Below are 282,861 nucleotides of genomic sequence, written 5' to 3'. Positions count from 1 at the left end.
TAAAAAAAATGCAATAATGCCACTTGCAGCAACATGGATGGACCTAGAGATTATCATATTAAGTGAAGTATATCAAGAAAGAGAAAGAAGGGAATTCTCTGCTGGACCAGTGGTTAGGACTCAGCACTTTCACCACTGAAGCCTGGTTCCTTGGTCTGGGAACGAAGATCCCAAAAGCCGCAAGGCATGCCAAAAAAAAAAAAAGAGAGAGAAAGAGAAAGACAAATACCATATGATATCACTTATATGTGGAATCTAAAATATGACACAAATGAGCTTATCTATGAAACAGAAACAGACTCACAGACTTAGAAAACAGACTTATGGTTGCCAAACGGGGGGAGAGGTAGGGGAAAGAAGGACTAGGAGTTTGGGATTAGCGAAAGCAACCTATTATACATAGGATGGATAAACAACAAAGTCCTACTGTATGGCACAGAGAGCTATAGTCAATATAATGTAGTAAACCATAATAGAAAAGAATATGCCATATATATATATATATATATATATATATATATATATAAGCCTGATCACAATGATTGCTCTTGAACACGTTTCTTAAGGAAACAAAAGAACAAACAACTGTTGTCAGGCAAGAGAAGTAATAATAACAAAGATAATGAATCAGCTGTAAAGACTCTCAGTTCTGTTTCAAAGGTAAAGATTAGCCTGAAGCACTTTCTTGAGCTGTTTTGCAGAATTCAAACCTACCTCCAGCACTCAACCACCAGATCAACTGGAACCTAAGGGATGATGATGTTGACCTCTGCTGACAGTCATAGCTTCAACTATAGCTTGGACTCTGACAACCTTTGCCCCAGTTCTACGCTGAATTTTCCACTGCTCAAGCTCCCCCCACCCCAACCCTGCCATGGATATATACACACCATGCAATCTCCCAATAGAATATTTATGTACCCTCAGCTTAAAACTTCCCCAATTTTGCTGTTCAGGGAGACACTGCTTTGGGAAAAATCCCCACTATTCTCCTTACTTGCTTCAAGTAATAATAAATCCTTCCTTCTCCTGCTCTTTGCCTTGGTTATATCTTTTGGCTTGACACCCACCAGGAAGCAAACCCAGTTTTTAAGTAACATAATCGCTCTTACGCTGACCAACTGTCTTTTTGAAATTTTTCACTTCCCTCACTCTACTTGAGCCCCTGCTTGTTCCTCCTCTTCCTCTTTCATTCTCCCTTTAAAACACCTTGCACAAATCGGAATGGAACCCAGCTTTTTCCCCCACTGTCAGTACTTACTGAACAAAACCTATTTTCACTGCTTTAGAGTCTCAGTTCAGTTCAGTTGCTCAGTCATGTCCGACTCTTTGCAATCCCATGGACTGCAGCATGCCAAGCTTCCCTGTCCATCACCAACTCCCGGAGCTTGCTCAAAACTCATGTCCATCAAGTCGGTGATGCCATCCAACCATCTCATCCTCTGTCTAGCTTTGTTGTCTAGCTTTAAAGTCTAGCTTTGTTGATATTTTACACTCTCTACCTTCACCCTCCCTCAGAGGGAAGGGACCATGTTTGTTTTGTTCACTGCTGAATCCTAAGTGCCTCCAGGAATGACTGGCACAACAAAAATTTGCTGAATGAACAAATAAATGTTTGTTAAAATGCATACAGTAGGAGACTTCCCTGGTGGTCCTGTGGTTAAGAATCTGCCTGCCAATGCAGGGCACACAGGTTCAATTTGTTCTGAGAAGATTCCACATGCCATGGGGCAAATAATCCCGTGCACCTCAACTACTGAGCCTGTGCATTCTAGAGCCCACAAGCCACAACAAGAGGAGCCACCACAATGAGAAGTCCACGCACGGCAACTAGCGAGTAGTCCCCGCTCGACACAACTAGAGAAAGCGCATAGCAACAAAGACCCAGCACGGCCATAAATAGAAAAAATAAAAATGTTTTTTAAAAATGCATGTAGTAAAAAGACCCTGTTGGGCTGCTACCCCACAGGCCTACAAGGCCTGTGTATGCCCAGCTTCAAGACCGAAGAAAGAGCCCAGAGCTCAAGACAGAGACATTAGTGGTTTACTGGATGGGGGATCTTACATGTCTGAAGCAAGGTCCCGGAGCGACACCTCACCGTGCGTTGCGGATGGCGGGCAGGACATGGCTGCAGTCTTCGCTCTGGGGAAGGGGAGACTGCTAGTTATAGGGGGAATTGACGTCAGGTTGGCTCATTGGTTACCAGAAACTAGCAGAGGAGCACGCCCCTCACTGCCCCACTGATAAGAACATTCGTCAGTAGCTGGGGCCTGGGGCAAGTATGTGGGACAGTCAGTCATGTGAGTAGGGTATAGGTGAAGCAGGCACTGGTCCAGCAGGGGATGTACAGAGAGCAAGAGAACAGCCATCTTGAGTGGTCCTTGACCATACAGACCCCAAGATTGGGAGATAAAAGGCCTAAATTTTAGTCTCGTCATTTGTCTTGGTTAACTTGTTATGTGAGTCAAGTTGCTTCATCAACTTGGTTCAACTACTATCTGTGTAACCTGGGGCAGCATATGAAACATCTCTGTCTCTGTATCCAAGCAATTCCTTCTGCACAGGATTATTGGGAAGACTGAAATAGTGTATGAGAAACACAGCACTATGAGAGTAGGTGCTCAGGAAATAAGTTACAAGTTTGCCTTTTTAGTGGGTCTCCCTTATCTGGTCTCTTACCCAAAGCCTGTAGGTTGTGCTCTTAAAGGAGTGCAGACTCTGGAGCCAGACTGCCTTGAATGTGAAGTCTTGCTTTACTCCTTACTAGAGAAGCACTCACATTCTTATCTGTAAACTGAGGGTGATTGTAATTCCTACCTCATAGGGTTGCCCTGAGGCCTAACAAAGTAAATATACTCAAAACAGCACCTCATATATACATGTTACATAATATGATTGGGCCGTCTTCATTCAGAAGAAGCATCAAGCTTCAAGAGCCCCAGTGCCTCTGTGACTTCACACCTGTGGCTGGAGCAGTCAAAGGCTCCCTTCGCTGTCCTTACAGGGGCCTGGAGGTCAGAAGTCAGTTATTAACCCAGTCTCGGATTGGGCCGATTAGCACCTAATTCCGTCTTCACTGGGCCAATCTGTACCTCATTCAGTCTTCACTACCTGTTCTGTAGTCTGAAGTCACTCTTCCGCGCCCCGCGCCTGCTCCCCTCTTCCCTCGGCTTATCTGTGGAAGCAGCGGTTTTCCCAGGCCAAAGACGGCTCCAGAGCAATTTTTTTAATTGCTGTGGTCCCACCCTGCTCCACAGACCCCCTTTTCGACTCAGAGTCCCCTGGAGTGTGGGTGAGCCCTTTGTAACTGTCTGAAAGACTGAGGGTGGGGTCTGGCGCAATTACTGTGCAAATTTAGCTTTTCTTCGGGGTGGGGGGATGATATGGGGTCCAACGGACCTAAGACTGAGTCCTCTCTAGGCCTTGGAGATGTGAGGACGGGATCGAGAGGGGTTTCCTCCGGGTCTAAGACACCCACCCCGTTCCGTTTTCTGCTTTTCTGCCTCCCGCGGGCACCACAAACTGCAATCCGGAAGAAAGGAGGACCCACAAGCGCTTGTCTACCCTCGAGGACTCTGCGCCTGCCTAAACTGCCCTGGGAGGCCGCACCCCTCCTCTTCTCTCTGTGACCTGTTGCTGTCGCACGCCGCTTTGTCCACATCCCCTAACAGTCACTTCCTATGGGTCGGGCCACAGTCCTCGCCTCAATCGCGCTGGCCGGCTCCACAAGTGACTCCCCCACCCCACTGACCGAACATGGCGGGCAGGACGCGCATGCGCACACCCCACCTCCACAGAGCACAGCGCGACCCCCTTGGAGGGCCTGGAAAGGGCGGAAGGAGCATGCGCAGATGCCGCGAACCGCTCCGGAAGGGAAGATGGGCTGAGTGGGTGGGTATTTGCAAAGCCTGTTCATCTCCGGGCCCCTGCTGCCCTCCTTCTCCCTGAGTCTTATCTTCCTACACTCGGTCAGGACTGTAGGACAGCCGCGTATCGGAATCTTAGTGTGAATCCTTCCGTTTAGCTAGCAACCCCTCTAAAAAAAGAAGACTGAGTTAATAAAAAGCATATTTAATCTGTTGACTTGCTTAGAATGGGTGCAGCCTGTATATCACCGTCCAGTCCTTGGTTCCAGAGCAGGCGACTCTTCTTCCTCACCTGGGAGTGGCAGAAATAAAAGGGGAACTTGCCCCCTGCTGAGCCCCTTCGCTGGACTTTTTGGGTTCCCTCCTTCCGAGCCCCTTTGCCAGTCTCTTCGAGGGCCTGAGCCATCTTTGGGCTCCCTGTGATGGGCTCCCTGTGATCAAGGTCTCCTCACTGTGTCCCACATCCCCGCCAATGGGACAGTTTCACATGGTGCAAATGGCCTAGGGTGGAGGGCACAAGCACTACGCATGAGAGTTACTACTGACCGAACACCTTTTATACTAGATATGTTGTACTAGGATAGAGTGAGTATTCGACCCACTTCACTGAGGAGGAAACTGAGGCCAGAAGAGGAAGACGACTCGACCCAGATCACACAGCCACCCCTTCAGTGGGTGCATGATCAAGACTTATCACAGACAGTGCCTCTAAATCCTCACACTTGGAATAGGAACCTCCGCTCTGCAGGCCTCCCACTTCTGGGTGTTGCCCAGCCACACTGGCAGGAGTTTCACTGGCACTTCCGCCTTGCCTGGGCTGACTAATCTCCCTCGCACCCATTTGTTCTGTTCAGTCTTTCCTAACTCAACCCTGGCGGGCACGGAGGGGATTTGAGGGCTGGGACTTCCCTCATAGCTCAGTAGGTAAAGAATCTGCCTGCAATGCAGGAGACGTGGGATCAATTCCTTGGTTGGGAAGATACCCTGGAGAAGGAAATGGCAACCCACTCCCAGTATTCTTGCCTGGAAAATCCCATGGACAGAGGAGCCTGGCGGGCTACAGTCCATGGGGTCGCAGGAGTCAGACAAGACTTGGTGACTAAACCACTAGAATTGTTGGAGAATTATTGGAGAATTCTCCACCAGAATCATTGGAGAAACTAGTCTAGGTCCAGGGCTGGAGAGCTGGGAGGCCCTGAGAGGGCCAGCCCTGGGTTGGCCTCTGGCCAGGCACAGGGCGGGGGTGCTTTGCACCTTCTGGAGGAGGGGTGATGAGAAGCCCCAAGGGAGAAGAATGCTTCCACCCGCATTACCTCCCTCCTCCCAGGCTCCTGCCCCCTGAGGGCAGCAGCTGTCACTTCCAGCTTCTTTGGCGCCAGCTGGCTCCTTGTTCTCAGTCTTCATGCCTGCCTGCTCACTTTCCTGCTTTCCTACCAGCTTGCCTGCTGGGTCGATGTGTCAATCATGTGAAGACAAGGTGGATACAAGTGGAACTGAGGCAGTGTACTAATCACAAGACATTGATTCCACCAAATGATGCAGGTTTATTCGGATGTCACACATATGTATTCATTCACTCAACAAACTGTGTTCTTTGCCAGGCCCTGAATGGCAAATGAAGGATACAGAGATCAGAATACAGCCCTGAACTCTCAGGGATCAGGGTAGGTATTGGTGCAGAGGTGGGCATAGAGAGCCATGGGAGCCTGAGGAGGAATATCTCACCATCCAGGGGGTTATCTGTGTGGTAGGGTTGCCATATTTAGAAAATAAAAAATAGAGAGCCCCACCCTGATATGAATTTCAGTTAAATAACAAATAATTTTCATTAGTGATGTTGGGGGAGTGTGTAATTTCCTCAGTTCTGTCTCACCACAGCAAAAATTTGAATCGATGGATGGATCACTGTTACAGCTCAGTTTTATTTGGCAAGCAAAGGAAAATACATCCTCCAGGCATGAGGGTGGACCGACCCAAAAGACATGAAGAGAAGAGAAGCCAGAAGTTCAATTTTGGCTCCTCTTTTTATGTTTTTTCCCCTCCCCCTGAGCCTGTCCTATGTAAATTGGGCTAGCCAGGAGGGCTGTTTGTTTCACCTGAGGTTCTCACTCCAATCCTCCAACCTTCCTTTGTTCTATTTTCACGGGCTTTTTCCTTTTTTTTGTCTTTTAGCCACAGCCATTATGGACTCCTTTTTCCTATTCTAACTACCTAACAGGAATGAATGAGTTAACAACTATATAAGGAAAAGAAATATATACTTAAAACTGTACCTGGCCTTTAGGAAGAGCTATAGGCTGGAAGAAGCACAAGCTAGAATCAAGATTGCCGGGAGAAATATCAATAACCTCAGATATGCAGATGACACCACCCTTATGGCAGAAAGTGAAGAGGAACTAAAGAGCCTCTTGATGAAAGTGAAAGAGGAGAGTGAAAAAGTTGGCTTAAAGCTTAACATTCAGAAAACTAAGATCATGGCATCTGGTCCCATCACTTCATGGGAAATAGATGGGGAAACAGTGGAAACAGTGGCTGGCTTTATTTTTCTGGGCTCCAAAATCACTGCAGATGGTGTTTGCAGCCATGAAATTAAAAGATGCTTACTCCTTGGAAGGAAAGTTATGACCAACCTAGATAGCATATTAAAAAGCAGAGACATTACTTTGCTAACAAAGATCCATTTAGTCAAGGCTATGGTTTTTCCAGTGGTCATGTATGGATGTGAGAGTTGGACTGTGAAGAAAGCTGAGCGCTGAAGAATTGATGCTTTTGAACTGTGGTGTTGGAGAAGACTCTTGAGAGTCCCTTGGACTGCAAGGAGATCCAACCAGTCCATCCTAAAGGAGATCAATCCTGGGTGTTCATTGGAAGGACTGATGCTGAAGCTGAAACTCCAGTACTTTGGCCACCTCATGCAAAGAGTTGACTCACTGGAAAAGACCCTGATGCTGGGAGGGAATGGGGGCAGGAGGAGAAGGGGACGACAGAGGATGAGATGGCTGGATGGCATCACCGACTCGATGGACATGAGTTTGAGTGGACTCCGGGAGTTGGAGATGAACAGGGAGGCCTGGTGTGCTGCGATTCATGGGGTCACAAAGAGTCGGACATGACTGAGTGACTGAACTGAACTGAACTGATGTAAATATTAGCTACTGTTACTCTTCAGAGTAGTGTCTCTTAGCCTTTTTTTATGCTAAGGACACTTCTGGCAATCTGGTTAAGTCTAAAGACACCCTTCCCAGAATAATGCATGCATAAGATAAATAAAGATTACAAAAGAAATACAAATACTAAAATAAGAAAGATGTCTGTAACATAGTTATATAAGTACTTCTTTATTAATATATTAAATACCAAACTCTATCAATAGGTTTAGTGACTAACATAATTTCAAAATAGTGATCTAATTTGAGAGACCTGAAACAACTATGATATGCTATGAAAATCTGATTTCTATTGGTTACAAAGCCACAGGTACTGCTAATACTACTGTAGTTTGTTACCCACATTTTGTATAATGACATGCTATATATCTGTTAGTGATAGTGAAAATAAAGATGCAACTCCCCCGCCCCCCAAATCCATGTGCTCCTTAAATTCTCTCTAGAGACTCTGAAAGGGCCCTGGAACCTGGGTTAAGAACTACTGCGTTTAAATGGAGCCATTAGCTGAACACTTCCTCTCTTGTCACCTCCAACCTTGTCTCTTCCCCTACTCTCTTTCTTCGGGTCTCAGAGAAGAGAAGAGAATTCCTATCTGGAGCTTGCCCTTCCCACTGGGCTCTTGGTCTCAACCTCTCCCACTTCCTTGGGGAATTGTGCCATTGAGCATCTCCTCTCTTTGTTGTTTGAACCTCTGTCTCAAGATAATTAAAAAATAGGGAACAGAGTGAACTCAACTTTTGCACACGATAGATACTCAAAAGTTAGGGTGCTTGAGGGCCAGAGGTGAGCCGAGAGGCATGTCAGGGACACCAGAACCAGCAACATCCAGCATTACCCAGAGTTAAGGTTAGGGTTAGCTCTACCAGGAGGTGAGAGAAGAGCAAAGGTTTTTCTTTACTCCTGGGAGATAAAAGCCACAGGATAACCCATTTAACCTTTATGGGTGCCTGCGGATATCCTGGCAAAGGCACTAGCTCTGACTCTGAGATGACATTGACAAATATAAAGAACCCCAGCAGATGAGTGTGGAGAGCAACTGAACATGTGCCTATAATTTGAGTGAGTTGGGGCACAATTGAAATGAATGGTTTAAATTCTGAAGGGGTGTGTGGGTTGTGAGAATGTCTGCAGTGAACATCTGAGAGCATGCTGAGGACGCATGCTAACCAAGTGTTTATCATTTGTATAAACTGAACTGATGTCTAAATGAGCCTGTGTGATGCCAGCCTAAGGTCATGATGACTTTACCTTTGCCCAAATCAATGGCCATTGTTCAGCCATTGTGTAATCAGAACTTTCTGACTGCACTTGACATGGTTGACCAACTCTCCCTCCTAGAAACTACCCCCTTAGCTTTCATGACACCTCTTTTTCCTGATTCCCCCTGCTTCTCTGTTTCTTCTTGGCCTTCTCCCTGAGTTCCTTTACTGGGGAGCCCATCTATCTCCTGATTTCAATAGTGCCCCTGTGCTGAGGACTTTCCACTCTCTAGGCTCATTTTTTCCACTGAATTTCAGAATGAGACAGCCAATCATTTTCTGTCCCCCTACACCAGATGTTCCTTAGGCACCTCCAACACATATCCTAAACTAAACTTAATCATTGCCTCCAACATCTGTTCTATCTCAGTTGGTAGCAATACCATCTTCCCAGACACCCAAACTGGACCCTGGGAATGATGCCCTCTTCACTCCATCTAACCAGGTGCCAAATCATGATCTAATGCCTACATCCTCCTTAAATCTGGCACATCCTCTATATCTTCCTCCTATCACAACCCAAAATCTCTTGTCTGTACTATTGTAACTAGTGAGATCTCCCTGTTGTTTCTCTTAAAAGAAGCCTCCAAGAAGCCAGAAGGAACCTCTTCCTAAAGCTAAAATTTTAATGTTACCCCTTCCTTGCTTTAAACCCTTTGACTGGTTCTCTCTCACTTCTAGGCCTCTCCATAAGTTGCTGCATTATGATTGTCTGACTTCAGCCTGTACAACACTACTTTTCAGCAATAACATGTGACTTTATAACTCCCCACAGTAGTGCTACCAAGTAAGATAAAAGATGCTCAGTAATGAAATTTGAATTTCAGATAAACAACAAATAAATTTTAGTATAAATATCTCCCAGACAGTATTGGGGACATACTTATACTAATATTGTGGTTTCCCTGGTGCCTCAGATGGTAAAGAATCTTCCTGCAGTGCAGGAGACCCAGGTTCAACCCCTGGGTTGTGAACCTCCCCTAGAGAAGGGAACAGCTACCCACTCCAGTATTCTTGCCTGGAGAATCACATAGACAGGGGAGCCTGATGGGTTACAGTCCATGGAGTCACTGAGTCAGAAACGACTTAGCAAGTAACACTTCCACTGCTTTTTACACTAATATTATTTGTTACTGTCAGGGGAGTGTGTCATTTCCTCGGTTCTGTCTTGCTGCAGCAAAAATTTGAAGTGATGGACAGATCAGTGTTACAGCTCAGTCTTTTTTGGCAAGCAAAGGAAAATATATCCTTGAGGCATGAAGGCGGGCCGACCCAAAAGACACAAAGAGAAGAGAAGCCAGCTCAATTTTGGTTCCTCTTTTTATATGTTTTTTCTCCTCCCCCTGAGCCTGCCCTATGTAAATTGGGCTAGCCAGGAGGGCTGTTTGTTTCACCTGAGGTTCTCACTCTGGTCCTTGGAACTTTCTTTGTTCTATTTTCACGGGCTTTTTCCTTTCTTCGTCTTTTAGCTACAGCCATTATGGACTCCTTTTTCCTATTCTAACTACCTAACATCCCCCCCTCAAGAGATGGGAGGCCCAATTCTTTGGGAATGGGGCATCAAGGTCTCTCTGGCTACTTCCTGCTGCACTGGGACAGCGAGGGGCATTGAGCCTCCCCCTCTTGCTAGTCTCAAGCCTCAGAGTCCTTATAGTGGTGTCCATCTAAGGGTGAGTGATATTTTCCATGGTCGGCTGTAGTTTTATATATCCTTGTTGAACTGGCACTGCATGCTGTAGCTTGTTGACCTGGGCAGAGAAAAAACAGGTTAGACAATCGATAATACATGGAGCAATCATAAGCAGCATCAGTATGGTGATAACAAGGATTAGTAGGGGCATTAGCCAACTCCAAATTCCCTCCCGTCAGGAGAAGGATTCCCCCAAAGAGATTTTGTAGCCACCCTGAGAACCCTTCAGCTCATTCTTTGACACCCTATAGGATCTGAATGTTTTTCTTGAGGACTCTGAAACTTTCTGTAACTTCAGTTCAGTTCAGTCGCTCAGTCGTGTCTGACTCTTTGTGACCCCATGAATCGCAGCACACCAGGCCTCCCTGTTCATCTCCAACTCCCGGAGTCCACTCAAACTCATGTCCATCGAGTCGGTGATGCCATCCAGCCATCTCATCCTCTGTCGTCCCCTTCTCCTCCTGCCCCCATTCCCTCCCAGCATCAGGGTCTTTTCCAGTGAGTCAACTCTTTGCATGAGGTGGCCAAAGTACTGGAGTTTCAGCTTCAGCATCAGTCCTTCCAATGAACACCCAGGATTGATCTCCTTTAGGATGGACTGGTTGGATCTCCTTGCAGTCCAAGGGACTCTCAAGAGTCTTCTCCAACACCACAGTTCAAAAGCATCAATTCTTCAGCGCTCAGCTTTCTTCACAGTCCAACTCTCACATCCATACATGACCACTGGAAAAACCATAGCCTTGACTAAATGGATCTTTGTTAGCAAAGTAATGTCTCTGCTTTTTAATATGCTATCTAGGTTGGTCATAACTTTCCTTCCAAGGAGTAAGCATCTTTTAATTTCATGGCTGCAAACACCATCTGCAGTGATTTTGGAGCCCAGAAAAATAAAGCCAGCCACTGTTTCCACTGTTTCCCCATCTATTTCCCATGAAGTGATGGGACCAGATGCCATGATCTTAGTTTTCTGAATGTTAAGCTTTAAGCCAACTTTTTCACTCTCCTCTTTCACTTTCATCAAGAGGCTCTTTAGTTCCTCTTCACTTTCTGCCATAAGGGTGGTGTCATCTGCATATCTGAGGTTATTGATATTTCTCCCGGCAATCTTGATTCCAGCTCGTGCTTCTTCCAGCCCAGCATTTCTCATGATGTACTCTGCAGATAAGTTAAATAAGCAGGGTGACAATATACAGCCTTGACGTACTCCTTTTCCTATTTGGAACCAGTCTGTTGTTCCATGTCCAGTTCTACCTGTTGCTTCCTGACCTGCATATAGGTTTCTCAAGAGGCAGGTCAGGTGGTCTGGTATTCCCATCTCTTTCAGGATTTTCCACAGTTTATTGTGATCCACACAGTCAAAGGCTTTGGCATAGTCAATAAAGAAGAAATAGATGTTTTTCTGGAACTCTTTTGCTTTTTCGATGATCCAGCGGATATTGGCAATTTGATTTCTGGTTCCTCTGCCTTTTCTAAAACCAGCTTGAACATCTGGAAGTTCACAGTTCACATATTGCTGAAGCCTGGCTTGGAGAATTTGGAGCATTACTTTACTAGCGTGTGAGATGAGTGCAATTGTGCGGTAGTTTGAACGTTCTCTGGCATTGCCTTTCTTTGGGATTGGAATGAAAACTGACCTTTCCCAGTCCTGTGGCCACTGCTGAGTTTTCCAAATGTGCTGGCATATTGAGTGCAGCACTTTCACAGCATCATCTTTCAGGATTTGAAATAGCTCAACTGGAATTCCATCACCTCCACTAGCTTTGTTCATAGTGATGCTTTCTAAGGCCCACTTGACTTCACATTCCAGGATTCTGGCTCTAGGTGAGTGATCACACCATCGTGTTTATCTGGGTCGTGAAGATCTTTTTTTGTACAGTTCTTCTGTGTATTCTTGCCACATCTTCTTAATATCTTCTGCTTCTGTTAGGGCCATACCATTTCTGTCCTTTATTGTGCCCATCTTTGCATGAAATGTTCCCTTGATATCTCTAATTTTCTTGAAGAGATCTCTAGTCTTTCCCATTCTGTTGTTTTCCTCTATTTCTTTGCATTGATCGCTGAGGAAGGCTTTCTTATCTCTCCTTGCTATTCTTTGGAACTCTGCATTCAAATGCATTCTATAACTTAGCTGGTGGTATTTACCCAGAAACAACAAGTCTCATTCAAGATGGTTTGAATCCCTCTTTGTTCAGGGATCAGGAGATCTATCTCCTATCTGTTTTGGAGTACAACCCCTGCCCAGATGTGTTGGCTTTTTAGAGCTATCCTGGGAAATCTTATCCTCAGAAACTTAATTTTGGGGGTGTTCATTAGAATGGCACTCATTTGTAGTCCTGAATAGGTATCTGAGATCTCCCAGGGGCTCACAGATGTATTGAGTGTCCTCTTCTGTTTTCTTCCATGGCTTGACTCATGAGTAGTGAATCCAGAAATTGTGTCCTGGTACCTTGACTGCTGTCGGGGTAGAAAGTATTACAGGGTAGGGGCCCTTCCATGTGGGCTGGAGTTGAGCCTTTGGGGACCCATCTTTCCAGACTTTAATTAGGACTTGAGTCTCTGGAGCATATAGTGGTGGCTCTTTAGAATCTTTTGGGTCCTGGTTGACACCCCACAAGCATATATCCTTGTTGGAATTGCCCAATGGCCATGGTATAAGACCAGAGAGTCTGAGCCTCTTGATCTAGGAAGAGGTCATTGACATAAACAAAAGGTCTCCTGTATAGCATCTCATAAGAACTAAGACCAACCTGTTCCTTAGGGACAACACGGGTGCAGAGGAGAGCTATTAGTAAAGCCTCCTTCCACCCAAGGAAGGTCTCCTGGTTTATCTTTTTTATCGCTGATTTTAAGAATTAGTTGGCTCTTTCTACTTTTCCTAAGGACTGAGGCCTCCAGGCACAGTGGAGATAATAAGTAATGCCCAGTGCTTTAGAGACCCCTTGGGTGACCTTAGAAGTAAATGATGTCCCATTCTCACTTTGTAATGACCTGAGCAGACCAAATCTCAGAATGGTTTCATGGAGTTTTGTTTTTTTTTTACCACCTCCTCAGGCTTCTCAGTCTGGGTAGGAAAGCCTTTAATCCATCCTGTGACTGTATCTATCATGAATAATAGGTATTTATACCCTTGAGAAACTGGCATCTGGGTGAAGTTCATCTGCCAGTCCTCTCCTGGGTAGGTCCCATGCCATTGGACAGGCTGGGCCAGCTGGGGTCTTCGAGCTCTTTGGGGGTTGTTCAGTTGGCAAGTGGGACAAGAGGAGACCACTTACCTTATAGTCATTTGGAGGCCTGTTCCTCTGAAGGAACTTTCTAGTAATCCTTGGAGGGCCTTCTCCCCTACATGAGTGGTGGCATGTAAGGAGTTAACCAACTTCCATTGGAGGTTCCCAGGCAGAAAAAGGAGTCCTTCCTTGTGGAACCACCCCACATGATCTTTTTGAAAGCCCTTACTCTTAGCTTTAAGAGTCTCACCTTCAGTATATGAAGGAGTTTCTGGCAAATTAGTCTGTGGAACTAAGGTGGCAATCGCTATCAGGTCATTGTTCTGTAATCCTGCTCTCTTAGCTGCCTGATCAGCTGCTTGGTTCCCTCGTGCCACTTCTGTGCTCCCTTGTTGGTGTGCTTTATAACAGGACACTGAAACCTCAGCGGGTAGATGGACTGCCTCCAAGAGCCTAAGGATTTGATCACCATATTTGACTGGGGACTCTCGGGCGGTCAAGTGGCCTCTTTCTTTCCAAATAGCAGCATGTGCATGTAGCACCAGAAAGGCATGCTTGGAGTCAGTGTAAATGGCTACTCTTTTCATTTTTCCCAGCTCAAGCTCAAGTCAGGGCTATGAGCTCAGCTAATTGGGCTGAAGTACCTGGTGGCAAATGTTTAGCCTCTATGGTCTCAAAATTAGAGACTACTGCATATCTGGCTCTTCTTTTTCCATCAAAGACAAAGCTGCTTCCATCAGTGTACCAGATTTCCTCAGGACTGGTCAGAAGATCTGACAATCCCTCTCGGGGTTTTGTCCAGTGGTCCAAGGTTTCTAGGCAAGAGTGAAAGGGGAGAGAGCCCTCAGGGGTAGGCAGGAGGGTAGCTGGGTTAAGAACCTCACAAGAGGATATAGTCAGGCCTGGATTTTCCATGAACACTACTTGATATCTGAGGATCCTTTGATCAGACATCCATAAATGGCCTCTCCCATTCAGGAGTTGTTTCACTTGGTGGCTGATAAAAATAGTTTGCCCCCAAGAGAGAGTTTTAAAGCATCTTCTATCAGGACTGCAATAGCTGCAAGATTTTGAAGGCAGGGAAAGATCTCTTCCCAATAAGGGAATAGGACACTCAGGGACCACCAAAAACTGTTGGGAAAATATTTGTCCACCCCAACAGCCAAGTGCTCAGTGAATCTTTTTGTAATTGCTTTTCCTATAGCACCCAAAATGGTACAGGTTTGGGAGGAGAAGGCTCAGGAGAAGGAAGTCAGGACAGAGTAGGTAGCCCCTGTATCGACCAAGAAATTCTCGGACCTACCTGCCACATCCAGTTGCACCCTTGGGTCCAGCCCCATGATGGTTATCTGTGACAGGCAGGCTGGCTGGAGCGGGCGGCTTCAGTCCTGTTGAACCATCATGAGGGAAGGCTTGGCACTTGACCTTGTGGCTCTTGGGTCCTGAGGGCAGAGTGCTGCCCAATGTCCCAACTGATGGCATTTGTAGCAAGCTGTTTTAGGAGACCTGTCATGGTTTGGACATTCTTTGGCCCAAATGTCCCGCCTGTCTACAGATTGGGCATTTGCCTTGTGCCTTGTCCTTCAAGGACTTGGGGTTTGCCACAGGGCTTCCCTGGAGGGCGGCCAGCATCTGGGCATGCCTTGTCTCTTTCCTTTTCTCCCTTTCCTGGGCCTTAGCCTCCCTCTCCTGTTCTCTGTTATGACAGGTATTGGTGGCTGTCTGGACCATCTCATCTAAAGAGGCAGCAGGGTCCTGCTGCTGCAGCTGTTGTAACTTTATCCTGATGTCTGATGCACACTGGGACAGGAATTAGTCCTTTAGAATCAGCTGTCCCTCGTAAGAGTCTAAGTCCATATTGGTAAACTTTTGGAGGGCCTCTTTTAGACTTTCCAGAAAGGCAATGGGGTTCTTGTTGGACTCCTGAGTTATTGCTGAGACCAAGCACAGTCCCACAACTAATAGGCTTCCTTCTATTTCCATGGGTGGACTTCCTTAGGGGTTAGTCTTTCTGAAGCTTATCCTACTCAGTACCATTGCAACCTGAGAACCAGGCGTCCCTGGGTCAGGGTGCAGATGCCCAGGCAGGCTGAGGCATGACTGCCTCCTGGAGATGGAATCCCCAGGCAGGTCAAGGCATGTTGGCCTCCCGAGAATTGGGTTCCTGGGCAGGTCAAGGCATGTCGATCTCCTGGGACCCCTGGACTGGCGGATCCCTGAGCAGGTTGACATGTTACAACCTTCCGAGGACCAGATCCCTAGGCAGGTCAAGGCAGGTCGACCTCCTGGGACCCACGGACTGGAGTTGGGCATCCCCAAGGTCTCCAGCATGACCAGTGCTGGGTAGGATTAAGGGGCTGGGTAGGATTAAGGGGTTGTAATCTTAACTCATTGCCGGTTTGTCCACTGAGGATGGGAATAGATATCATGATGTAAAGCAATCCAAGCCTGTGCCCTGAGACTGGGAACCTGGCAAAACAGCCATAAGCCTTATCCTCTTATTGCTCTGAGGGAATGTAAGTCACTGATTTCCTCCCCTAGTCCTCCATAAGAGCAATTTAGGGTGTTTCCAATGGTAAACATTTCATTGTCATAGACCCACTTTAGGCAATAACAGAAGTAATGACAAAGGAGTGGGCTATTTGGTCCTGTTTAGGGCATTAGAGTATTTTAATAATAAGTGGGGTGGAGTGATGTTACTTACAAGGGGGCAGGGTTCTGGTTGTAGGAGTTACTAAGTGGCTTAAGAACAAATTGATAAGAGGCAATAGGCCAGATGTTCTATAAAAGTGGAGTGAAGATTTGATCCGGGGGTATGTTTGTAACTTTAGGAGAACGTGGTAAGAGTTTGGGCCCAAACAGCCTGCAGGGCTAACTCCCAAGGTGGCAAACATTATCCCTGGAAGCCCAATTGCTCTTGAAGGGATGCCACCAATAGATGGACTTCTAGCAGGCATTGTGTGCCTGTCACCCGCCCTAGCAGGTTCACTGAGAAATATTGCACATGTTGTAGGAAACATGGAAGATGAAGGCATGAATATCTAGAGAGATTGGATATTATACAGTATTTCTTTCTCAAGGGCCAGCTATTTTCTGGTTGACTCTCCAGAAGACTGTAGAGGCAACATTGTGGGTCCAGGAAAAGAGCATGAAACAGGAGGGAAGGGGGCAGGGCACAACTTTTGAAAGAATGACATAGCCCAAGGGCATAACATAAACCAATTAAAATCAAAATGGGTCCAAGATGACAAATCAAATTCAACTAAACCTTGATCCTCAATCTGCAAGCTAAATGACACACCCAGAGGTGACAGGACAGTTCCAAGGCACTGTCAAAAGACCGAGGAGTGGGTGGGGGAATGACCCACTCATTAGCATATGAAATCACCCAGCTCAAGAAAACTAACCACACCACATTCCATGGCCACCGCACTTGCCCTCTGTGATGGCCCACACTCTTGTAGAGTGCTTCTCTCTGAACCCATACAAATCTACCTCTTACCTATCGCTGTGTCTCTCACTGAATTTTTTTTTCAATGAGACATCAAGAACCAGAGCTTCATTAGATCCTGAAACCAGGCACAGTGGGTTTTGGCCAGGCTCAAGTCCCAGTTGGATGCGACTGAGTGACTAAGCATAGCACAGAGTCCCTGCCACGTGGGTTTGAGTCCCAATCTTAGGTAAACGGTTTCAAGCACAACTTTCAGAAATGGAAAGATGATGACCTGCCTAATACTTTGTAAGCAGTGGCATAGATGGAGAGAGGAGCTGGAGGATAGGAGGAAAAAGCAGTGGGAAAAATGTGCCGAGGAATCCCCTTCATAATCTGCCAGAAAATCTGCTAAATACCTGACCTGTGCCCACAATTTTCATTGGCCTGATCCTTGGCACAAAGGAGATTAAGGACAGAAGAACGCTCACTCACTTGGGCAACAGCTACTAGGGCATAGGAGATGGTGCAAACTTTGGGACACACTGGGGAGTAGAGTAGCCCTTGCCAGAGTCCCTCAGTTGCACCCACAGCCGCTCGCCTGTTTGTGGGGGTGAGGGGGGGCGGGTGTCGAGGAAACAAGAAACGAGAGACTGTAAGGGAATTAAGATTTTGTTAGCCATATGTCCTTCCAGCCATAGGAGCAAGGATCTCCTACCTTAATCGGAGGTCTTCTGGAATCTGAGACTGAGCTGTGTGAGCTTTCTGCTGAGTTTGTTTTTGTTGTCCCAGTTTCCAGCACGCTGGACTCCTTGTCACTTCCACTGCGCTGGGTTTTCTTGAGTTCAGCTTCCACCATGGGAACTTCCGCTGAGTTGAGCTTCTGCTGTGCTTGGGTTCCGCCTCATGGGGGCCGAGCCGAGGTTGTTTCAGCCAGGTTAAATCTGAGAAATGGCATCATATTCCTAACAACCCTACAAAGGAGGTACTTTGATTATATCCATTTTATGGAAGAGGATAAAGAGGCATATTCAAGTAGCTTTCTCAAGGTCATCTCTAGCAAATGATGAAGCTGAGATTCAAACCCAGACCTCTGGTATCAGAGTCTGTGCTGAAATTTCAAGAAGTTGAATTGGTAGGATGCCAAGGGATAAATGGGTTGAGGACACTGGTGGGAATGGGTAAAGAGAGAGGAGAAATGAGAGAGGGTCTACACTGTCCAGGAGAAAAGTAGGAAGAAGCTGCTGGGCTGGAGAAAATAGAAAGGCCCACAGATCAACAGGGTTCAAGGATATAAAAGAAGTGGTGGAGAGAAGATCTGAGGTAACTGGGAGAACATGGTCAGAGTCAGAGGCAGTGGTTTGTAGACGTGGGGGAATCATTCCAGGACATGACAAGGTTAACAGTGTGGTTTAGACAGAGGTGGTTAAAGTAGAAAGGAGGTCCTTGGAGCTGAGCATAATTCTTCATGAAATAATCATGCAGCTGGGCCTGCAAATTCTCCCAAGACTGGCTGATTTATTCCTTAATTCGTATTGAGTGTGTAGCACATGTCAGGCAGTGTTCTTAGCATGAGGTAGCCAAGAGGTAAAGGACAAGACCCTGCTGCCATGGGCTTTACCTTCCAGCACATGGAGAACACACAAACACTCACACAAACCAGGCCAGGTTAGACAAGACTCAAAATCCTTAAGGCACAATTCCACAATGCCAAAAGTTCTGGGAAGTATCAGGCTCTTTTTTCATACTTTGGAGCCCAAACTCATTAGGTGACAAACAGGACCTGAAATAGTATAAGGCTATTTGTTGTCTTGATTCACTCAGTGTAAATTTTCATATTTTTGCCTCTAGAACTATTAATGTTTAATTATAAGCGACACCCCAGACTTTTCTCGGTAGTTATGTATAGAGTATATGCAGTATATAGAAGTATGTAATATAGGGTATGTGTCTTCAGAATTGAAAAAATTTCTAATTCCAAAGCATATCCGGCCCCAAGTTTGGAAAGAGACGGTGGACCTGTAAGTACTATGCAGAGAATTCAAATATGCAACGTGTTGATTCAAAAACTGGCCCCTGAACAGGAAGGGCAAGGAGAGACTGAAGAAAGAGGCAGACTATTCCAGATTGGTAGGTGGCAGATTTAATGAGCAAGGGAACTTCTAAGGTTTGTTCTGGGTGACCAAAAGACTAGTAGATCTCCACACCTATCTGCCAGAATCTTAAAAGTTTATATAGAGGTGTTCACAGGATTCAGTTAGGTGGTATTCAGTCCAGATGGTCCCAACAACAGCTTACTCTCTCAAGGCCATGTTCTTGAAACAGCTCTAACTGTGGCAACAGTGCGCATATTCCAGGGACAGAAGTGGGGTACGGAGTGTCCCAATGCCTGGGTCCAGCTGTGTGGTCAACCTGAGGTTATGTACTCTTGATGACATCCTCCAACACAATGGAATAGCAACTAAGTGACTCAGCCTGAGAGGTGAGGGAGAGGAGGTGACATTGAAGCTTAGCTCTGAATGACCAAACAATAGCAACAACAGCAGCAACAAATACAGTCATGCAAAGATCAGGAGAGCATTTCAAGCATAGAGAATAGCTAATTCAAAGATGAACACAGCTGGGGTGGGAGGATAAATTGGGAGATTGGTATTAATATATACAAACTACTATACATAAAATAGCTTTCCCGGTGGCTCAATGGTGAAGAATCCACCAGCCAAGCAGGAGATGCGGGTTCGATCCCTGGGTCATAGATCCTGGGAGAAGGAAATGGCAACCCACTCCAATACTTACTCTTGCCTGAGAAATCCCACCGACAGAGGAGCCTGGTGGACTCCAGTCCCTGGGGTTGCAAAAGAGTTGGACAGACCGAGTGACTAAACAACAACATGTATAAAATAGATAACCAATAAGAAACTACAGTATAGCACAGGAAACTCAATACTCTGTAATGGCCTATATGGGAAAAGAATCTAAAAAAGAGTGGATATATGTTTGTATATAACTAATTCACTTTGCTGTACACCCACAGCTAACACAATATTGAAAATAGACTATACTTCAATAAAAATTAAAAACAAAAGAAAGAACACAAAGAGAGCACTGTGGTTGGACCATATTTGGCTCTGTTAAGAGTGCTATCACTGAGGGATGGGGGCTCTTCATGTTGTCTGAAAGATTGTGAATCTGGTACTAAATCCTTTCATGGATATTGTGTAGTGACCATGAGTGTGGTAGTAAGTCAACATTTAGGAGGCCCAGAAGGAAGTCTTCCTGGGTGGGAACCCAGATAGGGAGATACTTAAAATAAAGGAAATACACAGCTCAATGAGGCTGAAAATGTAGACTAAGGTTATGGTCTGAAGACCTTGGCTTGGGGAGAAGTGTATAAAGAAGTCAGATAAGGTAGGCTCAGAATTATAATTAGGATACTGGTGAAAAGATGTTTTAGGGTATTCTGGGTCTTAAATGACAGTCTCTGGTTGAGGTCCAATGTGAAATGTGTGATCTGGGCTTTGGGGTTTAAAATAGGTGTTAGACATAGAAGACAGTACCAAAGGCTCAAAGATGTTTTTTGCTTCTCTGCTTATGCCTCTTTGGGTTTGTTTCTCAGCAGCTGTCTCAGAATGTCGTTTTCTAGCTTCTCTTGTTATGGCTTTCCACATCTGTATCTCTGAGAACCTGTCGGTCATCTCTGTTCTTCTCAGTCTCTTCCTCAACATATTTCTCTGTATGTGGCTCTCACAATCACCATCTTTGGATATCCATGCCTGGGTTCTAGGATCTGGTTCTTTGTCCCTTCTTTTGTCTGTGTCTGTACTGAAATTATTTCTTTTTCCAACTGAACTTTCCAACTTCCCTCTCGGAAGGCATGAACCTTTTATTATTCCTCTGATTATTTTATTCTTCCTCTATTATCCTTAGTGCCCCGCACAGACTGGCATATAGGTCTCTCTGATATGTTTATACTTGAACGGAGGCTTTTTCCGAGGAGTAAGGAACATATTTTCAATCTCCTGTCCCCCTCCCCCCAGCAGAGCTGCAGGCCTGACCAAAGGCCCGGGGGTGTGGTAGTGTTGCGACGCGGCTATTCGTTGTTTTTCCCTGGGTGTAAAGACTCTCTGCCTGGACCTTGCCCCGGCCGGCCTTGCCCCCGCGGCGGGTGACGTGAGAGGCCGGCGCCCACTTGTTTGGCTGAGCGGCGGGCCGCCCGCTTCGCCGGCCCCGCCCCGCGGCTCCTCCCCGGCCAATCAGCGAGTGCTCGGCAGTCCAGCCTGCAGAGAGGCCTGGGCAAGATGGCAGCTGCATGTCGGAGCGTGAAGGTAATCGGGTTTTCGCCCTTTTGCACCCACTGGGACGGCGCAGCCGTACAACCAGCGGGGAGAGAGCGGTGCTGGGAGAAAGCGTCACTCTTATCTAGGCCTGTTATTGCGACGGCGGGGCTCGGGAGGTGAAGGTCAACTCTCCGGGGCACGTGCATGTGGGGTGACTGGATGGATGGCTGGGGATGAGACGCCGAGAGGGTCCCATCGTTAAGATGGGGGTCAAGTCGCGGCGGTGACCGGGAGCCTCCCTCGCAGAAGCCTGGTGAATGGGTGGGGGTGGTCCGCACAGTGTAGTTGTTGACCGAGCTCCTCTTCACAGGGTCTGGTTGCCTTAATAACCGGCGGAGCCTCAGGCCTAGGCTTGGCCACAGCGGAGCGACTGGTGAGGCAGGGGGCCACTGCTGTACTTTTGGACCTGCCCAACTCAGATGGGGAGGCCCAGGCCAAGAAGTTAGGGAAGAGCTGCGCCTTTGCCCCAGCCGACGTAAGTGGGGTTACCTCACCTCTCCCATGGGGTTCCTTTTCATGAGGGTGCCTGTCTATGTGGGCAGTGGACCCATCTCCTTTTCCCTTTTGGTCTGAGCCGTTTTCATACGCCTCCGGATAAAGAATTGCTAAAGCTGTGATTCACAACAGGGAGGAGGGCAGGGAGGGAGGTTGCGGATTAGCCATATCAGAATCTCCTCAAGGAGATATGTAGAGTTATTGTGCCCTGTAATTTTAATTTTTACAAAGTCAAAAAACTTATCGTAAAACAAACTACAGAAAGTAAAGCTTGATGAAATCATATTAGCAAGTAGGGGTACCAAAAACCTAGTTTATCTTCATATTAATAATTCTCACAACTTGTCTGATCCACAGCAGTTGAGAATCTCCAGGGGTATGTAAGTTTTTCAAAAGAGGGTATAGATTTCAAAAATGTTTTGAAACACTGCTCTATAATACCTAACATTTTCACCTTTGTCTCACTCTAGAGTTTTCTTTCTCTTGGCCTCTCCCTTGCTTACACAATTCTGTTGTCACTCAAAGACTGGATTTGCCCAGCGCCCCCCACCCCCCGCAAGATTTAGTGGTATGTGTATGATGGTAGATGAATACCTTCTCCACTTTTCCCTTTGAAGGTGACCTCAGAGAAGGATGTGCAAGCAGCTCTGACTCTAGCAAGAGAAAAGTTTGGCCGTGTGGATGTGGCAGTCAACTGTGCAGGCATTGTAATGGCCAGCAAGACATATAACTTAAAGAAGAGCCAGGCCCATACCTTGGAGGACTTTCAGCGAGTTATCAATGTAAGGCCTTAGAGGTTCTCCAGGGGTAGTAGTAAGAAGTATCTGACTGTGAGTGTCCCCACACCCACAAAAGGCTACCTCTGCTTCAAGTCCTATACCACCTCTCTACTGGTCCTCCAGGTGAATCTCATAGGCACCTTCAATGTGATCCGCCTGGTGGCTGGTGAGATGGGCCAGAATGAACCAGACCAGGGAGGCCAACGTGGGGTCATCATCAACACGGCCAGCATAGCTGCCTTTGAGGGCCAGGTGTGTGAGTAGGGGCAAGGCTTGTACCTTGGTGACTTGTTGGGGGCCCTGCCTCTTATGACCTCCACTCCCTCTCCAGGTTGGACAAGCTGCATACTCTGCTTCCAAGGGGGGCATAGTGGGGATGACACTGCCCGTTGCTCGGGATCTGGCTCCCATGGGTATCCGGGTGATGACCATTGCTCCAGGTAGACATATCCCCTCCCTGCCACACCTGGGATTGGGTGGGATCTGTGGGCAATTGAGCAGGGAAGGTATCTACCATCTAAATAGGAGCAGCCTTCTATCTCTGGATATAGGGAAGCACCACAAGTAGAGTTACGGTGAGGAGGGACCAGGTAAATATGAAAGTGAGGGTGGGTCTCTGATTCTGGCTGTCTTATCTAGGCCTATTTGGCACCCCGCTGTTGACCACCCTCCCAGATAAAGTGCGCAACTTCCTGGCCAGCCAGGTGCCCTTCCCCAGCCGACTTGGTGACCCTGCTGAGTATGCTCATCTGGTACAGGCCATCATCGAGAACTCATTCCTCAATGGAGAAGTCATCCGGCTGGATGGGGCCATCCGCATGCAGCCTTGAAGCGGGAAGGCAGAGAGAACAAAGGTTCCTCTGTCCCTCCCCCTCCTGGAGTGCTCTACTCCAGCTTGGAAGGAAGCCCAGTAGCCATTTTGTAACCTCTGCCTATCAGTCACCCTGTGTGCCTAATAAAGTCTCTGTTTCTCACAGAGGAGTGAGCAGCACTGTGTGCTGGGGGAGCTGGCATGGGGAATAAATGTGAATGGGTGAAGACTGACAGGGTTGGATGCTCAGAACCCATGGGTGGGGTGGGAATGGCAGTACCGTACACCTTTTGTGTCCTATTACAACATGTAACCTTGATTTTAATGAACAACTTTATTACCCAGGGTCAGAGGTGGGGTACTGGCTTAGCTCTCTCCCACTGGGAAATGGATTGGGGGGGGGGGGTCTGCAGCATTTTTCTGTTAGCTTCTGTGAGCTTGATGCTGGAGGTGGGAGAGGACCATCCTGAGCTCAGCGGCTGTTGGTGTTAAATTGCAGATGATATTGGGCTGTAGGTTGATTGGTATAGATTATTGAATTCAGATAATTCTGCCTGTGAAAAGAAATCCAGAGGCTTCAGCTAATGGGCTTTCCCCCTCTCCCTGGCCCTTGCCATCCCTCCCTACCCTCCCCTAGCATTCATCCTTGCTGCACCCCCCCCCCCCCCCAGAACTCACTGGGCTTTTTGCTCCTTAGCCAGCTGCTGGTTGAAGGAGCCCAGTCCCCTCCGAAATTCAGCACACAGCTCCCTCTCCTGTTCTTCTAGCTCCATTGCTGCCTGGGCCAAGTTCACGGTCTGGCTTTCCCATCTGGCATCCAGTGTTTGTTCAGCTTGGCGCTGTGCTTCCTTTTCGTGGCGTTGTGTCTCCTGTACTTTCCTGATGGTGGCTCTCTGCTCTGGAGTCATGCCCTTCCAGCAATAGGGCAAGACCCTGTGGGGAGCCACGGGGTTTTGGGCAACCTGGGGGTTCTCAGTCAGTAGGTCACTTGTGATCTGGTTCTGGACTTCCACGAGGTTCGCCTCCTGTTGGCGCTGATGCTCACGGCGCTGCCGCTCAGCCAGCTCAGCTGCCTGGTGGGGTCCCCGAATGTGAGCGTTTGGATGCTCAACCTCAGGGAGCTCTCAGTCACAGGGGGAGGGGGAGACATGGCCCTACTCTCCCCCATTTCAGGGAGAGAAGGAAGAGATACTGCATGGCCTTTGAGTGACTTAAGGTAGGGGAAGGGGTGGAATGGGCAGGGAACTCCTCTGCCTTCTGGAAGCCCTTAGACTGAGAGACTGGGGAAGGGAGGGCAGTGTTCTGTTCTCAGGTCATCCTGAGCCTGGAGGTGGGGAAGGGGACCTCCTGCCCTAAGAGGGCCCTAGGGTGAAGGGGGAAATCCCCAGGTAGATGAGAGGGCTGGTTTGATCAGTAGATTGGGGAGAGCCTGGTGCCCTGGATGGCTCTTATGCTGTACATACCTGGGCTTTGTTGGCATTGGCCGTGGCAGCCATCATGGCTATGCGGCAGGACTCCTCCAGCTTGGCCAGTTGGGCGGCCCGCATGTCCATAGCTAGGCGTAGCTGCTCATCGAGCATGTCTACACAAAGAAGTATGGCCAGGGCACTGTCATTCAGCCATTTGTTCAGCAAGCTTTGTAAATGTATGTTTATGTATGTGCAAGCTATGTGTATGTATGTTTGGGAGTGGGGTAATGTCCTCATTGCAGGGATGTGTGGAAGCAGCTACTCTTTGGGGCTAGGGATAATAAAAGTGACAACCACAAGAATTTCTCAGGTGCCTCACTGAAATATGCTTCCAATGGACCTGGGTCTCAATGCCAGCTCTGTTGCTTCGGAGCTGTGTGACCTGGGGAAATTATTTCATCTCTGAGCTTCAGACTAAGGGCTAGGCTGCAGGCATAGCATGAGCAAAAGTATTGAAAGTGCTTCAGTCCAGCTACAGTGGTCTCCATGCTGTTACTAGAACATGCCAGACAATTCTGCCTTAGGGATTTGTAATAAATGTTGCTCTTGTCTCATGTCCTTTTGCTTCCTTCAGATCTTTGCTCACTTTGCTCCTCAGTGAGGCCTTCTATCTTTCCTACCTAAAATTGCCACCTGCCTGACCCCAAAATTTATCTTCCTCCTCTGATTTATTTTTCTCCCCAGCATTTATCACTATCCAATATACCTTACATTTTACTTAATTATTTTTGTCTATTGCCTGTCTCTCTCCTCACTACAAGGTAACCTTTGTAAAAGCAGGGACGTTTGTCTGTTTTATCCACTGCCATACACTAGCACCTATATCAGAGCCTGGTACATACTGGGTGCTTGGTAAATATCAAATAAGGAAGTGAAGAAACAGCATGATCTGTATCTTAAATTACAAGTAGTCTGCTCTTGCTGGAGCATAAAATGCAAGTGACTAGGGAACTCTACAGGGGTCAGACTAAGGACTGGAAACTTGACCCTGAAGGTGATGGCGAATATGGAAGGATTTTAAGTAAGGGAGTGACATGGTTAGATTTGCATTTTAGAAGGCTCCTTTTGGTGCCAGTATAGAGGACAGTGAGGGAGGCTGGTGGGAGACAGTGGAGGTAGGGAAGCCCTCTTGGAGGCTATGGCAGTAGGCTGGCTGAGAGGGCTGAAACCAGGCCAGTGATGGAAAGGATGCAGGGGAAATATATGGAGGTTTCATTAGCAGAATTTGATGGATTGGATTAGGGAGTAAGGGAGAGCAAAAGACTTGGATGCTTCCCAGGGTCCTGGCTGGGATGACTCCGTGCATGATGTGGCCACCTCTGGAACTAGAGGATACAGAATGCAGAGCAGGTTAGGGAGCACTGATGAATTCTCTTTAGGAAGCTGAATTGGAGGTGGTCAGCAGCCACCTGGATACCTGACTGTGCAGGTAAAGAGTCCTCTGCATAGAGATGGTGATGTGGTAGCCGAAACCAGAATGAGGGTTGAGGGCACCTGAGGCAAGTATGCAGGGTAAGGAGAGCAGCATGCCAAGGACAAAGTCTCTAGAAGGAAGAGGAATCCACAAAGTGTGGACAGAAGAGGAATGATCAGAGAGCTATAGCAGAATATGCTGTCACAGAAGCCAAGGAAGAAAGAGGTTTAAGAAGGAAGATATGATAAGAGTCAAGTGTAGCAAGAAAGTCCAAGTAAAGGAGAAAAGACTGAACAGAGCCTCTTGTACCTGATAACACAAAGGACATTGATGCTTTTTGTAAGAGTAGTGTCAGTGCAGGTGTGTGGGGAGAAATGAGATCTCAGGAGTTGAAGTGTGACTGGAAAGGTAGGAAGGAATGACAGCAAGTAGAGACAGATTTTTCAAAAAGTGTGGCTGTAAAGGAAAAGAGCTAGCTCATAGTATCTAGGGGAATCAGAATGGAGAGAGGCTTTTGTTTTATTCTTAAGGAGGGTTATACAGGGACTTCCCTGTTGGTCCAGTGGTTAAGAATCCTGCCAATTCAGGGGACACGGGTTCAATCCCTGGTCTGGGAAGATTCCACATGCCTCGGGGCAACTGGGCCCATGTGCCACAACTACTGAAGCCATGCACCCTAGAGCCCATGCTCCATAACAAGAAAAAGTCCTTGCACAGCAACAAAGACCCAGCACAGCCAAAAAGAAATAAAAATTTTAAAAAGTTTTTAAAAAGAAGGGTTAGACATAAGCATGTTTACAGCCTTCACAGAATATGGCCAGTGGAAAGTGTTGAGAACCTCAGGGCCAGGGCGTACCTGAGGGAGCATAGCCTGCATGGGAGGCAGGCGGAATGGGGTCCAGAGCATAGGCTGAAGGCTTGGCTCTGGAGAGGCACAGGGACAGACCGCAGAGACTGGACGGCAGGGGAACAGAGGATAGGGGTGCCTGGTTTCATTTCGGTCTTCATAGCAACTCAAAGAGGAAAGGTCACCCCATGTTTCCAGATGAGGTCCAGAGGTGAAGTAAAATGCCTAAGGTTACACAGCCAGCACTTAGTAAGTTAGAATCCAGATCTCTCAAGGAATCAGCTCATGCTCCTTTCATGACGCTACACAGACTCTCCCCCAGCATTCTGCTGTTCTGTTGCCTAACTCTACCTTCTTGTACACCTGCCTGCTGTCACTAGGCAGCTGGCCCCTGGTGCCACTGCAGCTACTTTGACAAAAATCACCAAATACTCCTAGTTTCTCAATCTGATAGGTTTCTTTTCCTATCTGAACTTCTCTGAGGGCATCTGACATTATTGACGACTCCCTCTCTGAAACCTCCCTTGGCCCCTGAGTCCCCATTTTCTCATGGTGACAGAGCAAGTATGGTGTAGCAATCACAAGTGCGGGCTCTGGAGCCAACCTGCCACCTGAGTTCACTTCCCCCCTCCTTTAATATCTCTTGTTCTCAGTTCTTTCAGTTTCCTCCACAGAAAATAGGGATATTACTAGTACTTGCCTCATAGGGTTGTTGAAGATGAAATGAGTTAATACGTGGTAGAAAGCTTGGCACAGTGTCTGGTACACAGTAAGTACTCAATAAAGGTTAGCTCTTCCTCTTGCTACCCACTCTGCCTAGAATGGCCTTTTCTCATTCTCACTCTCTGCCTTGCCAAAATTGTACCCGGCTTTCTAAAATTTGGTTCCTGACAGCTGGCCTGTGCCAACCCCCTACCGTCCCTCCCTTCCCCTGTGAGAACTGACCCTCCCATCTTGATGTTCGCTCCGTGTTCTATGGATTTCCCTCATAGCTCAGTTGATAAAGAATCCGCCTGCAATGCAGGAGACCCCGGTTCAATTCCTGGGTTGGGAAGATCCTCTGGAGAAGGGATAGGCTACCCACTCCAGTATTCTTGGGCTTCCCTTGTGGCTCAGCTGGTAAAGAATCTGCCTGCAATGTGGGAGACCTGGGTTCGATCCCTGGGTTGGGAAGATTCCCTGGAGAAGGGAAAGGCTACCCACTCTAGTGTTCTGGTTTAGAGAACTCCATGGACTGTATTGTCCATGGGGTTGCAAAAAGTCAGACATGACTGAGTGATGTCCTGTATATATTTCTGTCACAGTACCTGTCATAGTACCTAATGCAGTGTTAAAGCATAGATATTTGCTGGTAAATAACTTGTGCATGTATTTTTTCCTTTTACTCTAAACTGATTTTCTGGAAGTCCTGGTTCTGTGGGTTCCTGGAGGGCAGGATGCCTGTCTTGTTTATTTTGGTCTTCAGTTGTTCATTCAATGATGATTTTATTGAACTCCTGAAACTGGCAGGCAATGTACTAGGTAACTGGGATATAGAGGTGGAAATGAGAGACGTGGTTCATCTTCAGTGAGTTGACATTTTGGGGGAGAAAGACATTCCACAAATACCTCTATGGTAAGTGGTATAACAAAACAGGGTGCTACAACAGGGGTGGTTTTAAAGATGAGTGGTGTGAGTAGGTAAGAGATGGTCCTTGCCCTTACTCTAATGGAAGAGGGGAACATGGCCACAGATGTCAGAGTAATAGTAGCTACTGGTTATTGTAGCTACTATTGTACTGATGCTTGTGCTTTACTTACGGTGTCTCATTTCATTCTCACATGAGCTGTGTGGTATGGATAATTTTCTCATTTTAAAGATAAGCAAACTGAAGCACAGAAAGGAGGATTCATTTGCCCAAACTAGCTAGTAAGTGGCAGGACCATTAGGTTTGTCTTTACTCTGCTGTCTCCAGGTAATGGAGTGCCAGGCTGATCAGGGATCGATGGCTACACTGTCAGTTGATGAAGGAGGTTGGGACGTGCTCAGTCTAACCTTTCAGCATCAGCCCTTACATGAAACTGGACCTGCCCACACAGTTCTGGTCTTCAGCTTAGGATGGCTCCCCACTAGGCCTCAGGTCACAGCCGGGAGGGCCTCGCTGCTTACCTGCACAGTTCTCATCAACTCTGGCTTGCTGTTGCTCTTGTAGCTGCCTCTCCAGGCTGTATTGGAACTGCTCCTGCTGCATTCTCAGACATGCAGCCCTCTCCAGATCTTCCCCAGAGAAGTACTGCAGGCTGACTGGGCCATAGTAGGGAGCATTGTCACCAACATAAGCTGGAAACTCCCTCCAGTGTCGGTCTGAATCCCAGAAGTCAAATTCACGCCTCTTCTTGAGTTGCTGCCTCTGTTCTCTAAAGTTTTGGACTTTCTTGGCCAGCCGACGTGTCCGTTCTGCCTGTTCCTTCTCTAGCATCTGAACCACCATATCATATTGCACCTGGTTGGTACCTGGGGGTGGTGGGTAGGGGCATGGAGAAGGCCCCACAGGAGAGACAGTCTAGTAAGCACAGCCACTGCTCCCAAAGGCCTGTCTGGTTTGTCTTACCACACCCCCCAGACCTCAGGCTGCACTCCAGAGCAGAACTGCCCTGCCTTAGCCCACTCAGGTCCTTGCTTTTCCCCCTTGGCTGGCCTCTGGCCTTGGACTTTTTACCATAAGCTGCCTCCTTGCTCCGTTCTGTTGCCTCCTGAAGCTTTCGTTCTTCCACCTGGTTGTTCAGGGCTTCAACATCCACCTGATCGCAAAGAAATGGGCTAAATCAAGGTAGAAGCCCAGCAGTGGGCCTCGAATGCTCTAACACAGACTGCTCAGAACTTACCTGCCTCAAAATCCTCCTATAGGATCCCCAGTATCTACTGGATAATGTCCCACCATCTCACCATGGTTTGTAAGTCCCTCAGTGGTCTAGCCTCTGCCTCCAGCCTCTTCTCACCCTCTTCCCTTCTCCCACCCTCAGGAGCTCTGCTTACAGTTCTCTACATATCTTACGCTGTTTCATACTGATAGCCTTTGCTCCAGCAGCTCCCTCCACTTGGAACACTCTTTGCTCCCCTTTTTACCCAAACTCCTATTCATCCCTTAAGACCAGCTGAGACTTTCCTGATCCCTCCAGCAGGTGCTACTCCCATAGAACCTAGGACCCACTATCCACATTACCTTGAACTTTGCCTCTATTGATTGTCTCCTAGGCTGTGAGCTTCCTAAGGGCAGAGGCTGGGCCTTAGTCAGCTTTGTGTCCCTATTGCCTAACCCAGTGCTTGGCACAGAACAGGCCTTGAAACGTTTGCCAACTAGATCTCAAGTCACACTACTCATCCACCCACCCAGCAATCTATTTTTTTCTTAAACTATTGATATTTTCTCTTTATTTTGATTATAATTCATTTAAAACATTTCAAAATAGTGCAAAAGGGAATACAGTTTAGTCAAGAGTAAGTGCCCCTCCCATCAGTTACCAGTTTCTTATGTAACCTTCCAGAGAGTTTTGGCATATGCATGCGATACCAAATATTCTTTATAGACTTCTTTTGGCTCCATTTACTTGTCTCTTGAAAACCAGACCACTTGGCCCAGAGTTGACTGGAGGAGTCACCTGTCACTGGCTCCTCTTCCCCTGCACCTCTCGGCCTCTTTCTCAGGCCCTCACCACACGTGGGGGTGGGTGCCTTTTTCCCTTCCTCCTTCCTTTATAACCCTGCAGTCTGCTTGAATCAGGGAGGGGCTGTGATGGGTACAGCTATGTTCCTCTCCTGGTATAAGAGTGAGGTGACCCCTGGTCCAGAGAAAGTCCCCACTGCCCACTCACCCCCATGACTCTGGTCCGCACATTGAAGAATCGACTCTGTCGCTCCTTTTCTCGATTTCTTCTAGCTTCGATGGCTGCCACCTCCTTGGGATCTGGTGGCAGATCTACCTTATACATCTGGAGCAAGGGCGAGTTGGATGGCCAGTCAGTGCTAACCGTCATACTTGACTATACCCCCACCCCCATTCCTTTCTCCCCACATTATCTTACCAACTATTGATTCCTATGGATTTTACTTCCTCACATATTTCATATCTGTGTTCTCTATCTCTGCTGTCTCAACCCTAATTCAGACCTCACAAGCTGGTGCCAGATAATGTTCCCAGGAACCTCATTGGGCTCCCTTGTTCCAGTGTTAGGCTCTCTACTGCTTCTCTGCCTTGGCTACCAAAGTGATTTTTCTGAAAGCAAATCTGGCCATGGCACACCTCAGCCTAAAACCTTTGAAAGCATCTATAAAGCAAGTGGGCTTCCCAGGTGACTCAATGGTAAAGAATCCACCTGCCAGTGCAGGAAATGCAGGAGGGAAGATCCCCTGGAGGAGGAAATGGCAGCCCACTCCAGTATTCTTGCCTGGAGAATCCAATGGATGGTGGAGCCTGGTGGGCTACAATGAGTTGAACATGACTGAGTATGCACGCATGGCATAAAGCAAATAGTTCCCCAATGTTTTTGTTTTATGAGTCTTCATGATCTGATTCCTGCTCACCTTTCCAAGTCTCACACTGATTTACAACATCCCTTTTGCATTACGCTCTATTTAGTTTTTTCTGTTTCAGTAAATGCCATCACCATTCCCCCTTTATTTGTATTACTTATGCTCTAGTCAAATTAAAGGCTTAAATTTGCCTGTATTCCTTTGTATTTTGGGAAGCCCAGCCAAAGCCATGGCCAAAATCTCTTGCTAACATAAATCTGATCATGTCTTGCACCTGCTTAAAATCCTCCACTGGCTTCCCACCACACTTAGATCCAAACCCCTTACTGTGGGCTTTCAAGATCCAGTTCCTGCACACCTCTCCAGTTCATCTCATGCCTCCCTCTTCCTTGTTTACTGTTCTCCAGGTACGCTGGCTTCCTATCAAGTCCTCCAACACTACAACCGTTCCCACCTCAGGGCTTTTGTACACTGCATTCCTTTGGAACACCATTCATCAACTCCTACAGCTAGTTCCAACCTTGCTCATTCACTGTCTAACCATTTTGTAACTAAAATATTTGATGCACACAGGGGAATTATATATAAGCCATATGTAACTTAGGAAGCATGATAAAAGAGACCCATGAACCAACTCCCTAGTTAAGAAATAGAACATGATCAATACTATTTAAGTGTCTTATGTCTGTTCTCCCTCATCCTTACCCTAAGAATAACCACTATCCAAAATGTCACCATTCCCTTAGTAATATGCACTAATATACCCTATGTGTGTGTATGATTCCCTGAACAATATTTTAAAACATTTTGTCTTGAAACTTGATGGAGTATTACATAGTATGCATTCTTCTGCATCTTGCTTTTTTCACCCATGTTCACTTATCAATTAACAAATATTTGTGAAGTGCCTACTGACAGACAATCCCTTAAGCATTTGGGAGACATCAAGGAGCAAAAGTGACAAAAATCTGAGTCCTTGTGAAAGTTACTTTCTAGTGGGGACAGACAAGACTAGAAAGAGTACATTAAATAGTTTGTAAGAAGATGATCAGTGCTTTGGGAAAAATATAGAGTAGGATAAGGGGAATTGGAAGTGCTAAGGAAATGGGGAGAGTGTTGCAACTTTAAATATGGAAGTCAGGGGAGGCATAACGGAAAGAAATACTTGAAGAAGGTTAGGGAGTTTCCTATGCAGATAACTAGGAAAGCACTGCAGGCAGAGGGAACAAGTGCAGAGGCCTTAAGGTGGACACAAGAGGCACACACACATTCAAGGGGACAGCAGGGAGGCAAGTGTGTAAATGAGGGAGGAGTGGGAAATAACATTAGATTGGGTGGGGAGATGCAGAGCATGTAGGACTTCACAGACCATTGTAAAGGCTGCAGCTTCTACTCAGAGAAATGGGCAGCCATTGAAGGATTTTGAGCAGTGGGAGTAATGTGTCCTGTCTTTGATTTGTAAAGGATTGCTCTGGCTGCTGTGTTAAGAATAGACTGGAGAGGATGGGAAGGGAGGCTAGAGGCAGGGAGACCAGACAGGAGGCTATTGCAATTGTTCAGGCAAGAGATGATGATCACGCCAGGTTAGTAGCAGCAGATGTAGGGAGAAGTGGTCAGATTCTGGATATATTTTGATGACAGAGCCAACAGGACTTCCTGATGGGATTGGGTGTGCTGTGAGGAAGCAGTGTTAAGAATGACTTCAAGGATTTGGGCTGGGGCAGTCAGATGCGTTGCTATCAACTAAATAGTCTGTGTGGGGAGAATAGAATAGGATGAGAATCTGGAGATTGGTTTTGGAAGTGTTGAGTTTGAGAGGTCGACACCCATTGATAGATACAGATAGTATGGAAAATTTTGTTATTTTTCAAAAAGATATGCTATTGGGAATTCCCTTGCTGTCCAGTGGTTAGGACTGTGCACCTCCACTGCAGGGGGCATAGGTTTGATCCCTGGTGGGGAACTAAGACCTCACAAGACCCCAAAAAAGTTTTTTTTTGCTGTTCCTCCTTACAGGATTCTATATTCTTATCATATTGCCCTCACAATTAGCCACATAATCTGCTTTGCCCTCTGGAAAGTGAGAATTGACAGTGCCATTCCTAAGCAGAACTAAGAGCCATTAGTGATAACCATGTTCTCTCTTTACTGCTGTGGGGCCAGCAACGTCCCAGGTGAGGGCTGTCCCTTCAGCCTTGGTCCTGGAGTGAAGATAGAGCAGAGATGTAGCCAACCCACAATGGACAAGAAGCAGGAGTGAGAAACCTGTCTTTATGAGCTGCTGAGACTTAGAAACATTTTTTAAGAGTTTATTTGGGCAAAAAACAAATTGGGCACTGCCAAACCAGAAGTGGTTAAGAGCTTAAGGAAAGATGTTTAAGAGATGGAACACAAGGAAATTATTTGATTGGCTATAGATGAAGTGCTTGTTTTATTTGAGAAGGCCTAGTTGACTGTGTTTCAATTGGTTGTCCTTAGGTTTTTTTTTAATAGTTTTTAAAGGCTTCTTCCCATTTACAGTTAGTATAAAGTATTGGTTTTATTCCCCCTGATGTACAATACATAGCTGAGCCTATCTTACACCCAATAGTTTGTACCTCCCACTCTCTTACCCCTATAGTACCCCTTCCCCATCACTGTTAACCACTAGTTTGTAAGTCTGCTCCTTTTATATTATATTCACTAGTTTGTTGTATGTATTAGCTTCCACATACAGCCACTGAGATTTTGAGGTTGTAACCTCAGCATAATTCAGCCCATTCTTACTGATACAAGGAATTTAAAGCTATGAGGCAGTAAGAGATCTCTAAGGTACTCTAGGTGGATAAGAATGCCTCAGGGGACATAGGGAGAGGAGGAGCCAGCACTGGAGGCTGAGTGGCCAGTGAGGTGATGTGAAGTGTGAAAGTCGCTCAGTTGCTCAGTTGCTTCAGGCTCTGCCAGGTGGAATGGACGTAAAAACTGGAGCTCCCTGTCTGACAAGCTGAGTGAAGAAAGTGCTTTTGGGAGGAGAGAGTGAGCAACTGATGATGGGTTAAATAAGATGAGGACTGAGAACTGATTTGAAGGGGAGGGTTGCTTCTGACCTTGATGAGAACATTTTTGTGGGGCCTGACTGAAGTGGGTTCAAAAGAGACTAGGACTCTGCAGCACAAACAATCCAGTTTAGTTAACTGCCAAAAAAAAGAGGAACTTGTAGATTAAGAGAGACATATATACAGCTGGAAAAGTGTCCCTAGCATATGCCTAGAAGTGGAAGTGCTGGATCATAGGGCATCAGCCTATTTAAACTTTACAAGATAATGTTGTTTTCCAAGAAGACTGCACCAATTTATACTTTCACTATAGTGTATATAAACTCTAGCTACCCCACATCCTCAGCAACACTTAATGTTACAGACTAATTTTTGCCAACTTGTGGGTATAAAGTTATAATTATCTATTTTAATTGTCATTTTCCTTATTGCTGATGAGGTTGCAACATCTTTTCATGTGTGTTTTAGGCATTTTTTCTTTCTCTTCTGTGAAGTGCCCATTCATATCTTTTGTTCATTAAAAAATGTCCTTTTCTTATTAATTTTAGGAGTTTCTTATGTATTCTGCACACCAATCATTTCTTAGTTTACCTGTGGCAAACATCTTCAGTTTGTGCCTTGTGTTTTCACTTTGTTATTATTTTATAATAATTTATGTTAATGACTGATACATACAAAGGAAAATGGTTAACACATATAAGTTATGAAGTACAACAAAATGAACACCTGCAAACCCTCCACAGAACCCAGATTGATACTTTAGAAGCTTTTTGTGTGCACTTATCATCTTTTCACACTTTATGTTATAATTTGGAGGAATTTGAATGCAGTCAAATTTACCAATCTTTTCCTTTAAGTTCAGAAGTTTTTATCATTTAAGAAATCCCCTGAGGTGATAAAGATATTCTCCTATATATCCTAAAATTTCTAAAGTTTTGCTTTTCTTATTTAAGTTTTTAATCTATTTGGGAATTGCATTTTGTATATGGTGTGAGAAGTATGGATCCAATTTGATTTTCTCCCCAAAAAGCTACATTTCATCTTCTTAAATGGAAATTATTGTTGTTGTTTAGTTGCTAGGTCCTGTCCGGCTGTTTTGCCACCCCAAGGTGTAGCCCGCCAGGCTCTTCCATTCATGGGATTTCTAGTTCCTGTCCATTATGAGATTGCTGTCCTTTGGTCATTTTATCCCCTCAGCCTGATCACACCAGTATCTCCCAACTGAACTTCATTTACTCGATTGCATCAACCAGGCTTTCTCACTTTTCTGGACTTGTCCTAAGACTCTTCCCAGTCTCCAGACATCGTTTAAAAAATAGTTACAGGAATGGCTGTAGCAGCCACCAGACCTTTTCCATGTCTAAGTCTCAGCACTGACGCCAGCTTGCTTATATTCCATCTGTCACCACAATATAAGATCAAACTGAAGGGGAAGATGACACAGACAGCTTCTTGAACTGCTAACGTCATGGCTTAGTAAAGAGCAGGTAATAAGGTAATGGGGTATGATGGGATGGAGCAGAGGGATAGAAAAGATGGAAAACAGGGGAAAGGGACAGAAAGGTCAGGGGCAGAGGGGGAAAAGAGGAAGGAGGGCAACAGGGCGGTTGATAGGGGTGGAGGACAGAGCAGAGAAAGGGAAGGGAACCAAGGGACTGGGTAGAGGGGAGATGGAGAGGAGGGAATGGGATGGGAGTGAGGCATGAAAAGACAGAGATGAAGAGGGGGAAGGGAAGAAGTATAAGAGGTGGAGAGCACAGGCTTAGGGACCCTGACTCCCAGGGGTTCACACAAAATACCTTTCTCATCAAGGAGTCCCAGTTGTGAAGCTCCCAGGTTAGGTCCAAGACTATAGCGGCAGTCTCTGAACTCTGCTTGGAGAAAAAGGAGGGAGGCGGGGGGCGGGGGTGGGGTGGTGTAGGGGTAGTACCTCTGGCCACAGTTTTCCCCAGCCCGCATCCCCGTCGTTCCAGAGTTCCCTCGTCTCCATTCACACCCCATCCCCCTTAACACCCTATCCCATGTATAACTCCACCCCATTCCAATTCCAACCTACTCTACCCTCAGCAAGATTTGAGCTCCTCTAACACGGAATCCTCCTGCTGGCCCCTCCTTCCTCCCCTCCCTGGGATCTTTCCAATTCCCGACCCTTTTCTTGTCTGAATCTTCCCGCCGGCCAGGTAAAAGCCGCAGCCGAGCTCCCACCTTCCTCTTGCCCTGGAGGGCATAACCCTCCTGTGACTTCTGACTTGTCTCAGCAAGGGTTGGCCTCGTCAGCCAGCTTTCCGGGATCCCCAAAGCTGCGACACCTCACTGCTCTGCTTACCTCCTCAACTGCCAGGTCGCCAGTAGCGGCAGTTTGCATTGCCAAGCAACAAGAAAAGGGGGCGGGGCCCGAACGCCAGTCGTATCCTCGCGCCTTGGCAACCGATCAACAAAACCGCCACGTCAGTCCGAATGCCCCGCCCCTTGGTTCCCGCCCGCGCCGGAAGTCGAAAATCCCGTTAGGCCTGGACTTAATCTCGCGAGGTTTACTGTCCGCCCGGCCTGCACTGCGGTGTTTCCCGCGCGGGCTATCCCAGTTGGCGGGCGAACGGCGCGGCCTTTCTTAGCGCCGGCGGCGCTGCCGCAGTCATGGGGTTCCTGAAGCTGATTGAGATCGAGAACTTTAAATCGTACAAGGGTCGGCAGATTATCGGACCATTTCAGAGGTTCACCGCCATCATTGGACCCAATGGCTCTGGTGAGATAAGCCCGGCTGCGGCCCTGCGCAAGTCCCAGCCTGGACCCCCTATCCGGCAGCAGAGTAGTACAACCCAGCCTTTGCAACCTGAAATGTCGCGAACCCTAGCAGGTTCCTTGCCCTTCTAAGGGGTTCGATCCGGACCCGCTTTTCCCGCTCGGGTGCTCTGATTCGAACCTCTTCCCCAGGTGTCAGTTGCCCGCTCTTTGCGTGACCCCCGTCCCGGCCTGAGTGGTACGGGCCGAGCTGTACGTTACCCCGCCCACTGCCCCCTGCCTCCAGAAGTGGCGCGTCCGGAGCAGGCTTCCAGTCGTGGGCCACGCATTTCCTTGCCGGCGCACCTGCATCCGGCCCCACACATTGTTTGTACCACCGGGAAGATGCGGGGCCGCTCCTGGGCCGCTCCTGGCCTCTGGGCCAAATGGTATACTTCTGCTTCATCCCAGCGCCTCCTCCCGCCTCGCGCTGGGACACTCCAATTCCTTTTTTTAATTTTTCCCTTCTGTCTTTTAAAAACTCTTCTCTGGAGGCGGCACTTTTGAATTTCGAACTCCGTGCTCCAGTCTCGGTAGTGCTTGGGGTCTGAATCCCCCGCCCCATCCTCAACTGAGAAGTGGGGAAGCCTCAAATTCGCCCCTTTCCTACCACTGAAACCGTCGGAAGTCAGAACTCTTTAGCTTGTCAAATTTATTGAATGTTTACTGCTTTATAAGGATTTATTCAATTAAGGTGCTTTGGAAACCGCGGAGAATAGACTAAGCCATGCTTTCAGAGAACTTATATTTCTAGGGGGAAGACGATAATAAAGGAGAAAATAAAGTTATTTTTCGGCTGTGATAAGTGCTGTGCAGGAAATTAGATTGATGTAATAAAGTGATGATGTGATAAGTGACTCGGATGGCTCTTTAGGAAGAGTGGTCATTTAGTTAACAATACTCTATTGTGCATTTCAAAATTGCTAAGAGTAGATCTTAAAAAAGTCACAAAAAATATTAACTGTGAGGTGATGGATGTTAACTTACTGGGGCAGCCATTTTGCAATATATACAAATACGGAATCATATTGTACACCTGAAACTAATACAGTGTTGTATGTCAGTTCAGTTCAGTTCAGTCGCTCAGTCGTTGTTGACTCTGCAACCCCATGGACCGCAGCATGCCAGGCTTACCTGTCCATCACCGACTCCCTGAACTTGCTCAAACTCACGTCCATCTAGTCGGTGATGCCATCCAACCATCTTATCCTCTGTCGTCCTCTTTTCCTGCCTTCAATCTTTCCCAGCATCAGGGTCTTTTCCAGTGAGTCCGTTCTTCGCATCAGATGGCCAAAGTATTGGAGTTTCAGCATCAGCATCAGTTCTTCCAATGAATATTCAGGACTGATCTCCTTTAGGATTGACTGGTTTGATCTCCTTGCAGTCCAAGGGACTCTCAGGAGTCTTCTCCAACACCACAGTTCAAAAGCGTCAATTCTTCAGTGCTCAGCTTTCTTTATGGTCCAATTCTCACATCCGTACACTACTAATGGAAAACATAGCTTTGACTACACGTAGGCAAATAATGTCTCTACTTTTTAATATGCTGTCTAGGTTGCTCATAGCTTTACTTCCAGGGAGCAAGCGTGTTTTAATTTCATGCTGCAGTCACCATCTGCAGTGATTTTGGAGCCCAAGAAAATAAAGTCTGTCACTGTTTCCATTGTTTCCCCATCTATTTACCGTGAAGTGATGGGACCGGATGCCATGATCTTCGTTTTCTGAATGTTGAGTTTTAAGCCAACTTTTTCACTTTTCTCTTTCACTTTCAAGAGGCTCTTTAGTTCTTTGTTTTCTTCCATGAAGGTGGTGTCATCTGTGTATCTAAGGTTATTGATATGTCTCCTAGCAGTCTTGATTCTAGCTTGTGCTTCATCTAGCCCGGTGTTTTGCATGATGTACTCTGCATATAAGTTAAATAAGCATGGTGACACTACACAGTCTTGACATACTCCTTTCCCAATTTGGAACCAGTCTGTTGTTCCATTTCCGGTTCTGTTGCTTCTTGACCTGCTTACAGATTTCTCAGGAGGCAGTTAAGGTGGTCTGGTATTCCTGTCTCTTGAAGAATTTTCCAGTTTGTTGTGATTCACACAGTCAAAGGCTTTGGCATAGTCAGTGAGGCAGAAGTAGGTATTTTTCTGGCAGTCTCTTGCTTTTTCTATGATCCAACAGATGTTGGCAATTTGATCTCTGGTTCTTTTTGCCTTTTCTAAATCCAGCTTGAACATCTGGAAGTTCTCATTTCATGTACTGTTGAAGCCTAGCTTGGAGAATTTTGAGCATTACTTTGGTAGCATGTGAAATGAGTGCAATTGTTGTAGTTTGAACATTCTTTGGCATTGCCTTTCTTTGGGATTGGAATGAAAGCTGACCTTTTCCAGTCCTGTGGCCCCTGCTGAGTTTTCCAAATTTGCTGGCATATTGAGTGCAGCACTTTAACAGCATCATCTTTTAGGATTTGAAATAGCTCAACTGTTATATCTTGTTAAAACTGGGGGGAAAAGGAAAAAGGAAGAAAGGGTAGTCAGGTAAAATCTCTATTTCATATCTAAATTCCCTGTCTCTAAATCATACACCAAGGATTCCTCCTGTCTGCCCGAATTAGCTATCTATTTGGAATCCTGCTGTGTTCCTTCACCTCAGAGGTGTTTCTAGCTAAATCACTTCCTAGCCTGAGGGACTGCCCTTGCTGAAGTAGCTCTAACTGATGACCTTCCCTGGAGACTTGCCTAGATTTCGCTCTCAATTAAGCAGGGTTTCTCTATAGCAGCACTATTGACATTTCCAGTGAGATAATTCTTTGCTCTGGAGTCCATCCTGTGCATTGTAGGGTATCTAGTGGCTTCCTTAGCTTTTACCCACTAGGTGACAGTAGCACACCCCCCCGCCCCGTGACTCAGGTGTGACAATCAAAAATGTCTCTAGACATTACCAGGTGTCCCCTGGGGGGAGAGGCAAAACCACTCCACGTCCCCCCATCTTCTTAGATGGCTAATGCTTGGGGTTCCGTTGCAGTTTCTTAGGGTTTTAGTGTGGTGGCCCCTGTGGAAAGAGCCAGGATGCACCTCTTGGCATTCAGTCCCCTCAACATGGGTAAATTTGTATGCGCAAGTATTCAAAAAAAAACCCTTGGTCTGACTGGCCCTCCCTTACCTGTTCTTTAGTGTGCAACTCATAAGACTTGCCTTGATTCCCTTCAGTGAATTTCTGCTCTAGACACCTGGTACATGTTAACTTTTATTCTCTCTTGAATTCATGGTATATATTTTGGTATTTTCATCATTGGCCTGTGGAGTTCCCCAAGAACATTCCTTGAAACATTTTATCATTGTTCAGATCATAATGCATGTTATAGAAATGTTTACAATATTGAGTGGTTGCAGGTAGGGAGGCCTTTGATTGTGATGTTCTTGTCATCCTTGGAGAGCATGGGAGAAGCCCAAAGGTTGGAAATGGGTTGCCTAAAAGACTGACTCCTCATCTACATGTTGTGCTAGTCCTGCTGTGATGAGGGAAACCAAGCTAAGAGTCCAGACCTGGTTTGGATAGGATAGGATTGCCATTTATTGAGCCCCCACTATGTGACAAGTATCAGTACTTTACTTTTTGGGACATTTTACATTTAAATTCTCACAGTGACCCTAGGAGGGAGGTACCGTCATCTTTGTTTTATAGATGAGAATACTGAGGCACAACAGGTTGTGATCACCTGCACACTTAATTCTCAGAGCCAGGATCACAACCTGTGCCTGATACACCTGTGCTGCTGCCACTCCCACAGAGAACTATGTGCTTACCCATTGAGTCATGTTTTTAAGATTTTCCAGGTGAGGGAAAGGAAAGTCAGCTAAATGTTAGTTGCTCAGTCCTGTCTGACTCTTTGTGACCCCATGGACTGTAGTCCGCCAGGCTCCTCTGTCCATAGACTTTTCAGGCAAGAATACTGGAGTGGATTGCCATTCCCTTTTCCAGGGGATCTTCCCAACCCAGGGATCAAACCCGGGTCTCCTGCATTGCAGGTAGATTCTTTACCGACTCTGCCACCAGGGAAGCTCAGTAATCCCTTATATTCTGGAATGGTCCTCCCCAGAAGACACTGACTTTTTAAAAAGAGTTGTCTTGTAGAACATTCCACATTCTGTGTTTGCCTTAAGGTTTCCTCATGCTGTCATGTACCATGTTTCCCTAGATGCTGTATATCTTATAAACTGGGGGGCGTAGGTCTAAAGGTCTGTTTAGATTGAGGTTGAATATTTTTGGAAACACACTTCATAGTGATGCTGTGTACTTCCTGTATCACTATAAAGACATGCCTTTTTAAAAATGTTAAAATACACATAACGTAAAATTTCATCTTCACCGTTTCTGAGTGTACAATTCACTAGTGTTAAATATATTCACGTTTTTGTGCAACCAGTCTTCTGAACTTTTTCATCTTGCAAAGGATTATACTTGTCAAACAACAGCTCTGCATTTTCCTCCTTCCCTCATCCCCTGTGTTTTTTGTTTGTTTGTTTGTTTTTAAACTTGGTTGAGATCAAACTATGTTGAGTTTTTTATCATGCTTGTTTCTCCTGTTTGTGGGCATCTTCCCATGTCATCAAAGGTTGTAAAGGACTTCCCTGGCAGTCCAGTGGTTAGGACCCTGCACTTCCAATGCAGGGAATGTGGGTTCAATTCCTGGTTGGGGAACTAAGATCCTACATGCCTTGCAGTAAGGCAAAAAAAAAATTGTAGAATGATCTATTTTGTGAATATATTATTTCCTTAAATGGGGCTCTAGTTTTTGGCTATTGTAAGTAGTAGCTTCAAAGGAGCTATTTTTCTAAGCCTTTGAGCCAGGGCTTTGGTCAGGCCCAGTCTTTACAGGGGCAAAACAGTATTTTGTCCTCCTGACATTTTAGAGGACATTTCTGTTCTCAGTGTTTCTTTTATTCCTTTTCCCCTCCCCTTATTTCCCCTCCTCTACTTTGTCGTGTCCTCCTTTAGGTAAGTCAAATCTCATGGATGCCATCAGCTTTGTGTTGGGTGAGAAAACCAGCAACCTGCGGGTAAAGACCCTAAGGGACCTGATCCATGGAGCTCCTGTGGGCAAACCAGCAGCCAACCGAGCCTTTGTCAGCATGGTCTATTCTGAAGAGGGTGCTGAGGACCGCACATTTGCCCGTGTCATTGTAGGTGGGTGAGGGTGGCCAGAAGGTTCTCCTTGGGTCCACAGGGGTGGCTAGACTAGTTTGTTGGGGTAGGAGGGAGGCCTGACCCTTGGCTAACTCATGCATTGTCTTGTAGGAGGTTCCTCTGAGTACAAGATCAACAACAAAGTGGTCCAGCTACATGAGTACAGTGAGGAATTAGAGAAGTTGGGCATTCTTATCAAAGCTCGTAACTTCCTCGTCTTCCAGGTGGGCTTTTCTTTCTTTTTGTTTGACTGTTGGATGATTGTTGCTGTTTGGGCTTTTCTCTTGTTGGGCAAGCGGGACCTGCTATGTGTGTGTGCCTGTCTGGTGTGCAGGCTTCTCATTGTGGTGGCTTCTTTTCATGTGGGCACTTTTAACAGTTGTTGGCTATCTACTTTTTTTCCTATCCCCACTGGACTTGCTCCATCTCTGGCTTCATCACCTCTCTCTGAACTAATGTAGCAGCTTCCTCACTGGGCTTCCTGACTCCAGTCTGACCCCCTCCTGTTCATCCCCTAAGATTCATCTTATGAGAGCACAAATATTCCTTCCTCTTAAAACATTTCAGTGATTTCTCATTGCCGTCTGATGGCAGTTCTCAAATTGCAGTCTCCAGATTGGCATCAACTGGGGACATGTTAGAATTGCACATTTTCAGGCCCTACCCCAGACCGATAGGGGCAGAGACTGGGGTGAGGCCCAGCAGTTTGTGTTTTTCCAAGAGCTCCAGGTTATTATGATGCACACTAAAATTTGAGAACTGTTGCATTAGCATGAAATCCAACTCCTGTCATTCATGAAACAGCCCTGCTTTGGCTCTTGCTCACCTCACTACCCTCATCTGCCAATATTCTTCTAGCCCTGCACTCCAGCCTAATTAAACTTTTTACAGTTCCCCAAATTTGCCTGCTTTCTTTGGCCTGCAGACGTTGCAATGCTAGTTTCCTCTATGCGGAATAACCTCGTCTCTCTCACTTTTTTGTTTAGTTTTTTCCCCATCTTCCAGACACAGTTGTCACCTTTGGGAAACCTTCCCACATAGATACTCCTACCAGTCATCTACCCTCAAGCTTCATTTAGTTCTTTTTATGTGCTCCTGCTGTCACTGCGCATAATACATGGTGTTGTCTCTGCTTCTATTTCTTCTGTTCCCCATGTACCTTAAAAGACAGGGGATGTCCTCAAAGCTCAGTGGTGAAATGTGGCACCCAGTGTGGGGAAGGGATCAGTGAACATTTTCTGAATGATGGAGTGGGTAGGGGAACTGAACTGAGTAGGGTCTAAGTGGGGAGAGTGTTTTGACCTTTACTAGGGTGCTGTGGAATCCATTGCCATGAAGAACCCCAAAGAGAGGACAGCTCTTTTTGAAGAGATCAGTCGCTCTGGGGAGCTGGCCCAGGAATATGACAAGCGAAAAAAGGAAATGGTAAAAGCTGAAGAGGACACACAGTTTAATTACCATCGCAAAAAAAACATTGCAGCTGAACGCAAGGAGGCCAAACAAGAAAAAGAAGAGGTAGGTGGCCAGGTTGCCTCTGGGATCTGAGAGGCCAGGATGAAGCCAGTGCCTCACTGATGCACCCCTGCCTCCACACCCCTATTTGCACAGGCTGACCGCTACCAGCGCCTGAAGGATGAGGTGGTGCGAGCTCAGGTACAGTTGCAGCTTTTCAAACTTTATCATAATGAAGTGGAAATTGAGAAGCTCAACAAAGAACTGGCCTCTAAGAACAAGGAGATAGAGAAGGACAAGAAGCGGATGGACAAGGTAGAGGATGAGCTGAAGGAGAAGAAGAAGGAGCTGGGCAAAATGATGCGGGAACAACAGCAGATTGAGAAGGAGATCAAGTAAGTGGTAGGACTGAGCCTGCGACTTGTGGAAAGCATCTTCCCTTGACTTGGCTTTGGCTAGAATCAGGCATATTTCTTGACTTGCATGTTAGACAAATAGAGTATTTAAGTACTTAGATTCCATGTAGATAGGTACTCAGAAGAGGAGAACTTGAAAAGGGTGGTGGCTTTGCCAAGAAGTGATGGGAAGCCACTCGTGACTGATAGTCCCTTCCTAGAAGAGGAAAATTGGAGCTTGAAGGTCAAAGAACAGAAATTTGGAAAGGTTAGACCAGATGGGGAACAGTTACGTGAACATAGGGTACTCTTGGGAGTTGTTACTAAGAGGTCTGGCCTGGCTAGGGTTGAGGCAGGGGTGGTAGCTTTACCTTCTAGAGTGGCTGGAATGCCAGGCTGAAGCCATCACAGGATCTGTGGGGCATCGGCTCTGTTCATTTAGGCACTTCCTTGAGGCTTGGAAGGGAAGTGCCTAATCCCCCTTTGGATTGAAAAGCCTTGGAACCCTCCCTTCTCCCACTGAGCTAATTGGTTCCCCCTCCCCTCTGGTGAAAGGGAGAAGGACTCAGAGCTGAACCAGAAGCGGCCTCAGTACATCAAGGCCAAGGAAAATACTTCCCACAAAATCAAGAAGCTGGAAGCAGCCAAAAAGTCACTACAGAATGCTCAGAAGCATTATAAGAAGCGTAAAGGTGACATGGATGAGCTGGAAAAGGAGATGCTGTCAGTGGAGAAAGCTCGGCAGGAGTTTGAGGAACGGATGGAAGAGGAAAGTCAGAGTCAGGGCAGAGATTTGACCTTGGAGGAGAATCAGGTAAGCTCTGAGGGGTGGAGGGATGGGCAAATAGATTGCTAGGCTGATAGGACTGATTTGGTCATCCCTGTCCCTGACACAGGTGAAGAAATATCACCGGTTGAAAGAAGAAGCCAGCAAGAGAGCAGCTACCCTGGCCCAGGAGCTGGAGAAGTTCAATCGAGACCAGAAGGCCGACCAGGACCGGCTGGATCTGGAAGAACGGAAGAAAGTAGAGACAGAGGTGGGCATGCCTTACAAGATTAGGGGTGATGGTCCAGAGAAATGGAAGTAACGATAGTCTTGACAGTAATGACCTTAGTTAACATCTAGCATGGGGCTTCCCTGGTGGCTCAGTGGTAAAGAATCTGCCTGCCAATGCAGGAGATACAGGTTTGGTCCCTGGGTCAGGAGCATTCCCCTGGAGAAGGAAATGGCAACCCATTCTAGTATTCTTGCCTGGGAAATTCCATGGACAGAGGAGCCTGGCGGGCTACAGTCCATGGGATCTCAAAAGAGTTGGACACAGCGACTAAACAACAAAAGGCAAGCTCTTACTGTGTGCTAGGCACTGTTTTTTACATATATGCCGTCATCTTTTTTTTTTTTTTTTGCCGTCATCATTTAAAAGATTTATTTATTTGTCTGTTTTGTTTTTGGCTGTCCTGGTTCTTAGCTGCTGCTTGCAGGCTTTCTCTAGTTGCAGTGCTCAGGCTTCTCATTGCAATGGCTTCTCTTTTTGCGGCACATGGGCTCTAGGGCCCATGGGCTTCAATAGTTGTGGCTCTTGGGCTCCAGAATGCTGGCTCAGTAGTTGTGGAACATGGGCTTAGTTGCTCTGCAGCATGTGGGATCTTCTGGACCAGGGATTGAACCTCTCTCCCCTGCATTGGCAGGTGAATTCTTAACCACGGGACTACCAGGGAGGTCCCTGCCTAAGGTTATTAACTGGCAGAACTCGGATATGAACCTGGGCAGTGTAGCCCACACTTTTTTGTTTTTTTTTGGCTGCACCTTGTGGCATGTGGAATCTTAGTTCTCTGACCAGGGGTTGAATCTGCGCCCCCTGCAGTAGAAGGATAGAGTCCTAGCCACTGGACCACGAGGTAAGTCCTGGAAGCCCACACTTTCAAGTATACTTCACTTACTGTCTTCCTAATAATAATAATAGGAAAATAATAGGAATGATGGAAAGTTATATTCCAAGAGCCTACAGTGTTCCAAACATTGTGCTAAGCAGTTTTAAATGTTTAAAAGAAGGTATTAGGCATTAATAGCTATTTTATTAGTATTTAATAGCTAAGGGCTTCCCAGGTAGTGCTAGTAGTAAAGAATCCACCTGCCAATTCAGAATATAAGGGTTCAATCCCTGGGTCAGAAAGATCCTCTGGAGTAGGAAATGGCAACGCACTCCAGTATTCTTGCCTGGAAAATTCCATGGACAGAGGAGCCTGGCACGCTAGAGTCCATGGGGCCGCAAAGAGTAGGACATGACTGAGCAATCGAGTGCACACACACATAGAATTAGTGGCTAATACATGTTAAGCACTTAATGTGTATTCTATGAAGTGGAGGTTACCTGCATTTTATAGATGAGAAAGCAGAAGTGCAGAAGGCCCAGAAAGCTTTACTTTGTCTTGGTTTGAGCCTCCCTGATTGGTGAGGAAGATGTTCCAGGCTGGGTAGAACACCTGTGAGAGGGTCTCATAGGGCCCATGCTGGCCCCATCAGTTAGCAGAGGCACACTGAACACTGTATATCTGATTTTTAATAGGCCTCTTATACTAGTGACAGATTGTCTGTGATTGTTAGGCTCTTAAGATGAGTAGGCATATGGGGGATGAGCCAGGGCTCCATGGTCTTGGCCTTAACTTGCTCAGCCTATGGTGATGTAGTGTCTTTGTTTCACTCCCAGGCCAAGATCAAGCAAAAGCTGCGGGAGATTGAAGAGAATCAGAAACGGATTGAGAAACTAGAGGAATACATCACAACCAGCAAGTATGTGGCTTTGTAACATTCCCTCTTACCTCCAGGCCTGTTCTTGTGAAGCTTACCTGTCCTGCTCCTCCCCAGGAAGGACCCTCATAGTCCCTCTTGGCCAGGAATATTTTCTGGCCAGCCAGGATAACCCTGGTATTTCCTTACTTTGTAGGCAGTCTCTAGAGGAACAGAAGAAACTAGAGGGGGAGCTGACAGAAGAGGTGGAGATGGCCAAGAGACGTATTGATGAGATTAATAAGGAGCTGAACCAGGTAATGGAGCAGCTGGGGGATGCCCGCATCGACCGCCAGGAGAGCAGCCGCCAACAGCGAAAGGCAGAAATTATGGAAAGCATCAAGCGCCTATACCCTGGTTCTGTGGTAAGAGTGGAAAGGGAACTCATTTCCTAACCACTTTCTTTCATACTCACTGTCAGATAATTTTCCCAGCAGCCCCATGAGGACAGGATTGCTAATCCCATTTTTATAGCTGGGGAGAACTGAGGGTCAGAGAGGTTAAATGACTTGCTCAAAACAGCATAGCTTACATGTATAAGAACTGCAATTCAAACCCAACTTGTTCTGACTCTTAACCTTGTGTTCTTTTCGTCACACCAGTTGTATCTTTCTGAAAGTTTTGTCTTGCTTGTGTCCACTCCTTTATGGGAGGTGGAGAAAGTGAAGAGGCCTTTGGGAAAGGGAAGGGGCTGCAGGGCAGGAATTAGTTCCCAGGATGTATCAATAGCTCTGTGCAGGCTTCAGTGTGAGCTCCTTAGACATACAACAGTTGGCTTATTTACTAGGTTTTATCAGATCTCTTGGCCTCTTGAACGAAATCCTGAGTTCCCAGATTCCCTGAATATTATCCCTCTATTGCTGTAATTCCATCCCTGGGTTCAACTTAATTGGGTTCTACAAATATTTCTTGATCATTTCCGTAGATCAAGGGTCCCCAGCCTCCAGTATCTAATGCCTGATGATCTGAGGTGGAGCTGATGTAATAATAATAGAGATAAAGTGCATAATAAATGTAATGTGGGATGATTCAAGCGCATTGCATTTATTGTGCTCTTTATTTGTGGAACCCAATTAAGTTGCATAATGCCTGTGGTGGCAGTGGTCTGTGACATGGTAAAAGTGAGGTTTAGAAAGATGATTCTGGATTCAGACATGACTGCCTGAAGTTGTTGTTGCTTTGGGGCCAGAATAGGCCTTTTTTCCATAGTTTGGGGGCTGTACTCCTGATAGAGATTCTGACCTGCCATCCCTCTTCTAAACTGGGAATTAGGGTTCCTGAGCCAGCTCTCAAAAACTTCATGCTTCACTCTTCTGACTTTCCTTAGTACGGCCGCCTCATTGACCTCTGCCAGCCCACACAAAAGAAGTATCAGATTGCAGTAACCAAGGTTTTGGGCAAGAACATGGATGCCATTATTGTGGACTCAGAGAAGACAGGCCGGGACTGCATTCAGTATATAAAGGAGCAGCGTGGGGAGCCTGAGACTTTCTTGCCTCTTGATTACCTGGAGGTGAGGCTGGTGGTGATGGGGCCAAGGCATTGTGAGAGGGCTGCTCCTCCTAGCCCTCCATGTTCAGCCACTTAACTAAGCTTTTTCTCACAGGTAAAACCTACAGATGAGAAACTCCGGGAGCTGAAGGGGGCAAAGCTGGTGATTGATGTGATTCGCTATGAGCCACCTCACATCAAAAAGGCCCTGCAGTATGCTTGTGGCAATGCCCTTGTCTGTGACAATGTGGAGGATGCCCGCCGCATAGCCTTTGGAGGCCACCAGCGCCACAAGGTATGGATTCCTTTGCCACATTGTGACTGGATAGGCTTAGTATTGACGATTCCTTTGTTCAGCTTCTCCCCCCTCCTCTCTTTTCCCTGCTGTATTTAGACAGTGGCACTGGATGGGACCCTGTTCCAGAAGTCAGGGGTGATCTCTGGCGGGGCCAGTGACCTGAAGGCCAAGGCCCGACGCTGGGATGAGAAAGCAGTAGACAAGTTGAAAGAGAAGAAGGAGCGGTTGACAGAAGAGCTGAAGGTAAACCACAGGGAGGGCTGTCCCTAGGAATGGGGGTCCTAAGCCCAGGCCAGCCGGCCACCTTCTTACCACTTAGCCTTTCCCTCTTGTCCACTTCAGGAGCAGATGAAGGCAAAGCGAAAAGAGGCAGAATTACGTCAGGTGCAGTCTCAGGCCCATGGACTGCAGATGCGGCTCAAGTACTCACAGAGTGACCTAGAACAGACCAAGACACGGCATCTGGCCCTTAATCTGCAGGTGGGGCCTGACCTTCAGCCCTGTTCACCAATGGCCATCCTCATATTCCTGGTCTAGGCTTTTCTAGGGGTGGGGAAGTTGTCCCTCTTCCGTCTCTCCTCCCAGTCTAGAGTTAGACAGTCAGGGGTTTAGGACTTGGCTGTATGATATTAGGCAAGTTACTAAACCTCTCAATGTTCAAATCTTTTGCTCATTTTTATATTGGTTTGTAAGAGTTGTTTGAAAAATATATTCCAGAAACGTCTTTTTCAAATGCATGTATTACAGATACTCAAAAAACAGAATGAAACAAATACCAAACAAAAACAAACCTCAGTGTCCATTTTTTCATCTTAATCTGTAAATAATCTGTAGAATTATAGGGTCCTTGCACAGATTGAATGAGTTAATACATGTGAAATATTTAGACTGATTTCTTGTACCAAGTGAATGTTCAGTAAATGTTAGGTGCTATTAACCTAATTCATTCAACAAATATTTGAGTTTCTTCTGAGTTTTGAAAGTGAGCTACAGATATTTCAGTCCCTGTGAGTGGAGGTACTTTTCTACCTATATTAATGTGTTTGATTATAGGTGCTTCTCCAGACCACTCTGGAGGTGTTATGTAATATGTAGTATATATGTCATTTTTCTAAAATCAAAAAGTCTAAATTCCAGGACACACCTGGCCCCAAGGGTTATAGATGAGGGAAGTGTAGACCTGTAAATAACGATGTTTATTGTGTGCCCAGTCTTTTGGATTGAAGCTAGCAGACTGGAGGCCAGGGAAGGAAGCCATATGATGGTTCAAGTGAGAGATGATGCAGCCTTGAGTGGAGCAGTGCTAACTTAGGTTCTGTGTGTGGAGAGTTAGCCCTTTTTGTCCATGGGACTGGTACACACAGGGTGGCTCTTTTTTTTCTCTAAGGATCCTGGTCTCTTTTGTCCTCTCAACTCCGTTTCTTACAGGAAAAGTCCAAGCTGGAGAGTGAGCTTGCCAACTTTGGGCCTCGAATCAATGATATCAAGAGGATCATCCAGAGCCGAGAGAGGGAAATGAAAGACTTAAAGGAGAAGATGAACCAGGTTGGTAGAGGATGGACCTGCCCAGCACAGGCAGGACTAGGATTGGAAGCAGTACTCTGACCCAAAGGGCCTTTTCTCTCCCTTGCTTCTCTCCTTAGGTAGAGGATGAGGTATTTGAAGAGTTTTGTCGGGAGATTGGTGTGCGCAATATCCGGGAGTTTGAGGAAGAGAAGGTGAAGCGGCAGAATGAAATCGCCAAGAAGCGGTAGGTGGAAGTCTGGGTAGAAGGGGGAGATTGAGGTATCCTTGAGCCCCTAGCCTGACATCTGGGGAGTCAAATGCCATCATAAGGTATAAGGTAAGGAGCAGCTTTTAGAATGATGGACATTTATTGTAGTCACCTTTAAAGAACAGGGACATCAGGGAAGCATGTGTCACAGTATAGGGATTAAGAGTGCCAGCTTTAAACATGGTTTACCTGGATTAAAATCCTAGCTCCAAGGTTCCTTTACCTCTCTAAGCCCCAGTTTCCTTATGTGTCAGATGGGATAATAATGATACCTATCTCATAGATTGTCAGGTGGCTCAGAGGTTGGGCTTAATCCTTATATTTAGCGTGATACTTAGCACCTACTAAGAGCAGCAGATAATAGGCCACAGCAGTGAAAGCCTAACCGCTAGAACCACCCAGGGAACTCCCAATAGATACTTTTATTATTGTCATTATCCTAATAGGTGATGAGTGAGAGGAGGGCCAGAGTTCTAGGTTGGAAGAATAGTAAGAACAAAGCAAGTTTCTCTTCTTTCCCAGTTTAATTATTCATTTGTTCAACCAACCTTGTGCCAAGTTGTCCTGTGCTAGGTATTGGAAACAGTGGGAAGATGAGGGTAAGATAGATGAACATGACAGTCTCTCTGAAGGAGGTCACCCCTTGAATCCTGGGCTTAGTCAGCCCATCACCCATATTGTAACAGTTCATTGGTCTCCTGCCCCCAAGCCAGGCTCAAGGGATATAGAATTGAATCAGAGACTGTCCCTGTCCTGATGGAGTTTTGGGGTAGTGGAGGAGACAAACAAGTAGATTAGCAATTTCAGAATGATGCTGTACTTTAGGTAGATAGAAAGTACAGAGGAAAATGTTCAAGGAACTGTAGATCAACAAGAAGAAAAAAAACAAACCTAGAGACCCAGTAGAAGAATGGACAGGATGTAGTCATATATAGCATTTCATGGAAAAAGAAGCTTGAATGGCTAATAATCGTGAGTTGATGTTCAGTCTCATTCCTAATCAAATAAATGCAAATTAAAACAACCTAGCAGCATTTGGTGAAAATAAGTCTACATGAGCCCTTTGACTTAGCAAAACCACTCCTTGGGTCTGTATCCCAGAGAGAGTTTTGGCCACCGGGTCTCAAAGAGACAGATTCAGAGTTGTTCATCTTGGCATACTTTGTGATAGTGTGACGTTCATAGCAATGTGGACAGCTGTCACTGCAGGGAAATACAAGTTAAATGTGATGACTGTACAGACTATGGAATACTCTGTTCAGACAGGAACTAGATTTACAGGCAGTAACAAGGATAAATTTATGACACTGTACTTTTGTGTAAATTTAAAAGCGACATATTACAAGTATGCATTTTAAGGTTATATACAATATGTATATGTCTACCTATCTGTATATGATATACATCACTTCGGTGTATTTGCTTTGTATTTGTAAATACATTTGTATTTGTAAATACATGTATTTTGTATTTGTAAATACATTCGGTGTATGTGTTTGTAGGGAACATAATAGGAGTAGAAATCTGATTGAACCCAAGGAGACAAGAAAAAGGTCTTGTACAGACAGTGATCATAAAAGTTATATGAACTCTGGGGTATGATTGACTCATCTGCACCCAAAAGGGAGGAACCCAACAAAATATAATAGAAACAAAGAACCTGTTTGCAATCCTCAGGAAAGGTTTTACAGAACAAGGAGTGATGAACTGGAGACCTGTAGAGTGATTTAGCCAGCCAGGCAATACACAGAAGGGAGTTCCAAGCAGTGAGAACAGCATGCTCAGAGGTGTGAGAGAGCATGCCTTGTTCTGTAAACTAAGTATTAAATGTCTGGAGCAGAAAAATGGGGTCAGGAGGAAGGTGGGGGTGTTGGGAAGGTCAGCAGGGGCCAGATCACAGAAGGCTTTATGAGTCATTCTTAAGAGATTTAACTTAAAATTGCATAGCTCAAAATTATAGAGTTAATTACATTCTATTTGGATTATAGTGACTAATAGGTTTAAGCTGCTAGCATGACATCTGGCAACATCTGTCACACCATATTGGGTGGAGGGGCGGTTGGAAGTTAGCCCTGCCTGTCCTGCTAATATCTGTGTATGCTAGTTGCATACTTTTTTAATTTCTAAAGAGTTAGTGAGGAGGAAACTACCAGGGATCTGTTTTTTCCATTTTTCTTTTTAACTATCCAATCTCTGCCCCCATAGAAGTTCTGGAATCTTGGGGCAGAGGTATGTGCAGGGGTTTGGGGAGTTGGAAAGAGTCAAAGCCCATGAACTGAATACAGTCAGTCAACCTGGAGATGGTGATGATAACTAAAATTTATTGAGTACTTACTGTGTACCAGACGAGGTTCTAAAGACTTTATACATATTAATTCCCAATGACTGAGGTAAGTACTATTGTTATTTCCATTTTTCAGTTGAGAAAACAGGTAAAGAGATATAATTAACTTGTCTGAGATTCACTACCAGTAAATGGCAGAGTTGGGATACCAGTCCTCTTATCCTACCACATTATACTGTAAGGATGCCACAGGAGAAGAATCCCAGGTTTTGGTGTTTAGACTGGGATCTGATTTCACATTTGCTAGCTGTATGGCCTTGGGCAAAGTCTTTTACCTCTTGGCGCAAGTTTCTTTTTTTTTGTAAAATGAGGATAATAATGCCTTGTAGAGCTTGTAGAGCTATTCGTTAGAGGATTAGAGATAATGTATATAAACTACACAGAAGCTTAATAAATAAGAATTAACATAGCTAGTGGATTCAAGTGGACCTTTTTATATCTGCTTCTAGGAACTTGTTGGGGAAGGGCTCCAGTGTTTAAAAGAAGATTAATGGAGTTTGGCCCAATCTCTTCTGCCTTGTGCCATACCTACAAAGCTAGGCCAGGGAACTTAGTTCTGTAACTTGAGGGGACGGTTTTATATGGATCTGTGTGGATGAGCTCAGTGGTGACTTATATTCAGCAGTAACTGAGTCCCTGTGCCCTAGGCTTAGTTCTCCTTTCTCCCCACAGTTTGGAGTTTGAGAATCAGAAGACTCGTTTGGGTATCCAGTTGGATTTTGAAAAGAACCAACTGAAGGAGGACCAGGATAAAGTACACATGTGGGAGCAGACAGTGAAAAAAGATGAAAATGAGATAGAAAAGCTCAAGAAGGTAAGAAAGGAGAACATGAAAAACTAAAAACTAGGAGAAAAAATTAGAAGAGATAATATCCATAATTTATAAAGCCCTCTAAATAAGAAAATATTTAGAGACCTAAATAGAGAGAAATAGAGACCTAAATAGAGAGAAAAATGAGTGGCATCAACAGTTCAAGGAGAGATTCAAATAACCCATAAACACATATCCATAATTGAGCCTTAGTAGAACTCAAAGGAATGCAAATTAAAACAATAATTAAGTGTAATTTGTTTCTTATCACATCTCCCAAGATTTTCTTTTTTTAAAAAAAGGATACTAGCATGTTGCACAAGACCAGCATTCTTAGGCCATGTGGCAGCATCCATTGAGAGTCTTCAGAATACATTTCTCCTAACTAATACCCGAGGAGATCCAAAGTGCTGGCATAGCTTTGTGCACACAGGTTGATAATTAGTGACAAATATTTATAGTTCCATATAGGAAACTGTCCCCTGTCTCCTGGGAATTAGGATTGAAGCAAATTATGCTCAATTCATGTAAGTATTTGTGTAGTTTAATAGTTTCATATTTGAGTAATATACTGACCTCTTTTAAAGATTTATGTTGGCTTAAAATATCCTTAATGTTAAATATGTACAAACATACCACTTAACCAAAAAGCCAGGACAAACTTCCAAATTAATTTTATAATTAACCACATTAACTCAGTGCAACAGGTGATGGTGTTTTGCTGATACTGAGTTCCTTTTCACAGTGTGCCTGTGCTGACTGCCATGGCTCAGTTTCTTTGAGTCAAGCATGCCTGTTCCACCAGTTATTTGACGACTCATTTACCCACACCCCTTCTCTTTAAATTCCCATGGAACATTTTTTAAAAATTTCTTTGGCTGCACCAGGTCTTAGTTAGGGCATGCAGGATCTTTAGTTGTGGCACTTGGGATCTAGTTCCCTGGCCAGGAATCGAACCCAGGCCCCCTGCCCTGGGAGTGTAGAGTCAACCATTGGACCACCAGGGAATTCCCTAAACTGCTGTGAAACTTTTGTTCCTTGCAATATCCCTACCTGAGGTGATTTGATTCTCACTTGGCTTAAGTATATCGTTTGACTTTTATGTCTGCCTTTGTTTGTTGTTGGTTGTATGGTTTTGTTTTTTGTTGTTTTTTTTTTTTCCCTCCATTAAACCCTGATGATTGAAGTAGTCTTGTTTGGTGTCACTGCAATCTTCAATGCAAATAGAGATTAGGTAGTAAAATCCTGGGGCAGGAGTAGGTAGACATGTAGATGATCCAGAATCATTTATTTCTTTTTGACTTTTTATTTTGAAATCATTTTAAATTTAGCAGAAAGTTGCAAAAATAGTACTAAGAACTCCCATCTATCACCAAGATTCATCAATCATTATTTGCCGTATTAGCATTTGCACTCTGTATGCGTATTATTTCTTATGCATTGCAGATATATCCCTTTCTGTGACTTTCAGATCAAAATGAAAACGTTCTCCTTAAAAAAAAAAATCAGAACATAATAACTAAGATTATAATCCCCATTGACTGACCACTCTTAATCCCAGTCCCCTCTTCCTAGGGCCAATCCCATATAGAATATATTCTTCCAGACTTTATAGGCATTAATTACATTCTTATATGTGTGAAAGTGAAAGTCGCTCAGTCATGTCCGACTCTTTGTGACCCCATGGACTATACAGTCCATGGAATTCTCCAGGCCAGAATACTGAATTGGTAACCTTTCCCATCTCCAGCAACCTTCCCAACCCAGGGATTGAACCCAGGTCTCTGCAATGCAGGCAGATTCTTTACCAGCTGAGCCACAAGGGAAGTCCTCTTATAAGTATACTTATGGAAAACATACAGTATTATGCTTTTTAAAAATATTGATGTTGTTGCTCGTGACAGTAATGTTGATGTGAGAAAGATGCTTAAATAACATTAAGTCAGAATACAGATTTTTAATTATAATTTAGTCTGAACTATATAGACTTATCCATAAGTAATATTGGGAGGTGATAAGCTAAATGTTAATTGGTTACCTCTGCCTGATGGGATTTCAAGTAATTTCTTTTTTTCCTCCTATTTCATACTTTTTTATACTTTGAACATTTCTACAGCAGGCAGTTTGTATATTGGGGTTGGGGGGAGATCAACAAAATAATTTGGAAAAAGGTAAAAGAAGCCAGAGGAGTGATGGGGGTTTGTAAAAGCAGAGCTCATTGAAGATAGATTCCAAGAAACTACCTGGTAGAAAGGGTGGGCACAGAGGGAGAAGATTCCATTCCATTCCAGTGGGAATGGAGGGAAAGCCTTCACTTCTTGTCCTGTTCCCCCTGCTGGGCTCAGGAGGAGCAAAGACATATGAAGATCATAGATGAGACCATGGCCCAGCTACAAGACCTGAAGAACCAGCACCTGGCCAAGAAGTCAGAGGTGAATGACAAGAACCACGAGATGGAGGAGATTCGTAAGAAACTGGGGGGCGCCAACAAGTGAGTGGGTTCAGATCTGGGCTTGGCGGAAGTACATAGTATGGGCAGCTTGCTGGATTTGGATCTCACCTATCTCCCTGAATCTTCTTAGGGAAATGACCCATTTACAGAAGGAGGTGACAGCCATTGAGACCAAGCTTGAACAGAAGCGCAGTGACCGCCACAACTTGCTACAGGCCTGCAAGATGCAGGACATCAAGTTGCCACTGTCTAAGGGCACCATGGATGATATTAGTCAGGAAGAGGTGAGTATCATGGCTGGTGGTGGGTGTGGGCTGTGAACAACATAACCAGGGATGGGGGATGAAGGTGGCCAGGGAGGGCAGGTGAGAGAGAGAACGATGGTGGGTGAGGGTGGTGAAAAGGAGGGATGCAGAGGAGATGAAGCAGGGTGAGGCTGTGAAGACAGGTGAGGTGAAGGGTAATAGCCTTGATGTGAGAGGGCAGTTGTTGGGGGTAGGGTGTTTGTCAGTAGGTGGAGAAGGAGGTAAGCCAGTAGAAGAGGAAATCATTCATTAACCTCAGGGACCTGAGCTAGTTCAGCAGATTATGGATATTGGTTGTTGTTCAGTCATTCAGTCATGTCCGACTCTTTGCGACCCCATGGACTGCAGCATGCCAGGCTTCACTGTCCTTCACTATCTCCCAGAGTTTGCTCAAATTCATGTCTATTGAGTTGGTAATGCTATCTAACCATCTCATCCCAAGAGCAAAAGAAGATGGAAGTTGAGGGCCCTGAGGGATGGTAACTTAGCAGTGAGAAAGGTTGGTCAGGAGAAGGTTAGGTAAGGGACAGCAGCAATGCAGAGGTGATGAGGCATAGTTATGGGAAAGGGAAAGACACGAGCCAATAGAATAGCCAAGGCATTTTATCCACTGGAAGTGAGGCTTGATAGCAAGGGGACAGGACTGTTAACTGAGAGGAGGTCTGCAGATATCTTGTCTTTGACCTGAACATGTATCTCAGTCCCACATGTCTTTCTCTCTCCTTTCTTCCCAAATAACATTTCCATTTAATTCAGCAAAATCTTCTGAACACTGGCAGTGTGCCAGGCATCATGGTAGCACATGATATAGCTACTTCTAATCCTAAGCACAGCCTTGCCAGGCAGTCATGGTCCCATGTTACAGATGAGGGTTTGTGTGTTTAAATGAGGATTTAAGCAACAGCATGTCTTGCCCAAGGTCACACCATTAGTCAGTGGCAGAGCCCAATTTTGAACTCAGGTCTTTCTGCCATCAAAGCTGCTTTTCCTTCTACCACAAGTGCTTTCTATCAAGGTGCTTCTCAAAGGCTGCCAAGAAGCCCCCCTCTCCAGCCCACTGTAGAGGAGTACTCTTATGGCCAGTCAGCTGCATTTGACTCTCCCTCTCACTGTTGCAGGGTAGCTCCCAAGGGGAGGATTCAGTGAGTGGCTCCCAACGGACTTCCAATATCTATGCTCGAGAGGCTCTCATCGAGATTGACTACGGCGACCTGTGTGAGGATCTGAAGGTGAGGTTCAGCCTTGGGGGTGGGGACATCCTCCCAGCTGTCCAGAGAGAGGGTCAGCCCATCTGGTGGCCCTGTGAAGACAGACCATGTCTGGAAAGAAGGGTGAGCTGACAAGGGGGGTGGAGTTGTGATCTAGATTCTCCCCTCATATGCATACACAGACACAGGCACATCTTCTACCCCCCACTCCCAGCTGCTCCCATCCCTGCCTGTTACCAGTCTTCCCCTTCCACCTGTGTACACAACTCAGTCTAGATACATGGAAAACAAGCTCCTGTACAGTGAACAGATAAACTCTGGAGGTTCCTCAGGGCTCTGTCCCAGGCATCCTTTCCTTATGTGGGGTTCTCATCCTTCGTATCTCCTCTCCCAGGACTTCAGCTGCTATCTCTATGCTAGGTCCCACAGGTACCTCAAACCCCAGCCTTCCTCCCCAAATCTGCCTCTTCAGTGTCCTTGACTCTCTCTCTCTCACTTTGCATATTTAATGAATTAGCAAGCCCTGTTGATTCTACCTTCCAAATGTCTACTGAATTCTACTTTTCTCTGTTTGTACTGTAATCTAGTGCAGGCTGCTTTCACCTCTCACATGGACTACTACAGGAGCCCCCTGAATAGTTTCTGATGCTTTCCAAGCTATCATTATAGCCAGGGGAACTTGATATTTAAAAAAAAAAACTTTTTATTATGGAAACTTTCAAACAGATACCGAAGTAGAGAGAATGATATAATGAACCCCAGGTACCAATCATTCAGCTTCAATAATTAGCAGTATATGGTCAATCCTGTTTTTTATACCCTTCCCCCTCCTAATTGGCACATTTAAAATCAAATTCTAGGTATCATTCATAATTACCTCAGTATATATCTCTGGCAGGATTCTTTTTTTAAAAATGTAGTCACAATATCATACCAAAAAATTAGCACTGACTCTGCAATGTCACCTTAATAGTCAATAAATGTTTAGATTTCCATGAATGTCCCATAAATATATTTTTTTTAAATGTTTGTGTTTTTAAATCAGGATTCAAGTGAGGTCCATGTGTTAAAATTGGTCTCTTATGGTCTATAACATTTTCTTATCCTTTTTATTTATTTCTTCCTCTTTATGATAGAAAGTGGGTCATTCAATTCAGTTCAGTCTCTCAGTCTTGTCCAACTCTTTGTGACCCCATGAACCGCAGCACGTCAGGCCTCCCTGTCCATCACCAACTGCCAGAGTCTACCCAAACCCACGTCCATTGAGTCGGTGATGCCATCCAACCATCTCATCTTCTGTCGTCCCCTTCTCCTCCTGCCCTCAATCTTTCCCAGCATCAGGGTCTTTTCAAATGAGTCAGTTCTTTGCATCAGGTGGCCAAAGTATTGGAATTTCAGCTTCAACATCAGTCCTTCCAATGAATATTCAGGACTGATCTCCTTTAGGATGGACTGGTTGGATCTCCTTGCAGTCCAAGGGACTCTCAAGAGTCTTCTCCAACACCATAGTTCAAAAGCATCAATTCTTCGTTGCTCAGCTTTCATTATAGTCCAACTCTCACATCCATACATGACCACTGGAAAAACCATAGCCTTGACTAGACAGACCTCTGTTGGCAAAGTAATGTCTCTGCTTTTTAATGTGCTGTCTAGCTTGATCATAACTTTCCTTCCAAGGAGTAAGCTTCTTTTAATTTCATGGCTGCAATCACCATCTGCAGTGATTTTGGAGCCCAAAAAAACCAAGTGGGTCATTGGTCTTGTACAGTTTTCTATACTGTGAATTTGACTGATTATGTCCCATGGTGTTATTTAACATGTTCTTCCATCCCTGTGTTCCCTATAAACTGATTGGTAAATCTATGGTTTGATTGGATTTTTTTTATTTTTTAAATAGGTTTATTTTTTATTTTTGGCAAGAATATATCATAGGTGGTGCTGTGTACTTGTAAACTTCCTTTTGCATCACATCAGTAGACACTGAATATCAGTTCTGTCTCTGTAGTGATAAGATTTGATGAATACACGACATTACCTATGAAATATTAAGCTTTTATATCCACCAATTAATTATATGAAACACTGATGCCAGAGGAACATGTTAAATAAAGCACAGGGATACAGTTAGCTAAATCCAGACTGTGGAAAACTCAAAAGGACAAAAGGCCTGATCTCTTCCATAAATAAATGGGAAGAAAGAAACAGAAAGGGAGAACTTTTATAGACTAATGAGACAAATCAACCAGTTAAAATTTGTAGACCCCCCCCTTGAATCCATTGCAACGAAAAGAGAGGCAGGGGAATTTCTAGATTAAGTGAGAATTAAGAGACATACAACCAAGTGTAATGTGGGCACCTTATTTGGAACCTGCTTTGAAAAACCTGTAAAAAATTTTTTTACGTAGCATGATCAGGATGATTTGAACACTGTAGATAGTTTATTATGGATGTTCAGGAATTGCTGTTAATATTTCTAGGTGGTAATGGTATTGTGGTAAAAACATTCTTAGTTTTACAACAGTGGTTCTCAATGGGAGGGGTAGATTTTGCCCCCCGAGGGGACATTTGGTAATGTCTGGAGATACTCTTTTCACACCCACTTGTCACAACTAGGGCAGAGGTTACTGCCAGTATCTAGTGGATAGACACCAGGGATGCTGCTAAACATCCTACAGTACACAAGGGACACTACCCACAACAACAAATCATCTGGCCCAAAATATTCGTGCTGAGATTCAGAATCCCTATTTTATAAATACATACTGAAATTATTTATGGATGAAATGTCTGAGATTTGCTTGAAAATAATTGAATATAGAAAGGAATTGGGTGTAGATGGCAGCGTATTGGCCATGAGTTGATAATTATTGAAGCTGATAATAGACACGTGGGGGTTCATTTTATCATTATCTGCATTTTTGTGAATGTTTCAAGTTTTACATAATGTAAAGTTAAAAAAGGAAAAACAATCATGATCACCAGGTTAAGGTGTTGTTAGCCCCATCAATTTTATAAGGGAATTTTATCAAGTTCCCTATCAGCCTTTCACAGCAGGTTTTAGCAGTCATTAACAAATGATCATTGCCTATATCTATTAAGGGCTGCAAAATGGTAATTTTCTGATTTTTTTATTCCTCCTATGTTTATTAATTGGATTTCTAAAAAGAACTTTCTCACATCAACTGTTTAGTTCCTTTGAAATACAGTTAGTACAGAGAAGGTAGGATAAATACTTAATTCTTTGCCTTTATTTCTCAGCTTTTAGAGTTGGTTGCCCTTATAACCTTTAAAGGTGACCAGTAAGGTTTCTAATTTATATTTTTTATGAACTTAGTGTTTAAACATATTTTGGTATTTTTCAGTCTGCTTGGAGTCATTTTTCTTTTTGATACTCATATTATCCCATTCTTGGCCATTGGGAGCCACTTCACGTTGAGTTTTGCTATTCTTATTTTTAGATTTTTATTACGGAAAACTTCATATGCATAAGTAAAATAGTACAGTGCTGCCTCATGGCCATCACCAGTGTCAGCAGTTATCAACTCATGGCCAAACTTGTTTCATGTGTACCCCCACACACGCCATCCTCTCCACCCTCCCCACCCCCAGGATATTTAAAAGTAAATTCTGGACACTGTGTCTTTTCATTTGTATTGTAAATATTTCAGAATGTATCTCTATAAGAGAAAATTCCTTAAAATATTTAGAATTATCATACTAAAAACCCAATAGCTTAACATTGGAGTTATATATTATTATATAATTCCTTAATATTAATCTTATGATCAGTATTCACATTTCCCAGATTGTTATACACACACACACACTCTTTGCTTCTTTGAATTGAGAGTCAAATAAAATGAAAGAAACAGATAATTGATTTAGTGATTGGTTGATGTCTCATTTAATCCAAAAGTTCCTCCTGTCTATTTTTATTTTTCTCTACAATGTTTATTGTTGTTGAAGAAATTTGTTTATTTCTCCTGAAGGATTTTCTACATTCTATACTGTTGATTATGTCCTGTGGTTTTTAAAATATTGCCCCAGAACAAAGCAAAAAAATGAGTTCTGCTAGACCCTATAGTTCCTGTAAGTGGGTTGATGATGATCAGTGCTGTTAACTACAGACTCACATGTGTAACTTTTAAAAAGTGAAAGTAATTTTAATACTATATTTTGTTTAACCCAGTATATCCAAAAGAACTAACATTTCAATGGTAAACATTATAAAATTTATTGATGAGATATTTGACCATTTCTCTGTACTGAGTTTTCAAAATTCATTATCTGTTTTACACTTCTAGCATATCTCCATTTGGATGCTAAATTTTCTTCAAAAATACTTGATCTGTATTTAGATATCCTAAAATTTACAATTGAAAATGAAGAACCACATACCCAAGTTGTTCCAAATAGAAGTTTCGTAGTAACTGAATTATCAGTTTTTAAATTTAAATTATCTAACATTCAGTAAAATAAAAATTTTAGTTCCTCAGTCACACTAGCTGCATTTTTCATGCTCAGTAGTGATGTGTGGCTTATGGCCAGTATATTGGACAGCTCAAATCTAGAGGTTTGATTAGATTCAAGTTTGGGGGTTTATTTGGTCAAGACTGCTTCAAATGAGGTCGTTACTTCCATCAAGAGGTTTATAACATCTGGTCAGTGGCTCTTTTTGTGTAGTTTGCAGCCATGATGATTATTGCCTAGACCCATTTTATAATTTGTCAAGAGTTGCAAAATGGTCATCTTATTCTATCATTTCTTTATTAGCTAGAACACTGTAAAGAGATTTTCTCTCATCAATTTTTTGGTTACCCTGGGGTATTTTGTATAGGAAAGGCAGGATATTTGTGCTGGATTCTTTCTCTTTATCAGTTTATAATGAGTTGGTTCTTTGCATTCTCAAGATATGGGCACTGAGTTGTTTTCATGTTGTTATGAACTTTTAGATTTAAACATTTGACGTGTTGCACTCTTAGGATTATTATCCTTCTTGTTGCATGAAGTTGTTGGCATCTTTGGCCCATGGGGACCCATTCAAATTGGCTTCTGAATAATTTTGACACAACTCTTGTACTCTTTGATATCTTCCTTGATTTCTGGTGTGTCCATCCAGGCTCATCCTTTACATTTTCCACCCCAGATATGGAATTAGCCATTTCTCTGAGAAGCTCTGACTTCTTTTTGTCAGTTCAGTTCAGTCGCGTCCAACTGTTTGCGACCCCATGGGTTGCAGCACGCCAGGCCTCCCTGTCCATCGCCAACTCCCAGAGTTTACTCAAACTCATGTCCATTGAGTTAGTGATGCCATCCAACCATCTCATCCTCTGTCGTCTCCTTCTCCTCCTACTTTCCATCTTTCCCAGCATCAGGGTCTTTGCCAGTGAGTCAGTTCTTCACAACAGGTGGCCAAAGTATTGGAATTTCAGCTTCAACATCAGTCCTTCCAATGAATATTCAGGACTGATTTCCTTTAGGATGGACTGGTTGGATCTTCTTGTAGTCCAAGGGACCCTCAAGAGTCTTCTCCAACACCATAGTTCAAAAGCATCTATTCTTTGGCGCTCAGCTTTCTTTATAGTCCAACTCTCACATCCATAGATGACTACTGGAGAAACCATAGCCTTGACTAGACGGACCTTTGTTGGCAAAGTAACGTCTCTGCTTTTTAATACACTGTCTAAGTTGGTCATAACTTTCCTTCCAAGGAGCAAGCGTCTTTTAATTTCATGGCTGCAATCACCATCTGCAGTGATTTTGGAGCCCAAGAAAATTAAGTCTGCCACTGTTTCTCCATCTATTTGCCATGAAGTGATGGGACCGGATGCCATATCTTTGTTTTCTGAATGTTGAGCTTTAAGCCGACTTTTTCACTCTCTTCTTTCACTTTCATCGAGAGGCTCTTCAGTTCTTCTTCACTTTCTGCCATAAGGGTGGTTCATCTGCATATCTGAGGTTTTTGATATTTCTCCTGGCAGTCTTGATTGCAGCTTGTGCTTCATCCAGCCCATCGCTTCTCATGATGTACTCCGTATATAAGTTAAATAAACACAGTGACTTTTTGTGAGGAATGCTATTATTTAGCGACTACCATCTGGACACTGGAATGTTCATGTCTGCCAGGTTGCTCAGTGTTTCTAGAACTTTTCAGTAGACTGGACTACAAAATACACTTTATTTTGAAGGAAAAATCTATCATGAGTTCATATTGACACTTCCAATTGAAATTGTAGTTTTTACAGTTTAATATTGATTTTATGTTTGAGTCTCCAATTATTCTTGCTAAAAATCTAGTATACTTACTTTAGTGTATCCTATATATAGAAAATCACACCAAGATATTATTAGTAACAGTTCAATTACTGAGTGCTGTTTAAGATTTCCTTGATGTTCTTTTGGTCCTTAAGCTAAAGGCTTACTGAGCATGGACAGTTGTGTTCCAGTGTTTTTGTTTTTTGCTTTTTTTGTGTTACTGTGTTTTAAAGTGATTTGAAAGGATCTTCTGAGCATTTAACCAGCTTAGTATATAGTCAGATTTATTTTGTTTAGTTTTCAATTTTTAAAGGATTTTGCTTTTTAGCATTCTGCTTTATTTTTTCCAAATTTAATTTGGAATCTTGTCAAACCTACAGAAAATTGAAAGAATAGTACAGTTGAACACCCATATGCCTTTTCACCTTAGATTGATTAATGAACATTTTCCCAGTTTGCTTTCTCTCTCATCTCTCTTCATTCCCTCCCTTCCTCTGCACTGCACACTTTTTGGTTTTGCTAAACCTTTTGAGGGAAGTTGTAGACTTCAACTCTAAATTCTTCAGCATGCTGGAACAAGGGATTCTTCTCTACAACCACAGTTCAATTTTATACCTAAGAAAATTAATAATAATTTTATATCTAATATTCCACCCATATTAAAATTTCCCTAGTTGTTAGTGTCTTTTGTAGTAGTTTTTTAAGCTATAATCCAGTCAATCCCATGCATTGCTTTTGATTATTCTCTTTAGTTTCTTTTATTTAGTTAGTTATTTTCTTTTAATGTAGAGCAGTCTCCCTACTCTTTTTCATGACATTGATCTTTTGAACAGTTTGCATGTTGTCTTGAAGAACAAGATATGTTATGTGTACATTATGAATATGTTAGTTCCTTTTCATGACTGCTTAATTTGTTCCTCCTAACCTTGTATTTCCTATAAATTGAAAGTTTGAACTATTTTGGAGGCTTGATAGGTTTGGGTTAAGTAATTTTTTGGCAAGAACATTTCACTGCATACCATCCTCCAGCCCCATCCCCGCCCCTGGCTGTGCTGAGTGATTTGCGGAATCTTAGTTCCCTGACCAGGGGTTGAACCTGGGCCATGCCAGTGAAAGTACTGAGTCCTAATCACCAAACTACCAGGAAAGTCCCTGATGTGTACTTTATATTGCATCTCTCCAGAGGCACATGTCAGTGTCCTACTATGCATGATGCTAAGTTTGAGCCTGAGTTAAGGTATCTATTGCCAGATCCCTCAATACTAAGCATACACTTTTCCCATTGTAAGTAATAAGGAATCTTTAGGGTGACTTTTTGGCATCTTGTGAATATCTTGTTCCCCTAACATTTCCTTTTTAACCCAGTAGCTTTCACATTTTGATTCAGCTTAATTTTGTTTTATAATTATGTAAATTCTTCATTTGATTCTAAAACCAGAAGTATAATACAAAGTATGTGAAGAGAAGTTTAGCTTCTTTTCTTGTCTAACTTCACCTTCCTCTATGTGTGACCATTTCAGTTTTTGGATTATCATTTTGTTGTTGTATTTTTAAAATACAAACATACTTTTATGCAAATATATTCACATTCTCTCTCTTAGATAAAAGATAGCATTCTGTTGTGTACCTTTCATATTTTATTTCTACTGAATCCATGAATCGCTCCATAGCCATATATAGAGATAGGGATGTTCAAAAAGGCTTTTCTTAAAAAATATATATATGTATGTGTGTGTGTGTGTGTGTGTGTGTGTGTGTATCCTTCCTGTGCTTGAAGTCATTCAGTGGTACCTCACCTACCTTGGGATAAAGCCCAAATTTCTTACACAAGGCATAAAAGACACTTTTATCATTGGGCTTCTTCATGTGCCTCCAGCCTTGCCTCTGTCTAGTGCATGTGCGCACGCGCGTGCACACACAAATACACACACACACACACAACAACAGTTGCTACTGTTGCCATGTTGAATTGCCCTTTGTTTGGCACTTTTTTTTTTCCTGCACCGCTTGGTTTGCAGAATCTTAATTCCCTGATCAGGTATTGAACCCAGGCTCCAACAGTGAAAACACCAAATCCTAACCACTGGACCACCAGGGAATTCCCATTTGGCTTTTGAAGTTCATTAAAGTTGGTTACTCGTTTGAATTGCTTTGATTTCCTTGAATGAACCATGGATAAACCCTGGTTTTGCATGTGATATCTGCATAGAAGACTATTCCTTCTCTCCATTCTCACCATTCATCCTAGAGGCCTGAGCTTAAAAATATTCCTGAAAGCCTTCCCTAGCCCATATCTGAGTAAGTGCATTTGTGTGCTGACCCATCACCGTCTGTTTATCATTGTTTGGGTATTCACCATATGAGATTGTTTAGTTACATACATTCCTCTGTTACTCCATGAGCTCTATTAGTACAGGAGCCCGGGCTCACGGGATATGAGGGGCCAGTGCCTGGTGTTGGAAGGCATTTAGTAATATTTATTGACTAAAAGTGACAGAAAGGCACAAGCCCAGATATGCATTGCAGTATCCATAAGACTTAAAACCAAGTTCACGTGGAATTTGCTCAGGTGTAGTGATCTGAGCAGAAAATGTCGTTGTCTTATTCATTGTAGAGCTGTAAATGGAGTCCATACCAGCCTGTGTGGGAGCCTGTAGGTCACCCTGAGATGGTGCTCGCTCATGACCTTGGCTGAGAGCCAGAGAGGGGTACCATCAGCTGAGAGATGGAGAGGCTGACAGGGCCTGGGGGAAGAGCTTTATTATTGTTGTTCAGATGCTCAGTTGTGGCCGACTCTTTTGCGTCCCCATGGATTGCAGCACGCCAGGCTTCCTTGTCCTTCACCATCTCCTAGAGCTTGTTCAAACTCATGTCTATTGAGTTGGTGATGCCATCTTGTCCTCTGTCGTCCCCTTCTCCTCCTGCCTTCTATTTGTCCCAGCATCAGGATTTTTTCCAATGAGTCAGCTCTTCACATCAGGTGACCAAAGTATTGGAGCCTCAGCTTCAGCATCAGTCTTTCCAGTGAATATTCAGGGTTGATTTTCTTTAGCATTGACTGATTTGATCTCCTTGCAGTCCAAAGGGGAAGGGCTAGAGATGCGAAAAGTGACGTGAGCCTGTAATTTCTAGGGACAGTGGGAAATGGTTACTTTGTTCAGGATCTAATGAGAGGAGCAGGGTTGGGGAAAAGAACCTGCATGGACCTTCTGCATGGGAGCAGGCCACCGCTGGATCAGGTATCTCTGTGGGGCCTGGCCCTTCTTAATGCTGCTGGGCCTGGGCTTTGTAGGATGCCCAGGCTGAGGAGGAGATCAAGCAGGAGATGAACACACTGCAGCAGAAGCTGAATGAGCAGCAGAGTGTGCTCCAGCGTATTGCTGCCCCCAACATGAAGGCCATGGAAAAGCTGGAAAGTGTCCGAGACAAGTTCCAAGAGACCTCAGACGGTAAGAGTTTCTTCTTTTACTCAGGCCTAAGATGAAGGCAGGAGTCTGGAGGTATGGCAGGGGCCTGTTGTACATAACAACAGCTCCTGTTTTTACATGCTTTCTTACTCAAAACTCCCAAGAACCCTAAGTAGTAGGGATTATCACATCTGTTTTCGAGTAGAGAACTGCTGAGATTTAGAGAATGAATGACCTGCTTAAGGTCACACAGCATGTGATCAGCCCATTGGACACAGGTGATTGTGGAATTGTCTTCCTGGGCCCCTCCCCAGGCATTCCTCTCCCTGTGGGATGTCCCTGCTCTGTGTATAGTCACTGGTTTTTGTCAGAGCATGGATCTCAGCCTTGGCAGAGCCTGGGTACTGAGGGGTCGCCTGTCTTTCCCTTGTGGTAGAATTTGAGGCGGCCCGAAAGCGAGCCAAGAAGGCCAAGCAGGCATTTGAACAGATCAAGAAGGAACGCTTTGACCGCTTCAATGCCTGTTTTGAATCGGTGGCCACCAACATTGATGAGATCTACAAGGCCCTGTCCCGTAACAGCAGTGCTCAGGTAGGCTGGAGCCCCTTGCCCAACTGACCCCTACCCATCCTCATTTGACCTTCCCTCTAGGCTTTCTGTTCTCATCCCAATCTAGACCTGACCCATCTCCTTTCCCCCTAGGCGTTCCTGGGCCCTGAGAACCCTGAGGAGCCCTACTTGGATGGCATAAACTACAACTGTGTGGCTCCTGGCAAACGCTTCCGACCCATGGACAACTTGTCAGGCGGGGAGAAAACAGTTGCAGCTCTGGCCTTGCTCTTTGCCATCCACAGGTAAGGCTGTGCCCCCTGCAGGGCAGTTGGTGGAGACTGTGCTGAGGCCACTGGAGGCTCTGGGGTCCAAGGATATGCATAGATCTGCAGAGGTGAAGATGATCTGGTGGACTCTGGATTGCATCTGTTTCCCTACCTGCTGCAGCATATCTGTCCTTGGTTTCCCGGACTTATCTTCCCAATCCACCCTCATCCATTCAGCATGCCCTCCCCTGCATGTGTTCAGTCCCACCTCCAAGCTTTTGCTCACATGGTTGCTGGCTCATAAGCCCTTTCATGCAAATCTAGCTTGGCCATCACCTACCACCCCTTCACATTGCATTCTCCTCCTCCTGTTCTTCTAGGAAGCCTGCTTCAACCACTGTGGCATACCCTGATATCCCCTTCCTAAGTACCAATAGTACTTGAATCTGACTCCCCCCCTACAACTTAGTGCTTGATTGTACAGCGTCAGTCAGTCAGCATTTCTTGATGGCTGCTCTTTACCAGACCCTGTTGGGGGATTAGGGACACAGATGAGTCAGACATGGTTTCTATCCTCGAGGAGCTCATGGTCTAGTGGAAGCCCGATGTGTAAACAGACAGTGAGCTAAATGTTGTAACTGGGTGAGCGTGTGTGCTGTTGGATGCACAGAGGAGAGCCACCAACCCAATCTGGGAGGATATGGGTGACCAAGAAAGGCTTTCAAGGGCAGGTGACACTTGAGCAGGAAATGCAAAGGATAAGTAGAAGTTAGCCAGGGAGACCAGTAGGCATTCCGAGGCAGAGACAGGGAGAAATGGTGTGAGTGGGTAGGTGAGGGTCGACCTCCAGGTAGCTTGGTCAGTATGACCAGAGCCTAGGACAGCTTTATCTCCTCAACCAACCTGGATACTCCAGAGAGGACCATGTCTTTTGGTTCTGCGGGATCCTGGAGCGCAGAGATGGATGCAAAGGAGAGTTCCATTGGTGTACTGGCCTTTAGGGACTCAGGCAACATTCAGACCTGGGGTTTTTAGTCTCTGAATAAACGGAAGGGGGTGCCGGCCTGTGTGATGGGCCCTAGGGCTGTCATGCCCTGCCTCTGCTCCCATCAGTATCAGCTTACCTACCGGTTCCCTCCCAGCTACAAGCCAGCCCCTTTCTTCGTCCTGGATGAGATCGATGCTGCCCTGGATAACACCAACATTGGCAAGGTGGGTACAAGGAAAGTGGGGCCCGGGAAAGAGGCCCCCAATTCGGGGCTGGGTTTCAGGGAACAACTCCTGAGTGTGCCCTAGCCGTTCCTGCCGCCTGTTCTCTGTGCCCGGGAGGCTGGGCCGAGGGTCATCCACACTGTACTAGTCAGTAGCCTCCTCTCAGCCTCTCTTCCCCCAACCCTCCACCCCCTACCCTACCCCACCTGCCTCTGGTTCTGATATAAGCCAGGGAGTGTTAGGGCTTCAGCCCTACTAAATGATCGGTGGCCCCTCCCACAGGTGGCAAATTACATCAAGGAGCAGTCAACTTGCAATTTCCAGGCCATCGTCATTTCTCTCAAGGAGGAGTTCTACACCAAGGCTGAGAGCCTCATTGGAGTCTACCCTGAGGTAGGGCGGGCCTGGCTCAGGAGCCAGCCCCTACTCCCTGCCTGACACCCCAGGGCAGGAAGGGAAGGCTGCAGTGGAGGGGCACGGGGGGTGGGGGAGCATAGGGACTCAGTTCATGAACAGCCTTGTTGGAGCCCTGTCCTGGAGGCTTACCAGGCCAGCTGGGCAGGGCCATTGAATTTGGGGACAGATAGAAAGGCAAGGCAGAGGCACCCAGAGAGAGAAAATGACAAAAGTGCAGAAATAGGCAGGTAGAGAAGGAACATGGGACTGAGCAAATCTTCTCACACCCAGAGAACCAGAGCCTGGGCTTTGGGCAGGTATGTAGGGAGGAGGGTTTGAAGCTCCCCAGTCCTAGGGCACTAGACCCCTCTTAATTCTCTCCTTACAATTTTATTTTTCTTTTTCTCCCTCCTCCTTCAGCAAGGGGACTGTGTGATCAGCAAAGTCCTGACCTTCGACCTCACCAAGTACCCAGATGCCAACCCCAACCCCAATGAGCAGTAGCAGTAGTTCTGCCCTCCTACCCTGTCTGGATCCTTAAGCTGCCCCTCTCCCAATCTCTGGATATCTGATTCCCAACCTTCCCCTACTTCCTGTCCCTGTTTGGTATAATCATGGGATTTAGGCACTGCTGTCAAGCACGAAGAGGAACAGAGGTGATGTTAGTTCTGGAGCAAAAATTCCTGAGCTTCAGGGAGCATCCTGGCCTCTGGAAGGAGGTGCTGAGCTGAGCTGAACTGAGCTGAACAGGGCCATCTGTCCATCCCCCTTTCCTCCCTTCCAGACCTTCTCCCATCATCCATAATCATGGGTCCTTTGGGCCCCCTTGCGTTTTGCTTGTGTGTGGGTATGTATGCGTGTGTATATGTATCCGCATGTGCGCATGTGGGTGTGCTTGCAAAATAATACAGATATTAGAGACCCATTTTAGAAGGAGCCTAGGATGAATTTGATTCCAAGAGAGCTTAGTATGACAGCACCCCGGAGCTGGGCAGAAGTATTCCGGACCTCATAGGATTCAGGCAGTTACGTGAAACCGCCCTCATTCATGTTTTCGTTCATTTTGTGTGTTTGTCAGACACATACTGAAAACCTTTTTGTCAGACTCTATGCTAGGAATACAGAACTGAGTCAGACATGATCTCTACTCTCCTGCTAGGAAGATGCTAATTCATGAGTTCCCATGGTTAGCTGAATCAGGTAAAGGTGCTTTGAATTTGAAAAGAGGACGATCACCTCCAGGCTTTCCGGAGGTCACTTTTTAGCTGGACCTTAAGTTGGTAGGATTTGGTTGGGTACTAGGAGCAGAGCCTGGGCTCTGGGGACAGTTCTAGTCCCATTTTTTTATTACTTTCTAGTTTGACGCTGGGCAAGTCATTTGACCTTTCTGTGCCTCAGTTTCTTCATTTATACAATGGGGCTAACAGTATTTACCTACCTCATAGGATTTAATGATGTCAAACTCCTCACTGGAGGCCTTATCCTTGCTTAGAGCCCAGTAGGTGCCAACACCTCAGAATACAAGTCTTCACATGCCTAATGCCTGAGGGTTTCTGATCCCAATTGTTAAGGACAGAAGGAGCCTCCAGATTTGGGAGATGCTGAATGCTCTGGTTATTGGAAAAGTTCCAGGTCATTGATGGGGTTTACCTGGTAAGTGGAGGGCCTAAGGAACCCTATAGCTTAAATCACATATAACTGAGTGCCTAGATCTCAACCTGGGTTGTGAGGAGGTAGGGGAGAGGTAGCCTGGGCCACATCCTGGCTGAATGTGTGTGATGTTCCTTTTGGGAAATAACTGTGTTAGTTGCAGAGGTAGCTCAGTGTGCTGCCATGAGATCAGTCTTTGCTTCTTCACATCATCAGACCATCATCACCTTGTCCTGATCTGTATACTACATTTTTGTTTTTTAAAAGTTTAATCAATTGTAATTACCCAAGTAATGAGTGAATTTTCTTTTTAAGAAATTAGAAAGTTGCAAATAATGGTAGTCATTCAACTACCATTCCCCGTCCCATCTTAATTGCTGTAATGTCTGTTGTACATCCATCTTAACTTTAAGACTTTTACATGTGAATTCATTGACTATATTGTGTTTAATGCAGGTGATGTATTGACTCATTCTGCAGTTTTCTTTCTTTGCCTAGCTATATTTTTGAGATCTATGCATGTTGCTAAATGTAGAAGCAGTTCATCCTTTGTAATTGTTAGGTAGATTGCCATTATGTGACTCTACCACATTTTATTTACCCACTTCTCATATGATAGTCTGTTTTCTGTTTTTGCTTTTATAGGATGCTAAGCAGGAGCATTTGTGTGTGTGTGTGTGTATATGTGTGAAAACTTACCTAGGGTGGATTACTAGAAACTAAATTGCAGAGTCATAGGCTATTTATACTTTTGTTTTTAATAGATACTTCCAAATTGCCCTCCTGTGCTATTTACCCAGTATTTTTCTTGAGATTGTCTTAGGTCTAATATTGTTATCTGCTTTAGTTTCATCCTAAGTAGCGATAACCGTGAAACAATGGGTTTGATGTGCTAAGTATGTAATTTTCTAATTCATATTAAAAAGGACAAATAAAAAAAAAATAAAAAAAACATAAAAGGGACAACTATCAAAACAAATTTATCTGTGCTCAACCAAAGAAATCACATACTGCTTGTGGTGTGTGTGCCATAATTTGGGAAATGCTGGCATAAGTGGAAAAGCACAATTTGGGAGTCACCCTGATTCAAATCCTAGCTGCAGAAACTTGAGCCCGTTAGTTCACCTCCCTGAGCCTCGGTTTCCTCACCAAGGAAAGGAGATAATATACACCTACCTTGCAGCCATGTAAGGAAGATGAAATATATCTGAAGCTATTTGGCTGACATCTAGGTCATCACAGGCTTTTAAAGGTAGTAATTGCTATTCTTCCCACTTTACAGATGAGGAGACTGAGGCCCAGGAAGGTGAAGTAACCCGGCTACTTAGCAGTGAAGGTTTGAACCCAGGCCCTCCAATTCAGTCTTGTGTTTTCTCCATTGTGAGGGTGGTTATCAACCTTGGCTGTTCACTGGAATCACCTGTGAAGCTTTTTCTTTTCCTTTTTTTTTTTTCTGTCTGCACTGTATGGCTTTCAGGATCTCAGTTCCCCAACCAGGGATTGAACCTGGGCTGTGGTAGTGAAAGCCCAGAATCCTGACCACTGGGCCACCAGTGAACTCCCTCTTTTTCTTTTTTAAGAATCAAAGCAATATATATACCAGTTAGAAAATAAAATAATACAGAAGGGCTTATAATGAAAAGCAGCAGTTCCTTGCTGCACTCCCATGTCCAAAGGATGTGGAGCTCCTTGCTCTGGTCCCACGCCTGGAAATCTTAATTCAGTAGGTGTGGATGATAATCTGGGTAACTAATCCCTACCTCATGAGGTAGAAAGCATTACATGAATTGCCTCAGGCTAAGGCCCTGGCACATAGGAACACAAATGCTACAAAGGATCTAAATCCTGAGGCTCAGAGAGGTGAGATGACTTGTCTTGAGATCCCAGTGGTTCCGTTGCAGAGCCTAGACTTCAACTAGGATCTTCTCTGTTTGCCCAGTGCTTTCTCTTGTGTCACACTGCCTCCTATCATCACAAGACAACACACACTCAGTGCAGGCTGTGCCCAGAAGAGAGTGGACACTGTGGTGTGTTTCCAAGAGCCAGCTGGACCTGAGTGAAATCCCTAGGGCTAGTTGGAGGACACTAGGTTGACTCCCTTATGTTCTGGACCTAGTAGCCTTAGTCTGGGGACACAAACATGAATCAAATCTTTATCCTGTCCTTGAGGATCTCAGTGTCTAGTTGGGGAGGCAATTTATAAAACAATGTGATTAGCACTGTGACAGGAGCATGGATAAAGGAAGGGCATCTAGCTTAGGTAAAGGTTCAGGGAAGACATCCTCTAGTCTAGGAGGTGAAACCTGAGCTGAGTCTCAAAGGACTGGTAGGAATTAGCCAGTTGAGGAGTTGGAAGGGGTTTCCAGATAGTGGGAACAGTATGCACAAGACCTGCGGTCAAGAAACAGCCCACCAGTTCAGAAATACTGAGCCATAAGGTTTCCTGGGCTGGGGAAAAGTAGCAGGAAGTGAAGCTGGAGAGGTAGTCAGGAACCAGATTTGAAGTGAGTCGTAAGAACCTGGCTATATAACAGATTTACCTCATAGAACACTTTGGTTCCCTAACTGGCTGTATACCAGAAACACAGGGTGCATCCTGGACGACACCCCCCGCCACCTAAAAATTCAGTTTCCATAACTGGGTGGGGGCCTCAGGATCTGGAGAGCTTATAAATGTGAGGATGTCTAGGGTGCAGTCAGGTTTGGGAACTGTGGGTTGGAGACAGCAGAGGAGACTAGATAAGAAACAAACCCCTTTCTGGCTAACCAGTGTGGAAGCAGATTAGGTTAGATGCTCAAGCTGTATGCTCCCTTAGTTTCCCAGTTCAATTCTCACACTGTTTTATATTTGCCTGTTTTCTCTCTCCAAATAAGCTATAAGCCCCACAGGGGTGGGTGTGGGGCTATCTTGCTACTAGTATACCCCCAGCAAAAAGCACAGTGCCTGACCCCAAACAGGCATCCAAAAAATAGTTTTTGAATGAATGAATGTATGTGTGAAGGAGAAAATGGAGACAGATTAGTTAGGGAACTATTGAAAATACTAGGCTACTGAAGGGCAAGGGCAGTGGGACTGGATTGGAGATGATAAGGTGTGAGCCATTAAAGGAAGAGATGTGCTTCATCTTGGTGACTGATAATTGGATGTGAAGTGTGACTGGAAGGATAGAATGAATGCTCGTTAATAGCCAAGATTCCTACTCTGTCCCAGTCATTCTCCTTCATCATTCATTTGAATCAGAATCTCCTTCCAGCCTCCTCAGCAATTGAAATTCCTCAAGTTAAGTAAACATTCTATGTGTGCTGTGTGGTCCCCCCCTCCTCCCCAGCCATTGATTCATTCACTGAGTTCAATAAATCTTGGCTAAGCACCTCCTGTGCCCTTCCAAGGTGGAACTCTGACTCCCTCTTTCCTACCTCAGATGTTTTTGAGGGCTTCCCCAGACAAGACTTACATCCCTTATACAGTAACCTAAAGGGAGATAACTCAAACACCAGACCTGTAAGGGAACCTACAGACTTCGTCCAGTCCCCTCCTGAGGCTCTCAGTGGGGAAGAAACTTGCCTAAGGCCCCACTACTAGGAAATGGAGGAGCCAGAACTGGAACCTAAGTTCCCTTTCCACATTGCCCCTAGAGCCTTGATTTCTCCCATTGCAGATCAGAACAGGCAGAAAAGGCCAAGGAGAAGGTTGGCCTTTGAAGGTCACTGGTACTGGACAGGCGAACAAGAAGCTTGCCAGTTACACTGCTCCCTTTTGGAAGCCCTCAGCAGACCTGCCATGCCCACAGTCCCTTTTAAGGGATTTCTTAAGCATGAGTTGCCATGCTCTGTACCATGTGACCTCACAATCCTGGCCAAAGATGACAAAGTTGGGATAGTATCTTACTCATGGACAGCCAGTCTCTAAGCTGGACAATAGCCTATTAGGTGGACTGATGTAAGAACTCCACCTCCTAGCCATGGCCTGTATGAGATGACAAATGCATGAAACAATCAGATCCTTTTTCAGGGAGGCTGAATGTGAAGCATTCAGAAGAAGTGAACAATTAGAATTTAGCAAGGCAGAGACGTGGTGGTGGATGAGGGATGTCAGAAACTGAATAGCAAAAACAAAGAGAAAGCTGCAAAAACCATGAAGCATGTAAGAATGTGGGGCCACAGGTAGCAGAAGCCATGAAGCAGCAAGACAATGGGCCAAAAGGACACAGAAGCCATGAAGCAATAGGAGCCACAATGTAGCAGTAGCCTAGAGGAACAGAAACCATGAGACAAAACCCTGAATCTGTGAGATCCACGAAGCAGCAGAAAGCTTGAACAGACAAGATCCATGAGGCAGCAGAAGCAATGGAAACTGCAAGAGCCTCAAGGTAGCTGCAACTGTGTGGCAGTGAGGCAGCAAAAATCAAAGAGGCAGCAGGATAGACCAGGCAAGCAGAAGTTACAGCACAGAGAAGCCCCCGATTAATTGGAACTGAAGCCCCAGAAGCCAGGAAACTGCAGGAGCCAGGAGGCCCAGAAGCTGTGCCCCGAAAGCCACGGGCTGGCATGGAGGGGAGCAGAGAGAAGGTAGTCAGTAGCAGTAGGAGGAGTATAAACACTGCCAGAAAGAAGTTGAGTCACCATTTTGAGAAGCACTAGAGAAGGGAGCAACAGATGCCTGCAGCTGAGGGGGTGACGAGATAAGCCAGGCCCTAGCGCTGCTTTGGATCATGAACCATTTTCAAGTTTCTGTTCTGTGAGGCTGCCTGTGTAGCTGTTTTTGTCTTCCTTATTTCCCTGTGAATGCTTCAATAAATCTCCATCACTAAGCTGAGTGTGTCTGTTCCTTATAATCTAAAAAAGGTTAACACTGGTGTGCACTTTAGATGGGTGGAGAATAGGGCAGAAGATCTTACAGGTAGGTTTGAACCAAGGCACAGGTGGAAATTCATTCTCTCACACCCTCACTGGCACAGGAACTTTTCATTCACTTACTCATTGGCTTCTTTTTCTCATCCAGTCATTCATTTATTCATTACTTCCTGGGTAACTCATTCATTCACTTATCATTCATGCAATAGTATAAGCATTTGCTCATTTGTTCTTTCCAGTATTCACTTGGTCATCACTTTGCCATCCATTCATTCAGCAAGCATATATTGAGCTGTAGCATGTCAAGCCCTGTGCTTGATTCTGGAGATAAGATATATTCCCTGAACTCCAGGAATTCCGTTTACCTGGGGGCTCAGGTAATTAAGCAGATAAGTGCACCAACTGTGACAAAACTGCCAAGTGTAGATGAGGCAGAGTAGAGAATATGACCATTAGGTGGTTCTTCCTGGGGTGGGGTGGGATGGAGGGAGTTTTCAAGAAAGCCTTAATAGAGAAGGGAGCACTTGAAGTCTTGAAGGAAAGAATTTCTGTTTACCATGTAGAAACAGAGGAAAGAATATTGCCAACAGAAGAACTGCCTAAGAAAGATATGTAGTGTGAAAGCACATGGCTTTTGGGGGGAGCAGTGGAAGAAGTGGAAGCCAGGCAATCAAGTCTATGGGCAATAGGAAACCGAAGAAGGGTTTAAAGCAGGGAAGTGACAGATTGGTATTTTAGGAAGATGACTCTTAATAGCTGGTATGAAGGATGGTTAGGGGCATGAAACATTGACATAAATAACATTTGACTAAAGAACATGCATGTGTCATAATTAGAGGCATGAATGAATACTTGGGAGTTACTGAGAAGGGAGGAAGTTCTGCCAGTGGACTAAGGAAGACTTTGGAGGAGGTGGAATTTGAACTAAGCCTTGAACAATAGGGAAGATTCCAACTAATGTAGATAAGGAGTAATATTTTTTCCAAGCAAGTATGGCAACTCTGGGTTAACGAATATTCCAGTTTGACTGCAGTAAAGCTACATTTAAGGGAGAGGTAGGAAGGGAGACTGCAAGGTTTCTCAAAGATTTTTATATTCTGTTGCCATTAGGTCTGCCGAGAACAAGGGGGTTTGGGGAGAGGGAGTAAGTGGTGGGCAGGAATGTCCTTTTTCTGTTTTTTAAAAATTTTAAATACATGTTCATTTTAAAATAGAAGTAATGCATACACATTGTTCAGAAAACAAATCAATAAATCAGTACCGAAAAAGAGTACTGACCCACATGCCCCCATCCCTTCTCTACCATCTTGTTATTAGCATCCATTTTTAGTTATTTCTTCTGATTGTTATTTCCATATCTAAATAATATTCCATATGATGTGTCTTTCATGTCCTGCTATGACAGATGAGGATTTAGATAATTTACACCAAGTTCAACTCTTGTCCTTCCTGCTTCTAATATGATTTAGTTTCTCTTAGATAACTTTTCTGAGGGGCTTCCCTGCGTGATAGCTCAGTTGGTAAAGAATCTGCCTGCAATGCAGGAGATCCTGGTTCGATTCCGGGGTCAGGAACATACCCTGGAGAAGGGATAGGCTACCCACTCCAGTATTCTTGGTCGCTTGTGGCTCAGCTGGTAAAGAATCCACCTGCAATGTGGGAGACCTGGGTTTGATCCCTGGGTTGGGAATCTTCCCTGGAGAAGGGAATGGCTACCCACTCCAGTATTCTGGCTTGGAGAATTCCATGGGCTGTATAGTCCATGGGGTCACAAAGAGTTGGACATCTACCATCTTGTTGTTAGCATCCACTTTTAGTTATTTCTTCTGATTGTTATCCCCACTTCTAAGTAATATGCCATATGATGTGTCTTATGTCCTGCTATGACAGATAAGAATTTGGATAATTTACACCAAGTTCAACTCTTGTCCTTCCTGTTTTTAATATGATTTCGTTTCTCTATTAGATAACTTTTCTGAATTTAAGCAACACTGATTCCTTGTTCCATGACCACTTTTCTGAACCAGAACTTTTTTAGATGAGAATACCTTTCCTATTTGCCTTCTTCCCCACTGTTCAAACTCTCAACTTCTATCATCTGGTCTTTTATATATCAAAGTTGGTAACATTGAATTCTATTCTGTAATCATGATTAAGGCTTTTTCTGTGTGTGTTGTCTATAGTTTGATCCTAAAAGTTTAAAAGCAATAAACAGTTAATATTAACATGACTGTAAATATTGTTCATGCAGAGCCAGTCGATGTACTTTTATGATTTTTTCCTTGTAGCAGTTTTTTGTTTTTTGGAAGTTTCTAATTCTGTTTCTCTCTTACTATTTTACTTTTTCATATATTCCATTTTTTCTTTTCAAAAATCTCTATTACATTAGGTACACCAAGTCTACCGCCCCCCCCCCAAACAAAAAAGACCACCTTCTTGGAGCCCTGCATCCCTTTCTCAAATCTGGACTAGTTGTTCTCCAGACCTGATGCATGACTATCATTTTGGAACTTTCCTTCACAGCTTTCCTTGGCTATATGACTATTAACTGGTGGTTCCCAGGGTTTTTGTTGTGTCTGTTTTTTTCCATTGTTTTGATAGTATACATCCTCAAGTAACTTCTCAGAAAGGTTGTATAGGAGATAGACTTCCTGATTCTTATGCTTGGATACAAAGTTTCATTTCTTTGGGGCTTTTTTTGTTTGATTGATTGATTGATTGATTGTGGTTTTGTGGCTGTACCTTGAGGCATTCGCAGGATATTAGAATATTAGCTCCCTGACCAGGGATTGAACTCATGCCCTCTGCAGTGAAAGCACAGAGTCTTACCACTGGATCACCAGGGATGTCCCCTAAAGTTTGAGATTCAACACCATTTTCCCACAGAACTTTGAAGTCTCATTGCTCTTATGTAAATTAACTCATTTATTTCTTCTGTCTTTCTGGGACCTCAAAGACATGAATGTTAGATTTTTTCTTATAGTGTCACAGGTCCCTGAGGTTCTGTTCACTTTTTTCCTAGTCTATTTTCTCTCTTTTTCCAGATTGGGTAATTTCTGTTGTTCTATATTCCATTTAGCCGATTCTCTCCTCTGTCCCTTCCTTTTTTGCCATCCATCCATTTTGTTTGGGTTATTGTATTTTTCAGTTCTAAAATTTCCATTTGATTCTTCTTTGTATCTTCTGTTTCTTTACTGACAATTTGTATTTTTTCACTTGTTTTAAGCATATTCCTTATTGTCCATTAAGGCATTTTTATGATGGGGCTCCTTAAAAACCCTTGTCAGATGATTTTTAACATCTGTCATCATGGTGTTGAGTCTGTTGAGTGTCTTTTCTCATTCAAATTGAGATTTTCTTGGTTCTTGGTATGATGAGTGATTTTCTGTTGAAACCTGGGGATTTTGGGTATTGTTTAAATATGAGGATTACTTAAATATCTTGTTTTACCTTGCCTCCTCAGACACTTCGAGCAGTGAAAGAGAAGACACTGACTTGTTACTATCAGATGGGCATGGAAGTCCAGTATCCCCACTCAGTGTCTGTTCATACCCCAGAGGGAGGGTTTCCTCATTACTCTTAGATGAGGGTGGGAGTTTGGCTCCCCACTCAGCCTTCCCAAACACTACTCCAGTGAGGAGGGGAAAAGTTACTCTTTATAGCCAGCAAAGGTAGAAGTCTAGGCTCCCCACTTGGCCTTTGCTGGTGGGACTACAGTTTTTCCTGTGGTGTTTGGCTGGAGTAGAATGGTTATTATCTAATTACCATCTTATCCAGCACCAAGTCTAGGATATGTGAGGTAAAAAGGAAACCAAGAGAAATCACCACCACGTTGCTCCTCTGCTACTGAGGTCCTCAGCAGGTTTGCCTTCTCTCCACCTCTCAGTCTTATGTTTATATGTAATGTCCCAGGACTTTAGCTGTACTTGGGGAGAGGAATAGGGAAAAGTACTTCTACTCCATTCACTCCACTCTTTAAATAGTAACTTTTTGAAAACTGTGGTATTTAAAAATTTCCTAATTATGTGTTTAAGTTTTGGGATTTGTCATTCATTGCATTGGTCATTGGTTAGGCCTCTTCATTTTGAAATTCTTTAATTCTGGGATATTCTCTTATATTCTTTGGTCAAATTCTTTGATACGTTCCTCTTTTCTGTTTTTGTTGTTGTTCTCTCCTGGAACTCATTAAAGTGGAATGTTAGACCTTCTGAATTTATCTTTTGTATTTTTATCTGTTCTCTACTGCTGCCACACTTCTTACCTCCATCCTTCCCCTTCCTAGTTTTCTCTCTCCCTTTGTTTACTTTCTGGAAGAAGATTTAACTTTATTTTCCAACTCTTCTCTTGCATTTCTTTTCTTCCCTTCTTCTTACTTCCTTTCTTCTTTTCTTTCTCCCCTTCTTCCTTTTTGCACTGGGTCTTTGTTGTCCCACATGGGCTTCCTCTAGTTGTTTTAAATGGGGGCTGCTCTCTAGTTGCGATACACAGGCTTCTCTAGGCACATGGGTTCAGTAGTTGTGGTTCACCGGCTCTAGAGCACAGGCTTGGCAATTTTGGCGCATAGGCTTGGTTGCCACGCAGCATGTGGGATCTTCCTGGACTAGGGATGGAATCTGTGTCCCCTGCATCGGCAGGCAGATTCTTAACCACTGGACCACCAGGAAAGTCCTACATTTCTCTTCATTTTGCCAATCACATTTTAAAATGTCCAAATATCCATTCATGTTATCTTTTCTTATAGCATCCTGTACTTGTTTAATGGATGTACTATTATCTTGAATCTCTCTTGGAGTAATAGAGGTGTTTTTATATTTCATTGTGTTCTTTGAAATGTTTATTTCCTTTGGGATTTGTTTTTTCCCCCATTTGCTTATTTTGGTCTCTTTCAATTTGTAATCTTTTCTCAGATCCCTGGTAATGTATAGTGGTTTGCTCATATTTAAGAACACAGCAATAAAATTGGATTCAAAGCTCTGTGTATGGGGTACAGGGCTAGGTGACAGGTGGCTTACATTTAGAATGATTGGAAAATAGCTGACTACTATGCTGTGCCAAAACACAAAGATCTTTCTCTGAGCTTGTTCAATTGCCTTAGAAAAGAAATGTCTGGTTTTGCCTAATGGGTAGACACCTGGCTACTGTGAATTGTACACAGAGGGGTGGGTTAACAGTTCAATATACAGCTTCCCAATTTATCACCGTTTTCAGACCAACATCTCACTCGTACTCTATATCATACCTGGCATTGTTAAGACCCAAGACACTCCAGGCTACTGCACAGAAAGATCAGCTCCGCCTCAGTGGCATCACCTCCATGCATACTCCAGGCTGTGGCTTCCTCCACCATGCTTCATCAATCATCAATCCTCCATTTTCTTCCTATCTTCCAGACATTTGGAATCTCTTTCGCTGATGGACCTGCTCCTGACGGACATTCTCTTCATCATTGTGTTTTTATACTTTTTTTTAATTCCTTTACTATTATTTTAGCAAGGTTTCAGGTGGGAGTGGAGATAAACATGTGGTAAGTCTGCCATCTTGTCCTAGAAATCTACTAGTCTACTTATAACTGTTTATTTTTTACTTTTCTGATAATCTTCGTATCTTTAAATAATATACAATTTTTTTCTATTTATCAGCTTAACACTTTTAGACATTATCTGTTACTTCCTGCTATTAATACCACCAACTGCCCTCCTACCATACCCCTAATATATAGACATGTCATTAATTATATGTCCTCTATTTCTTACCTTTGTACCTTTAAATAATAGATTTATACTCCCTCTTTCAATCTCTCAACTTCTCTCATTTATACTTTTATATTAACAAGATTAATAATATTTACATTCTGTTCAATAACCAAAGTTAAATCATCCATACTTTGCTAACAAGTCATTCTAAAAGTTTAAAGTCAATAAAGTGTTTATGTTGTTATGATTATGTAAATGTTGTTCCTAATGCTCCAGTGTCCTAGGATTACATTTCTTTTCTTATACAGTTTTTGTTTTTCCCTGGAGTTTCTAATTGCCTTTCTTTTTTCCTTGCATTGTCTGACTTTATCTCCTTCTTAAGTTGTTCCAAATTCTTAAGGAAAGTATAAAATCATCTGAATCCCCTTTTTCCCCAGATACCTTCCTCCTGGAGCCCTCCGTCTTCCTGCTCCAATTTGGACTGGTTGCTCTGTAGGCCTGCAGCACAACTGTCATCCTGGGACGTCCCTTCATTACTCTTCTGGGTTGGACCCAATCTTTCCTGGACCTTATATCTTCCTCTTTGTTAGTTTACTCCTTTGTAGTGGCCTTTGTAGTTGTTCTCCACCATCCATTCCTCTCCTCCCCCATTGTATTAACAGCTATGCAATTTGAGTGGAATTGACCCCATTGCCAGCTCTAGGTATAGAACTTTATGATATAAACCAATCTGAGTAATCTCCCACATTATCACAGTGATGATTGGTTCAGAGATGACCCAATCACTGAAGCTTTTGTTCAGATTTTGAGGGAAGACATAGCTGTCTTCCCTTGGATATGAACAAAGAAGTATGTAGTCTGATTGCTGTTGTTAGCCATCTTTTGAGCATGTGGAAGGCTTACCTGAGAATGGCGCTGACAAATGGAGAAGGCAGAGCCAAGAGAATTACAGAGAAATGGATCCATATTCCTGATCATACCGGGCCTGAAGTCTTCCCTGTCTATGGACTTGTCAGTTAAGTGAGCCAATAAATTGCATTTATTATTTAAGCCAGTTTGAGTTGGGTTTTATATTGCTTGTACATGAAAGCATTATAACTTATATTGTTGCTGTCTCCCTTTAGAGAAGGAAAGTGCATTTTTTGGTTGTATGAGTCACTATATTGTGAAAGCATATTTTTAGAGTAAATCTGGGATGAAATGTATATGTTGGATAACCAAAGGAGTGAACTCTATTGGCTGCCTAGTATTTAAATCTTCATCCTGTTTGGAGGGATTCCTCTTCGTGCGAGTCTCAATGAGAGGCAGGCCCCCACTTCCTCTATGGAAACCAAAGGTGGTTAGACTTCCTCTCCCTGCCCACCAGGCGGCAAGGACTGAATACTCTATTCATAGTTTTGAATCCAGTGTGAACAACACAAAGGAGACAGGAATATATAAGATTAACAAGTGGATGACATATTAGGAGAATATGTTTGTAGTATGTAAAACTGACAAAAGATTAATAACTAGAAAAAGAAGATAGTAAATCCAAGAGGAAAATGGGAAAAGGAAATGAGTAATTAACAGAAGGAAAAACTTGAATTAACACAAGGGGAAACTTGAATATATTAAGAGATTTTCAACTCTGCAAATAGAGAAATGAAAATTAAAATAACATTGAGAAATCACTACAAGAATGGCAACATGGAGAAAGTCAGATATCATCAAAGCCCTGATGATGAGAGGAAAAGAAAACTGTGGGTGGAGTGTAAAATGGTACAGGTATTCCAGAGAGTAGTTTGGCAGTACCTCCTGTAGAGTATATGTATACCCTACAACCCAGAAATTGCACTCCTGGGTATATATTCCTGAGAATACTTAACACAGGTCATTAGGGAAATATAGTTGAGGTGGTTTGTTGCAGCATTGTTTATGCTTGCTTGCTTGCTTAGTCGCTCAGTCACGTCCAACTCCTTGCAACCCATGGACTGTAGTCTGCCAGGCTCCTCTGTGCATGGGACTTCCCAGGCAAAAATACTAGAGTGGGTTGTCATTTCCTTCTCCAGAGGATCTTTCCAACCCAGGAATCGAACTGCGTCTGTTGCGTCTCCTGCATTGCAGGAGGACTCTACCACCGAGCTATCGAGGAAACCAGCATTGTTTATTGTAGTGAAGAATTGGAAGCAATCCAGGTAATCATCACCATGGGACTGGATAAGCAAACTGATATATTCACAGGATGGAATAAATAAAACAATGAAAAGAAAATAGTTGAATTTACATGTAGCCACATAGGTCTCTAAAACCTAGTGTTGAATGGAAAAGATAAAAAAGAGAATGAGGTTTATAGCACAAATTTATGTAAATTTGTGTAAATGTAAAACAACACTATAATATCATGATGTGCATATATGTAAGTAGATCTATGGAAGATGAGTTGGAAGTGTGTATACATGACATACACTAGAGTCACTGAGGTGGGCAGGAGAGTGGGGGCAGGGGTGGGAACTGACAGGGAAAAATAATACTACAATGAAATCAAGCAAAAGAGGGGCCTTGAATGAACTGATGAAAATAATATGCCATGGACTGAAGAACATGATTAACACAATCCTAAAGTTGACCACAAATAAATGAGAACAGACAGATGATTAGAGTTTGTCTTCAGTGGCATGTGATGATAGGATAATGTCCAGGGGTCAGAGCAGTGGGGCTTGCAGTGCCCATATCATTTGGATTCAGTTGTCCCCACAGTGTGGCCTTAGCTATGGCTTCTCCTGCCCGATTCTCCAGACTTCTGTGAGCTAGAAAAATGACCTGGCAGTAAGTCCCTCTTCTGCTTAAGTTAACTAGAGGCAGCTTCTGTCACTTGCACTCAACAATCCTGACTGATACATCACATATTCTCTTGGAAGACATTCTCAAGTAACTTCCTAAGAAGGTAAATTTTGTGGTCTTGGCATATCTGAAAATGTAGCGTTATTTTACCTTTATATTTGAATGATACTTTGCCTTTAGAATTCTATATTAAAAAACAGTTTGCCTCTGAATTTTGTAAGTACTGCTTTTAGCATGCAGTGTTGCTAATTGGAAGTCGAGTTCTCAATTTTTGTTGACAACTTGTTTTCCCTAACTCTGGAAGCTTATGTTTTTTTCCTTCATACCTTTTTTTTTTGGAAAACACTTTTATACAAAACATTACAAAAATATTCTTTAAATTACCATTAATTTTAGAATCTACACATACTAATACAAATGCTCTAGTTTATTCATATGAATTGCCACACAGAATTCCACAGACATTCAGGTTGTTTATAGGTTTTTACTACTATAAATAATGCCGCAGTAAGCATTCTTGTATATGACTCTTCGTATACATGGAGAATTTACTAAGAAACATACTTAGAAGTGGGATTTCTGGGCTGCAGAGTATGCATAGCCTCTGTTTTACTTTGTGTGTGTGTGTATGTTGTAACAACACAACATGAGATCAACCCTCTTGATAAATTTTGAAGTATATATTATTGTTGACTATAAGTACAGTATTGTATCTCTAGAGCTTATTTTGAAGTATATATTATTGTTGACTATAAGTACAGTATTGTATCTCTAGAGCTTATTTCTCTTACTTGACTGAAACTTTTATGCCCATTGATTAATAATTTCCTGTTTACTCCCATCCCACCAGTCCCTGAAAACCATCATTTCCACTCTTTGTTTTTATGCATTTGAGTATTTCTGATACTCATATTAGTAGAATTGTGCAGTATTTGTTTTTCTGTAATGGCTTATTTCACTTAGCATAATGTTCTCAAGGCTCATCTATGCTGTCACATATTTCAGATTTACTTTTTTAAGGTTGGATAGTATTCACTGTATGTATATGCAGCATTTTCTTTATTGGCTTATCTGTCAATGGACATTTAGGTTGTTTCCATATCTTGGCTATTGTGAATAGTGCTACAATGAACGCTGGAGTGCCAATATTTATTCAAGATGTTGACTGAAGTTCTTTGGACAAATACCCAGTAGTGAGATTGCCGGATCATATAATAATTCTATTTTGAAATTTTTGAGGACTGTCCATACTGTTTCCCATAGCAGCTATACCATTTTGCATTCCCATCAACAGTGTGCACGAGTTCCAATTTCTCCAATGACATTTGTTCCCTTTGATTTTGTTTTGTTTTTGATCATTTGGATGTGCTCCTTCTTCTGTTTTTTGGAACTGTTGGAGATATATTGACTTGTTTTTTAAATATTGGTAGAAATCATCATTGGAGCCATGTTCTATGTTTTATTTGTTGGGAGGTTTTTGATTACTGATTCAGTCTTCTCAATAGTTACAGATCTGTTCAGAATTTCTATTTCTTTAAGATCTAATCTTGGTAGGTTGTATGTCTCCAGGAATTTATTCATTTCTTCTACGTTAAGCTATTTTTTGGCATATAATTGCTTATAATTGTCTTTTGATCTTTTTTTGTAAATTAATTAATTTATTTTAATTGGAGGCTAATTACTTTACAGTATTGTAGTGATCTTTGCCATACATTGACATGAATCAGCCATGGGTGTACATATGTCCTCCATCCTGAACCCCCCCTCCTACCTCCCTCCCCATCCCATCCCTCAGGGTCATCCCAGTGCACCATCCCTGAGCGCCCTGTCTCATGCATCAAACCTGGACTGGCGATCTATTTCACATATGGTAGTATACATGTTTCAATGCTATCTCTCAAATCATCCCACCCTCACCTTCTCCCACAGAATCCAAAATTCTTTACATCTGTGTCTCTTTTGCTGTCTCACATATAGGGTCATCGTTGGTGTTTTGAAATATTACAATGATAACCCCCAAAGTGTGTTTTTTCCCCCATCTGTTTTACTGGGCACCTGGTGGTTGGGCCTTTTCAACCTGAAGACTCATATGCCCCCTCCTCCAAGAAATCAGTTTTATTTCTTCGCAAATTTTCTCTCATCTATTTTCCCTGTTCCCTTCCTAGATGTCCTGTTAGTTGGATTTTGGACCTCCTGGGTCATTTTCTTTGTCTTTTTATTTTCTCTCATATTTTCCATGTCTTTCCTTTTTTGTTCTGCATTCTGAGATATTTTCATGACTTTATCTTCTATTGAACTTTTTAATTTTTGGCAGTCATTTAAAATTTCTAAGTACTTTTTCTTAGTCTCCAAAGATGCCTTTTTCATAGTATCTTTTTTAAAAATGGATGCAATATCTTCTCTGTTATGTGTGCTTAATAGAACTTTATTGGAATCTTGGGAATAACAGATGATAGTTACCAGGCCAGAAAGGAAAACTAAATGGATACCAGATATTACCTCTCCAAAAGAATGTCACCTACACCCCTCAGGAGGGAGCCACTTATTGGATGTCCCTACCTGATACCACGTGTGGGAAAGATTATCCACCAACTGGATGATTTTTGGCCACATGCTCCCTACCTGGAGTCCAGATCTCCAGCTCTCACCTTGACATCAGAGAGAGGAGGTCATTGTTCTGTTCCCCACTCCCAGGTCAACTGTACTTCCTGTGCCAGCAGCATAGCACTCCCCATATCCTTTTTCTTTATGGAACACTCTCACACCTACTTCCTGCAGTGGTGACCTGATCCATGTGGCCTATACAAGGCAATCACAGTAGTCAGCAGCACATTTCACAGGATGGGTTGTTTTTAAAGTTAAATAACAATATATGTAGTGGAAATATTCGAGCCTAGTTCCTTTTTACCATCTTTCTGCCAACAGGAGCCAACAGCAATCCAAGCCTGAACAGTTCTTGATGGTTCATACTACACATCTTCTGTGAGCAAAGGCTATGCACACACATCTCTCAGGAACAAATAATAATTTTCATGGATAGTCCAGTCGAAGCCCATGAATAGGATAAAAAAATGAACTCAGTAGAAGCATAATACTGTTAAAAGTACACCCAAATTACGTCACTGCTTAGAACACTTAACATTTGTATCACAGTAGATAACATTTGCTGAGTGCTTACTCAGTACCAGGCTCTTGAATTACCTTCATTTCATAAAGAAGGAAAGTGAGTTTCCCAGGTGTCTATTGCACAGGGTCACAAAGCTAATAAATGGCAGACAGGAAATTGCACCAGGACTGTCTAACCACAGTCAACCCATGTAACTGCTACATAGTGCTGTAGTGGTTTCCAAAAGCCACATTCAGGTTAATAGTGACGGCACAATTTTCTGTCAGATCAGTGGATGGACACCCAAGGTACCTTAGTCCAAAAAAGAGCCAATTCTGGCTCGTTAGCTCCTAAGGCTAATTGATGTCCTTTTCTCTCTGGAAGCAGAAAGCAATTACCAGCTTTTATTTCTCAAATGTTTTTGTTTTATAGAAACCATAGCATTTCATTTCTAAATTTTTATTTTCATCAAAGTAATATTAATACTTTACATAGTTAAAAAATAAAATGATGATAAAGATCTCATAAAAAACCCCAGCAATATCCTGTCCCACTCCTTCCTACTTCAAGTCCTGCTCCCTAGAGGTAACTACTTTATTTTACCAGTCTTTGGCTTTTCCTTCTGGCATTTACCACTCCAAACCTCTCTTCTCCCTTGTCATCTCCCATTCAGAGGCTGAAGAAGAAGATAATTTCTTAGCCTCCCCTGCAGCTAGAGAGGTGGCCATGTGTCCCAGTTATGGCCATGACATATTTGCTGGCGGCCTTTTAAAAGGCTCTTGTTTTCCTGAGACACACAATGTCCCCTTCTTTTTTCTGCCTTGAATATAATCGTGCTGCTTGAAGCTGTGACAGCAGTCTTGTGATCATGAAGGGATGAACATGAGAATGTAGACACCACACATTAAGGAAGAAAAAGTTAGAAAGAGCCTGGATCTTTGAGGGCATCATTGAGCAGCTGAACCCTGGCATGGCACTTCTGTTAATAATAAGTTGACTTCTTTAAAAATAAATAAATAGGAACTTTTCTGGTGGTCCAGTGGCTAAGACTCTGCACTCCCAATGCAGGGGGCCAGGAACTAGATTCCACATGTCCCAACCAAGAGTTCACATGCCATAGCTAAATATCCCACATGCTACAACTAAAATGTGGCATAGCCAAATAAATAAGTGAAAATACTAAAAAAAATTAAATAATGTATTTGTTTAAGCCACTATAAGTTGGGTTTTTTGTTACTTGTAGCTGAAAGGATTTTTAACTGAATGACCACCATGTTTCTAAGGAAGGTACTTATGCTACTATTTTTTAAAAATTTAATTGGAGAATAATTGCTTTATAGTGTTATGTTGATTTCTGCCATACAACAACTCAAATCAGCCATAATTACACATATATCCCCTCCCTTTTGAGCCTTCCTCCCCCACCCCCATCCTTCCTCTCTAGGTCATCACAGAACACCAGGCTAGGCTCCTTGTATTATACGTTAATAGCAACTTCTTACTAGCTACCTATTTTACACACAATTATGTATATATTTCAATGCTACTCTCTTAATTTGCCCCACTCCTTCCCCCACTGTGTCCACAAGTCTGTTCTCTATGTCTGTGTCTCCATTGCTGCCCTGCAGATAGGTTCATCTGTACAATTTTTCTAGGTTCTATCCATATGCATTAATATATGGTATTTGTATTTCTGAGTTACTTCACTCTGTATAACAGGCTCTAGGTTCACCCAACTCAGTTCAACTGATTCTAATTTGTTCCTTTTTATGGCTGAGTAGTAATCCATTGTATATACCACAACTTGTTTATCCATTCATCTATTGATGGGCATCTAAGTTGCTTCCATGTCCTGGCTATTGTAAATAGTGCTGCAGTGAACATCGGGATACATGTGTCTTTCTCAATTCTGGTTTTATCAGGGTATTTGTCCAGTAGTAGGATTGCTGGATCACATGGTAGTTTTATTCCTAGGTTTTTAAGAAATCTTCATACTGTTCTCCATAGTGGTTATATCAACTTACACTCCTACCAACAGGGCAAGGGGGTTCCCTTTTCTCCACACCCTCTCCAGCACTTGTTTGTAGTTTTTTGATGATGGCCATTCTGACTGGTGTGAGGTGATACCTCATTGTAGTTTTGATTTCATTTCTCTAATAATATGCTACTATTTCTTAGCAATTTGAGACATCACCTCTTGACATCCCGTTATAGTAGAAAAGGATTTTATCCCTCTCCACCCATACATTCATACTTTCCCTCCCTTCCAATGTGTTTGTATCCTGATTCCTAGTAAATCCATAGTTGCTACAGAGCCAAGAAATGTACTATAATTACCTGGATTATTTTGACTTTTTTTGTGTTCCTATATTTAATTGCTTAGGTTTTTTGTTCACTTGAAAAGCTCCCAGCCTTAATATTTGCTACATCAGTTCATTCATAAATCTATTAGCATATTTCCCTAAACCTCTCAGCCCATAGATTTAAGATGAAACCAATAAAACATTGATTGGTTGGGAGCCCGTGGAAGGGGTAGGGTTTTGTCAAGTCTGTTATTAAATTTCTCCTTAAGGTGCCTGGGTGGGGACCAACACAACCTATGTTGTGAAAGTAGGAGTCCATAAAGTGGAGGCTTTGCTCTGAGACTGTTTGATTTCTTTGGGGGACTCTCTGTATTCTGCTTGAGTATACATGTTTGGCTCTTGTGCTTTCTACCCACGAGCACAGGGAAGGTTAGAGGGAGGGTGGGGGAGTCAACTATTCCAACACATACTTTCAATTCTCCCCTTAATGGGGGGCTTTGCACCTCACTCGCACTGTCAGGATAACTTTTCTGCACCAGAGTCTCACCAGAATTTTGCAAGATAGACCAACATTCTCTTCATGGATGCCCCCCCACCAACGTGTGGATTTTGCTTCACCTCTGCCTGCCCTGCTTTCTCACTATCACTCTTCCAGCCCCTTTCTGCTTGCCAGAAACTTGTTACAATATCTCCTTGATTGATGGAAAATTCTCCAGTTTTCTTTGGAGATGTGGGTTTATACACTTGATTCCTTTACTCTTATTTTATGAGGTCTCAGGAGTTAGAGGAGACAAATGTGTTCCACCTTCTTGAACAGAAGTTAGAATCTGAATTTGTAAACTGTCTCAGATTATCTGAATATGCCCCCAAGTGGGTAGACCAACATTTGTGAAACACTGGCAATGAAAAAAGCCCAGGTTTGGAAATCTGGTGGATTTGAGTTTGAATTCTGACTCGCTGACCTCCTTACTCAAGTCATATTTGTGAGCCTCAATTTTCTCCTCTATAAAACAGGAATAATAATGTTTATCTGATAGAATTCTGGGAAGATTTTCTTAGCTACAGTATGTAAAGCATCCAACACAAGGATTGGCAGGCAGACAGTAGGTGCTCAAAAAATGGGAGTGACCCCTTTTTAATGGGAGCAAGTGGGAAATGTAATTGGAAGGATTAGAATCAGGTTCCAGGAGGGCCTCAAGATGCCAGGACTTAACCGCATGACACTGAGGAGCCTTGGCAGGCTTGTGAGCAGGTGAGTAATTTGATCCCAAAGAATTCATCAGATTGTTCCCTTGGTCTGATGTGGAGAGAGAGGAAGAAACCATTGGCCCAGCAGTTCTTGGGTTAAAATCTTTGTCTGCATCTGAGTTATTTGTAACCCGTTGTCATAGCAACAAGTTTGGGAAGCGAGCCAGTGCTGCGAGCTCCTGACAGTAGGCAGGGGAGGGCAGTGGGAGAAGACGGAAGATTTGGACCTCGCTTTCCTCTGATTTGTCTGAAGCGTTCAGCTGGAGAAGATGATGAGCATCCTCTAGGGAGAATCATTGGATGTTAGAGACTCTCTTACCCAATCTCCTGATATTCCAGATGTGAAAATAGGCACAGAGAGGTCCAGAAGCTGGCTCAAGGCCACACAGTAAGTCAGCGATGGAGACAGGGCTAGACCTTTTAAAAAAAGATTCAGCGTCATAGAGCTGAAGCATAACAAATCTCGACAAGACCTTTGAACACATTCTATCCACCTCTCCACCAACACACATATGCTTTTGTTATTTTTCATGTGGGAAACCTGGGACACAAAGTTGGTTAGAACTGACTCGGGGTCACACTGCAACTCAGGTGATGACTTGAGATCAGAACCCAGAGGCCTTGGTTTCAGTATTTCCTGAGGAAGTGGCATTCTGGGGTTCACTGTTCAGAGAAGTCCCTCACTCCTGACTGTCAAGATATGGCCTCCCAGGGTGAGAGTGACTTGACTGTCTTGTTTTCTTTCTTTTTTTTTTTTTTTTCGATTTTTTGGCCACAACATGTAGCATGTGGCGATCTTAGTTCCCCAACCAGGGATCACATCTGTGCCCCCTGCAGTGGATGTGCAGAGTCCTAACCACTGGACCACCAGGGAAGTCACTGCCTTGGCTTTTCATGCCCTCAAATCCAACACACACGTGTTCAGGTCACATATCTCCTCCCCATATACATCTTGTAAGTAACTGTTTCCCCCTGCCAGTGGCAGTGATATTGCACAAATGGTAGCCCAGCCCCACCTCTGGAGGAAACACACCTGCCCCACAAATCTCCCCCTCCAAATCACCCACAGGACTTGGCACCTCCTGGACATTTTTTTTTTACTGCACTGGGTATTCATTGCTGTCTCTAGTTACAGACAGCGGGGAACCACTCGTTGTGCTGGTGATGTGGTGTGTGGGCTTCTCATTGTGATGGCTTCTCTTGTTGCAGAGCATGAGCTTTGGGCACGTAGGCTCAGGAGTTGTGGCACTCAGGCTTAGTTGCTCTGAGACACATGGGATCTTCCTGGACCAGGGATTGAACCTGTGTCCCCTGCATTAGCAGGCAGATTCTTAACCACTGGACCACCAGGGAAGCCCTGGACATTCTTTTATGTGATTCACTCCTCACAATGGTCATTCTCTGTCTCTCAGTTTAGCAGGTGGAGACCTAAAGGACCAAAGGAAGATAAAGTGAGTGGTCCAAGGATACACAGTGAGTCTTAGCCTGAATCCCTCCTCCAGAAAGGTATTTCTGCCCCTGATATCCCACACTGAATTCTCAGCCATTAGAGTTCCTCCCACCATGATCTAATTACTCCCTGGCACATGTGCTATACGTTTCCTCTGTATTCTCTGCTTTATGTGCAGCCCAAACTCCCCTTCTCTCCTCATAGCCAGTCCCTCACCAAGTCCTGCTGATTCTTCCTTCTGTCTCCCAAATACTCCACCCTTTTTCCTCATTCTCTGCCACTGCCTTGATCCAGCCTCAACATCTCTCATATGAATGACCCCAAGTCTACTCCCTGGCCTCACTGCTTCCAGACTGGTTGTCTTTAACCTACTATTCTGGACACCAGCAGTGAGAACATATGGGTTTAGAAGTTAAAACATTGCTTCCTTCTGTGACACCCATCTCCACATATGGATAAAGTTCTAGCTCCTTTTGGGCAATTAAGGCCACCCATAGCCCCTGCCAAGCCTCTCGAGCCTCATCTCTTGCTACCCTGGCCTCACATATTGTGCTCTGGCCACTGAACTAACAAGTGGGTGCTTCAATGTACCAGGCTCTCCCTTAGGTATCTTTACAGTGTCTTCTGCATGGAAGACAATGACTCTCAAAATCTAATGAACTCACCTCAAGTGTCACTTCATCCAAGTAGCCTGCCTTGATTCTCAAGCTGGATTGGATCCTGTCCTCTGGGCTCCCACAGCCCTTGGAGCTCCCCTCTCCCCTGCCCCGTGTGGAATTGATACCTGGGGTTTTCTCGCCTATGTGTCAGAAGCTCCACGAGGGCAGCTGACTGTCTCCAGCAAAGCCCAGAATCTGGCTGGTCCGAGTGGAAGGGTCAGCAAATATTCATTGCATGCATTCAGGTGCATGAATGGTTGAATGACGAACAAAATTTGGGTTCAGTTCTGTGGTTGTTCAGTCCTTCCCCAAAGGGCCTGCATGTCACTCTTTTCTGGCCAATTCTTCTCTCATCTCCTGGGTGTTGTTGCTCTGGGATGGGGCGTGGCTTGGTTCATCAGCTGGTGCAGGGTGAGACCAAACCAGCCAAGTGAGCAGGGAGGTGAGGTGTGGTGGGAGAGAAGGGGTGCAGTGCAGATAGAAAGTGAAGACACCCACTGAGATAGGTGCTATTATATCCCCTCCCCCTTATAGATAAGTACAGTGAGGCACAGGGAGACTTAGGTGACTTGCCAAAGCCACACAGCTAAGAACAGCAATGGTGAGACTCCAAGTCTGATGAAGTCCAAGTCACTTCCACATTGTTCCCAACATCCCCTTTAGACAACAGCTTTGCAGTAGTTAGTGGTGGAGTCATGCCTCAAACTGGCACCTTAGAGAAACAATTGTCAAGGCAGGGGAGAGAGAAGAAATCACATCCTGAACACCTACGGTAACCTTGGTACCACCAAGATGTATGGAGGAGGATGCAGGAGAAGGGTAGAGGAGATGGAGCATCAACACTGAGCTTCTATTACTTACTTGAGTCTCTATGTGTGTGTGTTTGTGTGTTAGTCACTTAGTCGTGTCTGACTCTTTGCGACCCCATGCACTGTAGCCCACCAGGCTCCTCTGTTCATGGAATTCTCCGGGCAAGAATACTGGAGTGGGTTGCCATTCCCTTCTCCAGGGGATCTTCCCAAGGGATTGAACCCGGGTCTTGTGCATTGCAGGCAGATGTTTTACCATCAGAGCCACCAGGGAAGCCCAAATCTCTCTGCATAACCTCTTAACAGTCACAGCAGCCCCTTTATGTGAAAACTACTAATACCTTGGTTCATCTCTGAAGAACTTGAGGCTCCTAGAGAGGCAGTTACTTACATAAGTTTAGGCACCTAATCAGCAGCAAGGGCAGGACTTGCATAGGAGTGTCAGGCTCTACAATGAGGGGAGATGAGAAAGTTGAGAAGCAAAGTGGATCATAGCTTCAGCAAGGGGCAGGATAAGAGTGATTGGATTGAAAGGGGCCTGGTTGGTAGAAGGGAGAGGTGGTTGGGGGCTGTGCTTTGAAAGTAAGGATGGAGTGTGGCCTTGGAGGGTCTGGAGCTAGAATACTGGGCCCAGAATGGGCACTTTCCATTAAAAAAATAAAAAATATATTTTTATATATTAATATATTAAAAATCACATAATATATAAAATATGTATTCTTTCTCTCACAACCTCTGCTCAGAAGTCCCCAAATAATAAAATGAATACCTGTCTCTCCAACAGTAATATATACTTTTTGATGAAAATATGGGGAAAAAACACATCCTACTGCTTGAACAAAACCAGTATTAGAATTTTGGTGCATTTAGGCTGTATTCTAGGCCTGAAAGACTTACTTGAGTCAGGCTGTATAGTCAATTATACTTTGCTATTTTTACACAAATGTTTCCCCATTAAAATTCTTTATAAACGTCATTCAAATGGCTACACAATATTCCACTGAATGGATATGCTTATGGAATTCCTTTCTGCATGGGTTTTGGCATTTCTTTCGTTACTTTTCTTTCCTTCTTTAGAATTGTTTGATTTTTTTCTGTGTCTTAATTTGAGAGATAATATAAGAGAGATCGTTGTTTGAGTGAAGTTAGGAAAAGCAAGGTAGGCTTGTTGGAAACAGTATTTGAGGGGAACGTTAGATTAAACACGCATAGGATAAAAACCTTAAATGACACATGAAGGTATACAGTGGAAAATAAGTCTCTTTCTCATCCCCACCCTCAGTTCCCCAGTTATATACTCGGCTCTCAACTGTTAGCACTTCCCTGTGTGTCCTTTGTGTGCATAGCTATGTTTTTATTTTTTAACAGCTTTATTGAGATACAATTTACACACTAGAAAATTTATCCGTTTAGTGTATAATTCAGTGACTTCTAGTATATCCAGAGTTTTGTAACCATCACCACAATCAATTTTAGAATAGTTTCACTACCCCCCCAAAGAAACCTATACCCATTTGCTGTCATCCCAAAGCCCCCATTTCCCAATCCCTAGGAAACCACTGTCTGTCTCTGCAGATTTGCCTATTCTGAATGTTTCATATAAATAGGATCATACAGGGACTTCCCTGATGGTCCAGTGGTTCAGAATTTGCCTTATAATACAGAAGATGTGGGTTCAGTCTCTAGTTAGGGAACTAAGATCCCACATGCCATGGGGCAATTAAGCTGCACATCACAACTAGAGAGCCCGTGAGCCACAACTACTGAGCTCGTATGCTCTAGAGCCCATGCTCTCCAAGAGAAGCCTGTGAGCTGCAACTGGAGAAAGCCTGTGAACCACAACAGAGTCCAAGCACCACAACAAAGACCCCCACATAGCTAAAATAAAATAAATAATTAAAATAAATGGGATCATACAGTATGTGGCCTTCTGTGACTATGCTAAGTCTTTCACTTAGCATAATGGTTTCAAGTTTCATCCATATTGTAATATGTATCCATACTTCATTCCTTTTTTTAAAAAAAGTATTTATTTGTCTGCATTGGGTCTGAGTTGTGGCACATAGGATCCTCGTTGCATCATGCCGGTCACTGCTGGCACACGAACTCTAGTTGTGGCTCATAAGCTCAGTAGTTGTGGTGCCTGGGCTTAGTCGCCCCATGGCATGTGGAATCTTAGTTTCCTGACCAGGGATTGAACCCACATCCCTTGCATTGCAAGGCAGATTCTTAACCACTGGAACACCAGGGAAGTTCCAGCTTTAGGTTTACCCAAGAATTGAATGGAAAGTGCAAGAAAGTTTCCATATACCCCCTTACCCAAGCCAGTCTCCCTTATTATTAACATCTTGCATTAGTGTGATACATTTGTTACAATTGATGAACAGTAATAATAACAATTTTTCTCTTTTTCCAGCTTTATTGAGATATAATTGACTTATATGTTATTATTAACTAAGGTCCATAGTTTATATTAAGGTTCACTCTTGTGTTGTACATTCTAGGGGTTTTGAAAAATATATTATGACATGATCCACCACTACAGTGTCATACAGAGTAGTTTCGTTACCCTAAAATTCCCTGTTCCACCCATTTACCCCTTTCTTCCTCTCCCTGAACCCCTGATCTCTTTACTGTCTCCATTCTTTTGCCTTCTCCAGAATGTCATATAATTGGGACCATATGTAGTCTTTTCACATTGGCTTTTTTCCCTTAGTAATATGCATTTAAGGTTTCCCTGTATCTTTTCATGGCTTGATAGCCCACTTCTTTTTATTGCTGAATGATATTTTGTTGTCTGGATGTACCACAGTTTATTTATTCACTCACGTACTAAAGGATATTTTGGTTGCTTCCAAGTTTTGTCAGATATGAATAAATAAATTTGCTATAAACATACATGTGCATGTTTTCGTGTGGATCTAAGTTTTCAGCTCATTTGAGTAAATACCAAGGAGTACAGTTGCTGAACTGTGTTAAAGCAGTGGACAGATGAGCCCTGTCCCACCCCAAGGTAAAGTAATAGGAGATTTCATTGCTTGGACTGAAACTCCAAGAGAAGAATAGCAGGGCAATTAAGACAGAAGACTGACCCCTGCCCAGACCACATATTTCTCATTCTCAAAGTCGGGAGACCTCCCCAACCACACATGTGCAGACAGGCTCCTTGGAGGTCAAAGGGAAGTGATGCTAAGTGATGCCAAGCTACCCATTGGCCTCTTCAGTTGAATCCATCTTGGCTAAGAGATGCATGCACACACATGGGAGGACCCTGAGATATACCAAATAGGGGCTGTGAACCAGGCAAATCAAAATGATTGTCCAAAGGAAACCTGGAAGAAATGGCCCAAAAAACTAATTCAAACAGCGATGAGGGCTTGACGTAGGGACTCTACCTCTGAGTCTGCCCATGTGTCTATCTATGCATACGGTACTCTTTTTCTTCCTAATAAAAACTTTACTTATTTCACTACTTTCTATCTTTGTGGGAATTCTTTTCTGCAAAGCTGAAGGGCCAGGGCCTGGTCACTGACCACTGGTCTAGTGGCTAGGATTTAGTGCTCTCACCACCATGACCCAGCCTCAGTCTCTGGCTGGGGAACTGAAGCCCTGTTTCAAGCTGCTGCAGACTGAGCCCACCTGAGATTAGTATGGTAAGAGTATGTTTAGTTTTTTAAGAAACTGCAAAACTGTCTGCCAAAGTGGCTGTACTATGTTGCATTCCCACCTGCAATGAATGAGCATTCCTGTCACTCTACCTCCTCACCAACACTTGATGGTGTTATTTTGGATACTAGCCATTCTCATAGGTCTATGATGGTATTTTATTGTTGTTTTAATTTGCATTTCCCTAATGACATAGATGTTGAACATCTTTTCATGTACTTATTTGCAATGTGTACATCTTCTTCAGTGAAGTGTCTGTTGAGATCTTTTGCCCATTTGTAAATTGGATTGTTTTTCTTTCTTTTTTTTTTGTCTTGAGTTCTTTGCATATTCTGATTACCAACCTTTTATTAAATATGTGTTGTTGTTTTTTTAAATTTACTTTTGCCTGTACTGGGTCTTTGTTGCTGCCTGAGCCTTTCTCTAGTTTCAGTGAGTGAGGGCTACACTTCATTGCAGTGCATGGGCTTCTCATTGTGGGGCACTGGCTGTAGGGCGCTTGGGCTTTAGTGGTTGTGGTTCCCAGGCTCTAGAGCACAGGCTCAATAGTTGTGGTGCATGGGTTTGGTTGCTTTGCAGCATGTGGGATCTTCCCAACCAAGGACTGAACCTGCGTCTCCTGCACTGGCAGCTGGATTCATCACCACTGACTCACCAAGGAAGCCCCCAGATATGTGTTTTGAAAATATTTTCATCTATTCTCTGGCTTGTCTTTTCATTCTTTGTGTCTTCCACCGATGATGAAACTCAATTTATTGATTTTTGTCTTCCATGGGTTGTGCATTTGGTGTTGTTTTTAGTCATTGCCAAACAATGACTAAATACTCCAGTACTCCAATACTTTGGCCACTCTGATGTGAAGAGCCAACTCATTAAAAAAGACCCTGATGCTGGGAAAGATTGAAGGCAGAAAGAGAAGGGGACGACAGAGGATGAGATGGTTGGGTGACATCACCAACTCAATGGGCATGAGTTTGAGCAAATAGATGATGAAGGACAGGGAAGCCTGGGGGTTGCAAAGAGTCAGATACGACTGAGCAACTGAACAACAACAAAACTCAAGGTTGCATAGATTTCCCTTCTGTGTTATCTTCTAGGAATTTTATAGTTTTACATCTTACACAAAGGCCTATAATCCATTTTGAGTTGACTTTTGTAAAGGGGTTAAAGTCTTTGTCTAGATTACTGTTTTTGCATGTGGATATTCAGTTGTTTCAGCACTATTTGTTGAAAAGACTGTCCTTTCTCCATTGAATTGCCTTTGCTCCTTTGTCAAAGATTAGTTGACTTGGGACTTCCCTGGTGGTCCAGTGGCTAAGACTCTGTGATCCCAATGCAGGAGGCCCAGGTTTGATCGCTGGTCAGGGAACTAGATCCCACATGCCATAACTGAAGAAGATCCCATGTGCCACAACTAAGACCCAGCACGGCCAAAGAAATAAAAAAATATTTTTAAAAAGATTAGCTGACTGTATTTTGTGGATCTATTTCTAGGCTCTGTATGCTGTTCCATTCATCTATTTGTCTATTATTTCACCAGTACCATATTTGTCTTGATTACTGTAAGTTTATATCAATAGGAAATCTCAAAGTCAGGTAGTGTCAGTCCTCAAACTTTCTTTTTCAATATTGTGTTGGCTATTCTGGGTTTTTCGCATTTACAGATGAACTTTAGAATTAGTTTTTCAGTATCCACAAAATAAGTTGGTGGGATTTTGCTTGGTATTGCATTGAATCTATAGATCAAGTTGGGGAGAACCGACGTCTTGATAATACTGTCTTCCTATCCATGTACATGGAATATGTCTCCATTTATCTTCTTTGATTTTTTTTATCAGTTTTATAATTTTCCTTATATAGATCTTGTACATATTTTGTTAACTTTATACCTAAGTATTTAGTTTTTTGGTGCTAATGTAAGTGGTATTGTGCTTTTTATTTAAAATTCCAATTGTTCATTGCTGGTATATAAGAAAGCAATTGGCTTTTGTATAATAACCTTGTACCTTGCAGCCTTGCTCTAATTGTTTATTAGTTCCAGCCATCTTTTTGTTGATTCTTTGGGATTTTCTACATAGACAATGATGTCATCTGTGAACAAAGACAGTTTTATTTCTTCCTTCCCAATCTATATACCTTTTATTTCCTTTTCCTGCCTATAGCACTTGCAAGGACTTCCAGTATGATGTTAAAAAGGAATAATAAGAGCAGAAATCCTTGTCTTGTTCCTGATCTTATGGGGAAAAAAGTCTAGTTTCTCACCATTAAGTATGATACTAGCTCTATTTTTTGGTAAGTTTTTCAATTTATGAATTGTTTCTCTTAAATTTTTATTTAGATTATTTCAGACTTAACAAAAGAGTTCTAAGAATAGTACAAAGAAAACTGCTGTATACTCAATCCAGATTCCTTAAACATTAACATTTTACTACACTTATCTTACTCTATTTTCCCCTCTGTCTCATATATATATATTTTTTTTCCTGTGAACTAATTCATAGTCACTTGCAGACGTGATGCCTCTTTACTCCAAAATACTTCACTGTTTTTCCAAAAACAAATTATCTTCCATAAACACAGAGCAATTATCAAAATCAGGAAATTCACATTGATACAATACTATTATAATCTACAGTACTCATTCAGAACTCACCAGTTTCCTCAACAATGTCCTTTATGGCAAAAGAAAACTGAATCATGTGCATTCACTTGTCATATCTCTTTAGTCCCCTTTAACAGCAAAGAGTACTTCAGTCTTTGTGTCTTCTGACACTGACATTTTTGAAGATTTCAGGTTAGTTATTTTTCCCTCAATTTTGTTTTTTCTGACATCCCCTCATGATTAGATTTTGTTATGCATTTTGGTAGGAATATCACAGAAGGGATGCTGTGTCCTTTTCAGTGCATTATATAAGGAGGAACATGATGACTAGTTGTGTTTCTCCACTATAAAGTTACTATTTTCCCCTTTGTCATTAGTTAATATTTTGTGGGGAGATACATTGAGATTATATATATATATATCCTGATCTCAAACTTTCACCCATCAGTTTTAGCATTCATGGGTGATCCTTGAGGTTGCCAGATGGTGACTGTCCAATGCCATCATTCTTTGGACTTGTTTTAGTTGGCTCTCCAGTGTAAGGGAGAGCTTTCCTTTCTCCTACGTTTCTGTATCTATATCCTCATGGACCTGTGGTTGTCTATCATATTCAGTGGGTTAGTACCATTCTTTATTTTGATGTCCAAATGTCCCAGATTTGGCCAGCAGAAAGATGATTCCTATGTCCTTTTGGCAGCTCTCCATCTTTTCTTCAGCACTTCCTTATTTTCTGACACCACAAGATGCTCCAGGCTCATCTCGTACTTTCCCTGCCTCAGTCCTGGAATCAGTCATTTTCCCCAAGGAGACTTGGTCCTTTTTAGTTGAGAATGGCATTTAGGAATGAAGATTTGAGCGTTAGGTATTATACCCATATTTTAAGAGTTTGGTTTTTCTATTGATGGGGAAAGAAGGCAGAATCTACACCAGTCAGTCAGTTGTTCCGTCATGTCCGACTCTTTGTGACCTCAGGGACTGCAGCACGTGAGGCTTCCCTGTCCATCACCAACTCCCAGAGCTTGCTCAAACTCTTTTCCATCGAGTTGGTGATGCCATCCAACCATCTCATCCTCTGTCATCCTCTTCTCCTCCTGCCTTCAATCTTTCCCAGCATCAGGGTCTTTTCCAAGGGGTCAGTTCTTCCCATCAGGTGGCCAAAGTATTGGAGCTTCAGCTTCAGCATCAGTCCTCCCAATGAACATTCAGGACTGATTTCCTTTAGGATTGACTGGTTTGATCTCTTTGTAGTCCAAGGGACTCTCGAGAGTCTTCTCCAACACCATAGTTCAAAAGCATCAATTCTTCAGCGCTCAGCTTTCTTTATAGTCCAACTCTTACATCCATACACGACTACTGGAAAAACCATAGCTTTGACTAGACGGACATTTGTCAACCAAGTAATGTCTCAGCTTTTTAATATGTGGTCTAGGTTGGTCATAGCTTTTCTTCCAAGGAGCAAGCGTCTCTTAATTTCATGGCTGCAGTCACCATCTGCAGTGATTTTGGAGCCCAAGAAAATAAAGTCTGCAGTGTTTCCATTGTTTCCCCATCTATTTGCCATGAAGTGATGGGACCAGATGCTATGATCTTAGTTTTTTGAAAGTTGAATTTTAAGCCAACATTTTCACTCTCCTCTTTCACTTCCATCAAGAGACTCTTTAGTTCTTCTTTGCTTTCTGCCATAAGGGTGGTGTCATCTGGATACCTGAGGTTATTGATATTTCTCCTGGCAATCTTGATTCCACCTTGTGCTTCATCCAGCACAGCATTTCGCATGATGCATTTAAGTTAAATAACCAGGGTAACAATATACATCCTTGACATGTTTCTTTCCCAATTTGGAACCAATCCATTGTTTCATTTCTGGTTCTAACTATTGTTCTTGACCTGCATACAGATTTCTCAGGAGGCAGGTAATGTGGTCTGGTATTCCCATCTCTTAAGAATTTTCCACAGTTTCAGGGGTGGGGAAAAAAAAAAAAGAATTTTCCACAGTTTGTTTTGATCCACACAGTCAAAGGCTTTGGCATAAAACAGAAGTAGATGTTTTTCTGGAATTCTCTTGCTTTTTCGATGATCAAACAGATGTTTGATCTCTGGTTCCTCTGCCTTTTCTAAATCTAGCTTGAACTTCTCGAAGTTCTCGGTTCACATACTGTTGAAGCCTGGCTTGGAGAATTTTGAGCATTACTTTGCTAGTGTGTGAGATGAGTGCAATTGTGCGGTAGTTTGAACATTCTTTGGCATTGCCTTTCTTTGGGATTGGAATGAAAACTGACCTTTTCCAGTCTCATGGCCACTGCTGAGTTTTCCAAATTTGCTGGTATATTGAGTGCAGCACTTTATCAGCATCATCTTTGAGGACTTAAAATAGCTCAACTGGAATTCCATCACCTCCACTAGCTTTGTTCTTAGAGATGCTTCCTAAGGCCCGCTTGGCTTCGCATTCCAGAATGTGTGGCTCTAGGTGAGTGATCATACCATCATGGTTATCTGGGTCATGAAGATCTTTTTTGTATAGTTCTTCTGTGTATTATTGCACCTCTTTTTAATATCTTCTGCTTCTGTTAGGTGCATACCATTTCTGTCCTTTATTGTGCCCATCTTTGCATGAAATGTTCCCTTGGTATCTCTAATTTTCTTGAAGAGATCTCTAGTCTTTCCCATTCTGTTGTTTTCCTCTATTTCTTTGCATTGATCACTGAGGAAGGCTTTCTTATCTCTCCTTGCTATTCTTTGGAGCTCTGCATTCAAATGGGTATATTTTTACTTTTCTCCTTTGCCTTTAGCTTCTCTTCTTTTCTTAGCTATTTGTAAGGCTTCCTCAGACAACCATTTTGCCTTTTTGCATTGCTTTTTCTTGGGGATGGTGTTGCTCACTGCCTCCTGTAAAATGTCATTAACCTCCATCCATAGTTCTTCAGGCACTCTTTCCATCAGATCTCATCCCTTGAATCTATTTGTCACTTCCACTGTATAATTCTCAGGGATCTGATTTAGGTCATACCTGAATGGTCTAGTGGTCTTCCCTACTTTCTTCAATTTAAGTCTGATTTTGGCAATAAGGAGTTCATGATCTGAGTCACAGTCAGCTCCCGGTCTTGTTTTTGCTGACTGTATAGAGCTTCTCCATCTTTGGCTGCAAAGAATATAATCAGTCTGATTTTGGTATTGACCATCTGGTGCTGTCCATGTGTAGAGTATTCTCTTGTGCTGTTGGAAGAGGGTGTTTGCTATGACCAGTGCGTTCTCTTGGCAAAACTCTGTTAGCCTTTGCCCTGCTTCATTTTGTACTCCAAGGCCAAACTTGCCTGTTACTCCAAGTATCTCTTGACTTCCTAGTTTTGCATTCCAGCCCCTATGATGAAAAGGACATCTTCTTTGGGTGTTAGTTCTAGAAGGTATTGTAGGTCTTCATAGAACCATTCAACTTCCTCTTCTTCAGTATTACTGCTTGGGGCATAGACTTGGATTACTGTGATATTGAATGGGTTGCCTTGGAAACAAACAGAGATCATTCAGTCATTTTTGACACTGCACCCAAGAATTGCATTTCAGACTCTTTTGTTGACTATGAGGGCTACTCAATTTTTTCTAAGGGATTCTTGCCCACAGTAGTAGATATAATGGTCATTTGAATTAAATTCGCCCATTCCAGTCCATTTTAGTTCACTGATTCCTAAAATGTCGACGTTCACTCTTGCCATCTCCTGTTTGACCACTTCCAATTTACCTTGATTCATGGACCTAACATTCCAGGTTCCTATGCACTATTGTTATTTACAGCATCGGGCTTTACTTCCATCACCAGTCACATCCACACCTGGGCGTTGTTTTCGCTTTGATTCCGTCTTTTCATTTTTTCTGGAGTTATTTCTCCAACTCTTCTCCAGTAGCATATTGGGCACCTACTAACCTGGAGAGTTCATCTTTCAGCATCATATCTTTTTGCCTTTTCATACTGTTCATGGGGTTGTCAAGGCAAAAGTACTGAAGTGGTTTGCCACTCCCTTCTTCAGTGGACCACGTGTTGTCACCTCCTACTGCACTTAAAATAGAAACCCCCAAACAGCAATGTTCCCAACTTCTTGCCACAAACTACCTGCAAACTCATGAGATTCTAACCTGACCTATCCCTGCTCTTTCCCTTCTGTCACACTGGGAATGGTGTCATTTATCATGCTGACTGATCCTTCCACTGATGCTCTGTGCCCCATTCCCCACTCAGGAAAACCTTGATATTTCAGTTTCCTCTCTCCCTCCTTTATCTTTCATATCTCCCTCTCTATCGACTCATCCTTTAAACATGTTCAGATCACTTATAACATAAAAAAAAATTGATCTATTTACAATAGCATCAAAAGGAATAAAATACAGACGAATAAATTTAACCAATGAGACGGAAGACTTGCATGCTGAAAACTACAAAAGATTTGTCATTTGTTGTTTAGTTGCTAAGTTGTGTCTGACTCTTTTGCAACCTCATGGACTGTAGCCCGCCAGGCTCCTCTGTCCATAGGATTTCCCAGACAAGAATACCAGAGTGGGTTGCCATTTTCTTCTCCAAGGGCTCTTCCTGACCCACGGAGATATAACCTGTGTCTCCTGCATTGGCAGATTCTTTGCTGAAGGAAATTAAAGAAGACCTAAATAAATGGAAAGATATCCCATGTTCATGGATTGAAAGTTTTAACATTTTTAAGATGGCAATACTACCCAGAGCCATCTACATGTTGAGTTTAATTTCTATCAAAATCCCACTGACCTTTTCTTCAGAAAAAGAAAAGTTGAGCCTAATATTCATATGGAATTGCAAGGAACCTCACATAGCCAAAATAGTCTTGAAAGAGGAAAGCAAAGTTGGGGGACTCACATTCCCCAGTTTTGAAACTTATTACAGTAATTGAAACAGTGTGGTACTGGCATAAAGACAAACATATAGATCAATGGGATAGAACTTGGAGTCCAAAATAAACCCAAATACCTATGGTCAATTGATTTTCAACATGGATGCCAGCATCATTCAATGGGGCAAAGAACAGCCTCACCACAATTGTTGTGGGATAACTGGTTAACCACATGCAAACCTTACACCATCTATAAAAATTAACTGAAAACAAATCAAATACCTAAATGTAAGAGCTAAAACAATAGAACTTCTATATGAAAACATAAGTGTAAATCTTTGTAAACTTTGATTTGGCCATTAAAAGCACAGTCAACAAAAGAAAAAAAAAGATGAATTGGACTTCATTAAAAAAACTTTTGTGCATCAAGGAACACCATCAAGAAAGTGAAAAGATAACCTACAGAGTAGGAGAAATTATTTTCAAATCATACATCTGATAAGGGACTTGTATCTAGGATACAGAAAGAATTTTTACAACTAAACAAAAACAGCACAATTGAAAAATGGGAAAAGGACTTGAGCAGAAATTTCTCCAAAGAAGATATACAAATGACCATGAAACTCATGGAAAAAATGCCCACTATCAATCATCAGGGGAATGCAAATCAAAACTACAATGAGATACCACTTTACACCCACTAGGATGGCTCTAATAAAATAAAGGAAAATAAGTTCTGGCAAGGATTTAAAGAAACTGGAACTTTGTACATTGCTCATGGTAATGTAAAATGGTGTAGCTGCTGTGGAAATCAGTTTGGCACTTTTTCTAAGAATGGCATTGAAACATGTAAATTATCTTATATCCAGGTTCGATGCATGATACAAGGTGTTCGGAACTGGTGCACTGGGATGACCCAGAGGGATGGGATGGGGAGGGAGGTGGGAGGGGGGTTCAGGATGGGGAACACATGTACACCCATGGCGGATTCATGTCAATGTATGGCAAAACCAATACAAAATTGCAAAGTAAAAAAATAAATAAAACTGAAAAAAAAACAAAGGTAAAAAAAAAAAAAAAGAAGATAAACATAGAACATCCACATGACCCAGCAATTCCACTGAGGTATATATCCAAAATAATTGAAAAAAGATATTTAAACAAATACTTGTATATAAATGTTCATAATAGTACTATTCACAATATCCAAAAGGTAGGAACAACCCAAATGTTCATAAACTGATGAATGGATAAAACAAAACGGTGGTCTACCCATATGATGGAATATTATTTAATCATAAAAAGGAATGAAGTACCAATACATGCTACAGTGTGGATTAACCTTAAAAACATTATGTAAGTGAAAGAAGTCAGACACAATAGACCACATATTATATGATTCCAGTTACATGAAATGTCCAGTAAAGGTAAATTCTTATAGACAGCAGATTGTTTCCCAGGGCTGGGCACAAGGAGGGAGTGGGGAGTGATTGGCTAATGGGTACATGGTTTCTATTTGGGATGATGAAAATATTGTGTAAATAGATAAAAGTGATAGTTGCACAACATCATCTATGTATTTTCACTGAATTGTACACTTGTTAGTTTTATGTTTTATGCATTTTACCTCAATTTAAAAAATAATTGCCTCCATTTTTTTTAAAAAGTTAAACATAAATTTACCATGTGACCCAGAAACTCTACTCTTAGGTATCTACCTAAAAGAAATGAAAACATATGTCTGCATGAAAAATTGTACTTGGATGTTCAAAGCATTATTTATAATAACCAAAAGGTGGAAAGAACCCAAATGTTCACCAACTGGTGAATGCATGAACAAAGTGATGTATCCATACCATTTGGCAATAAAAATAAAAAATGAATCTTAAAAACCTTTTGCTCAAAACAAACAAAAAACCATTTTGCTCAGTGAAAGAAGCCATGCACACACACACAAAACGTCACATATTATGAGTCCATTACTATGAAATTTCCAAAAGTTGCAAATCTATAGAGACAGAAAGTAGATTAGTGGTTGCCTGGATCTGGGGGCATGGATGGAGAGTGACTATAAATGAGCATGAGGGATCTTTCTGGGGAGATAGAAATGTCCTAAAAGTAGACTGTAGTGATAATTGTACAATTCTGTAAATATTCTAAAGTTAATAGAATTGTAGAATTAAAGCAGGTGAATTTTATGCTATGTAATTATACCCTAATAAAGCTGTTTTTAAAAACAACAACAACAACAACACAAGAACACTCTATCCAAGAGAAGTGGAATACATTTTCTACTCAAATACACATAGAACATTTCCCATGTTAAGTTGTATGTTAGGTCATAGAAAAATAATAATAAATTTAAGATGACTGAAGCATCATTTCAAGCATCTTTTCCAACCACATGGTATGAAACTAGAAATCAATTACAAGGAAAAAAAACTAGAAAATTCACAAATACATGGAGATTAAACAACATGCTACTTAACAACCAATGACTCAAAAGAGAAATTGAAAGATAAAATTATTCATTTATTTGGCTGCACCAGGTCTTAACTGTGGCACATGGGATCTTCAAGCATTGTTGCAGCATGCAGGATCTCTTAGTTGCTGCATATGGGATCTTCAGTTGTGACATGTAGAATCTAGTTCCCTGACCAGGGATCAAACCCAGGACCCCTGCATTGGAAGTGTGGAATCTTAGCCACTGGACCACCAGGGAATTCCCTGAGATGCAGCAGTTCTAAGAAAGAAGTTCATAATGATGAACACCTACATTAAGAATGAAAATCTTAAATAAAAATTCTAACTTTACAATTCAAGGAATAGAAAAAGAATAAAATAAGCCCAAAGTTAATAGAAGGAAGGAAATAAAGATCAGAGTGGAAATAAATGAAATAGAAAGAAAACAGAAAAGATCAATGAAACTAAGAGATTTTAAAAAAAAAAGATAAAATAGACAAATCTACAAATCTTCAGCTAGACTTAAAAAGAAATAGAAGACCTAAATCAATAAAATTAGAAATGAAAGAGGAGTTGTTACTTATTTACCACGGACATGCATAGACTCATAAGAGACTACTATGAGCAATTAAATGTCAACAAATTGGGCAACCAAGAAGAAAAGGATAAATTCCTAGAAACATACAACTTACCAAGACTGAATCATGAAGAAATAGAAAATCTGAACAGACTAGTTACCAATAAGGTGATTGAGTCAGTAATCAAAAACGTTCCAACAAATAAAAGCCCTGGACCAGATGGTTCCACTGGTAAATTCTACCAAACGTTAAAAGAAGAATAAATGACAATCCTTCTCAAACTCTTCCCCAAAATAGGAGGAAACACTTCCAGTCTCATTTCATGAGGCTAGCATTACCCAGATACCAAAACCATGTAAGAGCACTAGAAGAAAAGAAAATTATAGGTCAATATCCTGTATTCAATACCACATTAAAAGGATAATACAACATGATCCAGTGGGATTTATTCCAGGAATGCCAGGATGATTATCCACAAACCAATAAATGTGATACACTGCATTAACAAAATGAAGGATATAAATCATATGATTATCCTAATAGATGCAGAAAAAACCTTTGACAAAATTCAACATCCATTCATAAATAAAAACTTTCAACAAACTGGGTATAGTGAGACAATGTACCTCAGCATAATAAAGGTCATATATGGTAAGCTTCCCTGGTGGCTCAGATGGTAAAGAATCTGCCTGCAATGCAACAGACCCAGTTTCAATCCCTGGATCAAAAAGATCCCCTGGAGAAAGGGATGGCAACCCACTCCAGTATTCACGGAGAATTCCATAGACATCTGAGCCCTGAGGGCTACAGTCCATGGGGTGACAAAGAATCAGACACGACTGAGTGACTAACACACATGGCCATACTGTCTAAAGCAATGTACAGATAACATTATACTCAATGGTGAAAAGCTGAAAGCTTATCTTCCAGGATGAAGAAGGAGACAAGCATGCCCACTTTCACTACTTTTGTTCCACATAGTACTAGAAGTTGTAGCCAGAGCAATTAGGCAAGAGAAAGAAATAAAAGGAATCCATATTGGATGGGAGAATTAAAACTGCCTCTATTTGCAGATGACATAATATTATATATAGAAAATCCTGAACACTCCACAAAAAAATTAACCAACAAATTCAGTAAAGTCTGAGGATACAAAATCAATATACAAAAAAAAATCAATGTACAAAAAAATCAGTTGCATTTCTACATACTAACAATGAACTATCAGAAAGAGAAATTAAGGGACGAAATTTCATGGTGGTCCAGTGGTTAAGACTATGTGCTCCCAATGCACGGGGCCCAGGTTCAAGCCCTGGTCAGGGAACTAGATCCCACATGTCACAACTGAGACCCAGCACAAATAAATAGTTTTTTTTTTAAAGAAAGAGAAATTAAGAAAACAATAGCATTTACAATTGCATCAAAAATAATAAAATACATAGGAATAAATTTAACCAAGGAAGTGAAAGATCAGTATCTTGAAAACTCTAAGACATTGATGAAAGAACTAGAAGACACACAAAAAATGGAAATATCCTCCATGTTCATGGATTGGAAGAATTAATATTAAAATGGTCATACTGTCTAAAGCAATGCACAGATTCAAAGCAGTCCTTACCAAAATTCCAATAATTTTTTTTCACAGAAACAAACCATACTAAAATTGTTGGAACCACAAAAGACCCCCAAATAGCCAAAGCAATCTTGAGAAAGAAAGACAAAGCTGGAAACATCACAGTTCCTAATTGCAAGCTATAGTAATCAAAACAGCATGTTATTAGACCCTAAAAGTACTCATTACAAGGAAGAAAAAACTTTGTAACTATATGAAGTGATGGATGTTAACTAAACGTTTTGTGGTAATCATTTCACAATATTTGTATGTCAAGTCATTAGGTTGTATTCCTTAAACTTATACAATGCTGTATGTAAATTGTATCTCAATTAAACTGGAAGAAAAACAGTATGTTATTGGCATGAAAGCAGACATATTGATCAATGGAAGAGAATAGGGAGCCCAGAAATAAACCCATGCATATATTGGTCAATTTATTTGTGACAGAGAGTCAAGAATACACAATGGGGGAAGGATAATTTCTTCAATAAATGGTGCTGACAAAACAGGACAGACACATGCAAAGAATGAAACTGGACCCTTATCTTACAACAAACACAAGAATAAGCTAAAAATGAATTAAGGACTTGAATGTTAGACCCAAAACCATATAACTCCTAGAAGAAAACGAAAGGTATAAGGTCCTTGACATTGGTCTTGGCAATGATTTTTTGGATTTGATACCAAAAGCAAAGGCAACAAAAGCAAAAACAAGCAAGTGAACTAAAAACTTCTGCACAGCAACGGAGTGAAAAGGCAGCCTACAGAATGGGTAAAATATTTGCAAATAATATGTCTGATAAGAGTTAATATTTAAAATACATAAAGAACTCATGCAACTCAATAGTGAAAAAACCCAAAGAGAAAGTGAAGTCACTCAGTCGTGTCTGACTCTTTGCAACCCCATGGACTGTAGCCTACCAGGTTCCTCCATCCATGGGATTTCCCAGGCAAGAATACTGGAGTGGGTTGCCATTTCAAACAATATGATTATAAAACAGGCAGAGGAACTGAATAGACATTTTCCCAAAGAAGACATAAAAATTGTCAACTGGTTAACAGGTACATGAAAGGTGCTCAGCATCACTAATCATCAGGAAAAGCATATCAAAACTACAGATATAACTTTATACTTGTTAGAATGGCTGTAATTAAAAAAAGACAAGAGATAACAAATGGCAGCAAAGATATGGAGAAAAAGGAATCCTTGCGCTCTGTTGCTGGAAATGTAAATTGGTGCAGCCACTATGGAAAACAGCATGTAGGTTCCTCAAAAAATTAAAACTAGAACTACACTATGATCCAACAATTCCATTTCTGTATAAATATCCAAATGAAATGAAAACAGGATCTCAAAAGATATCAGCACTCTCATGTTCACCCAGCATTATTCATAAAAGCCAGGATATGGAAGCAACCTAAGTGTCCATCAACGAAAGAAAAAAATGTAATACACACACACACACACACACAAATGGAATATTATTCAACCACAAAAAGAAGGAAATCCTACCATTTGTTACAATATGGATGAAACTTGAGGGCATTATATTAAGTGATATAAGCCAAAATGAAAAAGAGAAATATTGCATGGTATTCCTTATGTGTGGAATCTTTAGAAAAAAAGAGAGAGAGAGTTAAACTCATAGAAACAGACAGTAGAAAAGTGGTTGCCAAAGGCTGGGAGTTGGTCGGGGGAATGGGGAGAGGTTGATAAAAGGGTAGAAACTTTCAGGTATATGATAAACAAGGTCTGAGAATCTAATGAGATTTGTGAGAATCTAACACGATGACTGGAGTTGATAACACTGTACTGTATAATTGAAATTGGCTAAGAGAGTAGAACTTAAACGTTCTCACCACACACACAAAAAGGATAACAAGTGCCTCAGAGCCTAATCAGTGTATCTCTGTCTCTGTCAGGGGTGAACAGTTTGAGAACATTATTTATACTCCTGTCCATACTTCCTGTTCACTGTTTTCCTTTTTTATCTTTTTTCCTTTAGTTCGTTAGTTCAGTCGCACAGTCGTGTCTGACTCTTTGCGAACCCATGAATCGCAGCACGCCAGGCCTCCCTGTCCATCACCAACTCCCGGAGTCTACCCAAACCCATGATCATCGAGTCAGTGATACCATCCAGCCATCTCCTTCTCCCTCCTGCCCCCAATCCTTCCCAGCATTAGGGTCTTTTCAAATGAGTCAACTCTTCACATGAGGTGGCCAAAGTATTGGAGTTTCAGCTCCAACATCAGTCTTTCCAATGAACACCCAGGACTGATTTTTAGGATGGACTGGTTGGATCTCCTTGCAGTCCAAGGGACTCTCAAGAATCTTCTCCAACACCATAGTTCAAAAGCATCAATTCTTCGGCGCTCAGCCATGTTCTCTGCAAGGCTACCAGTGATCTTATTGCTAAATCTAGTGGTTGGTTTCCAGGCTTTGTTTTGTGTAATATTTGGCATGTTAACCATTCCTCCTATTTTGGAAGATGATTTGCCATTGGTTTCTCTGACACTACACTCTCCTGGTTCTACTTTTTACTCTGTGTCAGTGAATTGCTCCATCATCCAGCCAGCCACTTAAGTCATAAATCTCTGTTAACTACCACATGAAATCCATTCACTAAGCATGCTGATTTTTACCTCGTCAATATTCACTTCTTCAGAATTCTATCAGGAGTTCATGGATCCTGGAAGGTTTCAGAGAATCCATGAATGCATATGCTGTATTGAAGGCAAAATTTGGTATGATTGTGTGTATTAGCATTTCTCTGGGGAGAATGTATAAACCATAGCTTTCATTACATTCTCAGACAGCTCTGTGACTCAAAATAAAGTATAACACCATTGATCTAACGCCATCCATTTATTGATATTTTCATCACCTCCTCCCTGCTCCCCCCATCCCACCTACTCTGACCAGATGTAGTTACTACAAAGACCCATTTCTCCATATAACAGTCTCTCTGCAAGACAGCAAAGAGATCAAACCAGTCAATCCTAAAGGAAATCAACCCTGATTATTCATTAGAAGGACTGATGCTGAAGCTGAAGCTCCAATACTTTGGCCACCTGATGTGAAGAGCCAACTCATTGGAAAAGACCCTGATGTTGGGAAAGATTGAAAGCAAAAGGGGAAGTGGGCAGCAGAGGATGAGATGGTTAGATAGCATCACCAACTCAGTGGACATGAGTTTGAGAAAACACCGGGAGATAGTGAAGGACAGGCAAGCCTGGTCCTTTGCTGCAGTCCATGGGGTTGCAAAGAGTCAGACACAACTGAGCGACTGAACAACAACTTTCTCGTAGGGCTATTGCTGAGGACATGGACTGAGGCTATCAGGGCTAGATGCATTCTGCCTCAGGAGGCTACTGTGTGCCACCATGGCCTGCTCCTCTCCCCTCTTTCTGCCAACAGATAATTTATTCTTTCATTTTCCTTCCCCTCCCATCTCTCCTTCTTCAACTTCTCCTTTTCTCTTTTCCTCATTCTCCTCTTCTTCTTTTTCTTCCTCAGCTTCTCCTTCATGCTTTATTAACACATTAATTATAGGGTAATCAGACTTTGACCATGGAGCTTGAAACCTCTTAAAATCAAGACTAGAGACATTCACCTTGCTCATTGGTTCTTACTTGCAGAGTCCCCAGGACACCCTCCACAGAAGAGAAAAGGGGAGGGAATGGGCCTGAGCTTGGAGGTATGGAGTCAATAACTAGGGAAATCCCAGCCCCAAGTATAACTGTAATGAGAAGAAATACGTGAGTCAGGTCAAGAAATCATAGATCTTACAACTTTTTAGTAAAACAAAGTTTGGAAGAAATTTTAAAAGGTATCTAACCCAATCTTCCTCCTTTCTCATCCTTCTTGATTCCTTTCTATTCTTCACCCCATACATAACATCAACAAGATTTTTAGCTCTACCTTAAAATTTATTCCATTCCACTATTTTGTGTACTATAGCTTCTGGTACTGTAGCTATCTTGAAATTGGATAGTATCCTCCAACTTTCTTCTTCAATGTTGTTTTGGTGGACTAGATCTTTTCTTTTCCATATGAACTTTTGAATCACTTTGTCTATATCTAGAGAATAGTTTAGCAGGGTTTTGACTGAATCTATGTTGAATCTATAGATCAATTTGGGAAGAACTGATATTTTAACGATATTGAGACTTCCTATTCATGGGCTTCCCAGGTGGCTCAGTGATAGAGCATCCGCCTGCTATGCCGCAGATGTGGATTTGATCCCTGGGTCAGGAAGATCCTCTGGAAAAGGAAATGGCAACCCACTTCAGTATTCTTGCCTGGAGAATCCCATGGACAGAGAAGCCTAGTGGTCTACAGTCTATGGAGTCACAAAAGAGTCAGACATGATTTAGAGACTAAACAACAACAACAACGACTCATGAACATGGACTATCTCTCCATTTATTTAGATATTCTTTGATTTCTTTCATTAGTGTTTTTTAATTTTCCACATTCAGATACTGTACATATTTTTTATATTTATACTTAATTCATTATTTTGCAGCTATTGTAAATAGTACCATTTTCTTAAAATTTAAAATTCTAATTTTTACTACTGGCATATAAGAAAGCAACTGATGTCTGTGTATCGACCTTGTAATCTGTGTACACTCTTATTAGTTCCAGAAAAAGCTTTTTTTATTTTTGTAGATTGTTCAGGATTTTCCACAATCCTCCAAATTTTCATAAATTGTATTTTTCACTTTCATTTAACTCAAAATATTTAAAATTTTCTCTTGAGACTTCTTCTTTGACACATATGTTATTTATAAGTATATTGTTTAATTTATAAACATTTGGGGATTTTCTGAAAATTTTTCTGTTACTGGTTTCTAGTTTAATTCCATTGTAGTCTGAGAACATATTTTGTATGATTTCTGTTCTTTTAAATTTGTTAAGATGTGTTTTATGGCCCAGAATATGGTCTATCTTGATGAGCATTTGTTGCAAACTTGAGAAAATGTATACTCTGCTGTTGTCAGGAGTACTCTGTAAGTGCCAATGAGATCAAGTTGACTGATACTGCTGTAAATTAATTTAAAAAAAAAAGAATGGTTCACAGATTTAAAAAAAAAGAAACAAACCTGAATTTTACATTTTAAAAAATCCAGAAAACTTAGTTAAAAATAAAATTATTTTTTTAAATCTTACTTTTAAAAAAATAGGTAAAAATAGATCCGAAATCTTTACACTTATCTTTCTTCATCATCACTCTCCTAGCCTAAGCTATTATGGTCTCCTGCTTAGACCTTCTGACTGGTCTCATCACTAGCCTCCTAACTGGTCTACCTGTTTTCAGTTTTGCTCCCACTATAATCCATTTCCCACATATCAGACAGAATGATCATAGACATGTCAATCCCAACTCAAAACCCTCTAGTGGCTTGTCATTGTACCTGGAATAAACATCTTTGTATGGCTGGCATGGTCGTACACAGGCTTGCTTCAGAATTTCTCTCCTACTTCATTTAGTACCAATCAGACTTCTTCTGACTGGTAATCCCTTAAATACCCCAAGTTCATTCCCACTCTACGGCTTTCACCCTTGTGTTTCACCCTGCTTGGGAAGCCATGTCTCTGGATCTTCCTGAAATGATCACTTTCTTGTCATTCAATCTCACCTCAACTTTCCCTCCTACGAGAGACTTTCCCTCACTAATCTTGTAGTCTATAAGTGACAATGTGGTCAAGTTGATTGATAGTGCTGTTCAGGTAAAAATATATCCCAAATCTGTCCAGAGACCTTTACTGACTATTTAATCTTGTTCCCCAGATCTACCCAGTCACATTACCTTTGTACAGTATTTTCAAAACACTTTTACTTTCTGAAATGATCCTGTTCCTATATTTGTTGGTTGTTTATATCTGTCATCCTTTCTCTAAAATGTGACCACCAGGAGAGCAGGGATCCTCTTCATCACTGAATTGTCAGCACCTAGAGCAGAGTTGGCGCCTAAATATTTATTGAGTGGCTACACTTCTGTTTGAACATTCCCAGTCACTTGGAGCTGACTGCTTTGATCCATAAGGCAGCCAATGCCTCTTTGGATGTTTTTTTGTGTGTGTGTTAGAAATTTCACCTTTCACTTGAGCTTAGCACTGCATTCTTGACCATATAAACAGATTAGAAGAGAAAAAATAACTTACAATCATTATGAAAGATGCTGAGACTTTGATAAAACTTAACACCTGTTAGTGACAAAAAAATGTTCTAAGCATGTTAGGAATAAAAGAGAACTTCCTTAAACCGATGAAAAGCATCCTCCAAAATTCCACAGGGAATGTATATAATGTTTGAACACTGAAAATTTTCCCTTTAAGATAAGTAACAAGATAGGGATGCCCATTATCACTCCTTTTGTTCAGCACTAAATTGGAGATCCTGCACCATAAGGGAAGGAAGTGAAATAACAGGAATAGGGATTTGGAAGGAAGAAACAAAACTGTCATTTAAATCTATTTTCTAATATCTTTCACCCACTGGTTCTCCTTCAGTTTTCTGGAGGCCCACAGACCAAAGCTGTCCCTTCTCCATGACAGTCCAGGTCTTCTTTCATCTCTGGGTCTCAGTCACCTTAACTAGAAAATGAAGGATTGGACGAGGTAATCCAAAAAGCTCCTTGTGGTTCCATCTTCCCATAATTCTTTGAGCCCAAATAATCTCTCCTGCAGGCTAAACATCTCTGTTTTCCTTGGTAGTTCTTAATAGTGATGACCAGAGCCCTCCTTTCCTAGCAACACATTCCATTTAAAAAAAAAATGTGGTTTCCAGAACTGGGGCAGAAGGTGAAGAAAGGATAGGGTATGAAAAGATTGGAGTAGAGGGAGTTAGACCAAAAACAGAGTTTAGACATGAAATGGTAGAGAGAGGCAGCAGAGGTTTCAATGGGCAGGGGTATCTGAGGGAGAGGTTGCCTGGTGGGTGAGAACTCCTTGACTTCGTCCCTGGGGTGAGAAGAGGGTCTCCTGCATGGTTTCGGGAAACAGTGATGGGAACTGAGTTTGTAGCTGGCTCCAAGCATTTGGTGGCTCTGCCAGTCCTTCCTTCCAGCTCTCCTACCCTGGGCTCCAGGACCTTCTCTCCCCATAGCTGAGATGGAGGGAGGGGGATTGACAAAAGCCAACGCAGGGTGGGAAGGGGGACTGCACAGAGCTAGGCCCCTGTCCAGGAGGCAGGAGCAGCCGCCACAGTAGGAGGGAGCAGCAAGCCAACAGCTGAGTGAGACAAGGCCTGGGTTATTTTTTTTTTCCAGTTTGTTGGCATGTGGGTGGATTTTTCTCCTTTTTTCTTCTCTCCTGCTCTCTGCCGTTTCCACAGAGATGTGGGAGTTTGCAAATTTGTCTCAGTGGAGGGGAGAGGCAAAAGCTGATTTGGGGGGTCCTTGTCAGGAACCAGGGAAGCAGAGGACACTGCAATTCTGGTAGCAAGAAAACTAGAACCCATCCCCTGATGGTATCACTGGGGCAAGGAAGGCTTCACTCTCTTTCCTTTCCCCCAAGGCTGCAGAGGGATGTATTCTCACCTCTGTTCAACTCTTTGCTCTCAAATCCATCCCACCTGGTGACTGCAAAAGGCTTTCTCTGATTCTTTCCTTGCTCTGCAATGCCAAATGCACTTTCCTCGGGTCCCTGAACAAACTATGGGCACCCTGAGACTATTCCATCCAGAGGTTGCTTTCCTCTCCAGTATGGCCTGGGGTTGGGGGTGAGGGGCTGAGGAGCTTTCCTTTTCTTCTAGCTATACATGTAAAGGATTTAAAAAAAAAAAAAAAAACCAAAACAGTACTTATAGCACATGCTAAGTGCCAAATGAGTATTTCAGGCTTTCAGAGGGGGAAGCTTTCTGTAAGAATTAAGGGGTGAGTAATTTACAGAAGTCTTCCTGGAGGATGCAGAGCAGAGACAAACTGACAGAGTCGGTAAGGGCATGCCAGGCAGAGGCACGCAGCACGGAGCTGTGGGTCTGGACACCTAGATGCTGATCCTCGTTCTGCCATTTTGTAATGTGATGTTGAAAAAGGAAGTTACTTCCCTTCTCTTGGGCCATCTTTTCTCGTTGGGAAAACAGGCTGAATCTCTAAAAGCTCTGCAGATTTGTGGAGCTGAATCCTGATTCCTGGCCGTGGGGGCTATGAGCCATCTAATGAGATGATATGTATCCAGAGTGTGTTGAACACCATCAAGGGATTAGATGACCAACTGTACCATTTTGCCTGGGACTGAGAGGTTCCATGGGAAGCAGAATTTCAGCGCTCAAACAAACTATCTTGAGCAAACTGGGATAGTTGGTCACCCTAGCAAGGCACACATCCCCTACTTATTATTATCACTATCATTATCATTATTATTACCACTAGAGGGCAACACTCTCTTATGCCTCAGAGTAGGTCTAAACCTCCACCGGCCCAAAACGTAAGGAAGTGTTCCGTCATTCCAGGACCGACCAATTCTCTCAGTCTTTCTCCTGTAGAGAACCCTGAGGAACAGAAAGATCTGTGTACCTTGAATTCCAGGAGCTTCTTTTTGGCCTTGCCAGCCCTACGTGGTCTGATTTTGCCAGCTGTGCCCAAACCCCGATCGGCACTCACTTGCCTAGTCTGCCCCACTCTGGCAGAACTGCCCTTTTCTCAGGGGACTGGGGACATACAGGGATGCTGACACATAGCTTTGGTTTGTCTGAATGCAACAGGCACTTTCACAAGGATTTCCTGCTCTCATGCTTTGACTTTCTGGCAGTATATACATTCTACAAGGGCCTCCCAGGTGGCGCTAGTGGTAAAGAACCTGCCAGTCAATGCAGCGGAGGTAAAGAGACCTGGGTTTGATCCCACCCTTGGGTCGGGAAGATCCCCTAAAGGAGGGCATGGCAACCCACTCCAGTATTCTTGTCTGGAGAATTCCCATGGACAGAGGAGCCTGGTGGGCTACAGTCCAAAGGGTCACAAAGAGTCAGACATGACTGAAGCTACTGATACATTCTACACGGCAGTATTGATACAGGAGCTGACTTTCTCTTTCCCAAAGAATTGATTTCTGTATTACCTTATTGCTGTCATCACATCGAATTGTAGTTATAATTTATCTATCTATATATCCCATTAGATGGTTGATTCATGTATTCAACAAACATAGATTGCTTATTGTTTACCTACCATGTCCCAGGCTTTTTGCCAGACTTGTGGTATAGTGGGTGGGGGGGGGGCGCAAAACAGACGGAATATCTGCCCTTGTAGAGCTAACAGTCTAGAGAGGGAGGTGGGAGGGAAGCAAACAAAGAATCACACAAATCAATATGTAATTACACACTTGCTAAGTTCAAGGAAGGAGAGGGACTCACCGAAAGCATATACCAGAGGGTTCTGCCTCATCTGGGAGTGAGAGAAGGAGCTGCTGATGAACTGACATTTGAACTGAGATCTGAAGAATGAATAGGCAGTAAGTAGGCAAAGGCAACCGAAAACAGCTTTCTATGGCAAAGGAACAGCAGGTGTGCAGGGCCTGAGAGGGGAAGAGCCCAGCTCCCAGGAGGAGCTGTTTGCTTCTTGAGGGCACAGCCTGCTTCTTGTTCATTTTTGCTATAGCTCCAAGCCTGGCATACAGAAATGCCAAATAAAATGTCTGGGGAATTGAACTGAATGAAATTTGGTCATGGAAATTATCATAGGTTGGAGGTCAAAAGACCTAACTTCTGATTCCAGCCCTCCTGGGCAATTCGATTTTCCAACTGCTTACCGTGCACACATCATGTGCAAGGACCTGGGGTCAGACTGGGCTTGGGGAAAGGTAAACGAAACAAAAGTCTCTGCCCTTCAGCAGCATAGGGTCGGGTGAAGTGGCTGACAGATACAGAGGCTCCTTACACTCTCTGGGCCTCATTCTCTTTGGTTCTAGAATGAAAGGTTGGGGTTACAAAATCCCTCAGGCCCCTTCTAGCTTTAAAAGTCTTGACCTGCTCTTCCTTGAATACCAGCCGGTTAGGTGGCAGTGGGAACAGTGGAGTGATTGCTTCCATTTCTTCTAGGCTTCACAAAGAATAGGCATGGGGAAGTGCAGACTTGAACTCTAGTTTTGGACAGTTTTCCCTTTTACAAGAGTCTCAGGAGCAGTTAGGGTTCACTGCTTTTAGGGAAAATGTTTCAGAATTCCGTGAACCTTTGTTTCTTTCTTTCCCGTCTCCTCTCCCCACCTGCCCCTCCCCAGTCTTCTTGTCTACATCTAGAACTGTGTTTGCATATATTAGGGCTACAAAGAACCTTTAACGTCATTGTATCCAACACTTCCATCCAGTGTTTACATTTCCTATGCAATAGACCCTTCAAGTGAGGCCATCTGGCCATTATTTGAAGACTTCCATCGATGGTTAACTCACTCTTTCCGCTAGGCTTCACCTATGAGACACCACTTCCCTCTGGGAATCTGTCTCCCTGTAATTTTCACCCATTGCTTCTGGCTGTGTCCTTTGGGGCTAAGCAGAATAATTCCACTACATTGCCCCCTGACAACATATTGGGTATTCACAGCCAGGAACCACATCTTCATAAGCCTGCTCTCCTCCAGGCCTAATATCATCTGTTCCTTCAAATACTCTTCATTGGTTCAAATCTCCTTAGCATCTGTAAACACAGTTTAGTTTATGTAAGATTTATATTCTGCCTACTTTAAAGAGGATATTAGACAACTCATCAGTTACAACATGAAAGAAAGACAATTAGGGATAAAAATGGGGAAGAAAACAGACCAGAGACCATGTAAAGGAAGCCTGAATAGATGTTGCCAGGTACCTAAAATGAACTGGATTATAATTGGACTCTGAATTTGGCTCGAAGTTTTATGGAAGCTAGGACAAAATTGGAAACACATTGGATTATGTGGTTTTATGTTCTGACAGAATCATGCTTACAAATCATCTTCAGAGAGAAAATTTTTCCTAAAACAAAACCCAGACTAGTCTATTAGGATTGCTTTCTGTGAGACTGTTCAAGACTGACAGGTACTTCACATACATCTTGGCCCCTTCCCCCACTAGTGGGAAAGGGGCCGGAAGGATAATTAATTAATTAGCAAAATGCTGTCTCAGTTTTAAGCACTGCTATCTCTTTAGGGATCTCCACAGGGATGAGTCTTCCTTTTCTGTTCCTTTTTCTTTCTTCTCTGTGCCTCACAGATCATCACTTTCCCACTGTCGTGCTCTTTACAGTCTTCAATCTCAAGACTCTTTGGAATAGCAGACCTCAGGAAATAGCCCAAGTAAGGAGTTACAACCTACTGATCACACAGCAATTATATGCAAATCATTTCTCTCTGGTCCTCAGCATTCTCATCTGAAAAATGAGTTAATCTCTAAGCTCCAGCTTGAACATTCTGGAGTATAAAACTGAGGGAAAAGACTGATGATTTAAAAAAATTTTTTTTTTTATTTTCCCATCTCATGTCTGGCAGCTAACAGTGTAGAAGATCTGCTCGTGGTAGAGCTATGAGAACCCAATAGGAAAAACCAATTTGAACAGATGCCACCTTCGAATCTGAGGAAAATATTTCATGGCTCTCATCATCATGATGAGTTCTTGTTGACTGGGTACTGGCAGTGGTGAGATGTGGTTTTCAGGGTTCTTTCTTGCTTTAGCTCTGCATTCCTTGGCAAAGCTGGCGCTGGGGTAAGGAGAACTGGAGCAATCACACCAGGGATCGAGGCTTCTGGGAAATGACTCCGGAGGCAGCAGGCAGGAAAAGAAGGTAGTGCCACAGTCTCTGCTGAACGACAACAATGAGCCAATTAAAAAAAAAAACCCTTTTGGGCTTCCCTGGTGGTCCAGTGGTTAAGAATCTGCCTTGCAATGCAGGAAACATGGGTTAAATCCCTGGTCCCAGAAGATCCCATATGCCACAGAGCAACTAAGCCCGTGTGCCACAGCTACTGAGCCTGCGCTCTGGAGCCCTTAAACTACAACTTCTGAGGCCCATGCACACTAAAGACTGTGCTCCACAATGAGAGAAGCCACCACGATGAGAAGCCTGCACACTGCAACTAGAGAAAGCCTGTGCACAGTAAGAAAGACTCAGCCAAAAACAAATAAATTAGTTTTAAAGAACCGTTTGTAGTGTGTAATATTCAGTACACATAACATCCATGTGGAACCCCTTCCCTCCTAGCCTGTTACTCTCCTGCTCAGAAAACTTTCCATGACTTTTCATTGCCTATAACAGAAGGTCCAAATGCTCTTGTTTGGCTTTGGAATCTTCTCCAAGAGGAATCAGGCCATGTCTTCTGATCTCCTCCTGTCTCTTACAACACATGTGCACGCACACACACTTGTGCTTCTATTTCTCTCTTCAATCAAATTATGCATGGTTCCCTAAACACAGTTTTCCTGACTCTCTTCCTTTCCTTCCATGGCACGGGACTCCAACAGGTGTTTCTCAGCTCTACCACCTCCACCTGTTGAAATCCTCAGCCCAGCTCAAATACATAAAGACCTCCCAACATCCTAGTCCTGGTGACTCCACTCTTGTGCTTTGCACATTGCATTTTGTTACTCCTTCTTGGGACATAGGATTGATTGTAGTTCTCTGACTAGACTGGGAGCTCCCTTAGGGCACAGGCTATGTTTAATTCACCCAGAGCTCTCCATCATCCTTCCTTGCTTTGTCTTTCTCCAGAGCACCATCTGGGGTCATTTCCTGGGGCTGCCATAACAAAGTACCACAAACCGGGTGGCTTGAAACAGCCGACATTTATTCTCTCTCAGTTCTGGGGACTAGAAATCTGAAATGGGACTTCTTCATAGAGTGCAGGGCCATGCTCTCTACGAAGGGTGGAGGGAATAATCCTTCCATGCCTCTTCTAGCTTCTGGTGGTTGCCAGCAATCCTTTGTGTTCCCTAGCGTGGAGACTCCAAGCTCTACCCTCATCTTCACATGATATTCTGTGTGTGTGTATCAACGTCCAAATTTCCCTCTTCTTTTAAGGACACCGGTCATTAGATGGAGTGAAAGTGAAAGTCGCTCAGTTCAGTTCAGTTCAGTTGAGCCGCTCAGTCGTGTCCGACTCTTTGCGACCCCGTGAATCGCAGCACGCCAGGCCTCCCTGTCCATCATCAACTCCCGGAGTTTCCTCAAACTCATGCCCATCGAGTCGATGATGCCATCCGGCCATCTCATCCTCTGTCGTCCCCTTCTCCTCCTGCCCCCAATCCCTCCCAGCATCAGGGTCTTTTCCAATGAGTCAACTCTTCGCATGAGGTGGCCAAAGTACTGGAGTTTCAGCTTCAGTATCAGTCCTTCCAAAGAACACCCAGGACTGATCTCCTTTAGAATGGACTGGTTGGATCTCCTTGCAGTCCAAGGGACTCTCAAGAGTCTTCTCCAACACCACAGTTCAAAAGCATCAATTTTTCGGCACTCAGCTTTTTTCACAGTCCAAATCTCACATCCATACATGGCCACTGGAGAAACCATAGCCTTGACCAGACGGACCTTTGTTGGCAAAGTAATGTCTCTGCTTTTTAATGTGCTGTCTAGGTTAGTCATAACTTTCCTTCCAATTAGTAAGCATCTTTTAATTTCATGGCTGCAGTCACCATCTGCAGTGACTTTGGAGCCCAAAAAAATAAAGTCTGACACTGTTTCCACGGTCTCCCCATTTGCCATGAAGTGATGGGACCAGATGCCATGATCTTAGTTTTCTGAATGTTGAATTTTAAGCCAACTCTTTCACTCTCCTCTTTCACTTTCATCAAGAGGCTTTTCAGTTCCTCTTCACTCTCTGCCATAAGGGTGGTGTCATCTGCATATCTGAGGTTATTGATATTCCTCCCAGCAATCTTGATTCCAGCTTGTGCTTCTTCCAGCCCAGCGTTTCTCATGATGTACTCTGCAGATAAGTTAAATAAGCAGGGTGACAATATACAGCCTTGACGTACTCCTTTTCCTATTTGGAACCAGCCTGTTGTTCCATGTCCAGTTCTAACTGTTGCTTCCTGACCTGCATACAGGTTTCTCAAGAGGCAGGTCAGGTGGTCTGGTATTCCCATCTCTTAAGAATTTTCCACAGTTTATTGTGATCCACACAGTTGAAGGCTTTGGCATAGTCAATAAAGCAGAAATAGATGTTTTTCTGGAACTCTCTTGCTTTTTCAATGATCCAGCAGATATTGGCAATTTGATCTCTGGTTCCTCTGCCTTTTCTAAAACCAGCTTGAACATCTGGAAGTTCACGGTTCACATATTGCTGAAGCCTGGCTTGGAGAATTTTGAGCATTACTTTACTAGCATGTGAGATGAGTGCAATTGTGCGGCAGTTTGAGCATTCTTTGGGATTGCCTTTCTTAGGGACCAGAATGAAAACTGACCTTTTCCAGTCCTGTGGCCACTGCTGAGTTTTCCAAATTTGCTCACATATTGAGTGCAGCACTTTCACAGCATCATCTTTCAAGATTTGAAATAGCTCAACTAGAATTCCATCACATCCACTAGCTTTGTTCATAGTGATGCTTTCTAAGGCCCACTTGACTTCACATTCCAGAATGTCTGGCTCTAGGTGAGTGATCACATCATTGTGATTATTTGGCTTGTGAAGATCTTTTTTATATAGTTCTTCTGTGTATTATTGCCACCTTTTCTTAATATCTTCTGCTTCTGTTAGGTCCATACCATTTCTGTCCTTTATCGAACCCATCTTTGCCTGAAATGTTCCCTTGATATCTCTAATTTTCTTGAAGAGATCTCTAGTCTTTCCCATTCTGTTGTTTTCCTCTATTTCTTTGCATCGATCACTGATGAAGTCTTTCTTATCTCTCCTGGCTATTCTTTGGAACTCTGCATTCAAATGGGAATATCTTTCCTTTTCTCCTTTGCTTTTCGCTTCTCTTCTTTTCACAGCTATTTGTAAGGCCTCCTCAGACAACCATTTTGCCTTTTTGCATTTGTTTTCCATGGGGATGGTCTTGATCCCTGTCTCCTGTACAATGTCACGAACCTCCGTCCATAGTTCACCAGGCTCTCTATCAGATCTAGTCCCTTAAATCTATTACTTCCCATAAGGGATTTGATTTAGGTCATACCTGAATGGTCGCTCAGTCATGTCTAACTCTTCAACCCCATGGACTGTATTCCGTGGAATTCTCCAGGCCAGAATACTGGAGTGGGTGGCCTTTCCCTTCTCCAGGGGATCTTCCTAACCCATTAGAGAAGACCCATGCCAATAGAATATGACTTTACCTTAAGTACATCTGCAAAGATCCGAATTTCCAAAAAATATCACATTCACAGGGTGGACATCAAGTTTGGGGGGATACTATTCAACTTAGTACACCATCTGACATGCTCTATGTATTCTAGTTCTTTATTGTCTCTCTCCCCCAGTACAATGTCAGCTCTGAGGTTAGGAACTGTCATCTATTTGGTTCTTTGCTATATCCTCAGTGTCTAGAATACTGCTTGACACATAGACAATAAATATTTTGTGACTGAAACTTTGTACCCATCTGCCTGCTGCCTCACAATCTGAATGAGAGAAACAGGGACAGGAAACAGGAACATAGGACAGGAATACTCTGTAAATACTCTGTAAATATTTGCTGGAAATAGAAGTATTTGATACCTGTATTAATTTAACTCTTATGGAGCACCTATTTTGTACAAGGTATTAAGGAAAGATACAGAGATGTGAAAAAGAAACATCTGAGCTTCCTGGCTATGCTTCTGTGTGACCCTGGGCGAGTCATTCAACCTCTGGGTTTCACTTTCCCCATCCATGACATGGAGGTAATAACATCATCCACCTCACAGGATTATCATGCAGATTGAGTTCGTGCATGTAGAGTACTTAGCACAGGGCCTGCCACATGGTAAGCACCATAGATGTGTTGTTTTTTTTTAACTGTAGCTGCTGTTATATGCTAGACTCTGTGCAAAGTGTTTTTAAAAAGCAGTTTTTATCAAGATACAATTCACATACCATAAGATTCTCCCTTTTATTTAATTTTTTTTTAAGATTCTCCCTTTTAAAATGTACAGTTCAATGGTTTTGAATTAACAGGATTGTGCAACCATCACCACCATCTAATTTTAGAAAATTTTCATTCTCCCTCCCCAAAACCCCATAGCAGTCACTTCTCTTTTCCCAACCCATGCCCTTGCCCCTAACAACCATTACTCTACTCTCTGTCTCTATGGATTTGCCTGTTCTGGAATTTTATCTAAATGGAATCATGCAATATGTGGACTTTTGTGTCTCTTTTAGCATAATTTAGCATAATGTTTTCAAGGTTCATCCATGTTTTAGCATGTATTAGTACTTCATCCCTCCTTTAAAAATTGAAGTATAGTTGATTTACAATATTATATAAGTTTCAGGTGTACAATATAGTGATTCACAATTTTTAAAGGTTAGCCTCAATTTATAGTTATTGTAAAAATTGGCTATATTCCCTGTGCCGTACAATATATCCTTATAGCTTATTTATTCTTAAAAAACTTTATTTTGTATTGGGAGTATAGCCAATCAGGAGAAGGCAATGGCATCCCACTCCAGTACTCTTGCCTGGAAAATCCCATGGACAGAGGAGCCTGGTAGGCTGCAGTCCTTGAGGTCGCTGAGTTGGACACGACTGAGCGATTTCACTTTCACTTTTCACTTTCATGCATTGGAGAAGGAAATGGCAACCCACTCCAGTGTTCTTGCCTGGAGAATCCCAGGGACGGGGTAGCCTGGTGGGCTGCCGTCTATGGGGTCACACAGAGTCGGACACGACTGAAGTGACTTAGCAGCAGCAGCATAGCCAATCAACAATGTTATGATAGTTTCGGGTTGTTGACAAAGCGACTCAGCCATGGGGGAGAATGTGTATCCATTCTCCCCCAAATTCCTCTCCCTTTCAGACTGCCACATGACATTCAGAAGAGTTCCCTGTGCTATACAGTAGGTCCTTGTTGGTTATCCATTTTTAACTATTGGCTTACTTATTTTATAGACAGTAGTTCTCCCTACCCCTCTATTGTCTCTCTCCCCTTCCCTCTCCCCACTGGTAACCACTGATTTGTTTTCTATAATTGTAAGTCTGTTTCTGTTTGGTCATACTCATTAGTTTGTTTTATTTTTTACATTCCACATATAAATGATATCATACAGTATTTGTCTTTCACTGTCTGACTTATTTCACTTAGCATAATACCCTCCAAGTCCATCCATATTGTTTTAAATGGCAAAATTTCGTTCTTTTTATGGATGCACAGTATTCCATCTTGTACATATACCACATCTTCTTTATCCATTCCTCTGTTAATATTGGCGTGCATATATCTTTTTGAAGTAATGTTTTCATTTTCTTTGGATATATACCTAGGAGTAGAATTGCTGGCTCATATGGCAATTCTATTTTTAGTTTTTTGTGAGGAAACTCCATACTGCTTTCCACAATGGCTGAACCAATTTACATTCCTACCAACAGTGTACTAGGGTTCCCCTTTCTTCACATCCTCATCAACATTTGTTATTTGTGGTCTTTTGATGATAGACATTCTGGCAGATGTGAGGTGATATCTCACTGTGGTTTTGATTTGCATTTCTCTGATAATTAGTAATGTTGAGCATCTTTTCATGGGCCTGTTGGCCATCTGTACATCTTCTTTGGGAAAAAGTCTATTCAGGTCTTCTGCCCATTTTAAAAATCAGGTTGTTCTTTTTATATATAGGGAGAGAGTTGGATGAGCTGTTTATATATTTTGGAACTCCAATCATTTTTATGGCTGAATAATATTCCTCCATGTGGATATACCACATTTTGTTTACCCATTCATCAACAGATGAACATTTAATTGTTTTCACTTTTGGGCTATTATGAATAATGTTCCTATGATCATTCATGTACAAGTTTTCATGTAAACATGTTTTCATTTCCCTTGGGTATATTCCTGGGAGTGGATTCCTGGGTCATATGGTAATCCTATATTTAATAATTTGAGAAACTTCCAAATGGTTTTCCAAAGCAACCACACCATTTTACATTTCCAGCAGTAACGACTGAGTGTTCCAATTGTTTTACATGCTCAACCAACACTACTCCCTGTCTGTCCTTTTTATTTCAGTTATCATAGTGGATGTGAAGTGGTAACTGTATATGTGTGTTTTAAGAAACTGATGTTTATTTTTCAACAGCTTTATTTCCGTTTTCTGTTCAAGAGCCTGTGGAGAACAGCTTAATACTACCCAATGGTGGCTCTTACCAATTCACTGGCCTGAGCATTGGGATCAGTCTTCAGTGGTGGGTTGAGTGCTCCGATCTTTGGCAGAGAACTGCTCAATAGGTGCAGAGAGCACCAACATGCTTTCAGTCCAGCCTGTGACCTCAGGTTGAGTAGCAGTAAACTCAGGAACTAGAGCAGTCCATTCGGTCTGAAATTCCTTCTTGGTCACAGCCTTTCCATCAGTGACCTATTTATTCTTTTCGATCTCTACAGGGTCTCTGTAGAAACAGAGATCAGGCATGACATCCCGTGAGTGCTCATGGAAGATGGTGTCACGTATGCATTGTACTTCCCAGGACAGTATTCACATCAGACCCACGGAGTGGGCTCCATTGTTGTTGCCTGGGGTGGCAATGTCCACCTGGAGCAGAGGAGAATCTGTGTCTTGCAGAGCAATGGCAGGCAGCTTAACATAAGATGCCTCTGTGAGAGGCTGGTGGTCAGCTATGGGATCAGTGACCACTGGAAGTTATGGCTTATGGAAGGCTGCCTGGATTTCATTAACAAAAGATTCCAGGAGTGAAGGAGCCAGCCACAGGAGTGGCTCCAGTGGCAGCAGCAAACTTCAGTCCAGCTTGGTGGCCAGTATTCCTGGAGGATGTGACACTGACATCAGCTGGGTTTTCAATGGCACAAGTCACCAGCAGAAACTTCTCTCAGGTTCTCTTCAGATTTATGATGTAGGTGTTATCACCGCATTCTGTAGATGTACGGTTCCATTTGGAAGTCAAGGTTGGTGCCACCTAAGTGGGTTCCTGCTGCAAGGAATTTAAGGATATCCTCCTCCTTCATCAGTAGGGTATCAAGGGCTCTGGACATTGTGAAAGTTTCCTTTTATGTTAGGAAAAAAAGCTCACTGTGGTTTTTATCTCCATTCCCCTGATGGCTAATAATGTTGAGTATCTTTTCATGTGCTTAATGGTCATTTGTATATCTTTGGAGAAGTATCTATTCAAGTACTTTGCCCGTTTAAAAAAATGGGTTGTCTTTTTGCTGTTGAACTGTAAGAGTTCTTTACATATTCAGATATATCATTTGCAAATATTTTCTTTCATTCTCTGCGTTGTCTTTTCTGTGCCAAATGATTTTGCATGCTTTTCCCAAGACCACCCCCTGTGAGGTAGGTGTTACTGAGAGGGAAAAGGAAGTTCAGAGAGATGAAATTTAAATCCAATTCTGTATGTTTGTAAAACTCAAGCTTTCTCTTCTATCCCAGCCTGCTCACAAAGGTGAATGAAGACATGTTTCTGGCTTTAAGGAGCTTGGTCTGGTAGAGGACATGCAACAAGAATAAAAACAAATGGGCTGTAAAACAGAGGTCCACAAGTGTCACAAAAGAAGTGTGGAGGAAGTGAGCACTTCTGGCTGGGGAGATCAGGGCTGGCTTCAATGAGGTGGTGTTTGTCTTGCAGGATGGGTACAATTTCATTGGATGGAGGTGATGGAGTAAATGGAGATGAGCATTTCCAAAGGAGAGTAGAAAATGAGGGCTGAATGAATGAATGGAGCTTTGAGCCTAAGACTAGTTGTGATGGGGAGTCCCAGGGCTTGTTGAGGTGGGAGATCCTGGAGACTGCCCATGATATGGGCTAGAGAGAGGTCTCCAGAGGTAGGAGGTCCAGGGGTTGGATGGGATAGGAACACTGACACTTGGGATTGGCAGACCCAGGGGATGGGGAGTCTGAGGGATTCCTGGACCTGGGGGCTGCCTGGGATGGAGGTTCCTGGAAGGTCTTAGATGAGGATCTTGGGCCTGTTGGAACCGAGGACGTTGGAACGGACTGGGTATGGAGGGCTTCTTTAGGCTGCATTAAGCGAGGACCCTGGGACCGGTGAAAAGGAGAGATCTCCAGCAGCTTGTGATGGGGCTGGCCCGTGGGGCCCTTGGGGCAGGTCCAGCTTCGGGCGCCTGCGGCGGCTGCAGGTGGGACGCGCGGGGGCGGGCCGGGCGCGCGGGGTGGGGGCAGGGGCGGGGGGCGGGCCGGCGGCCGGGGCGGTCCCGCGCGGCCGCGCTGCGCAGTGACTCCGCAGCGGGCGGAGCGCCGCGGGCCGCGTCCTCGGGAGCCGTGGCGGCGGCGGCGGCGGCGGCGGCGGCAGCGGTAGCCTCAGCTCCTGCTCCCCGTGCCGCCGGCCCCAGCGCTGTCTCCCGGGCCCCCCCGGGCCCCCGGGCCCTCGAGCCCGGTGCGCGCCCTCGCGTCCCGCCGGCCCCCTCCCCCGGCTGGGCCCGGGGGAGGGTGGCGCCGTGAGCGAGCTGGGATCGGGCTCTCCTGCCCCTTCCCCTGCCCCTGGGCCGCCAGGATGGAGGCGGGGTCGGGTCCCCCGGGCGGCCCGGGATCCGAGAGCCCCAACCGGGCGGTGGAGTACCTGCTGGAGCTGAACAACATCATCGAGAGCCAGCAGCAGCTGCTGGAGACTCAGCGGCGGCGCATCGAAGAGCTGGAGGGCCAGCTGGACCAGCTCACCCAGGAGAACCGCGATCTGAGGGAGGAGAGCCAGCTGCACCGCGGGGAGCTGCACCGGGACCCCCACGGCGCGCGGGATAGCCCGAGCCGCGAGAGCCAGTACCAGAACCTGCGCGAGACCCAGTTCCACCACCGCGAGCTGCGGGAGAGCCAGTTCCACCAGGCGGCCCGGGACGTGGGCTACCCGAACCGGGACGGCGCCTACCAGAACCGGGAGGCTGTGTATCGGGACAAGGAGCGGGACGCCTCCTACCCACTCCAGGACACTGCTGCTTACTCTGCCCGCGAGCGCGACGTGGCCCAGTGCCACCTGCACCACGAGAACCCAGCCCTGAGTCGCGAGCGTGGCGGGAGGGAGGCTGGGCCGGCGCACCCGGGCCGCGAGAAGGAAGCCGGCTATTCGGCGGCGGTGGGCGTGGGGCCCCGGCCACCGCGCGAGCGGGGCCAGCTGAGCCGCGGCGCATCCAGGAGCTCCAGCCCCGGGGCCGGCGGCGGCCACAGCACCAGTACCAGCACCAGCCCGGCCACAACCCTCCAGAGAAAGTAAGGAACGCGTGTTTGTCTTCCCCGGTTCTTCCCCGCTAGTTCCCTCTTCAACTTGAACGGCTAGTAAAGTAAGAAGCCAGTGCCTGATTCCGTGTCTTCTCCTGTCCCAACCTGTCGGGAAAAGCCGGGCGCCCCCTCAGGCAGCCGATACCCCTTCTCTAGCTTCCCCAGAGTGGGTTGGCCCGATGAGTGCAGGCATCTCTTATTTCTCAAAACCGTGGCCAGTGAGAGCTTGGAGCAGTCGTCACCCCATCCACTTCTTCACCCCCTCCCTGTATCCTTGCCAGAGGATGGCTTTTCATTTCTTTATTTATTCTATTTGGATGTGCCGGTTGGGATATTTATTGTCTGTCACGATGTCAGCTCAGAGCCGCAGGGGAACGAAAGCCCTCCCCCCCCCCACCCCCGGCCGCGACTCCCCCCACCATTCGGGTCTCCTCTGCAGGTCCTGAGCGCAGGCCTGATATTTTCTCCTCTGGCAGCCTCAGCTCCATCCTTTCCCAGAGAGGCAGGTGGGGACCAGAATGGCAGCTAGAGGCTGAGACGTCCCTCTGAGGGGGAACTGCAGCACATCCTGGCCAGGGGAGCAAAGATGGAGGCCCGGCCCTTGGCTAGTTCCTCAAAGACCACCCCCTCTCCACCCTTAAGAAAATCACCACCCAATTGAAGAGCATACCAGCAAGGGAAGTCTACAGATCTTCTCTCTTGTTGGATCAGTGCCAGTGTCTGTGCTGGGGTCTGTGTGTCTGCTTATTTGGGACACCTTGGCAACATCTCTTGGGTTGGTGGGGCATGGGCTGGGTCCATTTCTCCATGCAGATATCATGGTGAGCTGGTTGGGATAAATGTCAAGCTGAAGGAGCCAAGGGTGTGCAGGATCACAGGGCTGCCTTAAAGGCTCCCTGATTTTTCTTCTGCTGGACTGGAAAGAATACTGAACTGGGAGTTAAGAAACCCAGGTTCCCCTTCCAGCTCTGCTGCAGATTGGCTTTGTGACCTTGACTGAGTCCCTTCCTCTCGCAGGGCATCAGTTCCCCCATATCTTTATAAAAGGCAGGATCTGCCTTGAATGCTCTTGAATGGCCCCTCCAACTTAGATTTGATGGTTCTGTGACTAATCCAGCCACCACTACAGACCAAGTCTGAAGTCCTCTAGCAAATGGACAGCTTTCCTCCTCCTCTCACGGCTCAGCTGGTCCTACCATGTGCCACAACCAGCGGAGTGTCTCTTGGAGGCTGGGCTGGGGGTGGGGAAGCCTTCTGCCTCAGGAAATCTGCTGGGAGACAGCTCTCTGCAACTCCCCCGTGGTGAGGCAGCAGGCTGGGGTGCTGGGTTGAGATGGCTGGGCCCCAGGAGCAGCAGCTGCAGCTCAAGGACTCGGCTGGGCTTCACTGCAGTGCACCCTCAGCTGAGGTTTGGTGTGGGCTGCCCCAGAGGGAGATGGGCTCTTCTGCCTGGGGGAGGGGAGGGAGGCTGCTTGGAGCCCATTCCAGGAGGACTGACTGTGTGCAGCTTGGGGCCCCACACTGGAGGGAGGGGCCAGGTCAACCAAGCAAGACCCTTTCAGGAGAGGACCATGGTAGGGTGAGGGCACAGGGAGACTAGATGGGCATTGTGGTCCCTGAGCCTGGCTGCGGAAGACTTCCAGAGTGGTCAAGCCTGTGACAGAGGAAGCAGCCTCGTTATGTGTGCTCCAGGTAGCAGAACCGGGAGCAATGGGAAAATTGGGGATAAATCAGGAAGAACTTTCCAACCTGGTCTGGTGATGCAGTGGACTGCCTCAAGGGGATCGGGAAGGGCTAGAGAAAACATAATTCCTGAACTGGTGGAAAGCCCTGTGAAATGACCAAGGCTTTCCCCAATTCTAGGATTCAGTTCCCCTCCTATTCTCCACCCTGCAGATGTGGGTTTGGAAGCCTGTTTGCTCTTGAGCTCTGGGCTTCTGCCATCTGGGCAGGCTTGCCTCTCGGTCCTTCCCTCTGTGTAGCCTCCAGGCTGTTCGTTGGATTTCACATTTTGTGAAACACATTTGTGTTTGTTGCTTCACATTTCCTAATGGGTTAATAAGGGAATTTTAGATGGTACTTCAAATTTCTCCTAACCATAAATATTTGCACATCCATTATTACCTCTTTTGGTCCTCGCAACAGACCCTGTGCAGTGAGCACTAGCAACTCCATTTTAGAGATGGGGAAACTGAGGCTCCAAAAAATGAAGGGACCTTGCTCAAGGTTACACTGCCAGTTCTTAATAGAACTAGGGCTATAACCCGAGTCCACCTGTCTCCAAGGCCTGTTATTTTTCCACTGGAGCTTTCTGGAGCCTCAAGACCTGACCAGGTCACAAACTGGAAGAGGCCAAGAGAGCCTGAGGTCTCTGGAGGATTTGAGCAGGGGGAGATGGCTCTGGAATGAGTGATGAGAGAGGGAGTTGATGGGGGAGGGCAGAAGGCCTTGTCTCCCTCCTTTCCACTCTCCCTCCCTCTCTCTCGGCCAGGTGTCAGGAGGGCCTGTTGATGCAGTAGCTGTTGTTGTCGCCACAGCTGCTGCAAGCTACTCCCCTGCCAGGCCTCCTCTGGGTTTGTAAGGAGTGGGTGAGAGGCTGCTGCTGGAAGCCAGGGCAGGCAGGGTGGGAGTTGAGCAGCAGAGGCTGCAGCACTGGGGGAGGCTAGGTAGAGCTGGTACAAGCGGGGTGCTCCTGGTCCCCCGGCTCCCTCTGGTGGAGAAAGAGGAGAGAGAGGGGCCTGGGCCCAGCATGGAAGGGCCCCTTGCCCAGGGGCATATTCAGTCCTCCCAGCTACCCTGTGCGTATGTCACCACAACCCACGTTTTCCAGCCAAAGAAACCGAGGGCTCAGAGAAGTGAAGCAACACTCCAGAGGTCAGAGAGCCACGAGGCAGACTCCCAAGCCTGGGAACTTGCCCTCTACTGCAGTTGATAGCAGCTGTTATGTCCACCCCCACCCGTGTCATCCCCCCAGGATCCCCACACCCTCCCGCACTGTCTCTTCTGGACGGGTTCCCAGATGCCAGTCTGCCTTCTGCTGTGCTCTGGGTGTGGCCTTCCTAGTGCAGCATAGCGCATGAGAAGGCCCGACCTCCTTCTGGCCTCTGGGCCTTTGTATGTGAAGTCTTTGCTTGCTTTTGTTTGTCTGTCTGTTCAGCAGCTGCTGATATCCACCATGCTCAGGTCTTTCCCCCTGGAATTGCCACCCTTCCCCCCCCCTCGCCCCCCGTCATGATTAGAGAAGATCTCTGTTTTTGTTGTCCATCATGGCCTGGGCCCCCTTGCCATCCTGGCACCTGGAATGATTTACAGCCGTGCTGGGGGCCACTGCTGAGTCCTCCACGCTGAAGAGAGCTGCATTTCCCACTCTTTTTGCCTGGGTCCAGCTCTGGCTTTGCCGTGGGCAGTGGTGGGCTGAAGCCTGTTTGGTGGTAACTCTCCATCCTCTGCCCCCCCCCCCACCCTGCCCACCTAGCAAGCTGGCTTGCACTAGGGGACAGCAGTCAGCAGGGCCAGCCTGGTGTTCTTGTCAGCCAGGGCAGTGCTGGTTTAGGCACTGCTGTGGCGTCTCCTGTGTGCAGTGGATTGACAGTGTGCTCCCCGCAGGGGATGTGGATGCTGGGGGGGGGCGGCGAGGGAGGGAGCCCAGGGAGGGGTCCTAGGGAAGTCTGTCTCCTTTGGGGTCTTGGGCACTTTTCCCAGGGCGGGGGTCCTCTCCTTCTTCTCAGGAGGGAATACCATTTCTTTCCCCGCCACTGTGTTGGGAGCATTATAGTTGTGTGGGAGGCAATGATAATGTCGAATTGAATGAGAATTAGAGGAATCTTGCTTCTCTGTCTAGATCTGGGGCGAGAATGGGGCTGTTGTCATCCACAAACATTTCTTGGCTGTGTGCAGAGAGCAGGAGGGGCCTCCAGGCTGAGCAAACACCACATTCTCTGTTCTTGAGATCCCTCCACCCCCTCCCCTGGCCAAAGACACAGGGGACCAGACCTGACCCATCATAGTGCCGGTGCTTAGGACAAAATGAGAAGCACAGGCAGTGAGGAGTGGAGGCTAGGACCTGGGGCAGAGGGAGCTTTGAAGACAGTGAATATCACCTGGTGTTGGGTAGATGGGTAAGGGGAAGAAGACCAAATCCAGGCTTGCCCTCTGCTACTCTTTCATCTGTCCCACCTCTGCCTCCCATGGCCTCTGAATTTTCTGGGAGCACAGAAGAGGCCTGGGGCATGGAGAAGGGGCTACACATGTGCTGAGTGAGCCTCAATTCCATGTGCCAGGCACCACCCTGTGTGGTTTTATGTAACAGTAGCCAACATTGTTTTAACCTGCATTTACTGTGTGCCAAGCACTGTTTGTTCCAAGTGCTTTCCGTATATTAATTCATTCAATCACCACACGAATCCCTTGATGTATTATTGATAGATACTGTTATTAAGTCCACTTCACAGATGAGGATATTGAGGCCCAGAAAGGTTGGATCACTTCCCCAAGGTCACTCAGTGCATATATGACAGAACTAAGAAGGAGCTAGGAGTCCGGGTGGCTGGACTCGAGAGTCCATCCACAGCATTCTCACCCACCATTCCGTGCTGCTGCTTATCTCGTTCACAGTCTGTGCCAGGTGGGTGTTCCTGTTATCCTCATTTTTCAGACAGGGAAATGGGAGATCAGAGAGGTACGGTGACCTCCCCAAGGTTACACAACTGCATGGGGCCCAGAACTATCTGGCTACTGAGCCTTTGGTCTACCATTGCCTCCTGCAGGTGGGCGTGAAGATGGTTTAACATGTTCTGGGTGTAGCTCTGGGCTTCTACCCGCAGAGCTCCTGGGACCACTGCTTGAGTCAAGCTCCCTCTCCTGGTAGCCTCTTGGATTTTGACCACAGACTCCTAATCGATGCCCTCCTGCTCTTGTTCCCTTGGGGCCCTGATGAGGTACAGCCAGACCAAGCTTTCTGTGGGGCTCCAGCAGTTTCCTGCTGTCCTGGCCTTTAGGAGAAGGTTTCAGACAGCTCTGCCTGCCATGCATGGGCCCTTTAGGATCTTACCTTTCTCCTCTCATCTTTTTATAGTCCCCCTCACACAGACTGAGTTACAGCCAGCCTGGCCTGCATGCCCCATTGTCAGCACACTCAGCCCCCTGAGAGCCTCTGAGTCTTTATTATTATTATTTTGGCCACACCTGCAGCGTGCAAGAGCTTAGTTCTCCAACCAGGGATAGAACCCGAGACTCCCCTGCATTGGAAGTGCAGAGTCTTAACCACTGGACCACCAGGGAAGTCCAAGCCTCTGGGTCTTTGCTCATGCTGTTCCCTTCTCCTGGGCTGTTCCATCCAGTGCCCAGGCTGCACTCCGCTGCTGTCACCTCTCCCACGTTTGTTCACTGATCTATCCCTGACCCTTGAAATGAGCACTTTGTCTTTCTTTATCCGTTTATTTGTTTATATCTTGTATCATCTCTACTAGCTTGAGAGCTCCTTCAGATTGAGATTTCATAGATATATATCACATGCATGTTGTGTCAGTCCCTCTGCTAGGTGCTGTGGGTGTAAGTAAAGGAGCTAGAAGCTTGGAAATGCATGGCGGACCACATAGTAGCTGCTCAGTAAATGCTGAGCAGACAAATGAATACAGGTTAAGTCCTGGGACACTAACAGCCAGGGGTGGCTAAGGTGTTCTTCCTTTCAGGACTCCTGTAGAGAGAGATGACTCAACTCCAGAGTTCTCTTGGCTTCTGTGTGGCTTTTTCCTCACACTCCCTGGAGCTGTTTGGCCTCTGCCCTCTGTGTTCTTCCCCCTTACCAATTTCCCAGTTCATAGGATGTCAGGGTAGCGGAGTCAGATGAGACTTTAGAGACATTTAAGCCAATCTGCTCACCATTACCTGTCCTTCCCATACCATGGCTGTGTCATACCATGGTCTTCTCCCTCAATGTGAGACCTTCTGTCCTGAAAGGAGCAAAGAGGCCTGTATAGGACTGTGTACCATCTGCCTCATCCAGTGCGAAGTTACTTATTTAGCCATCAAATCTTTATTGGGCTCTGACCCTGGGCTGGGCACAGTGTCTTGGAGTCAGAATAAGACAGCCCTTCTAGCTCATTCTCTGCTATGTTCCCTGGCAGAAGAATCAACACTGGTCACAGGGAAGAATGGTGAGTAAATGATTTATTCCTCTTTTGCAGCAAGCCATTTAGGGCAAGATCATTTGCCAGTTACCCTCACTTCCTTGTAGTATTGGGTCTCTCTCCAGGCATCCATGTTGAAAAGCACTCATGCAAAGATGCCTGTTTTATTGTTTGGGTTTTTTTGGTTTGTTTTTAGGTTTTTTTTTGGCCACACCGTGTGGCATGTAGGATGTTAGTTCCTCGACCGGGGGTTGAATCCATGCCCCCTGCATTGGGAAAACAGAGTCTTAGACACTGGACCATCAGGGAAGTCCCAGGATGCCTGTTCTTAAGCACTTAAGAGCTGAAGTTCCCTGGGACCTTTGAATTTAGAAAATGTGGTGGTGTGGGAATGAGGACTTCACGTGACTTAAGGAAAGTCACTTAACTTTCAGAGCCTTCTTTTTCTCAAGTAGTAAATGGGGATAAAACTGTATTTTCTGATGGGTGAGATTCCCATTGCCCCTGGCCTCCTGCCCCACAAAAATGTACCAGAAAGTTTCCTGACTGTCTAGCACACTCAGCAAGGTCCTGATCAGGATGGAAAACTGAGGAATAAGGATGGAAAATAATATGTGAGCCTGCTCTGCCCTCTAGAGGTGGAGTGTTGCAAACAAAACAACCCAGCCAAGATTGTCTCATCACATCCTTTACAAAACAAAGATGACCACGAAGGGCTACATGACAGATCAGGATGATTCCTCTAACATCTTAGAGGGAAATTTATCACAATCATCACCTGATATGTACCATTTTACTAATGTCAAATGTATTTGTAACTGTGATATATATGTGTATGTGTGTGTATATGTATATGTATGTATGTATATATATATATATTTCACTAATGTCAAATGTATTTGTAGCTGTGATATATATGTGTGTGTGTGTGTGTGTATATATATATATATGTGTGTGTGTGTGTGTGTGTATTAAGGGATAATAAGACTGCATATCTGGATGTGGCTTGTGATTTCCTGATGGATTCCAGATGCAGTTTAGTGTATTCACCTGAAGAAAACCTATATTTTCCTCTATAGAACCACTTTAAAATTATTGTCATTGTATCTGTGCTAAAAAAATAGTGCATAATTTCTTCCTTCCCTCAAATTTCTTTATAAAACTGGGAGGCATCTGTCACAACTGTACACCTGCTATGCTAGGCAATTCATAAATGACCCATTTTGTGATTGTTGTGAGAATTCAGTGAGATGACAGATACAGAAGTGTTCAGCAAAGAGTGTGTGTTTACTCAGCCATAGGTGTTTTTATTAATAATAATAATAACTTTGTGAAATTCTGTGCCATGGAAAGGCACGGGGAGAGGCCATGAGGGAGCTCACCACATTTCTGAGAGAAAGAGAGGGCCGTCCAGTGAATATTGTACACCAGGGATATGCCACAGCTTGTGCTGTTGCAAGCTAGGGAATTCCATCATGGATAGTATACTCTTCTTGGCTTCAGGGAGCTCACAGTCGGATGGAAAAGACAAGTGTAATGTGGGTCTTGTGTGCTATGCCAGAGGGGAACACAGGAGGCCATGGGTGCCCAAAGGAGGGACATCTACCCAGACTGATGGAGAGGGTTTCCTGATGCCTGCTCTGAGGCTTGGAGGATGAGCAGGGGTTACCTGGATGAAGCAGGATGGCATCTCAGTCAGTGGGAGTTGGGAGCCAAAGGGTGGTTAAGGCAGAGGGCCAGCAGAGTATATGGAGGTGGGGAGGGGAGCACATTTACCAGGTCAGTACAACCTAGAACCAAACCGGGAAGATCCAGAGAAGAGTCTGATGACTTGGCTGGCCCAGATCTGGAGGACACTTGAGTAGCGGCATGAGGAGCTTTATTCTGTTAGGAATTGGGAGCCAACATGGAGTTCTAAGCTGAGGGAAGAGGTGTGTATTACAGAGTATGGGGTGGCTCTTGAGAGCCGTGTTTTGGAGAGATCTCTGCTAGATCTCTGCACTTTGAGAGGTAGACTAGAGGGCATCCAGTGATGAGGCTGCTGTGACAGGCTAGATGAGAGGTGACAAGGCCTGAACTTGGGAACTTGGGTGGTGAGAGTAGAGATAATCTACTGGGGGAGAAAGACAGTGACAGCACCTTGATAAATGCTGTGACATAGGAGAGCTTAAGCCATTCATGACCAGCAGGGTTTTAATAATATCGGAATCACTTAGCTCAGGCTGTTCATTTTACAGATGAGAAGACTGAGGCTGACAGAGAGAGAAAGGACTTAATAGGAGGCCACTCCATGTGTGTGAGCAGAAGAGCTCTGATTAGAAATGCCACTCTAGTGTTAATGCCAGTGTTTAAAGCATCATTCTTTAAATGTGCTATTTTCTGCCTTGAAATCCCGTGAAGGTGGTAGGGATCATTATCTTTGTCCTGCAGATGAGAAAGCCGGGCCTCCAGGGAGCTGGGTGATTTGTTTGGGGAGGAAGCGATAAAGATGATGCCATCACCTGAATAAAGGATCTCTTGCTTCAGTGGGAGACAGACCCTGTGCTCTGGTTCAGCCCCTCAGAAGTCAGATTGGTTAGATTTATAGCTGGGGTCTGTGGTTTCCTTTTCTAGAAGCACTAGGCCCAGCCTTCTTTCTGATTTGGAAGTCCTCATTTAATGTGACTGAGGCAGCTCAGAGGCAGTTTCTGGCTTGGCAGCAAGGCCTGTAATCCCCCCTTTTCTGTTTTCATGGACTAGGATTGGCCTGTGTCACCACTGTGTCCCCATTGCCTTGGGCAGGATATCTCTAGCCTTGGGGGCCTTGGTTTTGAGGCCCCCCCTGGTATGAAACATAAAGAATGAGCTTTGGTTTGACAGAAAACATCAAAATTCTGTAAAACAATTATCCTTCAATTAAAAAATAGATAAAGTGGAAAAAAAAAAAAACAAGAATGAGCTTTGGAGACAGGCAGACCTAAGTTTGAATCTCGGCTCTGCCCCAACCAACTGGGTTGGGGTCATTTCACCTTCTCTGACCTATAGTTTCCTCATCTGGAAAATGAGATGACAATGCCCATCTCTCAGGATTGACCAAGATCATTTGAATGGCATTCCCTGATACTTGTATGTGCTCAATAAATAGTCATTTCCAGGGGAAGAAAACCGATGACATAATTCTTGATTATGCCAAAACATATGCTCTTATATACTTCATTTCATAATCATGATATTACTTAAGATTCTTCAGTTTTTATAGGAGATAAGTCATCCAAATACCTGGAGAGCAAATCATTAAAATAGGACAACTTGAAGTTTAACAAAACTAAACCAAAACAAATCAAAAACAGTCATTTCCTTTTCCCTCATGAAATCTCCCATGGACAATGACTTGAAGAATTCAGTGCTTGGCAAAGGTTTGCTTCCCCTGAAAATGGCTGTATTTCCTCCTTCCTAATATGAGGCTGTCATGGCTCATTTTATCTTGCTTTCTGCCTCAGCTACCAGTTAATTTGAAGTACAGCTCTAGCATCTTTGTTGATCTCTTTTTCTGAGTTCTTATTTTCTAGTTCAATTTTTATTCTTTCCTTATCTGTGTTATTAGAGTAAGCCACCTCAAATCCTTTATGACTCAGGCAGGTATAAATAACTAATGGTTGTAAACAGTTGAATGAATGGAAGACTGGCAAGGCTGGACTAGTGATGGTGGGATTTGAAGGAGACCAGAGGGTGGTGCAGGCTGGGGCAACTGAGAAGGCATCTGTAAAGGATGATTGTGATACTGTGAGGAGTCGAGGGGTTAGTTAGGAAAGAATCAGTCTTTCACTCGCCTGTCTTGCTTCTGCTCTAGAAAGAAGCATAGATTTTGGAGAACAAGACCTCACATCACCTTGAGTCATCAACCTCCCCACTTTGTATGGACTGTGTGGGAGACTGCGGTCCAAAGAAAGAAGAGGGACTTGTTTTTTAAAAATTAAATCAAAGCAGTACATATACACAATTTTAAAATTATATTTATTTATTCACAGCTGTGCTGGGTCTTCATTGCTTTGTAGGCTTTTCTCTAGTTGAGGCACGTGGGGGACTAGTTGTGGTGTGCAGATTTCTTATTGCAGTGGCTTCTCTTGTTGTGGAGCACAGGCTCTAGGGCTTCAGTAGTTGCCACACATGGGCTCAGTAGTTCTGGCCCACGGGTTTAGTTGCCCTACAGCATGTGGAATCTTCCCAGATCAGGGATCGAACCCATGTCTCCTGTATTGGTAGATGGATTCTTTACCACTGAGCCATCAGACAAGCCCCATATACATAATTTTTATAGGGCAGATAGTACACAAGGACATATATAGTAAAAAACCAATGTCTCCCTGTCCCCCACTTCCCAACCTCCTGAGCAGAAGTGTTAGTCACTCAGTCATGTCCAACTCTTTGTGACCCCATGGACTATAGCCCTCCAGGCTCCTCTGTCCATGGACTTCTCCAGGCAAGGATACTGGAGTGGGTTGCCATTCCCTTCTCCAGAGGATCTTCCTGACCCAGGGACTGAACCCAGGTCTCTTGCATTGCAGGCAGATTCTTTACTGTTGAGTCACCAAGGACCCAACCCCCAGAGGTGACCACTTCTACCATTCAGGTTTTCTGGTGGTAACTTCATATCTCTAAATAAACATGCTTTGATGCTAATTTCTTCATTTATCAACTTCAAACATCATATCATCTACTGACTTCTTCCTTGGATGACATCACTGACTCGATGGACATGAGTTTGAGCAAGCTCTGGGAGTTGGTGATGGACAGGCAAGTCTGGTGTGCTGTAGTCCATGGGGTCACAAAGAGTCAGACATGACTGAACTACTATGACAAGTGAGGATTTAGCTTATTTACAACATCTGACTTTTTTCTCCCCCTCCCAAACTATAATAGTTATATTACTATTTTGGTCCTCTATTAGTTACCTTTGTAACTTTGTTAGGTACAATTTAGACTTATTTCTTGTTCCATCATTTTGCCACAGTATCTCTTGACCACTCAGTTTATAAGATAGACCTATTAGTGCCCCATTCTTCCCTCCATCTCTCCTCTATCTGTCCACCTCCCACTTTCTGTATTCTGTACTTTCACATCCAGCAAGATTGATTATATTTGCATTCTGTTCTATAACAGTAATTATGTCTTCAGTGCTTTTCTGGACAAATGAACTTTAAAAGTTGACCACCAATACACTGTGTTTATGTGATTATGACTATGTCATATTATTCATTGCAGGGTCAAATAGTGTACTATAATTACACCTCACTTCTCATGGGTCCACTGTTCCAACTTCTGTACTCCTAGGAAAATTTTCCTAGCATCAAGATTGAATGAATTTTCCTTTCTTATGCACTATGAATTGCTCGAAGTCATGCCACCTTTTACATTGTTTCATATCTAGACTGGGATTTTCCACTTTATAAATCTATTTATTTATGTGCTTACTTAAACTTACTGTTGTATGGGTTTCCTTGAAACCATAGGATAATCATAGCACATCTTCTGTGGACATTTTACTTGCAGATTTTTTAGGAGGTTTTTTTTTTTTTTTAAACTTCTTACTGAAATATATGTATACAGAAAAGTGCTCATATCACAAATGAATAGCTTGGTCAGTTATTTTTTACAAGCCAAGCCAATGTAACCAACACTCAGCTCAAGGTCTGTTTTTCATTCATGCTACCTGGTACTCAGTGAGCCCTTTCAACTTGCTGCACCTTGTCTTTTCTTACATCATTTATTTGGTAGTTTTCTCCCCTTCATTTTCTCCATTTTCTCTTTCTGAAATGTCTGTTAGTTGGGTGTTGAACTTTCTGGATTAATCTTCTAGGCTGCTTACCTTTTCTCTCATAGTTTCTATTTTATAGTTTGCGAATGAGTTGATACAAAGCTGAGTGAGATGTCTGTATATCCAACTGTCTTGTTCACTCCCTGACCTTATTTTAGGTGAGCCACCAGGAGCTGACAGTTGTAATGGGTGACCTCCAAATGCCAGAATGTAAAGCACTTTATTCTGGGAGCAACAACATGCCACTAGGTGCCTAAGTAATACCACAGAGTCTAATTCCTTTAACCAGGAGTTCTCTGATATTTTACCTAGGGATGAATGCCAGGCAGCTTGTGTTTTGGATCTGGGAGTTTGGGGGAGGGCATGGGGGAGGATTTCATGTACTTACCTTCAGTTTATGCCCCCATTTTCAGCCCCCAATCACACCTACTCTCCTTCGTGCCTACCATCTTCAAGTTTGGATTCTCTCTGGGCCTCTGCTGGCCTGATTGACTCCCTCTCTGGCTGCAACCCCCTGAGTGGTGTTGCTGGCTCTCCTTCAACTATAAACACTCTCCTCTTTGTTTTTTGCTCCCAGAAATTTGTTGAAATCCCTCACCTATTGATATCACCTTCTTCCATCCTCTTCACTGTTATGATTTCATACCTTATTTTTATTCCTTCTCATTCTTTTTAGCAGGGTCCTGACAGAAGAAAGAGATAAAGATTTATGCTTTTGAGGTTGCAAACTAAGGCTAATGCGACTTTTAAATATGGTTGTTTTGCTTTCTCAATCCAGATTGAGACGGAAAATACTTAGTCAACCCCCAAAATACCCAACTCTGTAGGCCTCATTTTGGCATGTGTTGCCTCTGGCTCTAGACCTGTCATGAGCATTCCTGTGGCAGTCTCCTGAGCTCCTTTTCCTCAACCTCTGCTGTTTAGACCTTGCAGTCAAGAGAGCCCTCCACCGAGGGGCTGGAGATGTGGGTTCTGACCCCCACCCTGCCACTGCCTCCCTCTGAACCCCCAGGCCAGTCCCTCCACCTCTCAGGATGCCCTTACTGTGACTTAAGGGGGTCTGAGTCTGCTGTGAGCTATGCTTTGGCAGGATTGGGTGGGTGCTTGGAGAACAGCCTGGCCTCCTTTGCTTCGGCAGTGGGAGCAGGTGGGCCAGCAATAGGCCCCAAATGCACAGGAGGGGGCTTTGAGGCTGAGCTGAGGCTTCTGCAATAGCAGGCTGCTCTCGCTGCTCTCCCTTCCGCCCACTTTCTTTCCCATCATGGCTGAACCTCCGTCCTTCTGCCTCCAGCAGAGGGAAGGAAGAAGGGAGGGCTAGAGAGCCAGTTTCATTTCCATTCTCTCTCTCTCTTTTTGTCATAGTGCTAAGCTTCTTTGGGCTGCAGAACCTGTGCCTAACCCCACCTTCCCTTTTGGGTGCCCCCTTCCATCCTTGAAGTATTATCTCTTTCAGAAGCACCCCCTGAATGCTCAATGTATGGAAGGGGTATCAGAGCCAGATGAGGGAGAGAGGCCAAGCTGGGGGAGACGAGTGCTACCTAGCTCTGGCATGAGAGAAGGAAGCCACAGCTGTAGCAATGAAAAGCACTGGTTTTGGAATCAGACAAACATAGACTTGAATCCCGACTCCACTACTTATTATTATTTGTGTGACTCTAGGTAAATCACATTACTGCTCTGAGCCCCAGTTTTCACACCTATACAATCAGAAGAATAATAATGAACTTGCACAGCTGTTATGAAGATAACACAAGTCCTGGACCATTATAGGTGCTTAATAATCACTTTATCCTTTTTGGATTATTAGAAGGCAGAAATGCTAAAGACCAAATAAAGCCTGCTTCAGTGACTGAAAGGAGAGGGAGGTTAGAAAGGCAGCATTTGCCCTTGTCACTCCTTAGGCCGAGCCCCAGGGGCTCCCCTGCAATTATACAATGAAGTTCACACTCTTGTTCAGTGCTGTTTTTGTTGTAGTCTCTGCCTATCATTTTTTTATTTCTTTTTTTTTTTGTCTTTTTTTCTTTAAAATAAAAAATGTAAAGTGATACTTGCCTCTTTATTTTCTGGAGAAGAAATTTGAAAAGGGATAGGCAAATATTTCCTTTGAAGTACATAGCAATCTTTATCATCATCATCATTGTCATTTCAGGACTTTTCAGTGAGTAGTGGTAACAGATGACTAGAGGAAGAGTAATCATCAACAGAAAGATAACTGGCAACTGAAACATCATGGCTTTCATTTTGTTTCCCCACCACCATTTTGGCCTGTGGATCACATGGATCCATCCAGTGTCATGTGGATCCATTGCTAAAAATGTTATCCAACAAGGTTTCTGATTTGTCCTGAGGTTCATCTAATTGTTATTCTCTTTAAGTAATCTTATAAGATTTTCTTGCATATCACTATTATCTCCTCCATATGACTTCTATCCTTGCCTATTTGTCTTTTCTAGGTCTGATTCCTGGCTCAGATTGCCCCTTAGAAAGGAGTCTTCCCTCCACCTGAACTATCTTTCAAAATGTTTTCACTTTGGCCTTCCACATCATCATGATTTAGATGACAGTTGAACTTGGAAGGCATCTTTGTCTCTCCGCTAGTGCTTTTCTACTTCCTGGCTGTCACAAGTTGGTTTTCACACCACTTGTGGTCTAGGAAAGCTCTCACGTGCTCCTTTGGGTCAGGTCACAGTCCCACTCATCTTTATAACCACTCTGCTCCCTTCCTCACCCTGCATTCAAACTGTACAGAACTTGGCAAAGTGGACTGCTTTGTGGTTCCATGCCTGTATTCTGGCTATTCTCTTGGCTGAGAATACCTTATACCCATGTCTACATGGCGGATAGCTACTCGACTATTGAGGAACATCTTCACTCTCTCACTGTTTCAGGCACTTGGAAACAGTGAACAAAACAGATTTCTGCCCTGCGGAGCTCACGTTCTAGTGTGTGAATGTAGGGGGTGGAGACAGAAAAGAAACAGACAAGAAGATACAAAACATGTCAAATAGTGGTAAGTGCTATGGAGAAAAATAAAGCTGGTCAGGAGGATGGGGGTGCAGAAGGCCCAGTCAGCCCTACCGTAGCCAATCTTTGCATGCCCATTATTAAGCGGCCTTTTCTCTTTTGAGCATTTTCTAATGTTATTATGTATTCATTGCAACCACAATCCTTCCAACAACTTTATCAGTACTGTTATTATCTTTATCATATTGATAAACAAACTGTGTCTTAGAGATGTAAGGGGCAGAGCTAGGATTCAAACCTTGACCTGTCTGACCACAAAACCAGTACTCATAACCTCTAAGCCATTGTGCCCCCAGTAAGCCTTGCAACAACTCTCTGAGATTGGAATTAGTATACCTATTTTATAGTTGAGGAAGCTGAGGTTCAGAGAGGGGAATGGATTCACCCATGGTTGTACAGCAAATAAGTAGATTTGAACCCAGATCTGTCTAAGACTCAAAGCTAGGCCCTTCTACCAATGTTGAGGTCTAGGGACCTATGGACTTGCCCGCTTCTGTTTATGTGGCCCATACAAGGTACCAGTTGAGGCCATTGGCCCTTTCCCCTTCTCTCACCACCTGTACCTCATATGGAACCTTGAGATGTATATAGATATCCCAGCCCACATCTAAGCCCTGACTGTTTTCCTTTCCCATTGGCCACCCAATGGACCTGATGAACCTGAATAATAAGACCACACAATTCCTGCAAGTCAGCTCAAGAAATATAGATGGAATTCTGGGTTCTGAGTACCTGAGTAAAGTCTAGAAGAAAAAGGCCAGAGATCCTAATGGGCATATTCCCTTGCCCCACAGACCGTTTACCTCACAGAAAGGGGCCTCTAAAGTGTGATATCCAGTGTAGTAACGTCTGTTTCCCAGTACAGCTTATGATATTGCAATTTGTAATAAGCTGAACTCCATGATCCTCCTCCTTTGGCTTCCTGAACTAGGTCCTGCTTTGCAGTGGGGGCAGGGACTGGGCCTTCTGTGTCTCTGGTCAGTGAAGGCCAAAGCCTTCCTGGGTCCTCTTCACAATATTTTATTCATGAGCATCTCAGGATTCTTATCTTCATTTCTTAGGAAATTTAAAAAAGATTATACATTTAATGCATTCTTCCATTTGAAAATTTAGAAAAGTGGAGGAGAAAAACATCATCCATAATTACAACACACAGAGGCAGCTACTCTGAACATTTGATGTATTTCCCTTATTCTCTGCATTCTTTTCATATGGTTGAAATAATACAGCAGGTGCAATTTTTTCTTGCTTTGTTCATTTGAACATTTCCCCCATGTAATTGCATATTCTTTAGAAGCATCATTTTTAATGGCAACCAATATACCATAATGTACTTAACCATCCTCTCAATGCAGGGCATAGACACTGGGCCTGTTTTTTTCACTGGTTTAAATCATGCTGCAGTAGGCATCTTTGCACATAACAGCTTTTAGGGAACTTAGAGCTTTTAGGGAACTGGTCTTGTATAGGAACAATTGTATTCAGCTTATTTCCCTTTCTAGATGGTCCCTCTGGCTAGGTCTGATTCATACTTATAGTCATTCATTTATTCATTCATTCCACAGGGGTACTGTGTACCCCTGTGGATCAGACCCTGGGAACTGGGGCACAGGCATGACTAAGACACGGCTCAGACTGCCAGGAGATCCCAGAATGCAAGGAGAGCCAGGCTTGGAAACGGACACTGTCAAAACAGTTCGATCAGGGCTGTGATAGAGGCAAGAAAAGGATCCTGTGGGAGAACAGAGGAGGGGTTCCTCATCCAGGAGGGGATATTAAGATAAGCTTCCTGGAGAAGGTCTTGCCTAAATGAGTCACGTAGGATGAATAAGAGTTGGCTGGAAGAAGAACGGGAACTTCCTGTTAAATACAACAGGTTGAATAAACTTATTTATCCGTGCTGCTTTCACAAATTCCACTGAAATATGAGTAAAGAAATAAAAAAGGTAGAAACATGAGGCCTGGGATGCTGACCAGAAGTAAACTATTCCACACAACGAGCCCCAGAAATGCTTGGGTATCAGAGGTACCATGAAGCATGGAAAGTAGGATGAGGCATAGAACCAAAAACAGGGAGAATATTGAAAGACTGTGAACAGACCATGTTGGCTCCTCCCCAACCCCATTCAGTCAGGGACGCCCCCTGCCTCCACTGGCTCCATCTCTGCAGATGGAGGGTGATTCTTTGGCAAAATTGAAGTTATGAGCCTCTGGGCTTGGGGACACCAGGCACAGTGGAGGATGGGGTGAAACAGGGCTGCAAGCAAAGTGACCTGCACCCCCAAACAGTGGCACCCCAACCTCTTTCCACTTACCTACTTCAGGATACCAAAGTCAGGAGCACACAAGAGAAAAGGATTCTTCTCGGGAAACTGAAAGACCCTAGACAAAGGCCTCTTAAAGATGACATTTGGGAGTCTTCCATCCAAAGAATAGGCTGTTAGTCCATTAACTCTGTAGTGAAGCCCATCACCTGGCCAGCTCCACCTACACACAGAGATTGTTAGTGTCATGGGAACTTATCACCAGGTCTCACCAGCTGAGGACCCTTAAAATAGGTATATTTCATTTTATGTAAATTAAACCTTAATATAACTGACATTAAAAAAAAAAGGCTTAGGTAGCCAGAGATGATCAGGTAGTAAAAAGCTATTTGAGGAAGACCATCAACCTGCAAGAATGACCCAAAAAGTAAACAAACCAAAAAAACTTGGAGCAGAGGTAATGAAGGGAGGAGAAGACACCTGGGAAATTTAAGATAACGAGAGCCAACTCAAAATTTCAGCCGAAGGATTAGAAAATAAAAGTTGAGGAAGTATCCTAGGAAGCAGGAAAACAGGACAAAGAGATGGACAACAGAAAAGATGAGAGCATGGGAGGATCAGCTGAGGAACTCCAACATCCAACAATAAGAGTTCTAGAAATAAATAGAGTATGGAGGAAACAGCAGGAAGGAAAGGATCAAAGAACATGTCTCAGAACTGAAGGAATGAAAATCCCACTGAGTAACCAGCAAAATAAATGATAAAAAGACTCCCACCAAGGTACACCGCTGCACAATTTTGGAATAGCAGAATAAAGAGAAGATTCTGAAAGTTTCCAAGGGACTCCAAGTGTCCCTTGGACAGCAAGGAGATCAAACCAGTCAATCCTAAAGGAAATCAACCCTGAATATTAATTGGAAGGATTGATGCTGAAACTCCAATACTTTGGCCACCTGATGCAAAGAGCCAACTCATTGGAATAGACCTTGATGCTGGGAAAGATTGAGGGCAAAAGGAGAAAGGGGCAGCAGAGGGTGAGATGGTTCGATGATGTCACCAACTCAATGGACATGAGTTTGAGCTAATTCCAGGAGATGGTGAAGGACAGGGAAGCCTGGCATGCTGCAGCCCATGGGGTCACAAAGATTCCGACACGACTAAGCAACTAAACAGCAATAGCAACTAAAAACTTCCAGAGAAAAAACATATCATATACTAAGGATCAGGAAAAAGAATGGTATTGGACTTCTCAATAGAGGCACTGGAAGCTGGGAGACAATGGAGCAGCATTCTCAAAATTCTGAAGGACCATAATTTCCAACCTAGAAGCCTGTACAGAGTTGAATTATCAATCAAGGGTGAGAGCATAATAAAGACATTTTCAAACAGGAGATCTAAAGATTTTATGTCCTAGGTCTCCTTTCTCACGAAGCACTGGAGAATGTGCTCCAGCAAAATGCAAGCATAAACTCAGAAAAAAAAGGCCAAGAAATTGGGGAAGCAGAAAATTAACACAGAAGAGAATTGAAGGGAATCCCAAAGTGATGGAGGAGATCTTAGGGCAACTTTGTGCAGGCCTGGAGAGCAACCAGTCTGGACCGCAGTGAGGATGATGTCTCAAAGGAAAAAAAAAGTCTGATGGATTATGGGATGTGTCAGATTACATTGAGAGGAGAAATGCACTTCTCACAGAGTTTGGGGAGAGTTGATCATACAACCAAAGAAAACTGGGCTTCGTAGGTGGCCCTAGTGGTAAAGAACCCGTCTGCCAAAAAAAAAAAAAAAAAAATGTGAAGTAATTAACCTCCAACTAATAAAAAAAAAAAAAAGAACCCGTCTGCCAATGCAGGAGATATAAGAGACTTGGGTTCAACCCCTGAGTTGGGAAGATCCCCTGGAGGAGGGCATGTCAACCCACTGCAGTCTTCTTGCCTGGAGAATCCAATGGACGGAGGATCCTGGCGGTCAACGGTCCATGGGGTCGCAAAGAGTTGGACATGACTGAAGCAACTTAGCACACATGCATGATTTGTGCTTGAGAGATGTTCCTTTGGCAGCCAGTGAGAGAAGGTGGTTGTCCATTGAAGAGACTTGCAGTTAGGCAAGTTGATGTTTGGGAGTTGAGGTCGCTGTCTGTGCCAGGCCGGGTTCTTAGCTTTTAGAGATGCTACTCTGGACCAGGGCACACCCCTTTGTCCTCAGGACGCTTCCAAGAGGAGCGCTGTACACAGTAGCTCTTCAAGTCTCCTTTAAAAATATGTACCTTCTCTTTGTGTCCAATCTCCTTTCTGTTGGACAACTGATCTTGTAGACATGTTGCCCAAATGCTGTGAAGAAACCATCTCTCTTTTTCAGGTAACTGCATATCTGGTTTCTGATGCATTTCTCATAGCTTTCAGAGGACAGCCTTGTTTATATAATTGTGGGTTGTTGGGAGAGAGGCACCTTATTTCTTTGCCAGGTACTTTTTATAGATGACTTGGAGGAGCAAGATGAGAGTCAGGGGATCCAAGAGGCGAGAGCAGAAACCCCAGTATGGCATTTCAAAGGCTTATATTCTTTGCAGTTATTCTGCCCTGCTGTCCCTATACATCCCCCAAAGGTTCAAGACTGTCAATATTTTGCCATTTATTCTCCCATCTGCCTGATTGCCCCTTGTACCTGGAAGCAGCAATGTCAAAATCCTTGGTCTCATTACATGCCTGAGTTTTACGTTCAGTAGGGATTCCCTGGTGGCTCAGATGGTAAAGAGTCTGCCTGTAATGTGGGAGACCCGGGTTTGATCCCTGGGTCTGGAAGATCCCCTGGAGAAGGAAATGGCAACCCACTCCAGTATTCTTGCCTGGAAAATCCCATGGATGGAGGAACCTGGCAGGCTACAGTTCATGGGGTCGCCAAGAATCAGACACGACTGAGCGACTTCACTTTCTTAGGTTCAAAAAGTATGGTCACTATACTCATAGACTTCAGTCAGTTACTGTTTATTGAGCATCACTCTTGAGGATAGGAGTTAGTATAGCCAAGCCTTTTGAGAACTCTGGGGTCCAGGCCAGGCCCCCCTACTTGTGTGCTATGGGGCAACTCATTTCAACTTCTGTGAGTCTCAGTTTCATCATCTTAAAAGCAGATGAGTAATTCCCACTTTGCAGGATCAAAGGAGGTCATGTGTCAAAAGAGCCCGCCACCTTGCCTGGTATATAGTAGGTGCCCAGTGATTGTCCACATTTCAGTGCAGTTGACTATATATGTGGCTTATGCCCTAAAGTAGATTGAGGCAGGGGGCTAGTCTGTGAGCAACTTGAGGGCTTGTATTCCTGACTCAAGGCCTGGTATATAGTAGATTGAACACGTGTATGCTGGAGATTTTGGGGTGGAGTGGCGAGGAGACTAGCCTGCCCGGAGCAGAGGGTTCCTGTTAGGGAGAGACACTGAGGGGCTTAGCCTCCATTCTGTCGACAGTTGGGGAGTCATTGAATTAGGCCCATCCAACCCGGTACCTGCAAATGATTGAGCCAGGCTTCAGACGCAATCTTGTTGTGGCAGGGTGAGATGGAAGTTTTAATAAATGTGAAAAGGTGCTCCGTGGCCCTAATCCTCTGTCCCTTTAGGGGGCTGCAGAGGCTAAAGATTGGACCTACTGTTGTCTACTGTGCCAGGCTGAACCTCACAGCCACCCCACCCTCCTGCCCGCCTCCCTTCCCCTGTCATGTCATTTTACAAGTGAGAAAGCTGAGGCGGGACATCGGACAGTGCCTTCCCCGGGATTATATGGCTAGTAAGTAGCAGAACTGGGAGCACTGGCCTCACCCACTGTCTGTGCTCCTGCAACCAGATGCTTGCCTGCCCTACCTGGCCGGTGGGTGCTCCATTCACTCTTCCAGCAGATACTCACGCTGAGCTCCATCTCCCTTCCCCGCGTGTCCCTCTCACTTTGCACTCAGCATAGATGACTCTCCCCTGACTCAGGTCCTCACTAAGGTTGCTTCTCACTTTCGGTTCTCTCACCTGAGGACAGAACCTGTGATGTGTTCATCTCTGTCTCCTCCAGGGTAGGGGTGGGGGTGGGGAGGGAGGGGAGAAAAGGAGGAAGAGGACAGACAGGGGACAAGGACGTCACTTCACACACTCTCCCCACTTCTTCCTAGCACCCTGGTTCTTCTTCCTTCTCTACCCCACCCCTAATGACAGCCCCAGTGTCCCTCCCCTACACACACACACACACACACACACACACACACACACACACACACACACACCTTCTTTTAGGGAGGAATAGCCAGAGGGGTGTGGTTCTGATTTCACTCATTCTCTCAGTCCCCTCAAAGCTGTCCCCAATGCTATTCTCTTCTCTTGTCCTTCCTTTGCCTCTGAGGGGGCCTCACAATGAAGAAGGCAGACCAGTGTAGTAGAAAGGAGCCCAGCAGCTGACTCACTCACCCTCTCAGCCTCATTTTCTTCATCCGGAAAATAAGCAGGTTGGACCAGGCAATTGGCAAAGCCTTTTCTGTGTTGTTAATAATACCTGGCATTTGTCTGCTGGGTTCCAAAGGGCTTAAATCATCCTACCAGCCCTGCAGGGATTGGCCTCATGTTACAAGTGGGGAGACTGAGGCTCAGATTCCAAGCAGGGAGGTGATTTGCCCAGGTCACAGGGCTGGTAAGTGGCAGAGCCAGTATCTGAGGCTCCATCTCTCTGGATTTAAACCTCGGACTCTGCCCCTGCCCGCAGCCACTCCAAGGAAGGCTCCTCACCATGACCCAGTAGGCTAGAACATTGTTGGTCCCTGGCACTTCCTTGACCTCACCTCCAACCGCTCTTCCCCTCACTCACTCCTTCCTTGCCACACATTCCTCCTCCTTATCCCAACAACTGGCCAGCCCCTCCTCCATCTCATGGCCTCTGCACTGGCTATTCTCTTTGCATGAAATGCCCCACCCCTCGTTTTCATGATGCGTAGAAGATGTCAAGGCCACTATGTAGAGCAGAGGGAGGAAAGGAGTAGAGCATCTACTGACTGTTGTTGGTTTTTTTTCTCTGTTTCTCTTTCAGATCTGATGGTGAGAATTCCAGAACAGTCAGGTCAGTACCTCCTTTCTTTAGCAGTAGTTGGGAGATGGGGCAGGAACTGGGGTAGGGGCAGGGACTGGGGTGGGGGCCTCTGGTTTGTCACTTTGGGATCCATGGGAAGGGGGGGCCAACTCCAGGGGTTTTGTCCCATTAGTATCAGGGGTGGGGATGGAATGGAGTGGGAGGGCCACAGTGAATGTGGCAAGCATGCAGAGGGGGTTGAAAACTCTTCCTTAGTCTTTCTGACCCTCACTGACTTGGAGGCTTGGCTGAACACTGGAGCGGCCCATGTGGGAAAGCTGGACCAGGGACCTTCTCCCTCTCTCCTCCCAGGAGAAGGGGACACAAGGGAAATGGAGCTTCCCTTGTCTGGCATTTGTGCTGCACCCTGGCCTGCACTAGCCCTGAGTAGTGGGGTTTGGATGGACTTTTTGATGTGACACAATCTAGACATTAGAAATATACCTTATGGTAACCAGTGGACTTTTTTTTTTTTGCACACTCAGTGAAAAAGGCTTACAGGCATCACTGAGTTTTCAGGGTGTGATCAATCTGCCATTTGAGGAGGTGGGGGTCAAACTGGGATAGAGACAAGGACTATTAGTACATTTCCCAGGCCTTAACCCATCAGAAGCTTCACAAAAACACAAGTGTCAAGGATAGGGACCATGTGGGAATGATGGGGGACTAAGGATACGGCCCAGTTAGGCAGCATCCAGGCCAGAAGTGGGCCTCTGAAAGGAGATGGGTCCCAGCCACAGAGGCATGAGATGGGTCACTCAGTTCCAGTCAGGGCTGCGACTAACATACACAGCACCTATGTGAAGAGTAGAACCCACTGAGTGGATCAGTTGGAGGAATGTTCCCTTTCCACTGGGCTCCTGCAGCCCCTCACCAGGGTTCCTGGCTCAGTGAGCAGAGCACAGGTTGAATTTCAGCCCCAACTCATGCCCTCTTGGTTGTAAAGCCTTGTGCAAGGCACAGCTTGTCCAACCATATGCAGCAGCCCAGGTTCTGGCATCCAGGCAGTGGATATGGGAGAGGCAGAGGATCCCAGCATTCAAATGGAGGTGCATTAATGAGACACGCTGTGTCCTAGCATCCCAGACAGGAGGTATGGGGTGAACACACTGGTGTCCTGTGCCAAGGTACGGGCTGTGGGATGGAAGCACACTTGGGCCAACAGGAAAGCGGGAAGTGTGATCGATGCAATCAGGCCCAGTGTCCAGGCAAGGGGTATATGATGAGACACAATTAGTCCCAGCCTGCAGCCAAAGAATATGGCCCCAGCACAACCTGTCCTAGCATTTAGGAAGGCACTGGTCTAGCAAAGAACACTGATTCCAGTGCCCCACTGTGGGTTTGGAAGAAGACAACTTGGGCTGACTCTGAGCACAGGCCCCCAGGCATTCCCATTGATATGCCTTGTCAAGGAACCCGATGGAAGGCGTCTCTAGCTCTTCCCAGCACGGGTGTTCTGAGCACCTATAGCTCAGGGCATTTAATAGCATAACCATATATCATATGATTGTGTATGTTGACCCTTTACGACTCACAGAAGTTGTCAGGGGCTTTCTTTCGTTTGATCCTCCCAGCGACACTGTAAGTGGAAGCTGGGTTGGCCTTATCATCATTCTTTTACAGTTGAGGAAACTGAGGCTCAGGCTGGTTATAGGTTTTTCCCACAGCCATGCAGCTAATTTATGGCTGAGCCACCACGGCAGGAGCTCTCAACAGCCTTGCAGATAATAATAGCCATCTCATCCTCATCCGAATATTAGTAGTCATAGCAGCTATCATTTGCTCCTCACCTAATAAGAACTCTGAACATGATCTTATTCAATGCTCACCACAGTCCCATTAGGCATGGATTGTTACAGATGAAGAAAATGAGGTTCCTCAGATGGTCAGCGCCTTGCCCAAGGAAATAAGAGCAATGGGGCAGGGCGGCATTACTCTGACTCACACTCTGGGCCACCTGCTTCCAAAGCTGGCATTTGTTTTACTAAGATGTGCTTCCTGACATCCACCCTGGACCTACAGTCAAGCAGACTACAGGGACCTTGAGGACTCAGCAACTGTGGAAGCAAGGGTTAAACTTAGACTGTGGAAGGGGCTGGCCTAGAATAGCACTTGTGGGGCAAAATCTTGTAAACATGGTGGGAAGATCCTTTAACTTGGAACCTGGGCTGGCTGGGGTCATCTGAGGATGCTCTCAGGCCCCATGTGGAAATTCTTGAGCTCACTTCAGTTAGGCATCAGGGAGAACTTCCTGGAGAAGACGGCGTCTGAGCTGGGTCATGGAGGACTGACACATGGACTTTGTGTAAGGAGGGCATCCTTGGAAAAGAAACCAGCAGGCATCAGAGGTGAGGGGGGCTGGGTGGGGCAGTCGGTCAGGCTAAAACAGATCTGGGCAGGAAAGGAGATGTTAAAAGCTCCTTAACAAAGGACTAGTTTGGTTGGGGCTGGGTCACAGACACCTTCTGTCATCAGTGAGAGCCAGGGGAGGTTAGAGGAGGGAGGCTGGGATCTGCAACATAAGGGCAGCAACTGGATCTGGGCAAAGGGTTCCATTTACGGCCAGGTCACCTTCTAGTTGTATGACTTTGAACAGATATATTTCCCCCCAGGAGTCCCAGGGTCCTTCCTCATCTAATAAACATTGTGTATGTGTAGGGGAAACATTAGGAGAGTAGAAGAAAAACATTGAGGAGTTAGACCTTGGCTGTTGTGAAAGGGGAACAGGAAGGAGTGAGTAGGGTCAGTGGATTGAAAACCCACTATGGTATGGCAGGGCCCCAGGCATGAGGGCTTTCAAATATGGGGTGCCAGAGGAAGTGTGGAGTCTAATTAGAGCTGAACAGCTGGTGTTGTGAGAGGGATGTGGGCAGAAGAAGGTGCCTGGACTTCCTGTGGATCCATGAGAAGTTGTCAGACCTAGAGATACCTTAAATCCAGGTCCAGAAAGGGATGGGCAATGGCTCAAGGTCACAAACTAGTGCTTAGCAGAGCCTGCTTCCTAGCTGTGTGTTGTTTGCAAAGTCATTTACAGCTTCTCTGATCCTTACTTTCCTCATCTGTAAAATGAGGTCAATAATTCTGACTTCTTTGGGTTAATGAAAGAACTTAAAACAATGCTCAGCATAAAATGGTGGTACAACACATTGTAGCGCCCTTAGCCAACGCCTAACCCAATCCATTGTCGTTTATGGGGTATTCAAGCTTGAGAAATGTGGAGCGTAGAACTTGAAAACAGAGGGGCAGGAGGAGCTGATACCCCTGCTACCCAGAAGGGGAGGGAGCCCAGGCCTAGAGGCACTAACACTGCACTGAGGGTGAAGCTGGAACTTGGGGGCCCTGGGCACCAGGCTGGGGTTGCCAGGCACGCAAGGATGAGAGCCAGAGGAGGTGGCCTGTTGCTAGGGAAGGAGGGAGCGGGTGGGGGAGCTGTTGACACCCGCAGAGCCAGGGACGTCCCCATGGCAACGGAGCCACTGCTGTTGGGAGGAGAAGTGGGAGGAGGAGCCAGTGCTGGCTCTGTTCCCAGAGGAGGCCTCCCACTCTGGGCCTCAGTGCCCCCATCTATCCAACCGGAGCTTGGATTAGATAATTTCTAAAAGATTCTTCCTTGTTTTGACCTCCTGGCAATCTGGGGTGGCTGAGACCTCACAGAGCTTCCATGGCTCCCCCACATGCCCAAGACACCACCAGACACCAGAGTGCCCCAGCTGCTTCCAAATCTTCCCTCCATGCAGTCTCCGGTTCAGTGCAGCCTGGTCGCTGGCCCCGCCCAGCTCTTTGTTGATACCACTTCCTTTGCCTGGAACCTTGTCGCTTACCGCCTGCTCAGTGCTCTCTGGTTCCGGTGGGCCCAACTCCAGCCCTGTGCACTCTGGGGAGCCTTCCCTGGCTGCCCTAGCCTGCCCAGACTGCTTCCTCCCTCCTGGGCTCCTTTGGCCACACAGGTCTATGCTTCTCCTGCTCTCCTTAGTAATTTGCTGCTGCGTTGCTTTGAGCTGCTTCTGAGAGCTTGGGCTCCCCTTGACAGATTCAGATCTTTTCTGTAAATTTATGGTGTCATATTGCGAATCCCCATTTTACATATGAGCCAGTGCTCTGAGAACTTATCTTGTCTGAGCTCCCCGGGTCCTATGTGGTGGAGCCAGGCTTGGAACTTAGCTCTGTGTAATTGCTGCTGCCCCAGACCCGAGGTAGGTTATGATTTATCAGCTGCAGCAGTGCTTACTAGGTGATAGCTAAAGTCCGTATATGCTGGCCACCATGCTGGGCACTTCACCTGTGTTTTCTCATTTCATCTTCACAATAATCCTATAGAGTTTATATTTTAGTCACTTTACAGGTGAGAAAACTAAGGCTTAGAAAATTAAAATAATCTATTCCCCCCATAGAACTCAAATACAAATTCAGAGTTGTGGTCACCATTCTATACCAGAGTTAATCCAGTTGTATTCCAGAAGCACGTACAGAGCATTCCCTATGTACCAGTCTTGTGTTGGGTGATCCATGGTGGAGATGGAAGTGGGCTACAGAAATAGATGAGCCAGCTCTGGCAAGCCAAAATGGGAGTTTGTTGATGAAAAGCCAGTTCTAAGGACAAGAGGCTGGAAGAGGTAGCACTTGACTCTGATAGTGGGATGGAGGAAGAGGGTAGGGGTGGGGAGGAAGATGGGTAATTTTCCCAAAGAACATACCTTTTCCCAGGAAGCTCACAAGGGGAAAGAAGAGGTAATGGGGTTCTCCCTCTCCTTCCTGTTTATGTTCCCCTGCCCCCTCTTGGCCCAGCCCCAGGAAGTGGGTGACCCCTAAGCTGGCTGCATGCCTGGTTGGCACCAAAATAAACTTGCCTTCTCTCTCTTCTCCTCCCCTTGTCTCCGTCCCCTCTGTCCTGGCTTTAATTAGCAGCCCTGGGGATGAGTCACTTGGCAGCTGGGGAGGGAGGCTGCTGAGAGCCCAGTTGAGCCTGAGTTCCTGGCCCTCACCTCACAGGCAACACTGCTGTGTTCTTGGTGTGGCTCCACGTCTGTGCAGGTGTGAGGAGTACAGGGACAGTGCTGCATGCTGGCCAGTGTCCTTGTGTAGCAGGCTGTCTGTATAGAAGCAGATCTGGTTGCTGCTCGGTGTTCACTGAATGTCGATGTGTGTGTGTGTGGCTGTAGGACATATCTGTGGTCGCAAGTGTCAGGAAATGAGGGAGCTTTTGGGTAAACAAACACAAAAGCTTTGTAATTGTATTCACCCCTCCCTACCTAAGTGTTCTTTATGCATTTTTGCCTATGCAGCCCTGCACTTATATCCCCGATTTTCCCTTGTCTTAGTCTAGGTACACTTTATTGCAGGGAACCGAAACCCACTCAAACATGCTCAAGAATAAGGGATGGGGAGGGGGAAGACTGTTGTGAGACTACATCTCACAGAATCTAAGAGCAGTAAATGACATATAGCCAGGCCTCATGCCAACTGGAAATAGGACCAAGAAGTCAAGGAGCAAGACTGTACCCCCCCCACACCCCCTCTCTCTGCATCTTCCTGGCCCGTGCCTGTCTCTCTCCATCTTTCATGACTTGCCTGGTCCCCTTCATCTTTTTGTCATTGACTCCTCTCTCTGGAGTGCCTTCCTCTGCTCTCAGGTGGCCTGATGTGGCCATCAACCTTGAAGTTATATGACCTTCCAGCTCTGGGGCCCACCCCCAGGTGACTGCAGCGTTTTTGTCCATCCTATGGTAAAATGAGGCAACAAAGGGTTGTAGGTGTGAATGGATTCTCCTAGAGGTGGGTGAGTGTGTGCCCGTATGTGCTCAGTTATGTCCAGCTCTTTGCAACCCCATGAACTGTAGCCTGCCAGGCTCCTCTGTCCATGGGATTTTACAGGCAGGAATACTGGAGTGGGTTGCTATTCCCTTCTCCAGGGGATCTTCCTGACCCAGGGATCAAACCCGAATTTCCTGTGTCTCCTGCATTGGCAGGCAGATTCTTTACCACTGAGCCACCTGGGAAGCCCAGGAGTGGGTGGGGGTAGAGGTCAAATACTAAGGACTTGGTGTTTCTTCTATAGTGCCCACAGCTTTTATGTGTTCACAAGCGAGGTCAGAGCCTGGGGAGCAATCTACTCAGAGGCCTACAATTGTCAGCTTGCTCATCCATCAAGGTTGTGGTTCATACTGTAATGCAAGTCGACCTTTGCTCACTATGCTTTCAAGTTCCACGCTCTTGAATCAGAACATGCTATTTTATCTAAAAATTTCCCCTTATTTTGTGCCAAAACAGCCTTTAAGTGCATGGTGATTATTACCATCACTCCCAGTGTACGGTGATTTTCATAGCCTCAGAACAACTGGCATAATACTACTACATAATAATGATACAACTGTTTTCAAGTTCTTCGTTGTTTCAGAAATTTTCACATTTTATTAGTACAGCGACTGAATTTATAGTTATCTGAAGTATATAGCTACAAGCACACATTATCAATATTATCAGCTTGACGCTTGAGCTTACTTTTCTATTAATACAAACCCTGCTGTTTTTATATTAATTACAGAGGGAATTAATGACCCCTTAGACAGGTTTTCACCTATGAGTAAGAAGTTTGGAACCAGCTGTGTGCATAATGACTGTTCTCCAGAAGCAGGCGCAATTCCCATGGCTCTGACCTCGGCCCTGGCCTCCCATCCTCTGGCTGAGACTGGAGGCTGCCCCCTACTTCCTTGGGGAGTGCCTACTTCAGGTCTGGCACATATCAGGTGCTCTTGTTATTTTTAATAAAAATGATAGTTTTCTTATTGTTAAAGCTATCTTCCACACATAGATGGTAAACCTGAGTGGGAGAGATCATCCCAGGCTCAGGACTAAACCTCTTTCAACCTAACAAATGCTTTGATTTAGAAAATGTGTACTATGTATCAGGCACTGTTAGGGAGCGTTCCACACACCTTTATCTTTAATCTTCCTGGCAGCTCTGCCAAGCAGGGGTGATTGGATCCACTTTACGGGGGGGGGGGGCAGGACTAAAATCTTGAGAGGTAAGATGACTTGCCCGACGTCATCCATCCATCTATCCATTTAGTCATTCATTCACTCAAAGATAGTTTCTGGAGTACCTACAACATGCTAGTTTAGTTTCGCATACAACATGTGTGAAACTAAATGCAGTTGATACAGTGATGCATAGTAGAATCCTGCTGTGAGGAAACTCACCCTCTGGTAGGAAAACAGAGAAGGAGACAGACAATTAACAGAGGAAGTGTAGAGTGCTGTGGGAGACCCTCAGAAGTATACCCAACCCAGCCTGAGGGTCAAGGAGTCTTCTCCAAACTGACCTCTAAACTGAGACTTGGCAGATGAGTTGAAGTTAGCCTGGTTTTTCCAGTAGTCATGTATGGATGTGAGAGTTGGACTATAAAGACAGCTGAGTGCCGAAGAATTGATGCTTTTGAACTATGGTGTTGGAGAAGACTCTTGAGAGTCCCTTGGACTGCAAGGAGATCAAACCAGTCAATCTTAAAGGAAATCAACCCTGAATATTCATTGGAAGGACTGATGTTGAAGCTCCAATACTTTGTCCTCCTGATGTGAAGAATTAACTCATTGGAAAAGACCCTGATGCTGGAAAAGATTGAAGACAGGAGGAAAAGGGGATGACAGAGGATAAGATGGTTGGATAGCATCACCAACTCGATGGACATGAGTTTGAGCAGGCCCCAGGAGTTGGTGATGGACAGGGAGGCCTGACGTGGTGCAGTCCATGGGGTCACGGAGTCGGACACAACTGAGCGACTGAACTGGTGCAGGATGGAGGTGGGGTGAGGTGAAGAGCATTTTGCAGGCAGAACAAAAAAGTGTGCCAGGGCTGTGGGAGCAGTATTTGGTACCTGCATTTGTGAAGAACTATAGCTGTATCTGTGGAATCCCCAGGTGGCTCAAGTGGTAGAGAATCTACCTGCCAATGCAGGTGACGCAGGCTCGATTCGATTCCTCGGTCAGGAAGATGCTCTGGAGGAGGAAATGGCAACCCACTCAAGTAATCTTGCCTGGGAAGTCCCATGGACAGAGGAGCCTGGAGGCTTACAGTCTCGGGTCACAAAGAATTGGACATGACTTAGCAACTGAGCACATAGCTGTATCTGTAGTGGGATGGGGCTATCGTGAGAAATAGTTTGAAAAGGGGGTAGAAGGTATATTGGTAGACTGGGGCCGGGACCCTGGTCAGTCAGACCCAGAGCCAAGGAGCTTCAGGACCCAGGGGTAGAGTTTCCATGATTCCCTGCCCGCCTCTTCCCAGCACCAGCCTGGGTGGGCCTGGCCAGTGCCAGCAGCAGGCCAGGATTCCAGTGGCCACAGTGCCCTCTAGTGTCCAACAGCCTGTCTTGCAGTTTCCACCTCAGTGTGGTTTGTCTGTCTCCCAATACCAGCTGACATTTATGACTAGGTGCCCTGTGCCGGATGCTGGGAACACTGGGATGAATAAGACACGGCCCCTGTCCCCACCAAGCTCCTGGCCAGAAGGGGAAACAGCATGTGAACAGACAGCGCTGGAGAAACGCAGGGTGGGAAGGCCGCAGGGGAGTCAGGTTCCCAGAGGGCACCACTTCTGAGCAGACTCCATCTCTCCCGAGGTGGATAGATGGCAGTGGGGGCAGGGTGGTGGGGAAGAGTCTTCTGAGCAGAGGCAAAGGTGAGGGCAGAGAGCAGAGTGTGGCAGACAATTGCAGGCACTTTTGTCTGGGTGGAGCACAGGTTGAGGATTTGAGGGGAGGCTGAGACCACCTGGAGGTGGAGGGGGGGCAGCTCACAGAAGGTCCTGGGATGCCTGGCAGGCAGTTAGTGAATGGAATCATATAAGGAGCTTCCCTGCCCTTTTGGGATCACAGACTCATCTGAGGATCTGATAAAAGCAATGTTCTCCCAAGAAATGCACTCATACTCATGTTTTTCATACAACTTAAGGGACTTCAGAGACACTCTGCACTCCAGGCCTATCCACGAACCACAGGCTTCGAAATTCCTCTTAGTATAAATACTGAAACCTTATCATGGCCTCTGGACTCTGCGTGATTTGTCCCCCGCCTATATCCCTAATCTCCCCTTTGCTTTTTTCCAGTCAACCATCTTGGCCTCCTTGAAGTTCCTGGAAATACCACCTCAGGTCCTTTGCCCAGGTTGTTCCTCTTCCTGGAACACTCTCCCCCTAATACCTCCAATTTTGCCCAGTTTAATTCCACTAGTGGTTGAATAATGTCTGTCTCTTCTCATTTGGATATGAGCTCCATGAGATCAGGACATTGACTGCCCTTAGTCACTACCATATCCGTTCCCCTGCCAGTGCCCTGTGATTGGGTTAGGCTCCTCACCCTTAATTCCTTCCCTTCAATCCCTAGAGGATTATCACATGAGATGCACCAACAGGCTCTGATATGTCTGAATTCTAAGAGTGGCCCAAATGAAAAGGTATCTTCCTAGAAATCTTCCCCTGCCTGAAACAAACAGGTTTCCCAAGAGTCTCCTCTACCTCCCTGGCAGAAGGACCATGCTCTCTCAGGCTCCAACTGAGACTTTTCAGCATGTGCCTGTCTGTCTCACTGAAACTTCACAAAAACCTGTGAGAATGGAGTTGCCACTCACCTTTTACAGATGAACAAACCAAGCCTCAGAGGGGTTACCCAGTGGAAAAGTAGTAGAGCCGGGATTTGTACCTAGCTCTGCCAGGCACCAAAGTGTAAGCTCTTTGCCTCACCAGAGAGGGGAAGGGGCTTGCCCAAGGTCACACAGCATTGGCCTTAGGGCCAGAACTAGAATTTATGTTTCTTGACTTCTGCCAGGCCAAGATGAATGTTTGGGCCACAGGTGCCACTTTTAAGACAGTAACTGCAAATGGGCACACGGTGTGGCTGCCACGGGGGCCAAGAGAGTTGCTGAGTGAGAGAGAGAGAAAAAAAAAGCAGGGGCTGAGACCAGAGCCTAAGGACCATGGGGCTTTAGGGGGTGGGCTGAGGAAGAAGAGGCCACGAAGGGCCCATGGATGCCAACTTTGTGGTGGTCCAGAGGGCCAATCTCTCTCAGCAGCTTTGGCTTTCTTGAGAGGAACCAGCTGCCCCAGCAGGAAGGCAGGAAGACTGGCCTGTGGCCTGTCAGCTCCTATTCCTTCTAGATCACTGGCCCCCTGGCCCCTCCCAGGGCCGCCTTCTGCTCAGAACAGCCAGGGGCCTGGGCTCTGGGGCTATGAAAGGACAGGAGCCCCCTGAGTTGGATCTGGGATCCTCTTCAGGAACCTCACACCCTTCAAATCCTCCAAATTCTCTCCTTTCTCCAGCCCCCACATAAGGAGGAGAGAGAGGTTTACTGTGGTAGGTCAGTGGGGAGTCAGGCTACCTGGATTCTAGTCTGACAGGCAGTATGAACTTTAGTAAGACTCTTCCCTTCTCCAGGCCTCAATTTCCCCCTCTGTAAAGTCAGGAGGGGCAATTTCTTTAGAACAGCCTCTAGATTGTGAATGGTATTTCTTCTGATTTTTGCTTTTCTGTCCAGGGAGCATTTCTCTTAGCCAATCCAGAAAACAATGCAGAAGCAAGTGAGAGCTTATTGCAATGGTCAAGAATATTGGCTCAGGCCTCATCTTGATTTCCCAAAATGGGTGATTTGAATTTTACTTTATCTGGAACATCCTAGCATAACCACCACACAGAGTCTCTTTAAGTCTGTGGAAGATGAGAATGTTTGTGAAAAGCTTCTATGGAAAGGTTTCCGTATTCACAGGGCAACCGCATGGCCAAGGGGATGGAGTCCTGATTTGGGAATGGCGAAAACAGGTCCTGACCTTGGGGTTCCGCTACTTACTAGCTCTGTTACCTGTGCTGAGTTACTTAAATGTTTCTGCATCTCATTTTTCTCTTCAGGAAAATAGAGCTAATGAAGTATACTTGACAGGGTGCTTGGGGAGATTCCAACAGAGGTGCATGTAGTGAGACCAGCCTGAGGTTTGGCCCAGGGGAGTCTCTTCAAGCTTTCAAAGCTGCTTCCTCTTACTAGGAGTTCCCAGCCCTCCTGGGGGAGCAGGGGAAGGAGCAAAGTTTCCAGTTGCAGTCTGGCCCCGAGCCCAGCCGGCCTGGCCCCGCCTCCTTGGTTCCTCCTTCTAGGGAAGGGCTGGGGAGGAGGGGGTGGTGACACAGTGGAGGCACCGCCCTGGCCAGGGGGCCTGCCCTCGGGACAGGTCCAGACCCATGGAGCCCCCCGGGAGGAGTAGCAGGTAGGAACCTGGCCCCCAGCCTCAGCCCTGCAGCCTGACCCCCTTCCTGCCCAGGCCTGGACCTGGTCCCTGGGCTGCTGATTCAGCAGCCTCCTGGCTTCCTGGTTCCTGGCTCCCCTCTTGGACTCTTGGAGGCCTTTGGCTTGGGGGAGGGAGGCAGCTCGAGTGGGTGAGCGCAGGGGCATTTGGGTGCCCAGCTCTGTGAGGACCCTGGAGCCCTGAGCAGCACAGTCTGTGACCCAGGAGGAGTGTGATTGGTGGCTGCCCAGGCGCCTAGCCTGGCGCTGTGGAGCTGTCTGTAGCAGCTGAGACTGATACCAACATTCCAGCAGCCTGTGGGTCTCTGAGTCTCAGATTTAATGAGTCAAGGACTTGGGCCGGTAACTGGCACCTAAATGGTCCTTGAGAAACAGTCATTCTGCTGATGATTATTCCAGAGACTCTGAAAGAAGAGTATTGGATTCCAGGATTCTCTGTAAGGTTCTAAGATTTAGGCATCCTCTAATTTGCAGCAAGCGAGATAGTGGGCAGCTGGCCTGGCCTGCAGCTGTATCTCCTGGCCTTTACTTGGGCTTCTTGAATGGCCAGGCCCTGACCAAAACCAGCCTTCAGGGGCTCGTGGGGGACAGGAGCTGGCTGACTGGGGACTCACTCCCAGCATCTGCCCTGCACTGGGGAGGCCAGGGACCGGGCCCTTGGCCTCACTACCCTGCTGTCTCTCCTCCTCCTTCCCATTCTCTGGACTTTTCATCTTGGGAAGCAGGAGGCAGAGGGGCCTTTGGACCCCGCTCTAGGGGTGGGGGACAGCACTGGGGGGCGGGGCTTGGGCCCTGCCCCAGGCTGGGGGTGCAGCACTGGCCTTGGAAGCAAAGAACCACCCTGTCCCCTGGCTCGCTGGGCCCCATCCTCCCACTCAGTCCTATCCTGTCACCAGGACCACTGAGACCTTGTCAGCTCTCCTCCGCCCTTACCTCTCCTGTCCTTTGCTCTGGCACTCTGCCTCTCCCCCGTCTTCTTTCTGTGTCTTTTGTCTCGCCCTTTCACTGTCTTCCTCCTCTGTCTCTCTCCTTTTCTGTCTCACCCTTTTCTTGTCTCTTTCAGTTTCTCTCTGTCTCTTACCCTCTCCTCCTCCAGTGTCTCCCACACCCTCCCCCACCCTGCCCCAGCCTGGGTTCTTCACCCTCTTTGGACCCAGAGCCTCTTTTCTCCCCATCCTTCCCTCCCTTCTTGTGAGGGGTCTTCTATAAGGGGGAACAACCCCCTCCCCACACACCTTTTCCCTTTCTCTTTCATCCACCCGTCCCCCTCCCCTCTTCCATCCCCGTGTGGCATCTGGTGTGAGGAGGGCCCCCTCCCCCTTCCCTACTGTGGTGTCCCAGTGTCTCCGTGGCCGAGGTCCCCACGGAGTCACCTGGAACACAGGAGGCCCAGCCCAGCTCTTTCGTCTCTGCTGCCCCCTGTTGTCGTTGTGTTCTGTTTGTGGTTCGAGTGCCGTCCTCTCTTTCTTGACTTTGTGGTTTTTTCTTTTTTTCTTCCTTCCTTCCTTCCTTCCCTCCCTCCCTCCCTGCCTCCCACCCCTCCTCTTCCAACCCCTATCCTCCACCACCCATTCCTCCCAGTCTTCCCCTTTCCCGTACCCCACTCACTTTCACCTCCTTGTCCCCATTCCCCACCCTGCCTCTCCCCTCCTTCCCTGTCTCTCTCTCTGTATCTCTTTCTCTCTCTGTCTCTCACTGTCTCTCAGGTCCACAGCGTCTCATACTCTACACCAGTATTGCTGTCCTACTCAGGTCCTTGACTCCATGAAGCTTCCCCCCTCAGGCAGGCTGGCAGAGAGCAGGTAAGAGCTAGACCCATCCTTCCCCCAATCCCTCACCCCTCCAGACAAATATGAATATCATTGCCAGCCCCTCTCCCATCTTCCTCTAGCCCCTGGAGTGATTGTGGAATGGGTGTCTGAGCGGGTGAGGAGAGTGACTGGGGGACCAGGCCAGGAGACCGAAGAGGACATTCACAGCCTGTTTGTAGCTTGTCCTTCCTTAAAAATCCTTCTCTAGATACTTTCCCCCCAAAGTGGGAGTGGTTGGTCCTAGAATATGTAATATTTGAGCTGTTTTGTAGGATGAGTAAGAGTCTGCCAGTTGGATAGGATTGGTTAGGGTGTTTAGGCAGAGAAAACCATCTGCCTACACTTTTGTGGAAGGAGATTATTTCCAAGATAATTTGAAATAAATACATTTTACATTTTCTGATTATAATGTATAAAATGAAATCTTAATAGCAATGACAAAAAAGGCTAGGTCCATTTGAAAGTTTAAAAATACTTGTGTTAAAGAGGAAACAAGAATGGAACTTATGGACTATTTAGAGTAAATGTCAATTGAGAATATTAAAGAACAAAACCTATGGGATATGACCAAGGGGTTCCCAGAAGAAAGTTTGTAGTCTTAAATGCTTTTATTAGAGAACAAGACAGCTTAAATGAACTAGCTATTCCAATCAAGACACTATAAAAAGGGAAACCAAAAGAAGGTAGAATTAAGTAATTACTATAGATAAAACCAGAAATTGGGCTTCTCTCATGGTCCAGTGGTTAAGAATCAACCTTGTAATGCAAGGGACACTGGTTCAATCTCTGGTCCAGGAAGATCCCACATGCCGTGGGGCATCTAAGCCTGTGTGTAGCAATTACTGAAGCCTGAATGCCCTAGAGTCTGTGCTCTGCAAAAAGAGAAGCCATAGCAATGAGAAGCCCATATACCACAACTAGAGAGTAGCCTTCACTCGCCGCAACTAGAGAAAGCCTTTGCACAGCGACGGTGACCCAGTGCAGCCAAAATAAGCAAATATATATTTTTAAGAAGACAGAAATTAATGAAATAGAAAACAAAAGGTTTGATAAACTAAGAGATGTTTTTTGAAAAGACCAAGAAACTAGACAGACCATGCTCTGGCAGATATAATTGAGAAAAAGGCAAGAAAACATGAAGTATGATGAAGGGGATTTAACCACAGATTCAGAAAATATTAAAAAGTCTTTATGAGAAAGTGCTTTGTATAATTTTATACCAAAAAATGTGAAAATCTAGATGAAACAAGTGGTTTTCTAGGAAAATATAAATTACCAAAATCACTTAAGGAGTGGCAGAAAACCTGAATAGAATAGAACTATGTAGAAGAAATTTAAAAGATGGTCAAAGTTTTCTCCTCAGACATGGTAGTTCAGGTATGATGTAGGTTCTATCCAATCTTGATGATGCTAATAGGAAAAGATGGACAGCTTCCTATTTCATTCTACAAGGCTAGAATCACTGGACATGTTTTAAAAAAAAAAGAAAACTATATAGCCTAACCTCACATATTAATAGAGAAACACATATTTTAAATTACAGATTCTCCAACTGAACCCATCAGTGTATTAAAAGAAGGCTGTATCATGACAGGTGAAGGTCTGTCCCAGGAGTGCAGGGGTTGTTCAACATCAGAAAAGCTATTATTATAATTGACTATACTAAATAGTTATACAATCTTTTCTTTTTACTCTGTCTACATAAATGCTGAAAAAATAATCTGACAAAATTACCCATCCATTCTTGATTCAAAAACCCTTAGTGCCTTAGTTATCTCTTGCTGCATTAGGACAATTTGTTAAACAACAATAGATAACTAGTACAGTAAGCTAGGAATGAGTGAAAACCTCCTTCACTTGGTAAGAATTTTTATCAGAGACCAAAATCAATCATCAAATGTAACAATGAAGTGCTAGATAAATTTCCATTCAATTCAAGAACAAAATAAGGATGACTCCTATCATTGTCACTAACCAATATTTTTCTGGAAGTTTTAATCATTGGGATTAAAAAAAAAGAAGTGGTATAAATATCAGAAAGAGAATTAGCATTACTGGAAGATGATATGACTGTCTACTTAGATAATCAAAGAGAATAAAAGGAAAAATTATTAGAACTAATAAGAAAATTCAGTAGATGGGTAGATACAAGATAAATATACGCCCAAACCATTAGCTTCTCTGAATACCATCAATAACTAATTAGAAGACATAATAGAAAAAGATTCCATTCACAATAGCAAAGAAAAGATAAAATTCCCACAAATTTATAAGAAATTTAAAATACTTCTTTGTAGAAAACTATAAAATTTCATCAAAGGCTGTAAGGCTTGAATAAATTGAGAGTCATATCCTATTCTTGGATGGGAAGAATTCAATATGGTTTAAAATGACATTCCCCCTCCCCCCAATTTGATCAAAAGGTTCAATGTATTTCTCATTAAAATTTTAGTGGTATTTTCTTTGGGGATTGGGCAATTGGATTTTAAAATTCATTTGGAAGAGTAAATGCCCATGAATTACTAAGAAAATTTTGAAAAAGAAGAACAATGAGGGGGGACTTGCCCTATTAAGATTAAAAACTTACCATAAATATACAGAAATTAAAAATATATCATAAATAGAGGAATACGTAAATTGAACAAAACAGAGAATTTAGAAACAAACTCATGAATTCAATTTATGACAAAGAATACATTTCAAATCAGTGGGAAGTCAGTAAGTGTGATAGGATTTGGAAAAAATCCTACCATTTGGAAAAAATTTAAGGAACTTCCCTGGTGGTCCAGTAGTTAAGACCCCACACTTCCAGTGCAGGGGGCATGGGTTCAATCCCTGGTCTGGAAACTAAAATCCTGTATGCCGCACAGCATGGACAAAAAAAATAGAAGAAAAAAAATTTAAGTTAAATCCCTACCTTGCACAAAAACAAATGCAAAAACTAAAGCTGTAAAAGTATCAGAGCAAAATCCAGAATATTTTTATAACAGAGTGGAGAAGTCTTCCTGAGCAGGACTTAAAAACTCAGGAGCCATAAAGTTAAGAGCAATTTCAGCTACAATTAAAGTTAAGAACTTCTGTGTGGAAAAGATACTATACACAAAGTTAAAACAGAAATAACAGGCTTGAGGATAGTATTTGCTACATAGATATTAGGCAAGGGTTAATAACACTGTATCTATATCATCTCCTGGAAATCAATAAGAAAAGGTGCACAACTCATTTAAAGTGGAGAAACAATGTGATTTGACAATTCAGAGCAGTAGACAGCTAATGAATGAGAAAGGATGTTGAAGCTTACAAGTAACTAAAGAAATGTAACTAAAACAACAACAAAGTATAACTTTCAAGTACCAAAATTTAGAAGATTAAAAGTGTTGAAAAGAAACAGAATTGTGTATTCTTTGACTAGAGTACAAATTGGTTCCATTTTCTTGTGGGACCAATTTGTTACATGCCCCCAGAAACAAATTTACATATACTTCCAAGCTGAGAACTATGTATGTTTCAGAGCTAGATTTCTCTAGAGTTTCACTATTAGATAGACCCCAAGGTGGCCAGCTAGAGGCCTTTTCTAAATACCCCAACCCCAACTGCAAACAAAAGCCACACTGTGCAGCTCTTTATCACATGCCCTTTTGTAGGATAGCATTCTCAGCCAACTCTTAATGAAAAGGTTGCATGATGTATGCTTCTTAGATGAAGACAGGATTATGTGAGTAGGAATAATCTTTATTTTTAGCTGGTCTATAAAATGTTAAAGCTACGGAAATAACTTTTATCTACATTTTAAACAAAATGTGCATTTTTTGCCCAGCAATTCCTTTTAGAAATCCTTCAAAACTACTTTCAGATATATGCAAAGATGTTCATTGCAGCATTGTTTATAATAGCAAACAATTAAAATAACCTACCTGTCCATCAGTAGGATTTCTTTCATGATCCACCCATACTCTGTAGTAGATCAAAAGAAAATGATATATCTCTATATACTCACCTGAAAAGACCTCCAAGACTGATTATTTTATGAAAAAAGCAAATTGCAGAACAGAGCTTATAGTATGATCCATTTTTGTAAGGAAAAGAAAACCCTCATAACAACAATGAAAAAATGTTATACATACCCTGTCACAATTTTAAAATTACTGGCCTTTTTTCTTGGTCCCAATTCCTTGCCTTTACTAACTTGTTTCCTTCCTCCTCCATACCTTTCCCCTGTATCCACCTGTTCAGATGTTATTTTTCCTTTTAATAACTTGCTCAAATGCCACCTCATTCATTCAGCAAGCATTTGTCCTGCATGCTCTCAGTTAGGCCTTGTACTGAACCTTGGTGAGACATGGGGATGAGTTGTGTCTGATCCTACAGTCAGGGAGCTCAAGTCTAGAAGGGAGAGAGACCCATAGACAATGATAGGTTCAGAGTGCTGCCAGAGGAGGGGTACCTCACCTCACCTGCCCCCTACAGGAGTGGATGTGTAGTAAGTCTTGAAAGAGTAATAGCTTTCCTTTATCCCCCAATCCTGCCAGAAATGGTTGCCTACGTTTTGCCTCTTCTAAGTAGGATGACCTAATGGGGGAATATAGTTGGGTCGGTACCTTTATTCAAGTCCAAATTCTGCTACTTACCAGCTTGACTCTCAGCAAGCCTCTGAGCTTTTATTTCCTCATCTGTGCAATGAGGATAATGCCTATTTACCTCTCAGGACTGGTTTTAGGATTGGAGATGGTACATGTAAAACTCCTGGATGACTATCAACTCTTGAAGAGCAGGGGCTACCCATGTCTTGTTTTCCTCATAGACAGTGTGTAGCCTTGGATTGGATTGGATTAAAAGCTGTACATGTCTAGGGATGGTTCTGGGCAAAGGATGGACCTGACTATAGTGGGGTTTTGAGATGAGGAGGCTGAATGTAGTACATGGGAAGGGACTGGGGTTGCACTATAAAAGGTGAGACCAGGGAATTCGTCCAGTGATAAGGACTTGGTGTTTTCACTGCTAGGGCTTGGGTTCAGTCCCTGGTCAAAGAAATAAGATCCTGCAAGCCATGTGGCATGTCCAAAAGAAAAAAAAAGAAGGAAAAAGAAGAGAGAGAGCCAGGTCTCTGCTCTTGGCATAAAGGTGACACAGGAGGGAAAATAAATGTAGATGGCCCTGGGGAATGGAGCCCAGGCAGGGCATTCTGACCCTAATTCATGGTCCTATTCTGCTACTGATGCCATCTCACAGTCTGGGCAGGGAAGCATGGTGGACCAATACTTGCAATGGTCTCAAATTTCTGTTCCACCTCTGGCACCCACTAACTGGGTGACTTTAAACAACCGACTTTACATCTCTGAGCATAGTTCCTTATCTGTCAAAAAGAACCACCAGCATCATAGGGTTTATTTATTGAGGGGTAGAAGAGATCATAAATAGAATTCACCTTGTTCAGTGCCTGGCACATAATGAGTGCTCAAAAAAAAAAAGGGTAGCTATTATTAATGTTCATTTCAATAGACACTTAGGGAATTCTGCTGTGGCCAGGGCCTGTGCTGGGTAATGGTTCTTGCCTTCCACAAATTCCCAGTCAGCTGGGGAGACTGAGGAGGGCTATGACAAAGGAGAGCACAGGGTGGGAGGTACTGTGGAGTGGTTTCCACAGCAGTGAGAGATCTAGCCCTACCTAGGGCTGGTGCAGGTCATCTCAGCCTAAGAGCTGAGTCTTAGAGGATGATTCAGAGGCAGCCAGGGGAAAGGGTGAAGAGTGCCAGAATATTCCAGGCAGAAGGAATAGCATATGCACAAGAACCTGGATGTTGTTGGGTAGAGCCAGAGGTTTAAGAGCCTGGGTTGCACGGGTCCCAAATGGCTTCAGGTGGCCTGGGAACCTCCTGAAATTGAATGCAAAATGTTGTGTTTATCTGGTTGTATGGATTTGCTGTTGGGGAGATGGTTCCTGGCTTTCATTAAATGCATAAAGAGTTTTGTGTTCCTCCAGGAAAAGTTAAGAACCAGTGTTGCTAGTGATGAAGTGTCATGTGAATGGATGCTAATAGAAAAATTTGGTAAAATTTGTGTTTTAGAAACATCACATTAGCAGTCAGTATGAAAAATGGATCATATGCATGGAGGCCAGCTAGAAGGCCTAAACTGGGGTGTTGGCATTGAAGAAATGACTTGGAGCAGTGCTACTGTGTTGCTTTACTCCAATGGACACTGTTCGCAAAGAAGCATTTTAATTTCACCTTATGGAATCTAAATCCTTTGAGAGTTATTAATGAGATAGACCCAACAGCAGGTGAGAGAAAGGGAGAAGGCAAAGATAAGTCAGTGTTAGCAGAGGGCCCCAGAGACGTGAATCCAGGGTAATAGTGCAGGAGGCAAAGGGAACCTCTATTAATGCTCGCCCAGCACCCAAAGTCCATGGTCTCAGATATAATTGAATTGCCAACTACCGTCCTGGTTCTTGGAGATCCTGAGTGACACTGGAGATACTTATTTCTCTATGCATATTGGAGAGGAATTATTTCTGGTTTGTGAGTCACGTATTTATTTTCCTGAAGAAAGTGGTGTTTGAGCCAATCATCCAATGTCTGTAAAGATTTTGAGTGATAGAGATAGGAGAAGATGCTCTGAGAGTGAATGCTGACGCCTAGAGGTGAGAAATAGTAAGGCTGTACACTGAGGCAGAGATTAGATATACCTCAGACAGCCGTTTGTGGAGTCCGGGCTCCTTTGTCATGGTAGGCAGCTGGAGAGCTACGAGCAGCTCTTGAAGAGGGAAGGTAACATGATCAAGTTAGCATTTTAGAAGGAAGGGAAACCAGGGAGGAGACTGTTCCAGTAATCCAAGAGAGGTAAGCTAAGGTAGGGCTTCCCGGGTAGCTCAACTGGTGAAGAAACTGCCTGCAGTGCAGGAGACCCTGGTTCAATTTCTAGGTTGGAAAGTTCCCCTGGACACTCCAGTATTCTTGGGCTTCCCTGGTGGCTCAGAGGGTAAAGAATCTGCCTGCAATGTGGGAGACCTGGGTTCGATCCCCGGGTTGGAAAGATCCCCTGGAGGAGGAAATGGCGACCCACTCCAATATTCTTGCCTGGACAATCCCCATGGACAGAGGAGCCTGGCGGGCTACAGTCATGGGGTCGCAAAAGGTCGGATACCACTGAGTGACTAAGTACAGCACAAGCACAACCAGCTAAGGCAGTGGCCATGGGGAGGGAGCAGAGGAAGTGGATTTGAGAGATGATTGGGAGGAAGAGAGAACTGGAGTCAGAGGCTGAACAGATAGTGGGGGTGGAGATGACCAAGATTGGAGTTCACGGTGAGCTGCCTGTGCTCAGGCCTGGCAGTGGATTCATTTATTTAAAAAATATTTATTGAGTGCTAGACAGTGTGTTGGGCATTAGAGATATAGCAGTAAACAAAACAGATGCCTGCCCTGATGGATCTTATAGTGGATGAGACGGATAATAAATAAGCAACTAAATATATATTAATAGCTTGTGTCTGGTGCCACACCTATCTGGGGAATGATGTTTCAGCGAGTGCAAAAACCCTGAGGCAGGAGTGGGCTTGTTATGTTTGAGGGATGGCAGGGAGACCATTATGATTGGAGAAAGAGTGAGTGAGGGGCAAGAGGAGTCGATGATGAGTTAGCAAGAGCCAGATCATGTGTAGTCTTTTAGAGCTATTTAGGGGGGTAGAATCAGAAGGACTTGGTGGCTGACTTGCTGAAGGGCTTCCCTGACAGCTCAGTTGGTAAAGAATCTGCTTGCAATGCAGCAGACCCTGGTTTGATTCCTGGGTCGAGAAGATTCCCTGGAGAAGGGATAGGCTTCCCACTCCAGTCTTCTTGGGCTTGCCTTGTGGCTCAGTTGGTAAAGAATCTGCCTGCAATGTGGGAGACCTGGGTTCAATCCCTGGGTTGGGAAGATCCCCTGGGGAAGGGAAAGGCTACCCACTCCAGTATTCTGGCCTAGAGAATTCCATAGATTGTATAGTCAATGAGGTCACAAAGAGTCGGACACGATTGAGTGACTTTCACTTCACTTGCTAAAGGAACAGGAAGAATCTAGGCTTGGGCCACTGGATGGTGGCGCCCCTTCACGAAGGTGGGAAATGCAGGAGGATAGGTTTGCAGTGGTAAGATGCTCAGTGAGAGGTCCCTGTGAGCTCTGAAGGCCCTAAGGACCACCTTGGTGGAGCTTCCAGCAAGCATTAGGCTTGGTGGGTCTGGGACCCAGGAGAGAGGTCCATGCTAGAGAGAGACAGATGTGGGGGTCCTCAGCCATACCTGAAATTATGGAATGGAATGAGATCCCTGGACAGTGAGTGTGGAGTGAAAGAGAAGAGGACCAGAGCAGAACTGGAGAAGAGGTACCAACATATAAGGAATGGGGAGAGGAAGAGGAGCTGGGGGTGGTCCTGAGAAGTAGGAGGAAAACCAGCAGGGAGTGGGCTCATGGAAGCAGAGGAAGGGAAGAGCCGTCTGCACACAGGAGGGGCTTGTTAAGAGTGGCAAATGTTATAGCTGGGAGAAGTAAGATGAGGGTGGGAGAAAGTCTATTGGCTTTAACCAGTGGGAGGTCCTGGGCGACCTTACTAAGAAGAGTTTCTGTGGCTCGGTGGGCACATGAGGCAGATTGCAGTGGGTTGAAGAACCCGTGGGAGGTACTGAAGTGGAGATGGCCAGTGTAGACGAATTTCTCAAGAAGCTTAGCTGTGAAGGGGAGAGAGGGACAGTGATTGCTTGAGGGAGATGTGGGGGCAGATAGAGGGTTTTTGTTCCCAGATGGGAGAGACTTGAGCTTCTATAAATGTTGGTAGGAAGGAGGCAACAGAGAGGGAGAGGTTGAAATACTGGAGGGAGAGGGGATGATTGTTATGGAGGAGGTAGCAGGGGTGGGCTCCAGAGCCTGGGTGGAGAGACTGGCCTTAAATAGTATAGGTGTCCTCTCTTTCCCACAGGGAAGGAAAGCAGAGATAATGGTGGTGGGGGGAATACAAGGGCATTGAGGGGATTGGTGAAAGAAATGCCTTGGAAAAGTTCAAAGCAACAACATGGAGAGCATGGATGCTGGAGCTAGGAAGAAGCAAAGAATATTTCTGGTTGGAAGTCAGGGAGGACTTCCTGCAAGAAGCAGCAATTGAGCTGGGTTGTGAAGTTCAGGTAGGATTTCAATGGGCAAAGCTCTGTGCAGGAAGAAGAAACAGAGTCAGCAAAAGCATAGAGGCATGAAAAGGCTGCTTCATGCTGACAGCTAGTTTCATGAAGGCTGGGCTGGAGTGAGCAGGATAACATTGATGCCACTGATGCTGACGGTCACAATAATAGTTACCATGTGTGCGGCACCTACCCTGTGGCAGGTGCTTTACATACTTGAATTCACTTACTCCCACCATAACCTACAGAATAGGTGTTTCCTCATTTTGCAGATAAGAAAAGTATGTCCTAGAGAGGTGAAGAAATGGACTCAAGGTTACCTAGATAGTAGATGGTGGGGCTGATACTTAAACCCTGGTCTGTCTAATTCTAAAGCCTATGCTTCTTCCACCTGACAGGAAAGGCCAGGTGAGGCCATAGGGTGGGGAGCTTTGAATGTCAGGTTGAGGAATCTGAACTTTATGCAGGAAGCAAAGGGGGAGCTGAGGTGGGTGTCTGAGCAGGAGATTCACACTCAAAGGTGGGGTATAGGAAGCCTAAAGTGGTCCAGGAGAGTAGAGAGAGAAAATCAGGAGATGACTGCAGTGTCAGGTGAAGGGTAGCAGGGGCCTGGCTCGGATAGGAGGGGAGCGAGCTGGGGGACTGGAAGATCATTTGTTACTCGTGATAGCCTTGAGAAGTGTGGAGTTTCTGTCTCCTTTTATAGATGAGGAATGGGAGACTCTGAAAGGAGGAGCTGTTTGCCCAGGACTGGAGCCCTGGCTCATGTGGTTTTGCTGACTCAGTGAGTCTGTGGAACAATGTGTCAGAGGGAGCTCTGAGTATGAGGAGTGTGTGTGTGTGTGTGTGTGTGTGTGTGTGTGTGTGTGTGTACGCCCCTGCGGGCACCCATGCACCCTTGTCTGTCACATGGACAGCAGTGCCTTCCCTTTGCCTATCCTCTTTCCTTCCCATGTCTTCCTGATCCTCCAGTACCCTGGATTCCATATTTCCTTCATCCCCCAAGCCAAGGGATCTGGGAGTGGGGTAAGACTGTTTCATTCACTATCCTTAGGAGATCTGTCAGCCTTTTCACTCCCAAGACACCTGGTCCTGCCCCAGCTCCCCTGCCTGTCCATCCACCCCATGAAACTGTAGTCCAACTCCAGTGACTGGTCCCTGGTACTGTTCTGCAAGACCCGAGAAACGTGTGCTTGTTCCTGCAATGATTCCTCCTACCACTGTGGTGCTTCTGTGTGAGTGCAAAGGGCTACCTTGTTAATTAGGTTCAGTTCCTGAACAGTTCATCACCATCTCCATGTTCCTATTGCTCTTGTTTGCCAGGCACTTGACATGTATTCCAGTCCTTGCAACAATCCTGTAAGGTTGGCACCATAAGTCCCATTTTTACAGATGAGGAAACCAAGGCTCCAAGAGGGGCATTAACATGCCTGGGGCCACAGCCTAGAAGCACTTGTAGAGCTGGTCTCAGAACCCAGGTCTGTTTGCTTCCAAAGCTGTGGACTTCACACACTCCATTTCTAAGCATCTCCCACATTCCAAACCCTGAAGTCTTCAGGAGATACAAATCTTTGTCCTTCAAGGGCAGGATGGATTTCTGGAGATAGTACCAAGTCCACCCAAAGGACCTGCTGGGCAGAGTCTGAGACTTGGAGCTCCAAGAACTTCCAGGTTTAAATCCTGACTCTACCACTAATCCAGCTGTGTGACTTTGGGCAGTTATCTAATCTCTCTCAACTTCAATTCCTTCATCTTTAAAGTGTTGCAGAGTTGTTGCAGGGGTTAAATTAGATGATGCATGCAAAGTGCCAGCACAGAGCTGGTTGCTACTATTTATATTAAAATGAAGGTTGGGCACCAGTCTGATCAGAAAGGGAGTTTACTTACTCTGGGTGTAACCTTAAGTTGGAGCCCAGCCTGAGTGTGGGGAGGGCCAGTCCCAGAGGGGGACTAGCAACAGGCTCCTCGGAGACTGAGATGGGTGTGGCCCTGTTGGTCACACTGGCCTTCCCATTTCCAACCCCCATCCTAGCCCCACCTCCCTGGTTCCAGTCCTTCTTGTATCTCCCCTGCTCTGCAAACTAATGCCTCTGCCTCTCTCTGTCACCCGCCGCCTGTGGCCTCTACCCTGCCCTTCCTGGCCCCAGGGAAGAGGAGGAGGAGGAGGAGACTGAGGAAGAGGAAGAGGAAGACGCTCATCAGTTCTGCTGTCCGGCCTCCGAGTGCAGTAGTCCCTCCTCTCGGTAACTGAGAGGACAAGGGTCATTTTCTATGCAGAAGCAAAAGCCTTAACCAGCCCCCACCCCCGCGATCCCCCATGGGACCCCGTCCCTGCTTCAGGAACCAGATGGGCAAGCATCCTGCCCCATCTTTGCCCACTCCCTTCTTGGAATTCCCACCCCTGCTGCTGTCTCCCCTGGACTCCAGCCCCCGAATTATAAAGGCTGGAGCCCTTGGTCTGACTAAAATGTGGGAGCAGCAGAGCTTGGAGCTTGAAACCTGGACCCTCCCGTACCCGCACCCCACTTCCCAGGCACCCTGGAGCCTGCCACTCCTGGAGAGGTCTCCAAATGACATCCCAAGGACCTACCTCTGTCCTCTGTGAGCACAAACAGAGATGCAGGGTGCCTAGGGCTTAGAGGACCAGAAGGGGTTGGGACCCAGCCTGCTCGTTCCCTCGCTGTGGCCATTGCTGCCATCTCTTCTGCTTGACGGTCTCATCCTGTGCCCCCTGCCGCTCCCATAGTGCTCTGTAAATATGATCAGGAGGAAAAGGCCTTTCAGAGTGCGTGTCGCTGTGTACAAAAGAATTTCCATCAATAAAAGCTGATCTCTTCTCTCTGTCTGATGTATATTCCACCCTACCCCACTTCCCTCTCCCCATCTCCACTAGGGCCTTACCCTGTTTCCTATCCAGGGCTGGGAACAGGGGCTCGAAAGAGAGTAGGGTTTGATTCCTGGTATTGTCAACATCCAGAAGGCACTCAATAAATGAATGAATGGTGTGGCGCTCTTGCCATGGGCAAGCCTAGAGCCTTCTTCAGCCTGAGGTGGCATGAGCTGGTCAACTTGGCACACGTGACTTGGCCTCTCTGCTACCCAGTTTCCCCATGTGTAAAAGGAGGAGGGGGAGTTGGACCAGAGGATCTCTAAGGGCTCCTCCAACTCTGACATTCTATGAATCTGAGATGGTACAATTTTAGGAAACTATGATTACATGAATTTAAGAGAGGATAATTCAGTGACACATTCCATCCAATTCTGTGGTTTCTATTTCTATGATGCTGTGATTTGGGGATTCTACAATACGGTGGTTTTAAGATTTCATGATTCTACCATTTAAAAAATTCTGATGGTATGCTTTTAACATTCTGTGATGTTACGAGTCCTTGATTTTGTACTTTCAAGGTTCCGATTCTACAGCTTTAGGGATCTCGGAGTCTGAGGGAAAGCCACTGCCTCCAGATGCAATGACCCTAAATATTTCCTGCACCTGCCAGAGGCTGGTTCTAAGAATCCCCAGAGGCTGTTGGCAGGAAGGCAGAAGGTGCCGTCTGTGAGCTGTAGGACCTGCACCTTGCGTGATGAGTCTGTGTTAGGAGCAAAGCCAGGAGACTCCCAAGTGGGCCTGTTGCCCCTGCTTTCCCTTTCTGAGCCTTGCTTTTTTTTTTTTTTTTTGCATTAGACAAATCTGAGTTTACCTTATGGTTCTGCCACTTACTCTCTGTATAACCTTGGGCAAATATTTTCTTCTCCTTGAGCTTCATTTTCTTCCTGAGTATAGTGAGAATAGATCTACCTCTGTGGGTTGTCATGAAGATTAGCAAGAAGAAACACAAGGAGCTCAGCATAGGGTCTAATGCATGGTTGGCAACTGCACAGTGATTGGTGGCTCCTATTTTGATTAAGGCCCAGGTGAGAGTCTCTCCTCTCCTTTCTTTCCCTCCTCCCTTCAACATACCCTTCACATGCTCCAGTAGTTTTCCAGAGGCTCGCCTCACTCTTCACTCATTGCTTAACTGACTTAGGCACTCAACTCAGCTCCTCACTCACTCATTCAAATTCTCATTTATTTCTCCCCTCCCTCTGTCCCTTCCTGTCTCCTTTATTTACTCTTCCAGAAGACATTGCTCAAATACCTACTGTGTGCAAGGCTTCAAGCTAAATACCATGAGAGACCAAAAGTAAGACAGTGACTGTGTTCTCCATAAGTTCTCCATCTCTCAGGGGAGATGCAAATTCCTTTGGGAAAGTAGGCAGGGTACTTTCCTGAAGGGCGGAAGTGAATGAGCAGATATGGCTTCAGTAATGAGCAAAATATGTTCCTGGCCCAAAGAAGAGGGAGATGTCAGGATCATTTATTTGGGGGTGGTGGTGTCCAAGGATTGCTGGCGGAAGAGGGGCAAGAATGGGAAGGGTTTGAATAGATGGTTTGAGAGGTGAGGAGGCATTAGAGAGTCAGGTACAGCATGGACCAAAACCTGGTGGAGAGCTCCAGGGTTGTATTGGGGAATGGTATGTAGATTGCTGTGTTCGAGCTGGGTGTGTGAGTCTAGGTGACCTTTGGCTGTGGAGGGAGAGACCATTTTACCCTTCATTTGATTGGAGATGAAAGTTGAGGGGCACAGGGGCTCAACTGAAGATCAGATGGGTATCATGGGAGATATGGGGGTGTAGACTCCTGTGTAGGCAACTGAAGTCAGTGAGGGCCTATGGTATGGGAATGGGGAAGGTTTCTATCAGTTGTGAGGGAAACGTGTGTGCCTGTGCACATGTATGCATGAGGCCAGCAGGTGAAAGAAGAATGAGAGGTTGTACACTGTTGTGTATCTGAGGAAATGTGATTGTATGAGGCTGGGTGTGAGGGATTCTGGGTGTGTGAGGTCGATTGTGTGAGATGGCAAATTTCTGTGCCTGGCAGTCTCTCTGTGTGTCCCAGGTGGAGATAATCATAAGAATATGTGTCAGTGGCTTTTGAGCATGTGGAGCTGTGGCTTTTAGGGTGGCAGTTGTCAAGCTAGATGGTCACACACACATGACTGCCAGCTCTGGTCTTAGGGGACCAAGGTAGCTGCTGGCCTGAGCATAGGGAGGGTCCACAGCAGTAAATCAGACCAGGCCACCGCCCATGGGAAACAGGAGCAGTGTAGGCAATGAACACTTCAACAGAGAATCTCAGGTTAGCCAGTGACAAGGACGGCCTATGACATGAGTATGCACAAAACATAAAGGGATGGTATCTGATGGGGAATGGGAGTGAGTCAGAACCAACTTCCTAGGAGGTCTGGCCTGCTCGGGGCGCCACAAAATGAGATGAGCTCAGCCAGATCAGTGAAGGTTGCAGGTGGAGGAGAGAGGGAGGACACCATGGACAGAAGCTAAAAGATTGGGCACAGGCGTGGCACTATGGATCAGCTTGCCATAGCCTGGGAAGTGCAAGAGGCCTGCTGTCGCCAACATCTAGGAGCTTCAAGGGGCTGGGTGTGGGGTGGGGACTAGACGGATTCAGCTAAAAAGCTGCAAGTGGGACACTGGCCTTGAAGATAGGAAATTGGGGTTCTCATCCTGTGTGACCCTGAGCAAGCAAGTCACTTTGACTTTGTGAGCCTTAATTTGGATCTCTGGAATTAGATGGTTCAAAAAGTCCATGCTGGTTCTGAGCATCTTCTACCCTTGGCCAGGCAAACCAGTGAGTCATTGCTCTCAAAGGCAGGCACTTCTTCTATTTAACCTCAGTCTTTTCTGCTTTCTCCTGGGTCACTTTCTCACTCAAACACTCCACAAATATTTACTCAGCGTCTGGCCCTCTGTGTGCCACTGTGTGAAGGCACACAGTGAGAGGAGCTGGAGAATGGCTCCAGAAGGACTGCTCGGTGCTGGGTTGGTGGGTACAGGCATGAGCGATGATTTGATTCCTGGATCCTGCACTGCTGAACATTCAGACTTTGGGCAAATGACTTCATCTTTCTGCATCTCAGTTTCTTCATCTGTATTATCCCCTTCAAGGGAAACAACCCAGATCTTGCAGAGTTGCTGGGCCTAGCTAAAAGTAGGTCCTTAGTAAATGACAGCTATTATTTTTAGGGCTGCAAAGGAAGCAGAGCTGAGATTCAAACCTGATCTCTGTGCTCCCAAGCCTACGTTGCCCGCTGGGTACTCAACAAGCCCTTGCAATGGCTTCCCCCTTCCCTGCGAGTCACTGTACCAAGCCGGGCTGGCCTCAGGTTTGGAGTCTCCATGGCGCTGGGATTGGGCAGCAGAAACAGCTTGCTGAAAAGCTGTCAGGGGAGAGGGAGGTGACAGCAGTCCCTCCGCCCCTCTGCCCCCAGGCCCTGCTGGGTCTGGTCTCCTTGCCCAGTCTTCCTCCAGAGCCCAACGCTTTCTAGGTGTGCTGACCTCCTTGTCATGTTTTCTTGTCTCTAACTTCCGGTCCCCCGCTTCAGCCCAAGTTGTCGTGGGGATAGTCCTCAGCATCCCTAGCTTCCTCTTACCCTCATCTTATGGTATCCATAGCAACAGCCCCCATTCATTTCCATGGCAACTGCATCCTGATTCCATCCCCTGCTGGCTGCCTGGCTCTGGGCAGTGCCAATAAAGGGAAGGAGGGAGAGAGACCTCCCATTAGGGGCAGCAGCCGGAGTGGGTCAGTGCCCCTGCCATGGGCATGCTACCCCGAATCGCTATAGCCCATCCTGCCCCACTTCTCCCCATCATAGTGCCTTGGCTCCCAGGGTCCTTCACACCTCATCTCTACCAGCTCCTCCTAGGCAAGGCCCTATTCCATAGCTCCCCCACTCCACCCACTCCAGGAAGTCTTCAAGGCAGTAGGGGAACTAGCACAGGCTCTGGGCTTTGAATTCCTTTTCTGCCACTTGCTAGTCCTGAGACCTTTGGCTTAACTTTTCCCCTTGGAGCCTTCTCCTCACCTGCAAAATCGAATTTCTTCTTTCCCATTTGCCATGCAGTTAAAATACGTGCAGAAAATGCCTGACACAGGGAAGGTGCACTCTAAGTGAGAGTTTATTTTTATTCTGCTTAGCCCCTGGCCCCCTCCCCAGCAAGAAAAATTTCTCCTGAGCTCCCCCAGCACTTCCTTCATTCCCCAGTCCTGAGAACTTGCAGCTTAATACTGTGGTTGTTTGTGTAATGCACAGGTATATGTGTGTGTGTGTGTGTGTGTGTTTTCTTTGCTCCTGCTCCTGGCTGGGAGGAGTCTGGGGAGAGGTAGGTCTCCCAGGGCCTTTCTGAAGTCCAGGAATCCAAAAAGGGAATAGCATTTTGAACTCCATGAAGATGAGAAACTGAGGTGCATAGAGATAGAGACACACACAGCGGGTGGATGGCCATCAGGACCTGAACCTAGGTCCACCCAGCTTGTTACTGCACAACATGTTCTGTGTGTGTGTGTGTGCATGCGTGCGTGTGCGTGTGCATGTGTGTGTGTGAGTGAGAGACACAGAATATGAGTCTATATAAGAGATTTTTCCACATTATTAGCATGTTCCTTGGTGTTCTGGGGGTTCTGAGTTAAGGGATCCCATGTCCCCAGGTCCCACTCCTTCAGCAATGTGTATGATGCCTTCAATCTCTGTTCTTTTTAGGAGGCTGTGTTGACAGCCTGACCTCCCTGTCACTATTACCTTTGCAACCAAAGCAGAAGAGAGAGCTCTCGAGGGGAGAACTGCCACTGAGTTGAAAGCCAGGGGCAGTGCGGGGCCCGAAGTAGGGAGAGGCAACAAGATGTCATGAGAAGGCAGCCTGGGCTCTGGATTTGCATCCTGTGTGACCTCTAGCAAGTTTATGTGACCTCTTGCCTCAGTGTTCTCCTCTATAAAATGGGGCAACTGGTGCCTGCCTCAGTAAATTGTAAGCCTTCAAGGGGCTTCCCAGGTGGCACTAGTGGTAAAGAACCCACTTGCCAATGCAGGAGACATATGAGATGCAGGTTTGATCCCTGGGTCAGGAAGATCCCCTGGAGGAGGACATGGCAACCCACCTCAGTATTCTTGGTTGGGAAGTCCCATGGACAGAGGAGCCTGGTGGGCTACAGCCCATGGGGTTGCAAAGAGTTGGATACGACTAAGCACACACCCACACAATGAGCCAATTTATGCCCTTGCTCTAGGGATAGAGTTGACTACAGGGCCCTATGGCGGCACAGAAGAGGGGTCTGTAAGCCATCCCGTGTGAAGGGCTCAGGAAGACATTGAAGGTCACACCTTAGCTAAATGTTGAAGAGTGAGCAGGAGGTCGCCAGGTTGGGGTAAAGGGGCAGAGGGTATATGAGGCAGAGGTCTGGTCAGGAGAACCATCCATGGTTATGGTGAGGAAGGAGGAAGGTGAGGTTATGGTGAGGTGAGGAAGCTAGAGGTTATCCTGTGGATGATGATTCCTGTAAAACATAAGTTAGATCATGGTCCTTCTCTGCTTATCGCAATCATAGCAAACACCAGTCTTTATCGTGGGTTCAGTGCCCTTCACAATTTGGCTCCCATTACCTCTCTGATCTCATCTCCCCTTGCTGACTCTGCCCTAGCTACACTGGCCTCCTGGCTGTTCCTCAAACATGCCAGGTACAGTTCTACCTCAGGGCCTTTGCACTGGCTCTACCCTCTGTCTGGACTGCTCTTGCCTCAGATAACCACACAGCTCGCTCCCTCACTTCTCTGATTATATGCCATTTATTCAAAAAGCCCTTCTCTGACTACCACATCTAAAACAGCACCTTTTATCACCCTGCTGTATTTTCCTTCCTAGCACTTCTCCTTGCCTGAAATGATAGTATATATTTATAGTCTTCTTCTCCCACTAGAATGTCACCTCCCTGAGGGAACAAAACTCACACGTCTTGCTCATGATTATATTTCCAGCACCTAGCACTGTTCCTGGCATGTAGAAAGGGCTCAATTGTCATTTGTTGAATGAGTTATGAGAAGCCATGGAAGGGTTTTAGTGGGGGAGCAGCATGGTCAGATTTCTACTTTGGAAAGCTCTCTCTAGCCACAGAATGGAGAATGGATTGGGAAGAGGAGACTGGAGTTGAGGTCAGAGTTCAGGTGAGAGGATTTATTAGCCCAGCCACCAGAGCTCATTCACTGACTTCCTCCCTCCAGAAGCTTTTACTGAGCACCTACTCTGTTCCAGGCCTTGTGCTCTGTCCTAGCAGGGAGATTACCAAACTCTCTTCCTGTGCTGGGATTCTGGGAGTCAGGAACACAAATAGCTGTCACGCTTTGCCAAAGCTAACCTGCTACATAAAAAGAAGGACAGACATGTGCTGTGTGTGGGAGCCCTGAACAGGATCAGCCATCATTTCTGGCTGGAGGCGGGCTTCAGAAGGGCTTCTTAGTGGTAGCATATGACCTGACTCTTGATGGAACTAGGGTATGTGTGAGGGGTTCTCAGATTGCAGATGGCAGAAGATGATAGGGACAGCATTCCAGGTGGAAAGTACTGTATGAGCAGTTGGGAAGGTGGAAAGGACAATGGGAGTATTGGGGAGAAACAGGATTTGGGCAAGGTTGGAGGGAAGAGTGGATGGGGTAGGGGGCTGGTAGCCAACTCTGCAGTGTGGCTTAATGTTTAAGAGTATGAACTCTGGAGTCAGACTGCCTAGATTTGAATCCTGGCTCTATCATTAATAACTGTGTGACCATAGATGTTATTAACCTTTCTGGGCCTCAGTTTCTTTATGTGTAAAATGAAGATGATTAATAATACCTACCTCATAGAGTTGTTTTGAAGAGTAAGCAAGTTATTAAATGTGAAGCAGTAAGAATAGTAGCCTTGGTGGCTCAGACGGTAAAGAATTTACCTGCAATGTGGGAGACCTGGGTTCGATCCCTGGTTGGGGAAGATCTCCTGGAGGAGGAAATGGCAACCCACTCCAGTATACTTGCCTGGAGAATCCCATGGAGAGAGGAGCCTGGCAGGCTACAGTCCATAGCTTTGCAAAGAGTCAGACATGACTGAGTGACTAAGCACAAGAATAGTGTCTTACTAAACAACAGAGGATAAGATGGTTGGATGGCATCACCGACTCAATGGACATGAGTTTGAGCAAACTCTGGGAGATAGTGAAGGACAGGGAAGCCTGGGGTGCTGCAGTCCATGGGATTGCAAAAAGTTGGACATAACTGAGTGACGGAACAACAACAAAACATTAGCTACTGTGTCTTGGAGAAGCCTCAAATACCACAACAAGGACTTGGGCTATCTCTCTCTCTCTCTCTTTTTTTTCAATTGGAGGAATGCAAGTGGGAACCATGGATGGTTCGTAACAAAGGAGCCAGTTGATCAAAACTGGGAGGCATGTGCTAGGAGGGGAGAGGTTTGAGAGGCTGGTGGGTGGGATCCTGCAGTCCTGAGGGGGAGAGAGGTGCATCTTAGATGCCTGGGGGGCACTGGGCTGGGTCTGACCCCTGAAGGGGGACTTCAAAGGCCCCAGAGGCCCAGGAGGAGAGATCATTTGGGGTTCAGGACAGCCGCTCAGTCTGTTTCCACCTTACTTCTTACAGTGTTGCATATTAACAGTTGGGAGGGTCGGGGATGAGCAGTGGGCAGGAGCCCTCATTAGTCCTGAGCCAGCACCACTGTACCCCACTGCCCCCAGCCCCTAAGCCCCCAGCCCAAAGTGCTCTTCTGTCAGGCTGGCAAGCACATTGTAGCTCAAACTCCTGAAATGGCTGGGAGCCTCCCTACACCCACCCCAGCTTGCCCCCCATTCTGGTCCTGTGCCCTGCCCTCTGTCAGGTAGGGGCCAGGGAGTGGCCCCTTAACCCTTTCACTGGCCAAAAGCTCCAGTGCCTACCCAAACCAGACCACTCTCTGGGCCTCAGTCACACCTATTCCCCCCACAACCCCCTCCATACCTTTCCCTGCCTGTGCCCCCTCCCAAACCCCCTCCATTGTTCCCATCTCTGTGGCTCCTCACCGTGCCTGCCTGGGCTCAGGGCGCTGGGCTCTGTCGCCACCTGAGTTCCCTGGCAGCCTGGTTGCCATGGCACCATGGGAGCAGGTCTGGCAGAACAACAGCTCTGGGTAACCAGGGCGGGCAAGACCCAGTGCCCTGCTCCTACCACTCTTCGCCCTTGTTCCCCTCCCCCGAGCTGAGCAGAGGAGGCCATGAGGAGAAAAAGGAAGTTGCCCCGCAGGGCAGCTCTTTACCTGTGAGAATGCTGGTGGGAGGCGCCTCCCACTGTCACTGAGCCTTCGGCCTGGCAGCCAGGGGACACTGAGAACTGGCCAGGCCTGGAGCCCAGGCCTCTGGGGGCAGAGGTGGGGCTGTCGGGGGCAGGGCTGGGTGAGCAGGGGAGAGCCTGGGTGGGCGGGGTGTAGGAGTAGGCTCAGGTCTAGGGACAGAGCTGATCTGGGATGGTTCTGGGGATCGGGCTAGGAGGGGAAGAGGTCTGGGGAGGGGTGGGGATATAAGGGAACTGGTCCCTCAGGGGAGGGGGGACTTGGGGACAGAGCTGTTAGCGGCTAAGATGATTAGAAAAAGGAACTTGAGGGGTTGGAGGGGAAGGAAACGGGTCTGAGGATAAGGCTGTGAGGGGACCTGGCCATGAAGGGACCAGGCTGTAAGGGTAGAGTAGGACTTGGGACAAGACAGTGAGAAGACATGACTGGAGGGAAAGGAGTCTGAAAGGATGGAGCTATGAAGGGGTGGGGGTCTGTGAGGGGGGAGAGGGCATTTGAGGATGGAGCTGTGAGGGGACAGGGCTGAAGGGGAGGGGACGGGGCTGAAGGGGAAGGGATAGGACTGTGAGGGGAATAAGAAGACAACTTTGGGGGTAGGGCTCTCCTCTGGCCTTCAAGTATTGGGGTCTCTGTTTCTGTGAGGAGGCTGCGGAGGATGGTGCTGTGGGAAGGGATCTGGTCCACCTACTCTCAGTCTGGCCCAGCAGGCCTGTCTCCTGTTCCCACATCCTGGCTCATCTTATCTCATCCCCACAGTGTGGAGGGTGATGCCCCAGGCAGTGACCTGAGCACAGCGGTTGATAGTCCTGGGAGCCAACCCCCCTACCGGCTGAGCCAGCTTCCCCCCACCAGCAGCCATATGGGGGGCCCCCCTGCTGGGGTGGGCCTTCCCTGGGCTCAGCGGGCGCGCCTCCAGCCAGCCAGTGTTGCCCTGAGGAAGCAGGAGGAGGAGGAGATAAAGCGCTCAAAGGCCCTGTCGGACAGCTATGAACTCTCCACAGACCTGCAGGACAAGAAGGTACCCAAGAGATGGCTCTGGTCGGGGATGGGGGTGCCGGTGGAGATGGGGGGGTGAGAGGACCAAGGGAGAAATTGGAATGTGGTGCTCGAAGGTGGTATCCAGGGAGGGATGGTGAGACTGGAATGGAAGAAGAACCCTTCACCTGACTGGAACCTCACTGACCCATTCACCATCCATGCACTGAGTCTTATATTCACTCAGCAAACATTTAGTGAGCTCCATGCTGGGCTGGAGATGTGTAGATAAAAGACCAAGTCCTCAATAATCTCAATATAAGGGGAGAAGCACACATGTAAGTTGACAAATTCAGAACACTGTTTTCCAGTATGTCACATGTATGACACAAGATATTGTTTAGCAAAAAGGGGGGCACAAAATACTATGTACAGAAGTAAAAAAATTGGAAGGACATATCCCAAAATGTAATTGTGATTATGCCTAGGTGTTGGGAGTTTAGGTGAAGCAACTTTCTTTCCTTCCTCCCTTCCTTCCTCCTTCCCTTTTTCCCTTCCTTCCTCTCTCTTTCTCTCTCTTCTCTTTCTCCTTCTTGCCTTCAATTTATGTCTTCCTTTCTTTCTTGTTTTAGCTTCTCTGTTTCTTTTCTTTTTTAATAGTGAACATCTACTTTTTGTAAATAAAAAAGAAAACCACAATTCAGTCCCGTGTGACATGTGCTATCCGATATTAAAGTGAGAACACCACACAGACCCCAGCCTGGTGCATCCAGGCAGCTGTAAGCAGTTAGCTATGACTGTGTCGGTGGTGTGGCTGAGGCCCAGGGAGATGAGGAGGCTGTCGTGAATTTCTGACTTTGTTCCCCTCCACCCTCCCCTGCCAGGTGGAAATGCTGGAGAGGAAGTATGGGGGCTCCTTCCTGAGCCGCAGGGCCGCCAGGACCATCCAGACGGCCTTCCGCCAGTACCGCATGAACAAGAACTTTGAGCGGCTCCGCAGCTCAGCTTCAGAGAGTCGCATGTCCCGCCGCATCATCCTTTCCAACATGCGGATGCAGTTCTCCTTTGAGGAATATGAGAAGGCACAGAACCCCGCGTACTTCGAGGGCAAGCCTGCCTCGCTGGACGAGGGTGCCATGGCTGGGGCCCGGAGCCACCGGCTTGAACGGGGGCTCCCATATGGCGGCTCCTGCGGAGGGGGCATCGATGGTGGGGGAAGCTCCGTCACCACATCTGGAGAGTTTTCTAACGACATCACGGAGCTTGAGGACTCCTTCTCCAAACAGGTCAGCATCCCTGAAAAGGGCCTTTCCTGTCCCTCTCCAAGCTCTGGCTACTACTACAACCTTTTACCTGTACTTCAAAGAAGTTGCCCAACAAGTTGTTGTTTTGATAACAACAAATAGCTACCATCTGAGTAGGAACTGTGAGGGTGATGAGAAAGGATTGGCAAGAGAAAAAATATATTGTTCAAACAAGCAAGTTCTCACTCTAGAACATGAGCCACTATCAGATTAAGGCCTAACTAACAGCTCCTACTCTATATCAGACTTCGAGACTGGGGGTGCTATCCTGGTTTTACAGAGGAGGAAACTGAGACTCCACAACCCTGAGAGGTGACGTAACTTTTCCAAATTGGATTGGGACTCAGCTCTGTCTGGTCCCAAAGCTTCCCCTTATACCACACGATCGAGGACCAGGCTCTGTGCTGGGTGCTGTGGGGGAGACAGATGAACTGGCCAGGATTCTTTTTCTCAAGGCTCTCCCCAAGCAAGCAGGAAAAAGCAGGCACATGTGCACAGGACTGTTTCCTGAAAGAGTGTGCTCAGAGCTGTGAGAAGAGATCCCATATAGTGCTGTGGGAACCCAGAGGAGGGAAAAGAAATTTTCTGGGAGGACGAGAGCAGGCTTCTTTGAGAAAACAGCACTGGAGCTGGGCCTTAGCAGGCAGCGAAGAGTTAGCAAGTTAGAGATAGTCAGAAGGATGTTGCTTGCATAAGCATTGCATCAGCAAAAGCAGGGAAGTGTGGGAATGTAAGCAGCAGTGATAGTGGTGGGAGATCATTCTAGGCTTGGAGTGTGTCAGCACAGCTGATCAGGTGCAAATCCAAGTTCTGCCATTTCCCAACTATGTGACCATGGGCAAACTGTTTAACTCCACTGAAACGTGATCAATAACGTGATCAATAAACCATCTTTTTAGAGCTGTTTGGAAGGTTGAGTTCAACTCGGTAATATATCTGAAAGCACCTAGTATATGGCATTTGCTAAGTACATGTTAGTTTCCTTCCTAAAACCAAAAAGATATTTGGTAAAAATTGTTGAATGAATGAATGAAAGTGTATAAGAGAAGAAATCATTCTGCTCTAACCTCTGTGATCTGGCCCTGCCCTAAGCTTGGTCATGCTTCCCTGGAGTTAGTGATGGAGTTGGGAGAGGAGGCAGGTAGAAGACAGGAAAGAAGTATTAAAGGGAAGATCTAAATCACTCCTTTATGCATTCATATGACACATTTAATTGAACATCTCTTCTGTGTCAATCAGTGTGTCAAGCTGAGCTAAAAAGAGAGAAACCCAGCCTGGACCCATCCGTCAAGTACTGGCCTCATAGTCTGGTGGGGAGATTGAGGAACCAGGCCTGGGCCTACCTCTCAGTACTATTCAAGTCTAATGGGGAGGTATCTATTGCTTCATAACAAATGATCCCAAAATTTAGTAGCTTAAAACTGAATGTAAAGACTGAGCTTAAACAATAGTTATTATCCCATATAGTTTCTGAGGGCCAGGAATCTTGGGGTGGCTTGACTGGTGGCTCTCACATAGGGTCTGTCATGAGGCTGTGATCAAGTTATAGGGTGGGACTGTAGTCTCTAAAGGCTTGACTGGGGTTGATGGGTCTGCTTCTAAGCTCACTCATTTGGCTGTTGGCAGGAGGATTCAGGGCCTTACCACGTGGGCCTCTCTACAGGACTGCTCACAATGTGAGCAGAGCGAGGGATCTGAGAGAGGCAGCACAAGCGAATGGGAGTACTCAGGATAGAAGCTGCAGTCTTTCTTAACCTAATCTCAGAAGTGACATCCCATCACATTTGCCAGATGCTGCCAGTCCCACAGACCAACCCTGGGACACTATGGTACATGAGGGTATGAATAGCAGGAGGCGGGGATCATTAGGGACCAGTTGGGAGGCTAGATACCAGAGTGAGGCCAGCTTCGGTCCAGATTCTCAAGGCTAAATATCATGGATTTCCTAAGAGAGAACCAGACAGAGGGCTCCGGGAGCCCAGAGGCAGCTGGGATTTTGGTTTACCCTAAGGAAAGGCAGAGGCAGGAATGTGGCTTGGGAGCAGTGAGGAGGCGGCATTTGGCTTGGGTCTATATGGACATGAAGAAGGTATTGGGATATCTGAGAAGGGAACTTGTGGGCATAAGTTCCAGCTCCTGTGAGCTCACAATGGCTCCCTGGGAGTTATGTCCTGCAGAGAATCTGGGGAGGTGGGGGAGGGGAAGTCCTTTTATGGCTGCCTCACCAGGAAGAGTCCCCCACTTTTTCTTTCCCTCCCTTCCTTGTTCCCACCCTTTCACCATCCCACTGCCCTTCATCTTTCCCTCCTTTTTCTTCTTTCCCCTCCTCCCCCTCCCCCTCCACCTCAGGTAAAGTCTCTGGCTGAATCCATTGACGAGGCCTTGAACTGCCACCCATCGGGGCCCATGTCTGAGGAACCAGGGTCAGCCCAGCTGGAGAAGCGAGAGTCAAAGGAACAGCAAGAGGACAGCTCGGCCACATCCTTCAGTGACCTTCCCCTCTACTTGGATGACCCAGTTCCCCCACCATCCCCTGAACGACTGCCTAGCACAGAGCCCCCTGCCCAGGGCAGGCCTGAGTTCTGGGCACCAGCCCCTCTCCCTCCAGTTCCTCCACCAGTGCCAGCAGGGTCCCGGGAAGATGGTAGCCGTGAGGAAGGCACTCGCAGGGGTCCTGGGTGCTTGGAATGTCGGGATTTCCGGCTGCGGGCTGCCCACCTGCCCTTGCTTACCATTGAACCTCCCAGTGACAGCTCCGTGGACCTGAGTGACCGCTCAGATCGCGGCTCTGTCCACCGTCAGCTCGTGTATGAGGCTGATGGCTGCAGCCCCCATGGGACCCTGAAGCACAAGGGGCCACCAGGCAGGGCCCCAATCCCACACCGCCACTACCCGGCCCCGGAGGGCCCAGCCCCAGCCCCTCCAGGGCCCCTACCACCAGCCCCCAACAGTGGCACTGGGCCCAGTGGTGTGGCTGGGGGTCGGAGGTTGGGGAAGTGTGAGGCAGCAGGCGAGAACTCTGATGGTGGCGATAACGAGAGCCTTGAGAGCTCCAGCAATTCCAACGAGACCATCAACTGCAGCTCTGGCTCCTCTTCGCGGGACAGCCTGAGGGAGCCTCCAGCCACCGGCCTGTGCAAGCAGACCTACCAGCGGGAGACCAGGCACAGCTGGGACTCGCCAGCCTTCAACAACGATGTGGTGCAGAGGCGGCACTACCGAATTGGCCTCAACCTATTCAATAAGTACGTGTTCCCATTCCCACCTTGTTGCCCCTACCGACCCTGCTGCAGGCACTTAGACTCCTGGAGGCAGTGATCCTGCTGCTGCCATCCTTCCACTTTGTGGATGGCGTTTCTCTCTAGCTGTTCAGGGAAAAGAATTGGCAACAGGGTGACAAGAATGGAAAGCTGCCCCCACACTCATGAAAGGCAGTTGTGGTCCTGGTTCTGCTTCTGACTGTGTCGTCTTGGGTGAGATGCTTTCCTCTCTGGCCCTAGTTCTGTCTATATAGGATGGATTCTGAACCTTGGGTCTCCCACCTTCCCTTTTTGGTTAGGCTATCCCTTTGGGATAGCCGACGTTGTATATGAAGAACCCTGCTCTCAGAAACAGGAGACTTGGGCCAGACTCACTGGGTAGCCCTGAGCAAGGTGTGTCCCTTCCTTGAGCTTCAGTGTTTCTATCAATAAACTAGCAGTATATGGATGTTTGAGATGTTGGGGGCAGGGTGCTGTGCTGGACTAGTCAGTGACCAGGACTGAGTTCTTTCTAGGTACCTAGTCTTCTGCCAGGTGCTTAGCAGTGAAATACGAGTGTGACACTTGATTAGAAAACAAATGCCTTACATCTTTATAGCCTATTAGACATGGCCATCTGTATTTAGTTCTCATGATAACTCAGCAAGGTGGGTAGTCGTGTCCCTATTTTATAGAGAAGGAACTGAGGCTTGGAGAACTAAAGGGAATTGTCGCAATTCATGCATGGTAAGTAATGGATCTGAGACTCCATCTGTGGCACCAAAGTCTCCCAAATTCTAGCCTCATGAGGCCCTAAGGCTCTGGGGTTCTGAATATGGGATAGCTCAAACCCAGATATGGAAAGTAAGGAGCAACTGATCTATAGAAACACTCACAGAGGCTTGGTGGTGCCTGCCTGAGTGGGATGTGGAAAAGGTAATCTTTTTACTACTTTCCTACTCCGAGGGTCTGTGACGCAGAGAGAAGGACTTAGCCTGGAACTCAGGCCTTCTCCCAGGACTCCTCAGTGCCTGTGGAGAATATCAAAGCTCCTGGCACAGAACAGGCTCTCATCAGATCTTAATTTTCTTTCAATTGTAATGTGGTTCCAGTGAAGGAGGAAGTTGAGTTGAAGATACCTTGGAATTTTTGAATCTCTGTGAAATGGGAAAGTGGCTTCTTTCCCTTGGGCCTCAGTTTTCTTATGTGTACCATGAAGAGAGTGGACCACATGAAGGGAGTGGACCTTCTTGGCTCTCTGAGGCCATGGTTGGGCCCAAAATTAGTTCAAGATATAAGGCAGGGGGCAGAGTTCCAGGAGGATTGTCATCTCATCTCCCTCCCCTCTTTCTGCAGGAAGCCAGAGAAGGGTATCCAGTATCTGATTGAGCGGGGCTTCCTGTCAGACACGCCGGTGGGAGTGGCTCACTTCATCCTGGAACGGAAAGGCCTGAGCCGGCAGATGATAGGGGAATTCCTAGGGAACCGGCAGAAGCAGTTCAACAGAGATGTGTTGGAGTGAGGACCCCAGGCTGGGACAGACTAGGCCAGGGGTTCTTGGAAAAGGAGGGCAGGAGGGAGATAAACTTTGCAAAACAGGATGAATAGACCTCCTGCTCCCATACCTCTCTGCCCTAAAGAGATCTGATCTCTCTTGGCGTTAGTCCTAAAGTCTCTGGGTGGCCCCAGGCAAGGCATGCTTGTCCTATGACCTGCTTTGAGCCTCAGTTTTCCCATCCCTGATATCAATGGGTTGATGGAACAGACCCTTAGCAACCATGTGTCTTGCCTAAATTTTCTGGGGTGGGTTCCATTTCAAACAGTCTATCCTCATTTGGGCTTCCCTGGTGGCTCAGCTGGTAAAGAATCTGCCTGCGATGTGGGAGACCTGGGTTCGATCCTTCGGTTGGGAAGATCCCCTGGAGAAGGGGACAGCTACCCACTTCTGTATTCTGGCCTGGACAATTCCATGGATGTACACTCCATGGGGTTGCAAAGAGTTAGACATGACTGAGCAACTTCCACTTTCATCCTCATAAGTATTTGCTTGGGCCACAGGTTCAGATTTTGGAAGTCTATCAGTGGGGGATTTGGTTCATTGGAGCAGGTCAGGGTGGGTCAGAGGTTCTTTGCAGAGGAATTGAGAGTGCCACACCCCCTTCTCTGCTCCTCAGCTGTGTGGTGGATGAAATGGACTTCTCCTCCATGGATTTGGATGATGCGCTCCGGAAGTTCCAATCCCACATCCGGGTTCAGGGTGAGGCCCAGAAAGTGGAACGACTCATCGAAGCCTTCAGGTGTGCCCACTTCCCAGTACTAAAGCTGCCTTTCTCTGCTTTGGGGGCCAGTGTAGGATGGGTCTATGAGTCATCTCTCTGAGCCTCATACTTTCTGAACTAGAAATTGGAAATTATAAATCCTATATTGCAAGGCAGTTGTGACGATTAGAGGTAATGTACCTAAAGTATCCAGCTTAGCATCTGGGACATGGGCATCTAATAAGTGACAACAACATCAGCAACAACAACTCATGTTCCCTGAGCTGATACCATACTCATGAGGTGTTGATTGGGTTACTGAGCTGGACACTTTACATGATTATTTCAGTGAACATTCCCAACAACCTGGTGAGGTAGGTGCTTCTCTTATTATTCCCATTTTGCAGATGAGAAATCAGAAGTTTAGAGAGGCTGAGTAACTTGTCCAGAGTCATATGGTGAATAAGCAGTGGAACCAGAATTTCAACTCGTGTGTCTGATTCCATGACCCATGCTCTTAACTGTTATCTTCCTCCATGAATGCTGCAGGGATCAGGCATCAGACCTGGTTATAAGCCCTGACTGTACCACTTTGGGGTATTTAGAAGAGAAATAGAAGAGTTGCTGGGAACTTGTTTTCTGACATGGGAGGATTTGCTTTGTAGTCAGAAAGATCTAGATTTTCACCCTGGTTTCACCATTTATCAGCTCTATTATCCTAGACACTGAAGGCCACTTTGGGCTTCAGTCACTTCATCTGTAAAATGGGGCTGCAAAACTATGATGGGATTACAGAAGATGACATACATAAATCCCCTGGCAAAGCTCCATGAAAGGTAGCTGTTGTGATTTTTACATGCTAATCTTGAGGAAAGTCTGAAGAAAGAGGAGAGACCCAAAGGGTTTGGGAGTATGTCTTGGAGGAGAGAATTGGTGGTGCCAGATGGGAGGATGGTGGGTAGGCGGAGATTACTGGTGCCTGACCCTGGTCCTGACCCCTCCTGCCCTGCAGCCAGCGGTACTGTGTGTGTAACCCAGCCCTCGTGCGCCAGTTCCGGAATCCAGACACCATTTTCATCCTTGCTTTTGCCATCATCCTCCTCAATACTGACATGTACAGTCCCAGCGTCAAGGCTGAACGCAAGATGAAACTAGATGACTTCATCAAGAACCTGAGAGGTATCCCAGAGCTTCCCATCAGCTTTTCCTGTCTTTTACCTGGGAAGGGAAAGTGGGCCAGGTGGAAGGGGTGGGGAGGAAGAGGGAGATCACATCTACTCCCTGAAAATTTAACCTCACTTTCTGCCAAGGCTAGATGTTCCCACAGCATTTACTTGTTAAATCACTCAAATGGTCATTTGTCTGTCCATTCATCCCCACACTGAATATTGACCAAACAGGAGGTTCTGAACGGGAGGTAAAATCCGTGATTTTTATGGAACTTACACTAATTCATTCATTGCTCCCTGTTTCCCTCTCTTGTTTGCCCATAAAGACTTATTTATTTTAGGTGCCCTTTCCTCCACTCATACATTCATTTATTCATTCATCAATCAGCCAGCCAGGCAGTTGACACTGAATGCCTCATGTGTGCCAGTCCCTATGATAGGTGCTAAGGACCGTGGAGGGGCATCTGCCACAGTCCCTGCCCCAAGAGGGCTCCCAGTTTGTGCGCGAGAGATTGACTTGTAGTACCAGATACCCAGCACAAGACAGGAAACAAACAGGCCAGAAGTATATTCAGAGCTCAGGGAAGAGAGATAATATGACCAGTGATAGAGGAGGCTTACCTAGCAGTAAGAATAACAAAGGCACAGAGGTAGGAAAACAAAGTTGCTTGGAGAACAATCGAGAGGAGGCGGACAATCTAGTTAGGAAGGTCAGTTGGAACCTGTTTCCAGGGGCCTTGACGTGCCAGATGAAAGGTGTCCCCTTGACTTTTTTTCTTGGTTTATTGTATTGATGTCAAGCCCTGCCTCTCACCAAAGAGCAGCCTACTAGAAATGGCACAGATGTTAGGATTATTTAAACAGAAAGGAAAGAGGGAAGTATAATTGAGGAAAAACAAACAGACAAGACAGATTTGCTAACTGTCAGGGGTTTGCATCATTGGGCTCTTAAGCTGTCTGACTGCTGAGGTAAAAAGGCGGTGTGATGAAGGCTGTTTGTTTAGTACCTGGTGTCCAAGGAGGAGGCTTGGCATTTCCTAAGGAGAAAACATTTTCTTCAGCAGAAGGTTTTTGTCAGAGGAGTGAGTGGGTTTTGCTCAGCAGACAATCAGAAGGATGGTAGACTTCAAAGGAGGGAGTAAGACATACCAGAGGCCATCTGGAGCTGTCTCCCAGGATCCTGCCATTAGTCATTCATTCATTCGTTCACTCATTTCATCCATTCTCCCTTCTCCCCTCCTTGTCTGTGTGTATGTATCTATGTGTGTATATGTACATGTGTATACATATACACACATGTACATATTTTATATGTGTACATATATATTGTATATGTACAATATATTTTTATATGTACATATATTGTACATGTGTATATCTTCACCCTCCAATTATTAAATAAGCAAATGAAATGAATTCCTGTTCATTCCAAAAATTTTAGAAATATAGAAGTTATTAAAAATTTTAACCATCCAAAATTCTGTCCCCTAGAGGCAACCATGTTTGATATTTTGGTGTATTCTAGTCTTTTTTTTCCTATGCACATGTAACTATGGGCTCCCCCAGTGGCTCAGTGGTAAAGAATCCGCCTGTAATGCAGCAGATGCAGGTTTGATTACTGAGTCGGGAAGATCATCTGGAGAAGGAAATGGCAACCCACTCCAGTATTCTTGCCTGGAGAACCCCAAGGACAGAGGAACCTGGTGGGCTACAGTCCATGGGGTTGTGAAAGAATGAGACACAACTTAGAGACTAAACAGTAACAGCAACAACAATTCATAAAAATGGATTATCTCTCCATTTATTTGACTTAGTGACTAAACAACAGCAACAAGTGTAACTATACAGTTAAGATCAGGTTGTACAAGCAATTATTATCTTGCCTTTTTTTTCACTTGCTATAGGAATTTTCTTATGATTTTTTAAATAAATATCAAATTTTTAACAGCTATAAATTATTTTATGAAATGGATATATTCAGCTTTACTTCAGTATTCCTTGGCTGTTAGAACTTAGATTGTTTGAAATTTTTATCATAAGCTGCACTTATACACATATCTTTGCACATATTTCTGAGTAATTCCTTACAGTGGGTTCCTAGAAGAGGAATCACTGAATAGTGAGGCTTGCCAAATTACCTTCCAAACAGTTATGTTAGTATATATGCCCGCTTCCGTGAACTCTTACTAATACTGGATATTATCATTTAACATTATTTTTGTTAGTTAGAAAGGCCAAAAAAAAGTGTCATTGTTTTAATCACACTGTGCCCTGAGTTGTTAGACAAAATTCCCGTCCTGGGGAAGAAAGCAACTGACTCTTCTGGCCTGATCCTGGCCAAGGGACCGAGGGTAACTGTTCCCTCCAGTCCTGGCCATCGTTATGGCCCATGCCTGGGTGTGGAGGGTTGTGGAAAATCCCTGCCACCCACTCCCCACATGTATACTATATATTCCTGTGTATTCCCTCCACCAGGGGTTGACAATGGTGAAGACATCCCCCGAGACCTCCTAGTGGGTATTTACCAGCGCATCCAGGGACGCGAACTGCGGACCAACGATGACCATGTGTCCCAAGTGCAGGCCGTGGAGCGCATGATTGTAGGCAAGAAACCGGTAAGTGCCTTGGGAGGCTGAAGAAGGGACAGGGTTGGGGAGGTGAGTCCATGCCCCTCTGAGCCCCAGGCTCCCCTCAGCTGCTGAATGGAGGGGGTGGTGATGCATTCCTCAGGAGTGGTGGGCAGCTTGAGTGGAATGCTCTGTGGGAATGGATCTGGCACATGGCAAGGCACATCGTGGATGCTGTGTAAATATTAACATGCTTCTCACCTCTGGTTTGGCTGGTCCATCCCAAGTGAGCAGCCAAGATAACAGCTGATGACCGAAGCCACGAACACACTCTAGTCTTTTAGTCAACAAACATTTACAAGATGCCTTTCCACTGAACCTAGCATTTCAGTTGGCACTGGGGACACAGGTACAAACAAGATATGGTCTCTGTCCTTGGAAGCACAGACCAGGGTGGGGAGGTGTCAGACAAAAACTCAATACCTCCACCTTATAGTTAGGTTAATTTAAGGGGAGCACATGGGAGGGAGAGGTCATTTTCAGCCCAGTGAGATTAGGAATGGCTTCTTGGAAAAGAGAACACTGGAACTGGGGTTTGGAGGAGGGGTGGAATGTGGCCATAGGGAGCTGAGCAAGGAAAGCATTCCAGACGGAGGGAGCTACAGGGACAAAGATAAGCCTAGGCTTAGTTGCTTAGATTCCTTGTATCAGAGTGACAGTGATATATACCAGAAGTGAACTTACTCTTGCAGTTAATGTTAAGATGCCTGAAGCTGGTGGGCTGGCCTTGCGGACACCTATTTCTTCATGCCTATCTAGGTCCTATCTCTTCCTCACCGTCGACTGGTTTGCTGCTGCCAGCTCTATGAGGTGCCAGATCCAAATCGCCCACAGAGGCTAGGGTTGCATCAGCGGGAGGTCTTCCTCTTCAACGACCTCCTTGTGGTATGCGCATTGAGGGGAGGAGAAGGAGGGAAGTGGTGAGCTTGGACTCTGGGTGGGGTATAAACCATTAACATTGGTGGGTGGAGACATGGTGGGTAAGTAGCTCTGCCATGTGATCTGGGTGCCTCTGCCCCTCCTTTACCTCACCATTTGGAGGATCCATTTGGAGGTAGTGACAGCCACAGCGGGACAGAAAAGGTGAGGACCAGGGCAGATAACAGGCTTACAATCTGGGAAGTGGTAGAAAAAGTCCACGCCCACCTTAATAACCCAGTAGGTTGACTGGAGGAAGTGAACCTGTGACCCTGAAGTCGGTCTGAAACCTTCTGGTGGTTGGGATGCTTGAAGTAATTCTTAAAACCGAGCTCATCACCAGTGTAGACATACGTCTTTTAGAACTGGGACTCTTAGGACTCTGCAGATGGGAAGGGAAATTCAGGGTCCTGTCCAACCTCTTATCCCAGGCAAGAGTCAGATTCCCGCATGGTCCTCTGTTTGCATGAGTGCGGCACAGAAGGCTGCCTTCCTCCAAGGGAGCCAGTTTTCTGTTCGGACAGCTCTGACTGCTAGAATCTGTCTCCCAATGGGTTTCCTCCAATAATCTTCACTCAACCCTTGGGATCCCAGAGAATGAGTGTTCTCCCTCTGCTCTGAGACAGCTCCTCAGGAGTTTGAGGACAGTGACCTGTCCTCCCTTGGTGTTCTCTCCTTTAGAGCAGGTTTCTCAACCTTGGGACTATTGACATCTGGGGTGGATGTGGGATAACTCTATTGTGAGAACTCTCCTGTGCATTGTAGCATGTTTAGCGGCACCCCTGGTTTCTATCTACTAGATAGCAGTAGCACTCAAACTAAAAATGTCCTCTAGGGGGCAAAGTCACCTCTAGTTGAGTATTGCTGCTTTGGATAAAGCTCCTCCAGTGCCCTCTGAACTTTTATTTCCTCTTCTGTGAAGTGGAGCTAATCCCCAGCTCAGGGTTGTCATGGGGGTGAAATAACACCTCAGATGTGGACTAGCCTAACCCAGAGGAGGGCCTCGCCCACATAGGTATTGAGTAAATGTTTCACCATCCATTGTGCACTGACACCTGTGGGTGCCCAGCCCCATACTAGGCACTGGGTTCCCAGAGATGAGGGAGACTCAGTCCTTGTTCTCTCACAATCCAAAGGGCTAAAAAGATGCTTTGCATAAGTGTGTACTGTAACCATCCTGAAATCAAATAATGTGCTTTTAAATGCCACTTGCAGATGGTCTGAGATGTTTCCAATCCATGTTAACTGAGTCTAGAACACTCGAGTACTTGATAAAGACCTTGGGTTGTTGAGAAGAAGACTCATTAACTCTACACATTGGTTTATTGTAGATTTCCAATGTGCATTGGGTCTGGCCCAGGTGGGCAAGATAGACTCCTCTTGGTGTTTCCAGTCCAGCAGTCACACACTCATAGCACTTTCTTCAAGCCTAATGGTGAAAGGCACTGAACCAGCACTCTAGATGCTCAGAAAATGGTGGGAGGGGGACTCTATGTGTGGTATTAGAAGAGGCTTCCTGGGGGGAGCAGCATTCAGTTAGTTCCTATAAAAATCGTGAATGCCTGTTGCGCATCATCATTACATCAGGAAATTGCATTTCTCTCCCGTCTCTCCTGTTCTGCTCCACCAAGCTTCAGTTCTCCCCAACTTGTGGGTATGTGTGTTTGTGTGTATATGTCTGTTAGTGGTGGTGGTGGTGGTGGGGTAGGGGGTAGGCAGTAACAAGCAATAGATGCCATGGGAAATTCCCCACCCCAAACCCTGCCTCTTGTCTTTTTCCCACCCCTGCCAAAGGTCACCAAAATTTTCCAGAAGAAGAAGATCTTGGTGACATACAGTTTCCGTCAGTCCTTTCCCCTCGTGGAAATGCACATGCAGCTCTTCCAGAATTCATGTGAGTCCTTTCTTGGATCCCAGCATCCCAAGAGTCTTTGCCGTGGCCCTCATGCTCATCCTTCCTCCACACCAGCCTCCAGTTTTGGGACTCCTTTACAACAGGGCTGAGGTCTCCAAAGCACTTCCTTGGTCCCAGGATGGAAGGCAGGGCAGGGTGGAGTATGACTTGGGTCTGTGCCCTGGGGAGCTCATAATCTGGCAGAGAACTGCAGCATGTATGTTTTCTGATGGACTAAAGTGATGGTGATCACACCATGCATTGAAGGACTAAGCCAGAGGAGCTTTGATGGGTGGCTTCTGGGCATCAGAAGCAATGTGAGTAGAGTCAGAGAGGTGAAGGAAGGGGTTCTAGAGAACAGCCAGAGTTCAGCCTGCCTTTCCATCCTGGGGCATAGGGAATACCATGACTACCAGGAGTCTGGGGGCTTTGGAACAAAGGGGGCCCACTGATGATGCCCATGCAGAGAAGAGGCTGGGTCAGAGATGGACATGAGAAAAGTTATTTCACATATGAGCCACCTTGCCTCAGACAGAGGTGCCTGACCTTCCCCTTCCCAACAGATTACCAGTTTGGGATCAAGTTGCTGTCTGCAGTACCTGGTGGGGAGCGCAAAGTCCTCATCATCTTCAATGCCCCCAGCCTCCAGGACCGACTGCGCTTCACATCTGACCTCCGAGAATCCATCGCTGAGGTGCAGGAGATGGAGAAATACCGTGTGGAGTGTGAGTAACCCAGCCACATCTCCTTCCCCGACTAATACAGTGCCTTGCAGACACTAAGAATCCTGTCCTCTGAGAAACTCAGAGTTGGGGGTTAGCTTGTCCAAACTTCCTACCCTCATTCCAGGAACCCTTCAGCCTCTGCTTGAATGCCTTCAGTGACAAGAGGCTCATTACCTCTCAACCTCATTATTATTTCAAGCCCTAATTATGAGCCAGCACTTCCTTCTATTGAAAGGCAGCAGGGAGAAGAAGCAGGGTATTGGAGGTAGGACTCTAGTTTCAGATGCCAGGTATGCTGCTTATTATCTGGGTAAACTGGGGAAAGGTACCTGACTCTCTGAGCCCCAGTTTTTTCATACATGAAATTGGGGTGGTGAAATTTTCACAGAGTTGTAAAGATTCAATGAGATAAGGTGGAGGATGTGTCCTACATGTTCACAGGACATGAGTGTTGAATATCATTAGTGTCCAACTGATATTACTCCCCTTCCCAGCCTCTCCTTTCCTCTTCCCACATTCTCGTTCCTGAACTGAGTCCTGATGACCCATTCTCCTGGCCTCCAGGGGCCACATCAAGTCATTCTGATCATATATAATAGAAAATAGTGATTGCATCTCATTCCTCCCAATGCCCTCTAAGTTCTTTTCTCCAGGTTAAGTAACATGGTGTTAACTAGAAAGGCAGGCAGATAGACAGAGAGACAGAGAAAGAGATGTGGACTGCTCCTCAGTGAGGCCTTCACAGTTTTGGGGTCTGCTGTGCTCTTCAGCAAGGCAGGGTCATTCATTTAGCTCACCATATCCTTGAGACCCTGGGGATATTCAGAGAGAGGGTGAGCATGCCAGGAGGAGGGATGGGTGATCGATAGAAGTCTCTGTGACCTCCGCAGGGAGGCGGGAGTGTAAGGCTGGAGAACATGAGCTCTGGACTCAGGCAGACCTGCTTCCAGAATGTCAGCTCCCCCACTTCCAGACTTGCCCTGGGCAAGCTCTGTGACTTCTCAGATTCTCAGTTTCTTCCTCTGGAAACTGTGGCTGCTAATACTTACCTCTGAACTGGAATAAGGATTGAGAGAGACTGAGTAAGCATAGCACCCAACACATGGCTGACACATAATAGAGAATTTGATTTCCGTTGGTTTCCTACTCCTGTCCTTGCAGGAGCCCTCTGCTCTGGAGCAAGGTATCTGAGAATGGAGCGGGCTCTGGAATAAGTGCCCTTTGCCATAGGCTCGAAGGGCCTTTCTGCCCCTCCTGGGAACAAAGCAGCCACTGTAAAGCTCTGTTTTGAAAGGTAGGGGTGGTTTGGGAGACCAGACAGGGGAGGGAGAAGCAAGGGGAGAGGAGCCAGAGGAGCAGGCGCTGAGAGGGACAAGGGAAGACTGAGCCAGAGGAAATTGTGCAAGACGGGCTGGGCGCTGCAGCACTTAGGAGATGTAGCTGAGGTATGGCTGTCCAGGGGGCGAAGCAGGAGACCTGAGGACAGAGCAGGTGAGGAAGGGGAAGGCCCACAGAAGGCTGGGGTCAGTCAGGTGGCTTCTCACTCCTGTCCCTGACCTTTGCCCCCTGTCTCCCCCACTGCCACCCAGCGGAGCTGGAAAAGCAGAAAGGTATGATGCGGCCTAACACCTCACAGCCCGGAGGGGCCAAGGACTCGGTGAATGGCACACTGGCCCGAAGCAGCCTGGAGGACACTTATGGGGCAGGCGATGGGCTCAAACGGGGTGCACTCAGCAGTTCCCTGCGAGACCTCTCAGATGCAGGCAAGTCTCCCGGGGCCCCTGCCCTGGCTGGGGAGCCGTGGGACTGGGTGTCCTCTTCGCTTCCTATCACTGACTGCCAGCCTTCCTTGCACTCACCACACATGCACGCATCCTGCCTTCATCCAGAGTCCTAGGTGCCATGCCACAGGGGACCTGGGAGCTGGGTCAGCACAGGCGGAGCCCAGAGTTTGGGCCAGGGAGTGCGAATGGGGCCACTCAGCCCCTCTCTTTCGCTGCTCCACTTCTCCTCTTTCCTCTTCTGTCTCTCAGGCACCACCTTTCCTCCTCCTCCTCCATCTTTTCCTCCTCTCGCTCCTCCTTCTCTACCTCTCCTCCTCCTGACCTCCCCCTCTCCAACGGGGGAAAGGGAATAGGGGTGTCTGTCCCTGGGAGGGGCCCAGACCTGGTGCCCAGCTCTGGAGCCCAGCCGGGTGGGGAGGGGGGGTTGCTGCTCTGACGCTGGGCTCCTTGCTTGTGGGCGCAGGGAAGCGGGGGCGGCGTAACAGCGTGGGATCGCTGGACAGCACCATCGAAGTAAGTGCCAGCTCCTGCCCCACTCTCTGCATGAGCCCTGCCCTGCCACCCTGGCGCCCCAGAGGAGGAGGGGACCTGTTGCTTCCCCCTCTTCCCTGCCGGGAACCCTGCGGCTGCCTCTCCCAGCCAACCACTCTCTCAATCTGTCCTCAACTCTCTCTGTCCTCACTCTGCCTGTCTCTCAGTCTGTCTTCCACTCTCCAGAGCCCCCTCTCAACCCCAGGGCCGACTCCAAGTAGTGATGCTCTTGGAGTTGGGCCGAGAGAAGCTCTTACTTCCAAGTCCTGCTCTTTGAGCCTGACCAAGTCACTCTGTCTCTCTGGGCCTAACATGCTCCCTGCCTGCAAAATGGGGATGAGGAGAAGGTACTGCTAAATCTTCCTCTCCCAGCTGAAGCTCAGATGAGATAGTGGATGTGACAGCAGAGCTCTGCAAGCTGGGGGCGCTCCATGTACAAGTACAGGACCATGACTTGGTTTCCATTATGCCGTGGAGGGGGGTCCTATCTCCCCAGCCCCCAGGGACCAGGGGGGTGGGGCTTAGGGTTGGGGGTTTAGGACATCTAGACCGGCCTGACTTCCACCCCTCCCCCCTTCCAGGGGTCTGTTATTAGCAGTCCACGCCCTCACCAGAGGATGCCACCTCCACCCCCACCCCCGCCGCCAGAGGAGTACAAGAGCCAGAGGCCCGTCTCCAACTCCTCATCCTTCCTGGGCTCCCTATTTGGAAGCAAGCGGGGCAAGGGGCCCTTCCAGATGCCACCGCCACCAACAGGCCAGGCCTCTGCCTCCTCTTCATCTGCTTCTTCCACTCACCACCACCACCACCACCACCACCACGGTCACAGCCATGGTGGCCTGGGGGTGCTGCCTGATGGGCAGTCCAAGCTCCAGGCCCTGCATGCCCAGTATTGCCAAGGACCAGGCCCAGCCCCGCCACCCTACCTGCCACCCCAGCAACCCCCTCTCCCCCCACCGCCTCAGCAGCCCCCTCCCCTGCCGCAGCTGGGCTCCATTCCACCACCTCCCGCTTCAGCTCCTCCTGTGGGGCCGCATCGCCACTTCCATGCCCATGGCCCAGTCCCAGGCCCCCAGCACTATACCTTGGGCCGGCCAGGCAGAGCTCCCAGGCGGGGGGCCGGAGGACACCCTCAGTTTGCTCCACATGGCCGCCACCCCCTGCACCAGCCCACCTCCCCCTTGCCCCTGTACAGTCCTGCCCCCCAGCACCCTCCAGCCCACAAACAGGGCCCCAAGCACTTCATCTTCAGCCACCACCCACAGATGATGCCAGCAGCGGGGGCCGCTGGGGGCCCTGGATCTCGGCCACCAGGGGGCTCCTACTCCCACCCCCACCACCCCCAGTCACCATTGTCACCGCACTCACCCATCCCACCCCACCCCTCCTACCCACCCCTGCCCCCACCCTCACCCCACACCCCACACTCGCCCCTGCCACCCACCTCCCCCCATGGCCCACTGCACGCCTCTGGGCCCCCCGGCACGGCCAACCCACCCACTGCAAACCCCAAGGCCAAGCCAAGCCGGATCAGCACCGTGGTCTGATGAATGGAGTGTGTGAGCTGGGGACTGGGAAGGTCTGGGGAATCTGCAGGAGAGGGACCTCTCTGCTTCCTCAGTTTTTCCAAAATATACATGCACATAGAAATGTCCTCCTCCCCACTTCTTCCCTGCCTCGGGACCCCTTCTCTAACCCCCAACAGTCTCCTTGGGGTTTCCTTCCAGATTTGAGACTCCTTGCCACTTGCAGCCTGTATGCAGGGCTCTTGAGCTCTGGGGAGTGGTGAGGACCTTTCAGAGATCCTCGTCCTCTTTTTCCCTCTCTTCACCGTCCCCCCTCCCTTTCCCCAGAGGTCTAGTTGGGTGGCCTCAGACCTCTGGGCCAGTGTGAGCTCCCCGTCAGCTCTGGCTGGTAGGGATGGGCAGGTGTTGAGAGCAATGAGGGTGAAGGCTTCCCCAGGGCACCTCTGGCCAAGTGGGGCTAGGAGGGGGCTCTGCAGTGTTGTGGCCAAACCCCAGCTGGCTCGGCCCTCTCTCTGACCTCAGGGCCTGGCCACACACTTCCAGGTGTCTCTCCACCTGCTGGAGGATGTGGGGTGTCAGTGCACTCGGTGAGTGGGCCCCCACATATGCTGGTCCCCAGGTGGAGCAGTGCTTCCTCTTTGTAGCCGATCTCTGCTCTCTGTCTAGTGGGCCCCAGCCCAGACCTCTTCAGCTTCAGGACCTTGCCTTTCCTTGCAACGTTCTTATCCTGATCAAAGTCCAGACAGGTTTGGGGCGGGGGTGCTGAGGTCTGGGATGAGAAGGGCGCAGCCCTCCCTCACCCATATTGCATGCCCCCCATTCCCTCACACCTACCCCACCTACAGCTGAAGACAGTGCACTTTACAGATACTGCCCACACACACCCCGCTGGGGCAGGGCACCCAGCGTCAGCCCTGGGGAGAGGGGCTCCCAGAGGGCCATCATGAGCCCGAGATGTCCTTCCTGAGGCAGAGATTGAAGCCATCAGAGTGGGGGCTGGGAGCCAGGATGCCTGAGTCCTTCTGTCCGTCAAACTCTCTGCTGCCTCTCCAGCCCCTTTACAGCCCTGTTTATTTATTATAAATATATTTTTTACAAGCCCCAGCTCCTCTTCTTGCCCCGCATATCCAGCTCCTTTCTCAGCTCCTGCCTCCCTCTCCCCTCTCCACCATGGGCTGCAGTACAAACAGACAGACAGACCCTGGCTGTATGCAGGGCCAGGGACCCCGGGGTTTGGGGGTGGGGGAGGGCAGCAGTGGGAGGGGCTGTATGGAGAGGACCTGGGGTTTAGGCATTGTCTTTTCTCCTTGTATATAAGAATGTATATTTGATGCCTCATAAAAGACCTTGTGCTCACCTCCCGCCTCTGCCTCCTACTTGTGCCCCCTCCCCCATGGTGGAGCCCCTGGGAGAGAGGCCTTAGCCCAGGGAGGTGAGGCGCTGATGGTAGAAGCTCAGGCCACTGGGTGGGTGAGAGGCTTTGGTTGGGTGGGAGGTGGGCGGTGAGGGAGGTTTTCCTGTTTGTTTCATTAACAGTTTGCATAACAGAGTGGCAAGGGTCTGAGCTTTGGAGTTGATACAGTTCAAACGATAAGCCATTGCCGCATGGGGCTGTGATGATGGCATGAGGTAATGAGTGTCCGGCAGCCGGCATAGAGTAGGTGCTCAGCAAGTTAGTTCTCTTCCCTTCCTTTCACAGGTTGGATACTTCCTCTATGCCCATGACATCTATTCTCACCCTTCCTGGGACTGGCCTGGCCTTGCCCTGGAGCCCTCCTCCCTTCTCCACAGCGGGCTGCATTTCTGTCCTTGAGGGTGTGGGTGGAGGGTTACCTGGGCCAGGAAGCCAAGGCTAGATACATTCATTATAAGAACTCCGTGTATGTACTTGGGATGTTAGATGACAAATAGCAGGGCTCCCTTTAGTTTACCGAGGAGGGGTCAGGCCCAGAGAAGGGGAGGGTCTTTCCCAAGTCCGGATGGAGGATCCTGATTTCTAGTCCAGGCTCTTTTCCAGTCCCCAAAGCTGCCTCCCTATGAAATGGACATGTTTCCAGCACCACTGATCATGTCCTGGGGCTCAGCAGAGCCTAGGAAGAATGGGGGATGCTGGCTCTTGGTTAGGGTCGGCAGGGTCCCTGGAAGCAGCAGTCAATAAATATTTGGGGGACTTTCTTAGAGCGTGAAATGGCCACTAAGAGGGAGCAGTTTGGATGACCCCACATTTTCTTTTTGAGGCCTTATTTCCCCCACCTTATGGATGGCCCCACTCTTGAGTAGCTGAGATCAGTGTCTTTGTTTTCTTCCTCACATGCACATTTATACAAAAGCAGCAGCTGGAGCCATCTAAGCATTTGGTACAGAATCAAATCCAATCAGACTTTTTTCGTTTCTTCTCTGGTGGACCAGGCTGGACTACCTTTGATTGTTCCCACTTCTCCCACCTTCAGCTTGATGCTCGTTTTTGTCTTCCCATAGCTCAGCTTTTAGCAGTCAGTCAGACTTGACTGTTGCCTTTGATGAAATAGGGATAATAATCTTGCAGGGCAGTTGTTAATAGATGGGAGTGAAATGCCTGCCCCTTTGCCAGACACACAGTCAACTATTCTCGGCTGCCTACAGAAAAAAGTGCAAACCCCTTGCCTTGACTTTGGAACTATCTCTGTAATCCACTCATTTCTCGTCTACACTTTGGTCATCCACTCACCATTTCCTGAAAAGACCTGTATGTAATTTCCAAACTCAGTATTTTACCTGTGCCTTCTCCCTGAAAGATGTACTCCCCCCACATCCCTGATGAAGGTTTTCTCACTCTTATGAGATGGTCTTAAAGAACCCATGCCTCACAAAGTGTGCCCTTGATCACATTTTCTGGGATCCCTCACATCAGTATCTATCTTCCCCACTAGACCATAACTGGCACAGGCGTGACGCTGATCTGAATCACCTCTGTCCAGAGCATTCCCCAGCACAGTGCTTGTCATAGCACAGATGACACTAAACTTTTTGTTGATTTGAATGAATAGTTCTTTCTAAGCTAAATGTTAAAGTATCTTTGCATTGGTTGATTTATTGATTGATGCGACCTGCAAGCTTTCAGGCCCCTCTGGAACCTCCTCGTGCTTCTCTCAGCTCTCTCCTATCTTCTCCTCCTCCTCCCTTCCTCCCTGCAGTCCCAGCACTGGGCTGTCCCTGCCCCACCCTCACCCTCACCCTGGAAGCTCACCATCCAGACTTTGGCTCCTCACCTCCCCATTTCCCTGAGGACCTGAAGACAAGGAGTTAACTGGCCATCCTCAAACGTTTTACTGCCCGTCTTTTTGGAGATGTGGATGAGGAGGGATGACACATAACAAAAGACAAAGGTCCTAGAATCTCATGGAGTTCATGTCTTTACCCTAGACCAGTGGTAGCCTATAAGTCTTTCTGTGATGATAGAAATGTCCTATACCTGTGCTGTTCACTATGGTAACCCCTAGCCACATGTGGCTGCTGAGCACTTGAAATATGGCTAGTTGCAACTGAGGAACTGAATTTTAAAAAATACAAACAGCCACATGTGGATACTGGCTACCATATTGGACAGTGCAGGACAAGACTTTCAGAAGTAGACAGCCTGGGGGGATAATGCCAATACAACATAAGTGTGGGCCCAAAAGGAAGCACAGAATGTGTGGGGGTGCAAAGAAAGGAAAAACTCAACTTGGGGCAGGGGAGAGGGATCAGGTGAGCATTTCTGGAACTGTTCCTTTAGCTAAGTCTTGAAGGGTGAGTAGGAATAAGCCCAGGAAAGAAAGGCATTTGCCAGAGGGAGCAGCATATGCCTGGAGGTGTGTGAGTATGTTAATGTTAGTGGAATGATGAGAAAGGAATGGGAGAGGACAGCCCAGGTGGTGGGCATGGCACATCCCAAAGGAGAGGTGGGCAGTCCCCATATCCTCTGTTGCCAACAGATTTTCTCACCCAGGCCTTGGGAACTAAAGAAAGACCAGGTGACATGTTGGGCTACATAGCATCTCTGTTATAAAGCTATTATTTTTCCCTTTGTAAATAATGAATGATTATATTGAGGGGAGATGCATTAACATTATGTATTTGTCTTGTTACTCCTCAAACTTTCACCCACCAGTTTTAACATTCACTGATGATTCTTGAGGTGGCCAAATGGTGACTGCCCAATGCCATCCTTCTTTGAACTTCTATTAGTTGGCTCTCCAGTGTAAGGGAGAGCTTTCCCTTTTCCTACATTTATGTATCTATAGTCTCATGGACTCATGGTTGTCTATCATTTCGGTGAGTTATAACACATTAATGTCATTCTTTATCTCGATGTTCAAAATGTCCCATATTTAGCCTGCAGGAAGACGACTTCTGTGTCCTTTTGACAGCTCTCCATCTTTCCTGAGCACTTCCTTATTTTCTGGTACCACAAGATGCTCCAGACTCATCTTATATTTTCCCTGACCCAGTCTTGGAATCAACCACTTTTTCCAAGGAGCTCTGGTTCTTTTTGGTTGAGAATGGCATTTAGAAACCAAGATTTGGGCACTAGGTGTTATATTAATAGCTTTGTTTTCAGGATTTGCTTTTTTATTTGGGAAAACTTTTGAGCATCTATTGATGATTTTCTAACTCCATCATTCTTTGAAGGAAAAGTTTTTCCCTTTCCCTCATTTTATTTATTTATATCAGTATGGAGTCATGGATTTTTATTTTACTCGAGTTATAAACCACTACTATCATAATTCATTTGGGATTATCACTGTTTTGAATGTATCATTTTTATTGTTATGCATATATATTGAGCACATAATATACATCTCCCTCTCTATCTATAAATCTCCACGAACTCACACAGAGACCTTGATATCTTAAGGAGGCTCTTTTAATAACCTAGGATAGAAACAGTCAATGGCTCTCTTGGGGAGCAGAAGATTAGAAAAAGGCATGGGGAAGAGGGGATAAATTTCAGAGCTACTTAGGATTTAGAACTTGCAGCTCATACCTACTTTAGAATTGGAAGGGACCCTGTTTTAAAATCAAGAAAGTGATGCACAAAGTCATTATGCAGTTCATCCAGAAAACATGGATGGAGTGAGTGTGGTCAAGAACAGAGCCAAGCATTCCAATCACTGCTCTGTACCAGTTCCATACCAGACCCTCTCTCCCCAGGTGCATGGTTGAGGCCAACCCAACCCCCAGTTCAGGGTGAGCTCCCTGCCACTTCTCAGTTCTTAACTCTGCAGGGCCCAGACTCAGGCTGGTCCCAAGCAAGATCCAAAGATTGAGAAAGGATCCCATTTCCTGAGCACCTGTTTTGCAAGGGGCACCATTTGAGACTTTTACAGGCAGAATTGCATAGCAGTCAGACAGACTTGGACAGTTTGTACTCTGCTACTTACTAGCCATGTAACTGGGTTAAGTTTACATTACTCTGAATTTCAACCTCCTCATCTGTTATATAGGGATAACAATACCTATTTCATAGTACCTGGCCTTTGAGCAATGGCAGTTATCATGATCTCTAATCTTCATAACCACCCTGTGTGGAAGGGATTATATAGTCTCATTGGACAAATGAGAAAATCGAGGTTCAGGGAGGTGAGGTACATGGTAGATCTCAGTGGGTGAATGTCAGCTGCAGGAAAGCAGAGACCATGTCTGTCTTGGTCACCGTTATATTCCCAAGGCCCAGAAAAGTACCTGGTGCATAGTAGGAATTTGATGTGTTCATGAATGAATGAATTGGGACTGGCTGGGCTTCAAAGAGTCTATGCAGTTTCCATTTGCCCTTCCAGGATGGTGGGTGGTGTCTGGGCTAAGAACCTTAGAGAAGACTTTGGGAAGGGTAGGCTGTGCTGAGACCCCAAACCTGGTCACCTGACTCCTAATTTGTGCTCTTTGCCCTTCACTGAGCAGCCTCAAGATAGAAAGGCCGAACTTCTTTCAACCTAGGATTTGGCATATTCTTTTATCTTCTTTGTTCTCATCACCTTCTCCTGCCTAGTTCTACTATGGTGGGAGCAAATGACAAGAACATTTGACCAAGAGTCAGCAACTTCTTGTGTAACAATGGGCAAGTTGTTTAATCTGTCTGGAACTTGGTTCCTCATCTACAGGTTGGGTAAATTGATCTACATCTTTCCCAAGACTGTTGCAAAGATTAAGGGAAGTAATTGGTATGGAAGAGCTATGTGGGCTGTTAAATGCTTACACATGTGAGAGACTAGTGATTTTTTTTTTTAAACTGTTATTAGCATTACCTTGCCTAGCTTTGTTTCCTGTCCATACAGTTGTCTAGCTGGGTCACTCACCTGTGTTTCTGGTGGAGAAGGGCTGAGGTTTCCCTGATACCTAGAAAGCTAGAAAGGAGATGTCACTTACTATATGTATTACTTGGGACAAGTTTCCTCACAAGGCAAGTAGGGGATAAAGATTCTAAGCATTCAAGGCAATCTAAGGGTTCAAGTGATAAAAAATCTGAAATCACTAGGCACAGTGCCTGGCACAAAGGAGATTCTTAATGAGTTTTGACATACTGTTTGTTGACTCTCAGGAGTGAAAATAACAGTTAACAGATACTGAAGGCCTTCTATATGCTAGGTAGTATACAACAATCCTTCAAGGTAGGTATTATCATCACCATACAACATCACTCAGTTTCAGAACCTGGGACTTACCTAAGGCCACATAACTAGAAAATGGCAGAGCTGGTGGGACTAGAAGTCAAGCCTCTCTGACTACAGGGTGTGAGTTCCTACCAGTGTTCCCCACTCCCTTAGAGAGGATGCCCTTAGCTCAGCAGGCAGAATGAATATACTTAACTGGGACATGGTATGTGATTGCTGCTGCTGCTGCTGCTGCTAAGTCACTTCAGTCGTGTCTGACTCTGTGCAACCCCATAGATGGCAGCCCATCAGGCTCCCCTGTCCCTGGGATTCTCCAGGCAAGAACACTGGAGTGGGCTGCCATTTCCTTCTCCAATGCATGAAAGGAAAAGTGAAAGTGAAGTCGCTCAGTCGTGTCCGACTCTTAGCGAACCCATGGACTGCAGCCTACCAGGCTCCTCCATCCATGGGATTTTCCAGGCAACACTACTGGAGTGGAGTGCCATTACCTTCTCCGGGTATGTGATTAGAAACTGTTAACTGAAGGAATGACACTCTCCATCCCCTTCAAACATACTCAAGCTTACAGCAGATGCTTAATATATCCAGGAAATGTTTGCCAAGAGTATATATTATTTTTAGTGAATATATATTAAGGCTGCTCAAAAATATACATTCATTTTTCTGTTTACTCAGCATTTATTTACTGCTTACCATGCCAGGTGCTAAGGATGTATAAGATCACAAGGTTCCTACCCTTAAGGAATTCACAGTCTGATGGAGGAACACAAAATAAGCACTTAAGCAGCATGTGGTGAAAGTGAAAGTTGCTCAGTCATGTCCCACTCTTTGCAACCCCATGGACCATGGAATTCTCCAGGCCCAATACAAGAGTGGGTAGCCTTTCCCTTCTCCAGGGGATCTTCCCAACCCAGGGATCCGAACCCAGGTCTCCCACACTACAGGGGGATTCTTTACCAGCTGAGCCACCAGGAAAGCCCAAGAATACTGGAGTGGGTAGCCTATCCCTTCTTCAGGGGATCTTCCCAACCAGGAATCCAACCAGGGTCTCCTTCATTGCAGGCGGATTCTTTACCAACTGAGCTATCAGGTAAGCCCAATCAGCATGTAGAGAAGTATTCTAAAATGTGCACAGTAGGTTTTTGAACTATTTATGCGTTAGGCCCACAACTGATGAGTAACTTAGAGCTCCTCAAATGCAGTAGATGCCTGATCTATGGGCAAAGTATTGGTTTGATAGTCAAAGCAGTTACAATACACCTATTCAGAAACTGCTTACAAACATGCACACAATAGGAGCAGAGGTACACATGGTAGATACTCAAATATAAGGAGGGGGCTATACACAATAAATACAATCCATGCACACAAATACATAAGTACACTGTAGGCTCACAAGTGGGCACAGAGTAGGTACTTCAAATGGTGGGCACTGGTAGGTGATATATATGCTGTTGTTAAAATCCGATAGTTAAAATATATATACTCTCAGGCTTATTTTGTAGGGGTACATGCCACAAATGAAAGTGGAAGTCACTCAGTCGAGTCCGACTCTTTGCGACCCCATGGACTATACAATCCATGAAATTCTCTAGGCCAGAATACTGGAGTGGGTATCCTTTCCCTTCTCCAGGGGATCTTCCTAACCCAGGGATCAAACCCAAGTCTCCCGCATTGTAGGCGGGTTCTTTACCAGTTGAGTCACAAAGGAAGCCCACATGCCACAAATAAGGACACGATAAAAGTGTTCATTAAAATGCTGACTGACAATAACTCTTTGGAGTTAAGGATGGAAGCCCCATCTCTGAGAGGCCTCTACACGAAAACTTGGACAAAATAAATATTTCCTTCCTCTCCTTGGGGCCCAGGGTTCTAAAAATCCGCAATCCTCGAGAAGGGAGCAACATCCCGGCTTCCTTTTTTCAAAGCCCCAGAGGTGTCAGAACCTAGACCTGGGAGCTATGTATGTCTCGTAATCTACGGGCCTGCAGAAAGGTCCCTTGCAATCACGGACTCGAAGCCGCCTTCTGTGGCCCACACCGGAAAGACCCGGGAGGAGAGCATGTTGGGGCGGGGCTCGCGCCAGAGTTGAGGTCATCGAGTGGGTGCCAGTTCAGACCCACCACCCACCAACGCCAACTCCTCTTCCGGTCTCCCTCCGTAACGCGCATGCGCAGCACTGGCCTTTAAACGTGCACCGCCGGTCCGTCCGGAAAGAGGGATCGGTTTGCTAATTTCAACTTTGTTCTTCCGCCGCTGAGGCGGACTATTTGCTCTCAGTCTGGGAAGCAGTTTTAAGTTCCCGCTTCCTGATAAGGGGATCCACGCCTGCCGATTCAGCTCAGTCCCCACGGGATGATGGCTTCCTAGGGCTTGGCCTCACGCAAGGCATACGAGGCTCAGAGGGACATCCCGCGGAGGGATCCGGTTTGTTGTGGTGAAGGGAGGGGGGGAGACGGTGAGAAACCAAGATGGCGGCGGCGGCACTAAAGGCCGCGGCGGTTGGGAGGTAACTGTGGTGGTGAAGGCTGCGGTAGTTGGGAGGCAGCGGCCGAGCTTGGAACGAACGGAGCGGGGCGAAGAGGCGATAGAGTAGTGTCAGCCTGAGCCTCTCAGAGCGCGGCAGCTACACGTCCCCTGGGCCCTCGGCGGGCGGCGGCCGCCCCGCTTAGGGCCTAGTCTCCGGGCAGTGCCTCGGCTTCGTGCAGCGGCGTCCGCCATGAGTCCTTAAGGGCGGTCCGAGCCCTCCAGTCCTAGGGCGCACCATGGAGCCGGGGTCTGACGACTTCCTACCGCCGCCGGAGTGCCCGGTGTTCGAGCCTAGCTGGGCGGAGTTCCGAGACCCTCTTGGCTACATTGCGAAAATCAGGCCCATCGCCGAGAAGTCGGGCATTTGCAAGATCCGCCCACCCGCGGTAAGGCCCTGGGCCGGTGGTCGCCGGGGATGAAGAACTAGGGTAGCGGGCGGAGAGGTCCAGATCAGAGGGCAGCTCGAGGTGTGGGGAGATGGGGTGGCTGGCACTGTTGTGGATGCGGCGCGGGTCGGAGAAAGGGTGCTGGGGGCAAGGGGTCTTTCGTGGTGGCCCTAAGTCGGAGACCCACTCCCACTCCGCCCTTCAGAATCACTCTTAGTAAGATTCAAGAAAGGGATGCCTAGTGGCCCCGGGGAGAGTTCACAGAGAGGCACTCCAAACATCTCTTGGTTACCCCGAACCACCTAGGTCAAGGCTGCTCTAAAGGTCTTTTTTCCCATTTACTGGCATCACTTCTCTTAAGGCACGCAGTGTGGTGTAATGGAAAGATCACAGCTCTGAAGGGAGTTAAACCTTCAGAACTCCACTCTGCAGTTTACCAGCTGTGTGACCTTGGTCAAGTAACGTGATTTCTCTGAGCCTGTGAAATGGGTTCCATGAATGGTTCTTTCGAGAATTGTATTAAACTAGGTAGCGTCTGTGTGTAGTAGGCACTAGGTAAGTGGTAATTATTGTGACTGCGAAAGTGTTTGATGTGGTCATTGGTTTGCTTCTATGTGGGTTGACTCATATTTACTCATAGCCTGCCAGGCCAATACATTTATGATAATATTCTGGGCTGGTAGACCAGTCAGGAAATCAGTCTCACAGGGAATGCTCTGTCTGGCTCCCCTGAGATGGGTTCAGTGAATTGTCCTCTTTTCCTAGTTGAAGGCAATATCTGGGCCTTTTCTGCCCGTCACTACCCAGGCTTGACTTCTATAAAGAGTCTTGGACCAGTCAGCTTGGGGTGGGGTATGAGTCCTTCTTAGAAGATTTCTCCTCTGATCTGCCCCGGGATGTAGGAGGTGCCAGATGATAGGATATTCTTGAACCCTCAGAAACAGAATGGTTGGATGGATGGAAGTATGCCTCCTTTGGAACCCTTGATTCCCAGAGGTCAGCGACAAAGGGCGGTGTATCTTTACTCCTAGGCCTGGCTTCAGGCCAGGAGAAGTCCCCCAAGCGCTAGGATACGCTGCCACCTTGCTAGCATCAAAGGGAAATGATGATATATGTTGTTCAGTCACCACTTGGGATTCAAAGGGCAGGAATTGAGTTTGGGTGTTTTTGAATGGGTGTCTCCTGGCTGAAACCAAACGAGAGGGCATCACAGGCCTCCTTATTTAACTTGGTGCTTTCTGGTGCTCAGCCATAGATCTAGGCTGGTTTCAAATGGATCCTTTGGGAGGTGTTGGGTAAGCTGATTTCTTCCTTATTGGAGCCTGGCCACATATCTCTGAGGTATCCTTGTCCATGGTGGGGGAGTGGCAGTGGGTAGTGAGAGGTCAGAAAGGCCAGCAGAAAGGAGAAGCTGGAGTCCTGGGCAGCCTCAGGGAGGCATTCCCTGAAGTGACTTGGCAGGCCTGTGCGAAAGAGGCATATCTGACATAAGGGGTAGTTGAGCCTTGAATTTTCTATCCTGTTTTTCTGTCTTGGACTTCTCAGGGCAGACTGGCGTTGTGCAGGTATTGTTACCCTTCCTTGGGACACCAGGAGTAGGAAATGTGACATGGTGACATGTGTGTGTGTGTGTGTTTGTGTGTGTGTCTCCTGCAGGGGGCCTTCCTTTGTTAGGCTTCTCTTCCCTACCCCAATACTGTACTTCCCTCTAACCCAGGAGATCTGGCTTTCTCTGGTTTTGTTCGGTTTTCCCCTCCTGTAGAGCTGCTCCTAGGCCTCCTTTAGAAGTCCCTCCTAGCGGGACTTCTGGCTGGAATTTAAAGCACTCACCCAAGTGGTGCTTGGGCCGAGTTGGAACGTTTGTAGGGGTGGGTGCTTGGAAATTGGAGGTTTGCCTAAGGAAGGGCAGGGGAAGGGTAATTTGGATTCTGAGTTGCTAGGCGAGTGGCTGCCACTCTTGAAGAAGATGAGTGCAAGGAGAGTGTTGGTATTCTGGAGTATACCTAGGGGAGCTTGGAAGGGCCTTGCTTCCTGCTTCAGGTGGCCAACCATTTTATCACCATCCTGCCAATACTGACATACTGAGTATTTGACACATGAGAATATGGGACTGAAGGCAGGATGAGGGAGCTTGTAGGTCCCAGGGAGAGCCAGGCAGGGGAGACCACTGAACCTTCCTCAGCTATCTGTTGTATGTACAGCTTTTGCTCTAGGATTTCAGTTCTGCCATTGTCAGGTTGCTTGATGTTGCACTTATTCTTATCTCGAACTTGATTTAGGAGGAAAGAAGGGTGCCTGGAGTTCTGGGTTTGAGCACCTTCCTACCTGGGTTACCTGCGCTGAGGGGAATGCCCTACTGATGGGAGGCAAGGGAGCATGGGGAGCCTGTCTGGACTTGAGCCATATCTTTTTAGTTTGAGTTTTTTTGTTGTTAGTTTTGTTTGTTTTTGCCCCTACTTCATTGAGTCCCATGTGTTTGCTACCTGCTTTGCAGGGGGTGGGGTTGGGGATTATGTATGCATGTAAGTATGAGTCCTGTGGCCCCTTTTCTAAAAGTGTGTGTACAGAAGAGGCCAGCAGCTTTTTCTTCTCTTTAACTGCCCCTCCCCTTTCCCATGTGTATGCATGTGTGGGTGAATACTGGTATCCTGGTGTAGTGTAAAGAGCCTTGGACCAGAGGTCAGAAGACAGGGGTTCTGGTCTTGGCTTTACCAGTAACTCAGCATGTTATTTTGGAGAAATCACATTTCTTTTCTGGGCCTCATTTTCCCCATTGGTTAAATGAAGGCACTGGTCTAGGTTACTCCAGGTTCTTTTCACCATCCCAGCAGGAGGCAGGGTTCTAAGAAGGACTCCTGGGAGGGTGGAGGGAGGAAGGAGCATGGGGAGGAGGTTCTTCACAGCTGCCCTTTGGGCAGGACACAACAAGCTCCAACTTGGCAGATCAGTCTCCTCTACTTTTGTTATCTTTCCTAACTTCTCTCCTCCTCCCCAAATCCTCCCAATCTTTGCTACCACAGTCAGTGGTACATTTCAGCACTTAGGACACCCCTCCCTCCTTCCTACTTCTTCCCCTGCCTCTTCCTGGTACTGGGCAGGTGTTTGAGAGAGGACACATAGGAAGCCAGACCAGGTGAGTATTGCAAATTCTTGCTCCTGGCTCTTCCCTGCAGTGTCTGTCTCACTGAGAGAACAAACATTAAAGGCCCAAACCTTGAAATAGCCCAAATTGGAGCTGAGCTACTCTGCATATGTATTGGGTAGTGAGGTCACTCTTAGATATCAAGTCTTAATGATGATTCCTTTGAAAAGAAAACCAGTTTAATTTTTCATATCAGTCTTATGAGGAAACCAGGGCAAGAGTTCATATTGCCACCTTACAGTTAAGGAAACAGATTCAGAAAGGTAAAAATCCCGTAACTAGTAAGTAGTAGAGCTAAAATGTGAACCCACGTCTTCTGACTTCAGATCCTGTATGCTTTCCAGTACAGCACATGCCTAAGGGATATGTGCATAGGGAGAGTTTGAAGTCAGCTGTTTTGGACCTCATTTTTCTTTTTCTTAAAATTGTACCACTGTACTGTTGGGAGGGAATCAGGAGACATTTCCCAGGGTATATGCATGGGATGTCGAGTATGGACTTGAGGCACTTCTAAAGCTCTGTTGTGAGTTGTGTTTGTATGGGCTGGGTGTTTGCCAGGTTAAAAGTTCTGGGGTGGCTAGAGGTCTGGGAAGCCGTGAATGGGGTGCTGAATTGCTTTTGGTGCCCAGACTGGTCTTGCACTATGCTGGAATAACCCAACTCCCTTTCTCCTCCTTACCCACTCAGGACTGGCAGCCGCCCTTTGCTGTTGAAGTGGACAACTTCAGGTTTACTCCCCGAATCCAGAGGCTGAATGAACTAGAGGTAAGAAGACCAACAGCTGGTGGTGGGGTTGGGAGAATGGATACCTGAGCTCTGATCCTGCTTCCCTCCTACCTTCTCTGGCTGAGGTACTTTACCTAACTAGGCCTTTATTCTATCTTCTGTGAAGTTGCCTGGAGGGCATGGAGAAGCTGTAGAGCTCTGAATATAAACCAGAGCAAGGGCTTTTAGTCTCCCAGATCTGATAACCCTAAGGTTGGGGATTGTGCTTTTCCCACAAACGTTTGGTACTTCTGAAACTCCCTTGTCAACCAGCCCACCCTACTTAGGTCAGCAAAAGAGAAATATGGGGCTAACTGAGACCCTTTCTTGCTTGGCCAGCTGAATATATCCTCATCTGTCCAATCCATCTACAGCCCTGTGCTTCCTACCTTCCTTCCATGGTGCTTGGTAAGGTGGGAGGTGAGGTGGATGGGCAGGAACAACAAAAGAACTGGTCTCTGTGGAAGCTGGAATGGTTACAATGGACAGAAGGTCAGGCAAGTAGGCTTTTCCCTCTCCCTTTTGTTCTGTACAGGAAATCTAGACCCTTCGCATGGATAAGGTGAGGTTCTCCATGAAAGACTTGAGAATGCCCTAGAGCAATGAGAGTAGATGCCCTTAAGCCAGTTCCAAGTAAAATCCTGGAGTTTCCCTTGGAAGATGTAGATTAGAAGTATGCTATACTCCTCTCCCTCATTTTTATGTATTTTCAAGCCTTAATAGGTGTCTAAGGGTATGGGGCTGACTATTAGGCCCAACCAGATACCCGTAACCTGAAAGGTTACTTGTCTTCTAGACTGCAGATCCTCAGCCTTGGCACTATTGACAATTTGGGCCAGGTAATTTATTGTCATGGAGGGCTGTCCTGTGCATTGTAGGATGTCTGTCATCCCTGTAGGATGTCTTGTCAGCCCATTAGATACTAGAACATATTACCCTCTCCCAGGTATGGCAACCAAAGCATGTCTCTAGACATTACTTAAATGTCCTCTGGAAGGCAAAATTGCCACTTATTGAGAATCACTGTTTTAGAGTCAGTCTAGGTACTCTTCTGGTTAGGGCAAAAATCATCTTTTGTATGTGATACAAGTTCCTTAGAGAAATGGATCTGACCAGGTCTGTTGTTGTATAGGTAGGGCAAGGTGTAGCCTACCGTAGGACAGGGGCAGGTTTTCTAGAGAGAGAGCTGGCTAATGTGGGGGAGGGGGGCAGGCATGAGGCCAAGGTTGGAAAGCTAAGGGGTTGAAGTGGAAGGGTTAGGGTTCCTGGCCCCTTAGGGATTCTCATAGCAAGGGAGCCATAGGATATTCCTTTCTGTGGATAAACTTTACTTTTCCTCATCTATGAAAGAACTGTCCCTGTTTCCGCCTAATGGGATCAGAGCAAGGTAATGAATGGTAAGGACTTAACCTAGTTCTCCCTAAAACTAGGCCCTCTGACTAGGGTGAGGTAGTTATAGACTTGGGGTGCCCTTCTTGGATCACAGATTTCAGGAACGCATGGCAAATGCCTTGTTCCTAGGATCTTTTGCCCACATTGGGTCCTGATTAGGTCGGGTGCCAGTGCTGCTTTGGTATACCATCTCAGTTCTTTAGGCCATTTTGTCTTTAGCATGCACTCTCACCCTTTGGCCACCATGGAACAAATTTCATGGTGCATGTGAAGAGGTGAATGTTCTCTTTTGGAGGCATCATTCTCTGAAACATGCCTAGAGTTTAGATATAATTCTGTAGTTTCCAGAGGGCATTCACTGTTCTTCTCATAAGTCTACTCTTCTGGGGTGAGTGGACTGGGCAGTTATTTTATTTCCCTCCTAATCAGAAAACAGGGGTCCAGAGAGTAGAAGTGATTTACTCAAGACCATATAGCAGATTATTAGCAGAAGAAGAGCAAAAACTTATTTGACACTCAGATTTCTTGGTACCTGCTGTGTGACTTGAGGAAGCAGAGGCTCTGTAAGAGGTGATGATACTCACACAGCCCTGTCAAGGAGACTGAGAAAGAATATATGTAAAGCTTTGGCTGTTGTGACTCAGCCTGCTCTGTTTTGGGACCTTGGGCTTCTCCTGTTGACTGGAAGGTGGCAAAGATAACAGAGGTGGGTGAGGTGCTACGTAGAGTTGAGGATCCAGTTCACTGGGAGAGGCCTGCTGCTCTGTAGATGAAGTGGGCTGCTCTGTATCCCTTCTCCTGCCCTAAGATTAGGCCAGAAGATGGTCAGGTAGAGGGGGAGGCCAGCCTCTCTGAGCCATTTCTTCTCCAGGCCCAGACGAGAGTGAAACTGAACTACTTGGATCAGATTGCCAAATTCTGGGAAATCCAGGGCTCTTCCTTAAAGATTCCCAATGTAGAACGGCGGATCTTGGACCTCTACAGCCTCAGCAAAGTAAGAACAGGTTTTTCTCAAACCCCTCCCCACCCCACGCCTTAATATCCTTGGTATTCTGGGGGCCACCTTGGTTTGGATATTGGATCTCTAGGCTACGGTGGAAGGGGCACAGCCTGGTAGCACACAAGTTGTCATCAGAACTTCTTGGCATCCCTTGGCTACAGTTTGAGTCTGAGTGGTGGAGGTAGGAGGGGGTAGCCTCCAGTGAAGTAAGGGGCTGGAGTTGTCCTCATTGTTCTTTCTATACCTACACATAGCAAATCACGTCCCTTCCTGCTTGTCCTTACAGATCGTGGTGGAGGAAGGTGGCTATGAAGCCATCTGCAAGGACCGTCGATGGGCTCGGGTGGCCCAGCGCCTCAACTACCCACCAGGCAAAAACATTGGCTCCCTGCTGCGCTCCCACTATGAACGCATCGTTTACCCCTATGAGATGTACCAGTCTGGAGCCAACCTGGTGGTAAGGATGCTAAGCCAAGGTGGGAGTAGGCTTTCCTCTGCCAGATGCAGATTTCCACACTTGCTCTTAATGGAACTGGTTCAGTGGAGTGGACTGGACACCTGGAGAGGTCTGGAAAGAGATGAAGTCTGGTTGTTGGGGAGATTTTTGGAAGGTATAAGCAAAAGCATGTATAAGATGTTAGGATGGTATAAGCAAAATCATGAGAAGAATTCCTGGAGTGTGTGCTGGTGTCAGTGGTAAAGACCAGTTAGGCAGGGCCTGTTGGCAGGGGAGGGGGGATGAAACCACAACTTTAGTTGCCATTGTGGGGAGGGTAGAGGGAAGTCCTTGCTGTTGGGGGCTGGGGCCCCATGCCCTGACCCTTACCCTTCACCTATCCCTAGCAGTGCAACACACGTCCATTTGATAATGAGGAGAAGGACAAGGAATATAAACCTCACAGTATCCCCCTTCGACAGTCTGTGCAGCCCTCCAAGTTCAACAGCTATGGTCGGCGAGCCAAGAGACTGCAGCCTGATGTGAGTGCTTCCCTACTTCTAACAGAGCTTTAGGGGTGAAGTGAGTCCTCTCCCTCTGACCAAGACTCTCTTCCCTGTTCCACTCTCCCTTCTCTTGGTTCTCTGAGTTCTGAAAAGTAGTGTGCCTCTTTCTGGCTTCACTCTTGCTTTTCTTCTGAGCTGGGTTTTGATCTCTTCGTGTAATATCTTCCCTGTGTCTGCTATTCTTGCCTGCCTTGTTCCTTTCCTGACTCTGCTTATAGGGGAAGAACTCTCTTTCTCCTTACACCTATATTCTGGCCTCAGAAAGAAGCTTATGTGCCAGCATTCTTCTGGGCACTGGGGCTACAGCAGAAAAGAAGATGGACACTGTCCCTGGGCTCACCAAAGCATGTAATTTACCAGATCATGTTAGTCTCTGACATTTATTGGTAGTGTCAGATACTTAGATTTCTTTATATATATCTTTCTCAAGCTCCTTGTAACTGTGAGATAGGAGTTAATATTCTAATTTTACAGTTGGAAAAACTGAGATCCATCTTAATTCCATTCCAGGAGAGGAATGAAGAGGGAGCTCACTTACCCTCAGTCTCCAAAAAGCAATCTAAATTCTTGCCTTGGCCCACCTGTGCTTCAGGCCTGACATGAACTCATGTGATATAGCCCAGGCTGTTCTTTTAGGATGGGGCAACCTGCAATCTTGATTCATTTCCTTCTTTCCTCCTAGCCGGAACCCACAGAGGAAGACATTGAAAAGAATCCTGAGCTAAAGAAGCTTCAGATCTATGGGGCAGGCCCCAAGATGATGGGCCTAGGCCTCATGGCCAAGGATAAGACTCTGCGGAAGAAAGGTGAGGCCTGACAGGCTGGGGAATTGTGAAGAATGGCCTTACCTGGGGAGAGGAGGTGGGGCCCTAACTGTTCAGACTTGTACTTTAGAGCCATTCTCTCTCCCAGATAAGGAAGGGCCCGAGTGTCCCCCTACTGTAGTGGTGAAGGAGGAGTCAGGCGGGGACATGAAGGTGGAGTCAACCTCACCCAAGACCTTCCTGGAGAGCAAGGAGGAGCTGAGTCACAGCCCAGAGCCCTGCACCAAGATGACCATGAGGCTCAGGAGGAACCACAGCAATGCCCAGTTTGTAAGGACCCAGCCCTGACTTCCTAATGCTCTGCTTCTCATCCCTTCAACGAGCATTTCCCCAGCATGGCACTGGACCAGGTTGCATTAAACAGAAAAGTGGGCCTGGTGGGCCCTGCCCTCAGGTAGCTCACTTAATTGGGGAAACAAGGCCAGCTCACATGGGACAAAGAACAGGAAAGGGTGATCAAGTGCTGTCAACATGAAGTGCTGGAAGGATGCAGAGAAGGAGACTCCCTCTCCATTGCTTCAGGATAAAGGCTAGGCTCCTTATTACCGTGCATGATCCAGTCCCAGCAGACCTCTAGCCTCATTCCCCAGCACTGCCCACCTTACTTCTCTGCTATAGCCACACTGAACTACTTGTAGGTGTGTTTGTTTTTCCCCCGAGATGTGCCATGCTTTCTTGCCCCATCCTTTGCACATACTGTTTCTTCTGCCTGGAAGAGTTTCCCCCTGTTCTCTGTGCCATTGCCAAATCTCAGTTTGCCTTCAGATTTCAGTTAGTTTCAAGTGTCACCTTTTCAGTGAAGTTCTTCCTCAAGGCTGTTCCTCATCTCCAGCTGATTTGTGTGCTTCCTCCTCTAGGTTTCCATAGTACCCTTTTATGGGGAGCTATTGGCAGTTTCTACACTGCCTTTTAATTTTTATGAACTTGTGCTTCTGGACTATTGTATGCCTTTAGAAGGAGGATACCATGTCTTATTTATCACTGTACCATAGAGTCTGGCATAATGTTGAACACACAAGTGTTCAGTAAATGTTTATTGAATGAGTAAAAATGGAGAATTCAGCACTGAATGATAAAGACTGCTCTCATGGCTCTACCAGTTAGTTTATTTGGGGAGATTATTGCTTGCAGTTTAACTCCTGAGCAAGCATGACTAACCTGTACAAGGCCATGAATGATCCAGCCATCAAGCACAGTGGGTTTCTAACAGAGATCTCTGTGGACTGGGATACTGTCTGGAGGAGTCTTATGTTTGAAAGGCTGGACAGGGCTTGGGTTGATGAACTGTTGCCTCCCTCCCCTGGCAGATTGAGTCATATGTGTGCCGAATGTGTTCCCGAGGGGATGAGGATGACAAGCTCCTGCTGTGTGATGGCTGTGATGACAACTACCACATCTTCTGCTTGTTGCCTCCTTTGCCTGAGATTCCCAAGGGTGTCTGGCGGTGTCCAAAGTGTGTCATGGCGGTAAGGACTTCCCAGCCCCAATCTGTGTCTGCCTCATAGGCTGTCCTTGCCTTCCTTCATCTGGTCTTATTGAAAGCAGCCTCCTAGCTCAGCCACAGTCTTATGTTTTGGGTCCCTGAGGTTGGGCTAGGTTGGGCAGAGCTTTGGGAGAAAGAAGAGGAGGACATTCAGCCTGTGTTCTCTGGAAGCTGTCAGACCACCTGGGGAGGTGAGATTTATAATTAGATTGTATATGATGACATATAATCAAATGTTAAATTGTGTGTTAGAAATTTAGATGTAGAAATTCAGAGGAGAGGAAAGTGACTAAGAGTAGTAATCAAGGAAGGTGTCAGCAATGAGATTTGAAGGACAGGAATATAAAGAAAAAATGTTCTTTTGATTTCCAAGTTTTTTATTTTTTCTTTTTGAAAGCTTGGAAAATAGACTACCTATCTCACCTCCTAGAGTTAACCACTGTTAATAGCCTGGTGTATTTTCTTCTCATCTTTTCGTTGTTGTGTATATATAACTGTCTTTAGCAGGTTTGGAATCATATTGTGTATTTTCATTTGTTACTTTATAATCATTTTTCTGTATTATTATATTTATTCATGGTATGATTTCTTTTCTTGTAAGGGGTTCATCATGTGGGTATAATATTTATTAGTTATTTTCCTTCTGTTGTGATAATTAAATTGGTTTGCACTGTTGTAGACTTCAATTACAAGCGTTGGGCAGACTTTCTAGACTGGGGGATAGAGGAGTTCAGGAGTAAGGATGTGTGGGGATAACGTACCTAGTGCAAGAGAGGCAGTGAGAACACCTGAAGCAGCAGTGAGGGCTAAGAGGCCTGGTAAGTCTGCCAGTTTCATTTCATGAGCCTTTTACCTTGATCCAAATTCTGGGTTGCTTTTCCACATCTTTCCCTGGGTTTCTGGGAGAGTAGATGTTGATAGTCTCTTGCCCTGTCAGCTGTGGTCATAGAGTCCAGGTATGCATGTGCATGCGGGGACACACACACACACACACACACGAGGAAAGAGACTGGGGCAGTGTAATGCCTTGGTAGTGGTGGGGATTCCTTTAGGAAGGAGTTTGAATACCAACAGTATCATAGACAACAAAGATTGTCAGGCCTACTTAGCTCTCTTCTTTAAGTGGTCTTGGGCCGGTGAACCAGGTTGACATTTAGATTTTAGACATGAGCAGAAGGTGCGTCTGACTCAGGGGTACATACAACTCTCATCTAAAACCATGAACATAAGTAGAAAATGAGTTAGACATATGTCCTGTCTTCTGAGACAGTCTAAAGAACAGAAATAGTGTGGAGTTTGACACTAAGGGTTGGTGCCTTTGTTTCCCATCCTCTTGCTACTGGAATATTCAATGTTGTTTTCCCAGGGCTATAGTTCCAGTCTTGGCATAAAAAAGTTTCTCTAAGCATCCTGTATAAACCCACATTTTGTCTTGAAAGAAAGATAGTGACAGAAGAGCATGGGGTAGCATATTAAATCAGAGCCCATGGTTTAGATAGTCAAGTCCTGAAGGAAGAGAAGATAAAAGCATGGTAGAAGTGCATGTGAGGAATGACGAGACTAACTGCACTGAAGTGCTAGGAGAAAAAGATAGAGCTATTATGTGAGACCTGCCTCAGGGGCCTTCAGTAAAAACCTAGGCCTGTTCTCCCTCCCGATTCCTACCCCATATTCCAGCTCAACTTTTGGGGATTCTCCACCTCTTTGCCTCTGCCTTGGTGACATGTTCTCCTTTGGGTTTCAGGAGTGTAAGCGCCCCCCTGAAGCCTTTGGCTTTGAGCAGGCTACCCGGGAATACACTCTGCAGAGCTTTGGCGAGATGGCTGACTCCTTTAAAGCCGATTACTTCAACATGCCCGTACACGTAGGTGATGGAGGGCTGGGGTAGTGTCAGGGCTAGGGTCATAGGCGCCTGATGGTCTATAGCTTGCCTGGGTCAATGGGGCCAGGATATGATGAGCCACAGTCATCAGCTACCCCTGTTCCTTAGATGGTACCCACAGAACTTGTGGAGAAGGAATTCTGGCGGCTGGTGAATAGCATTGAGGAAGATGTAACTGTTGAGTATGGGGCTGACATCCATTCCAAAGAATTTGGTAGCGGGTTCCCTGTCAGTGACAGTAAGCGGCACCTAACCCCTGAGGAGGAGGTGAGTAGATGATTCATGGTTATATTCAGCTGTGTGACTTAGGCAAGTACTTCAGTATCTGAAAGACTCAGTATCTCTATAGGAAGGGGGCTATTATGCCTGCCTTAGGTGTTGCTATGAGATTTAGATGGGATGATGTGTGTAAAGAGCACAGCCTAGTATCTGGCATGGCTTCTCCAGCCATGAGATTAACTATTTTTTGTCTGTAGAATGGGAATAGTATCCATTTCGCAAATTTTATAAGAATTAAATGAGAAGGTATTTGAAGTACCTGTCCGAGTACCTGGCTCATTCATAAGAAGTGTTCAGGGACTGGGATTATAAGTGCAGGAAATAAAGAGGCCCTAGGCCTATATCACAAGAAGGGTACATTTTGGTCCAGAGCAGGGGCTTTTAACATGCAGATACTTTTGTGAGTGGGCACATCTATAAACTTTCCTAAAACTGAAGTAAAGTGAAGTGAATTGAAATGTTCTCTATGCATTTGAGGGAGGCAAGGGGAAGAACATCTGTAATATTTTTTAGACATTTCAGAAAGGTCTATGACCTCAAAAGAAGGTTCCCTTGGCTAAAGAACTCAGCACCTTAGCAAAACTCTCATCTCTTTTCCACAAATACCTGACCTATCAGGAGTATGCTACGAGTGGTTGGAACCTGAATGTGATGCCAGTGTTGGAACAGTCTGTACTGTGCCACATCAATGCAGATATCTCTGGCATGAAGGTGCCCTGGCTCTATGTGGGCATGGTCTTCTCAGCCTTTTGTTGGCATATTGAGGATCACTGGAGTTACTCCATTAACTACCTCCACTGGTGAGTGGGGTCCTGGGCAGCAAAGGAAGCATTCAGGGTGGGCTCTTTGAGTGCCCACTCTACGTGTCCCGTTTCTTTTTGGCCAGGGGTGAGCCGAAGACCTGGTATGGGGTACCCTCACTTGCAGCAGAACATTTGGAAGAGGTGATGAAGAAGCTGACACCTGAGCTCTTTGATAGCCAGCCTGACCTTCTGCACCAACTTGTTACCCTCATGAATCCCAACACCCTCATGTCCCATGGTGTGCCGGTGAGTGCCTAGGAAATGGGCAAGGAATAGGAATGAGTTAGTGATGTCCTGTGTGGTGGTGGTGGTGGTGGTCATTGTCTAGAATATATCCCCATGCCTTTCTCATTCTTAATCTATCTTAATCAGACTGTAGGTTTGATAGAAATAATAGTGGTTAGAGATACAGTGTGATGGTGAGCCCCCTGGGCCAGATGTTTTGGGGCAACACCTTAGGGGTGGATTCCACCAGTAGAGGAGGGAAATGAAGGAAGGACTGGGCAAGACAAGTCTTCTTACTGTTAAGGGCACACATCATTTTCATTCACCTCCTATTAGTCATAACTTAGTCAATGGCCACATCTAGTTGTGAGAAAAACTGGAAAATCTGATTTTTATTAAGGATGGTCATGTACCAGCTGCAAATTGGAGGTCATGTTATTATGGAAGAGGGTGAGAATGGATATAGGGGGACAACTAGCAGTCACTGTTATACTTTCCATATTGTGACCCATCTTGGAGAAGTGAGTAGGTCTGTTTACTTATTTAACAAGTCAGAGTTCTGTGGTGGTAATTACTTTGCAAATACATAAGTGTATCACATCAAAATGTTGTGCACCAACAGGTTATATGTCAGCCGTATCTCAGTAAAGTTGGTGGGGAGTGGGGGGAATTAACCTAAAAAAAAAATGCCAATATCTTTCAGCATTTAAAAAAAAAACTGAACTCAGAGTCCTGGCTTGTCCTATTCTCCTTCTCTGTAGTCTTCTCTCCCACTCTGGGTATACATCCTGGCTTACCTCTAAGGGGCTTTATATTCCTGGGAATTTCTAATGTTGATTAGCATCAGCCAGTTTTCTGGTGTGGATCTTAAAATAATCTGATCAGTAGTCCTGTAGGAATAGGATTGAGTACATCTTCCACCTCTGCTTCAGTCTTACTCATTCTGTGGTTATACTTCTCCCCACTCCCTTCAACTCACCACTTCCTCTACACATACACCCCCACACCCCAGCCTTAGCTACCCTGCCACTTAGTCTGATGTATGGGACATGGTAGACAGTCAGTACATACTGAATTAATCTCCTTGAAATTCCTGGTCACCTGAACAGCAGGTCTTTGGACTAGGTCAGTGGTTCTCACCAGAATTTCTTGCCTTCAGCTTGTTTTACTGTACTATATAATCTGCGAGTAATACTTTTACATGTTTAAGTGGTACTTAACTAAGGATTGAGATACCTAGGGAATTAGAGGAAACAAATTCTGCAACAGTTCAGGTCACCTTCTTCCACTCGGGGGAGGTGGGGGGGTTATATTTTCCCTCTCTGCCTCACCCCATTTGAAAATGACTGGGCTCAAGGTATGGAAATGATCAAGGGCCCTTCAAGTTATGCTCTTCGCAAGTAGACATTGAGTCTGACCTTTCCTCAGACTACTTCCTGATTCATAGCATCCTTTCTTTCCCACAATGTCAAGGAGAATTTTAAGAGTAGGAGAGGATTCTCATTAAGGATTCAGACAGCTTATAGCTATTCAATCCTTGCCTGTTTTTTAAAAAAGTCTTATCACAGACTCTTAAATATGTGCTCTTTGCATCCACCTCCACAGCATTTCTCCTGCTCATGGCTCCCCAGCTTCTCTGGCCAGCTGCTGTTTCACCACCTCACCCTCTGTCTGCCCTGCCACTCCTATAGGTAGTTCCCAGAATCTCCAGGCTCTTTAGACTTGGCAGTATCCCCTCCATCCAAGACATCTGATTTTTCATATTCACATGTTGGCAGACTGCAATTTAGCCAGCTGGAGCTCCCTCAGCCATCTTTGGCTGCCCCCACCCCTACCCGCCACCACCTTACCCATCTTCCCCTTTGGTGAGAGAAGGCCATTTCCTTTTATAGATAAAAGATACATAGAATAAGTATTTTTATTATAAAAGAAAGCCCCCCCTTCAAGAAAAAAAAGGAAATACAAAGGTCACCTCTATTTTCCTCCACATTTTGTTTCCACCTGTTTTTTATGTAAATTTTGACATAACAGTAATCAGTGTATGGATTTTTATAATCTCTTTTGTTAAGTTGGATCATCTAGAATGGCATTGTCCAACTTGATAGCCACTAGCCACATGTGGCTGTTGAGCACTTGAAACATGACTAGTTATAACTGAAATGTATTTAAAGTATAAAGCACATGTTGGATTTCAAGGTGTAATATGAAGCAGTATAAAATATCTCACTAATACTTCTGTATACCAGTTACACATTAAAATGATATTGTGGATATATTAAATAAAATACATTGAAGTTAATTTTATTTTTTTAATGTGGCTATTAGAGAATTTGAAAAGGATATATGTGGCTGGCATATTTCTGTTGGACAGTGCTGGTTTAGAATGATTTTTGCTTCCTCACCATGAACTATTTATATCATCTTTTTTGAAAAACAACTTTATTGCAGTATAATTTACATACCATAAAAATCATGCATTTTAAATGCACGATTCAGTGAATTTACAAAGTTGTGCTACCATTACTATAGTCCAGTTTTAAAACATTTCCATCACCCCAAAAGGATCCTGTGTACCATTTTGCAGTCACTCTCCATTCCAACCCCTAGTCTCAAGCAACCACTAATTGACTGACTCTAAAAATTTGCTTTTTCTAGACAGTTCATATAAATGGAATAATATGTGGTCTTTGTATATCTGGCTTTTCATTTAGCATAATGTTTTTGAGGTTCATCTGTGTTAGAGCTTGTTTCAGAACTTCGTTTTTAAGGTGGAATAATATTATATTGTATGGATACACTAAATTTTGTTTGTCTATTCACCAGTTGATGGACTTTGGAGTCATTTTTTTAATAGCTGCAGAATATGAGGAAAGCTTTTTTAAAAAAACTGTATAGGAAGGAAATAGTAAAGTGACATTGCCAAAATGAGGGTGCAGGAGCATTAGGTTTTATTTCTGACTCTGCTCCTTGAGGCTTTTCTAGAGCTCAGTTTTCACATCTATAAAATCAAGGCTGGGACTAGATCATTCAACAGATATTGCTAGAACTCCCTGTTTGAAAGGCCTCTGGTCAACACCCTGAAAGCAAATAAACCAATCCCTGCCTTTGGTCGTGTGTAGTTGAGTAGAGGACAGAGATGCGTAAACAACTGGAATAAAATATTATTAGAGGTGTTACAGGAGAACAGCAGACTGGGTCATTAGGAAGTTGAGGGGGAGGGGTCAGGAAAGTATTTGTAGAAGTGGCGACACTTGAAGGAAGAGTAAGAGTTTGTCTACTGGGGCCGTGGCTTTATCATGTAGATATGAGGATTTGAGTGAGGGGTTCTCAACAGGGACATTACATGATCAGATTTGCATTTTGGTTGGGGAAGACAATTCTGGTTGATAATGGGGGCCAGTGCGGTAGTACAAGCAGTAAATACTGATACTGTCTCTAAGTAGGAGTAGATTTGAGAAGAAAATGTATTGGAGGTGGGAGCTGATACATGACCTGAATAAATTTGGAGATTCAATATTGTTAGGATGCTGATTCTCTCCACATTAATATAGAATCCTAGCAGAGGAACTATTGTGTTGAAGGCTATTAACATTTTGGGTTCTTAGTATATATTAGCAATTTTGCTTTCTAGAGAGAAGTTAATTGGTCCCCACACCTGCACTGTACTGATTTCACTGTGTCTTCATCAGTGTTAAATGTTCGTCTTAAAAAACTTTGTAGGACTTCTTGGTAATGGTGGCAAACTAAACATACACATGGCTACTTCCGTTCCTTATTGAAACCACTAAAATGATACAAAGTGATTTTTTTTAAGGTCAAAAAATCACAATGATGGGGAAAACAAGAAAAGAGACAATGAAAAAATTCTTGAAACTAGGAAACAAGAAAACTGAAACTTAGTATCTGGAACATCTGAGAATCAATCTGAAAGCCTTGGGAACCTCACCCACACTAGGTAGCGGGAAATGTGACCCTCCCTCTCTCTAGTAAAAGATTGTGAGGTGTACTTTTGAAATTGATCTCTGGATTGAGGTCTTTTAGGTACAGTTGAGGTATAGTGAAACTACTAGAATTCATTGTATACTTACTGAATGTTGAGGTTCCCAGCCATCTTCCTCCACTTGACTCTTAGAACACTGGTACCCAGACCTTTTTTCTTCAGGCATGGAAAATGGGAGAGTTTTCTCTGGGAACTCTTAACTGGCTCAAAAGGAAAAACCTAGAGTTTCCCAAACTAAGTGGCTTTACCCTACAGTGAAGCTCACGGTTGACAAACTTCACCTCAGTACTCAGAACTTCTATTCAGTCTTTTGCTTTCTTACTTTTGAATATAAGTAGATAACCGAGAAAACTCTAGAACAAAGTAGAACCAAATGGTAAAAAAGCAGTTTGAACAGAGGCTGGGCTGGGAGAAGTAAAGTTGAAAAAGAAAAGGAAAAGAAACCTCATTAAAACTTTCAGAGATGAGCATATGTTGCAAACATAAGAACAAGATGCTATTTTAAAAGAACATGCTAAGAACAAAAAAGAGCTCTTGGAAATTAAAATTAATGATAGCAAAAGTGGAAAACTAAATAAAAAGCATAGAAGATAAACAGTTAAGGCTATCTCCCAGAAAATAAAATAAAAAGTTAAAGGTAGAAAAAGCTAGAGAAAATCAGGTAATTTTTTCTGGTAGTTCAATAATTCTCTCTGAAAAGAGAATAAATGAAAACTGAAAGGATCAAATTATTAATGAAATTGTTGAAGAAAATTTCCCTCAACTACATGAGTTTCCAGAATCAAAGGGCCTACCTAGTACATGAATGAGAATAGATCCACACCAAGGTATATCTGGTGAATTTTCATATCAAACACTGGGACCAGAAAACTCATACAAGCTTTCTGAGAGAGAAAACTGGTTTCATTCAAAGCATTACAAATCAGAATGGCTTCAAACTTTCAAAGCAACATTGGAATCCAGAACACTAGGGGGGATCGGGATGGGGAATACATGTAACTCAATGGCTAATTCATGTCAATGTATGAAAATTTTTAAAAAAAAGTAAAAAAAATAAAAAGTATGTTTATAATTGAAAAAAAAATGATTTTCAACTTAGAATTTTATATGTACAGTCAAATTATCAAGTGTGAGAGTAGAAGAGAGATATTTTTCTAAATTCTTCCCACTGTTTCTCAGGAAGCTGTTGGATGATGTGCTTAATTAAGCACAGCAAAGGAGCAAACCAAGAAAGAGGAAGACATGGGATCTAAGAAACAGGAAATCTGTCCTGGGAGAGTGACAATCCAGGGAGGGCAGCTGGTCCCAGTTGTAACAGATCATAAGGTTCTATGAGAGACTGCTACAGAAAGGTGAAAAGTGATAGAGTTTTACATTTGTCAAAAAGGTTGGGATTAAATTACTAATACATGCATAGAAAACTAAGCAAATTGAGAAATAGAAGGCTATTTTTGGTATAGTCTTGAGGCATGATATTTAGAATTGTTAAGGTGAATGCCAAAATAATCAGAAAAGGTGAAAACCAATGGCTCTAGGAAATGGAGAATGGCAGGACCTGCTGATTTTATAACAGATCTTGTAGAACCACTTGGTGTGAAACTGCTTACATGACTGGTAACAAAAATTGTTACTGAGAAAGGAATGGCCAGCTTAGTGGAAAGTTACATTTTGAATTTTTATAAAAATTATTAAGGAAGTTGAAATATTTTGGTATATTTCCTGCTTTTGACTCAAATTCTCTTTTTTTTAAATTAATTAATTTATTTTAATTGGAGGCTAATTACTTTACAATATTTCCTGTCATCACAAATCAAAACCTTGAGAACAGAGACCAGTGGTCCTCTCTGTTGGAGTTGGAGGGTCTGGGAATCTGTTGTTAGACTGTTCCCTGAGACTTTCCTTCCTCTCCTTGAGGACTCTGTACTTAGATGAGGTTTCTATAGACTATGGAAAACTTTTATCTCCGCAATCTTGGCTTTTCTTCCTCAGGTTGTCCGCACAAACCAGTGTGCAGGAGAATTTGTCATTACCTTCCCTCGTGCTTACCACAGTGGCTTTAACCAAGGCTACAACTTTGCTGAGGCTGTCAACTTTTGCACTGCTGACTGGGTGAGTCTGGAGTGTGATGGGGGGTGGCAAGGGGAAGCAGGAGGGTGGTAGGGAAGCTGAGGCACCATTGCCTCCAGACTCGGCTATACTCAACCTTGAACCTGTCCACAGCTGCCAGCTGGTCGCCAGTGCATTGAGCACTACCGCCGACTCCGAAGATATTGTGTCTTCTCCCATGAGGAGCTCATCTGCAAGATGGCTGCTTGTCCAGAGAAGCTGGACCTGAACCTAGCAGCAGCTGTGCATAAGGAGATGTTCATCATGGTGCAGGAGGAGCGGCGTCTACGAAAAGCCCTGCTGGAGAAGGTGGGTGGTGGGGAGAGTGCACAGGATTGGGTACCCTAGTCTGGCAGAGGTAGGGAGAGGAAGAAGTAGTAGTAGCCTCTACTCTTGGGAAGTACTGAAAAGAACTAGACATATCTAAGTTGGAAACTACATTCTATTCTTTACCATTTACTAATAACTGTTGGCAAGTTAATTTACCTGACTGAGCATCAGCATTCCCATCTGAAAAAAAAATGGAGATTATAATAGTGCTTATCTTTTTGGATAGTTGAATGGATTTAAGATGTTAAGTGGGCTTCCCAGGTGACTCAGATGGTGAAGTGTCTGCCTGCAATGAGGGAGACCCAGGTTCGATCCCTGGGTCAGGAAGATGCCCTGGAGAAGGAAATGGCAACCCACTCCAGTACTCTTGCCTGGAAAATTCCATGGATGGAGGAGCCTGGTAGCTACAGTCTATATGGTCACAAAGAGTCGGGCATGACTGAGCAACTTTACTTTCACTTTCTTTTCTTTCAAGGTGTTAAGTAAGTGACCCATAGAAGGTGCTGGTATAGCTGCTATTCATGATTATTTAAATAACCCAAGACCAACTGACATAACGAAACCCCCACTTGCTGATACGCTGGACAACCTTTTCAGGTTACCTAACCTCTCATAGTCTCACTCTCACACTCTATAAAATGGGAATAAATAACTTGTGAAGTGGTTGTAAAGCTTGAGTAAGGTGATTTATGTCAAAGCATCTATTACTGCACTTTCAGTGTAGCAGCTGCTATTATTGATAATAATACATGAACAAAATAATTGAAATATGGAATATTAAGAAATGCCATTGTATTGCAATTCAGATGGTTTAGCAGTTCAGATTGGGTTAGTGTTACTGAGTAGAAGGCAGATAGATTCCTCATAACAGTTTTGTTTGAAGGTGAATGGGACTGCTGTTCATGTACTTTAGCTGCCTTCTTAAAGCTCCAAACTTGCTCAGTTAGGGAATTGACTTAGTGAGAGTGCTCCATAGGATGACAGAAGAATGCTGGTCCTGAGGAATCCCATGCTGGATCCCTTTTCTTAAAATAAGGAAATTTAGGCTAGTATTTTCTTATTTTAAAGCTCATTTATAACTTTCCTATGAGCATGGGCTGTAAGAATTGCAGCTTTGGCAAGTGTTGGAAGTCTAGGGCCTATCAGTCTATGGTATTAGTTGATGGGCTTTTCTAAGCATCATTTTTTCTCTCTGTTCAGTGCTGTTATTAAATGATGACTTTGGGGCTGTGCTAGGCTACAGGAAGGAGCCAAAGCAAGGTGGGAAAAGTAGATGTTCCCATACTAACACTCAGAATTCTCTATATTTGGCCTTTACCTAAGAGAAGAATTCTGGAATCCCTAGTCTCAAAATTCTGTAAAAGATTGTGTGTGTGTGTGTCCTTTTCTAGCGACAGGGCTCAAATTCTATAAAAGATTGTGTGTGTGTGTGTGTGTGTGTTTGTGTATGTGTTTGAGTCCTTTTCTAGCAAGAGGGCTCATAGCTTACATCCAGTTCTCTAAGGAGTCCATGATCCAAGAATACTTAGGGGCTTCATCCTAAGAGCATCATTCTCTAGCTTCGGATTCAAAATAGGCTGTAGTCAGATTTTCACCTGTGCAAGTTACTCTCTCTAAGACTTTGAAATAGGCCTGTGAAATATGTGTCTTTATCTGCAAATTAGCTAATATCAGTAAATATTTGTTGAGTGCCTATTTTTCCCCCTCCTATAGTCATCATGTTATACATTAGACTCCCCCAAATCTATCTATTTTCTAACTGGAAGTTTGTGTCCTTTGACCAACATCTTCCTATTTTCCCTACCTCCCTAGCCCTTGGCCACCACCATTCTACTCTGTTTCTTTTTTGTTTTGTTTGGCCATGCTGCTGCAAGCCGGCTTGCAGGATCTCAGTCCCCCCACCAGGGGTTGAACCCAGGGCATGGCAGTGAAAATCTGGAATTCTAACCACTAGGCCACCAGGGAACTCCTACTGCTCTGTTTTTAGGAGTTTGGGTTTTTTAGATTCCATATATAAGTGATACCCTGTGATATTTGTCTTTTTTGTCTGATTTGTTTGACTTAGTATAATGCCCTCAGGGTCCATCTGTGTTGTCACAAATGGCAAGATCGCTGTCTTCCTTATGGCTGAGTAATACATATTCCATTATATGTATATGTACATATACACATACATATACCACATCACCTTTATCCATTCATCCATTTATGAACTCTTAGGTTATTTCTGTATCTTGGCTATTGTGAATAATGCTGTAGTGAACATGGGAGTGCAGGTATCTTTTTAAGATCCTAGTTTCATTTCCTTCAGAGTATACCCAGAAGAGGGATTGCTAGATCATATGGTAATTCTATTTTTAATTTTTTGAGACTCCTTCATACTGTTTTCCAAAGTGGCTGTACCAGTTTGCATTCCTACCACAGTACACAAAGTTTCCCTGGTCTCCACCTCCACATTCTCTCCAACACGTATCTCTTTTCTTTTTGATGATAAGCCATTCTGACAGGTGGGAGGTGATATTATGGTTTTGATTTGCATTTTCCTGATGGTTAGTGATGTTGTACATTTTTTCGTGTACCTATTTAGCCATTTGTATGTCTTTGTTGGAAAAACATCTTTTCAGGTCCTCTGCCCAGTTCTTATTCGGGTGTTTGGGGTTTTGCTGTTGAGTTGTATGAGTCCTTTATATACTTTGGATGTTAACCATTTATCAGATAGACAGTTTGCAAATATTTTCTCCCATTCCATGGGTTGCCTTTTCATTTTGTTGATGATTTCTTTTGCTGTGCAGATGCTTTTTAGTTTGATATAGTTCCACTTATTTATTTTTGCTTTTGTTGCTTGTGCTTTTTAAAGATACCATGTACAAGAAATCATTGCCCACACCACTGCCCAGGAACATTTTCCCTATATTTTCTTCTAGGAATTTTATGGTTTCAGTTCTTACGTTTAAGTTTTTAATCTACTTCAAGTTAATTTTTGTGAGTGATATAAGATAAAGGTCCAGTTTCATTTTTCTGCGTGTGATTATCCAGTTTTCCCAGCACCATTTATTGAAGAGACTATCTTTTCCTCACTGAGTATTCTTGACTCCCATGTCAAATATTAGTTGAGTGTATGTATGAGAGTTTATTTTTGGGCTTACCATTGGTTTATGTGTCTGTTTTTATGTCATTACCATACTGTTTTGATTACTACAGCTTTGTAATATAGTTTGAAATCAAGAAACTTGATACCTCCAGCTTTGTTTTTCTTTCTCAAGGTTACTTTGACTGTTGAGGGCCTTTTGTGGTTCCAATATTCTAAGTGCTAAGATACTTTTCTAAGTCCTTAGTGACTTTACCTTTGTTAATCCTCATAACAACCCAATGAGGATAGTACCATAGTCTCCATTTTACAAAATAGGGAAACTGAAACCCAGAGAGGTTTAAATAATTTGCTGTTTATCAACACAGCTAGATTTGTAATGTGCAATGGACTCATATGAGCAGGGTTTGTATTGTGCAGAGCACATTTGTGGCAGGGTGGGATTTGTAATGTGCAATGGACTTACACAGAAGTTAGGTCAGTACAGAAGACAAAAACTGTTAGAATGAAAATTTCTTTCTAAAATCCCCAAAATTGCCCATAATGTATAGCATTATATTGTCTTTCAGTTACTCCAAGATAACTGGCTTTTCCTCCATTTTTGGAGTGGATTGCTTTTTTTTCATCCCATCAACAGATAAAGTCATTGGCTTAGGTTTGGAACTTTAAACACTGGATACAAGCACATAGAGTTTATTTCTCTTAAGTTATAGATGTGTATGCAGTGTGCTGCTAAAGCACCCAGCACAGTGCCTAGAGCACAGTGGGCTCTGAGTGCCTGGAAGCTAGCATTATTCCCCAGTACACGACACTTGTCTTGACCCCTTCCACATATTGCCATCTCTCTGGTGCCTTGGTCCACATTTTCTTCACCTTCTTTCACCCCTAAGGCCCTTCCTGCTAATCTGAAATTTACCTGATTTTTCTTCCTCTCAACCTACATTGATCTTACCCTGCTTCATATGATTACCCAGCTTTGAGAGTCTGGACTTCACAGAGGCAGTGTGATCTGTGCAGTTTTGTCTCCTTCATAGCTCTTAGCACAGATTTGAGTCTTTAACATGGAGCTCAGTGGTGGCTGAGTTAGGGGTTTCTGCAGCCCTGTTCTGGTTCTATATAATGAACACCCCCAGGGCATCACCGAAGCTGAGCGAGAAGCTTTTGAGCTGCTCCCGGATGATGAACGCCAGTGCATCAAGTGCAAGACCACGTGCTTTCTATCAGCCCTAGCCTGCTATGACTGCCCTGACGGCCTTGTCTGCCTTTCCCACATCAATGATCTCTGCAAGTGCTCCAGTAGCCGGCAGTACTTGAGGTGAGCAGGGGGCCTACCTGGAGGAAGTGGGCTGAGGAGGAGAATGTAGAACTGGGCCAGATGTGCTCTTCCCTGCCCTCTTCCTGTAGGTATCGGTACACCTTGGATGAGCTCCCTGCCATGCTCCATAAGCTGAAGGTCCGGGCTGAGTCCTTTGACACGTGGGCCAACAAAGTGCGAGTGGCCCTGGAGGTGGAGGATGGGCGGAAGCGCAGTGAGTGATGGGGGGACGGAGGGACTCCACAGGCAAGTTCTATTCCCTTTTCTTCTGTACCCTCCACCCCCTTCCTCTGCCTTTACTCAATACTGCCTACTCCTTGCTGCTCTTATTCTCTCTCCAGGCCTTGAAGAGCTGAGGGCACTAGAGTCAGAGGCCCGTGAGCGGAGGTTTCCTAACAGTGAGCTGCTGCAGCGACTAAAGAACTGTCTGAGTGAGGCAGAGGCTTGCGTGTCCCGGGCTCTGGGGCTGGTCAGCGGCCAGGAAGCTGGGTATGGCAGCGTGAGGCATTGGGCACAGATAGCCTGCTGAGGAATGAGCACCTTAGGAAAAGGACTATTGGCGGGGGGGGGGGGGGGGGGGGGGGGGCGGGTGGTGAACTCTTGAGTACCTTTAGCAGGTGACATCAGCAGGAAGCTGGCAAGCACTGCCATTGGAGGAAGTGGGGAGGCAAGAAGGCCAGGCAGCTAGAACAGCGGGGAGTACCTCAGTGCTAGGAAAGCTAGGATTGTTTCTTTTTATCAGTACCTGAAGGTACTGATTTCAGACAGGCTGAGGTCAGGGAGTTGTGGGAGGTTTAGGGATAAGAAAAGGACACAGAAGCATACACTTAATCTGAGTTCACAGTAGAATGTGGATTATAATTGTCCAGCTTCTGTTGCCATCAATTTCTAAGCTTTCCCCACCAAATAAATCCTATATTCCTCTCTTCTAATTCTTTCCCCTCATCATATGAACATGCATGTATCTTAAAACTCTCCCTCTAACCTGGGCATTTGCAGGGAACTGTGAAGTATGAGAGGTCAGGGTGGGCATGTATGAGGAAAGGTGTCGGGCCTTAGTACAGAGATTGAGGGAGGGGACTGGGTTGGACTTGAAACTCTACATGTGAAACTCCATAGCCCCCACAGGATGGCTGGTCTGCAGATGACCCTTGCTGAGCTCCGGGCCTTTCTGGAGCAGATGAACAACTTGCCTTGTGCCATGCACCAGATTGGGGATGTCAAGGTGAGGAGGGGTGAACTTGGGGTGCTGCTGAGGGTTTGGGGGAGGGGGAGGGACCTGAGCAGCAGGCCACTCTTGACTTCTTTCAAAAGTGGCAAGTATTTGGGCAAGACAGGATGCACCTGTGAGTGATGGAGGTAGGAGGCAAAGGGTTTAGCAAACTGCCTGTTAGAAATGGGATTTGAGGGGCAAGTGGCAAGGGTACAGATACAGGATGCATAGTCAAGGAAAGATTTCCTCTTCAAGGTAGAAGAGGAGAAAGGAAGTAACAAGGGTGTTTGTGGGCCTGGAAAGCTGAGTCAAGTTCAGGAAGGTACAGAAAAAGGATGGAAAGAGCAGTGTGAATGTAGAGATTGTAATAAGGCCAAGCATAACAGAACATTTTTAAGACAGAGGGTCTCCTGATGATATACATCAGAATCCTTTGGGCGCTTAAGTAAAGCATAGATTCCTACTGCTGCTGCTTAGTCACTTCAGTCCTGTCTGACTTTGTGCGACCCTATGGACTGTAGCCTGCCAGACTCCTCTATCCATAGAATTCTCCAGTCAAAAGTACTGGAGTGGGTTGCAGTTGCCATGCCCTCCTCCAGGGGATCTTCCCAACCCAGGGATCAAACGTGGGTCTCCTGCATTGCAGGTAGATTCTTTACCACTGAGCCACCAGGGAAGCCCTTTAGACTCCTGACCAATCCCTATTAAGAATCTCAAGGACCTCCAACTAATAAAAATAAAATAAAATAAAATAAAATCAATGTGGAACAAAAAAAAAAAAAAAGAATCTCAAGGAGTGGACCCAGAGATCTGCATTTTAACAAATGTCCCAGGGTATTTAGTGGGCAGTGAGTGTTAGGAACCACTGCTTAGGGCCTGGTGAAGGAAGAGTGCCTAGACCATGCTAGGTTCTCTTCACAAATACTGAAGGGTAAGAAGGTAAATAAGGGCAGAAGTATGTGGTGGTGGGACCTCTGTGTGGGCTCTGCTGAGGAGTTTGTTTTTTGTTTGTGTCCTGGTAGGGTATTCTGGAACAGGTGGAAGCCTACCAAGCTGAGGCCTGTGAGGCTCTGGCCTCATTGCCATCCAGTCCAGGGCTCCTGCAGTCCCTGCTGGAGAGAGGGCGGCAGCTTGGAGTGGAGGTACCTGAAGCCCAGCAGCTCCAGCGGCAGGTGGAACAGGCACAATGGCTGGATGAGGTTAAACGCACACTGGCCCCCTCAGCCCGAAGAGGCACCCTGGCTGTCATGCGGGGACTGTTGGTAGCAGGTGCCAGTGTGGCCCCTAGCCCTGCTGTGGATAAGGCCCAAGCCGAACTGCAGGAGCTACTGACCATTGCCGAACGCTGGGAGGAGAAGGCCCATCTCTGCCTGGAGGCCAGGTAGGTCCAGCTTCTTCCCCTCCCTGCTCTACTGCATCCTTCAGAGTTTAGCAGAGAAGCTGAAGATGATTCCCATGGGTGACCTTGGGCACCAGATTCCTGTATTGGTGTATTGACTATCCTATCCTCCCCTTTTTTGTTTAACTCTGTATTATACGTAGAGGCAGAGATAGTCTTACGGAGAAACAGAGATGGACAAATACAGAGCTATATAGAGGACTAGCTCCACAGGCTGACGTGTGCACACACTCATGAGAAGTACCAACAAGCAGATGAACACCTGTTAGTAGAAAGACCCCACACATGGAACAGTCTGACAAACTGCAGTTCCCAGATTAATACTACAGGTTGTGTGTGTAGGCACTGCCAGCAGGCGGACAGACTGGTGGACAAGCAGAGCATGGGGATACGGCAGAAATTTGGTGCATGCAATCTGGAACAAGCAGAGACTGACAGCCACTTGTAGGCAGAATACAAGCAAGTAGGCCCAAGTGGCAGCCACAGGGGCTCATACTGCTATACCCGAAAGTCAGACTGGGCTTCTGGTCACGGAGACCATCCCAGACTGAGGCCTCTTTTTTCTCTACCTTTAGGCAGAAGCATCCACCAGCCACGCTTGAGGCCATAATTCATGAGGCAGAAAACATCCCTGTTCACCTGCCCAACATCCAGGCTCTCAAGGAGGCTCTTGCTAAGGCCCGGGCTTGGATTGCTGATGTGGACGAGATCCAAGTGAGGACTCTGTTGCCCCACCCCCCCTTCACCCCAGATCTCCAGTCCAGATGGGAGAGATGTCATACACTGTGTTGTGCTGGGTTGAGTTGGGTTGGCTAGAGCGAGGAAGGGGGTATAGCATGTTTTGAGGAGGCAAAATGTGCTTGGTGAGCAATGTGAAGAAGGGTTGCGAGGCTGGCCTGAGGGAAGATAGGACGCTGGTTAAGATGAGAATGGTAGGGGCAGGGAGGCTAAAAGAGGCCAACCACAGCAATGTAACTGGTCTGGTGGTCCTGGGGACTGCCTGGATATCTGGAGGCTGAGCCAGTGGATGTAGGAGTTGGAGGAGAGAGCCAGGTAGGCATACCTTCCTTAGGATGAGCCTGTTTTTTCTGGCTCAAGACTGTGAGTCCAGTCTATCTTCCCAATTCAGGGCCAGGGACAGAGTAGCATCAGTAGATGTTGGCGAGTTGAATTGAGCTTTCTCTTGCCCTGTCCCAGAATGGTGATCACTACCCCTGCCTGGATGACTTGGAGGGTCTGGTGGCTGTGGGCCGGGACCTACCTGTGGGGTTGGAGGAACTGAGACAGCTAGAGCTGCAGGTACTGACAGCGCACTCCTGGAGGGAGAAGGCCTCCAAGACCTTCCTCAAGAAGAATTCTTGCTACACTCTGCTGGAGGTGAGGCCTGGGATCCTGACCCACAGCCTCTCCTGCCTCTGGCCCAGATGTGAGACAGCTCATGTGAGAACGTGGGTTTGGGGCCTTTGGGCATGGGAAGGAGGGGAAGCCCAGACAGTCCCCCTCTGTCTGCCTGCCTCAGGTGCTCTGCCCGTGTGCAGATGCCGGCTCAGACAGCACCAAGCGCAGCCGTTGGATGGAGAAGGAGCTGGGGTTGTACAAATCTGACACAGAGCTGCTGGGGCTATCTGCGCAGGACCTCAGGGACCCAGGCTCTGTGGTAAGGAGCTTAGGCCCAGATGGGGAGAAGAGTCTGGCAATGATAGTGTCTGAGCCTCGTGACCATGGGCAGACCGCTTGCTCCCTGTGCGTCAGTTCTCCTGGTTTGGGAGTTCATGGTGCCAGAGAAGGAGGGTTGGGGTGCTGACCTCTCCTCCCCTGTCCTGGGCACGGCAGATCGTGGCCTTCAAGGAGGGGGAACAGAAGGAGAAGGAGGGAATCCTGCAGCTACGTCGCACCAACTCCACCAAACCCAGTCCACTGGCATCATCGACCACAGCTTCCTCTGCAACCTCCATCTGTGTGTGTGGGCAGGTGCCAGCCGGGGTGGGAGCTCTGCAGTGTGACCTGTGTCAGGACTGGTTCCATGGGCGATGTGTGTCGGTACCCCGCCTCCTCAGTTCCCTAAGGCCCAGTCCCACCCCATCCCCACTGCTGGCCTGGTGGGAGTGGGACACCAAATTCTTGTGTCCGCTGTGCATGCGCTCACGGCGCCCACGCCTGGAGACCATCTTGGCACTGCTGGTAGCGCTGCAGAGACTGCCTGTGCGGCTGCCTGAGGGTGAGGCCCTACAGTGCCTCACAGAGAGGGCCATCAGCTGGCAAGGCCGTGCAAGGCAGGCTCTGGCCTCTGAGGATGTGACTGCTCTGTTGGGACGGCTGGCTGAGCTTCGCCAGCGGCTGCAAGCTGAACCCAGGCCCGAGGAGCCCCCTACCTACCCTTCAGCCCCTGCCTCTGACCCTCTCAGAGAAGGCAGTGGCAAGGATATGCCTAAGGTGAGCTGTGCAGCCCAGCTCTTTCACCCTCAAATTCCTGTCTCCTAGCCCTCACCCTTACTTAGGCTCCGGCCCTACCCCTGCTCTCTGACTTTTGGTCTCCTTTGGCCTGGCCTTCTTGCCCCATTCTGCCTCCTCTCCAGATCCCTGTAATGCTCAATGCTGGCAGCCTGTGTCTGCCCATCTCCAGGAGGTGGAGGGTCCCAAGTCTGAAGTTGGTGGGCAGCAGTAGGACCTGGTTCTTCAGTTACCACTACCTTCTCTTCATCTCTTTGGCAGGTGCAGGGGTTGCTAGAGAATGGAGACAGCATGACCAGTCCTGAGAAGGTAGCCCCGGGGGAGGGCTCAGGTAAGAGAGGTAGGTCTAAGTGTGGGTAGGCTGTTAGTGAATCTCACCAGAGTGATCCCTGTGGTCCTTAGCTCTGTCGTGGTAGGGGGCAGGGGTATAACCAGGAGTAGCCTCTAACCCAACCTGTCCCGGCAACTCCCCAGACCTGGAGCTGCTGTCCTCGCTGTTGCCACAGTTGACTGGCCCTGTGTTGGAGCTGCCTGAGGCAACCCGGGCCCCCCTAGAGGAGCTCATGTTGGAGGGGGACTTGCTTGAGGTGACCCTGGATGAGAACCAGAGCATCTGGCAGCTGCTGCAGGCTGGGCAGCCTCCAGACGTGGAGCGGATCCGCACACTTCTGGAGGTAAGGAGAGGACAGGTCATGTGCAGGGCTGGGAGGTCAGGCGGAGCAGGCAAGGAGCCCAGGCCTGACCACTTGTGCTGCACCTCTTTTTGCCTGTTGTGATCACAGCTGGAGAAGGCAGAGCGCCATGGGAGCCGAGCACGGGGCCGGGCACTGGAGAGGCGGCGGCGGCGGAAAGCAGATCGGGGTGGGGAGGGTGATGACCCAGCCCGAGAGGAGCTAGAGCCAAAGAGGGTACGGAGCTCAGGGCCAGAGGCCGAGGAGGCCCAGGAGGAGGAGGAGCTGGAGGAGGAGACTGGGGGTGAGGGCCCACCCCCACCCCCACCCCTGCCCACCACTGACAGCCCCAGCACCCAGGAGAATGGCTTGGAGCCTGCACTAGGGGCCAGTTCAGGCTCCTCGGGCCCTTTTCCCACTTTGACTCCCCGGCTGCATGTGCCCTGCCCACAGCAGCCGCCTCAGCAACAGTTGTGACAGTGGCTGAGCCTAGCACAGACCCCAACAGAGACCCCTTGGCCTCAAGGATCCTCTTTCTGACCATCAAGCCTGCTTCTTGGGAGGTGGGCGAGTAGGGGGGATGACCACCCCAGCCCACCCCTGAGTCCCTTGACTTTTATATTCTGACTCCAAGGTATTGTTCAGACCTCAGCTCCTGGGGGCTGGCCCCTGGAGTCCCCCTCCCTGGTAGCCTCTAACCAGCATTCCTAGACACCTGAGGCAGATAGACTGATGGGCAGGTGGCAGGGGGGTGGCTGGGACTGGGCCAGCACCATTCCAGAGAGACAGCCAGTGCATATGCAAACTGGGGGAATCTCCTCTCCCTTCTTTCCCCAGTTGTGGCCCTGGCCAGGCCATGCTACACTAACCTCACCTCCCCCTCTCACTCTTCCTCCTTCCCCCCTTCTCCTGCCTCCGTCCCTCCCCTCACCTCCTTCTCCCTTCCCCTGACTTCCACCCAGGAGGAGGAAACTTCACATAGCTGTGCTCACAGTTTATTATTTTAAATAAATTTGGTTGGGGAGCTGAGGAGGGCTCCCTGAGATCTGAAGAAAGCTTTTGGTGCTTGTCCTCATTACCACCTTGACCTTCCCTCCATGTCCTGCCCTGTCTCCTTTCCTCCTCCTGGGTTCATGTTGTAATAAAAGAAGATTGTTGGTGTGTAATTAATTTGTTCAAAAGAAAAAAGGCAAAACAAGAAACTTGGTTCCAACTGAAGCCTATTTTAATTTTATTTTATTATTTTCCTCTTGTTAGAAATAAAACCCTTAGCAACATTTTTTTGAAACATGTTTCTGAAGTGCATTTCTCTTCGGAAGGTCTCCATCACCTGTCAGTGGAGGAGCTGCAGTGCTGGTGGAACACGAGGGCTGAAGCCAGGGAGCTCTGAGTTCTGAAACGAGTTCTACCAGGTTCTCCTTAACCATGGGCAAGACATCCCAATTCTCCCCCCACTCCACCCCCAAGCCAGTTTTAGCCATCTCCCAAGAGATAGGCCCTGGCACGTAACTCCTGCCACAGCCTCCTCCAACTTTATGCCCTCCTGTCTACCCTCTTCGAGCCCCTAGAGGGATGGTTTGGGGGCAGGGCTTTACTGAGGTATAATTTACACACAAAATTTACCTGTTTTAAATGTACAGTTCAGTGATTCAAAGGGATGTTTCTATCCTGCTTAAAACCATCCATGATGCGTCATTGCCCTTAAGATACACATGGACACACGGTTGACCTTTAAACAATGGGTTTGAACTGAGGGTCCACTTAAACTCAGATTCTTTCCAATAAATATGTATTGACACTACTGTACTATACACCATGTGTCAAATCCGCAGATGATATGGAAGACTGGCTTTAAAGTGACATGCAGATTTTCAACTGTATAGGGGTCGGTGCTCCCTAACATACACACGTATATATACACCCGTGTAATCTCATTCTGGAATGCTTTCCTGTCAGACCCATATGCTGGGTCTTTCAGGGGCCCTTCCCTGGTTTTTCTCTACCCTAAAGGGTTTTTCCTACGTCTGTGAAAGAGGACTAAAGTTAGGTCATTTACAATCACCAAGTTCACTTTATTATAAAGCAGCATTACTGTAATAGATTTTACATACTACACAGGTTTCACCCACTAAAGTATACAATTCAGTGGCTTTGAGTATATTCTAGTTGTATAATCATCACTGCAAAAGGTTTTAGAACATTTTTGTCATTCCAGAAAGAAACTCTACACTCCTTATGCATCACCGTTCTCCCTAGGCCCCACTCCTAGGCTACCACTTAATCTATAAGGGTTTGTCTATTTTGGACATATATAAGTGGGATCATAAAATATGTGACCCCTTGTGACTGTTCTTTGACTTAGCATAATGATTTCAAGGTGAGTTAACTTTAAAATATAGATTATTAATGGTGACTTTATTTTTTTTTTTATTATTATTATTATTTTTTTTTTGTCATACATTGACATGAATCGGCCATAGATAATGGTGACTTTATATTGGATAGATTTTTCCCCCTCCTGGGCCCCAAAGTCTTTAAAATGAGGGTGACTAAGGCTCTAAAATCAGAGACCATCACTGGAGTTAGTTAACATGTTTTTAATGGGGGTTTGCATGCATCTATTATACTGGCAAGAAGATAAACCACGTTGCATCAGATTCACAAAGGGATCCTAATCCTAGTCCCTCCAAAGGCTAGAACCGCTCTCTGTAGTCCTTGATACTGTGTTCAGAGTCTGCCCATGATGGAAGGATATGGAGGAGGAAGCAAGAGCACCATCCCGACTAAGCCAGCCCATCAGCATCCCATCATGCCTGGCTCTGCAAGGGCTTTTCTTTCAATGTACTGCACAGAGGGCTTAAAAGTTAATGGGCAGGCTTTGGTGCCTAGCCCGGGAACCCAGAACACTGCCACTCTGCCCTTTCTCATCTGAATGCTCAGTGGGTTCATTTTGCTTCTCTTCTTCCCCTTCAAAGATTTCCAGTTGATAGTAACCCAGTGATGAGTTGAGAAAGCCCACCCACTTCTAGCAGCTTTGATTGGTTGGGGCTTTGATTTGATATCTGCCTCGCCCTGCCTCCAGTCTTCCAGCCAGGAGATGGTGGGCTGTGCAAGTAAGGGGAGGCATGGGCCAGTGGACACCTTTAATTTGGGCTCATTTTAATCCCAGTCCACGGGGAAAGCCTGATCTTTTGTTTGCCCGCTTATATGGAATTGAGCATGAAAAGTGGAGACCACCTGAGAGGAGACGGATGTGAAAGCTGGGACAGGGACAGGAAGGGCTCAGTCTCAACACCACTCCCAGTCCCACCCGGAGGCAGACCCCAGAACACGTGGCCTAACAGGAGAGGAAGAGTGTGCCTACAACCTGTAGCAGCTCCCCTGCTTGAGAACTCGGCCCAGCCTCAGGCCCTCCAAAGGAAGGGGCTCGCCAGTTTCTAGACAGCCTTTCCCATCTTGTCTCTGCCCTGCCCCATCCCTCAGTAATGTGCATCCTGTGAGCTCTGCAGGAGAGGTGCTAGCCCCCATCCTGTAAGACCCAGATCAAATATGACCTCTTCCAGAGAGCTTGCTCTGGGTGCAGATGTGTCCCCCTTTTCCAGACTCACCTAGAAAGGAGTGACTGCCCTGGGAGATTCCAGATGAGTGGCAGATGGGGAGAAAGAGCACTGGGGAGCACAGTATCTTCACCTCAAGGTCATTTTCTTCTGAAGAGACCACTGCAGACAGATGCAGTTTCCAGGGGCTGCCAAATCCCTCAGAATGGCTCGTGAGTCCGCAGTGACAGGGATGGGAAGAGACATCACTTATACTAAGGACTTTTTCCAACCCCTTCCCCCTCCCTAGTGCCCCCACTGTGCTTTAGGTGGTGCCTGAAACACTCTTCCCACCCCCCAAGTCCCCTGTACTGGGAGTTCCTAGAGGGAAGGCAAGTCCCAAGCCTGAGACCTCTGCTCCCACTTTCAGTCAGGGCTCAGAAGAAGAGGGAGACAGGAACAGCGCTTGGAGTCTAATTCTGTTCTCTGCAGTGCATAAAGCTCCTTGGTAAGGGTGCTACCCCACAGGAGTGGGGCCTGGAGTCTGAGGTCCATGATCACTGAGATCCTGAAGGGATAGACACTGACCATGCTTCCCAGAAGCCCTGAAATTGTGAAGATGGGAAAAGAGGGATTTGGAGAAAGAAATGCATTCCCTGCCTCTGGGGCACTCACCTTTCAGGAAAGGGAAGGGAACTGCCTCTTGTGAACTCCTTTCTGGGTGCCAAGCTACATGTGAGATATTTCATGAAGTGTTTGTCATATACACAGGAAACAGGTAGTATCAGCTGGGCTTCCCACTAAATCTCTGAACCTACAGCTTGTGTTGCATGAGAGCAGGAATCCAAAGTAATCAGCCTGCCCCTGGGAAAGAGTTCATAGCTGGGGTTCAGTGTTGCTCTCTACTGTTGGCAGATGGAACCCCAGCAGTGCTATAGCCAGATTGTCTTTGGTAGGTAGAAGTCCACATGCTGAACTTGTACATAACCTCCATGCCTTCCTGTATTGGTTATGTATTACTGCATATGTGTGCTAAGTCACTTCAGTTGTGTCTGACTCTTTGTGACCCCATGGACTGTAGCCCACCAGGCTCCTGTCCATGGGATTCTACAGGCAAGAATACTGGCATGGGTTGCCATGCCCTTCTCCAGAGGATCTTCCCAACCCAGGGATCGAACCCATGTCTCTTATGTCTCCTGCATTGGCAGCCAGGTTCTTTACCACTGAGCCACCAGGGAAACCCCTATGACTGCATATGTATTACTGCAAATTACTTCAAAAACAGTGGCTTAAAACAACATGTTAGTATCAACATATGTACACTACCATGTGTAAAGTAGATAGCTGGTGAGAAGTTGCTATATAACATGGGGAACCCAGCCTGGAGCTCTGTGATGACCTAGAGGTGTGGGACAGGGGGAAGGGAGGGGAGGGAGGCTCAAGAGTGAGGGGATATATGTATAATTATGGCTGATTCGCGTTGCTGTATGGCAGAAACCAACACAACATTGTAAAAGATAAATTTTTTAAAAATGCTGAAGAAAAAACCTAAATAAAACAATGACATTTATCTCAGTTCCTGTAGATCAGAAATCTGGGCACAACTTAGCTGGGTTTTTATTTCAGAATCTCTCACAGGCTACAATCAAGGTGTCAGATGGGGCTGCAGTCATCCCAAGGCTCGACTGGGGAATGATCTGCTTCCAAGCTCAATGTATGGCTGTTGGCAGGACTTAGTTCCCTGTGGGCTGTTAGACTAAGTGCTTCAATTTCTTGCCAACTTTTGGTGGAAGCCATCCTCAAATTCCTTGCTGTATGGACATTCCCACAGACCAACTCACAACATGGCTGCTTATTTCAACAGGGTGGTCAAGTGAGATGAGAGCAGCATGAGGGGACATGGGGAGAACATTGCACACGCAAGATGGAAGTCACAGTCTTTATAACCTAGTCTCAGAAGTGACATCCTACCACTTTTACAATATTCCACTCACTAGAAGTAAGTCATTATGTCCAGGCCACACTCTCAGGGAGGGGGTTATACAAGGATGTAAATCCCAGGAGGTGAGGCTCATTGGCAGCCATCTTAGAGACTACTACAGTTTGTCCTCAGGCCCCAATGATTTATGTCCCTTCCACATGCAAAATACATTTACCCCTTCCCAAGGTCTGTAAAAGTCTCATTTCATTAGAACATTGTCTCAAAGTCCAGAATCTCATCTAAATCAGGTCCAAGTGTGAAGGGCTCCTTTGGTGTATTCCTTAAGTATGGCTCCTTAAGTACTATTCCCCTCTCCCCTCCTACCGGTAGATCTGTGAAATTTAGAGACAAGTTATCTGTCCCCAACACACCCCAACATACAATGGTGGAACAGACACAGGATACTGCTACAGACATTCCATCTCAAAAAGGGGAAATGGGAGACACAAAGGCGTCACTAGTCTATAGCAATTGTGAAATCCCACTGGAAGTTCCTGGATTAGGTTTCAAGGCCTGGAAATAATTCTCTAGGGTTTCTGGGCTCTGCTTGGCTCTGCTTTCTGGGCTCTTGGGCCCATCCTCTGTGCCTTCCTTCCTTTTTCATGAAAGGTATCACATATTTGCAGGTGAGTAGTTTCCCCAGTCTGCCTCCTGCCAGTAAAGTGTTGGGGGTCCAAATGGCTTCTTTTCATTTTGTACTCTGTCTGTAATCAGCTGCACTGAGAAATGATTCCAATAGTGGGGCTTGGTGTGCCCCTGCTGTTGGTAGGTTGGGTACTCAACAGTTGCTATAGCCAGACTGGCCTTGGTGAAATTCTATATTGTAGAGCTTGTGTCTAAATTCCATGCATGCCACCATGGCCATTTTGTTCAGGAGTTCATTGGATAAGAAACTGAGGTTGACTGGCATCCACAGGACAGGACAACTTATCCATCTGATTGAGATCTTCCTCAACGGTTGATTCTCTCTGGTGCTCATTTATGTGGGATATGAATACCTTCACACCCATTCCAAAAGGGACATCCATATGCCTCTTCCCCAGACCTCCCCCTTGAACAATATTTCAATCCTGTTCTAAGTCCTGGACCACCTAGCCAAGTCATTACTAACTGCTCACAAATGAGCGGCTATCTAAACCTCTGACCATTTGTGTGACCAGTCACTGAAAACTTTCCTTCCCATTGTCCCCAGGATCAACCCTAAGTGGAGCTTTAACACTGCAGCTAGCCATATCCAGCTGGTGCCAAAATACTATGCAAAACAATCTGTGAACCAAGCTTGACTATTGTGCCTCTGAGTCATCTGGTCACAGGGAACACCCCATGAGACTCAGGTGTGAGAAGGGGATGGCAGTGCAGCCAGTGGGACTATGAGCCACCTGCTCAGACAGCTTACTTTTTTTTTTTTTTTTTCTTTTAATTGGAAGCTAATTACTTTACAATATTGTGGTGGTTTTTGTCATACATTCACATGAATCAGCCATGGGTGTACATCTGATCCCCATCCTGACCCCCCCCTCACCTCCCTCTCCATCCCATCCCTCAGGGCCATCCCAGTGCACCCTGTCCCATGCATCAAACCTGGACTGGTGATCTATTTCACGTATGATAATATACATGTTTCAATGCTATTCTCTCAAATCATCTCACCCTCGCCTTCTCCCACAGAGTCCAACAGTCTGTTTTCTACATCTGTGTCTCCTTGCTGTCTCGCATATAGGGTCATCATTACCATCTTTCTAAATTCCATATATATGTGTTAATATACTGTATTGGTGTTTTTCTTTCTGACTTACTTCGCTCTGTATAATAGGCTCCAGTTTCATCCACCTCATTAGAACTGATTCAAATGCATTCTTTTTAATAGCTGAGTAATATTCCATTGTGTATATGTACCACAGCTTTCTTATCCATTCGTCTGCCGATGGACATCTAGGTTGCTTCCATGTCGTGGCTATTGTAAACAGTGCTGTGATGAACATTGGGGTGCATGTGTCTCTTTCAATTCTGGTTTCCTTGGTGTGTACGCCCAGCAATGGGACTGCTGGGTTGTATGGCAGTTCTATTTCCAGTTTTTTAAGGAATCTCCACACTGTTCTCCATAGTGGCTGTACTAGTTTGCATTCCCACCAACAGTGTAAGAGGGTTCCCTTTTCTTCTCACCCTCTCCAGCATTTATTGTTTGTAGACTTTTGGATAGCAGCCATTCTGACTGGCATGAGATGGTACCTCATTGTGGTTTTGATTTGCATTTCTCTGATAATGAGTGATGTTGAGCATCTTTTCATGTGTTTGTTAGCCATTTGTATATCTTCTTTGGAGAAATGTCTGTTTAGTTCTTTGGCCTACTTTTTGCTTGGGTCTTTTATTTTTCTGGAATTGAGCTGCAGGAGTTGCTTGTATATTTTTGAGGTTAATTTTTTGGCAGTTGCTTTGTTTGCTATTATTTTCTCCCATTCTGAAGGCTGTCTTTTCACCTTGCTTATAGCTTCCTTCATTGTGCAAAAGCTTTTAAGTTTAATTAGGTCCCATTTGTTTATTTTTGCTTTTATTTCCATTATTCTGGGAGGTGGGTCATAGAGGATCCTGCTATGATTTATGTCAGAGTGTTTTGCCTATGTTTTCCTCTAGGAGTTTTATAGTTTCTTGTCTTACATTTAGATCTTTAATCCATTTTGAGTTTATTTTTGTGTATGGTGTTAGAAAGTGTTCTAGTTTCATTCTTTTACAAGTGATTGACCAGTTTTCCCAGCACCACTTGTTAAAGATATTGTCTTTTCCCCATTGTATATTCTTGCCTCCTTTGTCAAAGATAAGGTGTCCATAGGTGCGCAGATTTATCTCTGGGCTTTCTATTTTGTTCCATTGATCTATATTTCTGTCTTTGTGGCAGTACCATACTGTCTTGATGACTGTAGCTTTGTAGTATAGCCTGAAGCCAGGCAGGTTGATTCCTCCAGTTCCATTCTTCTTTCCAAAGATTGCTTTGGCTTTCAAGATTATTTGTATTTCCATACAAATTGTGAAAAAATTTGTTCTAGTTCTGTGAAAAATACTGTTGGTAGCTTGAGAGGGATTGCATTGAATCTATAGATTGCTTTGCCTAGTATACTCATTTTCACTATATTGATTCCTCTGATTCATGAACATGGTATATTTCTCCATCTATTTGTGTCTTCTTTGATTTCTTTCATGAGTGTTTTATAGTTTTCTGTATATAGGTCTTTTGTTTCTTTAGGTAGATTTATTCCTAAGTATTTTATTCTTTTCATTGAAATGGTGAATGGAATTGTTTCCTTAATTTCTCTTTCTGTTTTCTCATTGTTAGTGTATAGGAATGCAAGGGACTTCTGTGTGTTAATTTTATATCCTGCAACTTTACTATATTCATTGATTAGCTCTAGTAATTTTCTGGTGGAGTCTTTAGGGTTTTCTATGTAGAGGATCACGTCACCAGCAAACAGTGAGAGTTTTACTTCTTCTTTTCTAATCTGAATTCCTTTTACTTCTTTCACTTCTCTGATTGCTGTGGCTAAAACTTCCATAACTATGTTGAATAATAGTGGTGAGAGTGGGCATCCTTGTCAGATAGCTTACTTAATTGTATTAGGTGGCAAATGCTGCTGCACACAGACAACCTCATGGCTTGATGGGACTGTTAACATCTCACCATGGCAGCTCAGCTTACACAGGTCACATGGTGTCCCGTGCCCAGGCATTCATTCACAAAACAGATTGGTTTTTCCATTTTTATCTTTCTCTGTGTCTGGGACTCCTATTATCATAATGTGGCCCCTTCTCATTTTACCCCTCCCCCCAACTTCTTTAGTTTTTTTTTTAATCTCTTCATTTATTTATCTCTTTATTCTTTTTTGTTGATTTCCAGAGAGATCCTCAATCTGATCTTTCCACTCAAAACTTTGTTCTCCATATTTAGCTCTCCTACCCTTTATGCCATCTGCATCGTGTGTATTCCCATAGCGTGCCCAGGAACCAGCAAACCACGGGATGGGATTTGGGAACCCCTGGGCCCAATATGAGGACTCAGGCTGAATCTTCATGTATGACCTTATACTTCTCTGACTGGTGGACCATCATGATAGTCTAGGTCATGGGGGATTAATTCAGAACCAGTATCCATTATATTTCAAAAGGTCTGGGTATTTCCCTGTCCCCAAGGTACAATTATGTCGGCTGCAGGTTCCTGTGGGAAAAGCAAGGAGGGAGAGTTCACAATACACCCTTGTGAAAAGTGTAGCAAGTATTACTTCAAGTAGACCCTCCCCTTCATTCAAAGGGCTCCAGTCTATGAACTGGGGGGAGAGGCTGGGACTCTACATTTTGGGGACTAGATCAAGCCTCCATTTGCTAGACTAGATTCTTTTTTTGTTACATGAATCAAGTAGGACCTTATTAGGCTGTCCATCTATTTGGCACTAGGGTAACCACATTTAATTAGCCACCATTACACATCCCCACAGGTCAAATCACCATTCTGATTTCTGCTATGGTTCTGCTGTCCATTATAAGGATCAGACCAGACTTGTCTCTAAAGATGATCCTATCAACCCCACTGAAATCAGGGGGCCCGTCTCTTATCATGAACCCAAATAGCAGGGGGAAAAAACACTACAATGTTTTTAACGAGGCTGGTGTTTACTTGTATTAGTTAAGGTAAAGTTAGCTTCTGAGACAGAAAAAAAAATCTGTGAAATTTAAGACAATAACATTTACTTCTTGCTCCTGCAATCTTCCAAAACAACTGTTAATAGCTGGACTGCCTTTTTCTAAGTGGTGATTCAGGGTCCTAGGCATCTTCTGTGTAGATGATCTGCCACCTTCAAAATGTGGTCACCATTGTACTATTGTCATCTCCATCCCAGCCAAATAAAAGAAGATAAGACCATGCGGGAGGTTTTAATGAGCTAGGCCTAGACTGTAGTGTACAGCACTTCTACTCGCATTCCATTAGCTAGAACTCAGACAGCGGTCACATTCAACTGCAAGGGATGCTGGAAGATATAATCTGAATTTGTCCCAAAAAGGAAAAATAAAAACAGGCCTAGTGACCACCTAGCTAGTCTCTGCCACATCTCATAATGCATGTCTTGAAGCCTTTGTGAAAAGAGTGTCCACATAGTTAGAGGGTGAGTTAAGTGGGTTACACAGAATGAATTGATTCCAGCACTCTGATTTTTTTTTTTTTTTTGAAAAATTTTACTGCGTTTGGTTTCCATGTGGAAGCACTGGCAGAACTGAAAACAGGCAGCATGTTCCACTTACTTTTCTGAAAGATCACATAGCTAGATGAAATCTCCCCCCCACTCAGGGCTGAATAAACCTCACCCCAAAACCACCCCAAGCAAAAGATTAAAACAGAGGTTTGTGGTGATCGTTTAAAAACAATACCATGTGTGAGATGGTCGGCATTTGGATTTCTGTGACTTCTGCATTTGATGTGTGCTCCTTGTCCTCTCACTTGCATCCATCCCCTCCTGCTCCCCCCACCCCATCTTCAGGCCCTTCCTCCTTCAATTAAGACTCAACACACAAGTGTGCAAGTGGAAACGCTACTCAGTCTCAGTACTGCAGGCTTAGACGTCTGCCAATTCCAGCGGATGGAGGATTATCTCTCAACTTTGTAATGTTGCCCTTGCATCACGGTCAGCTAACGCAGGTCTACTCTCTCTCAAGTTGAAATACAGACAAGATATGGGTACGTACACATTTATGGGTCTAAAATATCAGTAAGTAAACCCACTGCGAAAATTTACAAAATGAGGAAGAGGGGGGTCGACGGGTGGCGGTGGGGGGGCCTGTGGCTGTTTCACTTAGGCAGTAACACTGCTGAATGGACACTGTGCTAGGAGAGGGAGGGAGGTTGGGTGCTCAGACAGTAAGCAGAAGAAACAAAGGAAACAGAGCTTGCCTGAAGCTACGTCATTTTCTTCTTGTGATTGTGTAAGGCATTTTAAACTGGAAAAACTTCTTTCCTTCACATTGTTCCAAATAATCATTTGGAATATAACTTGTGATTCAGAATACAAATAAGACCCCTTTCATCTCCACCCTCCACCTCCAAAATCATTCTACACACCCAGGGCCCATAAAGTACAAGGCAGGCAATTGATTTCATGAATCAGGAGGCATTGTGCTCACATGGCGCATAAGGCCACTGTGTCAAGGACACTTTTTAGAGCTTTAGCCCTGATCCCAGCCCTCTCAGGCCACAAGGGGTAAGAATCCATCTTCAGTGAGGATTTAAGTCCAGATCCTTAGAAAAGTTAAATCTAACAAGACTGAACCAGAAAGAAATAGAAATTATGAACAACCCAATTAAAAGCACTGAAATAGAAACTGTGATTTAAAAAAATCTCCCCCCCAAAAAAAACAAAAGCCCGGGACCAGATGGCTTCACAGGTGAATTCTATCTAACATTTAGAGAAGAGCTACTGTCTATCCATCTAAAACTCTTTCCAAAAATTGCAGAAAAAAAAAATTGCAGAGGAAGGAACACTTCCTAACTCATTCATGAGGTCACCATCACCCTGATACCAAAACCAGACAAAGACAACACACAAAAAGAAAACTGCAGGCCAATATCACTGATGAACATAGATGCAAAAATCCTCAACAAAATTCTAGCAAACAGAATTCAATAACACATTAAAAAGCTCATACACCATGATCAAGTTGGGTTTATTCCAGGGATGCAAGGATTCTTCAATATACACAAATCAATCAATGTGATACACCATATTAACAAATTGAAAGATAAAAACCATATGATCATCTCAATAGATGCAGAAAAAGCCTTTGACAAAAATTCAGCACCCATTTATGATTAAAACTCTTCAAAAAATGGGCACAGAAGGAACTTACCTCAACATAGTGAAGGCCATATATGATAAGCCCACAGCAAACATTATTCTCAATGATGATAAACTGCAGCATTCCCCCTAAGATCAGGAACAAGACAAGGGTGTCCAATCTCATGACTATCACTCAACATAGTTTTGGAAGTCCTAGCTACAGCAATCAGAGAAGAAAAATAAAAGGAATCCAGATCGGAAAAGAAGAAGTCAAGCTCTCACTGTTTGCAGATGACATGATACTATACATAGAAAACCCTAAAGGTACTACCAGAAAATTACTAGAGCTAATCAGTGAATTTAGCAAAGTTGCAGGATACAAAATCAATACACAGAAAAATCACTTGCATTCCTATATACTAACAATGAAAAATCAGAAAAAGAAATTAAGGAATCAATCCCATTCACTATTGCAACAAAAAGAATAAAATATCTAGGAATAAACCTACCTAAGGAGAAAAAAGACCTGTATACAGAAAATTATAAGACACTGATGAAAGATATCAAAGATGACATAACAGATGGAGAGATATTCCATGTTCCTGGGTAGGAAGAATCAATATTGTGAAATTACTATACTACCAAATGCAATCTACAGATTCAATAAGATTCCTATCAAATTACCAATGACATTTTTCACAGAACTAGAACAAAAAAATTCACAATTCATATGGAAACACAAAAGACCTAGAATAGCCAAAGCAGTCCTGAGAAAGAAGGATGGAGCTGGAGGAATCAAACTTCCTGACTTCAGATTATATTACAAAGCTACAGTCATCAAGACACGAAGCTGCTGGCACAAAAACAGAAATATAGACCAATGGAACAAGATAGAAAGCCCAGAGATAAACCCACACACCTATGGGTACCTTATTTTTGGCAAAGGAGGCAAGAATATACAATGGGGCAAAGATAGCCTCTTCAATAAGTGGTGCTGGGAAAACTGGACAGCTACATGTAAAAGAATGAAATTAGAACACTTCCTAACCTGTACACAAAGATAAACTCAAAATGGATTAAAGACCTAAATGTAAGATCAAAAACTATAAAACTCTTAGAGGAAAACATAGACAGAACACTTGATGACATGGATCAAAGCAAAATCCTATATGACCCACCTCCTAAAGTAATGGAAATAAAAACAAAAGTAAACAAGTGGGACCTAATTAAACTTAAAAGCTTTTGCACAGCAAAGGAAACTATAAACAAGGTGAAAAGACAACCCTCAGAATGGGAGAAAATAATAGCAAATGAAACAACTGACAAAGGATTGATTTCCAAAATATACAAGCAACTCATACAAAATACCAGAAAAACAAACAACCCAATCAAAAAGTGGGCAGGAGATCTAAACAAACATTTCTCCAAAGAAGACATACAGATGGCTAACAAACACATAAAAGATGCTCAACATCGTTCATTATTAGAGAAATGCAAACCGAAACTACAATGAGATATCACCTCACACCGGTCAGAATAGCCATCATCAAAAAGTCTACAAACGGGAATTCCCTTGTGGTCCAGTGGCTAAGACTCTGTGCTCCTGATACGGGGGGCTGGGTTCAATCCCTGGTTAGGGAACTAGATCCCACATGCCACAACTAAGACTCTATGCAGCCAAATAAAAAAAAATAAATGTTTTTTTTTTTTAAAAGTCTACAAACAATAAATGCTGGAGAGGGTGTGGAGAAAAGGGAATGCTCTTGCACTGTTGGTGGGAATCGAAATTGATACAGCCACTATGGATGATGGTACAGAGATTCCTTTAAAAAGTAGGAATAAAACCACCATATGACCCAGCAATCCCACTCCTAGGCATATACCCTGAGGAAACCAAAATTGAAAAAGACACTTGTACCCCAATGTTCATTGCAGCACTATTTACAATAGCTAGAACATGGAAGCAGCCTAGATGTCCATCGACAGATGAATGGATAAAGAAGTTGTGGTACATATACACAATGTAGTATTACTCAGCCATAAAAATGAACACATTTGAGTCAGTTCCAATGAGGCAGATGAACCTAGAGCCTATTATACAGAGTGAAGTAAGTCAGAAACAGAAAGAAAAATATCATATACTAACACATATATATGGAATCTAGAAAGATGGTATGGGAGAATTTATTTTCAGGGCAGCAGTGGAGAAACAGACATAGAGAACAGACTTATGGACACAGGCAGAGGGGAGGAGAGAGTGAGATGTATGGAAAGGGTAAAATGGAAACTTACACTACCATATATAAAATAGATAGCCAATGTGAATTTGCTGTATGTCTCTTGGAACTCAAACAGGGGCTCTGTATCAACCTAGAGGGGTGGGATGGGGAGGGAGATAGGAGGAAGTTTCAAGAGGGAGCAGACATATGTATACTTATGGCTGATTCATGTTGAGGTCTGACAGAAAACAACAAAATTCTGTAAAGCAATTATCTGTCACTTAAAAAATAAATTAATTTAAAAAATCTCCTATTAAGAATTATTTATTTAAATTGGAGGATAACTACTTTACACTATTGTGATGGTTTTTGCCATACATCAATATGAATCAGCCATAGGCATACATGTGTCTGCTTCCTCTGAAGCCCCCTCCCACCTCCCTCTCTAGTCTATCTCTCCAGGTTGTCACCGAGCACCAGCTTTGGGTGCCCTGCATCATACATCAAACTCTCACTGGCTATCTATTCTACATATGGTAATGTATATGTTTCAATGCTATTCTCTCAAATCATCCCACCCTCTCCTTCTCTGACTGATTCCAAAAGTTTGTTCTTTATGTCTGTGTCTCCTTTGCTGCCCTGCATGTAGGATTGTCAGTACCATCTTTCTAGATTCCACATATATGCGTTAATATACGGTACCTGTCTTTTTCTTTCTGCCTTACTCTCTACAATATTACACTGTATAATAGGCTATAATAGGTTCATCTACCTCATTAGAACTGACTCAAATGGGATCCTTTTTATAGCTGAGTAATATTCCATTGTGTGTATGTAAGGAAACTATAAGCAAGGTGAAGAGACAACCTTCACAATGGGGGAAAATAATAGCAAATGAAACAACTGACAAAGAATTAACTTCCAAAATATACATGCGGCTCAAGTAGTTCAATACCAGAAAAACAAACAACCCAATAAAAAAGTGGGCAGAAGATTTAAACAAACATTTCTCCAAAGAAGACATACAGATGGCTAATAAACAAATGAAAAGTAGTTCAATACCAGAAAAACAAACAACCCAATAAAAAAGTGGGCAGAAGATTTAAACAAACATTTCTCCAAAGAAGACATACAGATGGCTAATAAACAAATGAAAAGATGCTCATTACTACAGAAATGCAAATCAAAATCACAATGAGGTATCATCTCACACCAGTCAGAATGGCCATCATCAAAAAGGATACAAACAATAAATGCTGGAGAGGGTGTGGAAAATAGGGAACCCTCTTACACTGTTGGTGAGAATGCAAATGGATACAACCACTATGGAGAAGAGGATGGACATTCCTTTAAAACTAGGAATAAAACTACCATATGACCCAGCAATCCCACTACTAGGCATATACCCTGAGGAAACCAGAATTGAAAAAGACAGATGTACCCCAATGTTCATTGCAGCAATATTTACAATAGATAGGACACAGAAGCAACCTAGATGTCCATCAGCACATGAATGGGTAACAAATGATTTTATTTTTTAATTTTTTTAAAGAGAAAAATTTTACTGAAAAATAGTAAAAACATTGACACAAGGGATTTTGAAAACACAGAGCATGTATTTAACCATTAGCTTTACTTTAATAAGTAAATATTCACCACCTTTATTCTCTATCACATATCATAATATTTATAATAAACCTGTCCACCCTATGGATATTGTCAATGCAAAGTTAAGCTTCTAATATCACTAACTTTTATTTTATTTTTTTGATTTTTTTTCCATTTAATTTTTATTAGTTGGAGGCTAATTACTTTACAATATTGTAGTGGTTTTTGCCATACATTGACATGAATCAGCCATGGATTTACATGTGTGCCCCATCCTGAACCCCCCTCCCACCTCCCTCCCCAACAAATGATTTTAAAAAGTAAAAAAGAGGGCTCCCCTGGTGGCTCAGTGGTAAAGAATCCACCTGCCAATGCAGGAGACAAGGGTCCGATCCCTAGTACAGGAAGATCCCACATGCCATGGAGCAACTAAACCCATGTGCCACAACTGTTGAGCTTGTGCTCTGGAGCCAGTGAGCCGAAACTAAGCCAGCAGGCCCTAGAGCCTGTGGTCTGCAACAACAGAAGCCACTGCAATGAGAAGCTGCAGTACAACTACAGAGTAGCCCTGTTCACAGCAACTAGAGAAAAGCCTGCATGCAGCAATGAAGACCCAGCCCAGCCAAAAATAAATAAAATTATTATATTTTTTAAAAGGAAAAAAGAAAAGCAGAAAGGATGATCTATTAAAAACAAAACACGGAGACATTTTTTTTTCCTGCAATGTTCTGCCATTTTACTTGAGACATTAAACAAAAAATGTTTTATTTAGAGTTGTTGTGTTGGTTTTTCGGTTTGGACATTCATAAGACCCAATCCAAGGGTAGTGCTGGGATGTTGTTTGTGTCTGAGTGGCAATGCTGGTCAGGGTCTTTCAGATCATATGCTGGTACTGGTCTGCCTTGCCTTGGTTTGGCATGACAAAGGGGCTGGCCCAGCCTAGAGAGAAGGGGTGGCCAAAAACGGCTTTCAGGTTCACCCATGTTGTTTTCTTGACCCATCTTCTGTCTTCCTTTTTCAGTTGTTCTATTCTTGTCTCATCTGTGCAGATGGAGAGCATCTGGGTCCCGAACATGGCCGATGTGAAAATGAGGAAGAGCAGCCCCTCCAAGCCGAGGAGGATGAGGAGGGTCATCGTGGTGGGCGAGGAGGAGCTGCAGTCTTCTTCAAAGCAATGCAGGAAGTGGAATCCCACCAAGATGAGGGCGTGCAAGGAAATGAGAGCTACATACATTGTAAACAGGACGAAGTACTTCTGGTTCTTCTCGCCGACACAGTTGTTGATCCAGGGACAATGGTGGTCCATCTTCCGAATGCACCGCTTACAAACCCTGCAGTGGTGGGCTCGGTCGGGCTTGATGCTGCAGCATTTGGGACAGTTGTACAGCACCTGACCAGACTTCAGCTGTAAACTCTCGATGAATTCTTTAGTGGCATTTCCTTTGGGCACAGCCCCAGGGTCGGTCAACATGGCCCGGCAGTGGGAAGCCAGGGCCAAGAAGGCCAGCAGGCTGAACACGATTCCGTTAATGGCGCTGTACACGTAGTCCCCGGATGGAATCAGCATGACGAAGAGGACCACGAACTCCGCATAGAAGACCAGAAACCAGGTGACAATGGCACAGAAAATGCCACAGCCATCGGGGATGAACCACATGGTGCCCGTCGGATAGGGGTGGTAAGGTGGGACGCACTTCTCTGACTGGAGGCACTCTGGTTTCCACTCAAGGTCTCAGAAGCGGTGGGCGGGGATAAACATTCTAAGCTATTTTGTCCATACTGGCCTTGTGAAGCTGCAGGCAGTTCCTCAGTCCGACTCCTGATGTGGCTCTGATTGCCGCCAGCGTCGTCGCTCCTCAGGCAGCCTCCGACCTGGGACCCGACCTCAGGCTGCAGCGACGGCTCCCCGGCAGGAGGCGCCGCAGCTTCCGGGATTCGGCCAGACACGAAGCGGCGCGCCCATCAAGCGCCCCTCAGTGGGGTGGCGGCGGCTGCCGAAGCCGGCGCCGCCCAGCACTCTTATTGCCCTAAACCTTTGGAAGGCAGTTATGCTCACCAGCATACCACAGATGTCACTAACATTTGGATTCCTCCCTCTACACTGTAGAGCTGTACAATTAACATAGGCTGCTGTTGAGTCCAGGTTTCCCTGTTGTGGTGGCTCAGACGGTAAAGAAGCTGCCGGCAATGCGGGAGACCCAGGTTCGATCCCTGGGTCAGGAATATTCTCTGGAGACGGGAATGGCAACCCACTCCAGTATTCTTGCCCGGAGAATTCCATGGGCAGAGGAGCCTGGCGGGCCCCAGTCCACAGGGTCAAAAAGAGTCAGACACAGCTGAGCGACTAACACTGTTGAGTCCAGGTTTCAATCAGTAGGACTAATCCTAGAAATATTGCTAGCTGCTTTAGCTAACACAGTACATACATCCAGGAATGCTAAGTGCACCCATACTGAAAAGTCTGGCCCTACCCAAACCAAAGATATCACAAGAAAATTACAGACCAATATCCCCTATGAATACAGATGCAAAAATCCTCAACAAAATACTAGCAAACAGAATCCAACAGCATATTGAAAGGATTATACATCATGATCTAGTGGGATTTGTTCCAGGAATGCAAGAGTGGTTCAACATCAGAAAATCAATCAAGGTTATAGATACATCACATTAATAGAACAAGGGAAAAAATAACCTACATGATCATCTCAACTGGTGCAGAAAGGGCATTTCAGATGCAGAAAAGGCCTAGATCTAATAAATTCAGCAAAGCTGCAAGGAACAAGATCGACACATAAAAATCAGTTGTGTTTTAAAATGAAATGAAGAGCAATTTCATTTACAATACCATCTAAAAGATATCTGTAGGGTACTTTCTTGGTGGTCCAGTGGCTAAGACTCTGCACTCTCAATGCTGGAGGCCTGAGTTCAATCTCTGGTCAGGGAACTAGATCCCACATGCCACAACTAAAGATGTCACATGCCACAACTATAGATGCCACATGCCATAAGGAAGGTTGATTTTTTTTTTTGACTCCATAGAATGTGGGATCTTAGTTCCCTGACCAGGGATCGAACTCACACCCCCTGCATTAGAAGCCTGGAGTCTTAACCACTGGACTGTCAGGGAAGTCCCCAGATTGGAAGATTTTATATTAAGATGTTACTAATACCCAAAGCAACCTACAGATTCAACAAAATCCCTATCAAAGTTCCAACAGCCTTTTTGCAGAAATGTGGAGATGCCAATCCTCAAATTCATATGGAATTTCAAGGGGCCTTGAATAGTCAAAACAATCTTGAAAAAGACAAATCAAATGACCAAGTGGTTTTTGACGAGAGTGCCAAGTCCATTCAGTGGGGTAAGGATAGTCTCTTCAACAGAGGGTGCTGGTGCAGCTGGGTTTTTATATGCAAAAGAATGATGTTGGACCCGTACCTCATACCTATACTATTAATTCAAAATGGATCAACAACCTAAATACAAGAGCTAAAACCACAAAACTCTTAGAAGAAAACACAGGGGTAAATCTTCATGACCTTGGATTTGGCAACAGGTTCTTTTTTAAAATTTATTTTTAGTTGGAGGATAATTGCTTTACAATGTTGTGTTGGTTTCTGCCATACAACAACATAAATCAGTCATAAGTATACATATATCCCCTCCCTCTTGAACCTCCCCCAATCCCACCTCTCTAGGTCATCACAGAGCATGAGCCTTGAAAATATTATTCTAAGGGAAATAATCCAAACATAAAAGGACAAATATTGTAAGATTCCAGTTATATGAAATATCTAGAATTGGTAAATGTGTAGGGACAGAAAGTAAGTTAAAGGTTACCAGGAACTAGGGGCAGAGTAGAATGGGCTTTATTGCTTAATGGGTGCAGAACTTCTGTTTGGGATGATTAAAAAAATAGTTTTGGAATTAGGTAATGGTGATGGTTGCAAAACATTTGAATGTAATTAACACCACCTGCCTGTATACTACAAAGTGGTTAAAATGGCAAATTAAAAAAAAATTGTTTTAATTGGAGGCTAATTACTTTACAATATTGTAGTGGTTTTTGCCATACATTCACATGAATCAGCCATGGGTGCACATGTGTTCCCCATCCAGACCCTCCCTCCCACCTCCCTCCCCATCCCATCCCTCAGGGTCATCCCAGTGCACCAGCCCTGAGCACCCTGCCTCATACATTGAACGCGGACTAGCGATCTATTTCACATATGATAATATACATGTTTCAATGCTATTCTCTAAAATCATCCCACCCTCGCCTTCTCCCACAGAGTCCCAAAGTCTGTTTTCTACATCTGTGTCTCTTTTGCTATCTCGCATATAGGGACATCGTTACCATCTTTCTAAATTCCATATATATGCGTTAATATACTGTATCGGTGTTTTTCTTTCTGACTTACTTCGCTCTGTATAATAGGCTCCAGTTTCATCCACCTCATTAGAACTGATTCAAATGCATTCTTTTTAATAGCTGAGTAATATTCCATTGTGTATATGTACCACAGCTTTCTTATCCATTCGTCTGCTGATGGACATCTAGGTTGCTTCCATGTCCTGGCTATTGTAAACAGTACTGTGATGAACATTGGGGTACACGTGTCTCTTTCAATTCTGGTTTCCTCGGTGTGTACGCCCAGCAATGGGATTGCTGGGTTGTATGGCAGTTCTATTTCCAGTTTTTTAAGGAATCTCCACACTGTTCTCCATAGTGGCTGTACTAGTTTGCATTCCCACCAACAGTGTAAGAGGGTTCCCTTTTCTTCTCACCCTCTCCAGCATTTATTGTTTGTAGACTTTTGGATAGCAGCCATTCTGACTGGCATGAGATGGTACCTCATTGTGGTTTTGATTTGCATCTCTCTGATAATAAGTGATGTTGAACATCTTTTCATGTGCTTGTTAGCCATTTGTATATCTTCTCTGGAGAAATGTCTGTTTAGTTCTTTGGCCCATGAAATGGCAAATTTTATGTTATATATATTTTACCACAATTAAAAATGTTTGGCCCAATCTAAAATTATATTTATTTCCCTCTGATCTATCATGCATAGAATCAATTCCCACATATATTATTGAGTTTTCTGCCAACATAAATTAGGCTTTCTTCTCACAGGTCTGACATACAGGAGTCTGAATCCAGTAATGGGGATGGAGGCACCAAAAGGTGATATGAATGGATCTTGAGAAAGATCAGCCAAATCATTGGAGGATCCCCAAGTCACTCAGGTCCAGTGCCATTAGACTGGGGAGGAAGGGCTGCCTCTGCCACCAAGGGAGACTCAGTGGAAGCTGGTGTTTAGGGATCGCTCAGGTTAATGCAAATCAACTTTGGTGTTCCAATTTCAATTCCCAAGGTCCCTTTCTTCCAGCAACCAGCAGACTTTAGGTTTCACAAAAGAGACCTGGAGATGTGGTGAATTCAGGCTGTGGTGTAATTCAACAACCTGTGGTATTTGGCTTTATGACTGGTTTCAGGCTACATCAGTCTGGTGACTAGAAGAGATACAGAGGGTTCTTGTTTGTTTTTTAATATAGGCTTTATTTTTCAGAGAAACTTTTAGGTTCAGGCCCTGTTGTCTGTCCCATGTCAGTACCATCTATACTGTCAGTTTTTAATTTTTGCCAATCTGAGAAGCATAGTATCTCATATGATTTAAATTGGCATTTCCCTGAAAACTAATGAAATTGAGTACCTTTTTGTGGACACTTACTGGCTATTGGATAGTCTCCTGTGAAATGTTCATTCAAATCTTTCAAATATTTTTTAATTTAAAAAATTTATTGGCCACGGCTTGTGGGATGTTGAGTTTCCCGACCAGGGATCGGATCTGGGCCCTTGGCAGTGAAAGTATGGAGTCCTGTCAACTGGACTGCCAGGGAATTCCCTGTCGAATATTTTTCTATTGATTATAGATCTTTTGTTGAACTGTAAGATTTCATTTTATAATCTGGATATGAAATCTTTGATGGTTTTAAATGATGAAAATATATCTTTTCCCATTCTGTAATTTACCTTTGCACAGTTTATGGTATTTCTAGGTGAAAATAAGTGAAAGTCGTTCAGTTGTATCTGACTCTTTGCAACCCTATGGACTATACAGTCCATGGAATTATCCAGGTCAGAATATTGGAGCAGGTAGCCTTTCCCTTCTCTAGGGGCTCTTCCCAACCCAGGCATTGAACCCAGGTCTCCCGCATTGCAGGCAGATTCTTTACCAGCTGAGCCACAAGGGAAGCCCAGGTGAAAATTAGTTATTATTTTTAATGTAGTCCATTTTATCAATCCCTTCCTTTTATCATTAGTAATTTTGGTGTCTTGTTTAAGAAATCTTTTACTATCCCAAAGTCAAAAATATATTCTCCTATGTTATCTTCTTTGCTTTTCACATTTAGGTTTATAACTATTTGTGAATTATTGATTTTTTAGATATGTGAGGTAAACATTCAATTTAGGTGTTTTTGTTTGTTTGCTTGTTTTCCTGTTTGGACACCCAATTGTCTCAACATCATTTACTAAAAAAAAATTGCCCTGGTACTACTATTCTCCAGTGCTACATTTTTGTTAAATCACATATGCAACTATACATGGTTCTTTTTCTGAGTGGTTTGTTCCACTAGGCTAGATTTCTATCCTTGTGCAATACTATGGGACTTCCCCAGTAGTCAGTGGTAAAGAATCCACCTGCCAATGCAGGAGATGCAGGAAATGCAGTTTCGATCCCTGGATCAAGAAAATCGCCTAGAGGAGGAAATGGCAACCCACTTCAGTATTCTTGTCTGGGAAATACCATGGACAGAGGAGTCTGGTGGGTTACCATCCATGGGGTCACAAGAGTTGGGCACGACTGAAGCGACTTAGCATGCATGCACTCCAATACTATGGTTGGAGTTATTGTAACTTTATTTTAAAAATCTGATCATCTGATAGAACAAAACTTCTCTATTGTTCTTCAGGAGTAATGTGTATTTTTGGCCTTTTTCATTTCTATATAAATTTTGGAAGTAGTCAAGTTCCACAAAACAATGACTGCCCATTAAGGCTTTATTTGGATTTATATATATATTTTTTTTATTTATTTTAATGTCATCTTTTTTTATTTTTTTTTTATTTTTTTTTTTATTATTATTATTTTTTTCCAGTGGGTTTTGTCATACATTGATATGAATCAGCCATGGATTTACATGTATTCCCAATCCCGATCCCCCCTCCCACCTCCCTCTCCACCCGATTCCTCCGGGTATTTGGATTTATATTGAATCTGTAAATCAATTTGAAGAGTACCGACATCCTTGTAATATTGAGTTCATCAGCTTGTGAATACAGTATATCACTTCGTTTGTTTACATCTTCTTTAATCTCTCTTTAAAAAGTTACATAGTTTTCTCCACAAAGGACTTACATGTCCTTTTAAGATATAATTCTAAATAATTGATTTTTAAATGCCATTTAAGTGTTAATTAAAACATTTTATTTTCTAACTGCATCTGCTTATATGCAGAAGTACCGTTGATGTTTGTAAAGCGATTTTATATTCAGTAAACTTTAATCCTGGGATATTTACCTCCATTCTTTAAGTATTTTCTCCTCTCGTTTTTTTACTCTTTTTCTGAGACTACTATCAAGGCTTTTCTATTTTCCGTTTCTCTTAGTTTTTTAACTTAATATTTTCTACATTTTTATTCTGCTTTCTGAAAGAATTCTTCAATCTAATCTTCCAATTCCCTTATTCATTCTTCATCTGTATTCAATCTATTTTACTCTTCTATTGTGTTCTCTATTTCAACTCTATATATTCTTCATAGCTTAATATTTCCACTTTTCTGTAGCCTGAGGGAAAGGGTAAGGGAAGATCCCAGAGAAGGTGGTGATTAGCTGTCTGGAGTGATGAGTTAGGGGGTTCCTGATTATAAAGAGAGAGAGGAGAATCCACCTGAGGGTGCAGCAGTAGCTAAGGCCTAGAGACCAGACAGCAGGGCCCTGCTGCCCTGCTGGGAATGGCTGGAGCAATGAGCTGGGAGTAGGGTGGGAGGGAGATGACGTGGGACACTGCAGGGCTTTGAACTTCACAGGGCCTTGGTCACTGAGAGCCTTCACTTGTGAGCCCTGAAGACTACGGTGACCTCCAGAAAGATGGCAGCTTCAAGACAGTGTTGGAGGACACCCAACCGTTTGAGCTGAAGACAGTCCTCTCCACTTCATGCTCTGGTTCTCTTGCACACCTGCCAGAAGGTCCCTCATTGTAAGGGGAGACAAAGGAGACTTGGACCCAGAAAAGGCACCCTAGAGAACCTATGATTATATCTGGATTTTGTGGGATGCTGGGGTTGGGGGTAGAGAGAGGGAAGTGGTCCAAATAAGGATAGGAGTAGAGGGAGGCAGCCACAATAAAGGCGGTAGTCTGTAGGTGAGAAAAAGATGGTGGGGAGGTGCCAAGAGTCTACTTTGGAACAGGGCATAATCTGGAAGGATTTATGAGCTAAGGCTGGTGAGGGAGGGGCCTGGGCTTGGAGGTGCCCGAAGGCCATGGCCATCATTTCTCAAAAGTCACTGAAGGTCATACGTATCTCTCTCCCTGTCCTGGCTGCCCCAGTGCCTCCTTCCTAGTGGTTTCCTGGCACTCAGGTCTCAGGCTCTTCTAAAGTTCTTCCATCTTCCATGCACCCTTGCCTCTTTGAGGAGAGGGTACCCCATGTTTTATCCTCATGATCTGCTCCAGATAGGTAGTGAAGGGCCTTGACAAGAATGAAACCTCCTGGATGATAGCTTCTATGGTGCCTCCTCCCCCTGAGAGGACCCCACACAGCATCCTTTCAGGAGATTTTGGACAGTGGAGTGTCCTTGGAGTTTTCTGATAAAAGGTTATATAGCTTTGGGGAGGGAAAGATAGCTTGTGGACACATACAGGGCTTGAGTGGAAGTGTGTGGAAAGCACAGGGGTTGCATCCTAAGGGTCAGTGGGGAGGCATGAATGTGACTCCACCACCATGGCCTTGATCCACAGGGAGACTTTGAAAAGAAGAGGGTGCTAAGGACCAGAGTTAGGGAAGTTTGTTCAGACAGGTCAAGAAATCAGAGAGAGAAGCATCTGTGAGTGCCCCACGGCACAGAGTATAGAATCCCTGGTTGACATCCAGGTTTCCCACAGGATTGGGATCAGCGGTGTAGACCACACAGAAGGGAAACCTTTGGAGAGGACTTCAGATGCAAACAGGTCTACAAAGAATATGAAAAGGAAAGCAAGTCATAAGGCTAACAGGCCCATGAACAAATGCTCAAACTAAGCAGCCAACAGATAAACAGAAATTAAAACAAAATTAAAGGGGCTTCCCTGGAGGTACAGTGGTTAAGACTCTGTGCTTCCATTGCAGGGGGCGCAGGTTCAATCCCTGGTTGGGAAACTAAGATCCTACATGCTGCATGGCTCAAAACAACAACAAAGACTAACGTAGATATATTGTTATACCTATTAGACTGGTGAAAAAAATTTTAAAGCTGAATAAGACCAAGTGTTGGGGTGTGTGTGTGAGGCTATAAGTTCAGGTCAGTTCAGTCACTCAGTCGTGTCTGACTCTTTGTGACCCCATGAACCACAGCACGCCAGGCATCCCTGTCCAACACTAACTCCCGGAGTCTACCCAAACCCATGTCCATTGAGTCGGTGATGCCTTCCAACCATCTTATCCTCTGTCATCCCCTTCTCCTCCTGCCCTCAATCTTTCCCAGCATCAGGGTCTTTTCAAATGAGTCAGCTCTTCCCATCAGGTGGCCAAAGTATTGGAGTTTCAGCTTCAACATCTGTTCTTCAAATGAACACCCAGGACTGATCTCCTTTAGGATGGACTGGTTGGATCTCCTTGCAGTCCAAGGGAATCTCAAGAGTCTTCTCCAACACCACAGTTCAAAAGCACCAATTCTTTGGTGCTCAGCTTTCTTCACAGTCCAACTCTCACATCCATACATGATCACTGGAAAAACCATAGCCTTGACTAGACGGACCTTTGTTGACAAAGTAATGTCTCTGCTTTTTAATATGCTGTCTAGGTTGGTCATAACTTTCCTTCCAAGGAGTAAGCATCTTTTAATTTCATGGCTGAAATCACCATCTGCAGTGATTTTGGAGCCAAAAAAATAGTCTCTCACTGTTTCCACTGTTTCCCTATCTATTTGCCATGAAGTGATGGGATGCCATGATCTTAGTTTTCTGAATGTTGAGCTTTAAGCCAACTTTTTCACTCTCCTCTTTCACTTTCATCAAGAGGCTCTTTAGTTCTTCTTCACTTTCTGCCATAAGGGTGGTGTCATCTGCATATCTGAGGTTATTGATATTTCTCCCGGCAATCTTGATTCCAGCTTGTGCTTCATCCAGCCCAACGTTTCTCATGATGTACCCTGCCTATAAGGTAAATAAGCAGGGTAACAATATACAATCTTGACGTACTCCTTTTCCTATTTGGAACCAGTCTGTTGTTCCATGTCCAGTTCTACCTGTTGCTTCCTGACCTGCATACAGGTTTCTCAAGAGGAAGGTCAGGTGGTCTGGTATTCCCATCTCTTTAAGAATTTTCCACAGTTTATTGTGATCCACACAGTCAAAGGCTTTGGTGTAGTCAATAAAGCAGAAATAGTTGTTTTTCTGGAACTCTCTTGCTTTTTCAATGATCCTTGTAAATGGCTGATAGGAGTGAAGATGGAGCAGCCCTTTTGGAGGACTCCAGTCAAGTTAAGAACATACCCTATGCAATTCCATACCTTGACACACACCTCAAAGAAATTCTCTCAAATGTTCATGAGGAAATATATTTGAGGGTGCTCATCACCTCAAAATTTGTGATGGCAAAGAATTAGAAGCAATCTGGGTGTCCATTCTTGCTGAGTAGACAGGAAAAATAGGGATTTTGTACACCATAGTGCTGTAAAGCAGCTGAGCTTGCTTTATGTCTTACATGTAAGAATATGTCTTACAATATATTGCTGCCACTACTTATTATAGATCAAAAGTGGAACAAACCCAAATGTCTATAACAGATGAATGGATAAATAAAATGTGGTATATCCATACAATGGAATATTGTTTGCAATAAAAATAGGTGATGTACGGACCCATGCTAAAACATGGACAAACCTTGCTAAATGAGAGAAACCAGAAACAAAAGATACATGTTGTATGATTCCATTTATATGAAATGTCCAGACTAGGAAGTCTATAGAAACAGAAAGTAGTGGTTGCCTACATGCTAAGTTCCTTCAATCCTGTCTGACTTTTTATGACCCTATGAACTGTAGCCCTCCAGGCTCCTCTGTCCATGGGATTCTCCAAGCAAGAATACTGAAGTGGGTTGCCATTTCCTCCTCCAGGGGATCTTCCCGACCCAGGGATCGAACCCGCCTCTCTTATGTCTCCTGCATTGGCAGGTGGGTTCTTTACCAATAGGGCCACCTGGAAAGCCCTAGCTATTGCTTAGGGAGGTGGCAGATGGAGGCTGAAGGGAAATGACAGCTAACAGGTACAGATTTTCCTTTTGGGGCTGATGAAAATGTTATAGGCTTAAATGTCGATGATGGTCTAACAACTCTGAATATGCTAAAAGACACTGAACTGTACATTTAAATGGGTGAATTGTGTTATATGTGAATTGTATTTCAATAATGGTGTTATACTTAGTATGTATATTTTAGACAATTATATCTCAGTAAAGCTGATATATAGATATATTGCTGATATATAAAGCATCTATCTATTTATTTGGTCTTCCCCGGTGGCTCAGTGGTAAAGAATTGGCCTGCAATGCAGGAGACATGGGTTCAGTCCTTGGTCGGGAAGATCTCCTGGAGAAGGAAATGGCAACCCACTCCAGTAACCTGCCAGGAAAATTCCATGGACAGAGAAGCCTGGGGGCTCCAGTTCATAGGGTTGCAAAGAACTGGACATGACTGAGCAACTGAACACACACATCTATATATTTATCTATCTATAATCTATCTAAACATACTAGAGACATGGATGATTTCAGGGCTGTGACCAGAGAGTTAAGATGGGCTTAAAATGAAAGAAACATGTCAAAAGCACACAAAAGCCAACTTAAAGGATCTCCCAATGCCCAAATCTGGGACAATTTGAGCAACAAAATAAAGAGTGTAATGAATCATAATGCAGAAAATATAATAAGAACTCATGAGTCCCTACAGATGTAAACGAATGAATGAATGAATGAACTAACCTCTGTCCATGGGATTCTCCAGGCAAGAATACTGGAGTGGGTTGCCATTTCCTTCTCCAGGGGATCTTCCCCACCCAGGGTCAAACCTGAGTCTCCTGTGTCTCCTGCATTGCAGGTGAATTCTTTACCACTAGAGCCACCTGGGAAGCCCAATAAATAGGGGAGAAAGCAAAGTCTTTAATACAAGAGAAGTCTAACTAATAACGTTTAAAAAGTGTAGAAGGAACAACTGAAATAGAACAATCACTATCTGGCAAACACTACAGTAACAACTGTATCAGGCATGAATCATTAGTGGATGCTAAAATTAGTGGGTGAAACCTTGGTGAAACACAGAATATTTGTGAAGATATTTTGAGTGAATCATCACAAGTTAGTTATTAATTACAAAGGCGAAAATAGCAACCTTACAGTGGAAGACACCACCTTAATCAAGTGATAAAAGTTAATATCACCAATAATATGATATATGAACATCCCATACCCCCTGTCATGATGGACTGGGGAGGCTGCATCACTTCTGAGGTCTTTACCAAAAATCCATACATTTAATCTAATCTAATCTAATCCTAAATCTAATCATGCAAGAATATCAGAAAAACCCAATTGAGGGACATTCTATAAACTGACCAGTACTCTTCAAAAGTGTCAACGTCATGAAAGACTGGGACAGACCGAGGAACTACGGTAATTTAGAGGAGACCAGAGAGACATAATAATGATAACTAATTGTATTGAGGGATCCGAGAACAGAAAAAGGATATTAGGTGAAAAACTGGTAAAATCTGAATAAAGTTCAAGGTGAAATTTGAATAGATTAATAGTATTGTATCAGTGTTGATTTCCAGGTTTTGATAGTTGTGCTGTGATCATGTAAAATGGTAACATTGGGGAAGGTGGGTGAAGAGTATATGAGAATTCTTTGTATTGGGTTTGTAACATTTATAAGTCTGAAATTATAAAACAAAAAGTTTAAAAAAATTAAAAGCACATATTGCTGTGTAAACAGGAAACAGAATGAAATATACAACATAACACCCTTAGATACATTACAACTACATGTACACACAACAATATATTTTACCAGGACACACAAACAAAAGGCTATATAACATTAAATATTAGCTTGATTCCCTGAGAATGGTGACTAGGAAAAGAAAAAGAAATCAAACAATTCATCAGGAAAGGGAATTTAACTTGGACTCTAGAAGTTTTTCTGGAGGGGGAGGATTGGATTTAGACCTTGCAGGATGGATGGAGAGACTTGGGAGAGGTAAGGGGTGGTCTGAAACCAAGATAGTGGCAAAATGTGGACGACAGAGCCATATGGGATTTGGAGGCCTGCTTTGAGCGAAAGGGCAAAGTCCAAAGTGGCTGGGAGTTGCAGCTGGCTAGAGGGACTCAAGCTCTGGAGATGCCTTGAGGGCCAGCTTCCTCTCTGGCCATTTCATCCCCTCAATTACTGCCAGGACGTGCCACAGGGATTGAGCCCTTTCCTGCCCTTTACCTGGTATTCAGGCCTCATTCTCTTCTAAAGACCTCCTTGCTAGCATATCTCTGTCCTCTGGATGTTGGCATACACTGTGTTGCCTCATGATCAGGTCCAGACTGGAGTGTAGGTGAAAGTCCAGGCCTTTTCCCCAGACTGGGGCTTAGTGACAGGCTTGATCAGGGGCTGGTGCCTCCATTACTTCCTGATTCCTCCTAACTGTAGACCTCAGTGGCCCCAGCTGGGCCTGTCCTACTGTGTGGTCACCTGTTCAGCCTGTAGCTTGACCTGGGACAGCCCTGACATCGACCCCTCTATACAACCAACCACTGCAGATGAAAAGCTGAGGCCCAGTAGTGAAGGAGAATTACACAGCTCAAAATAGCCTGGAGTTAAAACTACCCTCCGGGTCCTCCCCACCATTCTATGTAAAACAAAGAACTCCCTCACCGGAAGAAAAAAATGGACATTAAGGTTGATTATGCCCAGCTCCCAGCCGGTCCCAGCCTCTGGTTGATCTCTAGAATTCCTTGCCCTAGCTGTTTAAGAGATAACTAATCTGAACAACCTTGGAGAAGAACAGGCACTCTTAAGACAGTAGATTTCCACATATATGCCTATATATACTTACTCTTTTCTTGGGTTAGGGCAGCAGCTCACTAATCTGACTGCTGCCCCTTCTTGCCTCATTAGAGGTGATCTGTTCCTGTAAAGTGCCGGTCTCATTCTTTTTCCGAACCTGGTGTTCTCTAACTCCCTTACCCTACATGCAGGGAGCAGAAAGGGGCCCAGAAGGAGCAGGTACACTGGGTACTCAGAAGGGAGGAGCCACCCACTCAGAGGCTGCTGAACTGCTTGGGTGTAAATCCTGCCTCCATGGATTACTGGCTGTGTAAATTTTGGCAAATAACTTAATCGCTTATAGTCTAGATCCCATATCTTTCTAATGAAGGAGAATAGTAGAATAATAATACCTACCACAGAGGGTTACTGTGAGAACTAAAAAGATTATGTATTTAGTAGTTAAATAAGATAATTAAATAAGATTATGTATTTGGTATGGCTTCCCTGGTGGCTCAGTAAAGAATCTGCCTGCAATGCAGGCAGGAGACTGGTGTTCCATCTCTGGGTTGGGAAGATCCCCTGGAGAAGGGAATGGCTACCCACTCCAGCATTCTTGCCTGGAGAATTCCATGGGCAGAGGAAGATGGTGGGCCACAAAGACTAAGACACGACTGAATGACTTTCACTTTCACTTCTTTTCCTGCATTTAGTGTCCGGCATAAATCAAGTCCTCAGTAACTGTTAGCTGCCATTATTATCATTAGATGTTTTCAGTCCTGGTGCTTGGGCTCCCAGAGCTGGAGCAAGACTATAGCTCAGAGGAAACATCACCTCGGCTGTGGCTCCAATTCGGAGGCGGTATGGGGGTGCAGAGATAGGGGTGGGAAGAGAGCTTGGTGAAAACATGTGCTACTTTGGTTTTTTGTTTTGTTTTTTTGGTTGTGCTGCAAGTCATGTGTGGTCTTAGTTCCCTGACCAGAGATAGAAGGGATCAAATCGGTTCCTCCCCCTACCTCTGTGCAGTGCAAATGCTGGGTCTTAACCTCTGGACAACCAAGGAAGTCCCTCTATTTATTTTATATAGTTATGACAAAAATAAACTATACAGTATTAGAGGAGGTAGTAAATCTTTCATTTGTATAAATATGGAAATAAACTATTTTCACATTTTAATGACACATTTGATCATCTTTTTTGGAATATACATTTTACATAAGGTTTTATGCTGGAAATGGCTACACACAATTCCTGATCAGGACTTTTTACTCATAATCTCTTCAAAATCTTGATTGTGGCTATTAATGAGAATTTTTTTTCTCAAGTAGGCAGTGGTAAATGGAAAGGAAAAATTTACGAGTTTTTCTCACCATTAGCCAGAATTTCTATTTCATTATTGAAATCATTTAAATCCAGTTGAACATTAATGGTTTTTAAATGATGATTCTTTCCCTGAAGTTATTTACATTATTCTACTCTATTAAAATTTTTGTCTTTATGATTCATATTATAACAGCAACATTACCAAGGGAATAACTTTTAACCTCACTTTTCCAAAGCTCCAAAAACTTTCCAGAGTTTTTGCTTTGAACCCCCCAAACTCTGTCAGTTCACATTAACCTCTTTTCACATGATCCTTACAAATTTCTGTAAACTATATTCAGGGACCAAAAAATTCAGCTAATCTCTCCACAAATCTGTCAGGTATGAAATGACAATGGAAAAAAACTTTCAATTTTTATTATGGCTCACAAACTTTTGAAAATATTCTTCCTCTGACTCAGCTCATACACTTACGAAACAACAGAGAAGAATGTTCTGAGCCCTTGTCTTTATACAAAGTTGAAAACAGGGGAGAGGCTAGTACCTTGTATTTCATTTCACCATACTGATAGTACCATTTCCCATGGAAATCAGATCAAAAGGCAAACTCCTACAGATGAAGGCTCTTCTGTATAAAACAATATATAAAACAATGTATAAAACAATGTATTACTTAAATCTCAGGTTTTCAGGACATCTTCCTGTCACCATGGCCTCACTCACTACACAGACTTGTTTCAAAATGTTCATAAAAACGCAATTCATGACCCTGGATTGAGTCCTTTTGCTATCAATTATAGGCTATTATTAAGATAACTGGTGAAATCTGGATGGGATCTGAGAATTAGGTGATAGTGATGGATCGACATTAATTTCATGACATTGATGGGTGAATTGTGGTTACGTAGGAAAATATCCTTGTTTGTAGAAAAGCACATGGAAATATTCAGAAGTGATGGGGCACTAGGTCTGCAACTTGCTCTCAAATGGTTAGGGAAAAAAAATCTCTGTACTGTTCTTGCAACTTGTCTTTGTGATTGCTCCAAAATAAAAAGTAATTCATGAAATATTTGTTGGAATAGTTTAACATAGAATCATCTGTTTGGTACTGTTGTTTCTCTCAAACATTTTGTATACAAATCAGACATTTAAGCTGACGATTGAGGGCTTGTTGGGCATTCAAATCCAAATTTGAGATGATCCTCATGATGTAAGGCTTCCCTGGTGGCTCAGTGGTTAAGAATCCGCCTACAATGCAGGAGACCCAGGTTTGATCCCTGGGTCAGGAAGATCCCCTGAAGAAGGAAATGGCAACCCACTCCAGTATTCTTGCCTGGAAAATTCCGAGGACAGAGGAGCCTGGTGGGCTACAATCCACCAGGTCACAAAGAGTCAGACATCACTGAATGACTAACACTCATGATGTGAACACCATTCATGGATGTGGAGCTGGTTTTGGAGATATGATAACATTGCATCTTTACCCCAAAAGTCCATTATGATATTGTGATGGTTAATTTTATTTGTCTATTTATTTATTTTTTGCTGTGCTGCATGGCTTGCAGGATCTTAATTCCCCTCAGCAGTGAAAGTGCCCAGTTCTAATCACTGGACCTCCAAAGTATTACCTTGTGATGGTTAATTTTATGTGTAAATCTTACTGGGCCATAGGATGCCTAGATATTTGTACATTGTTCCAGGTGTGTATGTGAGAGTGTTTTTGGATGAGATTAACATTTAAATTAGCAGACTGAAAAAAGCAGATTGCACTCTCTGATTAAGTGGGCCTCATCCAATCTGTAGAAGGCCTGAATAGAACAAAAAGGTAAAAAAAAAAAAAATCCTTCCTGCCTAACTGCCTTCTAACTGGGACAGCAGCTTTTTCCTGCCTTTAGACTCAAATGAAACAATGGCTCTTCCTGGGTCAGTTGGCATTTGGGCTGGAATTACACCATTGATTCTCATGAGTCTCCCACTTGCCAACTCACCCTGCAGATCTTGGGGCTTGTTAGCCTCCATGGTTTTATGAGCCAATTCTTTATAAAAGAAATCTCTTTATCTATATATACACATCCTATTGCTTCTGTTTCTCTGCAGAGCCCTAATCCTGATTTTGATAATGAAAGCAGTCTAAAGGAACAGAATTTTAAGAATGAGTTTCTGAATTGGTTCTGGGGTTTCTTGAATTGGCTTTGTAATCTGATTAGTGTTTTGAGACTGATGGATACTTCCCTGGTGTCTCAGATGGTAAAGAATCTGCCTGCAATGTGGGAGACTGGGGTTCAATCCCTTGATCAGGAAGATCCCCTGGAGAAGGAAATGGGAACACACTCCAGTATTCTTGCCTGGAGAATCCTGTGGACAGAGGAGCCTGGCGGGCTATAGTCCATGGGGCTGCAAAGAGTTGGACACGACTGAGCGACTAACACACACAATAACTATCCCAGTAGTAAACTGATATTCCATGGCATGAATTGCTCATAGAGATACACAAACTATTACCAGTGGATACTCCTAATCAACTACTCATAAGAAGCAAGGATGTATATATTTTTGAACATCTTTCTTAAATTAATGAATATAATGAGATTATCTGGTTGCTTCTAAGATTGATCTACAAAGTGGGGAAAGTAAAGAACGAGCTCAAGAATTTGAAATCCCAGCACAAGAGGCACATAAATGACCTGAGAGCTTCTAGCTGTGCCCTGGAGGTCCTTATCTCCTGTAGTTCCAGGACTGAGATTGCTAAAAATCAAACCCAGATTCTTATCCTGCAACTGGTTGAATTTCAACACAAGTTGAACTCCTGGTCTTACAAGGTGTCCCCTGTTAAAGTGAGAGAGAACTGATTGGTAAGGAATAGGATCCTGAAAGTTGGAATGGTGAGGCCGTCTCCTACAGGAACACTGCCAAAAGTTCATACTGTTAATCTTTCTCTCAGCCTCCACAAAAGGACCTAGAGCTTTTACTAGGGTAACTGTGCATTGAGTAACAGGGAATAATCAGCAGGGAATAATCAGATCTCTGGGGGGACTACCAGACACTGACTCTGAACGGACATTATTTCTAGGAGACCACTGTGGCCCACCAGTCAGAGTATGGGCTTATGGAGGTCAGGGGATCAATGTAGTTTTAGCTCAGATCTGTCTCATAGTGGGCCTCATGGGTTCCCAAACCCATTTTATGGTTCTTTCCCCAGTCACAGAATGCATACTTGCAGTAGATCTACTCAGCAGCTGGCAGAATCTCTACATTGTTTCCCTGACCTATGAAGTGAGGGTGATGCTGGTGAGAAATGCCAAGAGGAAGCCACTAGAACCACCTCTACCTGGGAAAATAGTAAACCAAATGCAGTACTGCATTCCTGAGGGATTGCAGAGATTAGTGTCACCATTAAGGCTTTAAAAGATGCAGGGATAGTGATTCCCATCACATCCACATTCAGTTTCCTATTTGGCCTGTGCAGAAGACAGATGGATCTTGGAGAATGATAGCAGATTATTGCAAGCTTGAGTGAGTGGTAGTTGCTCAGTTGTGTCTGACTCTCTGTGACCCTATGGACTGTAGCCTGCCAGGCTCCTCCGTTCATGGAATTCTCCAGGCAAGAATACTGGAGTGGGCTGCCATCTCCTTGCAAGCTTAACCAGGTGGTAACTTGGGTTGTAGCTGCTGTACCAATGTGATTTCATTGTTTGAGCAAATTAACATATCCCCTGGTTCCTGGTATGTAGTTATTCACGTAGCAAATCATAATATTTAAGTCACGGGATGTCAAGGAGAAGAGGAGACATCATACAAGGACTTTACCTCCTCTTCTGGGGAAGGGGTTAATTCATTTTTGCTGTACACAGGACAGCTGTATCATGTTAAGCAGAAGGATAACCTTTGTATTATCTTCATTTGGAAATATTAAGTATAATTTAGTATAATTATAATTAAGTATAATTTAAGGAGATGCCTATGAGTGTCAAGTTGACAGGGGGTAAACTTGTGATGGTTAATTCTATGTGTCGACTTGACTGGGTCACAGACTGCCAGCTATTTGGCCAAACATTATTCTGGGTGCTCCTGTGAGGGTCCTTTGGGATGAGATTAACATGTGAATTGGTAAACTGAGTAAAGCAGATTGCCCTCCCCAGTGTGTGTGGGCCGCATCCAATCTGTTGAAGGCCTGAATAGAACAGAAAGTCAGACTTTCCACAGAATAAGGGAGAATTCTTTATGCCTGACTGTCTTTGAACTAGAACATCAAGCTTTTTTCTGCTTCTCGATTTAAAATGAAACACTGGCTCTTCCTGCTTGCCCACTCACCCTACAGATCTTGGGACTTGTCAGCCTCCATAACTGTGTGACCTAAATCCTTAGGTCTATTGCTTTTGTTTCTCTAGAGAACCCTAATACAGATTTGGAAACAAATATTTTTTATAAATTAAATCTATTTATATGTAAGGTTCTCAAAATTGATATTTAATGTTAGGATGCATTAAGAATACTTAAAATGAACTTCACAAACACTTAAAAATCTACATATGGTAAGTGAAATATTAATTTCTGGTTAATTTGATAACAAAAATTCTAAAAATTCTAAATATTCAAAATAAATATTATACTCACATAGGAACATATTTTGAATAACAGTGTTTTTAAAGTGGCATGCATGCTAAGTTGCTTCAGTCATGTCTGACTGTTGGTGACCCCATGGACTGTAGCCCGTCGGGCTCCTCTGTCCATGGGATTCTCCAGGCAAGAATACTGGAGTGGGTTGCCATTTCCTCCTCCAGGGGATCTTCCCAAACCAGTGATCCAACCCGTGTCTCTTCTGTCTCTTGGCAGGTGGGTTCTTTACCACTAGCGCCACCTGGGAAGCCCTTTAAAGAGGCAAAGGCCTAAAATCAGCCCACTCTAACTTAATTATATGATACCATTATTACGTTTTCATATTTTTCTAAAAGTAGAAGATAACTCAGAATAAAAATTCCATCAAAAATCAGCATATGGTTCACTGTTAAGTGCATATTTCATTTGGCAAGGTACTGCCAAGACAACCCTTCAGAATGGCTGCCCAAATCTACACTCCCAGCAGCCATGCAGGTGGGTTTGTAGGTCCTTACAGCTTCATCAACACTGGGCATTATCCTGTTTTCTAATTTTGTCAGTCTCATAAATGTAAAGTCAGATCTCACTGTTATGTTAACTTCTCAGATTTCCAATTATCTTGAATACCTCGTCATATACCCTCTTGGCTTTTCAAATTTCTTCTTTGGTAAACTGTCTATTCTGTGCTTTGCCCAACTAGTGGTGGTGTTTTTTTGTTGATTCACAGGGAGTCCTTGGATGTTCTAGATATTAAATCCTTTGTTGATTTAGACATTGCAAATATCTTCTCCCAATCTGTAGATTATCTTTTACCTTTGTCCATAGTGTCTTTCATCAAGCCCAAATCCTTTAATTTGATGTAATCAAATCAATCAACTTTTTACCATATGAATTATAGTCTTGCACTTTTATCTAATAAGTCATTCCAAGCCCCTAGGCCACAAAGATATCCTCCTATAATTCCTCTTATTAACATTAGAGTTTTATCTTTCACATTTAGGTCCTCTATCTAGAGTCCATTTTTTGTATGTGGTATGAGGTAGGGGTCTGTTTTTATTTTTCTCCAAGTCATGAGTCAGGTTTTTAAACACCTTCAACAAAGCAACTGTCCTTTCTCCATTGATCTGTTATATGCTAGGTTCCTTTATATCCACAGGTCTGCATTTATGCTGTTCTATTGGTCTACTTTTCCATTTTTGTGCTAATGCCACAGTTTGTATTACTGAATTCAAAGAAACAAGAGAGAAACAATGGTAAGGCAGAAATAAATGCCATAGAGAACAACAGACAATGTCTTTGAAAATATTCATAAGGGAGACAAACCTCTGACAAAGAGTAATTAAAAAAAGGGAGTGGGGTAAGAAAATGACAAAAACAAGATGTAGAATGAAGTTCTTTTAAAAGAAGAATGATGAATAATATGCCAATGAATTTGAAAACCTGGATGAAAAGGATACATTCCAAGAAAAATATAACATGTTAAAATAGACACAAAAGTGAGGTCTTGAATAGGCCAGTGAGTACTAAGGAAACCAAAGTGGTAGTCAAGGAA

General features: G+C 45.1%; 5 protein-coding genes and 2 pseudogenes across 17 annotated transcripts; 4 read left to right on the top strand and 3 right to left on the bottom strand.

Moving 5' to 3' along the window:
* The first annotated feature begins 20,817 nt into the window (after window positions 1-20,817).
* On the top strand, window positions 20,818-23,227 carry HSD17B10 (hydroxysteroid 17-beta dehydrogenase 10). The gene is made up of 6 exons (XM_061136163.1): window positions 20,818-20,962; window positions 21,285-21,449; window positions 22,087-22,251; window positions 22,372-22,500; window positions 22,580-22,688; window positions 22,888-23,227. Exons 1-6 carry the CDS (start codon window positions 20,936-20,938, stop codon window positions 23,076-23,078), a joined length of 786 nt encoding a protein of 261 aa, XP_060992146.1. The 5' UTR covers window positions 20,818-20,935; the 3' UTR covers window positions 23,079-23,227.
* Window positions 23,228-23,232: 5 nt separating this feature from the next.
* Window positions 23,233-36,792, bottom strand: RIBC1 (RIB43A domain with coiled-coils 1). Its single transcript, XM_061136162.1, has 8 exons — window positions 36,661-36,792; window positions 36,134-36,205; window positions 30,642-30,758; window positions 29,489-29,570; window positions 28,939-29,283; window positions 24,523-24,641; window positions 23,738-24,132; window positions 23,233-23,613 (listed from the first exon to the last, which is right to left on the bottom strand). The coding sequence occupies exons 1-8, from the start codon at window positions 36,697-36,699 to the stop codon at window positions 23,532-23,534; spliced, it is 1,251 nt and encodes a 416-aa protein (XP_060992145.1). The 5' UTR covers window positions 36,700-36,792; the 3' UTR covers window positions 23,233-23,531.
* Window positions 36,793-36,873: 81 nt separating this feature from the next.
* On the top strand, window positions 36,874-82,946 carry SMC1A (structural maintenance of chromosomes 1A). Of its 3 annotated transcripts, XM_061136160.1 has the most exons (26): window positions 36,874-37,077; window positions 42,105-42,293; window positions 42,405-42,517; window positions 43,605-43,808; window positions 43,902-44,140; window positions 44,696-44,954; window positions 45,037-45,177; window positions 46,849-46,931; window positions 47,086-47,293; window positions 48,256-48,441; window positions 48,535-48,714; window positions 48,814-48,960; window positions 49,060-49,197; window positions 50,146-50,262; window positions 50,361-50,467; window positions 53,508-53,649; window positions 55,992-56,137; window positions 56,229-56,382; window positions 57,522-57,632; window positions 67,159-67,315; window positions 67,710-67,864; window positions 67,976-68,127; window positions 69,234-69,303; window positions 69,586-69,696; window positions 81,594-81,727; window positions 82,334-82,946. In XM_061136160.1, coding segments are annotated over exons 1-26 (3,753 nt in total). In that variant the 5' UTR covers window positions 36,874-36,968; the 3' UTR covers window positions 82,335-82,946. The 3 variants fall into 3 exon arrangements, with proteins under 3 accessions (XP_060992143.1, XP_060992142.1, XP_060992144.1); XM_061136159.1 differs by having other exon boundaries at window positions 81,594-82,946; XM_061136161.1 differs by lacking the exons at window positions 81,594-81,727; window positions 82,334-82,946 and adding an exon at window positions 70,120-76,160 and having other exon boundaries at window positions 36,876-37,077.
* A 45,388-nt stretch (window positions 82,947-128,334) lies between these two features.
* LOC133052050 (small ribosomal subunit protein uS2-like) lies at window positions 128,335-129,149 on the bottom strand (annotated as a pseudogene).
* A 1,470-nt stretch (window positions 129,150-130,619) lies between these two features.
* Window positions 130,620-207,369, top strand: IQSEC2 (IQ motif and Sec7 domain ArfGEF 2). Of its 5 annotated transcripts, none has more exons than XM_061138000.1 (15): window positions 130,620-131,335; window positions 153,605-153,634; window positions 187,836-188,097; window positions 188,939-189,340; window positions 191,708-192,603; window positions 193,954-194,115; window positions 194,772-194,894; window positions 195,868-196,034; window positions 198,500-198,639; window positions 199,411-199,536; window positions 201,364-201,463; window positions 202,027-202,188; window positions 203,778-203,951; window positions 204,436-204,485; window positions 205,085-207,369. In XM_061138000.1, exons 1-15 carry the CDS (start codon window positions 130,629-130,631, stop codon window positions 206,048-206,050), a joined length of 4,467 nt encoding a protein of 1,488 aa, XP_060993983.1. In that variant the 5' UTR covers window positions 130,620-130,628; the 3' UTR covers window positions 206,051-207,369. The 5 variants fall into 5 exon arrangements, with proteins under 5 accessions (XP_060993983.1, XP_060993986.1, XP_060993985.1 ...); XM_061138001.1 differs by lacking the exons at window positions 130,620-131,335; window positions 153,605-153,634 and adding exons at window positions 164,789-164,885; window positions 166,630-166,725; XM_061138003.1 differs by lacking the exon at window positions 204,436-204,485 and having other exon boundaries at window positions 205,085-205,239.
* Window positions 207,370-214,917: 7,548 nt separating this feature from the next.
* KDM5C (lysine demethylase 5C) lies at window positions 214,918-246,220 on the top strand. 7 transcript variants are annotated; one of them, XM_061137303.1, is made up of 26 exons: window positions 214,919-215,573; window positions 219,403-219,480; window positions 221,744-221,866; window positions 222,159-222,329; window positions 222,719-222,850; window positions 223,557-223,680; window positions 223,787-223,968; window positions 225,006-225,164; window positions 226,926-227,045; window positions 227,172-227,330; window positions 227,961-228,142; window positions 228,229-228,391; window positions 234,360-234,479; window positions 234,591-234,785; window positions 239,028-239,209; window positions 239,299-239,423; window positions 239,551-239,698; window positions 240,329-240,434; window positions 241,445-241,803; window positions 242,397-242,535; window positions 243,019-243,198; window positions 243,341-243,478; window positions 243,655-244,254; window positions 244,534-244,612; window positions 244,747-244,946; window positions 245,055-246,220. In XM_061137303.1, exons 1-26 carry the CDS (start codon window positions 215,424-215,426, stop codon window positions 245,418-245,420), a joined length of 4,680 nt encoding a protein of 1,559 aa, XP_060993286.1. In that variant the 5' UTR covers window positions 214,919-215,423; the 3' UTR covers window positions 245,421-246,220. The 7 variants fall into 7 exon arrangements, with proteins under 7 accessions (XP_060993291.1, XP_060993286.1, XP_060993289.1 ...); XM_061137305.1 differs by having other exon boundaries at window positions 214,920-215,573; window positions 244,534-244,603; XM_061137302.1 differs by having other exon boundaries at window positions 214,920-215,573; window positions 222,716-222,850.
* A 15,728-nt stretch (window positions 246,221-261,948) lies between these two features.
* LOC133052785 (palmitoyltransferase ZDHHC3-like) lies at window positions 261,949-262,858 on the bottom strand (annotated as a pseudogene).
* Window positions 262,859-282,861: the final 20,003 nt, after the last annotated feature.

This window comes from Dama dama, chromosome X (assembly GCF_033118175.1).
Source record: "Dama dama isolate Ldn47 chromosome X, ASM3311817v1, whole genome shotgun sequence".
Taxonomy (NCBI): Eukaryota; Metazoa; Chordata; class Mammalia; order Artiodactyla; family Cervidae; genus Dama; species Dama dama.
Note: the sequence above shows the minus strand (reverse complement) of the source record. Positions and strands in the feature narration are given on the sequence as shown.

Coding starts and splice junctions, on each gene's coding strand:
- HSD17B10 (XM_061136163.1), top strand. CDS start 20,936: ATGGCAGCTGCATGTCGGAGCGTGAAG. Junction 21,450..22,086: donor GCGCCTTTGCCCCAGCCGAC/GTAAGTGGGGTT, acceptor TTCCCTTTGAAG/GTGACCTCAGAGAAGGATGT. Junction 22,689..22,887: donor GGTGATGACCATTGCTCCAG/GTAGACATATCC, acceptor TGTCTTATCTAG/GCCTATTTGGCACCCCGCTG.
- RIBC1 (XM_061136162.1), bottom strand. CDS start 36,699: ATGCAAACTGCCGCTACTGGCGACCTGGCAGTTGAGGAG. Junction 29,571..30,641: donor TGCGGACCAGAGTCATGGGG/GTGAGTGGGCAG, acceptor CTTTGCGATCAG/GTGGATGTTGAAGCCCTGAA. Junction 29,284..29,488: donor GAGCAAGGAGGCAGCTTATG/GTAAAAAGTCCA, acceptor CACCACCCCCAG/GTACCAACCAGGTGCAATAT.
- SMC1A (XM_061136159.1), top strand. CDS start 36,969: ATGGGGTTCCTGAAGCTGATTGAGATCGAGAACTTTAAATCGTACAAG. Junction 44,141..44,695: donor CAGATTGAGAAGGAGATCAA/GTAAGTGGTAGG, acceptor CTCTGGTGAAAG/GGAGAAGGACTCAGAGCTGA. Junction 56,138..56,228: donor AAACTGGGGGGCGCCAACAA/GTGAGTGGGTTC, acceptor GAATCTTCTTAG/GGAAATGACCCATTTACAGA.
- IQSEC2 (XM_061138000.1), top strand. CDS start 130,629: ATGGAGGCGGGGTCGGGTCCCCCGGGCGGCCCGGGATCCGAGAGCCCC. Junction 131,336..153,604: donor GCCACAACCCTCCAGAGAAA/GTAAGGAACGCG, acceptor TTTCTCTTTCAG/ATCTGATGGTGAGAATTCCA. Junction 198,640..199,410: donor TGATTGTAGGCAAGAAACCG/GTAAGTGCCTTG, acceptor ATGCCTATCTAG/GTCCTATCTCTTCCTCACCG.
- KDM5C (XM_061137302.1), top strand. CDS start 215,424: ATGGAGCCGGGGTCTGACGACTTCCTACCGCCGCCGGAGTGCCCGGTG. Junction 234,786..239,027: donor GAAAAGCCCTGCTGGAGAAG/GTGGGTGGTGGG, acceptor GAACACCCCCAG/GGCATCACCGAAGCTGAGCG. Junction 240,435..241,444: donor ACCAGATTGGGGATGTCAAG/GTGAGGAGGGGT, acceptor GTGTCCTGGTAG/GGTATTCTGGAACAGGTGGA.